Source organism: Dermacentor albipictus, chromosome 2 (assembly GCF_038994185.2).
Source record: "Dermacentor albipictus isolate Rhodes 1998 colony chromosome 2, USDA_Dalb.pri_finalv2, whole genome shotgun sequence".
Lineage (NCBI taxonomy): Eukaryota > Metazoa > Arthropoda > Arachnida > Ixodida > Ixodidae > Dermacentor > Dermacentor albipictus.
In genome coordinates this window covers 201177228-201465585 of record NC_091822.1, presented here as the reverse complement: position 1 = coordinate 201465585, position 288358 = coordinate 201177228, and the positions used below count along the sequence as shown (strand labels likewise).

Here is a 288358-nt window from a genome sequence, read left to right as displayed (position 1 = left end):
AAAGTTTCAGTGGATCCACGCCTTATGGTTTCACTAATGACCCTAATCATCCGCATCTTCTCATCATCAGCCTATTTTATGTCCACAACAGTGCACAGGCATCTCCCTGCAATCTCCAATTGTTCCAGTCTAGCTGATTGCATGTTGTCCTTGCAGATTTTCTCATTTCATCTCGCCCACTAATTATCTGCCGTCCAAGTCGGTGCTTCCCATCACTTGGCACAAATTCTGTAGTTTTAACGGATCACTGGTTATCTGCCCTACACATCGTGCACTTTCTGTTGCAGTAGCAGTCAATTTCAGGTTTACTTTAAAGGGACCCTGGACCACTTTTTATCGAAGTCCAGAAATGCATTTGAAGTGGAAGTAGGTTATTTCAGAAATACTCTGTCGCGGAAAGTACTTCAATGCATTCGGCAGAAATGGAGTTATTGGCAATCGGCCTCAACTGTGCCCCCGTTCCTTCTTCAATGCCTTGCACTTCGAAGGCTACGGCGCAGTGGGGCATGCCCACGCCGCTCCACCTTCTAAGTGTCATCGTGGCACGCAGTCCAAATTTAATTTTGGATGTTACAACATAGATGCCACGACTTTCACCTTTGGTGCCTACGACGCGCTAAACGTAAGCCAAACGCGGTTGTCCTCAGCGAGCCGCAGGGGGCTTAGCCAGTGGACTCGTGGCGGCACACCGCGGCGGCCGCGTTATGTTTGCCATGTAGCCAACCGCAGCTTTATGTCAGCTATCGGCCAATAGCAGCCCTCCAAGGGAAGGGTGAAATAAAGCGTCCGATGAGGAAAGAAAGCTTCCGGAAGAGAGTGAGAAGGGGGCCTTACGTTGAAAAGTGAGCGTTTGAGAGAAAGGTGACGGCCTTGCGAGCTCCACGCACCGCGTACGACAGCAAAACTTGGCTGAGATGTTCGCAGCAGCGTATACCCCAACCGCGGACCAAGCCCGAGGTGTGTTTCAGGGCCCCTTTCATTAGCGAAAAAAACTATATGAAGACACTTTTAGTTATACCCACTGAAAGCTGCTTTTCATTTGGAAAGAGAATGTGACAATGTCACAGGTACTCTATTAGGTAATGTGTTCCTTTGTGACAAGCACGTTCTTACAATCCGGCAAGCTATGACGTGGGGTCGGCTGAGCACGAAAGAAAGCTTTACTGCGTTTTGCAAACTGCAGTCACCTCCCTCTTGACTTGGGCTGGGGGGGGGGGGGGGGGGGGGGGCTCATATGCCTATGAACTCTCACTCTTCGCAGTGAGGGGGAACCAGTCTGAATTACTCAGCTGCCCAATGCTTCTCCAAGGAAATCTTAAGCACAACGTACCTTCGGAACTGCGAGTCTGCGATGATAAAGATATTGCGATTCACCGACTGAATGCCGTGTGCCCTTTAAATACCTTTAAATATTGTTAATTTTATTCGCCTAAAGTAACACCAAAACAGAGTGCACGCAAGCGCTTTTTACAACCTGTTTTGAGTAGTTCTGACTTCTTCGTTTGTAATGTCAGGTTTAATAAAAATAATGCGATAGAGTTATGCCGTCATAACTGCCTGCTTTGGCGCATGAACGCGAACTAAATAAAATATTCTTTCTGTTTTCTTTTGTTTTGTTTTCACTCCACAGAGAAACCAGGACTGGAGGGCTTTCTCAGATCTCAAAAAAAAGAAAACAAAAAAAATCTGGACAAGAAAATATTTCCCCGACACCCTGCTAAATATACGATGGCCTCTCCACGAATTGCGCCAACTGCTTGAAGTGCTCGCAGTCTGGCATACGGGATCGGAAGTGTAATACGTAGGAAAAGGAAAGCAATTTTCTGGAACGCACGGATACGGATGCACAAGCAGCGACTCGAAGACGCGGAGCTGAAACGGCTTTTTCAAAAGCTGCCAGCAGTGGAGACGCAGACAATGCGTAGGAATCGGAGCGTGCGTGTAATATGGGGTCGCGGGCGCCAGCTTGAAGTCGCGCACGCGAGGCAGCAGAGACAATTTCGGCAGGATCCTCTATTCGAAATATCCTGTCTGTGGGATAACCCATATCTCACTGCGTTCTTGTTCTGCCGCTATCGGCATTCGATGCTCCTCCAGGCTGGCTCAGGATTCGCGTGTTGCACCGAATAGCAAGATTGTTGAGAGTATTGCAATTGTTTGTTGCATCAATGGTCAGTTTAACAGTCCATACTTACTACGACACTTTGGCTTCCCTGTTATTCCTATTGTCTGGTTCGCTATGGCACTGGCGATTTATTTTACATTCAGATTCCTTTCTTTTATTGTAGTGTCCTGGGAGCAATGCGACATTGAATGCCTAAATGTGCCGGAGGAATTCGTACTTAAAAAGCTATGAACTTTTACGATGGGTTGTTATGCGTGTTTCCACGTTGCCAATAACCACTATGGCCCTGCATTACAGGGCTAAGCGAAGATACTTTGCAATTATATCATGATACGATACCAGATACTCGGACAAGTATTTGAGATACAGGTACAAGACATTCCCTCAATTATTCTATCCCATACGATACTTTCCATTTGTATCTCAGATACTTCGATACATTTGCAGATGCAAAATTATAGATCTATATAAGGTGGCAGCAAACGCGTATGCACAACAACATTTGCTTGAAAATTTGTTCACTCCGACCAACCTAGTTTCACTTGAATGAAATGTCTGTTAGTACCTCAAAATGTTTGTCTTTCTTGCTCAAAGTATAGTAGCTTCATTCCGAAACAATTTATAGGGGTTGCTTTAGCTGCTTAACATGAAAGCTCTTTATACGCTGTGCTGTCTGTAGTTCTAGCTTGTCGCTTTTGTGATTGATCAGAGTCGCTGCTCTGCTTGCCGAACAGTTAGAGATCGCAATCTAATTACAAGAACATCCATAAGAAGAACATATAAGAACATCGATGAAGACCTATGTAGGAATGGACACGGCAAATCGTGCAAAGTGTCCACAAACGTACTGAGGAGGTTCAACTCATCACTAAAACTCCTGATGTAGACCCGCATCTCCTACACCTTTGGGAAGCCCGAAGATTCACCCGAAGGTGGAAGAAGCAAAAAAAGAAATAGGAAGCTTAAGAAGCATACAGCCATTTTTCCCAAGCAAGCGCAGGAGTACGCGGATAAGCCCGGAAAGCAAAATTTGAATCAGGTCTGCGACAGCCTGCAAGGGACGTTAAGCACCTGAAAGACGTGGAACATTCTACGATCACTCATCTCCAGGAAGGAATTCAAAACCGTGACTGGCCAACACATTCATAACTTCCCGGGGACGGTAAAAGACGTCCTGAGGGCTGTAAACCCGTCGTGGTTGCTTAGTGGCTATGGTGTTGGGCTGCTGAGCACGAGGTCGCGGGATCGAAACCCGAGTACGGCGGCCGCATTTCGATGGAGGCCAAATGCGAAAACACCCGTGTACTTAGATTTACGTTCACGTTAAAGAACCCCAGGTAGTCAAAATTTAGGGAGTCCTCCACTACGGCGTGCCTCATAATCAGAAAGTGGTTTTGGCACGTAAAACCCCATAATGTATTTTTTAAGGCTGTAAAAGCAAAATTCACAGGACCGCAACAATCATCGTCGGTACAATCTGCCTATCACCTGCCTACAGCGGATTACCGGACCCGGCCCCCGACTGCCCATTTACCGGAGCCAAGCTTGAAGCAACCCTTGGAAAGGTTACAAGAAATACGACCGACTACAGGAAGCGATAGAATAAATAACAAAACACTTCGAAAAGAGAGCCTCCTTGGTCGCATCAATGAAAGCTGAGAAATTGACATAATGCCGGCGCTATTGAAACACGCCGACATTACAATGGTTTCTAAACCAAACAAAGCCATCACAATACAAAATCTCCGGCCCATCTCACGGACGTCATGCGCCGGAAAGCTTTTCCAGCACATGGTTCACGATCGACTCTCACCGTATTTGGAAGATAAGCAAAAGGTTCCAAACACTATGTATGAATACCGACCGCGCTTGCCTATAGAAGATATCCTTCTACAAAGGAAAGAATGCGTCATTGACAACCTCATTGCTACCCAACAGAGTGCTATTCTAGCACTTGACGTTAAAGGCGCCTTCAACCATGCTTCTCGTGAGGCCGTGTTCAATAACTTGTAACGCACAAACTGCGGGCAAAGGATCTACAACTACGTCAGAGACTTCGCTCTAACCGAACAGCAACCGTAGGCGTCGGAAGATTGCGTAAGGGCAAGTTCACAGTCTACGCAGTCACTCCTCAGGGATCAGTGTTATCTCCATTACTTTTCAACGTTGCGATGACGAAACTACCTGAGAGACTGTGGGGTACTGCTGGACTCAATCATGCCACTTAGACAGACGATATTACATTTCGGGTCACACGAGGCTCTACGGGGGAAAAGACGCTTTACCGGAAGGCGTTGATTGTACGGAGACGTATCTCAAAGCGTGCGACCTCTCCTCGTCCCCTGAAAGATCAGAAATGATTGTGCTGCGCAGAAGGAGAGGTCGACCCCCACCTTCAACGCCCGGCCCTGAAGTTGAACTTAATGGCACCATCATCCAATGAGTTGATACACTGCGCGTACTGGGGTTAGTTCTCCAAAAGGAGAAAACGGGCTCGGCCATCTTACAGGCGCTTCAAAGTACCTTCGCTTAAGTCTCACATCTGGGGAATTGAGTGGCGAACAAACGACACGGGCTCAAGGAAGAAGACGCCCTAAAGCTAACACAAGCCCTAGCCACCAGCCGCATCATATACGGCGCTCCCTATTTGGGACTGAAGAACGCGGAAAAGAAGAAGTAGAACAATCTTATCCGCCAGGCGCATAAACTTGCGTTGGGGTTCCCGGCAAAAACCTCAACTATGAAGTTACTCTAACTGGGTGTTCACAGCACTTGGGAGAAGATAGCGGAAGCTCACAGAATGAACCTACTCGAGCGACTCAAACTAGCGGAACCTGATAGAGCCGCCCTGCGCCGACTTGGATGCAGAGAAGGGCTCCAGCGAGACAATGAATACAAGCACATACCTCTCCAACTCAAAGAGTGTATTACAGTTTCTAATATACCTCGCCATATGCACCCGGTGTTCCACAAGGGCATACGAGAAGCAAGAATCAGAGAACTCAAGAAGGCGTGCTAGAAAGATGCCGCAGCAAGATACGTCGACGCCGCCCAATAGCTGAGCAAGACGGCGCACGCGAGGAGCGTCACACACAGAACAGGAAAAGAGGTTAGTGCAGTAACATGCATTCTGAGTGACACCGACTGGGCAGAAGAGGCCGCGATTGCGCTCGCCACAACAACTTGTCACAGACAAACTCCAATTTTGACGGACTCACAAGCAGGAAGCAGAAATTTTCACAAAAGCCGTATCCCCACAGTGACACTCAATATACTACTCAAGCTACACAACACACCAGACATTCATATCCTGTGGACGCCTGGACACTATTCCTTTGCAGGGAACATAGTGGCTGATGCTGCAGCCCGATGACATACCAACCGGGCATTCCTGAGAGGCGATCATATTCCGACGCCCCCCCCCCAAAAAAAAAAATTTAAATTCTGGGGTTTTACGTGCCGAAACTAAGATCTGATTATGACGCACGCCGTAGTAGGCGACTCCGGAAATTTGGACCACCTGGGGTTCATTAACATGCAGCTAAATCTGAGTACCACGGGTATTTTCGCATTTCGCCCCCATCGAAATGCGGCCACCGTGGCCGGGACTCGATCCCGAGACCGCGTACTTAGCAGCCCAACACCATAGCCACTAAGCAACCATAGCGGGTTTCCGACGCTAATTCAAAAACTACACAAAGATGTTTTAGAGCATTACAGATTACACAGCAGAAAATACCCACCACCTCATCCCAGGCTTAGTAAGGAAGAAGCCGTGCAGCTAGAAGATATCCGAGCAAATTTCTTCCCCCATGCCACATTATTCCACAAGATAGATTGCACATTATGTAAATAGGACTGTCAGTTCGATGGAAACCTCAATACGCTCGATGATATGGTGTGGTACTGCAATGGTGTCACGGAGGTGCCAGCAAACAGCGCCATCTAAAGAGCAATGGGAGGACCTGCTGACCAGTGCTCAGCCGGAGGACCAGACTAGTGGACCGAGCAACACGGACAGCCGAAGTTCATGTCATCCTAGACTAAGGAAGCCACCCACATGAGGGCGACATGCAGAAGCTCGCCGGCTATATTTTTACAGAATAAAGTTTATTTCATCATCTATAAGAAGCCTATGCATGATAGCGCAAATACCACTGTGGTGTTTTATCTTGTCCGTAAACGTATTACTGTTTACAAAATACCGTATCACTGGACAGGAGTACAAGAGCAACAACGTTGGTAGCAACATTTGTTCTTAAAGCATCGTGTATACGGAGAGCACATAAAGCTGGAATGACCTTTCATATTCTACGAATCTGCTTGCGTATAAAGCATTCTTTAGCGACACATTCAATACCGTGCAATCCTTTTACGGTTTTGTCTGGTACGAGAAAGCTGGTGCAGCCCAAAAACGTTTCATACGCATTGTATCACAAGAGGCCAATAAACAATGACACCAAGGAAAACACACACACACACACACATATATATATATATATATATATATATATATATATAGATAGATAGATAGATAGATAGATAGATAGATAGATAGATAGATAGATAGATAGATAGATAGATAGATAGATAGATAGATAGATAGATAGATAGATAGATAGATAGATAGATAGATAGATAGATAGATAGATAGATAGATAGATAGATAGATAGATAGATAGATAGATAGATAGATAGATAGATAGATAGATAGATAGATAGATAGATAGATAGATAGATAGATAGATAGATAGATAGATAGATAGATAGATAGATAGATAGATAGATGGGAGATTACTTGTACTTACTCATTGAATTCAAGAAATGATAAATTAATGGAAATGAGAGTGGATGAAAGAACAACTTGCCGGGCCCATCAGTTAACCCCCCTTGTTCTCTCTCATTACGTAACAATAGTCTCGAATACGGCAACATTGATGCCTCCAGATAGCATGTGTCGGTTTATTGACCAGCTGTCTTCACCCAAAAAGATCACGTACTCGTGACGCCTGTGGCAGAAAGGATGTTCCACATCCGCCGCCAAGGTTTGTGAGTGGTGGCGCTGGCAAACCCTTTCAGGATTTGTTCTAGTACTAGAACATAAATACCCACGAAAGTATATAGGAAAACGGCGGCGCGATAGCTCAGTTGGTAGAGCATCGCACGCGTAATGCGAAGACGAAGGATCATTCCCTACCGGCGGCAAGTCGTCTTTTCATGCATTTTTATTTCCATTAATTTATCATTTGATTAATTCAACTAGTAAGTACAAGTAATTTCCCTATTTTGTCATTGTTGTCATTGTTTGTTCGCCTCTTTTGATATGATTAATAAACCTCGTACCCCTCGGTTAACCCCCTTTCATAGACAATTCAGTGCCTGTGGAAATTCAGGTGGCTTAGTGGCTGCAGTATCAGCTTGAGATGCGCAGTTCCGCCAAAGTTTGTAGTTTCGAACAGTGATGCTGCGATAGCATTATCTTGTATCTTAAGGTACACGATACATTCGTTCATGTATCAGAAATACAGATACTGATACATGTCGTGCCAGACGTAACATGATACAGATACAAGATACCCAAAGAGTACCTAACATAGTACCTAAGATAAATATATCTTCAATTCTGCCCAGCAATGCCCTGCAAGCCTTCTTCAATTTTATTACTAGGCGTTCTAACCATGAGACTTGATTATTTTCCAAAATGATTCACTTTGGAGATGTGTGCATCGCCCCCTAGGCGATATATGCTTTATAACACAAGTTATTTTAGATTAAGATTAGCATTCCCTATCTTTCTCATAAATGCGCAGCCTATTTCAACTGTTTGAATTTAACCACTTATGCATAAGCGCATCACCGTGTAGTTTGTATTTCTTGTGCAATCAACTTACTGTAAGAAAAATATGTTTTTCTTTCGTCACAGAGGAAAGTTTGTAGTTCATTTATGTACATTTCACTTTAAAAGGCAACAGCTTACTTATCCGAGCACTCCTACTCAAAAAGCTAAATGGTACAGCTATACAAGAAAACATATTGATAAGAAATCGTGAGAAATTCGGGTGTCTGGAACGTATCTCCTGCATCTGCTGGCAGCCGCACTGCACCGCGTTTTTATATTACTGTTCAGGGTTAGGAGCGGATCCTCTTCGGGCTCAACGCTTGGCGCAGCATTTCGTTCACGCGATGCTTCAAAACTGATCGTTTCGAGCAAGGCACACGTGCCGGATGCGCAGGCGTGCGTAAGTTGCTTCGATCATTTTGGATTACATTTGTACATGCCAATTTTTTAAATTTATTATTGCTACCTTTATTTTTTTCTTCCTTGCGCTCCTTGCTGTGAACTGCACTCAAGTAGCACCACCTGCAAACTCGCAAGAGACTTGTCTCGCGTTTTATTCTCTCCTAGACCGATGCTCAAACACGACGGAAGAAGCATTCGCAGAGACGTGGTCGCAGCTGAGGAATAACTGCAGGCGCCTCAAGGAATAGAAGTCATTGGGGGGAGCTGCCTTCGCAGGAAAGAAAAGAGCACGTGTACCTAGAAGCGCATACGAGACTCCAGAGAGTAGTTGGATCGCTCTCAGAAGGTCTGGGACCATGCGCCGTGTAATCATAACAGATGCGCGTCCACGCGCACGTGAATTTTGATGTATGACATGGCCCTCTGTATACCTAGAATGCCTAGAAAAACGAGCAACACGACTAGCTGCACGTAATACAAAATCACAATTTCAGCCGTACTATTAAACCCACCGTGATACTGCCTGTTCAAAGCAGTCATTGTCTGAACGAGTCCACCTGCCATTCTCTGCCTATACGAGCATATGACTTTCAATGATGTTTCAATCTTTGTGTGAACTCTGCGAAACTTAGTGTGGCCTCTGCGCTGCAGTTCCGGCCAAGCGTTTTCACTTAAGCATGCCACCAAATATCCGACAGGCTAGCGTGATAAAGGGAAACAAATGGCAAGTGATACACCAAAGCGACAGTGCCGGAAAGGCAGACTTCCCAGACTTGCCAGAAGTTCAGTTCCCAGACTAGAATGAATTTTTTATCAACTGCGAGTCCTTATTACGGAGAAACACATCAGGTTTGTCTTTGTAGCTTGGTGCTGAAGTCGGTTGGATGACAATTTTACATTTCATGAAACCTCCTCTACATTGGTAATTGTCGCAGAATTATTTTTCCCCGGATACACTGAGGAGACCTAAAACAAATGTTGAGCGCTTTTGATATTTTTTGATACCCCTGGCGTTGTGAATTAGCACGCAGAATACCTTTCTGTAGGACATCAAGCAGCGAGTCTGTTTCAGCACGACAAAATAGGCATGAACAAAGAAAATGTTCGATGTGCCTTCAGTGGGTACATTTCGGCATGTTAGTGCGCCATTTTTAAGGCTTTTTCGATGTAAAACAACTAGCACATGGATGCATAGAAGAACAAGACACACGCACAGCGTTGTGCGTGTCTCGCTCTTTTAATGCGTGAGCATTTTTAGCGTACTTCACACACTTTCCAGGGGCTAATATCTGTTTATCAATGTGTCTAAGCGTTGTCCCGCCTATCTCACTATGTAGTACGAGGTCGAATGGGTACCGCATCGGGCTGCTGTGCGGAGGGAACAGGCATCGAAACGAACCATCAGACGAACTTGGGTAACAACATGTGGCAATGTGTACACATGTACCGCTCTTCAACGAACGTCGTTCACGTCGACATAGGCCTTTACGGAAGCGGGTTGGGTATGTACCGCTCTTCAATTAAACTCTCTGGCGCTGATTTGGAGCACTGGCTATGTGCAAGTTGTCTGTGCTAATGTTCAAGGAAACTCTTTTATGTTACTTGAATCACTGGGTATTTGCCAGCAGGTGTGGGCCACAGGTGTGGGCCGTATACTTGGTATATGCCGCTGTGTATGCGCCGCTCTACAATTACGAAGCATATCCCTTAAATTTCTCCGATGCTGAGCGGTTGAACCCACTTCACGCGGTATCTCCAAGGGCAGCAACGCGATGCAATGGCAGGCTGTGCCACAAATGCACTGGTTATGGGCCGCTTTTCAATGAACCTCTCGCCAACTTGAATCACTGAGTATGTGCCATTGAGTGTGCGGCAAGCATGGGATCAATTACAAGCGTTGCAGCCACTGGCGTGCAATGCTTCTCGTCTCGGAGGCCATGCGCGCACATCTCAGCAGTGTCACTAGTTGGAGCACCGTCTCCCGAAAGAAGTGCGAGAGAGGAGCCCGGATGCAGCGTTACGTGTTTCTCAGTATTCGCACGCACCGGCGCGCCATGCATTTCTGAGGCCATGCACAGGCTTCGCGACAGTGCCGCTAGATGGCACCGAGTGTTCGTAGGGAAGCGCGAAAGAGGAGTCCCGCTGCAGTGCACGCCGCATACGAGGGGATGTAAAAAAGTAAAGGGGCCTTTGCAATTTCTCGCACTAGTGTTTGGTAACACTGCTGGTATCCAGCGCTGAGTTGGTGCCGTATGCAACACTTCTATGGAACGTGTCACTCTTATTCTATTCCCGCGTTAGTCGTTAGAGTGTAGCAGACCGTTAAACATGGCAGCTCCATTGTCGATCTCCACCAAAGAGGAAATGAGGACAGTGATACGCTTTTTGGTTGTGGAAAGTGCTAAACCTGCGGAAATTATTCTTCGAATGCAAGCTTGTTATGGTGACAGTTTATCGTGAAGCAAGATCTACGAATGGATAGAGCGTTTCAAACAGGGAAGAACATCTTTATGTGACGAGAAAAGATCGGGCAGGCCATGACATCAACGACTGAGGTCAATTTGTAAGTCGTTAAAGGTATGGTAATGGAAAACAGACGAACTTCAAGGCACGAAATTGCCAATACTTTACATATCAGTCACGTTTCAGCGTATTCCATTTTACACGACAGGCTCAATTTTCGGAAAGTGTTTGCAAGGTGGGTCCAGAAAGAATTGTCAGTGTAGCATGAGGCACAAAAGTCGGACGTCTATCGTCGCGAGGTAGATGGATTTTTACAGCAAATTGTTGTTGTAAATGAAACTTGGGGTACATCATCATGAACCGGGAAGTAAGGCTTCGAGCATGGTTTGAAAACACTCATTATCACCAGAAGTTAAAACATTTTAATGTCAACCATCAGCTGGTAAGATTATGCTAATACTATTCTGGGACATAGAAGGTGTGGTAGCCGTTCGTTTCACCCCAACATGCGAAACTGTGAGCAGCGAAAACTATTGTGATGTGTTCTGAACTAAAGGGAAACCATGCAATCAGATCCAAACGCCGTGGAAAACTGCGAAAAGGTGTCATTCTGCGGCAAGATAACGCTCGGCCACATTTTGCCGAACGGACGGCCAAAACAATAATGGACTTGGGATTCGAATTGCTCGAATACCCGCCATACATGGTTTTGGCACGTAAAACCGCATAATTTTTTTTTACCCGCCATACAGTCCAGACCTGCCTCCAAACGGAATCAAAAACTTGTGAAACGTGCGGCAAAGTGTGTTGAAGTGCAGGGAGGCTATGTAGAAAAATAATGTATGTTTCAGTTTTCTTTCATCAGAATAAATGTACGTTTTCTCAAATGTCCCTTTTCTTTTTGACTGCCCCTCGTACATAACTCGTTTCGACGGTGGCAGTACGTTGTGTCAGTATAATGCTCAATGCTAACGCATTACCGTCGGCGGTCATTGTGAGATGTGTTCTGTTGCGCTGTGCGCAAAATACCTTAAAGGGCCCCTCACCAGGTCTAGCCATTTTGAGTTCACAAGCGCAGAGCATACATTGCGTGATAACGATCGTGCCTGCAATGTATTACACCGCTACGCGCAGCGGAAAGATCTGAAATTTCAAACCAAATGCCGTTTTTCCTTGTGCTCGCGGCCGCCGCGCTCTAAGCAGGAGGATGACCTACTCACGTCCCTGCGCCTACGTATTCGAGTCCGCAGTATGACGTCGCTCGTGGTGACACGTGACTTCGAAAATTATTCTAGGCAATATCTATTACTTGTGTGATCTGTTGTTTAAATTGATGAATTGAAGTTTAGAGAAAAAAATGGCTGTGGCTTAGGTAAGGTTAAGCCCAGGATGCGAAGCATACTAGCCTTTATTTTAGTTGTTGAACCACTGTTTAGCCTGGTGAACTGCTGTTGCTTGGCTATATTTGGTTCGGCTAGACGAAGAAACAACTCACGCATTACTTCTTCGCCTTCAAGAGTGGAACGCGACAGCGTTCCCGTCGACCCGCCAAGTAACCGCTAATGTAATGTAACCGCAAAATAACCGCTAACCGTCGACCCGCTAATGTAAGACAATGGGCTACAGGGCAGCGACTACGCGTCCCGCATTGGACGCGGTGAGCGTCGAGCAAAGCAGCGTTCGGCGCGGCAACGAAATGTGCGCCTGAGCAAGAGACGCACGCCTTAGAAACAGCGCGTTTCTAAGGCAACACCGCATTCACTAGAGGCGCTTTTGTACCGCTTTGAAGCGTTGTACTCGTGGCTCAGTGGTAGCGTCTCCGTCCCACACTCCGGAGACCCTGGTTCGATTCCCACCCAGCCCGTCTTGCAAGAGTTGAGCCAAAGCCACTTCTCCTCTGTCGTGACGTCACGGTGTCACGTGATTTCATGGTCACCGCCGCGCCTGAGGAGCTGGGTTGAGCCCTCGTAATATGCTTCGCATAATAATGAAATGCACAAACGGAATGTCTGCGTGTTTTTTTTTTTTTTTTTTTTGTCTTACTTCGCACCGAAGCAAGAGAGTGTTCTTCCGCTTCGTCAGCTTGTTCCCACGGCCATGCAGTCACGTGCGCAGGTACCGAAACTATGCCATTTTCTACCGTATTCCAGCGCCGTGATCATGCTCTGCGATCCGCTTGTTCCACCGCAGTATTCGTGTAGCACAGAATTATGCGGCTAGTCGTGTGTCCTTGTGCACAGCGCGCAAAATTGTGCGCTCCGCGAGCGAGACGACACACGCGCGACGCTGTCAGCGGAAGTGCGTAGCGCCGAAAAAAAAACGAGGAGATAAAAATGAAGGTGGGCCACGTGACGTATGCGTCATGCGATCCTCAAGGTTCGGTATGGGAGAACGCAGGAAAAGAATTTCGATTGCGTAGGCTAGACGGGGCGAGTTGAGCGAGCGTCTTGCTTGTCAGTGGAGCCCGCCTGCTGAAATCATGGGGTCGCAGCACTGAAATATTTCTATCTCGGCTATTAGTGAGCGGATTTGAAAAATTTTTGCGGCAGAACGCGTCCTAGAGGACATGTCACAACTTCGAGTGTATAACCAATATTTGCTATGGGACCTAGTGAGGGGCACTTTAAGAACGATGTTCCTTGCCTTCTCCCATGAAGAACGAAACGAAGTGCACGCTCTGCCTTAAGGGGCCCTGCAACGCTTCTTTCAAGTTAGCACATTTGCTCTAGAGCTATTCTCAGCAAGTATAAGAACAGCGAACAAAAATAAATAAGACAATTGTCGCATACAAGCCCAAGTTATCAGTCAGAGAAATTTCAAAATACAAGTAAAGTGCGAGTTTCCCTCAACTTGAATTTTACCGCATTTGAATATACCACACTTCACTGTCAAATCACATCATAGGGTGGTGCCAGTAGCAGTAGGATATTAAAAGAAGTCGGCGAGCCATGGTTGCCAAGTCTACACAATCTATTGACCCATTGCCTCTGCGATCGGGTGGCTCGCGACCAATGGTGGCACATTTACGGCTTTAACGATTTCCGTGAGGCGGCCGTTCGCCAAAGCATTCGATTTGTTGATTAATCGTTCCCACTGTTGAAACACCTCCTCCGTGGCTGTGCGATATTTAAAATGCTTGTAAAATGTCATGCCGTAAGGTTTTTCGCCGTACTCGCGATATCATACGAACGTAAATCCCACATTACATGTTAGGCCAATGATTATAGCGGCACTTATTGGTCTCATTTCCTGTATACGAAGTCCACGAAATTGTCGCCGCTTGAATAGGAGCCTCTTTTCAGCGAAACTACTTAGTAACACTGGCCTCAAGCGGCGTAAACCAAAGCGATCGAAAACGAGCACGAACGTCTGCCTTAGTAACTCGATCAATATTTTGTACCGACCTTTTAAGGGTGGGAGAGTGCTTCATATGCCAGAGGCATTGCTTTCGACATGTGCCGCTATATTGAAACGAGGTTGTACGCGCTGATTCATAAGCATGAAAACAATATTGTTGGGCTCGTTCACGAGTGCTACTCACATTAGTAGCAACTTGCTCGATGGCAGAGCGCAGCATAGTTGCTGCAGCGCCTGTTTCGAATACAGAAGGAGCACTTCCGTGGAAGCGAAGAGAGAGGCGAATGGGAAGGAAACACAGGGAGGTTATCCAGGGTAAATACCGGCTGGTTAGGCTGTGCCGCGGAAAGGGTTAAAGAGAAGGAACGGTGAGAGAAGAAAGAAATAAAAAATAAGGTGAGAAAAATTCACGCAATAACGCTATGCTACGGGCTGCAACTTTCAAAGTATGTGGCACATTTCACAAGCCCTCAAGAACTTGAGCAGAGCTCTTAAGGCCTTGAGTGCCGAAACTCACCTGGACCAGTGTTCTAGAATTTTTTCCTCTGTGAAGGGGTGATCGTCCAGTTTTTCCAGCGTTGTCCACAATATATAGCGGGGACAGTCGCAGAAAAGGTGCTTGATCGTCCCCTCAAAGCCACAGTTGTCACAAGCAGCGCTTTCGGCCATTCCAATGCGGAAGGAAGAGGCATTCGCGAAAGCCACGCCGAGCCACAGGCGGCACAGTAGTGTTGCTTCCACCCGTGGTAACCCTGGTGGAAGACAGAGTTGCAGACGTGGATTCAACCTTCGCAGACGTGCGTTGGTAAATTTACTGGTGTTCCACAAAGTCTTCGTAAGGTCGCGTGCAAGGAAGCGAAACCTTATGGCTGCATCTGTTGTCGACAGTGGCATTTTTATTATATGGACACCAGCGGTGACCCGGTGTCCACTGGTAGATGATGTGCCCCTTGTTGTTTGCGTGATAGTGAAGTAGGCGGGTGTCTGCGGCTAATTGCACGTTAGGTCATTTATTCTCCCTGTTACTTGATGTAAGAGTCTGTTCATCCCACAGATCCAGCAGTAGAGAACCGTTGTAATCAGTATGTCCATTTAAGCCATCCATGTGCGCGTTCATATCTCCCACTAATATCACCTGGCCCGATTTCTTGAACGCATTAATATCCCTTCTAATGCAATTGGTCAATTCCTTATCTTTATCTCCGCTATCACTACCTGTCCCCAGGTAAGCTGCTCCTAGCCACATCTTTTTGCCTTGCCATGTGCCGCTAATCCATAGCTGCTCTTTACATGTCTCTTTTACCCATACCACTTCAGACCTCGCCTAACGAGCATGCCTGTGCCTTCGCCTTTCCTTGACTGAGTCACTCTGTCGCACCCTTCTCACACAAAATTATCGATAACAGACGGCTTCTCCATGTCTCGCAGATGCGTTTCGGTCAAGACGTACATGCTAATCGCTTCGTCATTCATCTGCGTTTTAATTTCCAGCCATTTTCTCTCCTTGCCACCACCCTGTATGTTTATGTACCAAATTTTAGCTTCTCTATTCTTATCCTCTGTGCGTCTTTTCCTAACTCCTTGCGGTTCAAGTCTGCCCTGCATTGCACGATCTTCCGGATCGGCCCTCGTGTGGGGAGGGCTTAACGCCTGCTTCACCTCCACCACGGGTCGGCCCGGCATGGCACTATCTCCGGGATCAGCCCACGTATAGGGAGTGCTTAACGCCTGTTTCACCTCCGCCGCGGGTCAGCCCGGCATTGCACGATCTTCCGGATCGGCCCACGCATGAGGAGTATTTAACGTCTAATTCACCTCTGCCGCGGGTCGGACCGGTATTACACTATCTCTGGGATCATCCCACGCATGGAGAGTTTTTTGCTTACAACGGCACGTGAATTTCCTTGGACGGTAGAGGTATGCAGCTTCGCTGTAAGAACGTATCGCCTTGGCGTATCTTATCACCTCATGCTGCACTGACCATTTGTACAGCGTAGCTCCATGTGGCTAGCCGATTTGTCCATCCGTCTGTCTGTCCGTCTATCCGTCTGTCGGTCGCATGTACGCCGAAAACTCCTAAGGCGCAACTCCAGGCGCATGCGCGAAATACAAGAGAGAAAGAAAGAGAGGCGCGCAATTACCCAACACCACCTAGATAGCACAAAGCCTGTCAACTCCGATCCATGGCGTCACGCTACTGGGCCCAACATTTCCATTGACGAGGATGTCATGCTGAAAGCGGTGACGTCAAAATCACTGTTGCCTACTCGGGAGCATGCCCATTAGATTCCATGGCAGTCGGTCAAGGTAGCATGACGTCATGGATCGGAGTGAGAATGCGTTGTGCTTGCTCTAAGTGGTGTTGGATTAGCTGAGCCAGTAGCGACGTCGTTGCTCTCCATCGCAGCCGAGTGAGCGCGCAGCAGTTTGTCTCCGGCTCCGAAATGGATGGTCACGCGTCATACGTACACCTGAGGAGCAGGCAGCTTTCGAACAAGCAACGCTGCGAGCACAACCGGAAACGAGCTCGTCTACGCCATGCCAATGCTGCCGCCCGACCACAAGAACAGGCTCGTGCAGTCGAGCAGAAGCAGCAACTGCGTACCGAGGATCTGGCAGCCTACCGATCCGTCATGTAATGAACCGTTGGGATTAACGGAGTGGTAAACACCAGAGCCACACGTTTCAGCTTCGTTGGTTGACCATGTGTAGGGAGTGCTTGGGCGGTGATTTTTTCCGACTACAGCGTTTGCCTTTTCAGCGGTGGGCATCGCAAGCTCGCTGATCTAACGAACAGCTTTAGCTTTGCGAATGCGCTTTTTGCGTAAGATCTTATATACCCCAGAATCTGGTCACAAGTTCGCTATCTGAATTCCGCCCCGGAATACCTGACCATTCGGGCTAATGCCCAGCAGAAGTAGCCGCAATGCGCTGCGAGATCACCAGTTGTGATATGCCGAGTAGAAAAATGAACTCATCACAGAATAATAAAAAGCTGGTACAATGCTACAATGCTACATTGCACAATACCAGAAAATAAGAAAACCATCGGAGCCGTGTAAGAACGTCTGACATTCCATGCTAGTGCCTACTTAGTATAGTGGAAGAGTGCCAGTGGCGTAAGATTATTTGCATTCGTGGCTGTCGGCTACCCTACCGAAAGTAAAAAAAGAAAAGCTGAATACTCAAAAATTGTGACACAAAGATAAAAAATTCGGGGAAGAATTAACCCATGCGCGTACGTTTTTCATACAGCACCTGTAATCGCGGGCGTTATGATCCACAGCAAAAGAGGGCGCATATTTTTAGGCATCTAATGTTTTATCAACCCTCCGCTCGACAGATAAGCAGAGCGCATACAGTAATAACGCAACTGCGTATCCAGGGAAGTGAACAGAAAATAATTCCACGGCCCGCACAACACACACATCAAACGTTTCTTCTACCAGCTGCCTTGCATCCATCAACGTGTATAAGTACGTGTCTGCGCAAGCGCCTGCGGCAAGCGATAACTTTTTCGGCGCGTGGCGAGGCCATTTGTGCCTCATTCAGCACCGGCGGCTATTCGTGAATCTTCCGTAGGTTCGATGCGTCGCACATCAGCAACCGGAAGTCAGGCACCGCGGCGACCAAAGAAAGGCAAAGCAGGGAAAAATATTATTTCAGCGCAGTATGCAGGAACTCTATAAATTTCCATTCATTTGACGGAAAAACGCTCATAATTACGCCAGAAAATGAAAATGTAATTTCATTTTCTTGAATTTCATGCCTTAACCAGGGACCGTGCGTATACGTCAATGTGACGTCAGGTGATCTTATGTTTGGGCAATTTAGGCCCAGGAAACGTTTTAAAAACTAACTAGGCTGAGTCTTTGGCACATTTGATACACAATGTCTCTTTTCACCGATAGATAAATGGCTTACTACAGAGTCAAGTAGACCCTGCCCGATTCCCAAACTCCATGACGTCATGGCGAACTGGTGCAAGAATTTTTACTGGCAGTTGAGGGAAGCAATGCCATCCGTTTGTTCATTGTACCTTTCTAAGCCGAAAGTCATAAGCAGCTCGTTGCGTGATAGAGAGAGAGAGAGATAAAAGGAACGCAAGGATGTTCATCAGCGAAGAGTCCGGTTGGCTACCCTGCGCTGGGAGTGGGCGGTGGGGGGAGATGGGAACGAGCGTCACGCGCAGACAGAAAAACAGGTACTGCGTCGCTGACGTCACGCGGCGGCGGCGGCGGTTGTGGTGACAGTCGACTGCGAAGCGAGAGAGACAGTGATTGTGGACGCTCGCCCGGGGCCTAGCCGATTGCGCGGTAGGCCTCGGAACTACGCTACGGTCGAGGATGCTCGCCAAGCGAAAAACGAGGTGCGACGTGCGAAGCGGCGGGAGCAAGGCGTTCGACAGCGAGTGCTGCTTTTCCCTGCTTAGAGGATTCAATGTAATTGTGTTAGACTTGTGTTACACATTTTTAACACTTACTGGCGACAAGCACGCTGCACCTTTAGACAGTGCTCGCATGGGTCATTGAGGAGGTCGACCTAAAGCGCCACACGTGTACTTCACACGGCGGCTCGTTACGTCTTGCTATAGGTCTGACCCCTCCGATCGTGTAACTCAATGCATTACCAAGTGTGCAGGAGGCTTTCGCCTTGACGTGTTAGAGGAGTGTAACATGCTGCTGAACAGTTGTTTTTATTTTTTTGCTTACCAAGCCTTGACCTGTGGCAAGAGGGGGCTGTTTTCAGATTAAGTTTCAGTTTATTCAGACATACATTGCCTGAGTTGAAAGCACTAATGGCAGATGAACTCTGCCTGACTGAGGTTCCTCCCCCCATACATTTGCTCAGAAGCAGTGAGAATAGGAGAACCAGACGCACAATTCCCCTTGTACCAGAAGCACGATTCACGAATACAACTTACCTCCTTTTTCTGCTTTAATAAATGCAACATACGTGAAATTCGGCCACAGATAGGGCCGGCTACTACAAAGCTATAGGTTGGAAATGCAACAAAGACGAAGAAGGGTAATACATTTACAAGACACTATCAACAGTATACAATGTTATGCCAAAACGCTAACATAACAACTCCTTGTATCATGCAGAAAAAAAATTATGTGACTACAAGACCAACACAAGCATGGAAACGTCATGTGAACATAGAGGAAATTGGTATTGCACCCTAACTACTGTTCACAAAAAAATTTGTGTTGCGCACATTAGGACACTTCTGCAGACTGCAGGACTGACCGTCTAAGAAATCTGATCATAACAGCTAGCGGTTCCCGTTTTTATCCGTGTAATAGCTGCACACCCACCTTTTTTGCTGAATCACAGGAAGCTGGATATGTACTGATTGATTTTTTAGTTGATTGTGTGGTTTAACGTCCTAATGCAACACAATGATGACTACAGATACCATGCAAGGAATAAAGGTGAATTTTCACCACATGGGGCTCTTTAACACCCAGCCAAAGCAGGATGCACAAGCATTTTATTTTATTTTTTATTCCACGCTCATGGGAGTTAAACTTATGGAAAAGCCTGAGCGGGTCAAGCTGGCATTGCGACTTGAACACCAAAAGGTGCTTACAGCATGTGCGACTGGTTTCTAGCAATGTTTGATTGACATATTATTATTTCCTTCTGCATCCCTTCCCGTCTTTTTTATCTTTCATTTCTATACTTATAGGCGATGTGTAGACAAAGTCCATATTGGGTGCGCTAATGATATGGCGTATGGAAGCCCTCAGGAGAAATATGCGCGTGTTTTCTCTTTAATCTTTTAAAGGCCATTGGCCGTGGAAAAGGAAATGGCTCGTAGTGGTTCTAACCCAAGCGAACTGATCTCCCCAAGTGTAACGCGTGTTTTTGAAGAAGCCCGAGGCACGCAAATGTGTTTTTCTTTTGAGCCCGTTTGAACAAGAATAAACCTATTCGCAAAGTTCTGAACGGGTTCGAACCGTTATAAGTTTCGCTGTAGAACTGAATTTGTACCGAACCATACAAAGCGTGAACCTAAATCCGAACCGAACTCGAAAATCTTTTGGTTCGACACCTTGCGCAAGTCTACCTATATACGAAGGCTGTGGTAATTAAGGAATAATAACCTTAGTGCATATCCTGGACATAATTTCACCTGAGCATGTCAAAAATATTTCGTCCTAATATACAGGCTTAGTTTATTGACTCGAACGTAAATATCGACCTTGTCAAATGTTATGCGCAGAATAACGCAACCGTAACTATCGTGCTAACGCCATCTTTGTTGTTGTGGTGCCACTCGCTGCCACTGTGTGAAATTTGTAGATAAAGCCTTGTTCACATCTCCCCATAACAATATTGAGCACTGTGATTGGTAACCGCGCTTCTGTGGGATAGTTAAGCAGGGTGCACTTTAATGTACTTATTGAGGGCTAGTTCAGTAATCCTTATTGTGGAAGTACTGAACTTTAGTGCCGAGAACACTTTCAGTGTCTTTGTGAACAATATTAGCAATCAGCTTACATCATGAAGGGTCAAGCGACTTCCGTCCTTAATTGATTAAGGTTACATTGGTGACTTGTTTTTGTCAGCAGGGCTTCGCTCGATAGTACAAGCGGCACACAGGCACACAGGATGAGTAAATCCCCCACGCAGCGCTAACGCGTAGCAGAGCGTGTTTTTTTTTCTTCTTGTGGGCACCAGCTATGCTCTACATTTTGCACGTTCCGATGCAGAATATGGGTCCGATAAGACATTGATAATGTGAACATACCAAATTATCGCAGCTATCACGGCGGATCCTTAACGTATGCGCAAAAGTTCACACCTTTCTTTGTAAGAAATTAGTGATATCTAACTATAGCCAGAAGCCAGAATTATACCCAATATCTAGTGTCTAAACTCTCAAAGAAAGGCACTCCAAACCAAGAAAGTTTCCATATTAACAAAGCACCTTAGAAAAATGTATCTTTGTAGAGTTTCGTTCCAATTCCAGCATACCTGCCCCTATTTGTTCCTCTCGCCAACCTAAGCAGTTGGTTTGTCCCCAGAGCATTAACCATCTGTGACACGACCACTCGAGGTTGACTACCACCTTGCCACTGCGTAGACGCTGGAGGTAGACTACCAATGATTCAAAAGCTCAAGTCCGTGGTTTAACCGGGCTCTCCTGTGGCCCTTCCGTGAGCACCAATGCCCGCGATACCTTTTATAATGCTGTTGCTATTAAGCATAAAATACTTCAAAAGATACGCTATCTACTGCTAACAAGATGAAAGTCTGATAAAATGGCTACATTGTACAATGGTTAGCTGTCTGCGAATGATTTTCTAGCTTCTCAAAGCACTGTAGTTCGAATGCTCAAACTCTTTGATGCGAGCCATCTGCATTATGTATACATGCATAACAAGTAGGCCAGTATGCGGAAGCCGCAGAACGCTCAGATATTCCCCGATAATTATTATGCATAATACATGCTTTTTAGCCTTACTTACTGGACGTCTCATTTAACGGAGAGATTGTGTGTTCTTCCCTCGCACATTTCTTAACCAGCATGTTTCCACTTTTCTATAGTTCATATGTCGTGGGCCTTCTACAAATTACACGTAGCATAAAAACCAAAACGCGCCAATATACAGCCGTCGCCTTTGCCAGAAAGAAACAGTAATACCGCAACCTCGAGACGGGTGCCCTGGTAAGGTGAACATATTTGCTGTAGATGTAAAGGACCTATATCATTCGCTCCCTCTTGCATCGGTTTGTGAGGCTGTCACGGAAGCCATTGGGTCGTTTGGGCCTACTCGCTTCCAGAACTCCTGTGGCACCAGCATCGGAGGCTCCGTGGTGAGCTGTATATTCAGAGCTGTAATTCCAGGGTGTGCTGTATATTCAGAGAAATGATCTTTGTATAGGGTAATGCTTGGCTACGGTTTTGAGTGACCTGCTGTTGGCTAGAAGGGACAGAAAACTTCTGCAAGTCTTACAAGACACGAGTGTTGTCAGAATTTTCCGTTTCATGCACGATTTCTTTGTGATTTTCAACAAAACTGGCTAAGATGACCAAGGGATAGATCGCCTTTATGATTTGATTGCATCGGTTATGACTGGCCTTGTCCTCACGAGAGAACTCCCCGAAAATCAAGAAATGAGTTTTGTTGACGTGAGATGTCACCTAGCTAGTGATCACGTATGCTAGGCTTATAGCCCCCGTTCTCAGAAGGGTCTTCTACCATTTTCATCGGCACATTCAAATAGTGAAGCGGGAACTGGCAACGGCTGTTCCTAGGAACGCATTAAAAAGGTCGTGTGTGCATCAAACAGAGAACAGTTTCAAGTCGCAAATTGGGTGGCTACGGTGAGCGGGCTTCCCGGAATTTTGGCTGCAAAGCATTGCCGAGAAGCTTGTTTAATAAATGCAAATAGGAAGACCAATGCACTATATCACCAATGACAAGCGAAAAACCACGGTCATACCCTACATTCATAAGATTTCACATCACATCAAGCAAATTCCTTGAAGGACTCGGGTGCGAGTTGTTTTCTCGGCGCCCGACAAACTGGCACGTTCATGCAGGCTGGTCAAGTGAGTCGATGAGACAACCGATATGTCTAGGAAGAAGCACGGGAAGAACTGAGGTGAAACAGCGCGAAAAAGACGAGGACACAAGGAAACAAATACCACAGACAAGCGCTGACTGCCAACTGGAAGTTTATTTGAAAATCACCGGACATTTATAGCTTTCATCAGCATAGGCATGCGCACATCATTCACAAAAACATCTACAAATCATCATTTTAATCTTTCTTCCAGAAATGTTATTTCTTTTCCCGACAAGGCAAGAGAGGGAGTGCTCACACATTTATCGCCTTCCTTTCTTATATGAAAGGCCTCTATTATCTCCCTTTCCTTCTTGCTCTTTCCTTTCCCTATGAATTTAGTCTTTTCAAATAAGGGGGTGCATCGACACTTGTTACAGTGTCCAGCTAAATGACTCCCATAGCCATTCTTTAGGTTAGTGCTGTGTTGACGAGCTCTTTCATTGAAGCACTGTCCCGTTTGACCTATATAAGATTTCCCACAGCTTAGCGGTATTTGATAGATGACATTGCTCCTGCACTCAGTGAAACGTGTTTTATGATTAGTGGTGCACAAGTGCCTTTCGCGCTTGTTCATGCGATTGCATATCGAGGACAACTTGCACGGGGCACTGAAAACCAAATTAATATTATGTCTATTAGAAACTTTCTTCAGATTGTGAGACAGCTTGTGTAGGTATGGCACCACTTGCACTAGTCTTTTGTCTTTGTTTTTTTCTTGGGAAGCATCGGAACTTCTTTTCTCTTTCTGCAAAATGGCTTCGCATACTGAAGTGATCACAGAACTGGGAAAGCCTGCGTTCTGTAGTCGCGATATCTGATTTAAAAAACTATGATCGCACTCATGCTCACATGACTTACTAAGTGCTGCCTTAATGCACGTTGTCGCTAAGCCTCTCTTAATCAATTTAGAGTGTGCGCTGTCGTAACGCAACAAAGTTTTCTTAGATCTGGGATGATATCGCCAGCATACGTGCTCGTCCAAAGAAAAACAGAGGTTAATATCTAGAAACTGAATACGGTTGTTAATTGGCAATTCATACGTGAACTTAAGTCCTCCCGATGAGTTGATGAACAGGTTCAAAATTTCTTCGACCGCGTCATGAAAATGCATACAGGAATCTTTCTTCATAACAATTAAGTAGTCGTCAACATATCTAAACACTCGCGTTACAGGCATGTCAAACAACTTAGCAGAAATTACATTGTCAACCGAGGATAAAAAAATGTCACATAAAATGGGGGCGATGGCTGATCCTATACAGATGCCAGTACGTTGGATGTAAAATTGGCCATCATAATTAACAGCAGTCGAATGAAGATAAAAGTCTAAAAGCGCTAAAAAATTGTCGCTGTTGACACATACAGAATTCTGAAAATTAACTTCCCCGAAATCTTCTATCCTATCACGCACAGCGCACATCAAACCATCTCGCGGCACAGAATAATACAAGTCCTCTACATCTACTGAAAATGCGGTTAGTGCGGTTCCCTGGTCTTCATTTATGGCCGAGATAACTTCTTCCGAGCTTCTTACCAGGAAAGGGTCATTTATCTGCAACATCTTGAGATGTCCTTGCAGAACTTTTCCTACATGACATTGCCATGACGTCTTCTCGGACACAATAACCCTGAAAGGGTATTCAGGCTTGTGTGTCTTGCAAGTGAAGAAAACATCAAGGAAATCCGTCTCCGCTTTGTTCACAAGCTGCCGTAGCGAGTCTAGGTGCAAGTCTTTGAGTAACTTCAGGGCGGCCTTCTTTTGCTTTTTCGGGTCGAAGGGAACAGCTTTGAAATTCTTAATAATAGCTTGCATGGATTTCTGGTTCATAAGGTTTTTAGGCAGAACAACAAAACCGCCTTCTTTATCTGCCTGTAGTATTTCAAGCTCATCATTCTTTAGCTTCTTTACAATTTTCTCTATGGGAGGCGTACCTGATTTTCCACACGGTGCGTGTTTTAGGACGCAGTCCACGGCTTCACCGACAACTCGTTCACGGTCTTGATCCTCAACCCGGTCTCCTATGCTTCTACCCATGGCTAGGAGCTGTGGAGCAGTAAGTTTTGGCTCAAAACTATATTTCGGGCCTTTTTCCAGGGTCCTCCTAACTTGCTCTGGAATTGTAGCCTCCCCAAGCGTGGTGACTACGTTGGCATTGGTGATCCTGGTGCACGGCTTCGGTAAAGAGATCCTGGTGCGTTGCCACAGGAATTCTGTGGATTGCCCGGCAAGTCTCTTGTAGTCGCGCAGCGTTCGGTCCTTTTTGCAGGGGTCTTTTCTTTCTTCAACGAGTACTTTCAGCCAATCATTGTATAAACGTATTTGGCGCCATTTTTCAGACTTCAGTAATTTGCACATCCTTTTTGCGTGTCCCCAAAGATTAAAAGAAAGATTAAAATGATGATTTGCAGATGTTTTTGTGAATGATGTGCGCATGCCTATGCTGATGAAAGCTATAAATGTCCGGTGATTTTCAAATAAACTTCCAGTTGGCAGTCAGCGCTTGTCTGTGGTATTTGTTTCCTTGTGTCCTCGTCTTTTTCGCGCTGTTTCACCTCAGTTCTAAGTATGAACCAACTAGCCCTCATCAAGATCTTACTAACACGGGAAGAAATTCGTGGATTGCTGAAGCAATGTTGTGTACGATGTTTCTTTGTCATGTGGTCTCTCCTATATCGGACAGACGGGGCGTTGTGTTAATGACCGCCTCAGTGATCACTCATGCTCGGTCATAACCGGCCAAGAAAGCAATCTGGCTTTCCACGTGTCGACGTGTAGCGGTTGCAAAGTGCACTTTGCGCGCAGCACTATACTGAATACATGCAAGAATCACCTCACGCGCGAAATATTTGAGGCCCACGCAATCGACAGAAGCGACAAATGCATCAGCACCCCATCAATCCATCTGACAGATAAGGAGCTTGGCTACCCTGGATAGCAGATAGACTTATTCCCCGACTAACCACGTCTGCATTTGCGTCAGCATATATGGTCTTTGTATTTTCAAATAAGTCGTATGTTGATATTCTGCGCTTGTGTTTGTTTCCTTTGTTGTCCCGTCCTCGCACAGTTCGCCCTCAAGTAAAAGCAACCACCGTTACCTTTTTACTTGGTATGACATCGATAACGATTACGCTTTCTGATTTTTGAAATCACGGTGCGTGTAAACACGTGCTCCGCAAGGGCGATAGTAAGAATAGGGCGACTGCTGCTGCAAGGCCACGACGTCTTCCAGATCTGGTGGGGCCATATGTCTTAGTCGCCCCGACCGTCGGCCCGCCAGCTGAGAGAAATGCCGCACGGACATAAAGCTCTGCAAACTTGCTTGCTCAACAAAAGCTCCTCCGCAGGGAAAAAGAGCACACGAACGCTGGCACTACACTTGGGCGCCCAGACACAAACCCGAAGCCGGGCGGTAGAAAGCAAAAGACAGGACGGGCAAAAAATGAAAAGAAATAATAGCAAAACACCACGAAAGGCCACGTAGTGTCGAGAAGAGTCGAGGCTTGTTGGCAAGTCTCTCTGGGGCGTCAGCGGACGATTATGTTCGCCATTTGTCTTTCGTCCAGCACTTGCTCGGCCAGAGGGTCTCGCGTCAACATCAATCACGCCGCCGCTACTGCGTCGTCTGGCGGCGATACGTGCTTTGGAAGCAGCTCGCAAATTTAATGGGCGCCGTAGGGCATGTTGCGCGGCGTTATATTGCGAAGGTCTGACTCCCCTCAATTAGCATGGACGTGGCTCCGAAAGGCGCGATGCTTCCATGGACGTCGAGTGGCGAAAGCAAGCCAGCCAGAAAGATGGGCGCCACGGCATGAATTGTTTGTGCCGTCATCTTTCGTATCACTTGCGCAAGTGACCTGCGCCAGTAGATTATATCTGGATTCACCGCACGGCGTCATGTTCGCTGGGCTGACTTGTTCTCTGAGGAGCTCTTTTATGTACTCATACACGTGAGCCTCTCACTGAAAGCCGATGGTGTTCGACTACTTGTGTGTGCTATCGGTGTTGTATCAGCGCATCATTCTACGACTCAGTCTTGGGCTTCGTAATATTCCTAGATTAACTACGATTCTGTCATATGTGTCCGCCGTCAGTGACCATGTGTCACGAATTTAGGCGCCTTAGAAACGGACTGGAGACAACGTGCACATTATACAAAAAACATTTATAACGTACACAAAATGAATAAGCAAATAAAACAAAGAAATACTACATATAACCCCATAAGCATCCGCTAAATCACTATCCTCGCAAAGCATGCACGCAAAACCAACACCCAAGCTATACTGTACCAGTTCACAATAGGCTATGGCACCAGAACTGTCTAACCGTCACGGCATGGTGGTAGCCGATCTGACGTGTCACAAGACGCGGCCTTTGTAACACCGACGTGACGCAGGCGTCGGCCTCCGTCGGTCTTGGTTGACAGAACTGGTTCCCACAGTGGCGACAATGCATTCGTGACCCAAGTGGCGCAGGACGCGGCCGTAGTCGGTAGTGCGCCTGGTCGCTGACGTGGCCATGTGGTTGCCTTCGTAGCAATGTATGGTGGCAGGTTGCGGCTTCACAGGGCTGGACAGAGGCGGTGGAGCAATGCCATGACACCCTAGCCGAGTTGGATCTGTCGCCGGCGAACTCTCAGACGTCCTCTCTATGGTCCGCCTCCCCGAGGAATCCCGATCACGTCACCAGACTACAGATGGCGGTGCCTCTGCACCCGCCCATGGCCACGTTGTTGTTGTTGTTGTCACCGTCGTCGCCGTCGTCGTCGTCGTTGTTGTTGTTGTCGTCGTCGTCGTCGTCGTCTCAAAACATGGCTCATACGCATGAGGCGACTGACTGACTGAAAAACTTTATTGGTCGAAGTATTTACAGGGAGTGGGTGAAGCACTCCTTAAGGGACCGTTCCTTATAAAGACTAGGTGGAATCCTCATTACAGGAGTCCATTGGCTGCAGCCGCGGCTCGGGCACAGCCGACCAGGGCCTTCTGGCTCGCCAGGTCGGAGCAGCCGAGCAGGGCCGCCTCCCAGTCCTCCCGGGTAGGGTTGGGTATAGGGGGAAGGTCGGGGTTGATTGGCATGCCCACACCATGTGCAAAATGTCCGAATATTTTTCCTCACAGTGCGGGCACTTCCCTGTGCACGCAGGGTCAAAATGTTCTTGGACTGCCGGGCACAACAGCGTTTTAGTATAGACGCGAAGGAGTAAACGCTCCTCCGCCTTCGTGAGGCCCTTCAGGGCTTAGGAAAGATTGCATAGCCGTATTGGTAGTGTTGGGTGATTTCCTTAAAGGTAAATGCCGGATTGGGGTCAGAGTCCGCAGCGAGGGGAAGCGAGTGCAATGCCCGGAGAGTGAGCGCGCGGGCAGCGGCGTCAGCCGCTTCGTTGCCCTCGAGGCCCTCGTGCGCGGGAGTGCATAATATCGTGCGGGACGCGGGGACCCCGAGATAATTGCTGCGTTGAAGTAAGCGGTACGCCAAATAAGGAATAAAGCCCCTTTTGATGTTTCTGCAGGCCCCTCGCGAGTCGCTACTAATGACCCGCGAGTCCTGATTTGCGGCGGCGAGCGCGATGGCCACCTCTTCCGCATGTGTTATGTCTTGTGCTTTGAACGTAAGGCCGTTCACCGCCATGTTTTGGTGGACGACTGCGGCCGTAAACCAACCTCCATGGAGCGGGCCGGAGGCGTCCACATAGAATACTCCGTGCTTCTTCCCATAACGACGTGCCAATGCTTCCGCCCGCGCGAGGCGCCGGCCACTATGGTCGTCTCGTGTCATGTTGGCCGGATGAGGGCCCACGTGTACGGCGTATCTCCAGATTTCCGGAATGCGCACGCGCTCTTCCGTCAGTGTTGGATGATGGATGTGTAGTCTGGCAAGAAGGCGGCGACCCGACGACGTCTTTGAGAGCCTTGTGTAGTGGTTCGTCAAGTGTGCTTCTCGCAGTTCCGCGAAGGTGTTGACTATTCCCAAGCCGAGGAGGCGCTGGTTGGGAGGTCGAGAGCACGCTTGTAAATTTGCGGAGAACCTAGAGGGCGTTCTCTTCAAACCTCTGAAGGTGGAGGTAAGGAGTCGAGTACAACACTCGACTGGTTACGAATGCGTGCGCCAGCCGCAAGGTGTCTTTGCACCGTAACACCCCACGTTTATTGGAAACCCGGCGAACCATGCGGCCCACCTTGTCCCCCACCTTGCGCAGTTTGGCCAGTGTTGTGTCGACTCGGCGGTGTTTATGAATAAAGAGACTCAGTACTCTGATTTCACCGTGTTCTGTGATGGGTCCATTTAGGAGGGACAGTTCAATTTTGGTAGTGCGCTTCGGCGAGGGACGAATGTGCACAAATTGCGATTTGGCCGGGGAGCATTGAAAGCCGCAGCGGCGGGCGTAGGCATCCATGATCTCCGCCGCTTGCTGCAGGTTGGCTTCAATGTCTCCTACCGATCCGTGCTTAACCCAGATGGTGACGTCGTTGGCATACAGCACGTGCTGTGTGCCTTCTACATTCCTCAGCTGAGCCGGGAGTTTCAGCATTGCCAAATTGAATAGTAGGGCTGAGAGGACCGCGCCCTGCGGGGTACCTCTGGTGCCTAATTGGTAGGGGCCGTGTTCTTCATCTTGTATCCGGATGTACGATTGCCGGTAGGAGAGAAATTGCTTAACGTATTGAAGCGTGTTGTGTCCACAGTTGGTTTGGGAGAAGTGCGTGAGAATTATGTCGTGTGTGACATTGTCGAAAGCCCCCCTTCAAATCGAGGGCGAGTACTGCCTTGTCATTAAGGGGGTATTCGACGGGATTTAGAATTTCGCGGTCCAGTTGAAGCAGAACATTCTGCGCGGACCGGTGCGGGCGGAAACCGAACATAGTGTCTGCGAAAACGTTTTCGTTTTCCAGAAACTCGGACAGGCGATCTCGCACCATAGTCTCCATCAGCTTTCCCGCAGAAGACGTGAGGGAGGTTGTCCCTGGAGGTTGTCCATGGTTATGGCTTTGCCGGCTTTCGGAATGAAAGTGACCAGGGTGGTCTTCCATTCGATTGGGAGGGGTGCCTCACCAAGCCAGATTGAGTATATGTATGCGAGGAGCACCTCGTAGGCCGGATCGGGAAGATTGACAAGTAATTTCACTGTTATTATCCGAAGCATATTACGAGAGCTCAACCCAGCTCCTCAGGCGCGGCGGTGTCGCCTTCAATACCACGTGACACCATGACGTCACGACAGAGGAGAAACGGGCCTCCAACTCGCGCCGTCGCTCGCGGCGTCGCGGCGGTATATAAGCAGCTGCGCTTGCCTCTGCTTGACACTCCCGAGGTGAGATGCCTCCTGGAGACAGAGCTGTTCGTTGGAATGAGAAGCGAAGGTTGCGGCGTGCTACAGAGACTGATTTTCTAGGTGGCTTTGGCTCAACTCTTGCAAGATGGGCTGGGTGGGAATCGAACCAGGGTCTCCGGAGTGTGAGACGGAGACGCTACCACTGAGCTACGAGTACGATGCTTCAAAGCGGTACAAAAGCGCCTCTAGTGAATGCGGTGTCGCCTTAGAAACGAGCTGTTTCTAAGGCTCAGGCGTGCGTCGCTTGCTCAGGCGCACATTTCGTTGCCGCGCCGAACGCTGCGTTGCTCGACGCTCACCGCGTCCAATGCGGGGCGCGTAGTCGCTGCGCCGTAGCCCATTGTCTTAGACCCCTTGGCGGGTCGACGGGAACGTTGTCGCGTTCCACTCTTGAAGGCGAAGCAGAGTAACGCATGAGTTGTTTCTTCGTCTAGCCGAACCAAATATAGTCAAGCAACAGCAGTTCACCAGGCTAAACAGTGGTTCAACAACTAAAATAAAGGCTAGTATGCTTCGCATCCTGGGCTTAACCTTGCCTAAGCCACAGCCATTTTTTTTTGTCTCTTCCCGGCGCCGTTCCTCGCTTCATTTCAGTGAAGGACGCCTTCAGGTCATGGAGCCGGAACGGTTGGTCCAGCTCCGCGTTCTCGGAACCTGCATACGAGTACGCTGGCCCTCGGCGTCCTGTTGTATACAGAGGTATTGACCACGTAGCTTGCATGCTAATTTTGAGATGTCTCCGTCGAAGCTATGGATAGCCCGTTGAAGATGTTTTTGTGTCTCGGCTCTGGTTTCAATCGGATCGATCAAGGCGCGAAAGAGACTCCAGGTGCTCCGGCTAGACAATTGTCTAGCGGCCGTGTTGCATCGGTCCACCCAATTCGAGTCGGTGAGCTGGGCCGCGTACTCTGCCGCTCGTTGGGTGAGCTCGGTGATGCGAATTTTAACGCGACAGCGTTAAGGAGCTCGGGTCGCAGAAAAGCCGGTGTCATCGGCGTTGGCCGTGAGCGATAAATCCCAGCAGGCACTTCATGAACAAAAAACAACTTGCAAGATTGGCTGGGTAGGAATCGAACCAGGGTCTCCGGAGTGTTAGACGGAGACGTTACCACTGAGCCACGAGTTTTTTTTTTTGTCTTTATTCACAAAATGACATACATAAAAACACGTTGGACTACTTCGACCAACGTGACAAGCTAGAATTTCTTGAAATTCACTAATTCATCAAGATTACCCAACCAGTCAGGCGGATCTGCCTGTACACGATATATCTCACGTATGAAAATAATGCTTTCAACAAAATTTTCTCGCGCTGGGCGCGCATTCACATCGGCGTGCGTTACCGCCATCCGTGTCTTCCAAAGACTATGGAGGCCCAGGAGCATTATCATGTCATACGGAAAGCCCTGATGGCTGTCTACCGGCAGGAAACGTATACCCTGTGCTGTTATCGGCAGTTCCTTTTTAAGAGTTCTTTGCAAGACATCCCAATAAAAAATTGCATCCCAGCACTCAATGAAAGCGTGCTCAATGGTCTCCGGCTTGTTACATAGCGCACAGTTGGTCGTCCATGGTACAGATATTCCTTTGTCGGCTATCCATGTTTTGACCGGAAGGGTAGATGTATGCAATTTAAAGAAGAACGACTTTACGCTTGCTCTCACTGGCATCTTTTTAACTCTTTTTAAAACATCTTGTCCTGGGCCTCCATAGTATTTCATTCGGTACAATGGCACTGGCATCATAACGTCAACTAAATCCTTGTAAAGTTTCTTTCTTGTTACTGTGCTCAGGTACTGAAGGGAAAACCGAGCTTTTAATATTCGAAGGGAGTCGACTACCTCTCGCAAGTAGCCTTTAAGCCGGTAGTGTACAGGCTGTGCACTAGACACAATAAATTCAGGCAAAACGCTTTTCAAACGGATCTGGATCATCGTACGCAAGAATGAATCCCTTTGATCTCGTAAGAAGACAAAACGAGAAACAATCTGTCGTAAGAACAAATGCGACAATCCAAGACCACCATGTCGAACAGGACGAAACAAGTTGGTACGGCTGACCCTTTCCCAAGTGGAACCCCAGATAAAAACAGCAAAGACTCTGTGCATTTTCTGTACATTCACACGGGTCATCGACAAAAATTGGAGGACATACCACACTTTGGCAATTAAAAACAAATTACAAACAGTTGCCCTTGCAAACATTGACAAATCACGACCCTGCCATCCTCCGGTTTTCTCTTTTACGCGCGACGTCTCATCCTCCCAGTACTGCGCGGCACTCTCGTAGTGCTCAAGCGGCACCCCCAAATATTTCGGAGGAGACACGGTCCATTGTAACTCCGCAAAGACAGACGGTGTGTTGTCCCAACTTCCATGCCAAAATCCGATGCTCTTGTTCCAATTGATCTCGCATCCGGTTTGCCTGCAATATCTTTTAGCACCGCTTATCGCCTCTAGTACAATTTGGCGATCTGTACAAAAGATTGCGACGTCGTCAGCATATGCAAGCACTTTAATATGGGACGATTCAAGCTTATAACCATTGATTTTTTCGTTACTTATTAGAGATAAACAGAAAGGCTCTAAATAAATTGCAAAGAGCAGCGGTGACAATGGACAACCTTGCCTCACTGATGATCTGAGTTTAATGTTCTCAGTTAGTGTCTTATTCAGCACGATATTTACTATGCAGTCATTGTATATCATTTTTAGACCATCGAGTATAACTGTGCCTATGTTAACGTGTTCAAGGATACAGAAAAGAGCTTCATGCGACACACGGTCAAATGCCTTTGCTAAGTCCAGCTGCAACATAGCGACCCGTCCGCCAAAAATGTCACAGCACTCAAGAATACTACGGGCTACATGCACATTTGTAGAGATAGAGCGACCTTTTATGCCACATGTCTGGTGTGGTCCGACTAGAAATGTGATGACACTCTGCAGTCGTTTTGCTAGCACTTTCGTATAAACTTTGTAGTCGGTGTTCGTGAGCGTTATCGGACGGTACGCGCCCACAGATAGCAGCGTAGCATGGTCGTCGGTTTTAGGAATCAGCACCACGTGAGCAGCACGGAAAGAGAGCGGCATTTCTCTCGTTTCGTACGCCTCCGTGATGACTGCGTGTAAAATGGGCGCTAGTTCATCGGCATAAGCTTTGTAGAATGCGGCACCGAGGCCGTCTGGCCCAGGTGTCTTCCCCAGCGGTAGTTCAGTTATCGCCTGTTTTATTTCGTCTACGCTAATGGGTTTCTCCAAAAGGGCTCGAGTATCACCATCTAACCGTGGCATTAAATCAAGGGTATCCTGTGTCAGCGGAATGCTCCCACTTCTTTGTACACCTATTAAGTTCTCATAGTGCTCGACAAATGCACGTTCAATTTCTTCAATGTCGCTGGTAATAGTGTTCTGATACGTAATTTCTCTGATTTCATTTTGTGTTGCGTATCTCCTTTCGTCACACAATGCGCGCTTATTAGGAGTTTCCCCCAACCATATCTTCTCAGCTCGCGCCCTTATTACTGCGGATCGGTACTTTTCGACGTCCATAGCCTCGAGCTCACCCTTAACTTCACAGATGTCTTTACCGTATATCCCGGGATTTGAGGCTTCCATGCTGATCATAAAATCAAGCTGGCATTGCAATTCTTCGATTTTTTCCCTTTCTTTATGGCGGAGCAGTGTTCCCCTTTCGATAGCTATCAATTTTACGTCGTTCTTGAATTGGTCCCATTCAGCCGCACGCGACTTTGCTGCAATGCCGGCCATGCTTTCTATTTTTTTCTTTACTTTTTCGTTAAATATCTCGTCCCCCAGTAATTTAACATTAAACTTCCATAACTGCCAATTGAATTGCGTTTTCTTTCTCTTGCCCCCAATTGTCACCATTACAAGACTGTGATCACTAAAAGAGACATGCTTTACCTCATACTTAGTGCACATGCTCACAAAGTCAACCGTGGCGTACACTCTATCGAGCCGCGCACTACTGCCACGCTGGAAGTGTGTGAACACGGGTCGATTTCCATTTGAAAGCAACCAGCCCAGGTCCTCCAAATCATTCTCTTGGATTAGTGCATCTAGTACCTTTGCACTTTTGTCGCGGCAAAGTACAACTTTAGCTCTGTCCTCTGCCATCAGCACACAATTGAAATCACCAAGCATAACAATACGTTTCGTACACTGCAGATAAGACTCGATTCTTTCGAAAAAGGCTACGCGCTCAGTCGCGCTATTCGGTGCATAAACACAGATCACTCGCCAGGGGTGACCAGAAAATAAAAAGTCTATAATAAGCAAGCGTCCTGCTTCCGAGATAACAATGCTCACATCAGAGATGCCTATGTTGTTACGAATGAATATCGCGCAACCACCAGATGTGCCCATAGCATGACAAATACAAACATTGTAGCGCGTTCGAAAGGTTTCCACCATGCGGGCCGTCTGATCCTCACTCTCGATTTTAGTTTCTTGCACTGCGACTAGATCTAAGTCATTTTCCAAAAACAGGCGGCTCACTTGGTACTGTCTTCTCCGGGCCGCTAAGCCCCTGACATTCAGTGTGGCTACTCGCATTGGCTTTTCAGTTTCACCGTGCATATTATGTGAGGAGCAAACGGGTCGCACAGCGCTCACCTCTGTACATGACCGCACAGCATTCGCATCATTGCAGACGGCCATTCCTTGCAGTGTCATGTCTGGCACAGCTGAACCTTCTTCGACGGATGGCTGCCGGCGTGACAATCCATTGCCATCCGTGCACTTGAAAATCTTGCGCGACATGTTGAACAGGCATCCGTGAAGTGCAGACCCCAGCGCCTACTTCGGCGCCGCGTCCGCCTCGCGTTTATCTGGGGGAACGCTGCGCTTCGGCCCGAATGGTGAGCGTCGTACCGGTGCCGCTTTCGCAGGCGGCTCCTCGGCATTCAGGCCACCACCCGGGTCGTCGCTTTTCACCGTCTCGATGTGCGCCCGCTTATTCGATGATGAAGTCACGTCGGTCTCCATTGCGCTCGGCGCGTCGGGATCCGTCGATGTTGCTGAGCCTTCCTTGGCTTTTTTCGACCGGTGCAGCGCGTCCTTTGACAGGTCAGGCTGCCTTTCTTGCAGTGGCTGCTGTTCGCTAGGCACCGAAGTAACGGCTCGCTGCAAGGGGGCGGAGGCCGTTGCCGGGGGCATTGGTTGTGGTTCCAACTTCGCGTGTTGTACTGTCGCCGTTTCCTCAGCTTCTGCCTCGTCCATGACGAGCTCAGAAGAGTCAATACTCCTTATGGGCCCTGTGACGTTCGCGTATGTAGGCGCACACTGACTTTCGTCATGACCGAAACGTTTGCAGCGCGAGCATCGTGGCACCCGGCACTCTCTGCGAACGTGACCTTTTCCGTGGCAGCGCAAACAAAGCGGTGGTCTTCCAGGCACCACTAATAAAGCAGGCTCTCCGGCGACACGCAGCTGGTGCGGGATATCATCACTTTTAACACCAGGCTTCAACTTGAGATTCACCAGACGCGTAGTGGAGCCCTTGTCTGTCACGCCCTGTGCGCGCCAGCGCTCTCGTGAAACTTCCGTAACTTCGCCGTACGGCGCTAAGGCCTCGCGTACATCTTCATCGCTGACGTTATGGAGGACCCAGTGCATCTTAACACGTAGGTCTTGGTTGTTGGGATCAACCACCAGGCATCGCCGGCCCTTGACAGTAATTGTTGCAGCTGTTAGCAGTTTGTTGACGGCTTCCGAGCTTTTCATTGTTACTGCCCACACGTGGTTCATTTGGAAAGCTCCCAAGGCGACAACCTCGGGGAGCACTTTCAAGCTGTCCAGGGCGTCACGGTAGTCCTCAACTCTGTACGGCCGAGCACGGATATCGCCATGCAAAAAGACAGTATTAATAACAATCCGACCTTTCGGCAGTTGGGGCAGCATCACTTGGTAATCCTGGCTGTCTTCAATAACATTCCTGTTTCCGCGGCCAAAATGGGCCGCTGAGACCGCTCCTTCGGAGCACATGGTAGCACGTCCTTCCACCTCGGTAGCCAAGACGCGACCCCCACTGAGCCACGAGTTCGATGCTTCAAAGCGGTACAAAAGCGCCTCTAGTGAACGCGGTGTTGCCTTAGAAACGAGTTGTTTCTAAGGCTCAGGCGTGCGTCGCTTGCTCAGGCGCACATTTCGTTGTCGCGCCGAACGCTGCGTTGCTCGACGCTCACCGCGTCCGATGCGGGGCGCGTAGTCGCTGCGCCGTAGCCCATTGTCTTACACCCCTTGGCGGGTCGACGGGAACGCTGTCGCGTTCCACTCTTGAAGGCGAAGCTTAAGCGTCCTCCAATTTTTGAGCTTCCGATTGTTTTTTTGGCGGCGCCACCTGCGGACGAGGCTGTGCCGCGCCTCCCATAGGTACAGGAGGTGGTTGTCCACCTCCGGCATGGCTTCCGATAGTTGAACTTGAGTTTCTGTCGAACGAAGGTGTGAAACCAATGCTTATGACCCCGCGTGGTAAACTTGTTCGTGGATAGGGGCCGAATTAGTGTCGTTTTGCGGGAACTTGGTCCAGTCGGTTAGGCGGGCTTGGGCGTGGGATCTTGCCAATGGTTTGCTTCTGATGGTTGTGTTGAGTATGCAGTGCTCACTGCCGAGGGTTTCCTCGGTGTTTGCCCATTCTGCGTGTCTAATGTTTTTGCTGAAGGTAAGGTCCGTACACGTGTCCCGAGTACCGGAGTTACCCACCCGCGTTGGACGTGCAGGGTCGGTGTGAAGAGTGAGGTTCAGTGTGGACGCAAGTTCTGCTTGCTTGCGCCCGCGCTTTTCTTCACGCACGTACCCCCAGCGTGTGGCTGTGATCGTTGAAATCGCCCACGATTACCAGAGGGTCCCTGCCCGCAGCCTTCAGGGCGCGACTGAAGAGGGCTGCGAAAGTTACATTTTTGAGCTTGGGAGAACAATAGATGTTGAGTATATCTAATGGTGCGTTTTGTTTTTTAAGTGGAAGATGGGTGACCATCACGTAGGAATAATCAGTATTGAGTTCCAAATCAACCTGGTTGGCTGTATAATTTTTGTGCACGTAGATACAGGAAGAGGGGTCCTGCTGGAACCTGGCATAATTTGTAAGGGTGGCGCCACTCCCTGGCTCCTGGAGGGCAACCACCACGGGGAGTGAAGCGAATGTTGACAGGAAAAGCGGGAGGTCTGCCCGCTTGGCGCGGGAGCGGAATCCCCGGCAGTTCCATTGGGTAATTTGGATGGGGGTGGCGGAATCGGTACGGGGAGAGCGCCTAATTGGATGGCTGTCCGCCATGGTCATTGAAGGGAAAGACCGAATGCAGGGACGCTGCTCCGGAGCCAGCACTCGCGGGGAGGGGAGCATCCTCCATTCTGGAGAGCCAGCAGCTGTCATTGTCTTCTACTTCAGTTTCAATGGTGCGGCGCGACGTTTTCGGACAGCGGCCAGACACGTCTTTGATAAGACCACTGGTTCGTCGGACGCCACGCGAGGATTGCGCGATCTGTTGTGCGACGATTGTCGGTATGTTTTCAGTTATTTTGGCGATGGCAGAGGTGATTGCCGCGGAAATTTGACTTTCTAGGGTATTGAAACGGGCGTCCATGCGTGCCTCTAGATGGGCCTCAAGGACAGCTTCCGCGCTCAGTGCTGCCTTTGGTGCCGCGGGCTCACTCTCCATAGCCTCGGTTGCGGGGGTAGAGGGGGTGTGGTAGGCTGTTTTGACTGCGATTCCAGGAGCGCAATTTTCTTGAGCAGCATCTCAATTTGACCCTCGAGAGCTGCTATCTTGGCTTGCTCGGCACTGCGTGCCGCAGGGGGGGGGGGGGGGGGGGGAGGAGGAGGCTTCCCTGCCCGTACCACTCACGTGCATTCCGTGTTTCACGGCACTAGCCCAGGCCCTGGCCTCACCGCGTAATGGCAACGTCCACAGCTTTCCAGTGGCGCCGTGTGGTGGCGGCTGCGTCGTTGGTCGCTTGCCAACTCCTCCAGTAGGTGGCGCCGGCTTCTCGGTGTAAGCATGTGCTTGCTGTGGTAAAGCAAGGGAAACTACGGAGCATGTTTTATTAGAATGTGAAGACGTCTACCCAGCGGTCGATTTAGGCACCACTGGCCTCCTTGAAGCCCTTGGGTTCAGAGGGAGCAGTGGTAAAGCAAACATGTCCGCAATAGACATTAGTAAGAGGCGACTGGAGGATTGGTGGAAGAAAAGTAGGGAAACGACAAAAGACGGAGACGTACAAATGCACAGTTCGCAATAGGGGATCAGAAAATTTGGGCGTGGTAGTTCATAGTGTTTTTTTGTTCTTTTTTTCATTGTTTAACCTAGGTAGAATATTAGGCAGTATAGTAGCAAGAGCTTGGTGGCGCAACCCACCGCCCCGTTCCAAAGGGGACGCTCATAACATCCATCCATCCATCCATGCTGGTGTTGCTGGTGTTGCTGTCGTCCCGGCTCGGTGACTCACCGGGGAGGCCAAGATGGCGGCTCTTCTTCTTGGCCGCCATTTTCCTCTTTGTCCCGCCCTTTGGGGCGGCCATCTTGTGTGTGCGAAATTTTGCCGCACACTCCCGCGAGTTTGTGGCGTGTCCACCGCCACAAACTGGAGCCGAATTTCCTCACCTCGACGATGGTGCCTGCTCTCCATTGCACCTGCTGCCGAAGCGATTCTGTGGTGTCAGAGCTGCTGACGACGATGATGCCGTGGCAGACACCGCCTCCGTTTTGTCTAAGGTATCCGTGGAGCGGACTCGTCCCACGCTCAGTGTTGATTGAGAAGTCCCCGAGGAGCTGATCTGCCCCCGCGGGGTTCGGGGTGTGGATCAATATCAGGTTTTGTTCACGGGACGGCAGAACCGTAACAGACCTTGCCACCTCGGGCCCGAGGTAGGCCGTAATGGCGGCACCGTAGCGGTTCTCCGAAAAGGCTTGGTGCAGCGACACATGTTCGCGTGGCTTGAGCACGACCACGAAGTCATCAGGGCCCGGTTTTGGAAATGGCAAGGCTTCCAGTTGGTAAGGGCCTTGCCTTTGCTTCCCGCAGCGCGCGAGGCAGGAGGCTGCGTCTTGCCGGCCGGTGTGCCGGAGGCCGGGGCGGTGGTGGACGCCGCCGTCTTGGCTTGAACGAGCGAGCGACGCGCGACCGCTTCATTGAGAGATTGGTGCCGAAATGTAGGAATAGGGGCAGATTTTTGATCTTCTGATGTTGAAACCGTCATCCAGGCCATGGCGTCGGGATCGTAACCCCTCAGGAATGACGCGTGAGCCGTCATTTTACCTCGGGAAGGCGGTTCTACGCCGCCGGGCGTCGGCGTTGCCATGTAGCCTAATGGCGTCGCCCACGTAGGCGGGTGTAATTCGGTTGTAAAATCTTCAAGGGTGGTCCCACCTGGTGAACATTAGTATCCAGGTGGTCCAGACGGTTTGCTGCGTCGATTGACGTTGGTTTTGTAGGGGCGCAGAGGATTAAGCCGTGACTCCAGCCGAAAATCGACGGAGCCGATACGCCACAGTTCCGCACGAGGGGGATTGGCCACATCGGATGGTACACCCAACGATATACCAAAACAGGTAAAGGCGAACATTCAGAAGGAAGCACTTGGCAACTAACTGATAACACAGCTTTTGAGAGGGCCTATATATAAACTAAGTAAACAAAAAAATTAAAGTAAATTTAAGAACTAAACAAAAATATACCACGGTCGGCACCCTAGCAGCGTAACCTTCCGGAGGCTTCAGTGAGCTTGTGCAGAGCAGTAATCATCGAACCATGGTTTGTGCCTAATTGACAGGCACCAAAAGACAAATGCTTGGCCTTGTTAAACCCAGTTTACTAGTTGGAAATGTGAGGAACATTCCGCAGAGGGAGGAGAAGCGGCGGCAAGAAAGAAAGAAATGGACAATAGTTTCCAGTTCATTACACAAGGAGAAGAGGTCAGTTACGGATAAACCAGATCTATGAAGGTAAAAATTTAGGCGGGGATCTCTACAGTGGAATCTTGATAACGTCGCCTCGCATTGGCGTAAAACGCATTTGTTCGTCTTCCACTGAAATTTTAGATGCCGAAAATCATCTGCGGGAAGTATGGATGATCCATTACAATTAAACAATAAAAGGCGTTTAATCTTGCTCCTGTTATAAAAAAGAAATCAGGAAGAACGTTTCAGACCAGACTATATAGTGATGACGATACGAGCGAGTCAGCTGATTCATTTAAAAAGATTCCAATTCAAGTATGCGCGCAGGAAAACGTTCTGCGCCAGCTCGTCTGCCCTTTTCTTTTCATTCCTTTTTTGCCCTCACCTGGCGCTTCACGTGCATTCTCTTCAGGTGTCTTCATTTTTGTCTTCTTTTCTCTTTCCCTTCGCACATTTCTGCTTTTTGCCGACCGGCATCGTCATCGTCCTCCCAGTAGACGCATGCACGTGGCTCGCTTGTCAATCGTGACACACTGCGAGCCCCCCCCAGGTAGCACACAAAGTCTTGAAAACGTCGTATTAAGGGATTCAACGTCTGAAACGGATTTTTGACCAAAATCGACGCATCAAAGACGTTCCAAAAAAGATAGCTTAAAAACGAGGGGTGAATACGTTTGGATAACGTTGGAAGCCAGGCAGCTTAAAAACGAGGGGTGAATACGTTTTGAAAACGACTTCATATGACTCGCTCTATCTCTTTAGTTATCATGTGACCAAGGTGGCCACGTGATTCGTGATGCCGGGCAGCCGGGCGAGCCGGGCATAGTCGCGTCGTCATGGCGTCGTCGCGTCCCCGCACTCGCATTGCGCTGTGGTGTGTTTGCGGCTGTTCTGAAGGTGCTGCCGCTGCCCTTTGCTATGTAAGTGTTGCAGTGTTTTGCTGTCACGAAAACGACATTCTGTGATTAGTTTGGGTTGTGCGAAATTGTTTGTGTGGTTTTAATTCGGAAATCAGTAGTGTTTTCAATTGTTATCGCACCATGGCGGCCACGTTATTCGTGAAGCCTGGCATAGTTGCGTTATCGCACTTGCATTGCGCTGTGGTGTGTTTGCGGCTGTTCTGAAGGTGCTGCCGCTGCCCTTTGCCATGTAAGTGTTGCAGTGTTTTGCTGTCACGAAAACGACATTCTGTGATTAGTTTGGGTTGTGCGAAATTGTTTGTGTGGTTTTAATTCGGAAATCAGTAGTGTTTTCAATTGTTATCGGACCATGGCGGCCACGTTATTCGTGAAGCCTGGCATAGTTGCGTTATCGCACTTGCATTGCGCTGTGGTGTGTTTGCGGCTGTTCTGAATGTGCTGCCGCTGCCCTTTGTCATGTAAGTGTTGCAGTGTTTTGCCGTCAAGAAAACGACATTCTGTGATTAGTTTGGGTTGTGCGATCTGTTTGTGTAGTTTTAATTTCGAATTCAGTAGTGTTTTCAATTGCAGGGCGCCGAGTGTAGGGCACTAATCAGCTCTTCAAGTTCATTGTCATGTTATTTGAGGCGCCTTTTCACTGACGCTGTAATTCAGGCGTTAAGGGCAGTATAAGGACGAAAGTTAGAGGGAAGAAATCGTGCCTGTGTGTCCCTAGCGTCGGGATCGGCCGTTATGCGTGATCCTAACAAGAAAGCATTTTTGCAGAATGCGAAGAAAGATGGCAAAATTGCTGTCTGTGCGCACCTTGCCAATCTCCGCAATAGAGCCGTCATCGTGGTATTTTAGTCTCCCGTTTAGCAAGAGTGTTGCAGACAAGATAACTGGTTCAAACAGGCTTTTTTTTTTATGACTCAGTACTAGTACGGTATCCCAAAAGGTGAGGTCAAGTGCTCGCCCTATTTTCTTCCCTCGCGCTACAGCGCACTGACAGAATTTTGCGTGCGCCATATATACCGTGCTTTTATCGTTTACGCTTCAGGTTCTCGATTGTGTTTTCGCCCCCTTTACTCACGTGAGCGGTATTTCATGGTCTTATGGGGTACCATGTGTGTCCATATATTGTGTCCAATATATGAAACGGCTCAACTCTATTTTATTTGACGCCTCAAATGGTATTAATGTATTGAGTCCTTTGTAGCTTTGTGCTTGTTATCAGTTTTACTTCTTGGCGAATGGATACAGCATGTACGCTGCATAACTCGCTTGTGGATACTGCGTACGTGAGTCGAGTATGCTTCAGGTAGTACCATTGTTTGCCGTTTGGGACATGTGTCGGAATGTACGCTGTGCGCCCTTCGCGCTTTACTTAGTCGGCGGCCTGCCGAGTTCGTGCGGGTGCAATGTGTGCGCGTGGAGTTTGCGAAGCGCTCGCGCGGTTTTTTTTATATGTGTTCTGTTCGCGCGCTTCGCACAGCAGGGCATGCCGCAGTTTTTTGTCCTTATGCAACACATTTTCCTAGCGTACGCCTGTGCATTATTTGATACCGGTTTCACACGGGGCTCTTTTAACCGCTATCCAATCCGTTACAAATCGAATTTCTCGGTCGTGATTGGCTCCTTTGCGCAAGCTACGACAGTGAGCCAGTCGCATCGATAATTTCGATCCGGATCGGGAGTGATGGCGATCGAGAGTGGTCGCGTGACGCCGGTTTTACACATGGCTCCCACATAGGGAACACTTTAAGTTCAATGCTACTGAGTGAAGAGCAAGTGCATGCCAGTGGTGGTATGTGGGCAAGTCTTTCTGGTGAAGCCAATATATACTTGTGCATTCAAAATATTTCAACTACCAGCGTAGTGCATCAATTGTCTACTTCACAAAACGGAGCACCAGTGCAGATATCTGAGCATACCTGTCCAGGGCAGCAAGTGTGTCTACATTTAAACCACTACCAGCTTGTGCGGCAGTTCTATTTCCAGCGGGACTGCAGAATAATCAGTAGGGTGCGCTCAAGCTGTTTATCTATGAAGGTCTGCCTCGACTGTGTGCCAAATATTTTTGGACGTGAAAGTGGGGGTGAATTGATAAACATCAGTGGAACTGTGCCTGGACTTTGTGGCAAATGTTTTTGGATGTGAAAGTGTGGGTGAACTGGCAAAGAATTTGCTCTGGGCTACATGTGTTAAACGTTTTTCTCATTCAGAGTGCTTTTTTTTTTACTTTAGGAGACTGAAGATGTGCGCAAAGTGTGACATGTCAGTGTGCTAATTAATTTATTTGCTGGTTTGCAAATTATTCGTTGCAACTTTGTTTTTGCCAGAGAGGTACAACTTTGCCTCTTGTACAGGGTTTTTTAGATAAAACGCTTACTATTTATTACGACCATTGCTTCCTTTGTTACACAAATGCAGCTTCCAGTGCATTCCAGTTTATTTCCATGTTTATGTAAGTTACTAATATGAGGCTTGCATATTCATTTCTCACGTTCTGGAGTGGCAAGATGCAGCATTACTGTCTCATCGTTCGCTGTACTACAGTAGTGTTCACTTGTTACACTGAATCCCCCGTTTAAGTATTCTGTACTAATTTCACTTTATTGCTTTTTTGTTGTATGGTTATTTTTCTCGCCATTACCTTCTTTGATATATCCTAAAGGCGATATTTCCAATTTTGCATTGTTCCCATTTTTTCATTTCTGTCACAGGATTATTTTATGATGGTATGCGGTGGTATTTCTTTTTGTGCTCTTTTCAAGCTTCTAGCTGATTGGTAACATTGCTTGGAGGCAGTTACCATCCGACTCATACTCTTGCATTTTTCAGACTACTTCCATTCGCTCCGAATGTCACTTCTGCATAACTCTAGTCCATCTAATAGCACGTGCTCTTTACTATGATAAATGAGAAACTAGAGTACACTCCAGGTTCTTCTGTTCATTTTTGTATGTGTACTTGGAATTTTGTTTATGTGCTAGTGAATGTTCACTTTCGAGTTCATTACGAATCCTTTCTGCGACTTTTGTCATTGTTGATGTACTTTTACTTCTATTTGCATTTCTCACACAGTTTGTTCGAAGCTTGCATAAGGATTACATTTTAATAAAGTGTTTTTGCTTGGTCACAATGTTCTCATTTCATTCACTTTTGCCATGAAGGGCTTGGTCTTGCCGCCTGCCAAGTCGTGACCATTTGTTCTTTGCAGGATGTCATTCCCATTTTGGTTGTAAGCATCGTAGCTTACTAAAGGTGGTATTAAGGATTCATTATTCCTAACAGGTTTACTTTCGTGGGACTTGGTAGAGGACACGCCGGCCATGCGGGGAACAGTGCTTGGCACTGTGCCATGGCTCTTACAGTCAACACGACGCTTCTACTCATCTGGGGCGCGATTGGAGATCGTTGTTCGAAACGCCCGATCAGTTTCACCTCACGCGATTGGCCTAGGCCGTGCCGACGGGTGCGGCTGACGACGTCTGCGCGGCATAGGCCAGTCGCGTGAGGCGAAACTAAACGCGTGTTTTGAACAACGATGTCTGATCGCACCCGTCACCCGCGAAAATTAGCTTCAGATGATCGTAAACCTTTCAAGACCACTTCTAGACCAGCTTTTTGATAACCTCCTAAAAACGTTTAGAAATTGGTTACGAATAGTTTTGGCAAAGGGATTACTTGCGTCTTTCCCAATCCTATTTCTAGACCAGCTTTTCGAATACGTCTTGCAGACCTGTTCTAGATCGTCTCAAGAAAGTAATTAAGCCGGACATTAGCAGAGATATACGACGTTTTCCCGCCGAAGTTCTCTCATTCGTGTCTTCTTTAACCCGTTTTTATCGTCTTGGATAAACGCTACGAAAACGTTACGTATCTCTTTTGTGCTACCTGGGCCTATTCTTAAGCACGCCAAGCCAATAATTAAAAAATTGACCCCTGCTAGATTTCTAAATGAATTATAATGCTGCTTCAATCGCGAACGATACATTCGTGCGCAACGCATGCCTTATTTTTCTTATGACAGTTAGCAACACAATCTCTCGCCATACCAGCTATAGGAACCAGTGCCTATTAAGGATATTACCGCAACATTTGTTAAACATTGGTATCACTTTGTATTGGCAGGGTGTACGGTAATATGCACAGCTACTTTTCATAATAGGTTGTTCTTATTGAAGTGGTTAGATGTATTCTTGTGGAAATGACCCGGAGCCAATAAATCGCTTTACTAGCAAGTTAAAAAAACATTGGTGCAGGAAAAGCGTTCCGTAACTCACTAGAGAAAGAAAGCCGATGAACAAAACGAGAACAAGGTGAAAGCGGGAGCCAATGTTTCGACAACTGGACTTGTCTTTTCCAAGGCGACATATGGTTTCCTCCGCACAGTACACATAGGTACGGTGCTTGTAAAGGGGAGAGTGGGATAAAAGGATGAAGGAAGCAACGAACGAGGTTGTGTTAGCAGCAAGGGTGAGAATTGAAAAGAAAAGTGGGCTATTCAGCGTCGGTGCAAGAATGTCAGGTAGCGGCATGTGTCAGCTGATTGACCTGTCCATGTAAGCTCCTTTTTTCGTTGAAGGGGCTTGGACGACGAAAGGGGGGTGAGGGATTATCTGCTCTATTGGAGGTCGGTGAACTATCCTCTGTCTGAAAGACAGAACAAAGGTCGCGTTAGAAAGTGGTGCTCGTGGAAAAAATAATGAATAAATCTATAAAAATAAAGAAAACGGAAGAAAGGAAGAGAAAAAATAACTAAGATACCCAGTTAGAAATAAAAATAACTAGGTGCTGTTGTCTATAGTTTTAGATTTAGCATATCCAATAGACTCTAAAGCTCCCTTTGAAACATTTATGCCTCTTGGTTGCAATGTCTTGAACTTATGGATGAGATATGATTATCAGTATTTTCTGTCTCACGCAGAACTGAAATTTGTCTGTGGGATGTAGAGTTGAAGATCATCAATGTTACGACCTATTTGGTTGAAATGCTCGGCGACGGCTTTGGGAAGCTTTTTAGCTGTGTCCGCGCGATGTCCGTTTAACCTGGCGTTCAGTAACTGTCCCGTTTCGCCGACATATTGTATCATGTTTTATGGGGTGTTTACGTGCCAAAACCACTTTCTGATCATGAGGCACGCCGTAGTGGAGGACTCCGGAAATTTTGACCACCTGGGGTTCTTTAACGTGCACCTAAATCTACGTACCACGGGTGTTTTCGCATTTCGCCTCCATCGAAATGGGGCCGCCGTGGCCGGGATTCGATCCTGCGACCTCGTGCTCAGCAGCCCAACACCATAGCCACTGAGCAACCACGGCGGGTCATATTGTTTCATACAGGTGGAACATTCCAACCTACAAATTACATGGGAATTAGTGCAAGTAAAACTAGTGTTCACTTCGTCTGTATAGTTATTTGCGGTGCTGTTAATTTTTTTCATTGATAGGGTATAAGGAGATGTTGACGCACAATTTAAGGCACCGGCTACTCCTTATCTGTTGAATGGTTTCATCATACAACATACAGGGTTCCAGACTACATATCAATAACCTTTTCAGACAAGCACCAGGACTTATCAAGCAACCTTTTCACAGGAAGACTATGCCGTAAGAAACACATGGTACATACACTATACAAGGTGAATGTCTCCACAGTTATGTAGCTAAAAGTATCAAAAATACAAACGATACTGTCGCTTACTAACACAGTCTCTAGTGAGTGGGTGGTACATACATCGTGTAAATGCGTTATCACATATAGTCACAACAGAACAGTCAACATAGCATAATTCACAAACACATGCATGCATACAGCGACATTGAAATGAAAGGAACAATAAAAGCGTTAATAACGTCCAACAATGCCGCTATCTTCAAGAAAAGCATTTAGTGTTTTTAAAGCGCTCTTCTGCAAGGACGTTGTTGGCCAAAGACCCAGAAGTTTCTTTAAACTGAAAGGTCTGCGGTCTAATTTAATTAGGGTTGATTTCAGTCGCCATCTTGGTGTGTCGTAACGTGGGTAATCTAGAAGGAGGTGATATATACGTCTACAAATCCACAATCCCATTCAGGGGTTTGCGCACGGCCAATTCTGTGTAAGGAATGCTTTGTGTAGGCAGTGCCTAGCCTTAATCGATGAATGAGGGTTCCCATAGTTCTGTCTAATGACAATGAAAATTTGAATTCAGTAAACGGATCTATACGATATAAGTCCGAGCTCTTAGAATTCTGCTCAAACCAATTGTTTCTACACATTTTAAAGCCGTTGTCCTTATAATGCAGCGTAGTTCATTCTTCGATATATTGGGAGCGGAACCGCATCATCTTTTAGGTGTGCTTGTCGTGCTGCTGCATCGGCTGCTGTGTTGCCGGGTTTGTTGCAATGTCCTGGTATTCACTGGAACGCTACTGTATGTTTCGTTTCGCTTGCCTTTATGAGGTGTTTAGGTGTTTCGTATATTATACAAACTTTGAATGTTTTCCCTTTTGTGCTGCAGAGCGATTTTAGAGCCACCTGTGAATCTCTGAAAATTACCCGTCGTAGCGCATCTCTTACTGGCAGTATAAATTTTATCGCACATAGGACTGCGAACAGTTCAGCCGTTGTGGATGAAGTCACACGAAATAACTTAAATGATTCTTGTTTGTTGAGGTGCGGTATAATGAATGATGAAGTTGAAGAGCTTGCTGTACTGGAGCCATCTGTGTAGACGTGTGTGTATCCTGAATACCGCATTTATATCTGGTAAAGTACTAGTTGTTGAGCACCTCAAATGAACATTTCTCGTTTTCTGAATATCCCTTCTACTGACAATTCGATTTGTGGATGTGTAAGCAGCCATGGAGGATATTCGACGTCTGAGTTCCAAATTTCATTTCTTGGCAATATGTAAAGATTTTCTCGAATTTCTATATGAACATAACTTCTATCGCGTTTCATTATGTCTAGAGCCAATGGGCGGCTTTTATGCTGTGTTTGAAGACGGATATAGTGTCGGCATGTTTCTGTAGTTCCCATAACTGGAAATGGTGATTGGCGAGCCTCAGCTATTACAACAGAGCTAGAAGTCGCTCGTGGAACCCCTAGACATATGCGTAGTTCTCTAGCTAAAGTCTTCGAAGTCGCTCTTCTGGCATGTGCGAAAGTCCGTGTAAGATGGGCATGGAATACGCAATTCTTTTTCGTATTAATGCATTGTAAGCACTCAGCATCGACGATACTGATCCCCCCAATAATGTACCTGCACGTCTGCAAAGTACAGTCACTATGGCATTGACCTCGTTTTCGAGTTTTTATGCGAAGTATATTACGAGAGCTCAACCCAGCTCCTCAGGCGCGGCGGTGTCGCCTTCAATACCACGTGACACCGTGACGTCACGACGGAGGAGAAACGGGGCTCCAACTCGCGCCGTCGCTCGCGGCGTCGCGGCGGTATATAAGCAGCTGCGCTTACCTCTGCTAGACACTCACGAGGTGAGATGCCTCCTGGAGACAGAGCTGCTCGTTGGAATGAGAAGCGAAGGTTGTGGCGTGCTACAGAGACTGATTTTCTAGGTGGCTTTGGCTCAACTCTTGCAAGATGGGCTGGGTGGGAATCGAACCACGGTCTCCGGAGTGTGAGACGGAGAAGCTACCACTGAGCCACGAGTACGATGCTTCAAAGCGGTACAAAAGCGCCTCTAGTGAATGCGGTGTTGCCTTAGAAACGAGCTGTTTCTAAGGCTCAGGCGTGCGTCGCTTGCTCAGGCGCACATTTCGTTGCCGCGCCGAACGCTGCGTTGCTCGACGCTCACTGCGTCCAATGCGGGGCGCGTAGTCGCTGCGCCGTAGCCCATTGTCTTACACCCCTTGGCGGGTCGACGGGAACGCTGTCGCGTTCCACTCTTGAAGGCGAAGCAGAGTAACGCATGAGTTGTTTCTTCGTCTAGCCGAACCAAATATAGCCAAGCAACAGCAGTTCACCAGGCTAAACAGTAGTTCAACAACTAAAATAAAGGCTAGTATGCTTCGCATCCTGGGCTTAACCTTAGCTAAGCCACAGCCATTTTTTTTATGTGGGATGCCCAGGATAGCTGCCTATCAAGTATTATGCTAAGAAATAGATGCTGTGTGACAATCGTTAGAGGGTGTCCTTCCAGATTAAGGGTGAAATTTTTTAACTGCCTCCGAGTGAAGGGCAATACAGCTGTATTTACGTGTGGTAGAACCATTCCTCTCTCTCTAAAAAATTGGTTAATGATATATATGCCGCCTGGGAATGCCATATGAAGTATTTGAGCATTAGACCCAGAGTGAGTGCCTGAGTGAGTGAGTGAGTGAGTGAGTGAGTGAGTGAGTGAGTGAGTGAGTGAGTGAGTGAGTGAGTGAGTGAGTGAGTGAGTGAGTGAGTGAGTGAGTGACTGAGTGACTGAGTGAGTGAGTGAGTGAGTGAGTGAGTGAGTGAGTGAGTGAGTGAGTGAGTGAGTGAGTGAGTGAGTGAGTGAGTGAGTGAGTGAGTGAGTGAGTGAGTGAGTGAGTGAGTGAGTGAGTGAGTGAGTGAGTGAGTGAGTGAGTGAGTGAGTGAGTGAGTGAGTGAGTGAGTGAGTGAGTGAGTGAGCGAGCGAAATAACTTTATTTCGGTCCAGAGAAGACGCAGGGGAGGCCCCGCGCCACCCGGCTAGTCCAACGTAGGGACCGCCAAGCCGATCTGATGTCCAAATACACACATAATCTGCATACAGTGAAAACTTTAACTGTGATGGCAGTCTTCTTGTTAAATCAGCCATGACGCAATTAAAAAGAAAGGGGCTGAGTACGCTTCCCATTGGTACTCCTTGTTTGACAACATGTTCAGCACTCTTTCCTTCACCCGTTTGAACAAATATTTTGTGACCTGATAAAAATTCAGAAATTCATCGCAAGGACCTACCAGACAGTCCAAGTTCCAAGTTGCCCTCTTGCCTTCATGCCAGCTTGGTGTCTAAATGTCGTCTTGATGTCTAGGAATACTGCTATCGTCATGTTTCTACGTGTACGCTCGTGTTCCACACAGGTTACTGTATCTAACATTGCATCCATTGTGCATCTATGTTTTTTTAAACATACTAAGTAGTTAGACAACACATCCGTTTCATTACACCACCATTGAAGTCGTGCGTCAATCATTTTCTCCATTACTTTGCATAAACAACTTGTCAAACTAACTGGGCGGAAAGATTCAAGGCACAACAGCGTCTTAACCGGTTTTAAAATTGGTATGATTCGAGCGACTTTCCAAGAGTCAGGTACAGTTTCTTCTATCCATAAATTATAGATGACTAAGAGAGCATTTGTACCTTTCGGTCCGAGGTTTCTTAGCATATTGCACGTAATACCGTCCGGCCCAGCAACTGACTTTTGGCGACATCATGCAATAGCACATTGAAGCTCGCTTAATGTAAAAGTATGATCTAATTGAGGATGTTGGGCCCAGTAGCAAGCAGTGATTTTCTGCTTAGCAGAAAATCTATGAAAAACTTGCTTCTTTCGTCCCCGGCAAAATTTTGGCGTCATTTCAAACAAAAAAAGAGTACAATATCGAATCTATGTATTGATGGTGGACCTGTTCGGATCCATTTGCCATTGCGAGTTCATTCAATGATTACTTCTGTTCAGTGTTCACGAAAGATGACGGCAATCAGCCACACTTTACACTACCTCACGAATGCCCTGCTATAGGTGACATATCAATAACTGAGGAAGGCGTTCTCTCGCTTCTTTTGAAAGTGGACAGCAAAAAATCCCCTGGAATAGACGGCATACCGAATGCCTTCCTCATTAGGTATGCCGAATGGTGCTCGAAATATTTAACCATAATATTTAAAGAATCCTTACGGCGAGCGGAACTTCCACATGATTGGAAGAATCGTCCCCTTTCCTAAATCACAACATCCATCACATATTGCGATATACCGGCCGATCTCCATTTTATGCACATGTGTGAAGACACTTGAACATGTCATTTTTAAACATATATCGGAGTTTCTTGAAAATAACAACCTGATCGATTCCAGACAGCATGGTTTCCGTAAGAACCTGTCAACGGTAACACAACTACTCGAAACCGTTCATGATTTTGCTTCATCATTGGATAGGCAAAGCCAGGTAGACATTATATTCTTAGATTTCGAGAAAGCCTTTGATCGCGTGTCCCATCCTAAACTGCTTATCAAAAAAATGAAAGCAATATTCAAGAACACTACACTAATATCCTGGATAGAAGCATATCTTTCATTGCGACAGCAGAGTGTTTCCATCGACAGCATTAGTTCCAGTCCGGCCCCAGTTTTGTCAGGCATACCGCAGGGATCCATCCTTGGACCACTGTTCTTTTCAATTTTATGCGAAGCATATCACGAGAGCTCAACCCAGCTCCTCAGGCGCGGCGGTGTCGCCTTCAATACCACGTGACACCGTGACGTCACGACAGAGCAGAAACGGCGCTCCAACTCGCGCCGTCGCGGCGGTATATAAGCAGCTGCGCTTGCCTCTGCTAGACACTCACGAGGTGAGATGCCTCCTGGAGACAGAGCTGCTCGTTGGAATGAGAAGCGAAGGTTGCGGCGTGCTACAGATACTGATTTTCTAGGTGGCTTTGGCTCAACTCTTGCAAGATGGGCTGGGTGGGAATCAAACCAGGGTCTCCGGAGTGTGAGACGGAGACGCTACCACTGAGCCACGAGTACGATGCTTCAAAGCGGTACAAAAGCGCCTCTAGTGAATGCGGTGTTGCCTTAGAAACGAGCTGTTTCTAAGGCTCAGGCGTGCGTCGCTTGCTCAGGCGCACATTTCGTTGCCGCGCCGAACGCTGCGTTGCTCGACGCTCACCGCGTCCAATGCGGGGCGCGTAGTCGCTGCGCCGTAGCTCATTGTCTTACACCCCTTGGCGGGTCGACGGGGACGCTGTCGCGTTCCACTCTTGAAGGCGAAGCATAGTAACGGATGAGCTGTTTCTTCGTCTAGCCGAACCAAATATAGCCAAGCAACAGCAGTTCACCAAGCTAAACAGTGGTTCAACAACTAAAATAAAGGCTAGTATGCTTCGCATCCTGGGCTTAACCTTAGCTAAGTCACAGCCATTTTTTATTAATGACATTACTCAAGACATACCAGTGAAAACTAAGTTGTTTGCTGACGATTGTATATTGTATAATGTAATTCAGCATCCGAATGACCAGGCTCTTTTAAATTTATCTCTATCTAAAATAGACCGTTGGTGTTCTGAGTGGGAAATGAAGGTAAACGAGAAGAAAACCGTATCGATGACAATAACAAGAAAACGGATTCCCCTACACTACCAACATTCAATAAATGGCCGCAGTCTTTCTTCAGTAGAGAGTTATAAATACTTGGGTGTCATGATCACGCCTGATCTCAGGTGGAACACGCATATCAACTACGTACAAAAAAGGCCATGCAGAAGCTTGGGTATCTGAAACGTTCCCTACGTCAGTCGACAGAAGAAATAAAGTTACTGGCATATAAAACATATATTAGGCCGATCCTTGAATACGCTTGCGTCTTATGGGACCCATTTACTGAGTCAAATATAAGTAAACTCGAAAGTGTCCAAAGGAAATCAATAAGATTCGTCTTTAATTCATACAGCTGGCACACATCTCCGACTCAGCTGCTAGAAAAGCTAATTTAGAAACACTTCAACTAAGACGCCATCGTGATAGGTTGAAATATATGTATTTAATATATCATGATAATTTGCGTATCAATAAGGTATTGTACATTCAACAGGTGACTCGTCGTTCCACACGAGGAAATCACTCGAAAAACGTCAAAGAATTCGCCTGCAGAACCGATTGCTTCAGTAATTCATTTTTTCCTCGAACTATTCGAGAATGGAACCGTCTCAGTGCACACATTGTCGAGAAACCCACCATGCAGTCATTCTTAAGTGCTTTATAATTCCATCAGCCTTCAATTTTCAGCAACACTTATCATCTCGCGACATATGCTATGGTTCTCCCGCAAAATGCTTCGATAAGTGATGAATTACAGCAGTTTGTCATATCGAGCGACGCGCATGTGCAGCTTTAATGGTCCGTGTTCTGATTTATTCTTTCCTTGTCAAGTACTCTGTCAATATATCATTGTACAATTTTTATATCTCTAGCACGGGCTTGTATGCAAGCGAAGTGCAAACTATCGGTCTTTCGCTACTTTTCAGTGCGTAGTGCGAGCCTTGTGTAATGTGTTCTTGTCTTGTTATTTTTGATGATTTTTTCATATGTACTGTCCACTCCTGCCTACGGCCTTCTCTGAAGGCTGGCAGTATTTCTCAAATAAAAAATAAATAAATAATACTGCTGAAATATCAAAATTCTGCACATTGCGATGAAAAAGCAGGTCTGGAAATAAACTCGCAAAATTCATCTGCAACTATTATCTCACACGTGTCCCGAGCTACAGCGAGAGCACGAAATCGGAAGCTCTGTGTTACAGGTCCGCTTATAGAACGGATTTCTAGAAGAATTTGCGGGACAGACGTGTGAGGAGACAGCGTGCCGCAGAAATCGCGCCAGTGCCGTTTGCCTAAATTTTCCATGTGTCTGCGCATTACATTGTGTATTTTTTTCAGCATTTCTGTATGCTTCTAAACTTCCGCTCCATCGGTACGTTCTTTCAATTCGGCGTCTGATGGCTCTTACGTGTTCATACTAATGCCACTTTGAAGCTGCCTGGAGGCTTGGCACCTGGGGTGACAACATGCTTTTATTACGAGGGAATGATGTTGGCTAATTTTGCGTGCATTAACATGTCTTTAGTGTTTCTGTTGCGGCGATAGGTCACCCTTGGTACCACCAGGAACGCCGTTCTGAGACGCTCGTTACTTGATAATATTGGGTGGTATTTTCGTAGGATGGTCTTTATGTGTGGGAGAGCATTTAAAATATGCTGTTATAAAGGCTGGCGATCTTTCTGATTCTGATGCAGGCTGTCCTTTAGCTAATTCTGACTGCCTCAACAATCTTGACGCGATGTCATAAGCCTTGCCGAGAGTCCGAAAGCTGCGCTCCGGGGTAAAAATTAAGAATGGCTAGACGAGCCGCGCAGAACAATACGGCTATGAGCCTCCTGTACAACAGACGACCTTGACCGTTCCTAGGCGACTTCGGACTTTCTACAGCTTTGGAAAGCGCTTATACTAGAGCTAATCAAAAGGGAGAGGTGGGGGAAACTGGCCCCGTAGTTTTCCGGGAACGCTGCGGGCCCACACGCTAGGAAGTCAGGAATCGCCATTTAGTGGGTGTGTTGGTAAACTGCGCGTTGTGGTGTCGTCTCCTCTCTGTCCTTGTTTGTTGGCGCTAAATATGCTTTCGAAGTCAGGAATGCTATGCCTCATTCAACCTATCTTAGTGCCGTCCGCGGTCAGTCAGACATAGTTTGCACATTCCGCGCGTAGAAGCAATAGACGGCCCTGCTACCGCCGCGCTCGCAATACAATACAATTCCCGGGAATACAAACGAAAGTAGGCTAGAAGAAATAACTGCAAATGTAGACGAAAGGAATAGACGCAAATACGATCGTTCTGACTAGATTAAAATCAGTGTGTCAACTTTACAAGTAGTAGTGTCGCTACTTGTTTTTTCCTTATTCTTTGCGTCATTACTGTAAATACCTTTTCGTCATTTTCTCTGCTCGTTTTATGCGGAAATTTTGCGTCTTCAAGAGAGCCAGTTTTGGCAGCGTGCCTCGTGAGTTGCTGCGGATAGATTCGTGAACATTGTAAGGTATGGAGTGTGCAGTGCTAACGTCTATTCACGTATTAGGTTCCCCGAATGCGTTTGCAAGATCTGTATAAGCTAGCATATATTTATGTAGGCTTATAAAGGGAGAATCGCGGCATGTGCAGTTGTTAGGAATTTGTCCGTATTATATTTTCTAGTGTTGTCGCTAGAAAGTATGTGCAAGGTATCATCTTCAGAATATTTTCATGTCCACTGCAGGACGACGCCCTCTCCCTGCGATCTCCAATTACTCCTGTCCTGCGCCAACAGACTCGAACTTGCGTCTGCGAATTTCCTAATTTCATCACCCTACCCAGTTTAGGCGGTATCAGCCAATCATGGCCAGCAAACCTAAGAGACGCGCAGCCATCCCCTTCCGAATGTGGCAATAAAATTGTAGAGGGTACCGGAGGAAGAGGAGCTCCCTCACACAGTTCCTAGCCACACAGCTTCACCCACCAGACGTAATAGCACTTCAACACGTACACTGCACTCCCACACTGACTGGATACAATGCATACACTGACAAGCATGACACCACCAAACCACCACTAGCTGCCACCCTTGTGTCAAAACACATCACAGTGATCGAGGACACGCTCGACAGCTCCCATATTCCGCATGTGCTCTTGGAAATTGTACCTAGGAATCGATATCAAACCATCTTGCTTTTACTTAATATCTACAGTGCACCTTAATCACGACGAGACGACTTCGGACAACTTTTATCGGCCGCCAGTAAACAAGCCAAAAATTGATTATTCTGGGAGATTTCAATGCGTCCCACCCAGCCTAGGGGTACCCAACAGAAACTCCAAAAGGCCGCCGTCTAGCCCATGCCATGAGCCTTCATCAATTCACTTTGCTGACAGAACCGGACTCACCAACGAGAATGGGCAACAGCGTAAGCAGGTATACCTGCCCTGATCTAACAATGGTCAAGGGGTTGACTCAATGCTCCTGGAACAACCTAATGGAGAATCTTGGCAGTGACCACAGCATTCTAGCCACAGAAGTCCAACTGGGGGCCATATGCACCCCAGAACGTCAAATTAAAATAACGAACTGGGACGCTTTCCAGCGCAACAGAACCAAATCTCAACAACACGACGCGCCATCTCTACACAAGTGGACACAATAATTACAAGCAGATTTTAAAGCTGCCACTAAGCAACTTACTGCAACAACAGAGAAACCGGATGTGGACAGACATCTGCTTCATCTCTGGGATGCTCGGAGAGGCCTGACCAAACGTTGGAAGAGGCAGCGGCACAACCGTAGGCTGAAATAAAGAATCGCCCGGATCACAGCAGAAGCTGAAGAATGCGCCACCAGCCTCACTAACAATAATTGGCACAACCTCTGCGACCGCCTTAATGGCCCACTAAGTACTTCCAAAACGTGGTCCCTCAGAATACTACTCAACCCAACGCACACAGAAACGTACACAACCAACACCGTCCGCACTATCATCCGCAAAGAACAAATGGATGATGACGCTTTCCTCCAAACACTGCAACAGAGATATATTGCTACAGGTCGCCGAATGGAGTGCAGAGAGTATCCACATAAGGAAGAAATCCAATTGGACGGCGACATTACAGAGACAGAAGTAAAGGCAGCCCTACACGGCATAAGACGTAACACGGCACCCGGAGCAGACGGCATTCACTATGCACTGCTACGCAACCTCGACGATCAGGCCATACAGCAACTCACTGCATTCTACAATGACAATTGGAAAAACGGAACGCTTCTACGGTAATGGCGACACTCCGATATTACCTTAATTCCGAATCCTGGGAAACCACTGTCCCTCCGAAATCTCAGACCAATTTCCCTGACTTTGCGTATTGGCAAACTCTTCGAACACGTAGTTCTAATGCGCCTCCAACCTCACCTCGAAGCGAACCAATTCTTCCCCAATACCTTATTCGGCTATCGACTAGATATGTCTGGGCAGGACATACTCCTACAACTTAAGGAGGATCTTGTGCATAGTCCAAGTAAATCTAGAACAAGAGCCATTCTGGTGTTGGACCTCAAGGGGGCCTTCGATAACATCTCACATGGCCCCATTCTAACAAACCGTGCATCCTCCCGATGCGGAAAACACATCTTTGATTACGTCCGAGCCTTTTTATCTGACCGCACAGCCACCATCGGCCTAGGTGACGTTCGGTCGGATGTCATATAACTTCATCATAAAGCTTTCCGGCACAGGGACTCCCCAGGGTTCGGTTCTCTCGCCCACCCTCTTCAACGTGGGATGCCAAAGCTACCACCCCTCCTCGACAAACTTCCGAACGTGCAGCACGCCCTGTGAGCCAATGATGTAACAATCTGGGTGACCACAGGGTAAGACGGCACCATTCAAGACGCACTACAGGAAGCAGTGAATATAGTACAAGAGCATGCAACAGCCGGATGACTCACTTGCGCAGCTGAGAAGTCGGAGCTCCTGCTTGTATTCAAAAAACGCAGTAAGGCCGACATTGCACCAGCCATCACATTGCATCTCAATGGCAGCGTTATCCCAAGGGTAGACAGACTACGTGTACTAGGCCTTCACATACAACACAACGAGAAAGTCACTTATATCCTACACATGCTCCGCCAACAACTTACCCAGGCAACGCACATGATAAAGCGCATTACAAGTCGCCGACAAGGACTCCAAGAAAAAGACGTACTCCTAATTGTGCAACCCTCATAATTAGCCGATTCTCTCCTATCATAATTTGACTCAGACTGAGATGCACCAGATGGACACTCTCCTCCGTACGGCACTGAAGGCAGCGCTGGGACTACCCCAGCATGTGTCTACGCAGCTCCTACTACGACTGGGGGTGCACAACGCCATCCGCGAACTAGTCGAAGGTCATCTTAACAGCCAATTGCAACGTCTGCAACGAATAATGCAAGGGTGCCACATTCTATCACTGCTGCAATACCAAACACCAAGAAAACCACAACAGGAAAACCGCACACTTCTTGCGCTTAGCATTCGCAACAAAATTCACGTGGCCACAATTCCCCGAAATATGCACCCTGACCGTCATAAAGGCCGAAGAAAGGCAGGAGCACAAGCCCTGGCTCGACTCTTTGGCGATGGCACACCGAACACACCGGTCCTATACCCCGATGCGGCCCGCTACCCACAGAAACGTGCCCTATGTCTAGTCGTACTAGATAGTACAGACATTCTGGGGGCTTCGGCCACGCCCAACACTGTGGACAGTGGCACGGCGGAAGAGGCTGCTATCGCCCTAGGCATCGTATGCGCTTCAACCATGCCGGCACCGGACGGACCCATCACAGTGGTCACTGATTCAAAGACCGCCTGCAGGACTTTGGCACAAGGAAGGGTGACCCCCTACACACACCGCATCCTTACATCATTACACCCCACAGCGTTACACAGGGTGTGACTGGACCCTGTGTAACTGGACAACTGGACACGGCTCTCTCCATGGTAATGAAGGCGCTAATGCGGTAGCCCGAGAGCTCGCTAACCGGGAGCCATTGTAAGAGCTGTCCAACCCAGACGACGCACGACAGAACCACTAAACTACACTGAAACTCTACAATATTACAGACATACCAGGAAACACTTCCCTTCACCACATAATTCGTTGAACCGAGAAGACGCCGTCGCGTGGCGACAGCTTCAAAATAATTAATTTCCCTGCCTCTTTTACTTCAGCTTTTCTACCTCACACAATATCCCTCATACTGTCCCTATTGTAGAGCAAAGCCCACAGTATATCTTGCAACTGGGAGTGTCCACACCCTCCTGCTTACTCCCCTATTCCTCCACCTTCACCTTCCTCCTGGAAGACTGCGCTGACCAGCTCAGACGCGCAAGATCAGTGATGGCTGGTGCGGCGGGCACGCGGAGTGACGCGAGCCAATGGGGCCCTCAACTAAGCGCTCCACCCTACGAGGAAGTCACCCAATCTCACTACAAATAAATGTTCTCTCTCTCTCTCTCTATCGACGGCGCTTCTCTCTCTCGGCGCCCATTCTGTAACCCTAATGGTGCACCGGTTATCTAACCTACGCATTACATGACCTGCCGAGCAAAGAGCGCATCGCTCTTTGCGCATTCCTTAACTTGTTCTCAAGCTTCCTTGTCAACCTCCAAGTTTCGGCTCCATATGCCAGCACCAGTAGAATGCAGTGAATGTACATCTTTCTTTTCAATGATAGTGGTAAGCTTCCAGTCGGGATCTGACAATGTCTACCGATTGCGCTCCAACCCATTTTTATTCTTCTATGAATTTCCTTCTCACGATCAGGGTTCCCGGTGATTAGTTGACCTAGGTAAACGTACTCCTTCACATACTATAGAGCATGACTGACGATTCTAAATTCTTGTTCCCTTGCAAGGGAACATAGGTGATTATCTTTGTCTTCAGCATGTAAATTTTCAATCCCACTCTTACACTTTCTCTGTTAAGCTCCTCAATCATTTGTTGTAATTCGTCCTCAATGCTGACAAACAGGACAATGTCATCTGCAAATCGAAGGTTGCTGAGATATTGGCCATTGATCCTCACTCTTAATCCTTTCCAGTTTAAGAGGAAGCTATAGCACGAATTCTCCTGTCTAAATACATGTAAAAGAAGAATTCGTTTTTCTCGGCAACCACTTCACCAAATTTGACGAGATTTGTTGCATTTAAAAGAAAAACGTAAAATCTTGTGACTGTTGGTTTCGAATTCATCAGTTAGGCCATCAATTTTTAATTAAAAATAAGCAAAAATAAAAAATTTTCAGAAAACGAAACTATCAATTTTACAACTCTGTAACTCAATAACAAAAAATGATAATACAATTCCGTGAATTGGAGTTCATGGCGCATCTAAAGCGGACAAAATTGACCTGTTACACATAAATATAAAACAATTTAGTAATATGGAAATACAGCTTTTGCAGAACCCTTGTAACCAACGTAACAAATTTACTGAAAATATATCACGACATATCGAATTTGTCCGCTTTGAATTATCTAATGGCTGCCGTTTACAGAACCGCGCTATCTGTTCTTAATGCAGAGCTATGAATTTGTAAACTTCGTGCTTCTATTTTTTTCAAGCTGTCCGATATTTGAAAATTGTTTTAACAAAATATAGGCCTGAAATCGAAATTCCGCTTTCAACAGTCACTATAATATAACTTTCTCAAGTGCAACAAATTTCATTGAAATCGGTGCAGGAGTTATTACATAAAAACGTTCTTGCGTTTTACATGTATTTGAATAGGCCGCGTCAGAGTTGGGCTCGAGCTTAAGATTCCTCTTGATAGACTGAGTACTTCTTTCAAGCATGCAGTGAATAGCATTTGAGAGATTGTGCCTCCTTGCCTGACCCCTTTCTTTACAGGTATCTGCCTACTTTCCTCGGGGAGAACCAAGGTAGCTGTGGAAACCTTGTGGATATTTCCCAAGATATTCAAGTGTGCCTCCTGTACCCTTTGATTGCGTAATGCCTCTATGGCTGCTGGTATCTTTACTGGATGAAATGCCTTTTCGTAATTTATGAAGGCCATATAGAGAGGCTGCTTGCACTTCGCATAATTCTCAATTACCTGATTGATTACATGAATGTGATTTATTGTACAGTATCCCTTCCTGAAGTCAGCCTGTTCGCTTTGCTGTCTGAAGTCAAGTGTTGCCGTTAGTCTATTGGAAATTATTTGTGTGAATATTTTATAGAATATTGGAATAAGCTAATAAGGGGCCTATAGTTATTCAATTCTTCAACGTCTCCCTTCTTGTTGATTAGTATAATGTTGGCATTCTTCCAGTTCTCTGGGACCCTTGAAGTCGTGAGACGTTTCGTATAAAGGGCCGCAAGCTTTGATGATGTCGCCTCCATCATTGGTTAAATCGACTGTAATTCCATCGTCTCCTGCCGCTTTTCCGTGGGTCATGTCTCGCAAGGCCCTTCTAAATTACTACTTCGAATGAAAGTAGCGTGGATGCTCTGGGTACTGTACAGTCTGTATAGAATTCGTCCACTGCTTTTACTTTATCTTCAAAATTACTGACGATATTACCCTGCTTACCTTCCATAGCCTTCCATAGCCTTCTTGTTTACTTATTAAAATTTCATGACTTAAACGATCAAATGCCTTGCTATAATCAATAAATATACCCAACGTTAGTTTTCCCGCATCAATATTATTATTTATTATTTATTATTTATTAGTTCTTTTTGGCGTAACAAAGCTGTTTCGGTTGACCTGCCCGAGCGGAATCCGTGTTGGCATTCAGAAAGAATGTCATTCTTCGCAAAGAAATTGTTAATGCGAGCAGAAATCAGTTTTTCTAAACCCTTAGGAAAAGCGGATAAAATGGAAATAGGCCTATAATTCCCCAGGTCATTTCGGTTCCCACCTTTGAGAATAACTGACACCCTTTCTTTCTTCATACTTGTTGGAAAATGTCCCGATTCTATAACAAGGTTAAACACAAATGCGAGATGAACTGCGATGACTTCGATTACAAATTTTATAGGTCTGATTTGAATGCCGTCTGCATCAACAGCATTGCTGTTTTTTAAGCCCAAAAATATACGACAAATTTCGGCATCGTCAGTGGGCTCGAGAAAAATGCTGTGCGTACATCTCTTAACAGTAGTACCACTGACCGTGTTATTTGATGATGCCGTGATGTTCACAAAGTGTTCATTGAAACGCTCGGTTAAAAGGATGCCCGACACCTTTTCATTATTCACAGTTATCTCACGCAAACTGCGATTCACATTCCCCTGTCTGAGTGCATCACTGATAATTGTCCAAGTCTTGTCTGGATTTTTTCTCTGCACGGCTGCAAAAAGGCTCTCGTAATAGAGTGCTTTAGCTTTTCGCAGTTCTTTTATTTAGTGTATTCCTTAACATCCTAAATGCAACGAGATCACTTTGCTGACGCGTACGCAGAAATTTATTGAACATCCTATTTTTTTTGTTCATCATTCTAACATGTTGTGGTTGCACCCACGGCTTTCTAATGCGTTTTTTTTTACTTTTCCTGTTTTATGCGGGAAAGACAAATTGTATAGGCGACTGAATATGGACAGAAATTCATCGTACGCTTGACTAGCATCTTTATTGTTACAAAGAGAAGACCAGTCTGTGCGCAAAGCAAGTGCGTGAAAGTGTTCCATATTTTCGCCTGACAGGCATCTGTAGCTGAACGTGGTATCAGGTAAAGTTCTTTCGTGAATATAAAATGAGCATATTATGAATATCGGACAAGGATCACTGATAGCTGATAGTCCCGGCTGTGTAAATCTCTGCACCAGCGTTAACAATGAAATTGTCGAGACCTGATTGACAAGATGGTGTCACGCGAGTAGGTGTCGTAATAACGCTGCAGAAACCGGAAGAATTGGTTACATTAGTTACTGCACGAGTTGCAGCGCTTTCATCAAGCACGTTAATGTTGAAGTCACCACCAAGAAGCACTTTGTAATTGTGAAAAGTAGCATACTCTAATAGCTTTTCAGTGAATTCTAAGAAATTAGATATATTACCAGTAGGTGGTCCGTACATCACAACAAACAGGTTATTGTCAGATTTAACGCTTAGCACATCGTAATGTGGCCTGACGCAGGTGAATTCCTCAAGCACATCACACTGTTTGCCGCGCTTAACATGCAATGCTATACCGCCCCCACGTTTATCGGTGCGATTAATAAAGAAATGTCTGTAACCATCTATGATCAGCATTTCACTGTGTTCCTGATATCACGTTTCAGAGAACATGATAATGTCAAATAGAAAAGTAAACTCGGCTAGAAACATAGTCAGTATGTCGTGCTTATAGGCAAGTGAACGCGCATTCACGTGAAGCGCGGAAATGTTTTTTGCATGTGTGGGCAGAGCAATTTCGCTTGGAAAGCTATACTCACGATACATCGTGTAGTCAAAAGAGAGCAAAGTTGAACTTCTTTAGACGCTGCAGTTTAGGCGATCTTTTGAAGGTCAGTCTCTGAGGCAATGTGGACAACACTACTGGCTTCAGTCTTGCGTGCAAGTTCTTTCCCATTTCGCGTCCAGACAAAGCGCCACTGACATTCACGCTTTCTTGCTAATGCCAGCGAAAGAAGACGTTTCAAGGTCGGACAGAGGTGCTCAATAATAAATACTCTGGTATCATCAGGAATTCCAACCTTATTGTTTCGAAACCTAGCCGTCCGCGCTTTTTCAAGAACACTGTCCCTCTTCTGTTTGCTCTTAAACTGGACAACTATATTAGATTTTCCAGCTTCTCGGGTGGGCACACGATGACAGACTTCAATGTCAGAAGAAGTCATGGGCTCAGCTAGCGCATCACCAATTTTCCCAACAAGTTCAGTAACGCGTTCATTGTCCTGTTGCACAAGTCCCTTAATTTCTATATTGGACCTGCGCGAGTACTGCTCCGATTGAACAACCCTCTTCTGAAGTTGTTGAATAACGTTTTCATTTTCCATGCACCTAGCACATAACTTTTCTTTCGCCTTTCTCAAGGCTTCCCTATCTTCTCTGGCTTCTCTAAGCTTCTTTTTCATGTCCTCAAATTGATCGCTCATAAATTTAACACTGTCCACGAGAGACTTCATTTCAGCACGAAGTTCTCGGATTTCGCATCGGCTTTCTCTTTCAGCTGTAGATTTGGTCATGTTTTCGCAAAGGAACAGTACCAGTGGACAGAAGGTATAATAAATATACAATAGATACACAGCAATACAGAAAGGCAGCAGCGACAGCATAAACTATCTAGTTACAAAGAATGTATAATTTGGACATCAAGCTGCAGTACAGGGATCAAGTTTTTAGCGTTGCGCCGATCAGCTGTCACTGCTGCCAAGCGTCGGTCCAGCGAAGGCAGCCGGCTTTTGTACCGCTTGTCCTGATGACGTCCTCAGCAGAAGAACCGTCAAGGAAGTGACGCAAGCAGACCAAGGCTCCTGGTGGTCAGCAAGATTCGCAATATCTGCAGTACAGGGATCAAGTTTTTAGCGTTGTGCCGATCAGCTGTCACTGCTGCCAAGTGTTGCCAAGATCAAGCGCTGCCAAGCGCTGCCAATATCAGCTGTCACTGCTGCCAAGATGAAGGTTACCACGCTACAGAGTGCCGTCGTGAGGGACGAAGAGGCGTAGAGTAGCATCGGCCGGAGAGTGCTCAAAACGGTTGATGAGTGCTGTGACGTAGGCGTCGCGGCGTTGCTCGTCGGCGAAATGAAGCAGCTGTGATACAGAGAATACGCAAGAAGCACTGGCAATATTGGAGGAGTCAAAGTCGTCAACAGGGTAACGCGACAAGCTGACAGCGTCTCGGTGCAGGCGGCCAGACTTGTACACCACGGAATATGAAAATTATTGTAGCCTGAAAGCCCATCGACCAAGCCGGCCAGCAGAGCCAGCAGAGAGCATGATGGTCAGTGACTACGGAAAAAGGGTGACCGTAAAGGTAAGGACAGAATTTCGTAACCACCCAGACAACAGCAGGGCATTCTCGTCCCGTAATGGAATAGTTGCGCTCCGATGGTGCTAGGAGGTGGCTCGCATAAGCAATAATGCGATCCTGGCCACGTTGAGGCTGGGCTGGCATGAGGCTGGGCTGACCGCTGGCATCTGTACGCAATTCTGCAGGGGCATCAGGGTCGATGTGGGCGAGAATGGGTAGTGAGGTTAGAAGAGTGACGAGACGAGCGAAGGCGGCGGCCTCTCCAGTGCCCCACGAGAATTGTACGCCTTTCTTCAAAAGATTAGTTAGGGGTCTAGCAATGGTTGCAAAATCTGGAACAAAACGACGAAAGTACGAGCATAGCCCTACAAAACTTCGAACGTCTGCGGCTGTCTTCGGAACCGGAAACTCTCTGACAGCGCGAGCTTTGTCGGGATCAAGCTGTACTCTGGAAGCGTCAACGAGATGGCCCAGAAGAGTAATTTGCCGATGGCCAAAACGACATTTGGACGAGTGAAGTTGCAGCTTCGCCTTTCGAAATACATCAAGTATAGTAGTGAGACGTTCAAGGTGAGTGTCGAAAGTTGGCGAGAAGACGATAACGTCGTCGAGGTAGCAGAGGCAAGTGGACCATTTGAAGCCTTGGAGCAAGGAGTTCATCATACGCTCAAAGGTGGCAGGGACGTTGCATAATCTAAACGACATTACTTTAAATTGGTATAGGCCATCGGGTGTGATGAACGCGGTTTTTTCTCTGTCCATATCGTCAACAGCAATCTGCCAGTATCCCGAACGAACATCAAAGACGAGAAATAGCTGGAACCGTGCAGGCAATCAAGGGCGTCGTCTATTCGTGGGAGCGGGTAGACGTCCTTCTTAGTGTGGTGAAGAGGAAGACGAAGAAGGCGTTCTTGTTGCGGCTGTGCGCGTGATCAGCGTTTGTCGACTGCCAGCGCTACCAGACTGTGCCCAGTGCCTCTTAATAAATCGCCTTATTACATTTGGTGGAAGGTGCTTCACTCCCCGACCTCGCCCTGGAACTTCGCAGCCGAACTTTAACATCTGCTCCAGCCGCTACTATGACCGATGCTCCCAACAATCCACTCGGCGCATCTGCCGCTCCTGTCATGTGCGGCGCCATGCAACGGCAGCGGGACCCTCCTGTTTTTAGCGGATCAGGTGAGACTGACGTAGAAGACTGGCTCTCTACCTACGAGCGCGTCAGTGAACACAACAAGTGGGATGACCCGACGAAGCTCCGTAGCGTCATCTTCTATCTTGCTGACGTTGCGAACCTCTGGTTCCACAATCACGAACGGGAACTGCTAACCTGGTCCGCTTTCAAAACTGCATTCGCGGAAGTCTTCGGTCGCCCAGCCTTGCGAAAACTCCGTGCAGAACAACGCCTCCGCCAGCGCGCTCAACAGCCCGGCGAGACTTATACAAGTTACATAGAGGATGTCGTCGATATTTGCGCCCGCGTCGATTCCACCATGACTGAAGAGGACAAGGTGAAGCACATCCTCAAGGGCATCGAGGACGACGCATTTCAAATGCTCCTGGCGCGGAACCCTACTTCTGTGGCAGCTGTCGTCACTCTTTGCCAGAGCTTCGATGAGCTGCGTCGACAAAGGGTCCTTGCGCGCAGCGCTCTCGCACCTGGCGACTCTCTCTCGGGCCTCACACTTCGCTCGAACACCACGCCAACAGCATCGCTCTCTCTTGAGATTAAGGATTTCATTCGTGAGGAGGTGGCACGCCAATTGTCTATGCTGCCTCTCAATGATGGACCTCCCCAGCCTGACACATCTCTGGCTGCTCCCATTAGGCGGGCCATTCGCGAGGAACTTGCTGGGTCTTTACCTTTCGCCCACCCCTGCCCTCCCGTGGCTGCACCTCTGACCTATGCCGAAGTCGCCGCGCGACCTGCGCCGCCGACGTTCTCGTTTCCGGCGCCAATGCGACTTCAAGCTGCACCTCCTCCCGCGTCGCCTCCCGTTCCATCTCGACGCCCAGTTCAGACCCCTTGGCGCACACGCGACAACCGACCCATATGCTTCGCTTGCGGTGTCGCCGGCCACGTTGCGCGCTTCTGCCATCGTCGCATGCCACCTGGTAACGCTACTATCGCACCGCCTGGATATGCCTATTCCCATGACACCACCGGGCATGCGGCTCTTCCCGACAACGAGTTTTCGCCGCCTCCTCGACGCCCTGTCGGCACCCATCGTTCGCCATCACCACGTCGTCGCTCACTTTCCCCCTTACGTCGCCGCCAGTCACCTAGCGAGGGAAACTAGTTGCTGCAGTTCCGCAGGCACGAACTGCAAGCTTCGCGACTTCTACAAGGCCTGCACAGTCGCCACGCAATTTATTGGACGTTTTGGTCGAAGGAACCGCCGCAATTGCGCTTATTGATACTGGGGCTGCAGTTTCTGTTATCGACGAAAAGCTTTGTCGCAGCCTCCATAAGGTCACAACGCCGTTGTCTGGTATGCTTCTAAGCACCGCGACTGCGCAGCATATAGCCCCGCTCGCTCAATGTACTGCCAGGGTGGTCATCGACGGCATTGTCTATGTTGTTGAATTTCTCGTGTTGTCATCATGTTCACATGACATTATCCTCGGCTGGGACTTCTTGTCTCATCATCGTGCCATCATCGACTGTGCCCGGGCCGAAGTGACGCTTTTCCCGCTTGCCGATGCCCCACTGCCTGACCCTTCTGAACAGAAAGCCTCCAAGCTCACTATTGTGTCCGATACGGACATACCACCCGACATGTGTGCGCTTGTGCCCGTCTCTTGCTCTACCGCGCCAGACGCTACAGTGCTTTTTACACCGTCGCCGATTTTTCTCCGTCGCAAGGCCCTACCTCTCCCATTTGCCGTCCTCACCACTGCGTCTGGATTATCCTCAATGCTTGTGTGTAACCCGTCTCACTACCACGTGACGTTACTGCGCGGCGAATCACTCGGTCGTGTTCAGCCCCTTGACCCGCTTCACATTCTCGATGTTACCGACGACACGGCCTGTTATGAACTCGCCGCCCTCACTTCTCCCGTGCCATGCGCATCATCATCATCACCGTTGTCGTCATCGTCGTCAGACGTTCTTGAATCTGTCGTAGACGCCGATCTGCCGCCTCCATATCGCCAGCAAGTCTTCGCGCTTCTTCAGAATTTTCGCTCGTCGTTTGACTGTGACCAACTATCTCTGGGACGTACGGCAACCGTCACTCACAGCGTACACACTGGTTCCCATCCTCCTTTACGCCAACGACCATACCGCGTATCGGCAGCCGAGCGAAAGATCATTAACGAGCAGGTCGACGACATGCTGCACCGTGGCGTCATTCGCCCTTCCCACAGTCCTTGGGCGTCTCCTGTAGTATTAGTACGCAAGAAGGACGGGTCAATACGCTTCTGTGTGGATTACCGTCGACTTAATAAGATCACTCGTAAAGATGTCTATCCGCTGCCTCGGATTGATGACGCCCTCGACTCCTTGCAAGGCGCGGAGTACTTCTCATCTTTGGATCTTCGCTCCGGCTATTGGCAAGTGCCCATGGCAGATGATGACTGTGAGAAGACAGCTTTCATCACGCCCGATGGCTTGTATGAATTTACCGTAATGCCATTCGGGCTCTGCAACGCGCCCGCTACTTTCGAGCGCATGATGGACACCATCCTTCGCAACTTCAAGTGGAAAACATGTCTTTGCTACCTTGATGACATCGTGGTGTTTTCGCCAGATTTCCCGACGCACCTCGTTCGCTTGCGTGAGATACTCACCTGCCTCACCTCTACTGGTCTCCAACTTAACATCAAAAAGTGCCGTTTTGCTGCTCGCAAGTTAACAATATTGGGTCACGTTGTATCGAAGGACGGCGTGCTTCCTGACCCAGCCAAGCTTCGCGCGGTCGCAGAGTTTCCGACGCCCACTACTCTTAGGGCACTCCGCAGCTTTATAGGGCTCTGCTCTTACTTTCGGCGTTTTGTGCGCAATTTCGCGACTATCATCGCACCACTGACCAATTTGCTTACCGCTACTCACGGCATCTCCGTGTGGTCAACTTCCTGTGACGAAGCCTTCCAGCAACTACGTCGCCTACTTACTTCGCCACCGATTCTTCGACACTACGATCCCACAGCGCCTACAGAGGTACATACGGACGCCAGCGGTATCGGACTTGGTGCAATCCTCGCACAACGGAAAGACGGCTACGACGAGTACGTCGTCGCGTATGCGAGCCGCACCTTAAAGAAGGCAGAAGTCAACTACTCCGTAACAGAAAAGGAGTGCTTGGCCATTATTTGGGCGCTCGTCAAATTTCGTCCATACCTATATGGTCGCCCTTTTGACATTGTCACCGACCACCATTCACTTTGCTGGCTGTCCTCGTTGAAGGATCCGTCAGGTCGCCTAGGGCGATGGGCACTCCGCTTACAAGAATATGATATCCGCGTTGTCTACCGATCGGGCAGAAAGCACTCTGACGCCGATGCGCTTTCTCGATCGCCGCTACCTTGTGATGTGGCTTCATTGTCTCCGCTCTTCGCATCCATGTCAGCCTTCAACGTCGCTGATATGCCGGACGAGCAGCGTAAGGATCCCCTGCTTTCAACTATGCTGAATTTCCTCCACGACCCATCCGCCACACCCTCTTCTCGAACACTTCGTCGCCAAGCCGCTCACTTTACTGTCCGCGACAACGTTCTTTACCGCAGAAATTATTTGCCTGATGGTCGCAAATGGCTCCTGGTGATACCACGACACATGCGTTCTGACATATGCGCTTATTTTCATGCTGCTCCTCATAATGGTCACGCCGGTGTTCTGAAAACGTATACTCGCCTAAGGCAGCGTTTCTACTGGCACGGCATGTATCACTTCGTGCGCCAGTACGTACGCGCTTGCACGGCGTGCCAACGGCGGAAAATTCCACAGCGCCCACCTGGTGAGCTACAGCCGCTGCCCTGCCCGGCTCGACCCTTCGATCGCGTCGGCATAGACCTGTACGGGCCACTTCCCTGCAGTTCCTCGGGTAACCGATGGATAATTGTAGGTGTCGACCACTTGACGCGCTACGCCGAGACTGCCGCACTCCCGGCAGCCTCTGCGCGCGAAGTTGCGTTCTTCATCTTGCGGAACTTCGTTCTTCGACATGGCGCACCACGCGAACTGCTCAGCGACAGGGGCCGTGTCTTCTTGTCCGAAGTCATCCAAGCCCTTCTCGCTGCATGCAGCATCGTTCACCGCAAGTCTACAGCCTACCACCCGCAAACGAACGGCTTGACAGAGAGGTTCAACCGCACACTCGGTGACATGTTGACTATGTACGTCGCCTCGGATCACACTAACTGGGACACTGTTTTGCCGTTCGTCACGTATGCCTATAACACGGCCACACAAGCTACCACTGGCTTTTCGCCCTTTTTTCTGCTGTATGGACGAGAGCCCTCGTGTACTATGGACACAATGCTCCCATACCGACCCGACGCTTCCGAATGCACGCCTGTGTCTGAAGCAGCCAAATACGCCGAGGACTGTAGGCAGCTCGCGCGAGCCCTTACGACCGCTGCTCAAGGTCGTCAAAAGCTGCGGCATGACAGTGACGCGCTTACACCAGTTTTCCCAACTGGTTCCCTTGTTTGGTTGTGGGTCCCGCCTCACAGCCCTGGCCTTTCGACCAAACTCCTTGCACGCTATGATGGCCCCTACCGCGTCATAGACCGTACCTCCGCTGTCACCTATGTTGTCGAACCTGTGACACCTTCACCCGACCATAGGCATCGCGGGCGTGACACGGTTCATGTCAACCGACTTAAGCCGTACTATGACCCCCTCATCCTACCTACGCCGTAAGTCGCCAGGATGGCTCCTCTTCTCTCCCGGGGGAAATTGTGGTGAAGAGGAAGACGAAGAAGGCGTTCTTGTTGCGGCTGTGCGCGTGATCAGCGTTTGTCGACTGCCAGCGCTACCAGACTGTGCCCAGTGCCTCTTAATAAATCGCCTTATTACATTAGTAATGTTGTTCAGATGACGGTAATCTACACAGAAGCACCAGGTGCCATCCTTTTTCTTAACCAACACCACAGGTGACGACCAGGGACTCGAAGAAGCTCAATGATGTTTTTATCTAGCATTTTGTTGACATCGTGTTGAATTACTCGGCGTTCCGACGCAGAAACTCGATACGGTCGTCGGTGAATAGGCATAGCATCGCCAGTAAGAATCTGATGCTTGACCGCGAGCGTCTGGCCTAAAGGGCGATCGTCGAAGTCGAAAATATCGCGGTAGGACAATAATACTTCGCAAAGGTCTTCAGCCTGCATAGAGGACAGGTCTGCCGCAACCATTTTTTTATGTTGGGATCAACGCCCGAGGCTGGCGCAAGGGGCATGCTAAGCTCGCGAGAACCATCGGTCGATAACGATGCCACGTATTGGTCTTCGAGACAATCAACGGTGGCAAGGAAATACCTTGCGGTAGAATTTGCTTTGCCAATCCAAACTTACAGACAGGCATGCGAGTGCGGTTCCCAGTAATATTAAGTATACTGTGAGGCACCGTACCGTCATACCGTATGGGAATGTCGGGCAGGGGAGGAACGAGGTACTCGCCATCAGGAACTGGTGGGAAAGACTACAGTTCAATTTAGGCTTTCGACTTTGGCTGCAGGCGAAGAAAGCCGGTGGGACGTAAGCGGCAGTGGTGTGCGTCAGAAGGTTCTGCGAGTATCGGCAACTCAAGGCGAAAGGTACTGGAAGAGCGGTCAATAAGAGCAGAATGTGCGGAGAGAAAATCGAGGCCGAGAATGAGGTCGTGGGGGCAATGAGCAATTACGGTGAAGAGGACAGGAGTGTGGCGGCCGGCGATGCTGATGCGTGCCGTACACATGCCGATGATAGGTACAGTACCACCATCCGCAACGAGGACGACGTGTGCCGACGCTGGGGTGAGGAGCTTGTTCAGTCGTCGTCGGAAGGCAGCACTCATAATAGAAAGATGTGCTCCTGTATCGATGAGTGTCGTGACAGGATAGCCGTCAACGCCAACGTCAAGAAAGTTTCGGTTCGTGGGTAACGTGAGCAGAGGGTTTGAGAGCAGGGTCGACAACGCAGCTTCACCTCCAGAAGCTGCAGTGCCTAGTTTTCCGGCTGGATGCAGGAGGCGATAGGCGGCGAAGAGAAGCGACGGGGTTGGGGTGAACGAGACTGATGGCGTCGAGGTTACGGCGAGCGGCTGTAGCGAAGGTTCGGAGCAGGAGCATCAGCGGCAGTGGATTCATGGAGGGTGGTATAGGGAACGGGAGGTCCAAAGGTGCTGGAATAAGCGGCGGCGTATGTCCGAGGAGGTGGTGGCCATCGGTTGCGGCAGTGACGAGCGACGTGGCCGATGCGACAACAGTGGAAGCAGATCGGCCGGTCATCAGGGGTACGCTAATCGGACGGGTTGCGGCGAGATGTGGCGGGAAAGGACTGCCGAGGACGAGGAGGGCCGCTAGAGAACTGGGGAACGCTGGGTTGAGACGTGGAACACACGGAGTTCAGACCCATGTTCTCAAATTCCTGTCGGACGACGGCCTGGATCATCGCAATGGTGGTTGCTGGCGGATCGGGAGGCGTCGTGGAGAAAGCTGGCGAACAGGCGGCCTCGAGTTCGCGGCGAACAATACGGGTGTCGTCGTGACAGCTGGTGGTCTGACATGGTCGACGCTCACATGTCGACGTAGCAGCAGTGTTGGGTAGCCGCGTGATTTGGTGTGTGATACGGCGGCTCTTAGCTTGTTCAAGGCGACGGCATTCTTTGTGATGCCGTCGATAGTCGAGACGTTGCCGAAAACAAGCAAATTGAAAGCGTCGTCGGCGATGCCTTTTATAAGATGTGACACTCTATCTGTTTCGGACATAGCATCGTCAGCTTTGCGGCATATAGCCAAGACATCGAGGATGGAGGAAACGTACGGCTCCGAAGATGACTGAACACGAGACGCAAGAGCCTTTCTCGCGGCAGCCTTGCGCCCAGTAGGGTCGCCGAACAGTTCCCGTAGCTTCTCTTTGAAACTGTCCCAACTGGTTATCTCGTCGTCATGCGATTAGTGCCGCGCGCGTGGGGTGCCGCCGAGATAAAAGATGACATTGGCGAGCATAATCGTTGGGTCCCACCTGTTATTAGCACTGGCGTGTTCATAGAGCTTGATCCAGTCGTCAACATCCTATCCCTCCAGGCCAGAGAACACACCTGTGTCGCGATGTGGGGCGACTGTGACGATTGGAGCAGTGTAACAAGCCGAAGCCGCTGCAGAGGCGGGCGCGTCACCGGGAGGCATGGTAACAAGCTCGGTGTTCCGCCCACTTCGGAGTTACCTAGTGAGGACGGGGATCGCTGACCTCCACCAAAGTGTTGCATGTGGAAAGATACAGGCAGAAGGGGCTATTTACAGGCTATTTACACTGGAGCCAGGCAGCCAGGCCGACACTCGCTCGCGCCAAGCGCACCGACCAACTTCATCGTCGTTCTCGCGGCGGCTCGCCTCTTCAGCATCGCTCGATGATATCGTAATAATATTAACTTAGAGCTCTAAAAACACAAAGGGCGTAGAAGAAGCGCATGTGGTGCGTTTATTTTTCTGCGTCCTTTGTGTTTTTAGTGCTTAAGTTTTTGTTACAATGCACTCTCCTGTCGCGTTATTCTATAGGTGAACACTGTTCTCGACACTTGCTGCGCAATAATTCTGCAATATTTCCTGCAATCAATCAGCTGAACGTCAATTCGGCTAGATTGAACCTTCCTTCCACACCACAGTTTCTTCATTTCATAACCTTTAAAATAATTTGTCTCTCTGCAGACCAGCATCGGCCGAGGCAGCCCAGTAGATGTATGGCGTTACGCTGCTGAGCTACAGGTTCGACGCATACATTCCGTTGGCAGTGGAGCCCAAAAACGCTCGTGTACATAGGGGGCACGTTAAAGAAGCCCAGGCGGTTAAAGTTATTTCATACCCGCCCACTGTGGTGTGACTCATAATCAGAGTGTGGTTTTGGCGCATAAAATCCCAGGAAGGTTTTTCTTTTTCACACAAACAACAAGGAGTCACTTGTGGCAACCCCGGTTGTTTTGACGCGCAAGAACGTGCTTTGTGCTGTTGGCGGGTAGTGTTATAGTCGTGAACCTTGCTGCTCGACTCGAGGCTGTAAAAATGGCATATAATAATACAACGGTAAATGGCACACCCTACACGAGCTCAAATATGCCCTGATATGCTTTCCGAACCTCGAGGGATAGGAAGAGAGCGAGATGCAAATGAGGAGTCCAATAATAATGGCAACTCTCAGCCGCATACCCGAACAATGGTCGCTGGTAAGCGATGCATATTCGCCCTCCCCTTCAGTAGTTAATTCATCACACACTCACCCTTATCGTGGTTCCCTGCGGCTTCGTGGCGATAAAAAGCCAGGACTCCGCATTCCACCTCCTTTTGTTCCAGTAACAGAAAATTCATAGCAACACTTGTCCTTTTCTTCTTTGTACGCACAAGTTTCTGTACGTGTTCGTGTGTGCATCTGTTCGCTTTCCAACGTTTTCCTTTTGACCAAAAGTAAAATCGGGTCATTAATCATGCACGTAGCATACGCAGATGAAGCCCATTTCCAAAGCGCCGCGGGTTCTTTTTCATGGCTTGGCTCCGTGTCAGTCGTTTTCGGGAAAACCACGCGCTTCGTTCCGTCTTCCTGACAAAGATAACGTTGCAGCACCTATCTTGACTTCTGTTTTGTTATTACTTGTAATTTAAAGAAACTAAAGCACTGCCAATAAATTCAGGGCACCAACTGAATTTTCTCGTGGTTGATTGTGTGAGCAGACGATAAGCGCACTTGCACTTCTTCACGTTCGAAAGTACGCAGCGAGTAAAAAAAAAATGGCCTCTCATTTTCCAAACGCCCAGCGCTGCAGAGTGTGCGGTAGCACACAACGCTCACTAGAAGAACCACAAGACGTTCTGACGAAAATTTATTACCTCTTAGAATGTTACAGTGGACTGTAAACTCTGAAAAATTGCAATTCGCGAATAAATAATTTTTATTGGAAAAACATTCAAATACTTTGTGCAGGTACTTTTACGCGTAACCAGGATAACGAAGTGATGCAGCCATGAATTCAAGTAATCACTTGTACTGAAAATACAGTGAACTGCTCTGTGACAGCACAGTCAGCAGATGATCGCCAGGTTTAAAGTGAAAGGAATAGATTTCGGCGATGACGCTTTCATTTCAACGCTTCTTCCAGCTGAACCAAGTGCGCCGTTTATTTACAAAAGCAATACAAGCTGGGAAGCGTAAGAAAAGCGCATTCTATCCGTCGATCGGGTATTGTTAACCCCATCAAGTTTAAGTTACTAAACCCTTCTAACGATTATTTCACAGTTATTTATGTTCCCAATTCGGTACTGTTTTTGGCATGCTACTGTACTTAGACATATGGAAGCAAGGGCAAAAACATCGACTTGAACATAAAAAAGTCGCATTATCACCCGAAAGTCGAAGCATTGGTTGCGATACCAAATTAGTAGACAGCTGCACAAAGTAAGGATAGTAGTTTTAACGGCAGTATAAATTCGTAGACATTTGTTTAATAACCAAATTAACAAGCGTGGTGTCACGCGCTCGCAGGCAAACATGTACACATCTCACTCGATGACCGCGGAAACCCGCTTTCAGAACGCTGGATAGAGGAAGCGCTGCAGCAGCAGCGAACTGATTGACCGCTTCAACGCGAACTGAGCGGCGAGACCACAATGCACACGAAGCTATCAGCAATCGGCGCACCTATACTCTGTACTAATCGGAGATCGCTGTCAAGATAGGGCCCGTGCCATCTGGAGCAGCGGCCGGACTAGAACGCCCCCCCCCCCCCTCGGTGCCTTACGCGCGACGGAAGACGGCGCGCTTCCTCCCGGCTTTCCTCCCTTGCGCGCGCGATATTGAGCCGCTTTCACTCGCACGTACAGGATAAGGCGTGCGGAGACAATCTTATCGCCCTTGAACTTCACACGAAACATCACGGCAACGCCGACGGCTGCGTCAGAAATGCGCCTGGATTGTCCGTATAATTGCTATCGCCACAAAAAAAAACAAGTGCCACGTTAGGCGCAATATAAGCTCTGTTCATCCCAGCGAACTTCGTTCAGCCGGTATTAGAGGCAACCGCAACAGATAACGGCACAGTTCACGTACAAGCCAGCACGCGTTTACTTCGATATACGCGGCAGCTGCAGGGCGTTCTGCTGCTGCTGTTGCTGCTGAGTCACAGAACTGAAAAAGAAAGAACGCTTGCGTGAGATATTATTTGTGCGTACGTTAAGGGGCAGTCAAAATCAATGCGAGACGTTCATTGCAGCTTTTCTCATAGTGTTGCCTTGAGGTCTATCGCCTACAGCCAATCAGTCCGCTTACTAGGAGTGTGTGCGAGCTGCGCTGTGCGCGGGTGGTTTTTAACCGTTCGGTTCCAGAACGCTGCGCAGACAACGCTGCGTTTCTTCGATAGGCTGCATTAAAATAGTGTATCTATACCGTAATGACAAGCGCGGTTGGCGGGACTTTGGGTTTCAGCTGACCTAAATTCTCATTTAACCTGCGGGAACGCAAACGCAAGGAGCAGACGGGATGTGATCTATCCATTGGTGTCAGACCTACCCATGCTAAGACAATTTATTAGAATTTAACGTCTTTTTTTATGCCGGCGCGTCTTCTCGCACCAATAGACCCTAGCACCACTGAATGACCTCAAAAATTTGGAGGGCTAGGCACTCGTAATCCGCCATTTCAGCGGATACGAAATAAAAGTTCAAATCGTCGTTCATTACATATCGACGATAGCGATTGCGCAGAAATACACACTAAATTCCGACCTACGGGTGCCGCGATGTTCAAAAATGACATTGATGTATTCCTAAAAGCTCCGAAAGTTAAACTTGCCCTATAACGTGCTAGCAAGCCACAGAAAGATGTCAATGCGCGGGTCAGGCACATTTGACGGAAATACTTATTCACGTACCTAAGGTATTTACATTTCCTTGCGTACAATATTTTAAAGTTACTACTATATGTGGTAAATGGCGAATTCGGCGCAAGGCGAGAAACTAATGCCCCAATAGCGCGGCTTTTTTTTTTGTTGTTCCCGCTACCATTTTTATGTCAATCACTTGCGTATTTAAAGCAACCGCACTGAAATAGGCTATATTTGCTATAGTAAGAGCTAAGCCGCGAATTGCTGAAACCCGCTTATGCAAAATAAGTATACATCTGGGTGTTATTTACAACAGGGAATCCTTACTCAAGCGTAATCCTTGGTCAGTATTTCACAGAAGTGGCTTCGGCGGCGCAATGTCCGTTGCCAGCTGTGACTGCCTGCACGTGGCATCAAACGTCTTATCGGCCACAACATAGTGTTTCAAAGTTAAGAAGGAAGCTATAGAAGTAGGGCGATCGTAAAATTGTATAATTCTTCGCATTTTCCCTTCTCTTTTTCTTGCTTCTCCTTCTTCGTTTTTTTTTTTTTGAGACGTGGTACAGGAATGCGACGCCATTATTGATTCATTTATGTACGCATTAAGGCTACAATAAATGGGGATCATGTTACGTCGGAGCCTCAGAGCAAGTTCTTATATATATATATACATATATATACAATAGCTGACGCACTCCTTTCTTTTTCGGTCAAGAATGCAATGAGCTCGCTGAGAAAGATGCCTAAGCAGCGCTCATAAAGCGCACCATGAGCATTTCGTCTCATAATTGTTTAGATCTCTGTGGTGTAAGTGTAAATGCTAAAATACAGGGACGAAATACACAAGAAGAACGCACGGAAGCGCTTCTGGAAATTCAGTCGACAAATGCTGCACCGTTGCTTTCGTGTGCCCCCGAGTGTTCACTGTGCTCCACTGTCGATATCATTTAGCGCTAACAATTAATGTGTGTATTACGAACTCACCCAGCCATTCGCATTTTCTGTGGGACTATAATCTCACGCTTTAACGTTACCGTGTGGAGGTGTTGCTGTGCGAAAACCATGACACGATCTCAATGGCGAACGCGCGGTGTGAAAAGTTTCTCTAGCTTTCACTGCGCTGCCGGCTTGCATCGAGTCAACCCCCCCCCCCCGCCCCCCGCCCTCGTGGCCACCCACTCTCGTAGACGAGCGATCTCGAACCGAACACAACCTGCAAACTATAAACTCAATACTATGGCGAAGAGTGACGCCGACGAGATAAGTGCTCGCGATAAGACACAGGCTAGCGTCTATCATATCGTCTTCGCTTTTCCGTGCCTTCATCTGCTAATGCAATCCCTAACAGAACCAAGTATGGGCCAGCTGAACCATTTCCTACTCAAAACCTGCAGGCGCCACCCACGCGATGTGTAGCATAATGTTTCTGCGCGCGATGTTTGTACAGGCGCGTCACATGTTCTGTACAGTAAACGCGTCCTTTAAAACCAGTCGTTGAAGTTACGATGCAAATCTTGCGAGGTCAGTCTGCAAAGCTAGCCAACGTTTAGGCATGCGTTAAATACTTGCAAAAAAAATTCACCTCGTTTTGTTAGAGCGTGGAAACAACAAACAATTCTGTAATCACAGCGTTAGTACGTATTAGGCGCGCTAACAAAATTACGCCGGACTCATCGCTATGACTGAACATTGTTGCTTAACTTATTTGTCACGGCTGTCACTCCGCTCGGTATATACCGAGAGCACAACAGCTGTTGCGCCGTCACTATTTTGGGCCACCGCGAGGGACACTGTGCGATCGGCAAAACGCGCAGGGTGGTGCAGGAGGCACACCTAGCGCGAGAACTCGGCGGACGTCGACAGCGAGCGGCATTGCTGCAGCGTGTGGTCGTGCATTGGAAAGCTGTTTCCCAAAATTTGCAAATATACAACGCCATACGCAGGAGTTGATGGTGGATTGCCTAAATGTCCTAAGTAAATGTGTAATACACGCAGCGGCAGCTAGTTGTCCCAGGGTATGAAGACATTAGATGAACTCCTACTACAGCAGTCAAACAAAGTGAGCGCCACCTGACTCTAAATATACGTCTACAACAAAGAATGGTGAAAGACTTCACATTGGAAGTTATTGCTTCTTGCTGTTGTTTGTAGGCGGAGATAGCTGCTCATACTCCCTTTACAAATTAGTGTACGAAATAGCAACCAGATTCAACAATGTAGTCAATGTAGTTATATACATCAAACTTTACAGCCTAACTGAAGCTACTCGTAGATGTATATGAAAGGTCACACCTCGGTGTCGGCACACTAAGAACCTCGACTGTTATTACTCGCTGGTTGAACATAGACAGCAGCAGTGATGACGCAATGATATTATGTGTTTTCTCTAAGGGAGCTTGGCTATGAGTGATGATGATAAATGTTTGCTACAAGCCGCAGACCACTTCATCTTCATTAATTTTTATACATCTTCTCGCGGCTGCAGACGTGACCGCCTTAAACGATGGAATGTGCGGTCAAGTGTTCGCAACTCATCACTTAGTTCCACAGATGCATCCAATATCTGGCACGCACAATTTTATCGTCTGCATCTATTCATGATTGTCCACATGTTCTACCAAAGCTTCGGAACATGCAACAGTCCAAGTCCTCTTGTCGAAACCTTCGTGTTTACTAGGGAGTTGAACGGCTCGAGGAACCATCCATTTTTCTCTCGAGCTTTTAAAATCGCGAAGTAGCAGCAGGGCTGCCGCCACCAGAAGGAATAAAGATCCACTCTGTGCTGGCAACCGCGTCCTAAATTTTAACCGCAGCTAGGAGTTTCCCCAGCCGGTTTCACAGCGGCCCTCTCGGCTTTGCGAAGACGTAGCACGAACTGCGTCTCCTGCGCATCCAGAAGCTCTGCGGAGTTTCTTGTCACCGGTGACCTATTGTGCATCTAATTGGTATCACTACCCTAGAGCCGGTCGCTGCTTTGTCTCAAGAATTTTGTTCTGATGGTCAGATCGCGCGCTCTACATACTTCGTGAGTTCACTCAATATATACAAAAATGCTTCGAGTGTTAATTACCCACTTAAAGTGGAAGCAGAACGCGTGCCTTGTTTTCTATGCACCTTCTACCACGCCCTGAGGCCATCTCTGCGTTCACTGTCCCTGTTTTGATTAATTGTTATTTGTTAGATTTCGTTTACACATTTGACAGCTCCACTTAGTGCTACAGCAGGAGTGAAACTCCTCCTATATCATGGACTCTGCCCTGAATTTTCTGCTGTAGGATATGCGAGAGCATCCTAGGCCAAGGTGACAGTGTATAAATTTAAATAGGCATATTTGTGCCATCACTCGCCTTATAACGGTATTCGACATGTCGCCGCCACGAGTCGATGATCGCAGTTCCGGAATATGCGTTCTGTTTTTAAATATAGGGTAATCAGCGTACGGGCACTTCAGAAGTTTTCTCATAAGTGGCTCTGCTGACGTGGCCAGCTTGGTGCAAAAGATGTTTGGTTGGACATACAGGCCGTCATTTGGCTATAGAAAAGACACCCTCTAGACACCCGTTATAGGCTCTGCCAACATAGCTTTTGAAAAAAAATATGCAGTAGACATCGAGTAGGCATGCACGCTACTAAAGGCAGTGAAATTCTATGTGAGAGGTTCCATCTGAATCTACCGTACTGTATGAAATGGAGTTACGTGAGCTTAGTGTAAACAAAAATTTTTAAAAAATCCAGCATATACGATGCCGTTGGCTTCAATTAGGAGTCGCATCCATTGCAGTTACCTCATTTAGCTCTTGCGGATCGCGCAGTTACAATGGAATGCAGTGCGCATCAGGTTTGTTACATCGCAAGAATGCGCACCTTAGATTACTCTACATAGTTATAAAAATGCAAATAAGCCAGATAAATTTCAATGCCCTCGTACGCATCTAAAGAAATCCTGAAGGCTCAGTTTTCAGGGAGTATTAATTTTACGAGCTGCGCTAGTATTCGAGGAGGAGAGGTCCAAAATTCTGTCGACTTTTAGGTACAAACAATCATAGAAACTTGATCACACGTCCGCAATCTACTATCTAATGACACTTCCTGGAGCCTTCTTTGTCCTCATGGGACGGAGTAACTGGAGTGGGAAGCTCTTCGCTGCTCAGAAGGGGTGAGTGCTACTGCCGCGTCACTCTTATCAGCAGAAGAACGCGCTTGCAAGCTCAGAGCTCACATCCGCCAGCGAGCACGTGCACTACGCACAAGCGACTTGTCAGGTTCAAGAGGAGTTTTACATGCAGATCCTCATGCATGAGGAACAACTTCAACTCCACTCTGTAAAACGTCAATATTGCTGAAGAGCCGTAACCTAACCTGAAGCTACCCGAAGAAAAGACAATATTCTAAAAAAATAATTAATAAATAAACGAAACTGTACGAAACATAATCTACTCGGCGGTCGCTCGTCTGTTGAAAGAAGTAATGAAAACTCGAGCGAAATCCACAGAAAGCTTCCTAACTAAATCTGAAGAATTGATGTCACCATACTTTCACAACAGTACTTGTAGATATCAAGCTGTTTTTTCCTGCCCCAAATTGTATCGGGAAGATGCGATAATGACAATGCGATGTAGAGCTGTGAAGCACAAACTATAAAAATCAGTGCTTCGTAACAGTATTGTGCCGAACGCAGTAGCGATCATGATTATGTGTCGACATTAAAACAAACCGTCTGTTCTTCGAAGAAAAAGTATGGCTTGTGTCTTAAATTTATATATATGAAAGTGAATGGATTTGAGTAACTCCGATTCAGAGAAAACATCATCATTGCGCGTACCGGCCCCGGGCTGATATTTCAGCAAAGCTTAGGCAGCCAGCGTTAACGCACGTGGCGACGCAGTCTCTCCACATTTGCGAATCTACTTCGTTCACCTAACGGCTGAGCTTATAATATTTCTAATTGGACAAAGTCTTGAGACCATGCTCTCGCAGATCACAGCTGCAAAAGGCCACAAAAGCGCTGCTGCGATTTCTGAAGACTGCCGCACTAAGCGACTGTCTTTGATACAGGGCAGAGAACTGCCACTACGTTGGCGACATCAACACTAGGTAGACTTTATTTCCTTATCATGACTTTTTCCTCCCCTTTCATTAGTTCAGGCTAGCCAACCGCGCTCGGTCCTGGTTAACCTCCCTGCCTTTCATATATCCTTCTCTCTCTCTCTCTCTCTCTCTCTCTCTCTCTCTCTCTCTCTAATATTGTCAATCTCCGATTATTGAACTGTAGTATATTGAGTTCCCCAGAAACTCGGACTGTATATGCCAGAATTTCCGCTTCATGTCGCACGATAAGAAGTCTGACGTTAGCGATAGCTCGAAATATTGCACAGCACATTTTCACGGCATCGACAGTCTAAGCTTGGCTGCAGCCCGGCTGCAGACAAAGCCATCCCTGCATACGCCCATGTGCGCGTGAGCTGTGCGCCCAGCTTACGAATTATCGTTCAACGAGAACTTCTTTTTCATTCCGTAAGAGTTAACCACTGTTCTGATGTTAGAGCAACTTGCTCAACAGTAGAATAAGTGCTCATTTAAGAAATGAAAACATGGCCCTTGAACTTTACTAAATCCGCTAAATGTATGTAAGTGCACTCGTTTTATTGCGATTTCAGAATCATTTTACGAAAAATGTCCATACTACAGACTTCGCCAATTTGTCCACGATATTTGGGAAGCACTACTTGGTTTAATTGAAACTAGGGCAAATTGCGGCCCTTGCACGCACAAGAATTACTCAGATTTTCTTTCTGCTACGCATCAAAATATTAAGAAATTTACACACGGTACAGCCACAGGAAGCACTCATTAATTGGTGACAATGAAGACGTTCACTGCTGTAGCACGTACACCAATGGGACCCAAAATCGTACGTTACGCCCCGTTCCTTAGGAAGTACAAATGGCTGCAATTGCTGACACTTCGTAGCGCTACAAGCCTCAGAATTCGCAAGGCGTGTGCCACTCCTTCATTTCTGTTTATCCTTGATGTAGCACTCAAGGTATTTTCGCTGTAAATGACACCGGTACCCAATCTGCTCGGCAACGGGCATTCTCTGGGAATTTGCGAACAGGTTTTGAGCTCAGTCTCACAGCACACAAAGTTTCCTATCATGAAGGGCTCGCTGCTGCCCGCGCCCCTTTCTGCAACTGGCACTCGACCAGATCTTGACGTCATCGAAGCACAGGTGTCCTGCAGGGGCTCGAACAGTTCACGTGACGCGATCAGACTCGGAGCGGACACGCTGGTTGGAAACCATCTTCCAGACCACGAAGTAGCCTGCCTGGGCCAGCAGGGTGACCAGGTACTTGTCGCTCTGCAGGAACCGAACGCACGTCACGGGGGACGAGCTGATCTTCTGCTCCGTGAAGCCCGCCTGCGAGGACAATGCAAGTGGCACTCACTGCCTGCACCGCAGCACGCCTGTGAGAAAGCGCTGCCACTCGTTCCATACATGTGGCCCAATGGCTGCGCCTTCACGTGTCCAATGACGCACGCACTATAGGCACAGCTTCAAATCAAATCAAATCTTTATTTCCACCATGTACATTAGAGATGGAGGACAAAGGGAAAAAGCTGCCATCAGGCGGCTTGACGAGTCCGCAGCCCCACGTAATGAGCGGCGTTTGGGCATCAGCAATGAAAAACAGTCAACAAACAAATGTAAACACTTGATCAGTGCAGAAAAAAAGTTAAACACAATCATTCGAACACATTGAAACAAACGAATAAATAAATAAATAAATAAATAAATAAATAAATAAATAAATAAATAAATAAATAAATGCCAGGATAAGTAAATCAGTTTTCTTCTTCTGCAAACATATATCTAAGTTTAGCAGTGGAACAAATAAATAAGTCAAGATTAGTAGATAACAGTTTAACAGTGATGGCAAAGGATAACATAGACGTTCCATGCCAAAGGTCAAGCGGGGTGCAACAACTTTCCAATATTCTCCATGTCTGGTAGCATAATAGTGCTCATTTTTTTCTAATTGTGCCAGTTTACCTAGGTTAGGTATGTTATATCTCACTTCATATTTAATTCTAGTACTTAAACGATAGAGCTATAATTTATGAGCCGTTATAATATGCGCTCTATGGCAAAAACCTGCAGTTGTTGCATTAAAATCATCATTGTACACGTGGCGTAAGTATCATTTCTGCATAACGTAAATTTTTTGTAGGTTCGAAAATGTAGTTGTACCCCAGACAAGTTCGCAGTAGTTAACATGTGAATAGAAAAGAGAATTATAAATAAGTATTTTCAGTTTTGCAGAAAGAATGTATCTGAGACGACCAATTATTCCAGTTATTCGAACAAGGTTGGTTACTAGTGAGTTCACATGGGATTCCCAGGACATGTGTGCAGTAAATGTCACACCGAGGCATTTAAAATGGTCAACGATATCTACAGGATGCGAGTTTAAAATAATATCGGCATGAGGAGGGACTGGCTTATTTTTGGCCCGAAAGATCACTGCTTTTGTTTTATTTTCGTTAATCTTCATAGAGTTATAGGAGGACCAATGTTGTAGCTGAACTATAGTATCATTACAATTAGACATCAGGGGATCGAAGTTATCACCAGAAAAAATATGGTAGTGTCATCTGCATATATAATAAATTTCGCATTCTGATTATTATTAACAATATAATTTATATATAGGTCAAATAGCAAGGGCCCCAATATCCTGCCTTGTGGGACACCTCAATGCAGTGGAAAAACTTGTGATCGTGAATTATTGATTAGGACAACTTGTCGCCGATGGGATAAATATGACCGCTGTAAACGTAACCCACACCCACGTATACCATAAATATACAACTTATCTAGCGAAACTTCATTATTCACCAAGTCAAAAGCCTTGGAGAAGTCGACAAATAAGCCACTCACTATTTTCTTGCTTTCAAATTGTGTTAAAATATGTTCCTTTTGGTGAAGCAAGGCTAGTTCTGTTGACATGTTCTTCCGGAACCTAAATTGGTGAGGTGTTAATACATTAGAGCTTTCAGCGAAGTTCAAGACCCAAGTGAATTATTTTCTCGAAAGCCTTTGAAAAAAATGGCAAGACAGATACCCGTCGGTAATTACCCAAGTCATTTCGATTTCCCTTTTTAAAGAGCACTACTACTTTGGCAATTTGCATTTTTACTGGAAATCTTGATGTAGACAGACAGGTATTAAATATATTCGCAAGGACTGGGGCAATTACGTCTTCGACATATTTAACAGGTTTTATTTGAATTTCGTTGATATCTCTATTGCTGCTGAGATGCTCTTGCCCCACTACAAATAGTGAGACGTGTCCGCGTCGGCTCCCGCTTTATGGGCAGTTTTGACCGGATTTTTCTCTCTTTGGTGCCTGATTCTGTGCTAAACGGATCCGCGAAGTTACACGCTACACCGGGATATAGGACATTTTTCAGTGAGTGGACTGTGCTTGATTTTACGGCCTTTCTCGTCTAGACTACGCCGCCGGAGGTGTTAACCCTTATCACCGAACCCGCCGTGCTCGTGGGCCGCGCCGGCTCCCCGGCCGCCTGACGCTTTTGTCATAATTGAATACGCTGTGGAAGGCGAAGATATTGCTCCGGAAGACGTCTCGGAGGATGCTGGCTGGAAAATTAACACCCAGAGGAATTCTACGACCAAGCCAAAGCTGTCATACGACGGCAACGCTGTTAGCCCTAACGGCGGGCCGGGACCCAAGAACGGCAAATTCAGTCCAAACTCACCTGCTAGCGTCAAGAACGGTATTATCCTTCGCGGTGAAATGCCTCTGCTGCCAAAAAATTATGTCAAGATTATCATCAGGATTAGGGGAGGTATGAATATTGCTAAAATTTGTGCGGCCGCGGTGGCTGATGCCATCACGGCTGCTGCTTGCATAGACGAGGTAAAGCGAGAAGCAGACACGATCTGCCCCAATTATCAGCAGAATATTGTGGTGGTTAGCACGCCGGAAGAAGAAAATGCTGCGAAGTACGCGAGGATCAAGAATTTATGCATTGCTGGGCACATGCATGAAGTTGCGGCATATCGTGCGGCGCGCTGCATGAAACGTGCCATGGAATCATAAGAAATGCTCCTCTCAGCGAGGCACCCGAAGCGCTAAGTCGCAAGGTTGTTAACCCGCGTAATCCCCTGGCCCTGGCGGCAAAAGCATCAAGGAGTTGGGTGCGGTCATCATCGCCTTCGATGGATACAAGGTGCCCAACTACGTTCGTTATGGTAACGCGCTGGTTAGGTGCACGCTTTACCGCAAGCAGATTGATGTTTGTTATGCTTGTGGAAAGCTGGCGCATCGCGCTGACGTCTGCCCCTCGCCGGAAGAAGTCATTTGCAGGGGCTGCGGGTTAAACAAATCCCGGTGAGGCCCACCGGTGTACGCCCAAGTGTGAACTGTGTGGAGGCGAGCATATCATGGCTTCAAGGAGTGCCAGCAGCGGTTCCGTACCCCATATGTGGTCCGGCGCCGTCGTTTTGAGCGGGCTATGGCGGATATTAAGGTGGAGGATAAAGAGAAGGGAGGCTTCAGGTACAACGAAAGCCAGTTCCCGACGTTGGGGAAGACGCTGGAGACTGGGCAAGGACAAGATCGTGGGCGTCGACGTTCAAGATCAAGGAGACCAGGTAGAGCATCTCGCAGCCGCTCCGGTGGCCGTTCTGCAGGAGCAGATCGGCGTCTAAGGTGCGCTTCGGACTGGACGGACAGTTGGGAACTGAGACTGCGCGTGGCCCCAATGGGACTGCGGGACAGGGTGTGCGCAAGAGTGGTGTGTTGCAGGGTCTACAAGGCAAGGGTCCCAGTGGAGCGGCCAGTGGTACTACATGGGCGGAGCGCACAAGTGCTCGAACGGAGATGCCTAGTTTGGTAAGGCCAGAGCAAAGCAAGAATGAGGCGAGATTCAAGATGCTAGAACAGGAAAACGCAGAGTTGAGAGAAATGTTGAGGTTGCTTAGGGCGGAAATCTCGGCCTTTAAGGGCGTGGCAGGATCTGCACCGGCCGAGAGGGCAATGCCTGAGCCCATAGAGAGCATGGATTTTGCTGATGTAGGTTTGGCTAGAGGGTCGCGCCCCTCAAAGAGGAAGGCGATGACTCATGAGGCAGAGCCCGCGTCGAGGAAGCTGAGATCTGAGGTGAAGGAGATGCCGTCGAGTGTTGTAGATAGTGTTAAGCAGGTCAACGATGGTCTGGCGCAGCTGAATACGTGTCTCACAGAGTCGCTAGGCTCGATCGATGGGAGGTTCAAGGAGCTGCAATGTAGAATAGAGGTGTTCCAAAACAAATCCAGTCTGAGTGCCTCTCCCCTTCTTAGGTCGGGATCTCAGTCTGCTGGTTCCTCAACAGGGAAGTTCCAGGTTCAGCAAGATGGCTCGCAGCAACTGCTTCAACATGGCGCGACAAAATGAGGCTTTTTGCGTGTGGCAATGGAACTGTAGGGGGTATGCTCGTAAACGGGCGCCTCTACAGCAGTATATTCGCGCGTGTAAGGGTATGCCGCAGGCTATTCTACTGCAGGAGACAATGACGGAAGAAGTTTCTCTGACTGGCTACCGAACCGTCTTCGGCGCATCCAAAGCTCAGGGGACCTGCATTCTGTTGGATAGCAAACGGACGCAGGTGGTCCATAATCTTAAGATACCTTTCAGTTCCCTGGAATATGTCATGATTGAGATGATTCCTAACCGGGTGAACAAGAGAAGCGTGTTTATTCTGAACGTGTATAATGCTCCGAAGGACAGGGTGCAGAGATCCAAGCTGCTTCTGCAGAAGGCTGCTAAGCTTGCCGGGGACCATCCGCTGACCGTGGCTGGAGATTTTAATGCTCCGCATCACGTGTGGGGTTACAAGCATGACACCGTTAAAGGGAGAGACCTTTGGCAGAACGCTGCGGAGTTTGATCTTACGCTTGTCACTGACCCTGCCTTTCCGACACGTATAAGGACGTCGACGTGTAGAGATACTACCCCTGACCTCTGCTTTGAAAAGAACGCGGCCAAGCCTAGTTGGGGCAATCTTGCCGAAGACCTAGGTAGTGACCATTATATTTACCAAGTGGTTCTTGAGGTTGAGGGTAGGCGCCCTAGGACGTTAACGTTTGTAGACTGGGATAAGTTTCGTGTGATCCAGGAGGAGAGAGGAGAAAGGGGGAAGGAATTCGAAGGCCTGTACCGGCCGTCCCTGGAGGATTGGGTCACCCAGGTGACCCAATCCTCCAGGGACGGGTCAAAGGATGTAAAGGAGGCTACGAAGGAGATCACTACGGATTTGGAGATGGATAGTGTTGATAGCAGGCTGGCCCATCTGATTGAAGTCAAGCGGTGTATGCTGGCTAGCTAGAAGGGGCAGCGGCTTAATCGTAGGCTGCGTAAAAAGGTTCCCGAGCTGAATAAGCTAATTGAGAAGCGCTCTAAGCTTTTGTGTAGGCAACAGTGGGATGAGGTATGCAACTCGGTGGAGGAGCAGGTGCGCAACGAGAGGTCGTGGGGCTTGCTTAAGCATTTGCTGAACGACTCCAGTACAAGAGTTAGTCAGGGGCACGTCCTTGCTGGAGCTGTACACGAAGCAGTGGGGTCTGCGCGGAGGAAGAGCTGGTTGAAAAGCTGGCTAACGAATACCTTCCTGCTGCGGACCCGGATGCTCTTCTGACGGAGCAGGCCTGCACGGGAGAGGACAACTTTTCCCTAGGCGAGGACTTTCTGTGGAAGAGGTACGCACAGTTTTGCATACCTTTAACAGCATGTCGGCTCCCGCACCGAACGGGATTTCGAACAAGCTTTTGAAGAATCTGGACCATATGTCAATCGTCCAGGAGGTTAACGCTATCTGGAAAGACGGGGTAAGCCGCCGCGGTTGCTCAGTGGCTATGGTGTTAGGCTGCTGAGCACGAGGTCGCGGGATCGAATTCCGGCCACGGCGGCCGCATTTCGATGGGGGCGAAATGCGAAAACACCCGTGTACTTAGATTTAGGTGCACGTTAAAGAACCCCAGGTGGCCGAAATTTCCGGAGTCCTCCACTACGGCGTGCCTCATAATCAGAAAGTGGTTTTGGCACGTAAAACCCCATAATTTAAATTTTTAAAGACGGGGTGGTTCCGGAGCAGTGGAAGACAGCTTTCACAGTACTGATTCCCACGGCTGGCATAGTCCTGAGCATAGATAACTTAAGGCCTATTTCGCTCACTTCATGTGTGGGCAAGGTAGCCGAGCATGCGGTGCTTAATCGGCTTACAAGGTACCTTGAGGAGAGTCAGGTCTACCCCCACACTATGATTGGTTTTCGGGCCGGGCTGTCGATTCAAGATGCAATGAAGCTCATCAAGCATCAGGTCATTGATGGAGATGGAAGGGGCGTTAAGGCCATCCTAGGGCTGGATCTGGAGAAGACTTTTGACAACGTTCGGCACTCTTAAATTCTTAAGTCCATTTCGGATCTTGGCCTCCGCGCGCTTTCATGACTATGTCAGGTCCTTCCTGTCAGGCAGGAAGGCTACCTTGAGGGTTGCGGAGCTGGAGTCAAAGACGTTAAATCTTGGGGACAGGCGCACTCCTCAGGGGGCTGTCACCTCGCCCACATTGTTCAATCTGGCCATGCTCAGATTGACCAAGTATGCAGATGACGTGACCATATGGTGTCCCGGTGGTACTGAGGGCTATATCGAAAGTGTTCTACAGGAGGCAGTAGATGTAATTGAGAATTATTTGGACCCGATGGGGTTAAGGTGCTCCCCCTCCAAGTCGGAGCTGTTACTGTACAGTCCCACTAGAAGGGGACCCAAGCCAAGGGGATGGATCCCCGTTGACCAGCTGAGCATTCAGCTTCGAACAAGAAATCGCGATCTCATACCTAGGGTAGATAAGATCAGGGTTCTGAGGATGATGATTGAGTCGAACGGCGCCAACACGCTGACGATCCAGAAGATCATTGCCAAGACAGAAAATTCGGTACGCCTAGTGAAGAGGGTGGCCAACAGGCAGACGGGGTTCAAGGAGGACAGTCTGATTAGACTTATGCACGCACTTGTATTGTGTTAGTTTACTTATGTGGCGGCCATGCACAAGTGGAAACCATCGGAGGAGAAGCTTGACACGCAGATTAGGAAGATCACGAAGAAAGTGTTGGGAGTGCCAATGTGCACCAGCACCGACCGACTTCTCCAGCTGGGAATTCATACTACCTTGGATGAGATAGCTGAGCCTCAGGAGAGGACGCAGATTGTGTGTATCCCTACGACTAGCATGGGTCGGCAGATTCTGGAAGAGTTAGGTGTTCCTCAGGAGAAGATTTCGCAGCTTCATGTCGGTATTCCCTTGAAAGTCCGTAATCGGTATCGCGTCAAGCCTGTTCCCAGGAACATGCATCCGGAGCGAAATGTGGGTAGAAGAAAGGCCAAGGGGGCTTGCCTGCTGAGACTCATTCGTGATGAGAATCAGAAGGTTGGCTTCATCGATGCTTCTTTTAACGAGGAGACGAAGGTGCTTACCATAGTTGTCGTGACAATGAGGGCAGTGTCGTTAACGCTGCTACCATTCGGACTGATAGGCCAGAGGTCGCGGAGCAAGCGGCTATTGCGCTCGCCCTGGTTGACAGGCGCAGGCCTTTTGTATATAGCGATTCAAAGACGGCCGTTAGGGCCTTTGAGAAGGGCTCGTTGGCTAAGGTTGCTTTCAAAATTATGCAGACATGTGAGATCTCTCAACACTATTTATGTTGGTTCCCTGCTCACCTTGGGATGATTGAGGGAGCCCCTCCGAATCTCAATGAGTCCGCTCATGAGGCAGCGCGAGATCTTACCCTCCGCTCTGCCCCGCGCCACGGCGTGGCGGTACTACCCGAGAACAGAGACTCTCCTTCCACATACAAGGACATCACGAAGTATTACCTTCTTAGTCGCAGGGTTTACAGTTTGCCGCATCCTAAACTAAACAGGGCTCAGGCACTTACATTACGCTTACTACAGACTGGTACTTCTCCTTGCCCACGGAGACTGAGCATGTTTTATCCGGAGACCTATGCAGAGCCTCATTGCCAAGATTCTGGTGCTTTAGCCACGGTCGAACACATGCTCTGGTCTTGCGAAAGAATTGAAGACTCGGTGATCAAGGATGCGTCCAGGTAGGAGGCTGCACTTCGCAGCCCGGTCCTGGATGAACAATTCTGGGCTGTTCAGCAGGCTCACGAGGTGGCCATGAGACTTGGCCTTCCGGTCCCGACGTGAGAGCGGCCCGCTTAGTGGTTAATTATCACTACTTGCAGTACCAAATAAAGTTTTCCATCCATCCATCCATCCATCTACTGCTGCTGTTGTTTAAATTTGTGATTATCGAAATCACTTCGTGTACTGTGACTGGCTGCAGAAATAAAGATTTATCATTCCTCATGTTCACATATTGACAGGCGTCTGGGGAACTACCCGATGTACTCACGTTTGTAAAGAAAGCATTGAAAGCATCAGCCAGATCTGCGAAACCGACATAACGCTCAATAAAGAAACAAAAATACGCCGACATGGCGTCGGGCAAGCGTGCTCGTCTCGCATCCCGGGGTCCCGGGTTCGATTGCCACCCACAGCAAATTTTTTTTCCACTTTTTTAAAGTATTTGATTTACTATGTTTGCAAGAACTTCCCTGAGAGAGTTGATGGCAAATTCGAACATTTCTGAGGTGTTTTTACGCTTTGCGCCGTCGGTAATGTTTGTTACCATCACTCGGTGGCGGCGCCGATGACGCGGGATTTCCGCGTAATGTGGCATATAATGTTTTCGCATTAATGAAATATTTTTTTATTTTGTCCGCATATTGGCGATGAGCATGGACGAGCGTTGCAAAAGAAATCGCATGCTCCGCAGCGCAGAGTCAATGGCTGTGATAAGCGGCTCTGATGCAATGGCACAGCTTCACACGACCTACGAACTCGATCATATAAGACATATTTGAAGTAGCGACCATATACGACACAATGAATGTTTACGGAAGCTATGCTAAGCGTTAGTCTTCGCTCGAACACCACTGCGCACAGCTCAGTAACTGTTGGTGTCTCTACAATGAGCAAATTTATGCACCACGTGGCGGTTCTGGTTATGCAAAAGGATAGGAAGTTGGGTGAGTTGGTAAGGTAACATATTCTTGGATTGTAGCGCGAAGGACGAGCGCCAACTCCGAACTAAATCTTTATTGAAACTATCAACTTCTAATTCGATCTTCTTATCTGTGTGTGTGTCCCATCGCACTGCAATCCAAGAATAGGTTCGGGTTATGCTGCCGGGGCATACAAAATATGGAAGTCCTATTGCGCAGCAATTTCGAGCTCTGCTTTTAGGTTTTTGCTAACTACTATTCATTGTTTTCTGTTTAAGCCAAAAAAGAAGGAGAACAAGAAAAAAGAAAAGTATGCCAAGTTTCTTGAGGGGGTGGGAAATTGGGTTTTAACCGAAAAGGGTCAGTGAAATCAAATTTAGCGGAAAGCTATGACAGCGATCGGCCCGCGGATGCTTGGTTAGGACAAGGTCATCTAGCAGCGCCTGCCGTGTCAGCAATCTTTACTTTTTTTCTCTTATTTGCTTCCATTTTACCTGTAATTGCGACGAAAACTAGATGAGAGGATAGGAGAGGGGTCGGGGTAGCTCAACTTGCTCCACCTGGTAGAATCGTACCTCAGCTTACAGTGAAGCTGTTTTTCTGGGGCAGCTGCATTAAGAACTACAGCTACCTGTAGTTATACAACTCACATACAAGGTCGCCCGCACATAACGCTTTCCAGCTCTTGAGGAGAAAATTCTTTACGAAAGCCGTAATTGAACCACAGACATGTAACTAAGCGTGCATTTTTATCATAACATTCTCCCCATTCTCATTAAATTTTAGCTCGGTAACAATTATAGTTCTCCCAAGGCAGCGGGCTAAATTATGCACTCTTCGCAAAACACAGTAAGAACGCTCCAGAGGGCTCGCATATTTAATTCATTGCAAATGCCATAATTACCTCCTACACTTTGAACTTTCCTCGCATATAACTAGCAAGCATGGTGCTTTGCATTAACCAAACGTAAGCAAGATGCTTCGTATAGCTCGCATCGAGGATGCCAGGGAAACTCCATACAAACAGCGCATAGGGTTCAATGAGGGTTAAGTAATTATTCATCAAGCTCCTAATCTAGCCAAAAAAGCTAACGTTCTGCCACACATCATGCAAAACGTGCAGCCATTGTAATTGCATCAAAAGTGAGCTCGGTGTGACGGACAATTCTCTCGGAACACTGGAAAACACAGCCTATAGCAGCAGTATAACTATAACGCTTTCGATCAGTTGCTAAATAATATTTTGCAAAGGTTTTACCTGGTCCACAGAGATTTGACTCCGCATGAAAATCTTCCATAGTCTTCCCCCAAGTTTCGCTAAATTTCATCTTGCTGGCATTTGTAGTTCGCCTAGCACAGTGAAATAAACTTTGCGCCCTTCTTAAAACACATATCTCGCTTCGATGCGCTTTATTTCTCAGACCGTATTTCGCCCACACGTTTTGAACTCCCCCTATGCAGTACTCATATCCTGCCCCTTATCCTAACCAAATATAAACAACATCCCACATTTAGTTCACCGACGATCTTGAGGAAGCTTAATATGAATATCGTGTTACGCATGAAAATGGGGGGTAAACTAAGGCTCAGTAAGAAGTTTCAAAGCTCTTAATTTAGCCAGAAACGTTACATGTTCGCCATGCATCACCACCATTTCACACAAAGTGAAATCGGTATCATGTGCAGTTCATTTAGGGCTCCGATAAACATTGCGGCTAACGGCCATATGAAAGTTTGAAGTACTGGGTCCCTAAATTTTCCTTAATATCCGTGATTATTTCAGTTCTTAAACCTTTGCCCACCAATGACTCCTAAAATTTCCTTTATTAGCTTAAAATGGCAACTTTGTGGTACATTGAGATATTTCGGAGCATTCGACAATTTTTGAATGAGGTTCGTAATACGCTTGCAAAGGTCTGAAACTCTTGAACAGGTAATTAGCTTCAGAAGCTTTAAATAACCTATACACTTCAAACTTTCGGCATATGACACTCGTAAAATGGCCTCCATTTTATTCAAATATAGAAAGCGTTCCCAATTTTGATCCTTCCTGCAGGAAAACTTTGTGAGCGTGTCGTACAGTCCCTTTAAATGGGCGGAAAACTGCAGTTTCTCAGTTTCCATTTAGTGCACAATGGCCGTTTGGGTACGTTGATAAGCGGCGTACAGCCACTGCTTCAGCTGTTTCAGCAACTCTCCCTGCGGTGTACAAGTGTCGCTCAGTACACGGGGCTATACTCGTGAAGACGTGAACAGAGCGAAGCGCCGAAAAAGAACAGAATTGAAATGAAATTATTGCATTATTAGAGCACAGATTTCTTTTCCCTCTTCCTGCTACTGTGTGGCTGCTGGCTGTAGTGATGCCGCTACAACTGGGCGCGTGCCAGTACTGGGCACACGCGAAGAATGCTCCAACCCAGAACGAGCACGTGCCGCTGGGTGCGTGCGCAAACAAACAAGCCGAGGCAGGGAGTCGGCAACAGAAAATTGATCAAGTCGGCCACAGATGAAAGAAAAACCCTGCAGCGGAAGAATCCGAATGTGGAGAAATGTGTAGCTTGTGTAAACCTAGACGTTGTTTATCGAGCATGGCACTCATTGGCAAATCAATCTGAGCTGACGTGGCAAAGCTTGCCGTGTTAAGAACGGCCAGCTGCAGTGCAAGTTTTGCCGGCCAGTTGCGACTGTGGCGGCAACTTTCCTGGAGCGTCGCTGCACACCTCTAGCCACGGCGTGACTAAGTCGACTGTGTGTGAACAATACGTGCGTCCTCGACTCTTCGTCGCTGGCGCCGAGTTTGACGAAGTCGCCATTATGACTAAACGGGCTCGGCGGACCAACTATTGTTACTGAGCCGCGGGAACGTCTAGTGACACCCCTTCCCACGCGCCGAAAAAGACGCCAGACAATGGGCGGCCGGCGGGCGCACTGCACCACGGGTAATAAATGCCCCTACGGTACCGGGTCGTCTCCTCTACGGTGCCTCGTATCCCCTACAGTGCCTCGTCTCCCCTACGGTGCCTGGTCAACTCACCTACGGTGCTTGGACGGCCGTTTCCGTCACCTGGATATCGAGGGAAGACCGAGTGTTTATAAACTGTTGTTGTGCGGCTGCTCAGGACACGCTCTCTCAAGAAGTCATGTTAGAGTGATGTACTTTCTCAAACAGTCATGTTAGACTGATGTACTTTCTCAAACAGTCATGTTAGACTGATATAAATACTGTAAATAAACCCATATTCCTCGTTCTCGATGAGAAGCAGTCCTTCGCTTCATCAACGTCCACAGCGTGGATAAGTTGGACGACGGCATGGGCCAGCTACCTTCTAATTCATGCCCGACTCCAATCTTGACAACGGATCACGAGCGATGGGATTGAGCCCCCAATCCTGACAACTGGCTGACAGCCGTGAGATGAACTTTGCGACGTGGTGCTGTGATTGCGGTGAGTGCTTGGTTCTTGCTTTGACTCTCTAGGCTTCATTTTGTGGTTGTTCTGTTTAGAACAGTAGGGAAGCTAGATTGTTGAGTTTTAGCTAGGTTGTGTTTTCCTAGCTAGATTTAGCGAGCAGGATCAAGGCAGTAACGCAGTAATCATGGAGTTAAGGAGACTGCTGAGAGACGAATTGTTGCTTGTTGGTGAGGAACTGGGCCTAGATGTACGCAAGGAAATGCTAAAATTGGAATTATTGCAGCTGATTTCCGAACAGGCCAGTGAGGAAGAAATTGAAATGGGGTTTGAACTTCTGAAAAAGAGAGAAGAACGAAAGAAAAAAGAAAGGGAGGAACGCGATAAAGATCGCGAGTTAAGAAAAATACAACTCCAACTTGAAAGCAAACGTTTGGAGTGGTCTCAAGGAAGTGAAGGGGCTCTTGGACGATCAAGTGAGGCAAAATCATACCACGTGGACAGCCTAATAAAGCCATTTGAGGTCGGGACCGACATAGGCTTGTTCCTAAGCAATTTTGAAAGGACTTGCGAGACGATGAACTTCGGTCCGAGTACATGGCCACAGCGGTTGCTGTCTATGTTGCCGTGTGAGGCGGCGGAAGTAATCGCCAGACTGAGTGCACAGGATGCATATGATTATGCAAAAGTTAAGGCTAGTCTCCTGAAGAAATACCGCCTTTTAGGCGAAGCTTTTCGGCAAAGGTTTAGGAGCACAGGCAAGAAAGATAGCGAGGGGTATCCGGAGTTTGCATACGGCTTAAAGGCCAACCTAGTCGAGTGGCTGAAAGGCGTGGAAGCGTACAACAGCAGAGACATGACCATAGAATGCATGTGTCTAGAGCAGTTTTACAAAACCATCCCCCAAGCTGTGAAACTGTGGGTGCAAGACATGTAAACAATGTAAACAATGTAAACAATGTGGAAAGGGCGTCTGAATTAGCCGAAGAGTACGCAACCCGTAGAAAGTTGAACGCCGAGGACGGAAATTGGGACGGTCGAAATGGACCACGGAAACCATTTCCGTTCAAAAGGGGTTCGCAGACTAGACGATCGGAGCCTGTAGACGTGGAGGAAAAGCCCGCAGAAAAGAGCGAAGAGAAACTTAACGGGGAAACCGCACAAAAGGAACAGAAAAGAAAATTCGAAACTTTTCGGCCGATCCGCTGTTATAAATGCGACAAATTGGGATATATAGCTGTAAACTGCGGGAAGCCTGGCGTAGTTTTTTTTCTACGTACAGGAAAAAGACGGCAATATGGAACTTTTAAGCCCGTATCTTCACGACCTGCAAGTTAATGGCAAACCATGCCGAGTGCTAAGAGACAGTGCCGCCACGATGGACATTGTCCATGCGTCTTACGTGTCGGTAGATGACTTCACCGGAGAAGTAGCATGGATCAAACAGGTTGTAGAAGAACACAGGGTGTGTCTGCCCCTGGCCAAAGTCAACATCAGTGGACCATTCGGCGAGCTAGACTGAGGCTGCAGTTTCCAAATTTTTGTCACTGCAGTACCCTTACATCTTTTCGAATCGTTCGAATCAGTTACTGCGTGACAAAGGGGTTAAACTGGGAGAGGGCATAGTACAGGCATTGACGCGAAACCAAGCCCGTAAAATCGCGTTGCTTTCGGCTGAAAATGCAGAAGCTGCTCCAGCGGAAGCAGAAAAGGGGATACCTTCCATACCCGAATCCGAGCTAGGCTCGAGGGATGAAAAATCAGTCGAGGAGAGCCTGCCAGCTGACCAGCTCATTGAGAGCGTATCACTAGAGTGTCCACGTTCAAGCCTGCAGGAAGAGCAAGCTGACGCACTCACAAGCGAGACAGGGTCGTTATTATCACCGGCCTCAAAGAACTTCGATAAGCTCTTACGTGTGGATAGAGAATCATTGGCAGCCGAGCAAAAGAATGATGAGAGCTTAGCTAAATTACATCACACAGCCAAAGAAGGCATTGCTAGGCGCAACGTGACGATACATGAGAAAGGAGGATTGTTGTATCGGCACTAAAGAGATCGAAAGGGTAGGATTTTAGATCAGCTAGTCGTACCTACTAAGTATAGGGAGGACCTTTTGAGTCTCTGTCATGGAAATGGGTGGTCCGGCCACCTAGGCATAAACAAATAAAAGGAAAGATGGCTTATGGAATACTACTGGCCTTGCTGTTTCAATGACGTAGAAAACTTTGTAAGATCATGCGACGCCTGCCAGCGCTCTGGTAAACCAGGTGAGGCATGGAAAGCTCCACTGAAGGTAGTGCCCTTAATAACAGAGCCTTTCAGACGACTTGTAATAGACATGGTAGGGCCTATTCCAACAACGAAATCGGATTACAGGTAGTTGTTTACCATGCTGTGTCCGGCTACAAAGTTTCCAGAAGCAATCCCTCTGAAAGAGCTCAGCTCCACCGAAGTAGTAGACGCGCTTTTGACAGTGTTTGCACGAGTTGGTTTTCCAGCCGAAATTCAGGCAGATCAAGGGTCAATATTCACGAGCGCACTGACTTCCACATCCTTGAAAAAGTGCGGGGTAAAGATGATACACAGTTCTGTCTATCACCCTCAGTCAAACAGTGTAGAGAGGTGGCATTCAGTACTTACGCGAGTTTTGCGTGCGCTCTATTACTAGCACAAGGAGGACTGGGAGAACTGTCTGCCGCTAACTTTGTTTCCTTTGTAAACAGTTCCACATGAAGCAGCAGGGTTCTCGTCAGCAGAACTAGTGTATGGGAGTACACTCCGTTCTCCACTGAGAATGTTAAGAGAGATGTGGGAGGAAAAAGGGGAGAGTCCAGCAGTGGTAGAATACGTGCTAAATCTGCTGGAACGGCTAAGCGCAACCCAGGAACTAGTCGAAAAGAACATGGGAGTAGCTCAAAAAGGCGCCAGACAATGGGCGGCCGGCGGGCGCTCTGCAGCTCGGGAATAAATGCCCCTACGGTGCCGGGTCATCTCCCCTACGGTGCCTGGTATCCCCTACGGTGCCTCGTCTCCCCTATGGTGCTTAGACGGCCGTTTCCGTCACCTGGGTATCGGGTGAGGACCGAGTGTTTATAAACTGCTGTTGTGCGGCTACTCAGGACACTCTCTCTCAAGCAGTCATGTTAGACTGATTTACTTTCTCAAACAGTCATGTTAGACCGATATAAATACTGTAAATAAACCCATATTCCTCGTTCTCGATGAGAAGCAGTCCTTCCCTTCTTCAACGTCCTCAGCATGGATAAGTTGGACGACGGCATGGGCCAGCTACCTTCTAATTCATGCCCGACTCCAATCTTGACAACGGATCACGAGCGATGGGATTGAACCCGCAATCATAACAGCCGGTCAATTTAATCGAGAATGGCTGTAATGATCTGTGCCATGTGAGGTCAGGCACTGCCGAGGCTCCCATTTCGCAGAAATTCCATACAGCATAACGGCGATCGTAAACAGTGATGTTTATGCTGCCGACACCTTAGTGACTTCGGCTGCAACATCGCCTGCTGTTACCGGTTTTATTTGTAGCGATCGCTGGGTCAACGGTAGTGACGTCACCTCCACGACACTGGTCATGCGAACGATACCCCCTTGTTGTTCACTTCTATCGGCCTCCCGCTATGTTCGAAAAAAGGTCAAGCAATGCGTGCACTAGTGTTCCCAACATTGTTCGTAACACTGCGCCCGAAGTCATCGAGAATTGTCACGCGGATTAAGATTCAGCTCTATTCTCTTCTCTTTCAAAACTTGATTACGAATCAATTTTTAACAAGAAAACTGGCGCAAACTGGCGCGTTTTTCACCGGGCTATGATAGCCTCAACTTGTGCGCATGCGCCTAATGCACCGTGCAGTGAGTGGGACACTGAGAGAGGACGGAGTTGCGCTATTCGAAACCCATTCCGAAGCTGCGTCTGTGCATTTATTCATTGTACTTGAATAACTTCGAGTGAACATCGGTAATTCAGTTTTTTTGTCGTTTATTTGCAACACTAAAGAACGTAATCACAGTCACGACAATGTTTTCGTTCCTTCACTAGCGCCCTAAACGTAATGAAACGCTTCAATGCTCACGAAAAAAGCCAAAGAGTACCCTTAAGAATTTGTGCTTCAATTCTGACTACTTCAGATAACTCAAAATCCTGATCATGCAGAGCTATCTCATAGAAAGTCCAGGCGGGGCCGCAAGTGCTGAAATATATTTAGTGCAGAAAACGGAATATCTTTCAAGCGGAATCCGTGCGCGCGTGTGCGGTGCGTGGTCGTCGTTGCGTTACCTTGGTGTCGGTACACGGAAACCTGAATACTCTCAGGAAGCCCGCGCGGTCGCCAGCTGCAACGACGGCCTTGTTGTGGGAACGATGACACGTCAGGTTCACGACGTCCGTCAAGTGTTCGTTGTCCCAAATTCCTGTCAGAACAAAGAAAAAGACAGTTTAAACAGCATATCCTTGCCACGCTGCACAGCTTTGAGCGAAAACGTAATCTTCCTTTCGGTGTTCATGGTCGGATGGTCCATGATTGCTTCTTGCGGCTCGCGCAATACATATGTTTAAGAAATCTGTGATTTCTTGCAGCGCGGGCACGCTGACACGGACATAGAAGGCGCATTAGACAAAACCAAGTTATGTCCGTATCGTTGTGCCTACGCTACAAAAAATTCGAAGGTGACCTACCGACAAGTTCATATATTTGCCCTCAAGACTAACAAATATTCATGCAATGGTTAAGCTGTGATGAAGCATCAACTGCAATATTAACATCATGAGCCTCATAAATGTGATTAATGTTTATACACCAGCTGTCGCATATCCCGCAGTTGTTTGTATCGCTGCTTGTCCACTTTTTTCCGAAGTGGTAATCAGATAATAACCTTACTGTAATCTCCCAATACTATGTCCTGGAATCTCGGACGGAAAACCATCATATAAGGTCTCATGCTTATCACAAGTAATCATATATTTTATCTGTTCTTACTGGCTACGATCTGGACATGTGTGTGTGCTGCAACGAATGTGACCTTAACTGCGTAGGGATTCTTCCAAAGAACTATGCAAAAAGAGAAGCAACGGAGAAGGCTGCGCACGCAAGCCTCAGTTTTGTTTACTGTCGACGAGCCAAGGCCTAATGTGCAGTCAGAAAGTTTATAAACAAGAAGCGCTGAAAAAGCTGGAGCAGATCCTGCGTTCCGCCTTTGTGCCTTTCTTTGAAGCCCGACCACCTCAACGCGACTCTGCCAAGGTCATAAAGCTGCTCAGACGTCGACGACATGGATTCTGACGGCGGATATACCGAGGTCACAAATCGTCGGTTGAAGAGGAAACTTCGTAGGACATCAAGCGTGAGTGAGCTTAACTACAATAAGCCGCCCACACAGCAAGCGTACACAATCGCCGACATCCCCGTCGCTGCTACAGGCAACCTCAATTCCCTCAATAGGCAAACTCTCACTGCCTATCTCGAGAGGCTGGCTCCAGGGCAAATCAGAGAGGTCCGAATTCACAGAAGAAATACACTTTCTGTTGATGTGACTACACGAGCCATCCTCAACACTTTGAAAGCTGTAACTGAGCTAGGAAATATACTTGTCCGCTCTTTCATCGTACATGGAGGCAGCACCACCGCCGGTGTTATCTACGATGTCGATACAGATATTGATAATGGTGGTCTCCCAACGCTAGTCTCCTCAACTGTCCATATCACAGACATACACCGTTTTGGACGGTCAAAGTGCATAAAACTCATTTTTGAGGGAAAGACCTTACCAACACATGTAAAAGTGGGTTATGTGCAACATCCTGTCCGTCCATAGCGCCCTAGGCCCTTGCAGTGCCGTAAATGCCAGGAAATCGGACATGTAAGTGCTGTGTGCGTGAACAAGATGACATGTCCGCGCTGTGGTGGTGATCACGATGAGTTGTCGTGTGCTGGCTCTGACCTGAAGTGCCCTAACTGCGATGGGCCACGCGAGGCAACGTCAAAGGACTGTCCAAAATTAAAGACCTAAATGTCCATGCTAAGCAAAATAGTACGAGATCAATCTACACACAGAGAAGCGGCTACCAAGGTCCACCGCCGCCAGGGGCGCTCACGTAATCGCAGAAGGAGATCAGCATCGACAACAGGACAACCTGTATTCCAGGAAAAGTCGTCGCGCGCTCCTGCTCGTCCTCAAACGTCAGAGCCACCTTTAACCACGTCTACTCTTCTGAACACCAAGGACGCTACTATATGGCCTTCCCTGCCATCTCGGAGCACAGAAGTGCAGCCGGAACGCCAGCGTGAACATGAACCTTCATCGTCGGATGGGCAAATCAAGGCAATGCTTGCACAGTTGATTCGTTCCTTGCGAATGCTGCTCATCGGAGCCAAGACGCCCGTTGCCAAGGCTGCGGTGCAAATTCCCGACGCACTAGAACCAGTGCTTGCTGCTGTATAAAAGCTAGCAAACGCCATGGCGTCAACTTCAAGGTTGTCACTACAGGAAAGGATAATCGGTTCCGTAATATTCCAATGGAACGCATGAGGTCTACGGGGTCGCCTGGGAGATTTTAAGCAGAGAGCGTTCAAGCATCAGTTTCCGGTTATCGTAATATGCGAGCCGAATATTACATCGCCATTTAGACTCTCTGGATACGAACAAGTGCGTGGTGTCAATAACAGGCATACCTAAAGGCAATACAGGCAATACCTAAACAGTCGCGGACTGCAGCTCTCACCGGAAAAAGTGTAATCATGGAATTTAGACGGAAGTCAATGGCCTGCTTCCCCGTTATGATTGATAGTAAGATTATACCTTCAGTAGCCCACTACAAGTTTCTCGGAGTCCTCATCGACCGCGACTTATCTTGGTCGAAGCACCTCTCTGGATTAAGAAAAAAGCTGGACAGCTTTACTCAGATCATTCGACATATGTCTGGAAAATCATGGGGGCCATCCAAGTGATCTCTTCTGCAGCTCTACCAGGCACTTTTTGTTGGTTACTTCTGCCACAGTGCGCCTGTACTTTCTCGGGTTACTACAAATGCTGTACGCACGCTTGAAAGTGCCCAGGCTCGCGCACTGAGAATTTGCCTAGGACTACCACAATGTGCGTCTACTTGGGGCCCTATTGCAGAGGCACGTGCGTGCCCAGCTCGAGTTTATCTGCCACATGAGCCATTGCGAGCGCATCTAAGGCTACTGACTAGACACAGGAATCATCCACTCACGAACGTCACAAGCGTACGGCCTGTGTACGCCTACTCAGAAGCCGTGCTGTCGCAGCAATACTTGTTGCCGTCGGACTTCGAACTGTATGACATACCCGAAGTTCCACTCTGGACGATGGCAAAGCCAACGGCGAGACTCTCAATCCCTGGAATAACGAAGAAGTCGGAAATGCCGCTTGCTGGGCTCAAGCATTTCGCGCTATCATACATTGCTCACATGTATGGATATTAAGAACATATTTTTACAGATAGTTTTGTGGCACAGACCCCTTCCGTGGCGGCCTACACGGTGCCTGGAATGGGGATCGCACAACGGTTCAAGATAGGACACAGGATGTCGTCTACAGCAGCTGAGTTGACCGGAGTTCGAGAAGCAGTTCGCTGCATACTGCAACAGAGTCTCGAGAAGTGGACAGGGTTCTGTGGCTCAAAACCAGCCCTGCAACTCATCAGCAATTATATAAATGACAGAACCGCACATAGTTCTCTGGTTTATGACATCATGTCTCTGCTTGCTGAGGCGTCTCATTCAGGGAATACCATCGTGCTGCAGTGGATTCCTGGCCATTGTGGAATAGCTGCAAACGAACAGGCTGACGCGGATGCAAAAAAGGCGCGCACTGACGGAACAATTATAAAAATTTATTTTTCTCGGTATGACATTAATGCCTTGCTCCATACCTCCATTAAAACTTCTACGGCGCGACATCGGAACAACCCTGAACATCGACAAGAGCGCCTCCATAAACTTGACGCTAGATTACAATTCCGGCTTCCACTTCGGTTGCGGAGAAGCCAGGAAACACTCATTCATCGATTACGGCTGAGTGTGGAATACACTCATCGATCCCTTCACAAGATTGGACAAGCACAGAACCCTGAATGTAGCGTCTGTCACACTCTCGAGACAATAGCTCACGTACTTTGCGTGTGCCCTCAATATGCGGCCGAACGAAGAGCACTCAAATCTACTGTTGACAGCTTGGACTCCCGCCTCTTTTCAGAAGAAGCGCTTTTGGGCGCGTGGAGGAGTGTTGACTGTGCCCAAAGTGCCATAAAATAACTTTGAAATTTTTAAGTGAGACTGGTTTAGACGATTGCCTCTAGAAGCTGTGAGACGTGCAGGTAGTGCAACATGTGTTTGAGCATTAACTTTTTGTGACAAGATTACTTTTTGCGTGGACAAGATTACTCTTACGTGTATTGCGTCTACACTGCGCATCCGTATATTGGACTTGTATATAGTATCTCACCCGCCACCTACCTTTCCCTGTATGTCCCACTTCCCCTTTCTTCAGTGAGAAGCAGCAGGCTAGAGACACGCTCTCCAGGCCGACCTCTCCTCCTTTCTCTTCATTAAAATCTACTCCTCTTCCTATGCAAGGATCCAACGTACACAGGCTCTACTGGCACGGATAGCATCATGCCGCATTCGCGAGATTCACGCATGGATCTGCTTTTCACCACTGAAGCGCTTGATGCGGCTCTTGCCTTGTGTAATCCTCTGAACCAGATGGCATATCGTACCGCATCAGGTGCCACCCCTGTGAGTGAGCACGAAATGCGTTGCTGAATATATTCAACGTATTCTGGCAGGATGGAAACGTTCCTCAAGAATGGAAAAGAAGCCGTCTGGTTCCACTCCTCAAACCTAGAAAGTCACCACTAGAGCTCACGTCATACCGCCAAGCGCGCTGGTTCGTTGCGTAGGAAAGGTGATGGAACTTATGGTACTTGCCAGATTGGAGTGGTACCTGGAAGGCTACAAAGTTTATCCAAACGCTAGGGCCTGTTTTGGACGTCTCCGCTGTTCCAGTGATCATCTCATCGATGAACCGCTTACTTCGATGAACCGCTTACGTTCAACATCAAAGGAAATGTAAACGGTTATTTGCCGCTATGTTTCTAGACATAAAAGGAGTCATACTTGGTGCTCTTTGATCGGTTGGCCTTGGTGGCTTTGTGTACCTGCGAACCATCAACTACTTACACATGAGGTCATCTCTTGTGGAAACCTCTGACGGCCCGACCTCTCAACACTGCACACACCGTGGTGTTCCCAATGGTAGCGTCTTGAGCCCCACATTATTCTACCTCGTTCTTGTGGGTCTCGTGGAATGCATACCAAGTGCTGACTAGGTATCAATGTACGCCAATGACATCTGCGTGTGTGCGTCAGGTGTAACAGGTCCTCAGGTGCGCGCAAGGCTTCAGAAAGCCGCGACCTCAATATAGGCGTACCTTAGGGAACGAAGCTTCAAGATTTCACCTGAGACATGTGCGCTAGTCGCTTTTACGCAGAATCCGATAACGTCCTACGCTATATCTATCAATGGACAAAACATCTGCTACGCCAGGACGCACAGTTTCTTAGGGGTGATCATTGATAGAGACCTCAGCTGGAGTCTCCGTGTGGCCTTCCTGAAGAAAATTCTAACGGCATATTTCACATTTCGAATTTCTTGGAATGAAAGCGGGGAGTATTACAGTACACGCGACGTTACGACTCTCAAGGCACTGTTTCTGGGTTATCTGAGGTATAGCTTACCTGTACTGAACATTATATGCAACAGTAACATCCACACAATCGAGAGTGCTCAGGTGCAGGTAAACAGGGTTTGTCTTGGAGTGCCGCCCTGCACATCCACAGCGTAAAAATTGCGATAGCTCAAGGCTACCCATTCACAATTCATATGACATTGGAAGTGCTCAAAGAACACATTAGGCACAATGCCTGCGCCCATTTCCACCCCCTCGCCGCACTGCCGAAAGACTGGCCCAGTGCCTCCTTTTGCCAGGAGATATCGGCGTACAGCGACTGCTTTTCTGGAGTTATACGCCTGCCAAGAGGTTGCTCTCATCTCCTTGGCGTTTGGCATGCCCACAAGTTCGACTCTCAGTGCCAGGAATTCGCGCGAAAGCAGGGCACTCGTCGCCAGCTCTCAAGCAGCTATTTCTGCTGATGCTGCACGAATTTACACTGATGGCTCGACAAATGCGGGCAGATCTACAGGAGCTGTTATCGTCCCCGTGACTATTATGTTTAAAGCCTCCCACCAGACAACTCGACTGCTGCGGAGCTTGCTGCACGCCGCCGTGCACGTCGCATGATTCATGAAGATCTACTACGAAGATGGAGCATATTTACCGATTAGAAGGCAGCCCTGCATTGGCCGCTACTCGTCCTGCGTCGTGTACCACAAAACGAACTTGTTCTGGAAATGAGGCAGCTATATCACCAACTAGCAGGATAAGGACACGACATCACTTTTCAGTGGCTCCCAGGCAACTGCGGCATCATGGGCTATGAACATGCCGATCAAGCTGCTATGAGGGCTCACGAAAATGCCGCGAAGGAACCTGTCCCGCTATCAAGAACCGGTGCAGCAGCAAAGCTTAGCATACTCACGCGTGATGCCGCAGGATTCATGTTGAACAAGCAAGGTTTGCGGCATGCCGTATTTTCGCGATTCTAAGCACCCCCCTCTACCATCGCGAAAAAATTGGGAAAAAGAGTTTGCATGCGAATCTAACCACCCCCCTATTTTTTAGGAAGAGCGCGTAGCCAAGACCGCGAAGCGCGCTTGCTCGCTCTGTCATCGAGCCAAAGCCGTCGGAGTCCCGAGGTGGAACGGCGTCCGCGGCGCGATCTTGCCGCAGAGCCGGACTGCAGAGCCGCGCGGACTCGTGAGTGGCAGTGATAGTGACTAAGCATCCGACACAAGCGGTGGGCTCACTGTTTGCACCGATTCTTATTTTGGATGTTTGAAAAATAAAATGTTATTTCTCGCACCCGTCTTGTCGTGATGTCGCAGCGAAAAGGGAGAGGGGGGGGGGGGGGGTCATTCCAGATTTTTCGAATCTAAGCAGCTCCCTCACTTTGGGCATCGCGATCATGAAAAAAAGGGGGTGCTTAGAATCGAGTAATTACGGTACTCGACTGCACCGCCTGGGCCCATCCCTCCCATTATGTATTCCATCTGGATTATCCCCAATCGAGACAGTTGTTATCTGCGATTGTGGCTTGGAGTATCTTTTACGAATGCATTTACTCGCAGCATCGGAATGGACGACAGTGGTGTCTGTGATAGTTGCGGCAGCGATAAACAACCGAACACATTCTCCGTCATTGTCCCCGCTACAGCTCCTAGAGACAGTCGCTCTTGGTGGAACTGGCAGGCCTGAGCAGAGGATCTTAGAGCGCCGTCTTATGCGGTCTTCGCACCAGAAGGCGACCAAGGCACTGCTGGAGCTCCTCCGGTCAAGCGATCTTATTGAACAACTGTGAATGCGCGCGCGCGTGCGGGTGTGCGTGTGCGTGTGTGTGGGGGGGGGGGGGTTCTTTCACGCTCAGAAAACACTTTTATGTAGCACGTATTGAGCAACAGAAAGCTGTATCGGGAGTTTTTCATGTCGCTCTACAATTTTCTCATTGACACTTTTCATCTGATTGCATCTTTCAGAAGTTTATGAGTTAAGACTAGTTATGTAAGTAGGCGGAATGCAAGATATTATCTCAGTATCTCCAAGTGACCGCAAAACATTACCGTGGTTCTGTCCAGTTACGCGGCCTTTGCATATTTTTTTCCGATAGTAATTATATGCGCACTCCAGGCGCATTTCTTTCATTGGCGTCGGCGTCGCCGTCGCTGTGAGGTTCCGTACAAGATCTACGGCCGATCGTCACCGCGCGCCGTATACTGTATGTGCTAGTCAAAGCGTGCGAGGGTGAGTCAGCAATGGCGGCTCGATCTCGCGCACGCAACGGACGAAAGCGAAGAGGAAGTGCGCCGCCTTCCGCCGCGAGCAAGGCTTCGAGGGAGGGTAGAGAAGGGACGCGCGTTCTACTCCGGGCGGCCAGGGCGGCCGCGCGCGCGCGTTCGGGCAGTTGTACCGGTTCGGCAGTTGTATCTTAAAAGCCACCTGCGACGGGTAGAGAGTTCGCGCTGCGCTGTGTTTTCAAGGCGTAGTTCACGTTTATGCGAGCGGCTGCACGAAGGCCAATTCGCTCGCTGCTGCTGCCGCGTTTCCTAAATGCGGCGGTTCGACAGCGAGTTTCCACGGTCATCGAGTGAGATGTGTTCTCGTTGGCTTGTACTTGTTAATTTAGTTATACGTGCGGACAAATTTCTGCGACTGTGAAGGGATAGCTGCGGAGGCAAAGCGCCAGCAAGTGAGTGCGCTTCTGAAAAGAGTCCCATGTTTTAATCCACGTTAGTTTAGGCTGGGGAAGAGAAAACATAAATACCTTATCAGCAACAGGTAAATAAGAGAGAACATGCCACTGAGTGTAAAGGTTTACTTATTTTGTGGCTTTTCCCTTCCGCGTCTGGCAAAACGCGAAACCGTCGCACGTGGAAGCTGCGTTGATTCAGCGTCTGTTCCGAGCAACCAAGAGCACCGTTAAACGCTGCCGCCCTACTTAACGCGGTAACACACGTGCAGCAGCCACATGCCCGTAGCTTTCCCTTCATAGCCACAGAATGTTGTCCGCGAGTATAGTGTTCCTATGTTTACGAGCTTATACGGCCGATAAAACTGCTATCCTTACTTCGTATACACCCGCCGTGGTTGCTCAGTGGCTATGGTGTTGGGCTTCTGAGCACGAGGTCGCGGGATCGAATCCCGGCCACGGCGGCCGCATTTCGATGGGGGCGAAATGCGAAAACACCCGTGTGCTTAGATTTAGGTGCACGTTAAAGAACCCCAGGTGGTCAAAATTTCCGGAGTCCTCCACTACGGCGTGCCTCATAATCAGAAAGTGGTTTTGGCACGTAAAACCCCAAATATTATTATTATTACTTCGTATAGCTGTCCACCAATTTGCTATCGCAATAAATGCTTCGCCATTCGGGTGAAACTGCGACTTTTTAAAACTTTGGTGCCTGATAGCTGGGACACACTGTAAGTTTTGAATGAGTAAAGAAAGCGGAAAATGACGGAGCCTTTTGAAACAGTAAAAAATTAATGTAAAATATTGTTACGGATGAGATGGGTTTAGTTACAAGATGACCGAGGGGGCGTAGAGGCGAGATCGCAGACAGTGGGGCATTTTTTCTTCTTCTCTTCTTCGGCTTCGTCGCGCAGCGTAACATCTTCCTCCGGCGCAGACGAAGCTCGCCGAGTGAGTTATGTTGAATTCCAATGGCGGAGTCGGAGCAGCCGACGGACTCCGCGAGCACTCGACTCTGGCGTAGAGCAACGCCTCCAAATCCTCGAGTGGAACACAACCTGCGCGGGCGGAGCAAGGCGGAAGCGGAACTTCTATCGCCGAGTTACCCAGGATACCTTGCGTGTTGTCATTTCCTCCCACTGTTGGCTCCCAGTACTGCAGCACCGGTCACTTGTCTCTTCAGCGCCGTTCACCTATTGCTTTTTTAAAAGTGCCGAATGGATATCTCGCCAAGCGTGCAGCACCTTTTGCTTCCTCGCGAGTCGTGACCGGTGGCGCCTCCCAGCAGTCAAACGTGGTAAAGAAAATGCGTCACGCAGACTTCCGGTCCACTCCGCCGATTTTGGCGGAGCATCTTTTTCTGCTCCACGGAGTGACTCCCGCTCTGAATCCACACCGACTCTCTCATTGGAACACCTTACTCCCGCCCTTACTCTGTCATTGCAACAAACTTGCTCCGAAACGAGCAGAAAAACTTCCTCCGATTCCGCCATTGGAATTCAACATTAGAACATTACATGACTGGTAGTGCTTGATTTCGGAACCCTACGATGGTAGCGCTTCAGGCGGGTGACATGAACCATTTGTGTCTTCCGCGACCGGCGATTATTGGAGGTCAGTTTGCTATGACGTAGTTGACGTCACTTCATCAGTTGAGTATCACGAATGGTCTGCTGTCCGTGGAGATAAACTTGTGATACAGGCCTTTCTTCCGTACAGGTGTCCACAGTAACACATGATCGCCTGGAACGAAAGTGACAGGTATATGCCGAGCGTCATAGCGTGCCATGCGTTGAAACTTGCGAAGAGAGTATTTTTAAGCGAGCAAGCCGACGCGCTTCTTAGGCATGACACAGTGTCGGACAATGTCGGCGCAAGGGATGTGTCTTCGTTCAGTGCGAATGGCAAAATTGTGCCCAAGGACGTATGGGGACTACGAACGAACAACCGATAAAAAAGCGCATACTTGGTTATTTCGTGCTTGACTGAATCGTATGCGTACGTGATGAAGGGCAGCACGTCATCCCAATTCTCGTGATCAGCTGAGATGCGCTCTTAAACAAATTTACACCCTTTGAGGTATATATTTTCCAGACAACGATACACTCTACACTCTTAGAAAATTTTACACCCTTTGGGGTCTATCTTGTCCCACAACAATAATCGTCATCTGTCTTGCCCGCGTTTCCTTTCTTTAACGCTGCGAGCCCGGTACTTCCCAGTCACGAAAGGCATCCGCGTTATCAGCGTGACGCATCATTCTCGACAGGAAAGTAGCGAGCGCCGAGTTTTCAGGAAAGGAAACGCAAGCAAGCCAGATGACGATTATTGTTGTGGGACAAATATACACCCCAAAGGGTGCAACCGTTTTAAGAGTGTAACAAATGTTTACACCGTTTGGAGTGTATATTTGCCACACATTAATAATCGTCATCTGTCTTGCCCGCATTTCCTTTCTTAAAAACGCTGCGCTCGTTACTTTCCTGTCGGGAATGCTATGTCATGCTGATAACGCGCATGCCGTTCGTTACTGGGAAGTACCGGGCTCGCCGCGTTAATAAAGGAAATGCGGACAAGACAGATGACGATTGTCGTTGTGTGGCAAATATACACCCCAAAGGATGCAACTGTTTTTAGATTATAATCGTCATCTGTCTTGCTTGCGTTTCCTGGCTTGAATACGCTACGTTCGCTACTTTCCTGTCGAGAATGCCTTGTCATGCTGATAACAGGCATGCCGTTCGTGACTTGCAAGTACCGGGCACGCCGCGTTAAAGAAAGGAAATGCGGACAAGACAGATGACGATTATTGTTGTGTGGCAAAAGGGTGTAATTTTGCTTGAGAGTGCACTCAGAAAGAAATTACACCCTTTGGGGTGTATATCTGCCACACAAAATAATCGTCACCTGCCTCGCTTACGTTTCCTTTCTTGAAAACGCCGCGCCCGCTACTTCCCTGTCGGTAATGCTATGTCATGCTGATAACGTGCATGCCGTTCATTGCTGTGAAGTACCGGGCTCGCAACGTTAAAGAAAGGAAATGCGGACAAGACAGATGACGTTTATTGTTGTGCGGCAAGATACAACTCGAAGGGTGTAAACATTTCTTAGAGCGTAGACTCCCCTACAAATGTACACTCTCTGGGGTGCATATTTGCCGCACAATAGTAATCGTGATTTGTTTTGCTTGCGTTTCGTTTTTCGAAAACGCTGCGCTCGCTACTTTCCTGTCAAGAATCCTCTGTCATGCTGATAACGCGCATGCCATTCGTTACTTGGAAATACCGGGCTCGCAGCGTTAAATAAAGGAAATGTGGACAAGACAGATGACGATTATTGTTGCTTGGCAAGATACGACCCAAAGGGTGTAATTTTTTTAAGAGTGTACAGGACCACATGTTGGTGCACTCTAAGAAAAGTTTACATCCTTTAAGTCGTATCTTGCCACACAACGATAAACGTCATCTGTCTTGTCCGCATTTCCTTTCTTTAATGCTGCGAGCCCGGTACTTCCAAGTCACGAACGGCATGCGCGTTATCAGCATGACAGCGCATTCTTGACAGGAAAGTAGCAAGCGCAACGTTTGCAAAAAGGAAACGCAAGCAAGACAGATGACGAATACTGTTGTGTGGCAGATATACACCCCAAACGCTGTAAACATTTTTAGAGTGTACACTCTTCACTCGTCATCTCCCTTGCTTGCGTTTCCTTTCCTGAAAACTCGGCGCTCGCTACTTTCCTGTCGAGAATGCTGCGTCACACAGATAAGGCGCATACCGTTCGTGACTGGAAAGTACCGTGCTCGCAGCGTTAAAGAAAGGAAATGCGGTCAAGGCAAATGACGATTATCGTTGTGTGGCAAAAGGGTGGAATTTTGCTTAAGAGTGTAAGCGTACGATTTGTGCGTTCGGTGAGGCCATTCGATTGTGGGTGGTGTGGCCTTGAATGGCGATAAGTAGAGCCGCAAAGGCGCACCAGATCTTCAACGATGTCGGCGGTGAATTGCCGTCCACGGTCACTTATAACAACACGTGGAGTGCCGTGGCACATGATGACAGAATGAAGCATAAAGTGCGGCACATCGGCGGCGGTAGGAGAGATAAGGGCCGCAGTCTCAGTATAGCGCGTCAAGTAGCCGACGCACAGAATAATCCAGCGACGGCCGCTAGAGCTCTTGGGAAAGGGGCCGAGCAAGTCTATACCAACTTTTTCAAAGGGTAAAGCAGGTGATTTCACAGGTTGCAAAAAGCCTGCAGGAGGCGTCGTCGGCTTCTTATGACATTCGCAACCTGGACAACTGGAAATGTGCTGCCTTGTGCTCTTCCCTACTTTCGGCCAGTAAAAGCGCTGGCGTAATTGATAAAGCGTGAGAGCCGAGATGACCCGATGCGATGTCATCGTGCACGGCGCGAAGAATCGAAGTACGCAGGCGTTCGGGGAACGACTAGGAACAACGAAGTGCCGTCAGCAGAGTAGTTCTTTTTGTAAAGCAGGCCGCCACACCACGTAAACGGCGTCGTCTGACCTGAAGCGCGGGCAGCCTCCAATAAGCCATCAGCGTAGGATCGCGACGTTGTTCACATTGAAAGGTACTGGCGTCAAAAAAATTGGTAATGCTGGCAAGGTAGTCGTCGAAGTAGTCATCGTTAGCGGTGGACTGTGGCGGCGGGAGACGAGACAAGCAGCCGGCATTGGTATCACACCGACCGCTCTTAAATTGTAGCCGACAGAAAAGGCCTATTTTTGAAGGCGTAACGCCCAACGTGCCAGATGTCCCGAAAGATCCCGCGATCCAACAAGCCAGCAAACGGAATGATGCTCCGTCACTCTGCCGAACGGCGACCATTCGATATGGCCGAAACTTCTGGAAGTCCAAGACTACTGCGAGGCATTCCAATTCGGTGACAGCGCAATTTCGCTCATCTCTCGCCACTGTTCGAGTTGCGTACGCAACGACGTGCTGGCGCTCATGATGAAGTTGAACTAGGACGGCGCCAACTAACCACACCTCTAGCATCAGTGTGTAGCTCAATCATGGCCTCTGGATTAAAACAACGCAAGATTGGCCCAGAAGTTAGGAAATACTTCAGCTTACGGAACGCGACTTCACACTCTGTAGTCCATAACTACGAATTGTCTTTCTGAAGGAGGCACGTAAGTGTGTGAGCAAGTTGGGCGAAGTTCTTAATAGACTGGCGGAAATACTAACACAGGCTAAGAAAATTTTTTAGGTCTTTCGCGGTCGGCGGTTGGCTAAAATCGCGCACTGCAGCAATTTGTTCAGGGTCAGGTTGTATATATTTGTAGACGAGAAAACCGAGCCCGAGAGTCTGACGTACACCAAAGTGACACTTATTTGAATTTAGAACTAGTCCAGCGTTTTGTAGGCGGTGCAGTACGACGCCAAGTCACTGATTGCGCTCCTCAAGTGTTATGCGAAAAATGATTACGTCATCGATATAGCACATGCAGATCTCTCATTTTAATCCACGTAGCAGGGTGTCCATAAACCTCTCAAAGGTTGCTGGCGCGGTGCATAAACCGAAAGGCGAGTCATTCAACTCGAAGAGTCCATCTGGGGTAACAAAGGCAGTTTTTTTTCTTTATCGGTTGGGTGCATCGGTATTTGCCAGTATTCCGATCGTAAGTCAACGGAGGAAAAGCAGGAGGCTGCGTGAAGTCAACTGATAGCATCGTCGATGCGTGGCAGAGGGTATGGGTCTTTCTTTGTGGCTGCGTTAAGTCGTCGATAATCAACTCAGAATCTCGAAGAATTGTCCTTTTTCCTAACTAGTATTACTGGAGCTCCCCAGGGACTGTAAGACTCCTCCACGATGCCTTCCCGCAGCATTTTTTGAACTTACTCGTCGATTCCTTTTCGTTCTGTAGGAGACACGCGGTACAGCTTCTGGCGAATAGGCGTCGCTTGGCCCGTGTTTATGGGGTGTGGCGTTCGCGAGTCATGAAGCGAAATCGCACGCTCGTCTTGCGCGAAATCGAGTACTGGTGCATAGCGGACGACCACCTTTTGCAATTCTTCCCGCTCTGGAGAGGATAGGGACTTGTTCGTCCTGCAGTACAATTCCACGTGGTCGCGATTTGCTGCCCTCGCGTCGATAGAAGTGCCAATGCCATCAATGCTGACATTCGCTTGTGAGTCAAAGGTAGCACGGCTTGAGCCCTGTCGGCAGTAAAACTTGCTCCAAAGCCATGTCACCGCCCACACGTGAGCATGGCCATCTACACATTCTATATTGGATTGAGGAACCAGTATATGTTTCTTCAACATGGTAAGGGAGTACGGCTCAATTAAACCATGACACCAATGCGGAGGGCAATCCGCGGAAGTCACCGGAACAAATGCCGCAGTCTGAGAAGTTAAAATGTCGTCATGGGACACAGAAAATACTCTCTGCTAGTCATAGTCAGATGCTTCTAGTATGGGTGTCATCACGTGCCTTCAAAGAAAAATTTTACCAGCCCCGCAATCTAACATCGCACCCCATTCACCAAGAAAGTCAATTACAAGCATGATGTTGGGACTGGTATGTTCCAAAATCAACAGCCCGAGCTCGTGTCTCGCACCACAGCGGTGGCAGTCCGCACAGTGCCACATGCATATTACCCACTAGAACTTCCCCCGCGGCGAAGAGGAGCCATCCTGGCGACCTAAGGTGATGATACGATAAGGGGGTCGTGGTACGGCTTCAGGCGGCTGACGTGAACGGGCTCGCGGCCACGGCGGCGTTTGTCCGAAGATGGCGTCACCGGTTCGACCACATAATTCACACGCAAAGTACACGCGACGATCCGGTATGGACCTTGATATTTCGGAGCAAGCTTTGGGCTAAGGCCTGGAGCTTGGAACGGTAGCCGAAGCCAGACGTGAGGGTCCACGGCGAAGGGCTGTGTGGGCTGACCGTTGTCGTGGCGATCTTTGTGGATTCCCTGGGTATCCGACGTGAACGAGCGAGCCAGTTGGCGGCACCTTTTAGCATGGCGAGCAACTTCGGAAAGAGGAGTGAATTAAGAGGCATCCGGGCAGTGGCGTAGCCAGAAATTTCGTTCGGGGGGGGCTCACTTCGCAGCTCGGCCTGCTCCTTATAAAATTAGTCGAGGGATCAGTATATATATATATATATATATATATATATATATATATATATATATATATATATATATATATATGTGTGTGTGTGTGTGTCATTCAACGACCTTGTTTACATTTTTTTACATATGCAACGACCAGGGAAAATCTCAATGACGCTTTCCTTTGTTAGAATGTATTGCGCAGGAGCAACTGTCACCGGTTGTGCATGGAGAGTAATTGCTCCGAAATTATAGTCGCAACAGAGAGCACATATAAAAAGCAGGAGTTCTGCAACATGTACGAGCGCGAGTCAAAGGAAAGTGAGCCAATGCGAATATATGACAAACGGGGTACTTTATTTAAAAGTAGTCACCATGAGTATTTAGACACTTGTCCTACTAACGAGTCGCGTAATTCCCGTCTCATAAAGCTCCTTGGGTTGCTGCCTCGAAAATCTGTAAATGACTACACGTCATCTTCCGACACGAATCTGGTTCCCTTGAGCAGTTTCTTCAAATTTTACCAAATGTGGAAGACGCAACGCAACAGGTCTGGGCTGCATGAGGGATGTTGCAGCATTTCCCACTTGAACTTTGCCAGTTTTGTATTAACCACATCAGCGACGTGGGAACAGGCAATGTCGTGAAGCAAGATGTCCCCAATGCGCAATTTTCTACGTCGTTTGTTCTTAATTGCGACACGCAGCCGATCCGATCTTTCACAATATCTGAAACGATTTAGAGTCTCTCCAGGTTTAGAAAATTCGATCAATAGTGGCCCCTAACGATCTAAAAAGAAGTCAGCGCTTTTCCGGCATAAATGACGGCCTTTGTTTACCTTGGGAGTGGTGAATTCAAATGTTTCCACTGTAAGCTTTGCCGTAGTGTTTCAGGCTAGTAGCAGCGGCACCATGAGTCATCCCCGGTCACAATTGCAAACAAAAAGTCGTCACCCTCATCTGGGGTTCTTTGACGTGCACTTAAATCTAAGTACACGGGTGTTTTCACATTTCGCCTCCATCGAAATGCAGCCGCCGTGACCGGGATTCTATTCCCCCGACCTCGTGCCCAGCAGCCGAACACCATAGCCACTGAGCAACCACGGCTTTTTCAATTGCGTTGGGGGTGATTGCACGGTGACTTTCGCCCGGCCATGGATCGTCTTTGTAACTTTCATGTGCTTCTTTGAACAGTTTGCTACAATGCTTCACAGTGGCCAATTACACGCAATGTTCAACGCATACGGCAGCTATACGGCGAATAAATTCTTTTTGGGAAACATCTTAATTTGCCAAAAGCCTCACGACACCAAGCTGTTCAACTTTTGAATTGTCCATTATGTCACGCAACAATATTCAACCCCGTGTATGAGAGCATTAAAGAACATTTAACCTCACCTCTGCATGTCACTTGTAAATGAGATGCGTATGTGCTACGCGCATGCCTCGAAAATAATGAACCGAACCATTATTGCGCGCGGCGGGTTGTCTCACTTTCATTTGACTCGCCTTCGTACATAAAAAATGCGAAGTTACAATGGAATGTACAAATGTGAAGATACAGCTTGATACAGGGCAAAAAATTGTCACGGGAAACAATGTTCACTGCGCATATGCACAAAACCTCGCAACAAGATATTTAAATATACGCATAAGTCACCAATAAATCTACGTACCTAAGAAAAAGTCACTATATATATTGCGTCGAACAAGGCAAATAAACAGGTTGCGCAACCACAGATTCACAGATCACAGCACCCCCCCCCCCCTCTCCGTCCACTCCCAAAATGTATCGCGTGCGACGAAAGGCGGCGCGCTTCCTCCCCGCTTTTCTCCCTTGCGCACACAAGACTCAGCCGCCATAGTCGGCTCACCCCCTCCCCTTCCCCCCCCCCCCCCCCGCACGCTTTCACTCGCACATAGAGCATGCGGCGCGCGGTCACGATGTTATCGCCCTTGGCCGTTATTTATACGGAACATGAGGGCAACGACAGGAATGTGCCTGGATTCTTCATAGAGCTGCTATCGCAATAATAAAATAGTATCCGGCAACTGAAGCGTCCCGTCGCCCATTACTTTCCGCGAAAGAAGTAACAAAATCGAACTTTCACCATGCGAAAATTTGCTGCGCCGCAACAATGTGTTCTTTTTTTGTGTGTGGGCGGCGGGCGGCGAAATAGAATAACGCAAAGGAAAGCATGTTGGCTACAATCGAATGCCTACTTTGGGCACCTAGTGTGGCTACCGAAGGAATATCGAAGAAAACGTGTGACGCTTGGTCCACAGAAAACCATACGCGTACTGCTCAGTATCCTACACCGGCGAGACAAAATTTTCCGGAGGTTGCGCTCAAGCGAACGCATTGCAATCCATCGAGTCCTCGCAGTGCTGGCGGCGAGCGACTATGCATTGTTTCTTTTTCTCGTCTGCTAGCCAGAAAGCGTCCAAAACTCTGCCAGGCGAAAATGCAGTCGGCCAGAGAAGAACAAACGCGCATCCAAGTGGGCCGCGCGGTGTCAGGATTGGGGGCTCAATCCCATCACCCGTGGTCCTTTGCCGAGATTGGAGTACAGCATGAATTCGAAGGTAGCTGGCCCATGCCGTCGTCCAACTTATTTACGCTGAGGACGTTGATGAAGTGAAGAACTGCTTCTCATCGAGAACGAGGAATATGGGTTTATTTGCAGAAATTAAATCAGTCTAACGTGACTGCTTGAGAAAAAGAGTGTCAGTCCAACATGACTGCACGAGAGAAGTGAATCAGTCTAACATGACTGCTCAAGAGAAGTGTGTCCAGCATTCGCACAACAACAGTTTTTATAAACCCGGTCTGCCGGTCATACGAGGCGGCGACTGTACGTTTACTCATCACCAACCTGCCGCCCCTCCGCAGACCAGTTTACGTACACAAAGGCACACACATTCCGATGCCCGACGATGGCGTTGGAGGGGTGCTGCTCCGGGAAGTATCGGTGCCAATCGTGGGCAGCTCGTTGTCTTGCGTCTGGCCGAGGCATGGGAAGCACCAAAATACGGCTTTCCCGCGGCAGCTTGTTCATGCGTATCAGATCAGGTCCGCGCTGGAGAACTCCGGAACCATTGTTCGCATACCGAACTCGTTCCGTCACAATGTCGATGGGGCTGGTGGAAGGAGGCGGTTTTCAGCACAAAGGCCGCTTCTTCGAACGCCTCCTAGCTGTAGCGACGGTGAGTGGGGGATGCGCGTCTTGTCCCCCAGTCGTAACTGGGTGGCAATCTTGCCTTGCAGCTCGCCATTCTGAACAGCGGTTATCGATGCAGCACGAGAAAAATGCACGCGCTCTGGCTGGATCGGCAGACCGCGGGTTGAGAGAAAAAAAAAGAAAAAGAAATGAGAAAGAGGCTCAATATATCCTCGCGAATAAAAGTCTAGGTAGAAAAACAAATAAGAACTTATTTACAATGGTGGCTTTAGTGTCCTGATATGGATGCTTTGGCGCAGGTGAAAAAAAAATGTTTATATTCTTTTCTGTGACCTGAGGGCACAAATGAACCACCACAACGCTTTGTCTCATCGGACCTCGCTGCGTGCTTTGTCAACTTGTCTGATAGTGTGTTGATTTGGCTTGTCTCGTTGTATGGCCCGATGTACGACTTTAGAAAAGTCGATGCACCTTTGGCGTCAAATGTTTACAACAGCACTAAATTAACCCACAAAGTTCCGGAATTGAAAATCTAAAGCACGACTTTGAAAATGTCAATGTACCTTTCGCATCAAAATGTTATGAGAATTTTATACCCACAGCGTTTCAGAATTGAAATCCAAGCGCTCCGTAGATTCCGCGGCCTCCGCGAGATGCCCAGACGAGCCCGCTCGCCTTCAAAACGCCCTTGAAATTTTGTGCCCGGTGGGGCTCCTTGCGTTACGGTATGTGACTCCCGATGCATGGGCGTTGCCCCGAAATCCAGCCCGATCGATTTAGCAATGTTCGAGCTAAAATGTCTTTTCGAGCGTGAATTAAGGACATTCTAGACAAAATCGAGCATGATTTCTGGCGCCGGGAGTTGTTTTGGTCGGCGGCACATGACAGCACGAAAAAATTTCGGGGGGGGCTGAAGCCCCATAAGCCCCCCCCCCCCCCTGGCTACGCCCCTGCATCCAGGTGATATGGTAGTACGCTGTCGAGGTTAGTGGATGGTTCACGCTCATAGAGAAGGAAAAATGGTGAGAACAATGGTGAGAAAATGGTGTAGCCTGAACGGCAGTATTGTATGCGTACGTCACAAAAGGGAGGACATCGTCCCAATTGGAATGATCAGACGCAACATGCATGGTGAGCATGTCCCCAAGAGTGCGGTTAAATCGTTCCGTTAGACCGTTAGTTTGTGGGTGATACGCCGTAGTGGTGCGGTGAATAGTGCGGCATGCGGCGAGTAGATCATTAATAACTTCGGACAAGATGACATGGCCTCGGTCACTGAGCAGCTCTCGCGGTGCGCCATGTCGTGAGACGAAATGCCGTAAGATGAATGCGGCGACGTCGGGAGCAGCAGCCGAATCAAGTGCAGCAGTTTCAGCATATCTTGTCAGGTGGTCTACTGCGACAATTATCCAACGATTTCCGTTAGCGCTGCATGGAAGAGGTCCAGAAAGGTCGATGCCAACCCGATCAAAAGGACGTGCAGGACACGGTAAAGGTTGCAGAGGGCTTGTCGTATGAGAAGATGTCTTGCGTCGCTGACAGGCTGCACATGACCGAATGTATTCGCGGACATACGAATACATGCCGCGCCAGTAGTACCGCTGGCGGAGCCGCTCGTAGGTTTTCAGGACGCCAGCATGAGCTTGTTGTGGGTCTGCACGGAAATACGTGCATACGTAGGAACGCAAATGGCGAGGGATGACTAGCAGCAATTTGCGACCGTCTGGCTGATAGTTTCGGCGGTACAAGATGGCGTCCCGTAGCACGAAGTGGGTGGCTTGGCGACGAAGGGCTCAAGGGCATGTAGACGTTGAAGAACTACTAAGAATGTCAGTGAGAGACACAATCCACGGATCTTTTCTCTGTTCAGATGGCATGTCAGTAACAGCAAGCGTAGCAACCGGGCACTCTATGGATGAAGGTGGCGTTTCGTCGGATCGCATGGGTGAACGGGAGAGCGTATCTGCATCAGAACGTTGGCGCCCGGATCGATAAATGACGCGAATGTCAAATTCTTGGAGCCGAAGAGCCCAACGTCCAAGACGCCCGAACGGGTCTTTCAGTGACGCAAGCCAGCAGAGTGCGTGGTGGTCTGTCACAACGTCGAACCGACGGCCATACAAGTAAGGGCGAAATTCGTTTAAGGCCCAAACTATAGCCAAGCATTCTTTTTCCGTGACAGAATAATTGGATTTTGCCTTCGTGAGAGCATGACTCGCATATGCAACCACATATTCTGGAAAGCCAGGCTTCCGTTGTGCAAGGACGGCTCCAAAACCAATGCCGCTAACGTCGGTATGAACTTCAGTCGGTGCACTCGGGTCGTAGTGGCGTAGAACAGGCGGTGAGGTAAGCCGACGACGCAAAGTGGTGAAGGCTTGGTCACATGCCGGAGTCCAGTCGCGAAGGTCACCAGGGCCAGCCAGGAGCTTCGTCAGGGGAGCGATGATGCTGGCAAAATTGTGCACAAAGCGTCGAAAATAGGAGCAAAGACCGACAGAACTTCGGAGCTTTTTCACTGTAGTCGGCCACGGAAATTTTGCGACAGCACGAAGTTTGTCAGGGTCGGGAAGGACGCCGTCTATGGACACGACATGGCCAAGTATGGTAAGCTGGCGGGCTCCGAAGCGGCACTTTTTTAAGTTAAGTTGAAGGCCGGCGGTGGTGAGGCAAGTAAGGACTTCGCGTAGACGAGAGAGGTGAGTGGTGAAATCAGGGGAGAAGACTACCACGTCGTCTAAATAACGCAAGCACGCCTTCCATTTGAGGCCTCGTAGAATATTGTCCATCATCCTTTTGAATGTTGCGGGTGCGTTGCAGAGGCCGAATGGCATTACTGTAAACTCATACAGGCCATCAGGCGTAATGAAAGCTGTCTTCGAGTGGTCGGATTCATCCACTGGCACTTGCCAATAGCCCGATCGCAAGTCGAAAGAAGAAAAGAATTCGGCACCATGAAGACAATCCAGGGCGTCATCTATGCGCGGTAGAGGATAGAAATCTTTTCGTGTAATCTTGTTGAGGCGACGATAGCCCACACAGAAACGAATCGAGCCATCTTTTTTCTTAATGAGTAGTACAGGAGACGACCAAGGGCTGCAGGATGGCTTGATAACACCACGTTCAAGCATGTCTTCAACTTGCTCGGCGATGACACGCCGCTCGGTGGATGACACGCGGTACGGACGCTGGCGTAATGGTACGTGTTGTCCCGTATCAATTTGGTGAGAGACGGTACTTGTGCGGCCTAATGATGCTTGGTTGCAGTCAAAAGAGGCGTGAAAATTATTTAAAAGAGTAATAAGCCGCTCACGTTGTGTCGGCTCGAGGTCATCGGCAATAGAGCGACAAAAAACATCCGGTAGTACTCGGTTAGATGGCACATGGGGTGCCAGTGCTGTTACGTTAGCAGTACCCATGTCGTCGGGAACAGGGAAACGCACAATAACATCAGCGTCCACAGTCTGGATGGTACCAATAGTCTCGCCACAGTGCAAAGCCAAAGTGTACGAATTTGGGTTAGAAATCAGTATTTCTGCATCCCCATGGTGAACCGTGAGGAGGGCGAAAGGCAACAATATAGGCTGGCGGCGAATGAAGACGGCAGCGGGTGAAAACATGACCGTCGCTTCGGCAAGCGATGCGCATGAAAGAAGGACAAATACCGCGCTGTCAGGGGGAAGGTCAGTATCTGAAGCTACACAGATCCTGGTAACATCATGAACTTGAAAGTCGTGAGATGGCAAATCGCACATAACGGAGAACTGAGCCTCAGCACGTGCACAGTCAATGACAGCGTGATGGCGCGACAGAAAATCCCAACCGACAATCGCATCGTGGGAGCAACAAGTTAGCACAAAGAAATCAATCGAATACAAGATGTCTCGAATCAGCACCCTGGCAGTGCACATAGCGACTGGCTGAACTTGTTGTGCACTGGCTGTTCTAAGCAATAGTACCGAAGGCATCATGGTCACTTTCCGTAATTCACGGCAAAGTTTCTCACTAATCACGGATACAGCAGCACCTGTATCGACGAGCGCAAGACATTTGATGCCATCAACAGACACATCAATAACGTTAGCGGGGGGAAAACGAAGACTTTAGCAGCGGCTTCGGCATACGTCAGAGGCGCGGCCACGGGAGCCGGCTGACACGGAGGTGGAAGAGCTTCGGTCACTTGCTCTTGAATTACCTGTCGGATCGCTTCAGCCAAATATTGAGAAGGCTTCTCCGTGGTCGGCAAAATCGAGAGCTGTCGCGCGACCTCCTCGCACACAAATTCTTTTATTTGCGTCAGCAAAGTTGTGTGGTTGTCGCCAATAACTAATGCTGCTAACGAATCATCCGTAGGCGGTGGGCGCCGAGCTAAGATGCGTTGTTTCCGTAGCTCGTCAAAACTTTGGCACAAATTGATAACTTCGGCCACGGTACGCGGATCCTTCGCTAACAACATTTGAAATGCGTCCTCATCAATGCCTTTCATAATGTGTTTTATCTTGTCCTGTTCCGCCATTAACGGATTCAAGCGCTTACACAGGTCAATGACATCTTCGATGTAACTTGAGAACGCTTCACCGTGATGTTGCGCGCGCCCCCGTAAGCGTTGTTCTGAGCGCAGCTTGCGCACAGCGGGGCGCCCGAACACTTCTGTGAAACTTGTCTTGAACCTGCTCCACGTTGTGAAATCGTGTTCGTGGTTTCAGAACCAGAGGTTCGCGACGCCGGTTAAGTAAAACAGCACGTTGTGCAACTTGGTGACGTCGTCCCACTTGTGATGCTGGCTCACCCTTTCGTAAGATGACAACCAATCCTCCACGTCATGATCATCGGTGCCGCTAAAGATGGCAGGATCACGCTGGCGCAATGCACCGGAAACGATGACCGTCGGAGGCTGTGGTGCATCTTCCTGGGTGGTTTCGTCAGGCATGGTCGCAGCAGTCGGTAGCGTCCGGCTTCGGAGTTCCAGTTTTCAAGGTTACCCCGCAGCTCCACCAAATGAAATGGGGTTTTTGCAGCTCGTTCGAGGGATCGCGAGTAGCTCTAGATCACGAGTCCTAGCGCTTCGCATGAACAGCCCGAGCTCGTGTCTCGCGCCGCAGCGGTGGCAGTCCGCGCAGTAACACATGCATATTACCCACTACAACATATATATATATATATATATATATATATATATATATATATATATATATATATATATATATATATATATTATGGGGTTTTACGTGCCACAAACACTTTCCGATTACGAGGCACGACGTAGAGGACTCCGGAAATTGCGACCACCTGGGGTTCTTTAACGTGCACCTAAATCTAAGTACACGGGTGTTTTCGCATTTTGCCCCCATCGATATGCGGTCGCCGTGGCCGGGATCCGATCCCACGACCTTGTGCTCGACAGCCTAACACCATAGCCACCGAGCAACCACGGCGGGTGTGTTCCAAAACTACAAATTCAGTTGCGAAATCTTGTCCACGAACACTCACTATAGGAGAGAAAACACCAACGCGCCGAAGGGGTTCGCCCCTAACTCCACAAAAAGTACTCTTTTGGCCCCACGCGAGCATAACTTTGTGTCCAAGAACTACTTTTAAACAATACACTCATTACTGATACTGTAGCACCGGTATCCGCTAAGGCATCAGTTCTCTTCTCTTCTTCAGCTCTGCCGCGCAGCGTAACAATACTGTAATGTCAAAATAAATGCAAATAAATGCACATTTCTTGATAGAAGATGTTGCACGCGAATACCACGTGTAGGTGTGTTTATGCTTAAGCTGGCAAGTTCGGCAGCTTTGAAATGCAACTATAGCAGAACAACAACGACGTTTAAAAATCGCGAGACCTAGGGAGTCCTAGATGAGGATTCAGCAAGCACAGGTCCCAAGATGGACTGGTACAAGGCAATCAGGTCCTAGAATAAAAAATGCCGACACAGCATCTCGAGTTCTCGATGATTGATATGTTGACTGTAATCAAGGTTGACCTCCTGAACTGCTGTCATCACCTTGACAGGTTTAAATCTATGTCGGAGAAACCGCTTGTGTATTTAATTTTACTGTGATCAAGGATCCGCTGCAGACACATAAACGTTGATGACGCCGTTTTTTATCTTCTACCGTATTTCATTTTGACCATTGAGCCTTCCTTGAAACTTTTCATTCAATTAAACGACGTTATAGCTTTGTTGCTCACAGCTCGGGAATGGCTAAAGCTGTCCATCCTAGTTCATCACGATAGAATATTTTAAGAGTCACTTACCGACAATGTCTGGGTTTAGAGTGCAGGTGAGTTGGTACCAGTCGACTTTTGTAACGGTGGGTGATTTCGCCTTCAGGCTATTTACATCCCCTAAAACAACAAAACAGGGTGTCCTCTTTATTACAAGTTGGTGCAAAGACGCATGCAAACCATGAGCACATAAGTGGTCTCTGACCTCGACTGCAGCACCTCATAAAAGCCGAGTTTGCTTTGTTAGTGCACTCGAACAGCTTTATAAGCATATTCAACTAACAAGGTGTCTCGACAATACACAAGTCTTTTCGCGATTACACCAACTAGAATGCATATTCTTGGTGAAGAGCCAATAGGAATCGAAGCGTTCCTATATTGCAGTTTACAAAATATGTCATTGCATCAAGGCTTTACTAAAAAATCTACTGCTGTCATTGAGATTCATGTAATATAATATTTTCAGTTTATTGAACGAATTCGAACCAGAAAGAATTAAAGAGGACACCTGCCATCTTCTGCAAAAGTTTTCAACCGAACAAAAGTGAATGAATCGATGAAGACGTTCTTGGTTCTGGCTTTCAATCGCTCATTACTCTTTGTTAGGTGGCTGAATTGGATTTAATTACGCAAAAGCGACTAACGCTATTCTGCGCCAATTACAAGATGTTAAAAAATCAAATTTATAACAGCGCAAGCTGTGTTGCTCTGTAGCTTGTGCGAACAGCCGGGGTTGTCTAGAAACTTAAACACGTCAGGTAATGACACAAATTGTTCATCTCCAAAATCTAAAGCAAGGTGTAAAGTTATGTATAACGTATATACATTGTGCAAAAGTTTTCGTCTGTGAGTTTCATTATGCGCAAGGGCGTAGCCAGGGGGGGGGGGTGTTATGGGGTTTCAGCGCCTCCCCCCCCCTCCGAAATTTTTTCGTGCTGTCCATGCGCCGCCTACCAAAGCAACCCAGGGTGCCGGACATAATTCTGTATTTTGTCTAGAACGTCTTTTTCTCGCTCGAAAAGACATTTCACTGCGAACATTGCGAACTCGGGCTGGATTTCGCGGCAACGCCTATGTACCGGGAGTCACATAACGCAAGCAGCCCCATCCGAGCAGAAAGTTTCAAGGGCGTTTTGATGGCGAACGGGCTCGCCGCAGCATCTTGCGGAGGCCGCGGAATCTACGGAGCGCATGGATGTCAATTCCCAAACTTTATGGGTATAAATCTCATACTTTAGGTGCACTGACATTTCCAAAGTTGTGCTTTAGATTTTCAGTTGCGTAACTTTGTGGGTTTAATGCTGTTATAAACATTTGACGCCAAAGATGCATTGACTTTTCTAAAGTCTTACATCGGAACATACAACGAGGCAGCCAAATCAACACACTATCAGACAAGTTGACAAAGCAGGCAGCAAGGTCCGCTAAGATGAAGTTTTGCAGTGGTTCATTTATGCCGTCATGTCTCATAAAAAAAATATCAACATTTTCTTTTCGCCTATCCCAAAGCATCCCTGTCAAGACGCCAAAGCCAGCCAAGGTAACTACGTTCTGATTTATTTTTTCTACTTTGGCTTTTATTGGCAAGGGCACACTGAGCCTCTTCAAGTCTTTTTTTTTTTTCACTACCCTACCTGCGGCTGCCAGAGCCCGGCAGAGCGCATACGCTTTTCTCATGTTGCCCCGACCACAGCGCGGCGCACTTCGGTGCGCGTTCGGTTTGCTCTGGCCGAGTGGATACCCTGTAAATTGACGGCGAGATGTTCAAGTGCCCAGCAGTGCCGAATGTTCTGTGCGGAGTAGCTGATTTGATGATCAGTAATGTGGAAATTTGGGCTAGTTGGTGATTAATCACCATACGTTGCTGGTGGAGCAGTGCACTGACACGGACACAGTGAAGACACACAAGAAAAGACGACACTCGCTGCACTCGCAACTATTTCATTTCAGAACACATACTTATATTTATATACCTGCGCACCCTAAGGTGTCAAAGATAATCAAAGCATTCACAAGCAGGGAGAGGGTTGTATCAGTCAGCCATCTGTACATCTAAGCCATGGTGAGGTTGCCTGTTTGGAAGTACACTAAAGGAAGAAAAAAGAAAAAAAATTGCAATAACAATGCTTGTTGGGGGCGCAACAAATACGATAGGATTGCACACCATGATATATAGGTGCCATATCTCTGACGCTGAGTATGCACAGGCAAAGTTTTTTTTAAATGCCTTTAATCTTGCCTTGATTATCTTTGACGCCTGAAGGTGCGCAGGTATATAAATATGAAGTATGTGTTCTGAAACAAAATAGTTGCGAGTGTAGCGAGTGTCGTCTTTTTTTGTCTGTCTTCAATGTGTCCGTGTCAGTGCGCTGCTGCACCAGCAAGGAATGCTGTTTTGATTATTTTTCGCGTTTGAGCTGAAAACGTACAACAAACAATACGGACACCTATGAGCAGTTTGGTTAATGTGCTTACAGCAAAGAAGTTCTTGATACTGGCCGTCAGTCGTGATGACTTGTAGCAAGCGACTGTCCGCTGACCAGTCGATGTTCACGATTGAGTCTCGGCCCTGCGTTGAAAGAGCATTAGAAAGCCGTAGTCATCACAAAGTTTACCCACTTATCATCAACACCACGATACTGAGAAATTAAAACATATCGCGCACAGCAAACATATCGCACTGAACCTTGATGAAACAGTCACGTAAACAGGACGTACAATGATATATCACTCTCAACGAGCGAATACGAGCGAATACATTTACACCCGATGCATAGACACTGTTGATGCAGCCTTGTTTGTCTGTCGTTCGACACTTCCGAAATACCAAGACAGGATGGTGTATACCAAATCCTTTCGCAAGGGGACCTATTAAATGGAACCAGTATTAATCGTAACATACACGATAATCTTTCCTTACTCCTTGATCACACGAATAAAAACTAAAGGATATGCAAAACATGTCTCATGAGTTATTCTTGCTAAAAGCAATCCACGAGCGGGAAAGGTTGGATGAAGTTATTATTGCGCGATGTCTTTTCACGGCTTTGAGCATCGCGTTTTTAGCATTGGTAATAAATAAATAAATAAATAAATAAATAAATAAATAAATAAATAAATAAATAAATAGGGCTTTTTACCCACCTACTGAACACGGACAGAGTGCTGGAAAGCATGCATCACTAGAGAAGTAGCAGTGTCACCCGAAAGGCGAAGCATTGATTGCGATCGTAAATTGTTAGACAAATATACGCAAGAAGGTTAGTTGTTTTATCAGCTGCATGTAATGCTATAAACATTCGCTTACTAACTAAATTAACAAGCACAGTGTCACACGCACAGGCACCGCAGACACTCGCTTTCACCACGCAGGCGTGATACGCGTATACCTCGGGTCGCCTAGCCGTCGAACCCACTGCAGATTACAGCAATAGGGCACGCTCGGCCGCGCGATGCGGGTAGAAGAGCAGGGGGAGAGAGGCGGGGAGGTCAGCCAGACGAGCGTCAGGTTTGCTACCCTACACTAGGGGAACGCAAAGGTGGGACAGAAAGCGGTATAGAGGGCACGCTGTGTGTGCACGCAGCAAAGTGCCTAGAAGTCCAAGCAAGTAATCCGCCGATACGTTAGGCTGCCGCCATTCAGCGATCTGAAGCTAATCGTGGTGCTTGCGCATAGCTGGCGATGCACGCTGAAGTCACCAGTGAAGACTAAGGAGCCGGTGGGCGTCAGCAGTACGTTTCAGTGCGTGGCAGTATATTGTTAAGCTAAAGCCCAGCCTTTTCGACTTCAGTGCAGTCAAAAGTAGAAGAGTGAATGCTCGCTAAGCCTCCCCCCACCGCTTGGCTCGAGCACATCTCCCCGCTTGCGTGCGCGTGATGACGGTGCCGCGTCCTTCTTGGCTCGCACGCTTTCCCTCGCACCGACAGCATACGGCGCGCGGCAGTGATCTTATCGCATTTGGACTTTACACGGAACCTCAAGGCGACGACCATGACGACGGAGGGAATACGCCTGGAATGTCCGTATAATTCTTATTGCAATAAGTTTTCCATTTTCGAGTGTGTGCAAAATGCCAACAATAGCTTCCTCACATTTACAGCGTTCTTGTGTCAAGGTAATATTTATAGACACCAGCTCGAGGCAATGAGTACTAAGCAATGGTATGGTAAACTAGCGATAGCAATAACAAGAAGATGAAGCAGAATATCAGCATGGCAGAAGCGTTGTGAGAGAACAACCTGCAAGAAAAATACGGATACTAGAGGCTATAATCCATCAAGTGATGATATCTGATCATAAATTATGTGACGGTGTCCGCACTTCCTATGTCTCTGTCCAAGGCGCTTTAGTAGAAAGCTAAATCTAAGTGAGACAAAGATAGGCAGATAGGAAACGAAATTACATACCCTGATGACTTCGCCTTTTTGATTCGTCTGCCCTTGGTCTTGCACCAAAAGTATGTGAATGAAGCCGTCGTTCGCTCCAACTGCCATCAACATGCCATCTAGAAAATACAATTGAAATACACTGCGTACCGCGTGTCCTTTCGTTCACCTACTCGTAATGTCAGACACTTGACGACTTATCACACATCGAAGTAGACCGTGAGTGCTTACTCTAAGCCGTTACTCTTGCGTGAAAGTAACCAACGTGTATAGCTTTACTGGGCGTAAATAAGCGTTACTGCAACCTATGTGTGCCACTGATGACAGCTTGACAGTTGAAAGTGCCCGGCAGCTAACGCTGAGCAACGCTGCCAATAATTATTACAGTCAGTTATATTCACCTTCATCATAAGATGTGGGAGGTAAACCACGTTGAGGAAGACGGGTTTAACGGGTGCTGCTATCCTTCCTTGGTACATTCGATATAGCTTCCTCCTCAAATAACGACATCAACTAAAGAAAAGAACTCAGAATGCGTAATGTGTAACAAGTAATGGCCATTTTCTCTCAGACCTATTTGCAATGTGTGTGCATTTATTCTGCACTTATTCCTCTTCCGCACATTGTCATCGTGATAAATGTGCCTTTCTTCTTCATCGCCTGCGGCGCATCATCAGCGTGAACTGTGCCTGGGACCTTCGCTGTGTCTTTCAGGCTCAATAAGATATCGGCCTGACGTCACAGGTGGTGGATGTGCGGTTCGTGGTGCATCTTTTTAAAGATGAAGCATTCTCTTAAATTTCTCAGCTGTGCCGACACATTGTCGCACCTTGGGCCCCATCTGTTTGTGTTGCTTGTAACATTTCTTTCTTGCATGAATAGTTTTTCTTCCAAACATCGTACTTTTGCGCATTTTATTCGCTCTGGGTGAATATATGATAATGAACTAGTGATGCAACTCAGGTTTAAAAAGAAGATGCAATGTATTACAAGATATCCACGGTGCCATTGGCAGAAAAAGTTCAGAACGTGCCTATTAGCGTCACTTTACAAAGTAAGATCGCCATATACCATAAATATGTATTCATCTGTCGATGGGTTTTCTGTATGTAGAGTTCGGTGTTCACGGTATAAAGAAAGAAAAAGTACACAATTTGTTTTTTTCCTGGTTAACAACAAAGGATCAGTGAAGGCAAATTAACGCGGACGACAAGAGGGAGCGTCGCTGGGAGATTTCATGCGTTCCGATGCAGGCACTAACCTGGCACGTCAACGTCAGCCTGTCGCCCTAGCAGTCTTTAGACATTTTTTTTATTTGCATCCGCTTTGCCTACCGCTGTAACAAAAGCTGTGTCGGTGCGGAGGGCTGTAAGGCACACACAGGGAGCTGCGGGGGAGCCCTGGCCTGGGATTCCTGGAAGAGTCGGGGATGAATTCACTGCGGCTCATGAGGTGAGCTGACGGTAATGCGCAGCCGCAGTATGGTCATTTCTTATGTAATATTCATTAGATCACTGTACCTGCGAGATATAACGAATAATGCCTCACACTCTTTGCATTCGTGTACTAAATGCACTTTCTTATGGCGTTTTTCACTGGCCAATTCGGAGCAGGATTTCTTGCTCCGCGGCAACGAGTCTGAATTTCACTGGTCGACCTGGAGTGGGTTCGCGCGTTCCACTGGTCCTTTCGGATCAACTCGCACCGCGCCGGATCGCTCTCACTTGCTCCGCCGCCGAGGCACGGATTCGGGCGGCAAAATGGCTGCGTCCGGTGCTGCTGCAGAGCTCGCGTTTAGCGATGAAAGCTCGGACGACAGCGATTACGAGGTGACGCAGGTGCTGTACGAAGCCTTTTATTCACGTTGTCCATGCACAATCCTTGAGTGCGCGTAATGGAAATGACGGAATTCTCCGACTACCGCGATCAAATTACGCATGGTAGACGGCGAGTTTGGTTGCCGTGGCAACGTACAGAGCGGAAGTCGGATATGGTTTCCGGAACCGTTTTGTGTGACGCGCACGCAGACTTCCTGTGTGATCCCCCGCGAAGCGTTATTGCGCTCTGCTGGCCTATTCGGATTTGTGAAACCCGAGCGCTCGCTCGAGGATTTGGGCGGCCGCTCCAGAGCGACCAGTGAAAAACGCCATTAGATCCTGCGTAGTGACATCATCATACGCCGTTGTGCATTTGATAAATTGCTGCTCAAAAGCTTTGTTTTTCTTTGACACAAAAAATATCGACTGAAATAAGCAGGTGAAAGTTCATCTGAAAAAAATATTCACGCAAAAATTCCAACTTTAGAAAGGAAATAAAAACAAAAAAGTACGTCCAATTATGCCTGGATTTCAAGAAGATAGAAACAAGCAACGAAGAGCCCTAGTTACCGATGTATTTTATATTTATCTCATTCAGGGCTTATCTTATCTTGACAAGAAATGAAACAATTCCTGCGTCCAACCTTAAAGAAAATGTATTTTCTTACTTTTAGGTAGACCTGTAAATTTGTAGAGAGCTCTTTTCTTCTTCACCTTATGTGCGCTGTGCTAACTACAGCAGTTCTTGGAATTAAGTACGCGATATTATCAGTAAGAGAAACCTCACAATGAGCGCCACAGCTAGTGAAACTACATGGCGATAAGCAACCCCTCCATCGTATACTGCGTTATTCATATTTTTTTTTTGTGCTGTTTCACAAGCTGGTCGAACTGTATGCTGCATTTTCTTGAGGTATGTCGATGCGACCGTGACGAGTAGTTTCCTTTATTTCTTCTTTTTTCTAATTATTCGATGCAAATAAATGAGTGCACCAGTCCCTCCACCTGCACGAAGTGCACAGTCGACGACGGCAGAAGCTCACCGGGCGAGTAGGCGAGAGCGTTGAGCGCGCTGTTGGCCACGCTGAAGGTCGCCAGCACCGCCCCTGTGTCGGCGGCCAGCACCGACACGCGTCCATTGGCGCAGCCCACGGCTAGCGCAGAGCCCCGCGGGTGCATCGAGGCGGACAGGCACTCGGACTGCACGACAAGGCTTCGCATTTACACGCTTCGGCGAAGTCAGTTCGGTCTTACTACGGTGCCACCAGCCGAAACACATGTCTAGCAATGTAGTGAGTGCAGCTAGGGTGTTCGCGTTCGTATAACGCTTGCACCGCACGATCTGTCCGTACGACGTCCTGATCTGCCGCGGTGGCTTCGCGAGTGCGGTGTCGCACAACTGATAGCTCGAGGTTTCGATTCCCTGCCGCCGTGGCCGCATTTCGATGCCAGCGAAATGCGAAAGTGCTCGTGCGATTATATCTGTATGTGCAGGTTGAAAAAAAAAAGAGCAGCTAGTCAAAATTACTGCGGAATCTCCCAATACGACGCAGCTCAACATCGGATCGAGGGCTTCGCACGCAAGACCCCAGAACTCAATTTCATCCGACCTACTGCCGCCGCCTTCGTGTTTCTTTCATTCTCTCTTTCTGGAATTTGCAGTCGTACTAATCAACCACCACTGATCTCTAACGCTCATCGCATATCTTGCTGAGGCCAATTTCCTGACCTAAAGTTCAGTTATGGTGTCATCGTCACATTTATTTTATTGTGATAGCAATTATATAGACTTTCCAGGCGAATTCTCGCCGTCACCGTTGGCACGAGTTTCCGCATGAAGTGCAAGTGCGATAAGTTCCACGCGCCGTTTCCTGTTCGTGTGAGAAAAAAGTCGCAGTTTCGCCCGAAAGGCGAAGCCCCGATTGCGATAGCAAATTAGTAGATAGCTAGCTATACGAAGTAAGAATAGTAGTTTTATCGGTGGTATAAACTCTTAAACATTCGCTTACTAACTAAATAAACAATGACATAATATGTAAGCGCCACTGAACGAGGACGTAGAAAGAAACAGACGCACAGAGACAGCGTTGTCTCTGTCTGTCTGTTTCTTTCTACGTCCTCATTCAGATGCGCGTACACATTCTATCATGGATTCAGACCAACTTGCACGACTTGTTTTAACTGAATTAACAAGCATGGTGTCACGCGCACAGGTAAACATGAACACATCTCACTCGATGTGAGCGCAGAAATTCGCTGTCAAAATGCTGGAGCCAGGAATCGCGGCAGCAGCAGCGATTGAATCGACCTTCGCGCATCACTGGCTTCAACGCGAACGAAACGTCGAAAGCACAGCGCATACGACGCTACCAGCAGCACGCGCACTCTGCAAACATTGCAGGTTGTTTTGAAGAGCACGGCCGCGCCGTTATCAGCAGCCGCCGGAGAAGCCCCCCGCCTTTCTCTCGCCATATCCCGTGCTTCGCGCGCGAAAGGCACGGCGCCCTTCAGGCCCGCCTTCCTCGCTCGCAGCACACACGTGATTGAGCGGAGTTACCTGGCTCACCCTCGTACGCTTTCACTCGTACATATAGCATACGGCGGCGACGATGATTTTATCGCCTTTGGTCTTTAAACGGATCTTCACGGCGATGGCGACGGCAGAAATACGCCACGAGTGTACACATAACTGGTATAGCACAAAAAACGTGTGAGCGTGAGCCGAGAGGGATGGTGGTTTGAACCGCGCCATCCTCGCGCCTACCCAAGCGTGATCAAACGCGAAGGTGATCTCACGCTAAGGATGGTACGGAGTAAGGCTGGTGAGCTCGCGTCGGCCGTGGCTGCGCGTGGCTGTCCGCGCGGCTGCGCACATACGCGTTGAGGATTGCTACATACAGGGTCTGTTCTGAAAGTAGTAGGACTGGTTTTTTGCTGGGCGAATGGGCGGACGAGAGCCAGTTTGCGCACTCAGGATCGGTGAAGGGGGATATTGAGAACGCTGGAAAAAATCGGCAGTCGTCTCTGGGCCATTGAAGAGAGCAAGGTCGCTTGCACTGTGAAACCCTGTCGAAACACCTCGTCACGGAGAATCATGGAGCGCTTACTGGATCAGCAATACGTGATAAATTTTTTTGTAATGCTTAGTAAAACGGGCAAAGATACTCACGACGTGATTGAGGAGGCCTACAGTGATGCTGCCATGGGTAGATCAGGTGTTTTTGAGTGGCACAAGCTGTTCTGAGAAGGTACGGGAAGAGTGTAAGACGACGACCACTCCAGACGCCCTTCGACCAGCAAGACCAACGAAAATGTGCCGCGAGTGAAAAATTTACTTAACAGTGATCGTAGGTTGAGTATCAGAATGATTGCTCGTGAAGTGAGCATTCCTTAAACGCAAGTTTTTGAGCTCGTGACAGAAAACTTAGCCATGAGGAAAGCGTGCGCGAAGTTCGTGCCGCGAGTGGTTGTCAGAGAGGCAAAAAGCCAACCGGAATGCGATCTGCCAGGACCTTCTTCATCATGTGAATGAGGACCCCGACTTTTTGGACAATCTAGTGACTGGTGACGAAAGGTGGGTGTTTGATTACGACCTGGAGAGCAAGCGGCAGAGCTCAGAATGACCCACCCCTTCTTCCCCAAGCCCCAAAAAAGCACGACTGAGCGAATCCAAGCAAAAGTCTATGCTCATTTGTTTTTTTGATTGACATGGAGTAATTCACAAGTTGTTCATACGACCCTGACAAACAGTTAATGCAGTTTTTTATGTGGAAATCCTCAAAAGACTGCGAAAACGCATTGTTCGTGCCCGCCCAGCCATCATCAACAATTGGCGGCAGCACCATGAGAACGCGCCGAGCCACACAGCGTTCCGCGTAGTGAAGCATCTTGCCCAGCACGAGGTTCGCAAGACTGCCTCAGCCCCCCTACACCCCCGACTTGGCCCCACCAGACTTTTATCTATTCCCGAGAATAAAAACAACGCTCAAGGGGAAGCATCACGGATCGATAGAGGCGGTTCAACAGGCCATGATTCCGGTCCAGGCGTTCCTGGAGACGTACGAAAACTGGAAAACTCTTTGGCAGCAGTGTGTAGATGCGGAAGGGTGCTACTTTGAAAAATTCTAATCTCCACTATCGATCGCCACTTATCGACGCTTGGCCTATCTTTATCAGCAGAAAAATCAGCCTTCATGCTTTTCCCGGGAGTGAGACGTAAGTCAACACGTCTGACGCTGAATATCAGAATATCAAATTCTTCGCGCAACTCATGTTCGATTCCTGGGCGTCACCATCGCCAACAAGCTACTATGGCGTGGTGCGGTCGAAAGTGTTGTGGCTGCATCAGTGCAAAGAATCAACGCACTTCGTCGATTGGCAGGTGTACGTTGGGGAAACAATCCTATATCCAAAAGGACTTCTTCTTGGGCAAGTTGGTGCTTAGATTTCCTAGGTATACTTTGTAGGTATACAAATTGGCGCTTCACTGTCTCCCTTTCTTCTGTCCCTTTTCGAGAAATGTATTTTGCGCCACAAAGTATACCTAGGAAATCCTATATCCATGCTTAAACTGAACGCTGCACTGATAACAAGCCGCATTCTCTATCAGCTCCCTCTGATATCACCGTCATCGAGTCAATTCGAGCGCTTGGAGGCAGTGCACAGAAAGGGACTTCGCTTGGCGATGGTAGTTCCAACGGCGGCTTCAAACAAGAAAGTCACTAATGGGGCAGAGTCTCTTCCACTCCACCTCTTGGCATCTCAGGCCTTGCTGACGCAGCTATTAAGGCTGGGCGTGTCATGCGCGGGCACGGCGCCTCTCCGGCGGCTGAGAGCAAGAGGAGGAGGAGGAAAAACTTTATTTGCTCTAATGGTGTAGAAATTAGCGGTGGCAGAGGTGGTCGGCCATCTTCACGGTCTTCTTCCCCATCTGCGCAGGGTCGACGCCCCTATTCCAGGGCACCACTGGGGGTGGCTACTCGGCGAGCGTGCCTTACTAGTCCATGCTGGACTTTCGGGTCGCTGCTGGAGAGCACCCTCTCCCACTGCTCCGCACTCGGGTCTTTTATTTGAAGGAATTGCTGATTCTGAACGCATTCCCATGTAATGTGATATAAGGTGGGCTTGGCGCCGCACCAGGGGCAAATGTCTCTATACTGGGTGGGAAACATCTTGCTTAGTGTGTTTAGGTTTGGATATGTTCCTGTTTGCAGCCTCCTCCAGGAGGTTGCTTCATGCTGATTTAGGCTGTTGTGGGGTGGAGGGTATTTGATTCGGACCCCCTTATAGTAATTCAATATGTCTGAGTAGCTTGGGTTGACTGGTATGGGTTCCTCAGGATCGGTGCTTGTGGCCGCTCGGTTTGTGTGCTCTCGAGCTGCCTTGTCCGCCCTTAGGTTCCCTTCTATTCCAGCGTGTCCCGGTACCCAGAAAATTGTATGCCTGACTTTGTTGTTAGCCCTGCAGGAGCGGAGGATGTGAAGCGCTCTGCGTCCTACTCTGCCGTTCATGTAATTCCGACACGTAGCTTGCGAGTCGGTGAGTATTGTTAAAGACCTTTCGGATCGGTAGCCCTCCACAGCCGCTAGAGCTACGGCTATTTCCTCAGCTTCCGTTACCGAGCAGTCCTTCATTGATGCGCTGCTGATCTCTTTGTAGTCCTGGCTTATTACTATCGCAGCTGTCTTTACTATGTTTGTGCCTCTTTGCTTGGCGTATACTGCAGCATCTGTGTATACTGTTGTGTTTTTTGTGGCCAGGTACTTTTCGACGTATTTCGCCCTTGCGTCCCTTCGCGCCGTGTGGAGGTTTGGGTCCATGTTTTTGGGTATAGGGCTAACAGTGAATGTTTTCCGATATTCATCAGGAATCCCCTCCGTTCTTTGGGTTTCTTTGATTGATTCCGCGAAGCCTAGCCTCATTAGCAGTTCCCTTCCCGTTTTGGTCTGCTGGAGTCTCATGAGCTGTGCGATAATTTGGGCTTCTTTTAATTCTTCGAAGGTGTTGCTTAAACCAAGTGCCATTAGTTTCTCTGTCGATGTATTGTTCGGCAGGTGAAGTGCTGTTTTGTACGCTTTGCGTAAAATTGTGTCCGCTTCTTGTATTTCCTGTTTGGTGCAGTTGAAGTTGAAGTTCAGTAATTTCCCCGATACTCTTTAACATCGCAATGATTGGCCTAGGGCATAAACTCAGCAAAATCGAAGGCATAAAACACGCCATTTATGCAGATGACATCACCATCTGGGCCACTAAAGGCTCGCTGTGCCAAAAAGAAAGCTATCTGCAAGCAGCAGCCACTTGCGTGGAAGAATATGTCGGGGAAAGAGGCCTTGAGTGCTCTACGGAGAAATCCGAGCTTCTGAGAATTACACGGGGCAAGAAAAGCAAAGAAAGCCTTAACATATGGCTAAAGGGGCAGCCGATACCGGAAAGCCAACAAATCAGGGTCCTTGGAATGTGGGTACAATCCAACCAGCGCTGCACCCACACGCTGAAAACACTCAAGCAGTCAACAACCCAAATAGCACGCATGATCACGAGGGTGTCACAAAGGAGATATGGGATGAAAGAAGGAGACACACTTAAGCTGGTTGGCAACCTGGTGGTCAGCAGAGTCGCATACTCACTCCCGTACTTCAACTGCTAAGAGCAAGAACTCGCTAACATTTCCACGTGGCGCTGAACACCTTCCAATTTTTAGGATTGGAATGGCCTAAATGAAGTCGCCTTGACCCCCCATGGTCATTTCCGGACGTTACCTGCAGCCTCAATGTACCCCACCTACCGACGAAACGCACCATTTCAACTGCCGAAGCCAAGTGTATTGTGCTGGACCACTTGAGCACTGTGTTTCAAAGCCATCTACAAGGGTACACAGACGGTTCGGTGTGCGCACAAACAGATAGCTGTGCAGCGGCATTCTGCATACCATGCCTTGATGTGTCATGGTCTGGCCGACTGGATCGCGTAGTTTCCTCTACAACAGTAGAAAGCGCCGCAATCACCACGGCTTTGCGGAAACTACGGGCCTTTTCTGCACGAGATGTCGTGGTGCTGACGGATTCCAAGTCAGCATTAAAGAGATTACATCGGGGCCTACCTCTAGAGAAATTTACAAGGCAGTCTCTGGGACTGATTGACGACCTAACGAGCAAAGGATTTAACACAAGGTTTCAGTGGATTCCATCACACGTAGGAATTGATGGAAACGAGGAAGCTGACGCCCTTGCACGCCTAGCGCTGGCATGTATCCCAAAATTAAAACTCCAAAAGCTTTTCGAAACCCTAAGGGTGCAATCCGCCTTCACTTTAGAGAGATGCACAAGAATCCACGCGAATCCTGTGTGACTCATGGATTTACACGCGAACAAGCGACGCTTTTATACCGCATCAGGACCTACTCCGCGTACAGCCCAGCTTGGTTATTCAAGACTCGGCTTTGCGCTTCCCCACTCTGTGTTTTCAGTGGTTACATTGGCGACATCCAACATTTCATTTGGCTATGCCCGCAGTATGACACAGAAAGAAAAGCGATGGTCGACAACCTACAAAAAAGCCGTCTGACGCACAGGACCTTTGAAGACGTTGTTTTCCACGGAGGGCCCGCGGCATTCAGGAAAAGAGCGCAACGACTGCTGATAGCCTTCCTGCGAGACACGGGGCTCATCGACACCTGGTGACACACCTCTGATCTCAACTCTAAGGAGGATCAGGCGGAACAATTACCGGCTATGTATGCCAGGCTAACCCCGCCTGCTTCAACATCACCACCACCACCACCACCTAATCGTTTGTACTATTCTCATGAATAAATCTAAAAAAAACGAGTCCTACTACTTTCAGAACAAACCCTGTAGGCTTGTTTGTACGGCATCTTGTACTTTATTGTAGCGCAGGCAGAACGACGGACACACAGATAAGTAAATTAGACAGCACACAGCGCTGTCTGTTTACTGTGCCTTTCTGCCTGTCCGTCGTTCTGCCTGGCTATAACGAAGTACAAGACGCATACGTGGGCCTCGCGACGTATCTTCGATGTAGTTTGCGGTGGGTGCAATGTTTGGCGAGCCGTGATATCTGGTCGCTTAAAGTGCACTGTCATCCAGCGCACCTAGTGTTGGAGTTTGCGAAATCTTAAGTGTCGGACACACGTTGAAGCGAGAGGCAGTGTTTGCAGCCCAAGGCTCGCATTCATCACACCAGCGTTGTGGTCGTCGGGTGAGATGTGTTCACGTTTGCCTTTGTGCTCGTTACATTGTGCTTGTTGATTGAATTAATAAGAAAATGTTTAGAGCAATTCATATGGCCGATAACATGCGAACCTTACTTCGTGTAGTTGTCTAATACATTGCTATCACTATCAACGCTTCGGTTTCAGACGAGACTGAGAGCTATTTAAGTCATATTAACTTTATTTTTTTAAATGTGAAGTGCTAAAATTGTGTTAATAAAACTGTAGAAACTAACAATGAGACTATATAAAATAAATCGAGGAAAAGTTCAATACTTAAATCTCAAAATTTGACACAGATAAGTACAACACTTTCGCGAAGTGAAAGCAAAGTGGGCATGAAAGGATACGGGGAATGAAATTATTGGTGATGCTATTTCTACTTAAACGTTCCGCAAGATCGCGATATCATATCTCTGCAAATTCATCGACCAACTTTGTGCAGGTCAGTCCTGTGCCTTCAATAATTCTGCAGTGCCATCCAACTAATTCTTCTGCACAAAAGACGCCTGCGAAAAATACTCGGTGGGCATGCTCCTCCGCAATTGCGGCACTTGGGATAAAAATAAAAATTAAAGATTTATTGCCGGCACCTAGGGTGAGAGAAGAGAGAAAGAAACGCTTATTGTTCGGAACAGTGTCCCGAGCGAGGCCTAGTATCATCCTAAGGTGGGAAGGATCCTGAGTCCAGGAAGCCTTTGTCTTCTACTGCTCTCTTGGCCCTTGCGACCACTTAAAGGGTCGCCAAATGAGAGAGAGAATGCTCTTTGTTCCCATGGCTATACAAGAAATGACATCTTCGTCTGCCTTCGCGAGTAGGCATTCCTCTTTAGAGAAAGCAAGCTTCACAGGCAGGTGACGTTAAGGGGATGGTATCGTACGTTCGATATATCACGAAAACATTAAGTTTTTTTTTTGTTCGATATGCTCGAAGCAGGGCTAATGCCACCTAATATATGGCCAACATGTCTCCCGTTGACACTGCATTGTCCCTGCTTCCTGCACTGCCAGGCCGTTCTCAAAATTGGTTGAATGTAACGGCGATAGTTCAATATCCCCAATGTCAGGCTTACTTGTTGCCGTTCAGTGCCGAATTACCTGTTAAGTACCACATAAGTCACCCGACGTGTACATATTTTGTATTTTTGATGGAACCCCAGCTCCCAGTGTCTTTCAAGGTGATCATAAGCAGTCGAAAGCCAAAGGATAACTACACCCATGTGGCATGTCACATCGAAGTGCTACACGTACCTCGACCGGTGTCATCCAGACAAGACTAGAGACGTTCCAACGGCAGACGGCCCTGTCTCGGCCAACGGTAAAGAAGATGTTTTCAGTCGGCGATACCACAACGCTCACAGTTTCACGACAGTGGCTCTGAAAGTCCGAAACAGAGATACCACACTTCAGCTTTTCAGTACAGGCAAATGTTTGCTTACGCTCTGCGCACGGAGATTACGGTCATTGTAACCAGATGCAATACGATTAAAAATACAAGTTGCCAAGCACGTGAGTAATGTGTAATTGCAAAACAGGACGCACGAGAGAGCATCTAAATCAAAGGCAATACACCTTGACCCGGTAATGAGCGTATCGTCCGCAAATAATTATACAATGCAGGTATCCCGACTCTCAATACAAAATTTGATATTTTCAAATTAGGTGGCTGTAGTAGAGCAAAAATCACAGAATAGTTGTTAGTGTATCTGCTCAACTTGCTGCTGGATCATGTGAACACCTTGACTGAAGTGTTCGTCAAAGCGACTATCACCAACCACCAAGTGGCGTAGCAAGCGTAAGAGAATATAGAAAACACGTATATCTTTATACTCGTGCAAACCTTCCCTTAAATTAACTTTGATAACATAATGATTCTGCACCCACTAATATTTATGCTCATAGCTTGCTCCACGCACATACCGTTTTACTTGAGTAAACGCCAGCCTCCAATTACGCCGCTAGATACATGGATTCTTAAGGGGGAAGTTCTGACTCCGAAAGTTATGAGCAAGTTTTCCTAGAATGTAAGCTGGCCGGCGTATGAACAAAGTAAAACGCAATACAGTCTTACTTATAGCAGACTATTCCCAACTGCTTTAGGTAATTGTGCAGGAAACAAACACCAGCGATGGTTCTTGTGGTGTAAGGCGACTCGCGTCGTCACCTACAACAACACCACGTAATTGTTTATTGAGGTGCACGAATCCCAGGCGGTCCAAATTATTCCAGAGTCCCTCACTACACCGTGCGTCATAACCGATCGTAATTTCGACACGTAAAACCTGATAATTTTTTTTAAGTTCCAGATACTCCTCTTCGCATAAAAGATAGCCACAAGAACGATACAGGTTGGCTTCAGGTCCGCAGAAACTGAGTTCGTTTTACAAATTAACGACTATAATTAAATATAAACGAAGATTTATTTTCCATTCTGAAGTCGCCCTTTCGGCCGGGGACTGTGCAATTTCTCGCGTACCCCGTTATCGCGATCGAACACCAATGGATAAGTGGGTATCAACGTTGCCCATAGCCATTCTTGTTGAAAACGGTGCTGAAATCGATGTCGAAGCCGCGGCATTAACCAGAGGACAAGACGCTGTCGATCGGATGAACGTGTTTGACTCGAAGCATAAGTGATAATGGTTGCCGCGGAAATCGTGCACCTCCAACACCCACGTTAGAATCTACGCAAAGCGAAATTTTCGTGAAGTGTGTAATTAAATGCTATAAAACTAAATGCGATGCCTATTTAGTGTAATTCAATAGAATATGCAATCTCATGAAAGGTTTTATACACCGCACTAGTCATATTTTTAATGTCCTGCAATAATGTTTATGTGGATGCAGTAAACGCCGCTTACAGGCTGCGTCAAAATGCAAACAATGAGGATGCACACTGTGGGGACGTCGGAGCAGTGATGTCAGAGAGACTCTGTGCTCTATTACACGGACGGACGGACGGACGGACGGACGGACAGACGAATGGATGGAAGGATGGATGGATGGATGGATGGATGGATGGATGGATGGATGGATGGATGGATGGATGGATGGATGGATGGATGGATGGATGGATGGATGGATGGATGGATGGATGGATGGATGGATGGATGGATGGATGGATGGATGGATGTATTAATAGATGGATGCATGGAGGAGTTTTCTTTCCAAGTTTTCTTTCCACTCATTGTACAGAATAACCAAAAATGCTCTTGACATTTTCAATTTACTATTTTCCATTTAGCTCCCTGATGAATTAGCATTCCGACTGTCGCTCCCTTTTTTATGATTTAGTTCTGTTGAGCCCTTCCCAAACATAATTCTCCCTCACTGGTGGCTCTTCCGTTCTCTAAAGTACGTTTTTTTAAACCGGATATACACTTATTTATTCTCTATTTAACTGCTGTTCCATCTCTACCCACTTTTCCTTTCTACTGCCGCCCTGCATGTTCATGTAGACTAATGCATGGCGAGCTCTCTTTCTTGTTTTCTTCCTTTATCTGTCATTGACGGCGACGCTATACTGAGGTTCCCCAAGGCGACCTTCTTCATTACTACCTACACTAGCCTCTTGAGCGCTCGTGGCCCCCAAAAAAGCAACCGCGCGACCAGCAAGTCGCCAGCCCACTTCTCGTCCAAGCCTGTGATTGAAGTGGATTCCGTCTCTATGAAAACCACCACACCTTCTCCCTTCCCTGTTTACTTCTACAACTTGGAAACCTTTCTGTCGGCTCAATGGCCACATAGCCTCATTAGCAGCCACAACGGCTCTTTGTACGTGACTGTCACGTACAGGAACCAACGGCACCGTGCACACAGCTCGCGCAAGTCGTCTACCCACTTCGCGAAGCGCTAGGCTAGTCCTGTCCCTTTTCACCTTAGGAAGTCATTTAGCCCACCTGCAACTACGACAAGGTTGCCTCCATGGGCATTTACCGCGAGCTGTGCTTTTGCTCGCTCCATGACAGCGCCCAAGGCCCGCACTGAAAACCTATGAGCCGACATTATACTTGCAGCGTTTATGTAGCATTTCACAGATTGACAATGCAGTACATAGGCGCGCGCTCTGTGCGGCACTGCTGAGTCGCTCGAAGTTCCTTTTGTAAGCACCCGATGGCACAAGAATGGGGTAGCCCAAATAGAGAAAAGCCATACACTGGCAGTATATATATATATATATATATATATATATATATATATATATATATATATATATATATATATATATATATATATATATATATATATATATATATATATATATATATATATATATATATATATATATATTGTAACGTCGATTGAAGACGGAGTCTTACAAAATAGACGCTTCTGTTTAATGGCGGGTCAGGAGAAAAACGAGCAGCTCACGCGCTTCATCGTCTTTCATGGCGCCGACCTTTGCGCGCGCCGTCTCGCGGTGCGGGAGCCCCACATCATTGTGACAATTGCCCCCCCCCCCCCCCATGCGAAAAGTGACCGTTTCGGTCGCGTCAAAAAGTTCTTTCGACGACAAGAAATGGAGCTCCTCAGGTGCATCTCGGCGTTCACGTACGTGCATAGTAGAATTTCATGCGCACTGCATGAACAACTTCCACGCGAGGACGACGACGGAGCGAACCGGGGTCAGAACTGCAAGGGAAGACTTCGAAGGTCACGTCACTGAGGCGGCGTGTAACCTTGTAGGGAACAAAATACCGGCGGAGCAACTTTTGCGAGAGTCCACGGCGATAGATGGGAGTCCAGACCCACACGAAGGCGCCGGTATTGTAATGGATGTCGCGTCGACCCTGGTTGTAGCGAAAGGTGTCGGTATGCTGTTGGCTCCGGATACGATGCCGAGCAAGCTGACGTACTTCTTACGAATTCTTCCGCATGTTCGCTGGGCGGGCTATTATCAACCAGAGGTAGCATGGCGTCAAGTGTTGACGTGACGTGGCGCCCGTATACAAGTTCGAACGGCGTAAACTGTCTAGTCTCCTTTACAGCAGTGTTATACGCGAAGGTTACATAGGGTAAAATCTCATCCCACGTCTTGTGCTCTACGTCGATATACATGGAGAGCATATCAGCCAGCGTTCTCTTCAGACGTTCAGTTAATCCATTGGTTTTAGGGTGATACGTAGTACTCTCGCAGTGAGAACAATGTGTCAGCTGGAGAACGTCCTCCATAAGTTCGGCTGTGAATGCTGCACCACAATCGGTGATGAAAACAGACGGTGCACCATGTTGTAAGACGATGTGTCGTACAAAGAACTTGGCCACTTCATACGAGTTTGCTTGCGGAATAGCTTCGGTTTCGGCGTGCCGGTTTGAGTAGTCGGTGGCGACGACTATCCATCTGTTGCGCGAAGAGGTCACTGGGAATGGCCCAAGTATATCCATTCCTATTTGTTGGAATGGTGCTTGCAGAGAGTCCACAGCGTGGAGAAAACCAGAGGGTTTATCTGGTGGTTTCTTGCGGCGCTGACAATCACGGCACGTCTTGACGTACCGTTGCACAGAAGAAAAAAGCCGGGGCCAGTAATACTTCTGGCGTATCCTTGCTAATGTCTTAGCGAATCCCAGGTGTCCTGCACATGGCTCATCATGGCAGGCTTGCAAAATGTCTTGGCGCAGCGCCGACGGCACGACAAGGAGGTACGTATTCGGACCTCTTCCGCAGTTTTTCTTGTAAAGGACGTTGTGCTGCAAAGAGTACGATGATAGGCCGCGCACGAGCGACCGAGGTAAGACACCTTCAGCTCCTTGAAGGCGCTCGATCACCGGCAGCAGCTCAGGGTCAGCGCACTGGTGCTCCGCCATCTTTATGGCGTCAATAACGCCAACAAATGGCAAGTCATGGTCACGGTCCGAGGGCGTCGTAGGGAGTGGTGCGCGTGACAAACAGTCGGCGTCGCTGTGCTTCCTTCCAGATCGGTAAACAACTGTAATGTCGTACTGTTGTAAGCGCAGGCTTCAACGGGCTAGTCTGCCTGAAGGATCTTTGAGGTTGGCAAGCCAGCACAGGGCATGGTGATCGCTGACAGCCTTAAAGGGTCTAGCGTACAAGTAGGGTTGGAATATACTAATTGCGCACACAACCGCTAAGCATTCTTTTTCAGAGTTGAGTAGTTTTACTCAGTCTTGGTGAGACTGCGGCTTGCATAAGCAATGGGGCGTTCCACACCAGCTTGCCACTGCACAAGAACTGCGCCGAGACCCGTATTGCTGGCGTCAGTATGATTTCAGTGTCAGCGTCTTTGTCGAAATGAGCAAGTATTGGGGCCGCTTGCAAGCGCTTGCGCAATTCATTGAACGAGTACTGCTGCTCGTCCGACCAAATGAAAGGCACATTGTCGCCTGTGAGCCGTGTCAGAGCCTCAGCGATTCTCGAAAATCCCTCGACGAAGCGCCTATAATATGCACACAAACCAAGGAAGCGTTGGACAGCCTTCTTGTCTGTGGGAGGCGAAAACTACGCTACGGCAGCTAATTTGTCGGGGTCTGGTCGGACGCCTGTAGGACCAACGATATGGCCAAGAAACTTGAGCTCTTGGAACCCGAAGTAGCATTTTTCAGGCTTGATGGTGAGGCCGGCAGTACGGATCGCCGTGAGGACACTCTCGAGTAGTGCGAGATGATCGTCAAGCGTGCTCGAGAACACGACGACGTCGTCCAAGTATACGAGGCACGTTTGTCATTTGAGTTCAGCAAGCACGGTATCCATCATCCGCTGAAAGGTGGCAGGTGCGGAACAGAGACCGAAGGGGAGAACTTTGAACTCATCAAGCCCGTCAGGTGTCACAAACGGTGTTCTTTCACAATCCTCTTCATCGACTTCGATTTGCCAATATTCTGATTTAAGATCCAACGAAGAAAAGAAACCGGCATGCTGTAGACGATCCACTGCATCGTCGATGCGTGGCAATGGATAAACATCGCGCTTGGTGACACGGTTCAACTTTCTATAATCTACACAGACGCACAGTGTGTTGTCTTTCTTTCTGACTAACACTACAGGGGAAGCGCACAGGCTCGTGGACGGCTGAATCACGTCGTCTTGGAGCATCTCTTTCACCTGATGCTTGATCACTTCTCTTTCCACTGAACACAATCTCTAAGGAGGCTGACGAACAGGACGTGCGGACTCGAACGTTATATTCCGGTGCTTTGTGATGGACGTGCGCCGTACTTTGGACGACATTAAAAAACAGTCCGCAAATTCATTCACGAGTCTCAGTAGATGGTCTTTCTAATGGTCTAGGCAGAGCAGCGTTAATGTGAATCCGTTGATTTAGGCTGGGTAACTCAGATTGTTGAGATGATGCGATTTCCAATGTGGCAGTGTCAGTAAGATCAATGATTTCGCGAAGAAATGCGATTGTCGTTCCTCGCAGTAACGCCGATATTCGTTGCTAAAGTTTGTTAGCAAGACGACTGAACATTTGTTCCGCACCTGAAGAAGCCCTCTGGCTATCCAAATGTGGCGCTCAAGAAGCAGAGGGATGTTTGCCTCCGCAATTCCTTCGGCGTCGTCCTCCATGTCGCATCGGACAAGGGTAAGCACACTGCTCTTGGGTGGTAACGTGACGTGATCGTCAGCGACGCGAAGCGCGATGTCACGGTCGTTGCCGTTGTTGTTCGCTATGGCTTGCGTAGTAGCGAAGCTGACTCTAGACTCTTGCAAGTCGATGATGGCGCCGTTCGCCTGAAGGAAATCCATGCCGAGTATAAGGTCCTTCGAACATTCAGGAAGAATGACGAAGTCGCCGATGTATGTGAAGCCCCGAACATTGACTCGTGCCGTGCACCGGCCCATTGGAGTTATGAGGTGCCCTCCTGCACTACAAATCTGAGTCCCGGTCCATTGCGTCGAAACGTTGTTCAGGATACGCGCGAGATTCTGGCTCATAACAGACGTGTCGGCACCCGTGTCGATTAGCGCCGTGACTTCGTGGTCATCTATGGTAACTGGAACGTCGCAAGATACTGACACCGAACTACACTGCTTTCTCTGCGTCGCAATTACGTCATTTCGCGGTCGTCGTAATGGAGGATCTTCAGCGTTCGCAACGTCAGCCGCCTCACCTCCGCAGGTCACTGGACTCAGTTCTCCCGGGAGGCAGGGCTGGGTGAGCGACCCTTGTTGCGATCAGCCTGAAGACGGGGCTCGAAGACCTGTTTCTGGCGGGTGACGGTGACCGGGGAACACGGAATCGTGGGGCAAACGATTATGATGATGTGTGGTGTTGTATGGCGCAAGGGCCAGGTTTGGCCAAAGAGCGCCATGACAAGTGGTAGTGTTACCGATGTATTATGGAAGATGTGACTTGCCTGTAAGGTGGCCTAAAAATAGTCGCTGTAAAGTGCGTAAAATCTATGTACTATAAAATTATGGCGATGACTAATGACTAATACTATCAACATTAAAATCCATCGTAGAAGAATGATGCAAAATAAAAATATATAGGATGGTAAAATTACTTGGAGCACTGCTGCCTCGCCAGAGTCCTTGAAACACAAGGGCCTAGAGGCATGTGCTATACTAAAGAGCTATCGCAGCGGCATCCTCTGAAGAGAGGACCCGCTACGAACATGTAGGGCTAAAAACATGCAAGATAACATCTTTCAGAAAACTTAGGACTGCGTTGGTGTCAAATAAAGGTTCTGCGCCGAGTAACATAACAGGATGAAGGGGGATGCGCTGCCGGTATGCTAAGGGAAAATGTTTCTTTCTTTCATATTCGGCTTCCCGACACTCCAGGAGGACGTGGAGGACGGTCAGCCTCTCCCCGCATCTACCGCAGGTTGGAGGATCATTCTCAGTGAGTAAATAGTTATGCGTGCCAATTGTGTGTCCTATTCTGAGACGACAGAATAGGACATCTGTTCGGCGTGATTTTGTTACAGAGGGCCAGAATCCTAACTGTGGCTTTATCACGTGGAGCTTATTATTTGTTTCCGCGTCCCATAGGCGTTGCCAGTGGTTCCGTAGTTTCCTCCGTAAGAAGGGCTTCAGATCTGTGACAGGAACTGCAGCGGTGGGATTAGCAGAATGCCATGCAACTGACGTGGCCATCTGCAGAACATTACCTTCGATGGCCCTATGACCTGGCACCCAGCATATAATCACATGCTGCTTAGAAACATATGCTTTACATAAGACGGAATAGAGTTCAATTATAACAGGATTTTTGTGCTTACAGAACGATATCAAAGCCTTCACAACACTTAGAGGGTCCGTATATATAACTGATTTTCTGAGTTTTGATTTCCTTATATGCTTCACGGTCGACAATATTGCGTAGGCCTCAGCCGTGAAGATACTAGTTTCGGGATGCAGTACGTCGGATTCCGAGAAGGATGGACCGACGGCTGCATAGGACACCCCGCCGTGTGACTTCGATGCGTCAGTGTAGAACTCCGTGCAGGAGTGTTTGTGCTGGAGTTCCCGGAAATGCATTTGGATTTCAATGTCTGAAGCGTGTTTTGTAACTTGCATGAAAGATATATCGCATTGTATGAGCTGCCACTCCCAAGGAGGTAGCAGCTTGGCTGGATGCATTAGGCAGAGCTCGAGGAGTGGGACATGCATTTGATCACTAAGCTCCCTCACACGCAGCGAGAAAGGCTGTCTAATGGAGGGACGATTATGAAAAAGTGTAGCATATGTCATGTCGTTAATGGTATTAAAACATGGATGTTGCGGATTAGAGTGGACTTTCAGAAAATATGTTTGGCTGATGTATGTTCTCTGCAGATGAAGTGACCACTCATTTGATTCTGCATATAAACTTTCAATGGGACTTGTTCTGAAAGCTCCAGTGGCTAGTCGGATTCCTAGATGGTGGACCGGATCTAGCATCTTTAGCGCGCTCGGGGCTGCATAATGATAGATCACGGCACCGTAGTCGAACCGTGATCGAATGAGGCTCTTGTAAAGATTCATTAAACATTTCCTGTCGCTGCCCCATGTTGTGTGGGATAACACTTTAAGTAAGTTCATTGTTTTTAAGCATTTGACCTTGAGGTACTTTATGTGTGGAATAAACGTTAATTTCGAATCAAGTATGATGCCTAAGAACTTGTGTTCTTTGTTCACAGGAATTCGCTGATCATACATTTCGATACTGGGTTCTGCAATGAGCCCTCTCTTTCTTGTGAAAAGCACACAAGAACTTTTGTTGGGGTTAACTTTAAATCCGTTTTCTTCTGCCCATTTGGACACTTTGTTCAAGCCCTGTTGAACTTGCTTCTCACATACAGTAAGGTTGCAGGATTTGAAACCCATCTGTATGTCGTCTACGTAAACAGAATAAAAAATGGCTGGCGGTAATGAAGCACGGAGGGTGTTCATTTTCACGATGAAGAGCGTGCAGCTAAGTACACCTCCTTGAGGTACACCAGTTTCCTGTATAAAAGGTCGCGACAATACATTGCCGACTTTCACGCGAAATGTACGGTTGGACAAATAGCTTTCCATTAGGACGAGCATATTGCCACGGATGCCTACTCCCGACAAGTCTCTCAAGATTCCATAGCGCCACGTAGTGCCGTACGCCTTCTCCATATCGAGGAATACGGATAGGAAATATTGTTTGTGTAAAAAGGCGTCACGAATGTTTCCCTCAATGCGCACAAGGTGATCGGTTGTGGACCGTCCTTCTCTGAAGCCACACTGAAAGGGATCGAGGATATTGTTGAGTTCAAGGAAATATACAAGTCTGCAGTTAAAATTTTTTTCAAAAAGCTTACAAAGACAATTTGTAAGAGCTATCAGACGGTAGCTTGCCGCCAAGGAAGGGTCTTTACCCTGCTTAAGAACAGGGACCACAATCGCTTCTTTCCATGTGGATGGGAGGTATCCCGTAGCCCAAATAGCGTTGAAAAGCGTGAGTAGTGTAAGTTTGGTGTCAGTGTGTAAGTTTCTGATCATTTCGTACATGACTCTATCAGGTCCCGGTGCAGAGCTCTTGCATGTGGTCAAAGCAGCTCTCAACTCTGCAATACTGAACGGCCAGTTATAAGGTTCATTCTGTCTGGATTTTTGCATTATTGGCTTACATTCTTCTGTTTGCTTGTATTTCAAAAATGATTGCGAATAGTGGTTTGAACTCGACACGCTCTCAAAGTGTTCTCCAAGTGTGTCTGCCTGATCTTTCAGTGTTTCACCTTCTGTGTTCACCAATGGAAGTGAATATGTTTGTCGCCCTTTTATCCTATTAACCCTGTTCCAGACTTTGGCCTCATCTGTATAGGAGTTGATACCAGATAAAAACTTCTGCCAACTCTCTCTTCTGGCTTGTCGGCGGGTTCGCCTGCCTTGGGATTTTACTTTTTTTAAAATTGATAAGATTCTCCGCAGTGGGGGAGGCGCGTAGCATCCCCCACGCTTTATTTTGTTTCTTACGAGCGATCCTACAATCGTCGTTCCACCACGGGACACGCCGTTTGCATGCCAATCCACTTACTTGTGATATACATTTAGTTGCGGCATCTATTATGAAGGCTGTAAAATATTCCACGGCAGCATCAATTCCTAACGAGGACATGTCATCCCATGATATACTAGTTATGTTTCGGAATTTCTCCCAGTCTGCTGTCTCAGTCTTCCACCTAGGAGCCTGTGGTGGATATTCGTCTTCTTTAAGTGTTCTTAATAGTACGGGGAAGTGGTCGCTTCCGTAAGGATCGCTCGTAACTTCCCATTCTAGTTCAGGCAGTATGGACGGAGAAACTCTGCTGAGATCAATTGAAAGAAAGGTATTTTTTGCAAGACAGTAATATGTGGGTTTCTTCTTATTCAGAAGGCACGCACCAGAAGAGAAAAGGAACTGTTCAACAAGACGACCTCGCGCATCTGTACGAGAGTCGCCCCACAGAGAGCTGTGCGCATTGAAATCGCCAAGAACAACGTGAGGTTCTGGCAATTGATAAATAAAGGATTGGAATTCATGCTTCGTTAATTTGTAGTGTGGGGGTATGTAAAGAGAGCTAATGGTGATGAGTTTGTTCAGGAGTACAGCTCGAACCGCCACTGCTTCGAGAGGCGTTTGTAGCTGTAAAAGTCGACATGCAATGCTCTTATGGATAGCTATGGCAACACCGCCCGATGATGCGACAGCACCATCGCGATCTTTGCTAAAAGTTATATACTGTCGGAGAAAGTTTGTGTGTTTGGGTTTTAAGTTTGTTTCTTGTAAACACACCACTTTGGGATTGTGTTTGTGGATTAGTTCTTGAACATCATCAAGGTTTCTAAGGAGACCTCTGACGTTCCACTGAATTATCTGTGTATCCATACTGGAGGTCAATAGGTGCTGTGTGTACAGAAACAGAAGTAGTGATTAGGAAAATTACAGAGATTAAGTTACAGAGCCCTTTCGAGGCCCTGTAACGTGTAACGGGAGTTTTACCCTTTCTGGAGCGTTCGAGGGAGCTTCGCCGTTCTTTAGGCGCTTGGTGCACCTTGAGGATAGGTGTTGTGTCCATTGCCTCTAGTGAGGCTCCGGAACGTGCTCTTGCGAGCGAGAAGTTTTCAGAGGGAGTCCCGCCTTGGAGGGCAAGACCCCTGCGCCCACCACCCCGGAGGTCGGTGGGGCTCCCTGAGGGATATGGCTGCGCCGGCTGTTGCCAGCGCTGGAAGGGGCCGGGGAGGTTGGGGCAGCCTCGGCTGCGCCCACCTTCGGGGTCGATGGTCCCTTCTGCTCGGTTGGCGGAGCAGCGCTAGCTGCAACCACCGTGGGGGCAGATGGCGTAACTGCCGACTCACTGCGTGTGGGTCGGACAGCCGCCGGAGGCCGTTGTGACGCTGCCCCCTGACGCGCCACTTCAGCAAAGCTTTTCTATGGCAGGTATGCTACCCGCCTGCGTGCCTCCTTGAACGATATATTTTCCTTAACTTTGATTCTAACTATTTCTTTTTCTTTTTTCCAGGATGGACAGGACCGCGAGTACGCGGCGTGTTCCCCATCACAGTTCACGCAGTGTGGAGCATTCTCGCAATTGTCAGATGGGTGTTCTTGGGCACTACATTTCGCGCAAGTCTGGCGGCCTCGGCAGTTCTGTGAACAGTGGCCAAATCTTTGACACTTAAAGCATCGGAGAGGATTGGGGATGTACGGTCTGACTCGGATCTTTATGTAGCCAGCCTCAATGGTCTCAGGCAGCATACTTGATGCAAAAGTTAGAATTAAGTGCTTTGTCTCAATTTCCTTGCCATCGCACCTGATCTTTATTCTCTTGACATTGGTCACATTCTGATCGATCCAGCCCTCCAGTAGTTCGGCTTCACTCAGTTCCATGAGATCGGCATCGGAAACGACTCCGCGGGTGGCGTTCATTGTGCGGTGCGGTGTGACCGTCACTGGAAGATTCCCAAAGGATGCTAGATTAGAGAGTTTCTCGTACTGTGTCTTATCACGCAGTTCTAAGAGGAGGTCGCCACTTGCCAATTTAGAGACTTTATAACCTGGGCCAAAAGCTTCACTAAGTGTCTTTGCAACAAGAAAAGGTGAGATCATTCTCGCTGCCTTTTCTTTTTTCTCTGAATGTACAACATGAAATCTTGGAAAATTGTCATTATTGAATGAGTTGTCATTGTCATTATTGAATTATTGAACGCCTTGAATGTGCGTGCGTGTGTACTTGCATTTGCGTGTGTGTCCGTGTTTGTGTTTCCGTACTTGAATATGCGTGCGCACAAGTGCGTGTATGCGTTTGCGATCATACGCGCGTTTGTGTATGCATGCAGTTCCGTGTGCATGCGTGCGTGCATTTTTGTGCATGTGGTTATGCGTGGGCGTGTGTAAATATGAGAACGGGCGAACATGTATCGTATCTCTGTTGCGCATAAGCTTAATTCAAGGTACGGTACGATGCGTTTCTTCTGTTTCTGAAAAATAAAGCCATGCAAATATGTCCAGCGGACAACTTACGCAGGGCGTTCCGAAGCAGAGCCGCAATAATTGAAGCGTGCCGCGGGGTATAGGCGACACAATGGAAGCAGTCGCACGCCAAGTCAACAACTTTTACGTTTTTAGCGCACGAAAAGGGGCGAGAAACAGAAGTACGACGCAGGCACAGCGCTAACTTTCAACAATTTTTTTTATTCTGCGACGCGGTACACATATATGTAGGAAAGAGGCACCAGCGCACGCATGCGCATATGTACTGGTTTTGAGCAAATATGACAGCAACGAGACATATGTGTAATGGAAAGTTAAGATGATATTGACACGTGTACTTCTCTTTATCGGGCGACACGTTTCACCGCCTAACAAATGTTATCGCACAGCGCAGGACGGGCCTGCATGTATCGGAAGTTTCTGGAATGTTATCGATGCTTCCATCCGCTGTCTGTGATCGAACCTTGTGTAATCTGATTGCATGTGTGCACGACGCAAATAATGTAGAACTTTGTGGAAGGCACGCGGTTCCCAGTGATTACTCTGGAACGTTCGACGACTGACGTATAAAAGCCGACGCACTTGACCCGCTGATCATTTTTGACGATCGCCGACTGTGTTCGCCGCTGTCGCCGTTCTTTGAGTGTAGCCTGTTTCTGAGGGCACAACTTCACCCAATAAAACGCTAGTTTCGTCTTTCCCAGTCTGCCTGCTTTCTTCACCGTCACTACCACGTGACAATATCGAAGATGAAGAAAAGGTAAAAGTCCGTAGGCCTTTTTCTTCAACGCAAGTTGAAATTGATAGCAGTCAGTGATCCTTTTCTGACCAAAAACTCAGAATAGGTTACCTGAAGGCGCATGTAGGCAGTAATTTGAAAGCTTTCTCTATAGATATAAAAGATCTATATTATTCACTGCCACATGGTTAGTTATTAGTATGTGGTCAAGAGGCTATTGATAAATTGTAGCATTGCCATTTGTTGGGCGTGTTGGTAAATTGAAAGCATATTTAGCGCAAGCAGACAAGGACGTAAGGGAGACGACAACACAATGCACAATGCTATTGATACTTACGATGAACTAAAGTTTGTAAACACCATCTGTATATCTACACAGGGTTTTCTTGAACTATTGTCCGTTTATCTCGCTCGACGTTCTCCAAGTGAGATGGAAGTGTTTATCTCCAAAAGAAGAAATTTGCATTGGTGCCTGTATTGCACCAATTTTAAGTGACCTTTATATCTTGCTCCTGTAAACAGGTTCCTGGGTGCGAGATTAGAAAACTCAAATCTAAAGAAGGCGTATAGGTACGTTGACGACTATCTTGTGCTTCTCGATTCAAGTTCAAGCGGGGAGGTTTGTCCTGATGTCACGCAAGTGCTAGATCTTTTTAACAAGTGGCAAAAAAATACATCGGCCAAACGGGAAGGTGCGTAAATGATGGGCTGCGTGAACACGCAAATAACATGAGAACTGGAGGAGTCGGGCATCTGGCTTTTCACTGCAGAAAGTATGGGTGCAGTTCCACCTACAATCAGTGCACTGCGATAGGAAGAAGCCCAACGCAAGCAACCCGTGAGATTATTGAAGCGGCGAAGATCACTAGTTTGGGGAACGCTTGTGTTAGCGCGCCTTCAATCGATATTTCAAAAAAGAAGAATTAGATTTTTTAAACGTGACACAGAGGGTGGCTTGATGGAGATGGCATTTTAATCTTGCAGTTACAATTTTTTTTTTTTGGCTATGCATGGTCACCTTTTTCATCTTCGATATCATCATACCTTTCCATTACACATGTCTCGTTGCTGCCTTATTTGTTCAAAACCAGCACATATGCGCATGCGTGCTTCCCTGTCTGTTCCCTGTCTGTCTGTTCCATGGTCAGCTGGCGTGCTATTGTTACGACGTCTTTCGAAAAGCCCCCAAAATGTGAACAGAGGCGGACAAAAAGTGTGCAATAACTCCACTGAAGTTGTCTAAGTATGTTAAGCATACCCCCAAATTTTAGTTAGCAGCCCCCCAAAGTAAAAGTTGGCCCAGTCTCAAATTTGAAATCTTTAGTACGCCCACCCCCAAATTTCTAATTGGCCCATCCCCAAGTTTAATTTGGCCAACGCACAAATTTCAATTAGCCCACCCCCAAATTTAAGGTGGCCCACCCCCAAATTTCACATCGGCCCACCCTCAACTGTCGGGTAGCCCACCCCTTAATTTCAAGTTCCGCTAACCCTAGAATTTAGTTAGCCCACCCCTAAATTTCAAGTTGGCTCACTCCCGAATTTCAAGTTGGCCGACTTCAAATTTCAAGTTTATTTATTTATTTATTTATTTATTTATTTATTTATTTATTTATTTATTTTCGATACCCTCAATCGCTGAGGCATTGCAGAGGGGAGTGGGTCACAACATAGAAGCGAAGAAAAGAACAGAATAAAACGTGCAGCGCGATACAGTATTCGCGACAAATTGTAAAAGTGAAATAAAATATCACAGAATGGTACTAAAATAAATACAACTGAACAGAAATAAACACAGCATGTTATACAATGCTAGTGGCAAATATGAACGTAAGAGAAATTTGGGAAAGGGAGAAAAAAAACAGGAGAAAGAAAAGAAAACGGGAAAAAGCAAAAGAAATTGCATGCATGGCGACAGCTGTAAAAAGAAAAAGAAAGGAGTGGGGAGGAGAGGTACACGAGATGATTAAGCAGGGCTATCGCAATGCAGGTGGGTGCCGTGATAAGGTCGGTACGTAGTGATGAAGGAAGGAAGACCTTACGAAAGAGGCAACGGCGGAAATAGTTACGACGCAGTGACAGAAATGGCAGTGATACAGCGTGTTTCATGGTTGTTACACTTGTTGTACGATGGTAATTAGAAACAATGAAACGCGCGGCGTTATTCTGAATTTATTCTATATACCTAAATAAATTTGTGTGATGAGGGTTCCAGATTGCAGCGGCATATTCTAACTTGGAGCGCACAAGGGTTTTGTATAGAAGCATTTTGAGGGTAGGTGGGGCTTCATTGAAGTTACGTCGTGAGTATCCTAATGTGCGGTTATCACTGTTACTTATCATGCTAATATGAGTATTCCATGTTATATTGTAGGTAATAGCAACCCCCAAGTACCGGTATGATGATAAATGGTCGAGTTCAATGTCACCTAGTTTGTACGTTGAGGAGCTATCGTACTGCCGAGAAACAGTCATTAGTTTGCAAGTTGAGCCACAGCCAAATTTAAGTTGGCCCACCCTCAAATTTAAGTTGGCCCCCCTCGACATTTCATTTTATCCAACCCCAAATTTCAAGTTGGCGCAGCCACAAGATTTAGTTGACCCACCCCTACTATAGGCTCTCCCATGCATTTTCTATGGAGCCCTGTGTATCCTTAAGGATATGCATAAATCTGATCATATGGGTATTATCTCTGATCAATTCTTTTTGTTTCAATTGTTCTTTATCACTTATAATGCTACCACTAAACTACATTCACACTATTATAACATTTAAATTCTTAACATCTCAGATTACGCACTTTTGTGCAGATACAAGACATTACACATTTCTCGTGACGTATTTTGCTGGAGTACTAGCCAACGAATGTGTCCGAATTAAAATGCGGGCATCTTGGCAGAAATGAAACCACCGGAAATGTCAGGGCAGCACTGACTTAAATATAAAATATAACGTAAAGAAAACAATCATAACTTTGACAGGGTGGCCAAATTTTGAGAAAAATAAGTTGGCTGCAGGACTAGTTTAGTGATACCTAATGGTTCGATATAAGGTGAGAATGGTCGGCTGCTGTTGAAGAGAGGTCCAGCAGGTCATGTGGCCTACGCCAGCGCCCGCGAACTGTCGGGCGACTGCACATATAAGCGAGATGCCTGGTTGTTAGTCGTTACAGGGTGAGTCGGGTCTGCAATTTGGGAGGCAGGCTCCGTCAGATTAAATACGATGCACTCTACGGTGTCATCCTTCGACGGCTGGTACCGATTCTCGCGCATGAAGATGCGAACAAATTGTGTCATGTGCCGACTGTCACCTGCCTCGAACTGCCAACATTCCATAATGGTGTCCTCGACAGTCGCACAACTCTTGAATGCAAGTAAGTGTGAGGAGTTGTGCGCGAGGCCTTTGAGTATGCGATACCTGCTGTCTGCATTGCGGCTATATTATAAAGGCAGAACGGCAACATGGTAGACAATATGGAGAACAGACAATTACCGCGTGTATTACTGCCCAATAATCGTAAATAGCGGTCTTCTTCCACGCACGTGGCTAACCATGGCAAGGCAGTACTTTGGCAACTGCAAGTACTCTATATGTGACGCCCAAACGCGTGCCTGACCCGGTGACCAGTAAAGGGGACATAATATTGTAAGCAGCTTCGGCCAAAGCATGCTAACGGACGACAAAAGAGAGACAGTTGCACAATTCTTCTCTCGTGCCTTTTGCCTCAAGGTGCAAAACTATCTTGTTCATTTTTCCACCTTAATACATAGGCGCACCTTTACTCGATTTGCAACTGCTGCGGCATTCGATGAGTGCGGTGAAAAAATTGCTAGGGAAATAAGTAGAGCACCTTAACGAAACCGATAAGTCAGAATCAAAGGCTGTCCACGACGGCATCTTTCGTAGATGCTCTGCGACATTCGGACGCTAATAATGTGTTCCGACAGAAGAAAAGCTCCCTCGAAGTGCTTCCGACGATTATCCTACCCCGTTGACAGTGTAGCATTAAATAAAGAAAAGAAAGAGAAAAGAACGTGGCTGCCTTTCATGGAGCCTCCGAAAAATCCGGAATGAACCATCGCTGGGTTTGCTTCGTCTCGTCTAAACGCTTTTAGGATGATAAATCATTTCCAGGCGATGAGCGACTACTCTTCATCAAAAAAACTTATAACGCGGGCGGTAGAAGTTTTGTGGTGAAGCTCAGTGCGCGGGGATATGTTTTAGTTCTTTTACTTTTTCGATGACGTCATCACTACGTCACTGCGGGAAGTTTGAAAGTTTAATGTCACTACGCCATGCGGTGGCACTTCCGCGAACTAAACCCTGATGTCTGGAAAAGCTGGATACGATGCTACTTCTGTCGTTGTGCCACGTTAGCATCAAACGGAGGAGCAACTGCCGGCTAGGTCCGTTTGCGACTAACAACCCTCTCGTAATTTAATAACCTCAGCGTTCATAAGACGTGGGTTGCCAGTGTTTGCACTAACCGCTCACCCGACAGGCTCCGCGACGTGAAAATCCATAAAGCAGTTGCATTTACTGTCTGTATATGAGCTGGGATAACAGTGTTAGAAAGTCATTGGCCGAAACATTTGGAGCAACACACTTGCCATTTCGAGTATAAGAATCCAAATTAAACATATTATCCCATATATAGTGTTATTACACATATAGTTACACACAGAAAAAGGAAGTGCTAGACTCATAGACTGAATTGGTGTGCACTTTACTTCTTTCTTCATTTTTTCTTTCTCATCTTCTACTTTAGGACTTGTTGCTGCAGTGCTTGCTGCATTGGGGATGCTCACCATGATTTTGGTTTTGTTATTAAATTATGTACCAAGGTAAGCACGCGACACGGCGTAGTCTAAAAGCGCTGTCATCACTTGATATTGCACCGACCTATGTCTTGTCGTTGTGGTGTGGTTCCAGTATACAGCACGGTAAACTTCTTGATGTCACCGCACCCACCTGTATGACTGGCCGGAACTTTCTCTTGAAGGAGCCCTCCATTATTAGGTTGTGCGTTGTGCCCACAAACACGTTCTCGTCGGCAGCGTTCGGCAAGTGTTGGCACATGGCGTGCACGCCGCCCGTTCCCTTCGGCAGCTGTGGAGGAAAAAAAGCAATGGAGAACGCAGGCCCCACAAACACGCACGCAGGCACGCAATCACGTACACACACAGAACACACACATGCGCAGCGCTGCTTTGGTAAGCGCTGTACGAGTCCCTTGTCGAGTGCCTAGAAATTTACATGTCGACTAGCATGTCCTTTTGGATACCCTTTAGAATGTGTACATCACAACATTTCTTCCCAACTCCAAGAGAATCATAAGCCCCGGTGCGTTCCACTGGACCGAATGAAGATAGACTTGTAGGCTTGTGAATAATCGACAGAGGTGTCTAGATCGTCGCAAGAGAATACCTGTATCACAGCTGTTGGCACAGTTATACACAAGTAAGAGGTGCTGGTTGGCGCCGCATGGCTATTTCCATACAAAAGGAAAGACGTGCTATTGGCCGTGACAAAGCACCCTGGCGATTCAGTGGCGCCCCTGCAGGTATATGATGGCAGATGTTGCAGCACATGTGTAATGGTTAGAAAAAAAGCAAGCATTCCGCAGGCTGCGATAGCAACGTGTCCCTGCGACAATTTAAGTAGTTCCTGCCACTTCAATGTTGTCAGACACAACTTAACCTGGAATGGTCGTACAGATACTGTATATTAGACTCCTCACCAAAATTGTGTTCTGTAGGAAAAGAAAAATGGAGCATGCAACGCGCGATGTAAGGCTTATCGCACACACAACGTTCCTCAGACTGGTATTAGAGTACGCCTCAATAGTTTGGAGTACTCACCAAAAGTCACTTAAATGAGAGTTAGAAAGAATTGAGAAGCTATCCGCGCGCTTTGTATCTTCCAGGTGTCGTTGTACAGAATCCGTAACAAAATTTAGTTTTACGCTTTAGATGTATTGGAAATGCGCAGAAAGAAATATCGAATGAAATCCCTGTTTCAGATAATCAAAGGTCAAATTCAAATTGATATACACAAATATCTACGCACCCGAAAAAGACGGAATCTGCGAATAAATAATTCATGATTGTTTTTCAGTCATAATAATGCCCATAGTGACACATTTGGATTCTAATTTTTTTTCCTATGCAGTTGAAATATGGAACAACTTGCACAAGTCTGTTGTTGCTTCAGAAGATGTCAAAGCTTTTGAACAGGCTTTGAATATGTATTACCACGAATGTGATGCTTATTCTTTCTTTTTTACCTGTTGATTGTTGTGTAGAGATCAGTGTTTCTTTAAGTGTACCTTCTTGATGTTCATTTTGCCCTCCCTGTAATGACCCCCAGTCAGTGGTCCACAACATTCAATAAATAAATAAATAAATGGGATTATTCACACGCACTTATCTTTGATTGCCTGTATACATCACGGGGTAAACTGTACCTTTCGATGAAAGAACGCGGGAGAACCCCATCTGCCTGTTGGTGTGTGTATGTGCGTGTGCGGGCTTGCGTGTGTTTGATTTTCTTTATTTTTGATGAGTAAATACAATTGTCGCTTTAGTAGACTGTGTACACTTGTGTGAGTGAATAAGCTCTGCTATGTGACGTCAAAAATCACTCGAAGTAGTTCAAAGCAGGACCCTTTAAAGCATTCACAAAAAGAGAGGACTCAAGGGCGTATGATGTGGGCCATGAAATTTGCGGGCCACGAAGTGTCACTGTGCCGCAGTATATTTACATCATGCGATCAGTAGTCGCGGTCGGACATAAAGTACAAATATGGCAGGAACTGATCGTAGCAATCGAATAAGCCAGATTTTCCCGCTCTTGCGCGTCAGCATGTCTCTGTAGAGATTCAGGGTGCTCCATCTGCTTTCAGACAGAGCTGCACGAACAGAAGAAACTCGTGTAATTACAGAAGGCATATATATATATATATATATATATATATATATATATATATATATATATATATATATATATATATATATATATATATAATGATATACTTGCCGATGTGACGCCAAGTTTCTGGAATTTCTTGTCGGCATCCCACGCCTTGATCTGATCTTCTCTGTCCACAGCCGACGCCGATATTAGTAGATTGTGCGGCAGAAACAGCAGGACGTTGACGTCGTTCTGAGATAAATACAAAAGAAATGAAGCCACAGGGAAAATGCTAGTTGCGAAATTCGGTAACCATTTCGTTCGGGAGTGCAGTTTGCCGTTGGTACGCCATGAAAAGAGAGAGAGAGAGAGGGGGGAAGGGCTCTTTATTAGAAAAACAGAGAATTTAGCGGCGCGTATGTAACCGCTGGCATGCTACTCTGTATAGGGATGGGGAATGGGATTAAAAGATTCCAGAAGAGAGTGGGAGGAAAAAAGGATGGTAGGCCATGTTCGCTAATGATATGCATCTAACGTTCTTAATTTTTTTTTGTCTTTGCATTTCACCCTCGTCGAACGGTGGCCACCGCGGCCAGGATTTTATGCGCTTTAAAAGTCAATTCTAGCGTAAGACTTTTAGAGAAAAACTGTTAGTACTACAACAAGGGCTCAAATACATTATACGCACTTTTTACATGTCTTTTGGGAGAACCATATGACGCAGCGTGTTTAATTTTCGAGAGAAAAGGGAAATTTTTAAGGGTGGTGCACGCTAAAACGTTAAGTGGGTAAGCTAATTAAGGGATAAGTGAAGATTGCTAAATATTTTAGGGAGGTGTGGAGTGTAGCACCAAGTTCACATTACGGTTGATGTGTGCGCAAATTTTTGAAAGTGCGGCTTAATTGCAGAAAATTACCTCATTAAAACTTCTTTCTGGGCGAGTTGGTGCATACTTGACATAAAAAATGTAACAGCGCAAACACATGCAACCACAAAGTAACAAAGACGAGACACAAGCGCTTGTGTCTCGTCCTTGGTACTTTGTGGTTGCATGTTTCAGCTGTTACAATTTTTATGTCAAGAAAATTACCTATTGCAGCATTCAAAAGCGTTATCAAAGTGCTACAAGAACGTTTTCTCTTTGTCCTGCGACAGTCTAGTGCGGCACCAAACTTAATTGGTAAGGGAATCATAAGAGGCACGTTAGGGGTCATGCAATCGAAAAGCTTAATGTTTAAAATTTCAATAGGGATATGACTGCTCTAATACGATTCCTCTAAAGAAAGATAATCGCTTAAAATTGGGTTGTGAATGCCGAATGTCGCACAAATCTGCTGTTTTTTTTTTCCTGTCTCCAGGATTGAATATGAATATAACATTTGTTCTTCCTTCTTGGACCTTCAAGCGCAATTATAAACAGTCACACTCTACTGCTCTGGCAGTAGTATGATAAGGAGTAGGCTGCGTTGACGCACACTGTGCCCTGAAATAGTACGGTAATCGTTCGTATGACACCGACACTGCCATATTCGAACTTTCGTCAATAAGTATCTCCTTGATTGACTTACAGCTGTCAAGGGATCCCATAACCAGTCAAAGTGCAAGAGCGCAGGGAAAGGGACTGAGATCACACCTCATGCGCCCTGAATTCCTTGCTGATGAAGAAGTAGCTCCCTTCCTTAGAAGCTGACCAGACGGTGATGTACCCCGCGTCGTCGCCCGTCACAAAGCCTGCGGTGCCCATGAAGTCAACGGCCGTGATTGTCTTCGGTGCATGCTCCTGTGTGGGAAACGACAGTATTAGAGACGCTGCAGAAAATTGTATTGCACTTTGTCGACGCACATCTCTTCTTTAGTGCACTATCGCCATATCTCAGCACAGAAAGGAGCAACAGCATGGTTAGTATCAGCTCCTGAAGTTGTTTCCCCAAGAAAGCGTGCGAAATTGTCGGTGAAATATACAATCAGCATGAAGCGAACGTCCGTTGTCGACACCGTGGGCTTCATTTACCTTTGCTCCGAAAATCCAGTTTGCCTCGCCGTAGGGGTCATTGCCCCTTGCTCTTTCTTGGAACCGAAAGGCGGCTGCCCGACTAGTGTGCCACCACTGCCACTCGGCAAACCGGCTTTTACTCTTGAATAAAGCCAGTCGACTCTTAGTTCTCAAGCTGTCAAAACGTGTATTCCTCGCCTCCGCCAAACCGAGCTGCCAACAAGTGGTGACCTAGGACATTTACGTTTATTTCGAACGCTACCCGTGGAAGACGCTGGTCCTACTCCTGTTGACAGAGGCGACACCACGATTACGTCTCCTGTCATCGCCGCAGAGCTTCAGCTTCCCAGATTTCGGACCAAGAATCCTCGAGTTTGGTTTATAGAAGTAGAGACCCGTTTTCAACTACGCGCATCACTTCACAGACAGCAAAGTACCTGCACATCGTGGCCTCACTACCCTCCGACATCGCCGATGCCATAGACGGCTTCCTAGCTGGTACGCCTTCGGCCACAGTATACGACGACCTGGAACGCACGGTCCTGCAGCGACTCGAGCCATCGCAACAAGGTAAACTCCAACAGCTCCTCTCCAAGGAACTTGGCGACCAACGTTCGTCACAACTCCTGCACCGGTTACGTCAGCTGCTGGGTGAGGACTTCGCAAATGAGAGAGATCTTCCAACTTCGCACGAGCTGTTCTTGCAACGCCTCCCACAGTCCGTACGCATGATACTGGCGGGTTCCGACGAGACGAGTCTCGATCGGCTAGCTGCGCTGGCTGACACCATATGCGATTGCTCGTCTGCGGCACGGTTACCTTTCGCCGCTGCGAGAGTCTCAGAACCAGAAGACCTACTCTCGCGCCTGGAGGAAACAGTTGACCGCCTTACCACTAGAGAAGCTGACGACGGGTGCCGACATTGGCAATCAACTTCGGCGCAACCATTCGCCTTCACAGTCTCGCAGCGCACCTAGACACTCACCGCGGCAGTTGTGCTGGTACCAACGCCGCATTCGCGAACAAGCATGTCGCTACACCCAGCCCTGTTCGTGGACGGGAAACGCACCGGCCAGTCGCTAACGACGGCATGGGACATCGGCCCTCGCTCAAGCCGCCTATTCTTCGTAGTCGTCCGCATCACCGGCACCCGCCTCCGCGTCGACACCGAAGCCTAGCTGTCTATCGTTCCCGCCAAGGCCGCAGATCGCCAACGCCGCAAGTCCTCATCCACGCAGTAAAGAACACTACCATCGCGTCGTATGGGCTCCGGTCAATAACCTGTCACTCCAGGCCACGGAGGCTCTCTGGATGGAGGTTGGAAGTCGACCGCCAGGAGTTCGAACACATGCTTTCACCTCGGCGTTATTCGTCCTTCTCCCAGCAATTGGTTTTCACCTCTCCATCTGGTTCCAAAGTAGGACAGTGGCGACTAGCGGCCTTGTGGTGATTACCAAGCTTTCAATGCCGTCACTACTCAGGATCAATATCCCCTTCCCCACATACATGACTTCTTTGAGTTTATCCGTATGCATTACGGTTTGAAGAATGCGGCGCAAGCTTTTCAAAGGTTGATGCACAAGGTTACGTGCGAACTCCCGTTCATTTTCGCCTACCTAGACGACAATCTCGTTGTAAGTCGCACAGATCATTGAAGACCACAAAGTGCACCTTCGCCTTCCATTTGAGCGATTGGATGAATACGGCCTCGTATTAAAGACCCAGAAATGCATTTTTGGAGTTGAGTCCCTGGGTTTTCTCGGCCATCGCATTCCACAAGCCACTGGAATCACAGGTGTGGACAATCGAGGACTTCCCCTCTCCAACCTCCTTCCGAAGGTTGCGCGAGTTTCTGGGGCTCATAAATTTTCACAGGCGCTTCATACCATCTTGTGCGCAAGTTCTTCAGCTACTTACGGACCTGCTGCGTCACGACTCCGAAAAAATGAAACTTCCGCCAGTCCTCGGAGCACGAACACTCCTTCCAGAAAGCGAACACGCGGTTGGCGGCTGTAGTGTTGTCGATTCATCCGTTGCCCGACGCGCTAACTCGCCTTATGGTGGACGAGTCGACCACGGAATTGGATGCAGTATTGTAGCAGCATGATGGCACAGACCGGAGGCCACTGCGCTTCTTCTCTAAGCGCCTCAAACCTACAGAAGCTCGCTACAGCCCCTTCGGGAGGGAGATGATGGCCATCTACTGCGCTGTCAAGCATTTCCGTCTTTTTTTCGCTGAAGGCTGTAGCTTTTACATTCTGGCCGATCGCAAGCCGTTACCCACCATCTTCAGGAACAACAGTTCCTCGTACTCAGAACGTGAGTTTCGGTAACTTTCCTTTACCTCCGAATTTTCTACAAACATCCGCCATATATCTCGGACCAAAAATCAGGCAGCTGACGCACTGGCGTGGATCGGCGCTGTGCCTGCTGGCGTTGTGGATTTCGAAGCTCTAGCCTCTGCCCAACAAAACGACCACGGGCTGTGCCAATTGCGGGAAGAAGGCTCATCGCTCCAGCTTGCGGAGGTCAAATGCAACACATGGAAGTCAGGTCCTCGCCCGCTCGTGCCCCATCACTTTCGGCGGCCAATATTCGATTCACTGCACGGACTAAGCCATCTCAACATTAGAGCGACACAGAGGCTTGTCACAGACCGCTTCATCTTACCAGGGATCAGCAAAGATGGTCGAAGTTGGGCAAGAAGTTGTCAAGCCTTTCAAGCCATGAAAGTGACCTGGCACAAGCGTTGAGCAGTGCGGGCGTTTCGACCACTAGAGGGCCGTTTCGATCACGATCACATGCATTTAGATTTGGTAGGGCCTTCTCCGCCCTGCCAACGCTTCAGGTACCTCCTCACGTGTGTCGACCGGTACTCAAGGTCGCCTGAGGAGACGCCTCTGCAAGACATCACGGCCGAAACAGTGGCGGATGCATTTGTTGCTACATGGGTGTCGCGATACGGTTGCTGTTTGCGCATGACTACTGACCGAGGCCGACAATTCGAAAGTTAGCTTTTACTGCCCTGGCGAGATTTCTCGGCGCGCCCCTTCATACCACCATGGCTTACCCCCCACAGAGCAACGGCATGATTGGGCGTCTCCACCGACAACTGAAGGCGTTATTGACCGCCCCGCTCGACAGACAGCACTGGGTGGAAAGGCTACCCCCCGTACTACTGGGGCTGAGAACAATACTCAAGGATGACCTCGGAGTCAACGCAGCCGAGATGCTCTATAGGCCAGCAATCCGCGTTCCAGGTCAGTTTTTCGGCTCCCAAGAAGGCACTCCGCCAACGGCCGCGCAGCACTTATGTTGAATTCCAATGGCGGAGTCGGAGCAGCCGACGGACTCCGCGTGCGAGCAGTCGACTCTGGCGTAGAGCAACGCCTCGAAATCCGCGAGTGCAACACAAGCTGCGCTGCCGGAGCAAGGCGGAAGCGGAACTTCTATGTCCGAGTTACCCAGGATGCCTCGCGTGTTGTCATTTCCTTCCGATGTTTGCTCCCAGCACCGCCGCACCGGTCACTTGTCTCTTCAGCACCGTTCACCTGTTGTTTTTTTAGAAGTGCGGAATGGATATCTCGCCAAGCGTGCAGCAGCTTTCGCTTCCTCGCGAGTCGTGACCGGTGGCGCCTCCCAGCAGACAAACGTGGTAAAGGAAATACGTCACGCAGAGTTCCGGTCCACACCGCCGATTTTGGCGGAGCATGTTTTTCTCCTCCACGGAGTGACTCCTGCTCTGAATCCCCTCTGACTCTCATTGGAACACCTTAATCCCGCCCTCACTCTGTCATTGGAACAAACTTGCTCCGAAACGAGCAGAAAAACTTGCTCCGACTCCGCCATTGGAATTCAACATTAGAGAGGCTACATTACCTGCTCGACCAGCTTCAACCTACATCCCCACGTATCGCCCGTGGGCAGGCTGTGTTTAGCTTCCTGATAATGGACTCAATCACGCACGTCTTTCTGCGGCGCGTCTCTATCAAGCCACCACTGACTCCTTCCTATGAATGCCCCTGTCGTGTGGTTTCGCGTTCAGAAAAAACCTTGAAGGTCGACGTTCGCGGCAAAGAAGAGATAGTCGTGTGACTGCGTGAAACCAGCCAATCTTAAGCATCAACTCTTCGTTCCTTCCGCCATTCACACCTAAGCCCCCGGCATTCTAGAGGGGTGAGCCCTTGTAGTCCCCGTCTGTCACTTCGTTGCCCCCGCCGTAGGGGTCATTGCCCACTGCACTTTCTTGGAACCGAAGAGCGGCGCCATCATTGCCACTCGGCAAACCTCCTTTTACTAAAAGAGAGTGTGCTGGGAGGCTGCTTTTACTTTTGAATAAGGCCAGTCGGCTCTCCATTCTCAAGCTGTGAAAACGTGTATTCCTTGGCTCCGCCAAAACGAGCTTTCAACAAGTATGCTCATACTTGGGTCAAAAATTGTCAAAATTCAACGTGCTTTCACGAATTTCTTGCGATTAATAGTGTACTCGAACAGTCAGCATACGGAGCTACTTGCCGGATAGCTGCCAGCTTCATTCCTAATTTGGCCATGGAGTAGACGGCGAAGAACATAACGCTTCGGCGACGCACACGAATTGCCTTCCTATAGCGAGCAGATATTCAAGTACGGGATCCAGCCGAGGCAATCGAGCATTGCTAATCACACTCGGGACCGTGTTAAATGCCCGTTTATGCGGCTGCTTTGTCAAATTTCAAGTATGAGTGATATTTGGGCTAAGGGCACTAGACAAGGAAAACTATGGTTTCTGAAAGCGATATGTGCGAGTCGTCAAATTGCTGAAACCTGTAACGCACTCACCAATTGTGAGACATATTACGCAGCACCATTTTCTGAAATATAATGTGAAAGAATGTGATTACATTTAATTTCCATAGCTTTCATATAAAATTGACAATTTTTTTTTTACCACAGCGTCACAACTTAGACGCCAGGAGACGAACTATGTCAAGCCACGTTCATGTTTCAGTATGCACGAAAGAAAAAACAGCCTGCCTTGCACGAACAAACTGAATCACGACCTCAGTTTCCCACGTGCGCCCGATGAATTGTGATAAAAATAAGGCGTAAACGCCAGCGCTGGGTCGCCCCAATACGTACTGGAAAGCCCAACATGCGGTACCGGAAACAGTCGCCAGCACACTCTATCGATGCGGTGGCTCGTCGTCCACACGGCATGGCTGTCGCATCGCGGTGTCTATGCGGAGGCCGCAGCTGCTGCTGTATAGCAGCGGTATACCGTGATCATTATCAGCTTAATCAAGATGTCGTGGGACTTCCAATGTGATGCACGACGCAATTAGGAGCAAACGAGACGGTCGTAGTGCTGAACAGGAAGAACGTTGAACCCACGAACGTTTTATACTGATTTCACAAAATGCCAGCCGTAATAACTTATCTTTAAGTGCGTTAGACAGAAGACCTCAAAATAGACGAATATGCCGGCGATTTATTGTATAACTTGTATTTGTTATGCATTCTGCACTCATTGTGCAAGTGTATGAATGCATCCTAACCTTTCTGACAGAAACTTACATAACATACTCCATTGTTTGCTACGATTAGTTACTGTCTTGGCCTGAACACTTATGTGCACAATCTTTCAAATGTCTTGTCATGTCTGCTAAATAGCTCAGCAATTCAAGCGTGTTTACGCTAAATGATTTTCCTTATGTGTATGCGAGTAGTAGCTGATTTCCTCATCTCATCACTGTATATTGATTACAGGATCACATGCCATGAAAAAGCTGGTGATGGAAGTTAAAACATTTTTCAATGTAACAAAGACAAATAAATCAATGCGGTTCACTTGTCAGTAGTGTCTCGAGTCCCGACTGCTCTCTAAAATAATATTTCGCAACGTCCTTCACACATGCGTAAGCCGCAATTAGCCATGGTGAACGCACGCCTCCAAGATTGTTGATACGACGTCTGTCTAGCCGACGAAGGTCTTCGTACAAGTGCGGGGAACCTCGCAGACAACTCATGTGGGACATTCGATGCGTGGCAGGCATTCCACGTTTCTTGCATTATGCTACAGAGGTGACTGGGCGCAACTTCTACGGTGCGGAGAACACATGGGACCAGTCGGCCTTTAGCTTCCATTCGACTTTGCGTAGTACTGACTCCACCGCTGCCCTTGTGACCACGCAGGGTACTCCCGCTAAGAGTGGCCTCTGGTTAACAAACGATTCATGCATTGTGTTCGGCCACGAGTCCGCTAGAGCCGAATTATATCGCGCTTTTTGCAGTGTAACGCGTCACCATCAAGTAGTTCATATGTGCTCATGCACGCGCTCACATTTGAACATATCGAAGCTACAGTGAGCCACAGACCGACAGCCCATTAACTAACGCTTAACCGCTTAACTAGAAGCCCCAGCATTTGGCAAAGCGTGTCGACTGAGAGTGCGTCCCCAATCAAAGACTTGGCGTCACAGAGCAGAAGCGCACAATTGCTCTGCTCTACACGTAACGTGATGGGGCTGAACTATTTCGCTGCCTGTGAAGACGAAACGGATAAACAGGCACTCTAAACTTCAGATACAGTAAAATTCGGTAAATTTCAAGACTGGCAAATACGCATTCTAAAGTTCCCAAGGTGAGCGTCGTCCCATATACTCACGGCGGTGATGGCGTCCAGCCTATCGAGATAGTTCTCTTTTCCCTTCCTCCAGAAGCACAGGTGCTGCACGCCGAAGGTCAGGAGCAGCTCGTTTTCGGACGGCGGGAAGTGACAGCCAAGCACGGGGGCCGGGTTGGCCTGTGGGCGACAGTCGGACGGTACTTAGAAGTTCCTTGAGCTTCTCTGTTCCACAAAGGTGGACCGTGGAAGTGGTTATTAAGCTATTAAATACATGGAGATTACAAGCACAACAGCAGAAGCATAAGATTATGCCAACTAAGTACAGTGGACTGCGGATAAACAAAACTCGCGTAAAGGGTAATGCCAGATAAACGCGTGTACCAATGTTGGTTGGCCCAATTATGGGAACAACGTCGACAAACTTCGTTTAAACGGTATGCTTTTTTTTAACTCGATCCGGTTTAACAGAACAGAAACCCGAGACTGCACCTAGCTTATCGGTTGTCACACTTCATACCGAACAGGAGTACGTTGGCAAGAATGTCAGATCGTGATAGAAAAGAGTCCGGAAAATCGGCCAGTTGCGGCTGCTCTGCAGCGTTCACGTTCCCCAGTTTTCGCTTTTGTTTGTGAATAGTGATAGCGACAGTAAAAAAATGAGAGCACATAACTAAATACATTGTGCGAAAGAAGCGGTGATATTCCAAGCAGAGCACAATCACGTCTTTTTTTTTCCCCGCAGTGAAATTAAAACACTCGACGCTTTTGAAATAAAACGATTTTTCGTTATTTTTGCGTCCTTCGTCTAAACTAAACTTCCGATCGACATAAATCTATTTTACGCCCCTTAGAGGTCTGTTTAGGCGGAGTACGTGATATGGAAATCAAGCGCGATTCCGCAAGAGTGCGTGCAGTCCGTAGGCAATGTCTGGACGCGTTGTTCATGTAAGAGCAGCTAGAGCTTCTTGCAAAGATATGCATGCAAAATAATCACATGCAAGATAGAACTGTGGTTTTCTCTTTTTTCGTAAAATAGACGCTGTAGAGCGACTGAGGAAGAAAATGCCTCAGCTACGCCATATCTCTTTGCTGGAGAGCAAGAATAAATGGTAGCCCTTCGAAAAAGAATGTGGTTGCGGCGGCAGATGTCCCAACGAACATGCAACACCTAATAAGTCCATGCACTGGAGGCCGCTCTCCGTGTGTTATTAGGAATGTTTAGAGCTCAGTTCAGCACAACACAAAGAACAGAGCACAATGAGCCCAGAATGGACACATCGCGACACAACCCGGCTTTTCAAAGTCTTATCGAGACCGCTGTCCACTAGGACGTCTTGAAGATGCTAACGCTACGCTGCAGTTTACTCAACGAAAACTATAGCAGTTCGTGTGACGAAAACGCCTGACGTTAAATGGAAAGATTAGCGCAGCCAAGTGCTCAGCATGCTGCTCCAGCACATGTTCAGGTGGGAAGAAAGAGGGGAAGAAAAGCGCGCACATGGCACCGTCAATGCGAACCTTATGGGAATTCAGAATGGGTAAACCGCAGGCACGCGCCCTGAATGTGCGCAGTGCAGAGGCGGTGCACGGCCGTCCAAGGACGTTCAGCTGCCGCGTGACGCATGTTTACAGATCCGAACATCTGCGGACCACAGCCTCGAGCGTTTGCGATGCACCACAAAGCTGCGCTGCTGCCTTTCTGGAAGCCTCGCAGCAGATGTGACCGATGGTGACCAGCTGAACGATTAACGCTTACGCAAGAGTGTGCTTGCATTCTGTGAACACTGTGTTCAAAGCAAATAGCTGTCTTTGCCTCGTTCGCCCGATTTCGTGGTTAACTGATAGTCGGAGTCTGCAAGGAAAGGGTTAGTTCGTTCGAGCGTTCGTTCGTTCGGGCTAGTCGCTTGCATAACAATCAACGTCGATGGTTTCTACACACTATTTTCTCTCCCTTTAGTCATCATTTAACCCCAGTTCTCTTGCAGCCAACTGGGCTGTCTCTTGGTTAAACTGTCTGCCTTTCTTTATTTCCATAATTTTCTCTCACTTTACCAGTACGTATACATTGCTTACACGTCTATGTACGCACACGCCTCTGCAAACTACCGCGCCCAAAATATAACATTTATTTACGGACAAACATTCTAGGTCATTTTATTTTCAAACTTAAGTGCATTCCAATTAGTGTAACGTTGTAAAAATAGCCGAAATAGTTGTGTGGCTTGGCTGCACTAAAGAGATATCACTGCGCATGCGTGGGCGACGCACGTGCTCAGAAATCAAGCCTCGTTTTCTTGTTTTCTTTCTGAGTACCGACGGCAGCTCTGGCTCCGTTATTGTCGAAACTCCCCCATGAATACGAAACATTTCCCGAGTTGATATGGCGGACCGGTTTGTTTGGTTCCGTTCCGGCCGACCAAATAGCGCCAGTGAGTACAACGCTGTACATACAATGTGAACATAGGCCCCTCAATGAAATACTGCTAGCATGTTAGTCAACGCCTTCTTTGATTTCTTATGTTTACCCGCCGGGGTTGCTCAGTGGCTATGGTGTTCGGCTGCTGAGCACGAGGTCGCGGGATCGAATCCTGGCCACAGCGGCCGCACTTAGATGGGGGCGAAATGCGAGAACCCCCGTGTACTTAGATTTAGGTGCACGTTAAATAGCCCCAGGTGGTCGAAATTTTCGGAGTCCTCCACTACGGTGTGCCTCATAATCAGAAAGTGGTTTTGACAAGTAAAAACCCACAATATAATTTCTTATGTTTGTGCTACACTATTACGGCATTTGCCGCCGGATACACCCGCTTTTATAGCGCGAAATTTTGACCAAGGAACTTCCAGTGAGCGCGCCTCTGTTTTTGTAATCAAACAATAAAGCACGACATATGAAATATACATATGATGTTCTCTGATATGGGTATATCTAAAGCACACAAACAATTTAATAGACCAGTGCGTGATATCCAACGCCTTCCTTGATTTTCCTAAATTCGTTATATTTAGGTTATCCCATTCTTCTGTTACTGGGTTTGTGCTACTGGATACGCTCACATTTCTGTCCACTTCTCCTGAATGGAAATGCGCCACTGTGACCAAAGGGGTATAGAATACCGCAACGTATTCAGATAGGGTCTTCTCCGTGCCCGAATGCACCTCTCATCCCCGTCATTCTCTCAACAAGCATCAGTCATTGCCTTCGTGACGTCGCTGCGTCGACGTCTGATTTGGCGTTTGCACTTGGGCATATCTTTTGAACGTGTGCATTGCCTGAGATTAATGTTATTCCTTGTGCGGCACTACAATGTGCCTTTGAAGGAGAGCAACAAATCTGTCATCATGTCACCGCATCCATGCTATCGTTGTTACCGTCGCCTTGCTGCTATTGTCGCACACACCCTCGCGTCACACTGGCTCACCTTCTGCACCAGCATGTTCTTCTGTCAGTAACCCTTTGCAGTCGTCTCTCAAATGATGCTTTATAATCAGATACCTGCAAAATGTCTCGCGTAACATCGGTACACACAGTTCGCGAGACTTGCCCCAGTATTTACTCATTCCATCAAATGAAGCTGAAAATTTTGCTTTATTTATGCGTTTGCACGTTAAACGCAGTTGGCGTGCGATTTCAGATGGTAAATTTATCCATATTTAAACAATGCAAATTCTCGACCTCTTGTATTCTTAGAAGTAAGAAAAAATTGAACAGAGGATGAACTTACAACAGCTCTTCCAAGGATCTCGTTTTTCTGCCAGTCCCATAATGAGAGCTCGTGGTCGTGGCTGGAGTCGACAGCAACTAAGAGCACGCCCTGAAAGAAGGACCCATTTGATGGCAGAATAAGGCACAGATCTACTCAGTGGGCTTCCTGATACTATGTATACATAAAGCTACACTAACAAAAACTATAATGCCGACGTAAATTAGAACAACAATATACCGAATTCGCAAATAGACAAGATGAAAACAGCGCAGCAACCTCCGAATATGCTTTCCGGCATACGAGCTATCGGAAGGTGTTTTGAGAACACCAATAAATTAACTTGATATCCGTCCTTTTAATGTGGAAAAAATTATCGGACCATAGAACAACGCATTAGCGCACACGACTAGCTCTGAAGCCTTTAACAGCGTTCCTGAGAGATAATGATAAAACATCAAATTAATATTCATCTGGCTTTAGCCTCGTCCTACTTCAATCGAATGCCTTTCTTCGGCTACCCTGGCAGTTTTCCGAATTTGACCGAATGATGCCACCGTACACGGAGAAACGGAGATCACCCTTCCGCTTACGCGCGCTTCGTAGTGCCACACGGAGACCTTTGATTTCCCTTTCTCCGATGCTCTCTCTCTCTCTCTTCATTTTGCACGGGAGTGGTTCTTTGCAGCGAGGTTGCACCCCGGGCCCTTCAAGTAATTTTCTTGATGTGATGGGAAATCTTATTAATGTACGGTACGACCGTGGTATTCCACTTGTCATTGGTGGTATAGTGCATTGGTCTTCCAATTTGCATTTCTTGAACAAGTTTCTCGGTAACGCTGCGCAGCGAAAATTACGGGAAGCACGCTGATCGTTGCCGGCCAACTTGCGACTTGAAGCAGTACATTCATAAGTACTTGAAACCGTACATTCATAAGATTTCACATCACATCAAGAAAATTGCTGGAAGGGCCGAGGTGCGGGTTGTTTTCTCGGCGCCCAACAAAGTAGCACGTTTATGCAAGCTGGGCATCCGAGACGATGGGATGATCTAAATGTGTAGGGAGAAGCAGGTGAAGAAATGTGTGTATTGCTGAAGCAATGTTGTGTACAACGTCCCTCTGTCATGCGGTCTCTCCTATATCGGGCAGACGGGGCGTTGTGTTAATGACCGCCTCAGAGAGCAGGCATGCTCGCTCATAACCGGCCAAGGAAGCAATCTGGCTTTGCACGTGTTGATGTGCAGTGGTTGCAAAGTAGGCTTTGCGCTCAGCACTATACTGAAAACATGCAAGAATCGCCTCACGCGCGAAATATTTGAAGCCCACGCAATCCACAGAAGAGACAAATGCATCAGCACCCCATCAATCGATCTAACAGAGAAGGAGCTTGGCTACCTTAGATAGCAGATAGACTCATTCCCCGGCTAGCCACGTGTGCATTCGCGCGTCAGTATATATGGTCTGTGCATTTTCAAGTAAATCGTATGTTGATATTCTGCGCTCGTGTTTGTTTCCTTTATTGTCCCGTCCTCGCACAGTTCCCCACAAGTTAAATCTGGGAGCTTATCGCTGGGGAATCTTCCTTCGGGGTGCATTTTTTGCCTTGGTACCGCAGTACAACTCGTGAGAACGAGCTTTGCTCCATTTGTTCCAAGCCGAGCTTCAGCACACAATAGCGGCTAAATACTCCGGAATAATTTGCCCCTTCCTTTGTATTCCGTAGCGTAGCGGTCACAGCACTGCACTCATTACTCGTGAGTCCATAGTTCAAATCGCGCGTTTGACAATTTTTAACCATGCAATGCTTTTAGCTCCCCTTGTCGGCGACCTTCAGATGACCTTGAGCTAAAAGCCAGCGCCGTTATCTAGACAATCAAACGAGAACATCCCGGCAAGTTGCAAGAACAAAACGAGATCGTCCAGGCACCCAGTCAAAACATTAAAAAGTGCGGTCCCTGGTGTCCAACCCTCTGTAAACGACCGCATTACATACGCTAGTTACTTCCCAAACAAGTTACAAGAGATATTGCTTTCGCGTTCTTCGTGATGTTTTTTCAGAATATCACTCAAGCTGTAACTTCTAGTACGCTGAAATTTTATTTCTCCCTTCCAAAAAGCAACGTTCAAAAGGCAGATACAGGGCACAATACTCTTCATTGTCATCTTTTGGCGCTGAGCGCTCAACGCCAGCGGTCCTTGAGTTCCGTGGCGCGGGCTTTGCGTCGCCTCGAGAGATGGCGCCATGCTGCGTGGCGTCTCCTTCAGGCGCTTCTAGCCGCCGCGGTGGCTTAGTGGTTATGGTGTTGCGCTGCTATGCACGAGGTGGTGGGATCAAATCCCGGCAGCAGCATTTCGATGGAGGCGAAATGCAAAAAAACCCGTCCCCCGTGCATTGGTGGCACGTTAAAGATCCTCTGGTGGTCAAAATTAATTTGGAGTGCTCCACTACAGCGTGCCTCATAATCAAATCGTGGTTTTGGCACGTAAAACCCCAAAATACAATTCATTCTTCTACCTAGGCAGTGCAGTCTGTCTTCCTGATGTCTTTAGCTGCCTGTCGTGCGGCCTTCAGTCAGTTTTCTTCTTCTATCTGGGTCGCGTGCATAAGGACCAGTGCACTGTATGGCATGGTGCGGAGTGGTGTGGTGGGGCGGACCGTTGTGAACATGCACTACACACATTTTAAGAATGCGATTGGTATCATCTGCAACCAGTCTCCTTTGCCAGTTGCCCTTTCATCCTTACATCTACTCTCGATTACGGGAGAGGCAGCAATGTTTTCTTTTATTTCTGCATTACTTGAACTAATCCAAAACGATACCGCGCGTTTCATTCATAGCAATTAAAACTGAACATCAAGTGTAACTGCCATGGAAAACTCTTTGCTACTTGCTCCTCAGTCAGCCCGGCGTAACTGCTTTCGGATTGCTTTATTTCACAAACTACATTTCCACAATTCCTACCAGCATGATAATCTTATATTTTCTCTTACCTACATTTCCTCTCGCATTTATCGTAACCATAAGGTTGGAATCATTCAATGCCGTATCAGAACCTGAACGAATCCTTTATTCCTAGGACCTCTGAGGAATGGAACCACCTCCAGGAGCAGTTGTCGCAATCAAGGACAACTCGAAGTTTCGTTCGGCTTTATCAGACACCATCAGTCCTGGATACAATTAACTAATAAATTGGCTGTAATAACTAACCATTTTTACTATGTGTTATTTACTTGTGTATATTTTTTGCCCACTCCTCTCCATAATACTTCGATCTTGAGGGTGCAATAAAATAAAATAAGAAAAATATTATTTTAGCCTTTCACTTTTGCAGTAGATGTTATCTTCGTGTGATTCACCACCAGGCCTGACATAGAGGGTTCCTGCCAAGGGGAGCGAAGAGCGGAGTGGGGCAGCGGGAAATGGGGACTTAGGCAGATCCCGCCTTAGTGGCCGCAGACCAATGATTAATGACACGCTGTTACTGAAAATTCCTTTTATTCTAAAATATTCACTTGCACGTGACACTGCAGTTCTTTTTCATGGCTGGTAGGCGCATAGGCCGAGCGTGCCTATGTGGCGCATACTCATCCTGTCCCCGACGGCCTTAACAGTGCTAAGCGGCAACCCTTATGTTACGCGCGCCTCAGTGGCACGGGACAGCCACTGACGATAAAAAACTTACTTTTATCGCCTTTACAAGGTCTGTAACGGTCGCTATGATCCCATTTGGACGGAATTTTAAACGGAAGCAAGGCACGTCAGCCTTTGTAGTGTACGCAACGGCCCATTTAGAAGCAAGATCTCCCATCAAAACGACCCCAGTGATTAGGCAAAGGCATATTTAAAGCAAGATTCCACAGAAAAAAGTCACCAGAGAATAGGCAAAGGCATATTTAGAAGTAAGATTGCCCAGCAGGAAGCACCATACTGGCCTGGCTGCAAAGAGCCACTCCCATTAGGCATGCGCTTCAGGTTCACGTGATTTAGCGCCGAGTGCGAGAGAACGATTGTGCGACTACTCGCATCCGATGCCGACGAAAGAGGACATCGCCAACAGCGAATAGGATTCATTTTCGATGGCGTCTGCATGAACTCTTATTCCATTCTTTTTCTTGAGTAGTTATTTATGCTTCTTTTCATATTGCAGATTGCGCATTGTTGTCCCCGTTCTTCTCGTTGCCATTGGCGTTTTGCGTGCGGGCGTCCTTCCGTCCGTCCGTGCGTGCGTGTGCGCGCGTGCGTAAGTGTTAATCCTCTCTATTGTTCCTCTTCTATTTTCTGCAAACTAAAACTCTGCGTCCAGTAACAATTTGAATATTAGCTCTAAGTACCCACTCCCCATCAACATCCCTTATTTTGCACAATTTAACGTTGTGCACAGGCCGGCGACAAACATGTTGTCAAGATTGGACGTTATCATAATAAATAAATCGTAAGTAATCAATGCTGGGACCTATTCCATTCTTATTTTGTTCCCCTTTCCTGACGTCAAATTTACGTAACCGCCGAGGCAAGCATATAGGGCAGTAATCCGCGGCGTTGTTTGGACAGCACAACCAAATGCTTTTCTCGTTTATACGAGGTCACTTATGTTTGTATTTAAGGCGAATCTAATTACCTAATTGGCCAACAAGAGGCGCGAAGCACGCAAAAGTGGAGAGGGTTTTGGCAGAAGCGAACTATAGCACAGTGCAAGCACATCACTCAGTGAGTAGACTGCTGCCGACGTGTGCACTTAGTCCGCTTCCCCTTGCTGAGCTTGTGGTGGCTATGATGGTGACTTATACATGCAGCTTAGTCCTCAGCAAAGAAGAGTTGGTAGAGTGCTGTCGCTTACGCGCCCAAAAGGCTCGACATAGTGCCACACAAAATTTTTATTGTACCAAAGCAATCCATCCTCGCTGCCAGATCCTAGTAACCAGTACAGAGAGTGATCAGTGTGCTGCCATGTTCCATTTCTTTCGGAACGGGGCAGTCTCCGGGCATTCGGAAAAAAATTCAGTTTAGTTCGGCATATTAATACGTCTTCAGTGCGTACACCTCGCTTTGACGTGATGAGTTCTGGCAGTTTGGCGACATCGCGTGACAGGAAGGCGAAGCTGGCGTAGCCTGAAAATATTTTTGCCATTAGCGGAAGGTCCATGGCGAGAAAGGCGTAGAATCGGAAAGAACATTTTTCTTTTGTTCGGCCTAATCGCGCCTTATCAGTTGGTACCCGTCATGTCTGAAGGAGAGTTTCCGCACTTTTCGTGACGTCACGTGGCAGACAGGTGAAGTTGGCGCACCCACACATATTTAGCCAATTGTGGTGAGCTAATGGCATCAATGGAAAGGAAACAGATTGGAATAGCTTTACGTAATTGAACCCCTGAACCGTAACTTTGGCCGATATTGAACCATAACCGATGCTGTCGAAACGGGCTTGAACCAAAACCGAAAATTATATAGTGGTTACCGTTCAGCAACGAAACGCTGCAAGCAAATAGTGCAACACGGGAGTCATGAAATGTTGTTCTTCTCAATTTCAATGACACAAATGAAATACTTATATTTCAGCACTCGATGCCCGCAACCTGAATCCGATTACTACACACAGGCCGTGTTGTATTCTAGATGCTGCGTATATGCCAAAAATTTTGGTCCGTTAACTGTTGTCCTCATATTTTTCTTATGTTCTTTTACAGGCAGCAGTCCGACCGAACCCGAGCAAAAAAACATACCCTACCCGGAATTATAGCCGGAACCGAACCCGAACTGATATTTTCGAACGAGCCTGAACCGGAACTGAATCTGAACCGAAAAAATTAATAACGGTTACCTGTTCGGAACGAAGCGGTTGAAACATATAGGGTGCAAACGGGTACACAAAAGATGAGTGATTCTTCGAAATAATTACTTTTGCAGTTGACGCACCCTAGGCCAAGATCGTTACGACACAGGAGCTGCTTTATGTGCCAGAATTCGGTTAGACGATACCCGTACGTGTGTGCTGGTAAATATACGGCCACCTAGGCAGAGACGCTCGCTCTTTCCAGCACGGCCATGGCAGTTGCGTTCGTCCGTGAAAACGCTGTTCGAGCGGCACCGAAGAATCACCGTTTCTGCTGAAGCTTCCAATTCAGGTTAGCTCGCTACTACTACTGTAAAACGCACACGCCAGAAAACACGGAGAACTAAAAAAGGCTATGTCGTCGAGAACGCAAGAAAGTCGCAGTTTTGCCAGACCGGTGAAACATTGATCGCGATAGCAAATCATTAGACAGATATAGGAAGTAAGGTTAGTAGATTTATCAACTGCATAAACAGTTGTAAAATTTGCTTGCTAAATCAATTCACAAGCACTTTGTGATGCGCGCACGGGAAAACACGAACACATATGACTCGATGACCGCCGACACTCACTGTCAGAAAGCTGGCTTGATGAAGAGCGGATGAATTCCCCTTCGTGCTGCCTCTCATTTCAGCACAAACTAGACGCACGCGAGAACATGGTGCACACGAAGCCATCAGCTATATCCGATCAGCTAGCCTTCGAACTCGGCGCATATTGCCTCCAAGATAGGACGCGCGCTGCTGCCGCAGCTGTAGCATAAGAGGAGATGCCCACTAACCTGCCCCTTCCCCCGCTCTTGCGCTCGTGAGAAGGCGGCGCGCATCCTCCCCGCCTCCGTCCTTTGCGAGCGCGAGGACACGCCGCTGCATCAAGTCACCACGCTTCCCGGCTCACCCGCGCAAATTGTCGCTCGAAATACAGTATACGGCACGTGGCCGCGATATTATCGCAATTGGACTTTTACGGAACATCCCAGCAACGCCAACGCTGACGACGAAGGCGGAAATTCGCCTAGAGTGTCCGCATAATTTCTATCGCAATAATAAGAAAGCAAACCAGTTCATCAGCACGACTTCTTGTAACAATAACACTGCGGTCGCTAAACGATGCCGTCCTCTTCTCAGTACGCGGTTAACAGCTCTAAACGGCACGGGAAATGTACTTTTGTTACATGCAATTCATTGCAAGAGTGTCGCACACTATTTGCGCTGGCACTGTCTATGACGATCGTCTTTACGTGCATGGCTGTTGCAGCTGCGCAACATTAAACTTCGTTCATATTCATGTATCAAGAGTATTTTCTTTCTCCCGTGTTCCATGGAGCCTGTTTCTTCTAGTTCTGTCAAAACTTGCCATGCGAACAAGTCGATAGATAGCACTGTGCAGCATGTCGCCATATAGCGTAAATATTAAGTTTACTGTGCCGAACCGGTTCGCCAACTGGTTGAGGGTTGAGCAAGAAGGCGAATACGTTCGCGAATTGTTATAAATTTTTATTTCTCCGTACCGAAAGTGAAACAGAACGAAAGCGGAGCTCGCTGAATGCGAACCAGAACATAATCAGTAATTTGTTCGGTTCGGCACCCTGATAACAGGGTTCACAATCGCCCAGCGTTACCACTGATGAGCAAGCTGTGCAGCTGCAGATGGCTGCGCATTTTCGAAGGCTTTAATGTTCATGGAGTTATGAGTTACGGACAAGTTCTTCGAGCCAGGCACAGTCACTCAGATTTTACTAAATTCTGTCTTAATACTGTCCATACTAATACTGTCCTGTTTCAGTCTATTTGTGTCGTCCGTGAAACATGATCAGTTTCGGTTTCTTTTTACCAAGGTTTATTCTGTGGCTCTTTCATACCGATATATGATGTACTTTCGGGCTCTGTAAGTATATGCAATAAAACATGAGTTTGAGAATGTTACCTGGACTATATTTAAATGTTTGAAAATTAAAAAGAAAAAGGTATATGTCCGGAGAGAACATTTCACCGCCATTGACAACGCCCGCCTTGTGTTCCCGCTTCGCCGGCTCTTTGCTACGTGCGGCTCTGTGAGGCAAACGCAAACCATGATAACTTTGCCGCTGCGCTATTTGCAACTATCTCAGTGCTGATACAGCCCTCCCTCAAGCGTGTTCTCTAAGAATGGCATCAACTGCGGTTGACAAGCCACCGAGCAAGGAAGAAAAGAAAGTCGGCAGAAGTCTTCTTTCGTGGTACTACACAGGGCTCTCGCAGCCGACAGCTCGGTGAAAGTCGTGCGAACGTGTTCTTCAAACGTCGATGGGAACAACCACGGCTTCTTAAAATCACATGAACCAGCACCCTTTCTTGATCAAAGTGTACAAAAAAGACGCCACCACAAACGCACCCTTGAAGAATCAACCGACACTGGATGATGTACTTTTGCAGAGACAGTAACCATTGTCCCAGAAGAAAAGAAACGCACTTCACCAGAAAGTGGCAGAAATTGTCGCCTTAGATCTTCTCCCTTACAGCTTTGTTGAAAACCGAGGGTTCAAAGCACTCGTGAAAGCAGCTGTACCGTGCTACAGCCGGCCATCTCGAACAATATTGTCGCGTGTGCTCGTCCCGCGCCTGTACGACGAGACAAGAGCAAAGAAACGACATGATCTGCGAAAAATACTTGTACACGGAACAAGCACGTTCGCTTTTACGAGCAATATTTGGACGTCGCGTGCCAACGAGGGCTTTATAAGCCTCACGTGACATTTTCTTACGGTGAAGTTCGAGATGAAAAAGTTCACTTTGAGCACGTGACATGTGCCGGATAGTCACACGGCTGTAAACATAGTTGCCCCATTGGAATAGTTATGCACCGACTGGGAGATGCTAAAGGACTGCGTGAAGTACATCGGGACGGACAACGGCCGCAATATCCCAGCGGCTGCCAGGAGACTGCCACAGCTCCAGCGAGCCTGTTTTGCGCAAACTGTGCAGCTAGCGATCAGCGATGCGATGTCGTGTGCTGCGGCAATCAACAGACTCTGCAAGAAGGCGAAATCGATTGTAGGACACTACAAGCATAGCCCTAGTGCACAGAAAATACTGAACGATCTGCAGAGGCAGCTGAACAAATACGTACTCCATGTTGTGCAGGATGTTGACAAAAGATGGAACAGTCAGTACCTCATGCTTTCAAGGCTCCTTGAACTCAAAGAGTCCATAACAATTGAGCTCACCACTTCGCACACGAGCATAGATACCTTTAACTCTGCAGAGTGGAGAGGTGCAGTGGAGTTTGTGGAGGCACTGAAGCCCTTATATTGCGCAATTGTGATTTTAAGTGCTGAAAACTACCCCTCATTGTCACGGCAAATTCCAATTATTTTTGGAATCCTGCATTGCCTCGAAGTTTGCAGAGGCAACTCAGTGTTTGCTAACAATCTCGCAAAATGTATCAATATTCGCTTTGTGGAGTGCGACTTTGACGAAGTGGCCAGGCTGACCATGTTTCTTGATCCTCGCTTTAAGGCCACAGTTCATCAGGCATCTCGTCAAATGACCTGGATGGAAGACCTTCTGACAAGGGAGCTCCGGACAGCTGACGTGGAACCCAGTGGGGACCATGGAGGTTAAAGAAAAACTGCTGGAGTGGAAGCTCCCGTAGCTTCTCACAAGAAAAGGTGAAGCGAATGTTTGCCCCTCCTTCACCTGAAGTAGAGCCTTCTCGGGTGATCTTCGCTTACACATTAAGTGATTTGGCTCTGTTATTGTAATGCTAATCTAATTAGGAAATAAAAGCTGGTCCTTCCCAACGAAAATAAATATTCTCAATATTGATGATGCTCTTCCCAATACAATATGCCAGGATACTCAGATTTAGCACTAAAACCAGCAATACAGAGATACACGTAGGTACGTATCTGTCTGGTAAATTAAGCCATGATTAACCACGTAGGTTGATTGACACGTGGGAAGTGAGCTAAAAGCTCCTCTTCACCATTTCTTATTGTTTATCTATAGTGTTATCGTGCTCCTCCTGTGCTCCTTCACCTACGCGACATCGTTTCTGCTCCAGCAGTTTTTCTTTAACCACCTCGGTGAGGACATCGCCATGCCAGCGTCGAATTCATGTCCACAGGTGGCATCCAGGGTATGAAACGCTTTTGACGATCTAGTGATCAACAAGGAGAAAACACACCTGGCATCTGCCCGTGATAGGGGAGTTACAAACTATGCAGAAAAGCCTCTTCTGGGAAGGGGTAAGGTTCCTTGGAAGGGGTCGCAGTCCATTGGCCCCTTCAAGTACTCGCTTTTAAGTACACTCGTTCAGAAGTACTTGGCCATCCATCTGACCTGTATTCCTAGTGAAAGAGTATTTTCTACAGCTGGAAATGCTGTCACGTTGCATAGAGAGCGCTTACTTTCTGAATATCTTCAGCAGTTAATTTTCATTCATGATAATCTATAATAAGTGCATTACCTGACATTACCTGAGTGCATTACCTGTAATGAGCGTCTTTTTAACCTGCAGCAGCCTTGTAAAATGCAATATTATTTTTTGAGCAATAACGCCATTGTTACCTGGTTTTGGAACTTTTTCATACTACACGCATATTCGATATTCGATATTCGAAGACAGTTTTCTGCCTTATTTGTATTCGATTCGTATTCGAAAATTTCAATATTCGCACACCCCTACCTAGAATACAATACCCTGGCCATGCGCGTATGATCCAACAATATCCATTCTGACATAAAAAACTTGGCAGGCAAGGTCGACTCAGCACAATTATCATGAAGCGAATATCTCACCTGGTACGAAAATCCAAGACAGGACAGCCCCGCATTTATGATTCCCGCCCCAAGCACCGCCAGCGTCTCAAGAGTGTCGGTCTTCCAGACACGGATGTGTGCCTGCAAAAGGTAAAGACGACTGCTAGCAAAAACACATCGCAATTCGGCCAATTTCGCAGGCGTGAAGTGCTCGGTTTCTCACTGGCTTGAATTGTGGATACTCTCAATTTCCTTTCTGTAAAGATGCGCCGTACAACAATGGCATGGGAAAGTGTAGCCACCCTTGCCTGCTGAACCTGCTGCTGCCTCTTGAACAGTTAAAGCTGAGTTGCCGCCGTGCTTTGTATTAGTCAAACCAAGAAGTGATGCGTATGATATTACAGGAGCGAAATCTCTAGAGTATACATAGGAGTGTTCAGGAGTACGCAATTGTTAAACCTTAAAAGAGGTCCTACAATTATAAAATCACACTAGATGCGAGGCGATGCTGTCGCGAACGGCAGAGCCAAGTACTACTAATTTCTACCACAGCATGGAGCATCCAATATCCCTACATACGGGTGCTCAAGTCTAACATATCAGTAATTTAAATGAAAGCGATATCCTGAGCTGCGTAAATGCTGCTTGCACAGGTGGTTCACGCGCTTCGCACAGGTGCCCATGGCCACCACAGCGATGGCCTATCGGCAGAGCATCCGCATCATATGCGGGAGGTACCGAGCTCAAATACCGGTTCCGCCGGAAACCCACCGGTATTTTCTGATGGGTAGAGATGTTCCTTGGCCTGGTGCTTGGCTCTCGTGGGGGTTCACATTTCGAATACGGGGCTCAATAGAGGTTTAAGAGTTGCATCTGGTCGCCTAGTTTTCCAACCACAGACGGCCCTGTCGAAAAGCATTCGCTGCGGCTGTGGGAGGCAAGTGCTGCCGCCATGTACCTACCAGTAAAATAGGTACAAGCGCGCTCCCGGCCTGGTACTCGACCACTATGGGACCTCAACGCTTGGAAACGAATTTTTGTCTCCAATCCGAAGGCGTGCCCGCATCAGTTAGTGCATCTGGCGCGCCACATTGAACATGGCCGCCATGGGAACGGCCCAAACCTCACTTTATTTGTGTGTGTGCTTCACGAGGGTTTCGGCGGGAACTTAGGGCGCAGGCACCTTTCCCAAGCATATCACCCCTGAAGGAAGCCGTGGTACACTACTGCACATTTGGACCAGTGAGTGCCCGGCGGTGGTGGGATTCGAACCCACAACCTCCCCCAGCCGAAGCGGGCGTTCTACAGCTAGACCACGGCTGCGGTGGCTCAAGCCCAGGCCGCTCAATCTCACAGCGGACGCCCTTCTTCGCTAACGAGCACAGAGTCAGCAAATGCATAATTACCGGTTTTATTTCGTTATTATGGTCTATGTTTAGAGTAGGAGTTCCAATACGAAAGTATTACAGGATGACTACTTTTATGCGAAGCATACTAGCCGCACAACCACGCTCTTCCTTGCTGCGCCACGCGCGGCCGCGTAGCTACCATATGACGTCATAACAGCTGCAAAAGCGGAGGCTCAACTCGTGCGCTCGCTTGCGGCCGCTTAGCTACATAGCCGGGTCTCAGCTCGTGCGCTCGCCTGCACGAGTTGTTTCTTCGTCTAGCCGAACCAAATATAGCCAAGCAACAGCAGTTCACCAGGCTAAACAGTGGTTCAAAACTAAAATAAAGGCTAGTATGCTTCGCATCCTGGGTTTAACCTTAGCTAAGCCACAGCCATTTTTTTTATTTTACATATCTAAAGCGTGCGTGCTCCGAGATATACATAGTCAAATTTCACCCTCTATTGCTAATTTTGCAATCATAGGCGAGAGCTACAACACAAAGATGACTGCCCCCCCGGTCTACTTATGTAACGCTTGATTAAACGAAACTAAACCTGTGTACCTGCAATTTAACTACCAATATTGAAGTGCATTTGGTGAGGACCTGAGCGGGTCCCATAGTTGTCGCTACGCTGGAAGTTTATCTTGCTCACGCGTTCAGCACACACATTCCTGCGCTTGTTAGCTAAGAAAACTAGTTGGCAGTAGCCGCCCGTGCCATCGTTTGTGCGTTCGTAGCATTAAATATGCACATCCTTTGTTGCACCATCGCCGCCCCGTATGCGAAGCTCCACAACGCGATAATTCATTTGTTTGTCCCTATCCTGACCAGCATGCGCGAGGGAATATCCTTTTATACCGAATGCATTCCACAACTGTTCTGAAATACGTTGCAGGGCTCCTTTAACAGCTAACACTGTACCAACACATGCACAGCTTACCCTTGTCGCACACATAATTTACGTGAACGCGCATACATTGAGTTTTGCTTATGTATGTTGAGTTGTACTAGAGTGCATTGTTGCTTGGGAGACCGAGGCTTTCTCTTGCGAATAACAAAGGGGCTTTCTCCACTCCCCTTTTAAAGCGCAGCTCTTAGGCACACGTTCCTGCGTTTTGCGTCGGCGTTGTCTCTCGGCGTGCTCCCTCGGCGTAACTGAGCATAGCGATGGATGGAAGAGCGAACGCGGAGCACTGGCAGCGGAGGATGAAAGACCGCGATGGCGAAGAGAGTGCGAGGAAGAAAGCTGAGGAAGAGGGTGCAGCGGAATCATGAGGGCGAAGGCGGAGGAGGAGGGTATGGCCAAATCGTGAGAAGAAGAGCGTAGTGCCGCGCAAAGCGACGACTGGCCGCTACGAGATGGGGCTTTTACAAGTGCTAGTAGGTACAGCGGGGCGTGGTGCTTTTGAACGACGCTAGACGCTTCTGCGCCGGCGCGAGTAAGAGCGGGCGCGAGAGAGAAAATCTCAGAGCTTTTGCACCTTAAATATATGACTCAGCCTAGGCACTATGGAGGAGGTTTCTTAGAGCGTGGTGTATTCGTTTGTCCCCTAGACATGCCGGCATTGCAGAGTGCGGTAGAGTTGGTTTATACGCTCCGCCGCTGGCTGCTTGCGCGGTGAGGCAGTGGGCGCGGACGCCGCTTGGTGATCGCTGTGTCTGAAGAGACAATGTTCTGACTGGTGTTGTATAAGTCGCGGGTCGCTTTCTTTTGTCGCGACGATAGATCGTATTTTTTACAAGCACTGTTCCAGGAGGGCACATGTAACCGGAAAACGGAAGCCTCAGGAGAGCACCTGAGGTTATATTAAAGCAGGCGGCGCAGGATCTCCGGGGCACCCAAGCGGTAGCGGGGGGATCAAAGCTGGAAGCAGGGCGGCCCGTGGGTTGGGGCTCCTGAGGCGGAAGCGTGCCAGGGGGTGTTCGCATAAAAGATTGTCTGTCCGCGATAGCGGACAGCCGATCTTATAGTCTCCTGGCACGCGTCACGCACCAGTCCGGCTTCTAGCTTTGATGTCCCCGTTGCCGCTTTGGTGTCCTGGAGGCGCCGTCAATAATGCGAAATAATGACACGTTGTTTTCATTAGTAAAAACATGATCGAATAAATATAATTGCGTCGAGCCGCCAACTTGCGATGCTAAGTTCAGCACTACCGCACCCCGCGGATTCTGCCGGCACGCCTAGGGACAAGCGCATACAACGCACGCCAAGAAACTCCTCCGTAGTACCTAGGCAGAGTCGTATTTTCAAGGAGCAAAACTCCCCACATTTCCTCTCTCGCACCCGCTCTTACTCGTGCATGCCCGCAAACGTCCGTCGTCTCCGCAAGTGCCACGCCCCGCTGTACCTACTAGCAATTGGAAATACGCTAGGAGATGGCGCCAGAATAGCGTGCCGTCCTTTAGTGCCGTCGTCTGTTCACCGATGGCATGCGGCGAGCCCGTCGCACGATGCCATATATGGTAATAACGCGCTGTGTGAACGAAGGTGTCTCTCGCGGCGGCTGCTCTGCATTGCGCTCATGCGTCACCCACGCAGTGCCTCTCGCAATCTCCCGACTAGCAAAGCAGTCATGCCACACTTCACTCCATTTGCAATGGGTCGCACGAGGCAGGTTGTCCGCGCCAACCAATATATCGCGAAATGAAAACATGTATAGATCTGTGATCGAATTACTCATTAGGCAGTATCGTAATCGTCAGTGAATTCTCTTTCACCCTACATTGTTGCTTTGAAATGTTTATTTATTTATTTATTTATTTATTTATTTATTTATTTATTTATTTATTTATTTATTTATTTGTTTGTTTGTTTGTTTGTTTGTTTGTTTGTTTATTTATTTATTTAACGCGATACTTTCACCACCAATCGAAATAAAAAATGTAAGAATATGCACAATGAACAATACTTAACATCTTGATTTCCCGGTTCTCACTTCATGCGCTGTGCATTTGTGTATAAACGACACAGTTCGAAAAAGTGACAGGTGGAATCCAGACCGATTTTGTGAGTGGGTGGGTTGGGTTGAATAGGGTCAAAGTTGGAAGCAGTGCGCTTCCGGCTACTCAGCTTCACTATATACAAAAATATAATTTTGCTTTTGTGATGAATAAATAAATAATGATTAAAAACACCTTTAGCCCGCGCCAATGCTAACGCAAGCAAGAAAGAAAAGACTAAACTTCCACAGCGAAGGCGAGCAGTTGCGAAAAATTGCCCTGATTATTTTGTACACATGTCCGTGCTTGTAAAAAAGTATTTCACTGCACTAAAAGCTGTTCTTTAAAGGCCACTAACTTCTTACCATAGTCTGAGTATCGCCTCAAGTGGCAGTGGATTATTATGCAGAACCCTAAGTTTGAAGTGCAAGTGTTGCCGTTGGTTTCGGGCACATCGCCAGAGGTCTACATTGAGTCAAAGGGCCCTGACAGAGTTTTTTCAGGACCCTTTATCTTGTATTCACTCATTTCATTTTGTGGTTCGGGAAGCACTCGCCAGGAGCGAGGACAAAACGAACAAATGCGCAAGACATGAAGCACAAATGCATTTTTGAAACTTTCATAATGCAAAGAAGCGGTAAGACTTGGAGACACGGACACTAAAAAAAAAGAAATGGACAACACGAACGCTGTGTTCGTGTTGTCCACTTCTTTTCGTTTGCGTCCGTGTCTGCACGCCTTACTCCCTTTTTTTTTTTGCATTATGAATCCTTACAAACTAGCTCAGCTTTCTGTCGTTTAAAGCTCTCCTTGTGGGAAGATGTGTCTGTAGCCTAGGACGCCGTGTGCGACGTTTTTAAGCAGATAACACTCCTTATGGGTGTCAAGCGCTTACAAAGATTCCATGCGCTTAATGGAGATACCAGATAAACCAGATAAAATCAAATCTTACAGGAGGTGCGTGGTTGAAACCGGCGCTCTGTCCCGTGGCTGCGACGTCTTCGTTGTAATTGTACGCAATGCTAGAAAAACGAAAGAAAAATATAGCATTTACGTAAGTTTTGTACACCCACTGCTGTGCTAAAATAAATTACGTGACAATGGTGGAAAGCAGTGCTGGCGTCTACAAAGCGCTCGTCTTCTGGTCTGCGTGTGTGTCACTACAATCCAAGAATATGTTACCGCTCCAACTCGCCCAACATTCTGTCCCTTTGCGTATAGAAAGCCTTTGCAGGTACCTTTAATGATGGTACCATGCCTTGTACTTTTACCGAAAACGTGCATTGCAGCTGTATATATGAATTAAAGGTACCGGAAGCAGTGAATAGACGTGTACGTGTAAGACAATTTAGTGGGGGAAAGGTCTAGGAGACTCATCCCTGTGATTCCGAGAGCAATCTGCTAATTATTCGGTCAGTCTACCTGATGGATCACGTTACGCAGTCTCTGTTACGGGCCTTGTTGGTTAGCTGAAATATAAGACATCATACGCTCGCCCGTACCGTTGAACTACTGGCGGACTGGTCCATGTGAAGAAGGAGGGAAAGAAAAAACAAGAAATACACGAATAAACGGCGCAAACTCCGGTTCCTCCTGCTATTTTTAACTGCTAATGCAGAGCATTAAGTGATCTGTGCAATGGCTGTAATCATGAAGTAGAGTGCCGAAAGCATACATAGTTACAGAAAATTCTTCATTGAAATGCGAACGTATACATAAGATGAAAGCCTGCTGAACGCATGGCAAATGCTAAGCGGGATGCATGTTTGCTTACACTGCAAATTTTCAATATCCTCCAGCCAAGTCAAACACAACATGATTGCTACGCTACTTTGTTTTGATCTCGGGTGAGGCGACAACTTCTTGCGAATTGCAAAATCGACGTTTCTTCGTAAAATGCGCCGCTCGTGGAGGTCATATCATAAAAGCGTGATAGGATGGAGTTAGCTTCGTAACCATGACCTATCGTATTGTGCCATTGAATGCTTTTTTGCGCTTGGAGTATGGCTTTGCCTGCCCTTTAAATTTAGTACAAGTAAATTTAGTCCAACCACATTTTTGATTAGCTGGGCTAGTTCTATGTTGGATCCATGCGCCATAATTCATCGCGATTCCCAGTACAAAGAACTAAGTACGTAGGACAGACTTTATTTCTCGCATACGTGTCAGAATTAATTGTCATTTGCCCCGTCCGTTTACAGCGCTATAGTTAGCCGCGATACATGGCTACACTTTCTGTGCTTTCCAATCTGTGCGGTGCTTTTGAGTAAGTAGTGCGGACTGGTACCAGTCGATGTCCATCGAGTGTCCCATGTAGAAGCGCTGCTGGTGCTTGGACCGGTTGAAGAGGACAGCCAGCGCCGCCACGTTGTAGAGGATCTCGCCTGATCGGACCACGTGCAGGTTGCTGAATGGGCCGTTACCTTGGTAGCCGTGGCTGCCATAGACGCGTCAAGGATCGTTCTGGCTTCACCAGCAGAAGCAGTTCGCGGGAGTCCGGTGGTGTTTGCAGTGTTTAGAGGGAATAACGTGTGACTCAATCACAAATGATAATCACGAATAACGATCACGAAGGATGCAGAGCAGGGTGACATGGCTTGGGCTTCTTGTGAAGTCATAGAAGCACAGGGCAAAATCAGTTTTGAAGGAAGACTCTGGAATATGAATTAAAAGAAACGGACAGCTAAACGGCACGAATGGCTATACCTGAAAAGCGTGGACATAGAATTAAGAAATAGGTCAAGAAAATTGGCAACCAAGCATCGGGTAATTGGAAGCGTAAATATTACAACTATATAGACAAACAGACAAATAGCCATCAAAAATAAAGTGAGAGCAACAGAGACAATGTGTTGGAAGCAAACAATGGAAACAAAAAGCACCACGGATATTTACAAATGCGACAAGAAACAAATCAGGAGAGAAAATTTGTAGGATAGCACAGACGGCAGGGTGTTGCTATTGGAGGCGCGAGCTGGCTGCCTGAGGACAAAAGCATGCCGCAGCTAATAATCGCAGCAGAATGAGGCATGATGTGTCTGCTGCAGCTATAGTACGGCAACCATTCAGCAGATCGTAATGGAATGGTAAGATATTCACCCGGCAAGACCCGTAGGAAACGTCCACCTCCAGAAGCGTTGGGATTCCAAGTCGATAGAAGTATTGGCTGGTCAGCAGTCGAGATAAGCAACAGATGTTTAGAGTATTGGTTGAAGAAAAGCGGGAATGAGATTGAACGAACCACAGTTGTTACAGGCGCGGGTAACCGTACAACATAAATTGAGATGTTTTAATGAAGAAAGAAAAGATTAAGGAGAGATAGGCAAAATTGGAGACTGCTAAAGATGTGGTAAAACCTGATTAGATCAAGCAGGCCAGGTTACAGTGCGTCACTGCTCATTTTCAAAGTGGATGCCAGTAAGCATCAGCATCAGCATCGGAAGCGCGTGACAGGAGCCTAGCTGCCCTATACGGCTCACACGTGATACATTTAGCGGTGGCAACACGGTGCGTCGTTACATTGCTTGAATGATAATCGCATTAACGTGCACGTGCAGTCATCATGAGATGGGTTCTATAAGATTTTGTTTTCTTCTGCTACAGTCCCCCACTTCTTAGAACCGGCAGCCCAACCTCCTCATTATCATAACTATAACCCCTCCTTCTGGAAGTTACCTTACCTTCACTTTACTCATTTGTACCCGCTTATGCTATTCGCCCCTGAGGCCTAGTGGGTTATAGATCACACACCGGATGCGTATACGTACAATACGTACACGCTGTCAAGGTAAGCAGTTCACGCCCTTAAGAAAACACTCTACCTTGCCGAAGCATTCTGGCCTGGGGCGTCTCCTGTTCTCCTACTGCTGATGATATCAAGTCTGCGAATCGTTTGCCTTGTTTGAATTTCGTGAAATTACACTGACGTATGGACGCCGCGATTTTAACCGCGAAATTCAAGAAGGGAGGCTTCAATATCAACTTAGGGAGTTAACCGTCCTCAAAACTGCCCGGTGGGTTATGAGAGACGCCGTAGCAGAGAGCCATGGTTTAATTTTGACCACCTGGTGTTCTTCAACTTACACCTAAATTAAGTGCAAGGAACGTTTTCTGCATTCCGCCCCCCGCCGGAATGCGGCTGTCGAGGCCGGGAGTCAAACCCGCGAGCTCTTGCTTCGCACAGCAGAACCACGTGGCCATTGAGCCACTGCGGTGGGCAGAGAAACTTCGACCGCGCCTTCACTTGCTTTGTTACTAATCGATCGTAATCTTTAAAAGGGTCTGAGCCCGAGCTTGTTTCCACTGCTTCATGGCGAAAAACGGCATTGGAAAAATTGTACAGTAAAGACCGGGCAGCACTCGTCCTGCCTGGTCTTCCTTGTCCCGTTTAATCTCTTGCTCTTTTTTCACTGTGGATCTTCATCTGGTAAATAAATGCACATAGAGTCACGAGAGACTGTTTCATCAGTCTAAAGTGACTCAGTTGAGTATTAGCGCCCGTACAAAGGAATGCTGCTGCCACGTGGTGCAGTTGCCGACCATGGCGCGGACAGCAGCAGCTGTAGAAAAGTGCCACTCGCGATTATGCAACGCGCGATAGAGAACTATGAGCGCTCCACCAGGCTGTCAACCTGGGACAGACAGGATACGCCCAGCATATTTCGGGCCTCCTCTCCAACCTTCTTGTGGGCGTCTTGTGGCTGGACGTGGACGACGTCTCGGTGGACATGGGAGAGGACCAGTTGGTCGACGCAGTGGCCGTGCTGCCGCTGGCTGCTTGCGAGCCCAGCTCGGCCTGCTCCATGTGCACGGGACTGCCTTGCTGGCCGTTGGGGCTGTGGCCGGCTCGCGGACCCATGGCCCGCTCGGTGTCGTTTACCGCCGTGGCAGTGTCGTCAGCCACCATCGCCGAGTCCTCGGCCGCCGCCGCTTTTTCCCATTCCTCCCCGCTCACTTCCTCTTCGCCGGCACTTTGCTCGACGTGTCCGTCAAGCTCTGGAAAGGGCGTGTCCCGAACGGCTTTTCCCCCGTCCGGAAGCGAAATGTCACCTACAAAAAAACAAGAAGAAAACAATTTTGTCCGCTAGCACTTCTAGAACAAAGTTTGTTCAAGGGTGGTGCCATCTTCGAAATTTCTGGTTTTCGATAAAACCACTTTTTGTAAGAAACGTGCATGTAGGGCTGTAATACCACATCAAACGCGCCTTTCCAACTTTTCCTGCTTGCACCAACGGTCCCCAAATAGTGTGCTTATCCGGTGCAGGCTCATACACTATGCTACAACGATTACAAGGGCTGGCGGGACACGCCGTAAACTGGACGCTTCATCATTGTCGTTGCCGCTTCACTGTCACAATGCCGAATATCCAGATTTGGCAAATTGAAATTCCGCTTTCCCTGTGTAGTAGGTAAAACTGAAAGCTGGGCGTATAGTTGGTAAACATTCGCAATTATGATCAGCGCGCCAGAAGGCGAGTGTAGCAAAGGACGAACAGTGGCGCCACAGTTCGTCCATATTTCTCGCAAATGTGCTGTAGGCACAAATTGTATAATTAGTTTTCAGTTTCCTTCACGCAAGACCACTGCCTCCGGTACCAGGAATAAAAAGTGATATAGCTCGGCTGGACCCCCATCCTCACGTAGTTTCACAGCCGCATGCAACAAAGAAACGTATACAAGAGCACGACATGGCCAAAACAGCACAAACACAAAACGTTTATGAATTATAACAATTAAATGACTTGATGTGGAATATTTCAGCATGCGAATATTTCAATCACAGGAGTCACCAGAGTTGCTTGCTTCTTCCATTATTGCATAATATCGATAGAATACGCGTATCCCCATATAGTATAGCATAAGTTAGGGCTCCTTTAGTGACAGCCGCTTAGAAATGTGTCTACGACTTATTTGATGGATGGCGTACGTAAGACACACCATGCAAATATTGCGCAGTATATAGCGCCACTAAAGTGTTTACCTATGTCTCGTTGACGCTATTAGTCGCCACCACATGCAGGCAGCGTCCATGGTAATAGCCCACACTGCAATATAGTATGTATAAATGTGTTTCATATATCGCCGCCGCTTTATTCATGCAGGAAAGCTCTATTACGAATCAACTCAAACTGGCAGTTACATTTTCCACTTTATAGTGGCTCTTAAAGAAACATGAAGGTGAGGTACGTTAGCGATAGGGATAATATTTTTTCTCGGCGACGCATTATTCGCACCAGCGGACATCGTAAATAGTGTAATAATGCCAATCTCTTATCTCGCTTTACTGCCACCTGTGTATTGCTATGAGAACCACGTCGAAGTACAGCGCAACGGGACGGCACAACAGAAAGGAAGACGAAAAGTATTGCAGTAAAACACGTTGTGGGGGCTAGTTGGTGCATAGCTTTCAATGGGTGAAGCGCCAATAGTGACGGCACATAAAAAGGAATACAGACAGGACAAGCCGCTACTTGCAACTGCTTATTGAAGTCACAGGTGGCTGGTTATATATCCATGAGGAGAGGGGAATGAAAAAAGAGGGGCACTGAATATGTGAATGCGCACCTGCGAGAACACTGAAGGTATATGTGAAGGGAATCATGCTTAATCTAAATCTAAAACTTATCTAAAAACATGCTTTCATTCGTGTATATATTCAGAGACGGGGTACTGACACAGTTGTCCTCTCTTTTTTTCATCTCATTGGCCTCCAACAATTGAAAATTGAACATTGCTACATTGAACATCATTGCAACAGTGAACATTGCAAGTACTAAGCTGCAGTCCCTTCGGAAGCTTGCAGCTCAGAATGCAGAATTCTTATGGCGTAAGACCCTAGCCATAAAGGAGGCGAAACCAAGGAAGCCAGCAGCACGCGCTGCAAGTTCTCGGGGGAGCCTTCATCCCGGAAGACATCGTTGACGTCCTCAAGAAAGGCCCCTAGTTCAGCTCCGAACCCAGGACCCCGGGACATGAGCTTCTTTCCTTGAATAGAAGGATTTCTAACAAAGCCGCACCAGAGGACAAGAAAAGGTGTCTGCTGGATGGAGTTGACAGCCTGACCAGAACGGTGTCTAAGAAAGGAACTCGTCCAAGAACCCCCACAAAGCGTATCGTGAATTCTTTCAACGACAATGACCTTCGACTCCTGCAGGCCGACAAAGAAGGAGGGTTTGTGGCCATGCCGTCGGGCATGTTTAATGAGAAAGCTCTACAAGCCATCCAGAAGAATTTCAAGGTAACGAAACTCAAGCCAAGTAAGCAAAAGAGCCGTGACATATGTTTGTGTGAAGACCTTGGACTACAGAAGCTCGCTAATAGCGTCCACAAATGTAGGAAAAACTGTTTAAATGTATTCTTTACTGCAAAAAGAATACATTTAAACAGTTTTTCCCACAGCACGGCGGACCGCTCAAGCCAGTGGGGCCCTGGACTAGGGGCTCCACCCACTCTCTTTCTGCATTTTTTTTCTTTTAAATAAACGTTTTGATATATATACTGCAAAAACGCACAAATATGATATACCGTTCAGATGTATAGTGAGTGAAAGAGGTTCCGGGCAAAACAACCTTAGCCGCTACCTTCTAAAGCAGCTTAACACGTTGGTTATAGATGACCCATTCATGGTAAAGAATAGCCTTGACATCATAGCCATTTTACGTGAGTCCCAATTGGATACGATGCATGTTTTCAATAGATGTTGTTGATCTTTTTTATTCTATTCCGCAAAAAGAATTGTTAGCTGCCGTCCTGAGCTGCATTGAGATGAACGGGCAGGTATGCTTTCAGAATACCGCAGAAATTTCTGTGGATAACTTCATAGCACTCTTGGAGTTTTATTTTCGTTCAACAGCTGTGTGTTTTCAAGACCAGTTTTATGTGCAAAAGAAAGATTTATATTGGCTCGTGCGTGGCTCCCGTACTTTGCAACATTTTCGTTGCGGTCATCGACAGAGCGCTATCGAAGGTGTTTGACGGAGGCAAAGTGCACAAGGTTCTCCGTTGCAAGATCAACGAGGAACCCCGAAAATTATCGGCGCGTCTCCTCTCTGACGTTATGGACGAGTACAACAAATCACCCCACGTGGTCACGGGCTACCCACCCTGCTTCCTTATGTATGGCACACCATCTTACCCCCAGCTCCTCTCCAACGTTACCGAAAGCCTGCCTGAAGCTCGCGCAAACGCGGTCCGCAATCATATATGACAAAAGCTTTCTTCCCTCAGAGCTTCAAATGGGGGACTGTGTTCTATAGGAGACACCCTGGCATCCCGACCGCGGTAAACTCAGTGCAAAAATGGAAGGACCGTATACGATCATGCGCGAGATATCTGATGTAAACTACGAGATCGACCTCAGCGTGACCCTACTCGGTCGCCAAACTGACATCGTTCATGTGGGGAGATTAAGACGACATCATCCACCCTTACACCTACGAATTTTTTCGGGAGGACGGAGAAGCCTGCGACGAACTGCACCAGCACGGTGCGGTGCAATAGTGGTGAAGGAGGAAGACGAGGTTTGCAATAAACAGAGCTTCGCAAGACCGCCATGTCTCCTGTGTTATATATATATATATATATATATATATATATATATATATATATATATATATATATATATATATATATATATATATATATATAACATTTTTACATGAGGTGGAGACGATATCTTCCGCCACATAGGAAACTAGGCAGACCACAGGTTTTAAGATTCAGGTTACTCCAAGTCGGGGCATACCCAGCACTGTTACACAGAATCTATCCAGTTTCTGTGTAACATATCGAGCAATGCTTGCGAGCTATGCTCAGATGTAGCTAACTTGGAAGATGGGCTCTAAAGGCTCGGCCTTTCTGTACCGACGCGGGTGCGGCCCGCTACGCGCGTACCCGCGTTCCGATGGACCAGAACCATACCATTGGTTCCACCGGCGTCGCCATCTCCCAAAAGGAATGCGCGTTCGGCCGGCGACAAGTTGTCTGTTCGCCCCTTTCATTTCCATTTACCTTACCATTTGTAACCTACAAATAAAACAAGTATATATATATATATATATATATATATATATATATATATATATCGTCGGCATGTTATCATTGCACTTTCGTGCATGTGGTCCGTATGGTGGACTGCCACAAGTTCACGTTGAACGAGGCACTTAAATCAGCGTTCCCCGCAGAATCTCATGAAAGCTTCGCCCTAAACCAATTCCCGCATTGCGTGAGATGCGCTTTTCTTTCTCTTACCTTCTCTGTTGAGCTATATGTGCCCTCCTCCGTTCAACCACTCGGTTTCTTGGCCAATCCCAAGTAGTTGATTAAGCGCCAAGGTTTAGAGCTAGATGGCAAGCAAGCGTACGATTGCGCTTCGATATCACACTAAATGCGCATCGACTAGACCCACATCGAGAAAAAATCTTCCGCGTTCTAAACGTAAAATGCGTGATTGTAAACTTGTCACTCATAAAAATTCTGCAGCATTGACTCTTACAGGCAACAAACAGCCCATCCCCCCCCCCCCCCCTGCCCCTCAGCGGTTTATCACCACAAAACGAGACTGCAAGGAAGTGTATTCGCTTCATCGGGCCTTTAGTTGGTTGACATTTATGTTTTCCTGAAAGTAAGGTTCGAGGGCTGTCCCTTTGCCTATATAGCGGGGTGTACTTCCACCCATGCCCAAGTTGTCGCAAAGGAGCCATTCATATTCCCAACCCTTCCTTTTCCTCGTGGGAGCCCGCTCTTCGGGTCACTTGCCCGGATGGCCAGCTCTGGCTGGTGGACCGTGCTTGCCTAGAAATGTCGGCCAAAGGGCTCCCGGACGTCTAGGGGCCCAACCACAATTAAATAAATCCAATAAAGTTTTATCCATCCATCTATCCTATCACGTTCCTATCTGCTACTCTTCGCGTCAATATGATGAGAAACGTCCCTGCCAACCTCTTTGCATTACCCTTGCGAAAGAGGCAAGGGCCGCAGAACCAAGCGATCCAGAATACACGACAGCGATAACGCCCAATCCGCATGCAATCTACACACTGCAAAGCTGCACTATACAAGCCGCTATTACTATTCTTAATCTAAGATTGCAGACAATCCACATACTCACCGTTGTTACCGCCACTTTCTGTGTATTCGGATGGAACATTGTCTGAAAAACAACCGATCACAATTTTGGACTAGACACTCGCAGATCGGCTTCACACCAAAGCTGCGCGCGGCGCAGCAGAGGTGCTAAAGAAAGCGAAAACGTGCAGCGCAGGCGCTCTCTGCATACACGTTTAGTCATTATAATCATCGAAAGAAAATCCATGAAAACAGCTACTACTACAACTACGTATCTGAGCATCCCCTATTTTACGCCACTACGCGCAGCTATACTCTTGCAATCGAACAACGCATAACGCACCTTTCTCTTTACTTTCGTCCTCTTCCTGACCGTCCGCATCTTCCGATTTCAAATTGCCTGTAGAAGCAAACGTGGGGGGGGGGGGGGGGGGGGGTTAACATGAAGTTAAGGAGCGTTAATAATCAGTGGTTTTTACGTTAATTTCAACTAATGATATATTACGAAGAAATATAAGATGACTAAGTTTAAGTCGGACTTCCAGCGTCAGGTTGTTATTTCTTAGCATTAAATGAGATGGCGAGTCTTCTCTTTTGTACTTACCAAATAAGAATCTAGCCCCCTTTATATTAATGCGCTCAAGTCTAATGATATCTTTTGTCTTAGTGGAAGCATATTCCAGCTTGCTTCTTGCACATCTGCTAAACGCAAGAAGCTTAAGATTTGCTGGTGCTCATTCCCTTTTGTCTTTAGGTACCATAATTTACGAACGGCGGACGCAAGAATGTCAAGTATGTGGATAGATCACATGCAGCTTAAGTTATTGGTAATAGTTAGGCCGACGTATTTATTTGTTTTTAGCCAAAGATTGATTAGTGCTGGTTAGCTAGCCAAATCTCGCTTGCCAGGCTACCCACAGGCTCTGTACATGCGCATCACAAATGCGGTGTCTCGGCGCACCGTATTCTTCGGCGCGCCAACTATTTGCCAAAACTGGGCCCTATTTAACACCTAATTTATCAATTGTACAAAAAATGGCTGTGGCTTAGGTAAGGTTAAGCCCAGGATGCGAAGCATACTAGCCTTTATTTTAGTTGTTGAACCACTGTTTAGCTTGGTGAACTGCTGTTGCTTGGCTATATTTGGTTCGGCTAGACGAAGAAACAACTCATGCGTTACTCTGCTTCGCCTTGGACGCCCCGCATTGGACGCGGTGAGCGTCGAGCAACGCAGCGTTCGGCGCGGCAACGAAATGTGCGCCTGAGCAAGCGACGCACGCCTGAGCCTTAGAAACAGCTCATTTCTAAGGCAACACCGCATTCACTAGAGGCGCTTTTGTACCGCTTTGAAGCATCGTACTCGTGGCTCAGTGGTAGCGTCTCCGTCTCACACTCCGGAGACCCTGGTTCGATTCCCACCCAGCCCATCTTGCAAGAGTTGAGCCAAAGCCACTTCTCCTCTGTCGTGACGTCACGGTGTCACGTGGTTTCAAGGCGACACCGCCGCGCCTGAGGAGCTGGGTTGAGCTCTCGTAATATGCTTCGCATAAAAGGTTTACTGTATCACTCAAATAATCATCGGCACGAGGCCTACGAGCTGTACTGGTAGCATATAAGCCCGAGATGACGGACAGAGCAATACTTGGGCACCACGGACGTGCGCTCGCTAAAGGCCGCCAGGGCACTGATAGTCCGCATCCTGCGGCTGTGGCGCGAAGCGTACTGTATAGTGCCGTGTACACTGGCTCCGACTAATGTGCGCCCAATTTGCAGATAGTCTCTCTCTCTCTCTCGCCCTGAGCGCTTTTCTTTAGTGAGGTGCGCCTGCGCGGTCGAGCTATTCAAGTTAAGGCTGTATTTGGCAGCAATGAGCAAGCAGCACCTTTGTTAACATATCGGCAACGGAGCGTCTGACGCGAAAACAATCGACATTGTGGTTGAATGCCACCACAGCTGGTGCTGGTCTGCGCTTCGTATCCGCCAGCTGCCTGGCGCCAGCGAGAGTTCCTCGGCGAGTGAACGACACCCAGATGACTGTGCCGCTCCGTTCGTTCGAAGCAAACTGGCGCATCAGCCGGTCCGCTGCACGTCCTTCATAGGAATCTTGGAAAATGCGTTGGGAGACCAAAAACTGTGCGTACTAAGCGGGCTGCTATAAGTGGGCTCGATTGCATTCGTAAGTGGCATATATTGAAATGCTTTACCATTGAAACGGGAAAAAATTCACACGATGATTATCGGTCTGACTAAAGATCATGCTATCTGTAAACACAATGCTTGCCAAGAAAACTCTGAAACGACTTTTTAACTAGCATTTTGTGCACTGCACTAGTTTGACCGACAAATGAAATACTGAGCAAAAAACCGGTACACTTGCCTGCTTCTTTATTCAGGGCTCACGATAAAAAGGAACGTGCTCTCCGCTACGTGTTTCTGAAGTAAATCCACCTCTCAACTGAAAGCAGCTTGAAAAACATAACGCCGCATATACAGCCCAAACATTGCAAAACGTGACCGTCACCCTGCCCAAGTACTTTCTACCACATGTGAGAACACACCTTCCGTGCTGCTTTCGTCTTCTATCTGTTCGTTCTCTTCTCCCGAACCGAGACTGCCTGCGGAAGAAAACATAACGTCAGAAGGCAGCAGGATGAAAAACGCCTGGCCTCGTATTCGAATTGCAAAGCCGTGTGATCCTCGACGGCGACAGATTATAAAAGCACACATAGTGAACAGAGATTACCTTTGTAGAGGCAACCTCGCCGTAAACAAACATTCAGCAAAAGTAATGGTAAAAGACAATTAATACGGAGAGTTCGCTGCTGAAATAGTCGGTACAGTGTCATTAGAACAAAAAACAGCGGCCTCAACCTACTGAAATATGACGACAGACACATAGTTACCTGCATCTCAGTTCCGACAGCAATGTGCTCGTCTCCACTACTTATCCCTTTCGAGCACGCATTCTTTTATCGCACCTGGCGTTCACGACTCTGTAATAATCTTTTTTCCTGGTTGAAAAATTTTACTTCATTCTAATACATTGTAGAAATTTAGGATAGGTGTGACCTGTTGGAATAATATATAAGGTAACCGATGACACGCTTGAGATAAGCTGAGTTTGGCTGACGCACGGCCCGATGGTGGTGAAGTCACTCCGGTCACTTGGGTCGTTTACTGACAAAGGTTACCAAATTGTTACTGTAACAGCAAGCACTGTGGCAAAAAGGCGTGCAGCCAGAAGGAATGGAAAAGCACGCACGTCCCATACAATGCGGCACAATGTCTGTCAACGTAAAATATTCGGTGGCATTTATGTGAGTTTGCTAAAAGTCGCTGTACTTTGCTGCATATTGCTTTTGATTGGAGGAGAATGTAGTGAATTCAACAGTTTTTTTATCAAATAATTCTTATCAGTGCGGGAGAGGGGAGGGGTGTGGAGAGGGTCTTGGAGTTACCCGCAATTTTTTTATTCACTCTTTCTTTTCACACTGTACAAATTCACACAACCTCGCGCCAAGCTCATTTGGCAGCAACGTTGTGTTAAAATAGTGCGTTAGCATAAACTATGCGCAATAGAAACACTCTCAGATCGAAGAAGCACGGATCAAAGGAGTTATAAAAAGAGGATGCGGTGTGTTTATTTGCTCTTCAACTGTTTATTTTTAACCTGACGTTCAGCGAGAGAGAGACAGAATGGCAAAATAAAGACAGGGAGGTTAGCCAGAGAATCGGCTGGCTACCCTGTATCGGGAGAGAGAGAAAGGGATGCGAGGTATGAAAGAAAAAGAATACTAAAAGTAAAGAAAAAACACACACAATACATAATTGTTTATGTAGGCGCTGTCACACAGTCTGCGAAGGCGTGAGATAGTGTTACACAGTGTCAAAGTCCCACTAATACATTTTATGTCACGCAGCGTACAGCCACAACTTGTCACAATTTATCACGCACTCCAGTTTTTATTTTTTTTAATAATGCAGCAGTGCCTTCACAGCGACGAGGGTGGCAATATGGGCTTGTTGGTGTGTCACCATGGAATGGTATTAGGCATAGCGCAGTACAACCCGGACACGAGAGGAACCGACCGACAGACACGCAGCCTTCGTAACGACTCCAAGAATTTTGTTTTCCGTTAGTGGGCGCACGTGCAGTTGTCCTAGCGTGGCTGCCCTTTGCGGGTTGAAACAACGGCACAGGCAGAGAAAGTGTGCGATCGTCTTGCTGCACCCTCAAAAGTCACAAAGTTGGCTGTTGCCCATTCCGATCAGAAATGAGTACGCATTGAACATGCTTGCACTCCAAGCCATGGACGGACTGGAATGGTGCAGGTTCGTCGCGGAAGGTCCGACGAAGTGCGGAACTCTAAATTATGGTACAGGGTATGAAGGTGTGCACTTTTGAAGGCGCATGAGTTCCACTGAACCAATCTTAGGTTACGCGGAAGTACGGAAAGCTTTTTCGCTTCGTCAGCGCTCGAAAGAGGAATGACAACGCACTTGACGCCGTCATAGCCAGGGCAGGCAGCTGTGTCCTCTAAACGACCGTTGAAAGCTGTAGGTGTGTTTTAACGGTTCCAAAAGAGGCACGTGCTACATTATGGGGTTCTTCGTGTAAAATATTCCTTCATTATTGTGGCTGAGAGATCGCAGCCGAGATAATTGAGCACGCTAGCCTTTCACACGAAGTGTTGCCGAAGTTCAGGACTGGGGCCATGGTAGATGCGTTATGTGGAGCAAATTAACACTGCAGCGACGCGACTATCGCCTCCATAGCCGGCAAGCAAGACGGCTCACGTGCATGCAGTGCGAAGGAGCGAGCGCATATACCTCCCGTTCGGTGCCTCTCGAAGCTTCGGTGCAGGAAGACGAAAAGATTCTTTGATAGAACGCTTGTACTTTTGTCTCTGCCTTTTCGCTTTGTTTCCCTGTATTTCTTGGAGATGCCGCTCCCTCCCTGCGGCAATGGTTGAAGACATCTTCGAGGATCTTCCTGGTGCGCAGCCGTCAGGTTGGATAACAACCAGGAAACGTGGAAATGCGTCAAGCGATACAGACAGCGAGGCCACTGAGTTATTCTCGGACAGCTACGACTCGCCGGACGATGACTTCAAAGGCGTGATGGGTAGAACAGCAAAAAGGAGACTAGTGCAGGCATCTTCGTCGCGAAGTGCTTCTACCATGAAGAGTGCACCGTAGCGCTGGCCGCACACTGTGCTTTTCATGCCCGTGGACCCAGCGACCAATTTGTAGCGCCTAACCAGGCAGTTCCTTTCCTTGTAGCTCGAGAAAATCGCATCAAATGAGAATAAAGCCGTGAGAATAAAATCTCATAAAAATGTCCTGGCAGTTGACGTGTTACATCGCAGCGCCCTACAAGGCCTACGATATAACTGAGACTGACAATTTAAAGGTGCGGTCAATGATCCCTACAGGCGGCGATGGTACTTCGGGCGTCATTTATGACGTAGAAGCTGCCATCCGGAAGGACGACTTGCCAATACTGATAAAACCAACGACAGAAGGCACATTTACTACGACGATTTTCAGACTGGGAAACACATGCCGTTTGAATATCTTGTTTGAAGGAGACAGCCTTCCTTTCCACGTCAAGGTAGGACATGTCCGCCATCCAGTACTGCCATTCGTATCGAAGCCCCTCCAGTGTTTCAAGTGTTGCAAGATTGGCCACGTAGATGGTGTCTGTGTGAGCAACGTCGTGGGCCTGCGGTGCTTTGTGCCCCCTTCAGAAGACGCCTGCAGCACAGACGTTCGAAAGTACCCTAACTGTAGTGGTGCTCATAAGGCCTCATGAAAGGATTGCAAGCGGGTGCGGAAGGAATTCGCGATCCTCAAAGAATGGTGTGGGACAACTCAACGCATGGAGAGTCTGCTGCCGCTCTTCGGCGACGTCGGCATCGACACCGAAAACCTTCACGAAATACCGCAGCTGCAGATTCTGGCACGCCGTCTTCCGTAGGAAGAATTGCCGCATCAACTCATAGCACCACCAAGACAGATACAAAGAAAGCAAACAAAGTGGAAAGGCTCACCGTCCTTAAGAATGGCCTGAGCTACCGACGGCCCAACGCCCTGCTAAGTTACCTCAAAACGCACTTACCGCGACGCTTCGGCCACGGTTGAAGCGACGCTGGCTGATGATATCCAGGTCATCAAAATTCTGCGGTCGCTCATGAATGTCATTCGCGTTATACTTAACTACATGAAATCTTTGTCTGCGCAAAGCGCGCTACAGGTGCCGGACACTTCGAGTCCAGTACTGCAGCTCTTGGTTGAAACCATGGCTCTCCAGAGGCCGTCGTTTAGTGACGAGGTCCAGAACACGTCGATATTTCAGTGAAACGCCAGAGGACTTAGGTCACGCATGTTGGACTTAAGACAGTTAGTGTTCATGGATAAATTCCCCACCATCGTCATCTGCGACTCCCTATCCGCTAACATCAGACTGTCCGGGTATAAGTGTTTCAAGTCCGCTACCCACGGATAATGCAGCAAGATCGTCGTTTTTATTGGACATGATCTTACATATGTCCATAATCCAGTGCCACCTGACCAAGAAAAGCAGTAGGTATGTCTGGCAGTGAAAAAAGGCAGGCTCACTTTCACAGTAGTTGGAGCCTACATTCGCCCTCAAGTCGGCTGGACTGCGTGCGGTTACTGCGACTCCGCAGCCTTTGGTGATGACTGGAGATCACTATCTCTGAGGAAGTTCTAAGATAAACTCGAGGGGCAGTAGATTAGTGTCATTTGCCTCCGAACAAGAACTGTGCTTGTTAAATGATGGAAGCCTCACCTTTCCGCGTGGAACTGTCTACTGTAGCTGCCTGGACCTCACATTTGTTTCACGCTCCTTCACTAGAAAGGTCAGGTGGTTCCCGGATAATGAAACGCGGGGAAATGACCACCGAGCCACTTTAACATCATCCTACCTTCGAGAAAAAGAACTTCAAATATCATGTGAAAAGTGTGCAGTGGTGGCATTTCCCAGGAAACCAATGTTTTCATACGCCATATCCGTCGACGGACAGCTGATCTCGAACAACACGAGTCACAGATTTTGGGGGTGATCACTGACAAAAATTTCTCCTGGAACCCTCATGTGAATTATGTGAGAAAACGTGTGACGGGCAGAAGCCATATGTTTAAGTTCCTAGCAGGAAAGGGCTGGAGAGTGTCAATACAACCTATGCTGCAACTGTACAGCGTCCTCGTTATTGGATTCCTGCAGTACAGCCTAACGGTCATCTCCAACACCTGCAGAACTAACCTGAATACAATCTAAGGCATCCAAGTACAAGCCCTCAAGATATGCCTTGGTCTACCGCGGTGTGTGTCAACGACTGAAGTTATTGAAGTCGCTCAAGATTACACTATTATAACGCACATTACCATTGAATCAATGCGTGTGCACATGAGGTACTTCGCCCGGACCCCTACCCACCACCTCGCAAGTCACCCAGCAGAAAGGCCCCACACGACATTCGGTGCAACTGCCTTCGCGCATCGTGCCTCTCTCAGGTCAGGTTACGCAGCTGCGGCAAGACCTTCGGTTCCTCCATGCTGTGTGAGCCGTTCTCGAGTGAACCTAACAATTCCAGGACTTCAGAAGAAGACGGACTTACCGCCATCTGCACTGAAGCAACTTCGTTTACTCCTCCTGTACGAGAAATATAGCGACTACACACACACGTCTATACTGATGGCTCAACTACATCAACCAGTTCCAGTGGCGGTGCAGTTATAGCAACAATGGGAATAACCCAGCGGTTCAAGACTTCCCCTATCAGTACGTCTACAGCGGCAAAGCTCGCGGCTCTCCGCGACGCGCTTCATGTGATAAATGCTGACTGAAAGTGCTCGATGATGGACAGTCTTCTGCGATTCGAGGCCGGCGTTGTAATTGGTGCTGTCGTTTCTCCGACATGGAACTCACGATCAGCTCACGTGCGAAATTGTGGAATTTGTCCATCACTTGAGACAAAAAAGCCACGCTATCTCCCTTCAATGGATACTAGGTCATTGCAGTATCATTGGAAATGATGACGCAGCTAAGGCAGCACGGACGTCGAATAAAGAAGACCGCCGCGTTCCCGTTCCTCTCTCAAGGACCGACGCTGCGAAACAACTTCGCATTCTAGCACACACGCTCTCCTTAGCAGAGTGGAATACCGCACATACAAGGCGCACCAGAATGCACGTACTAAACCTTTCACTGCGACCGAACGTAAATGCATTGCGTACGTAAAGACATAGAGCCATCCTCACTATGCATGCTCCGAACGTTATTGGGTTTCTGCGGTTTACGTGCGCTATGACAACGTACGTTATTTGGCGAGTTTAACGTTCGTAATGTTTACGGACGCTAAGAAACGCTACAAAAGCACTTGAAACGCTAGTTATGAGCGCATAGTGCATCCAGTTTTATGCGAAGCATATTACGAGAGCTCAACTCAGCTCCTCAGGCGCGGCGGTGTCGCCTTGAATACCACGTGACACCGTGACGTCACGACAGTGGAGAAACGGGGCTCCAACTCGCGCCGTCGCTCGCGGCGTCGCGGCGGTATATAAGCCGCTGCGCTTGCCTCTGCTAGACACTCACGAGGTGAGATGCCTCCTGGAGACAGAGCTGCTCGTTGGAATGAGAAGCGAAGGTTGCGGCGTGCTACAGAGACTGATTTTCTAGGTGGCTTTGGCTCAACTCTTGCAAGATGGGCTGGGTGGGAATCGAACCAGGGTCTCCGGAGTGTGAGACGGAGACGCTACCACTGAGCCACGAGTACGATGCTTCAAAGCGGTACAAAAGCGCCTCTAGTGAATGCGGGGTTGCCTTAGAAACGAGCTGTTTCTAAGGCTCAGGCGTGCGTCGCTTGCTCAGGCGCACATTTCGTTGACGCGCCGAACGCTGCGTTGCTCGACGCTCACCGCGTCCAATGCGGGGCGCGTAGTCGCTGCGCTGTAGCCCATTGTCTTACACCCCTTGGCAGGTCGACGAGAACGCTGTCGCGTTCCACTCTTGAAGGCGAAGCAGAGTAACGCATGAGTTGTTTCTTCGTCTAGCCGAACCAAATATAGCCAAGCAACAGCAGTTCACCAGGCTAAACAGTAGTTCAACAACTAAAATAAAGGCTAGTATGCTTCGTATCCTGGGCTTAACCTTAGCTAAGCCACAGCCATTTTTTTTTAGATCGTTCAGCGATTCTGGCGTCCGTAGGCCTAAACAAGACGCGTCTGCATAGCGGCAGCAGTATGGTTGCTAATGAAATACCTTGGCTTGAATACGTTTGGCACGACGAACCAGATGGCGCCCTGTATTCTAACGTATTTCTTGTTTTTGCGTTACCACACGTTGAACTGAAAGTCTTGAAGGGACGCGCACCGTAACGTCCCGCAAAGGTGCTTGCGTTTAACGTACGCAAGGAGACAAACGACATTCTAAACTGTCTATTGCCACAGAAGGTTGTCCGCGAGTATAGGCGCAAATTTCACTCACGCAGGCACGGCGACGCAACAAGCACAACCTTGACGATGCCTTCAGCGACCACCGCAACCCTGATGCTACCGGCGGTCGATACTTCTCCGCAAGCACCAGCAGGCGAGCCTTCCGATGTTCTGTGCTCGTACCTTCCGCGGATGCATGACCCACCGAAGTTGCACAGAAGCAACTCTGCTATCTGGTTCCTTCCGCTAGAGAATCACTTCTCTGTCAACAACTGATTCAACAACACTGGCGCTGTCTCCACGCAAATCGCGAGCTGCCAGAGGGTCTTCTTTTGGAGCTCCTACTTGAGTGAATGTTTGATGTTTGGTGGCGCTAGGGCCAGGTATGGCCAAAGAGCGCCAGCGGGGCTCCTACTCCTACAGGCGAGGAGATATATGAGAACCTGCGGCAAGTCGTGATTTCGCATTACGGCATCACTGTGGCGGCGCCTCGCTGTCAACTTACGCTGCCGGTGCTGCCTTGTACATATCTCTGATTGCGTGAATCAACGCTGACAAAACCGACAGCATCTGCTTCCCGTAGCCCTAAACGGCCTTAACTCTCGGCACGCGCCAAGAACAAGGTAAATATACCCTGTAGCGAAGCTTCCATAGGAGCCCATACGTTCAAAACATGGCGGTCCATCGCCGGTTCATGGGGCTTAGCGCCATCTGTATGTGGTGGGAACACTTTCGGCGGAATAAAAAACAACGGGACGCCATGTCCGTTAAAAGCAGAAGTGACGTCATTTTGTTTTCAAAGGCGCGAAATTTGTTTTGTTATTCTTCCTTTGGAGCTATATATTCAAATGCCCCGCCATTCGACTTAATGGGCGTTTCGAGCTTTCAGCGTGGAAAGCGATGCAGGAAAAGGCAAGCCGTACGGTTGTCGAAATCGCATCCCTGCACAGAACATACTTTCTTTGAAGGCCGACGAAAGCTTTAGGTGTAGAGTGCTGATCCTATTGTCGGATGCTAAGCCCGTCGGCCAGCGCAGTCGCACGAAAACAACTGCCCGAATATCTGGCGGTCCTAACTCACTACTTTTGACTGAACAGATTAGAAGCAATGAAGCTACCCGCGTCACCAAATTCAGACAAACTTCGACAAGCAAGAAAGCACAAATTATGAGGGGGGCATTATTACAACAGGTGATACGAGTGCGCCTCTCTGCCCATTTCAAGACGCGCATTGCACTGCGAGTGATAGTGGCGTCAACGCCCCCTGTAGCGATGGGCGCTGAAAAGAAATGCATTTATTAATAATAATAAAATTAAACGTATTTTCTTCATCACGAATATATAAAATTGACTAGCAATTTTATTTTTGTTGAATGAATCTAACTGTGTCTCGTTCGAATTAAAAAACGCGTTTTTCTTTCCCAATGTTTGTTCCCTCCAAACATAGTCGCGCTTCAATTGCTGCTCCCATAACCCCCCATGCTGATGTCGGTGACAATCTGTACTGAACCGCTTTTCGCCCGAAGCTTCACGACCTATTTGAATCGACCTTGCCAAGAACAGGCCAATAAGCCTCAACTCTCCTTGCCGAGTCGCGCCACACTCGGCGCGCAGACGTCGACAATGCAAGACTTACCTGGACTTTACATATGGACTTCTTAACGGACGCTACAAATGTACACTCGTGTATATCGACTCGTAATCTCTCTTCTTTCTATACGCACGCCTTTCGCACATATTTCAATCGCGCTTCGCACTAGAGTGGGGGCCCTGTAGGAGCGCGACTATCGACTCCTGAGCCAGCGAAGAAGAAGACGGCTGACGCACGTGCAGCGCGAAGGTAGAACAGGCTGGCGAGCTCGACCTGAGCGGCCGCGGTAGCTGCAGCTCCCGAGACCCCGCGCCACCATAAACAAACCGTGGCCACGGTGGTTACTTCTGCCCGCCGCCTCCCATAACATGATGAAATCAGGAGTATAATAAGTGGGACACATATGCTGTGGCATGACGCGCCGTAGAGCAACGCGTCTCCCACGCACTTGTCGCATTCGGACGGCAGCCGAATTTTCTCGCGCTATAAATTCCACGTTAGTTTCATCGTTTACAAGGCTCGCAAAGCTAAAATGGCACAACCGCCTTCCTTTAACCAGCTCATGAAAGGCGATGCAAGATGCACAGCGAGAAGCCCACAAGAAGCGACCACAAAAGGTTTTACACATCGCGTAAGTGCTAGCCTCGAAAGAAAAAAAGCCGGCCTTTCAGTCGAAGTCAGTCGATTTGCCGCGAGCGGCGCACATAAACAAACACGTCCGTCCTTGTTCTGGCTGTTTGGTCCCGGGGAGAAACAAATAGCCCGCGCCACGGCAAAGCTGCGCGTCGAGTGCCCGGGAGTAATGACTCCTTCCCAATCTTCTCCTCATTTTCGGCTTTATTCGCAGTATTCCTTTCTGAATCTCGCCTCGACGCAAACAACTAGAGGTGAACGAGGGAAATAAAGAGCTCGACATTCGCCATTAATCTCTCGGAAAGACCTCGGAGGGAACAAGCGACAACTTGCATGGATTCTCGATACGAATCGAGTATCGAAATAGAGCGTGTTTTCCCTGGTTTCGCTCTTTTTTAGTTTTTGTTTTCTTAGGCTATTTGTTTCCTTCGTGGTAAGCTCATTGCGGACGCACCATGTCGAGCGCTTATCTCGGCGCTCGGAAAACGGACTCCCGACAAAGATAAGCGCCGCCCGTTGGCCGTACAGGTATAGCGCGCCCCTATAGCGGCGCCATTTTTCTATCGACTCGGCATCGCCGCTCCCTTGTTGCAGCGCTTGTGTAACGTAGACACGCATTATAGACCGGCTCGCCATCGAAGAGGCTGATAGCAGACTGCCTGAGCGAAAGATCGCCAGCACTTTTAATAACAACTGACGTCAGGCTCCGTTAGTGCGCTTCGGTGTAGGCTGTCGGTTTCTCGCAACCACCTGCTCCTCTTTTCTCACTTTTTTTTTCTTGTCCGTGGGTAAAAATCCTACTGACATGGTGAAGAACACAAACTGCACGCCTAAGTTTGTAAAATCGATGCTTTCGCTATACGCGGTGCTGCGTTTTCAGTGTATACAGCTACGAGTTGAAAAGTATTACGGACCGCGAATCCGTAAAATGAAAATCTAAGCTTTGGCAACGCCTTCGCATACTCGCTGGAATGTTAAATGAAAACTGCGATTGTGAGTGCAAACACCTGCACTCCAGGCGGTGAAGCAATCTCGCTTTCAGTATAGAGGCGCCACGTTCGGAAAGCCGCTCGCACGAAGGGTTCGTAGGCTACCGTGAGCGCTATCTAGAAACTTAAATGGAGCACCGCAAAGTATACTTGTCATGTGAGACGCGTAGTCGGAGCCCACCCTGACGCACAAAACAAGAGAAGAGTGCACAAATCCTTAAGGCTAAAGAACTTTGGAGCGCTACGCACTACACGGCTCACAGTTTGCGTTAGCCAAACACCGAGTGGGCTATGGGCGCGGGTAAAACTCGCAAGATTCAAATGCAAACGAGTTCCCAAATTCTAAACCCAAACTAAGTGTGTTACCAGCAACGGAGCACAGCACCAAACAGCACCGCGCCAGGACACTTAACAAGGATATCGATCGCTCCGCCATGCGCTCGCAAGCAGGGGTCGTTGGGTACCGCGAACGCCATCTATTAAGAAGTTGAACACCACGCCGCATTGCAAAAATCTACTGCTCCGTTTAAAGAATTTTTACTCTGCCTGCGTGATATTGTTAAGCCGTCCCCGTGAGTTCTTTGAAGGTCTTAGGAAACTGCAGAAGACGATGGCTCTTGAGATAGAAAACAGATATTGCTAATGACCACCGCCACAACTACAAGCATTAATGGAAAAACTGTGTACTGTGCTTTGTTGATGGACGGCGACATCAGTGATATCGGCTTGCGAGCGTGCAACGTGGGAGATGGACAAAGAGAACAAGGTGCCCATGCGTAGTGCATTACACCCACTGGGCAAATTAAAGAGGAAGCTACATTAAACATCAACGATAGTGCGCGCGGTCTTAGGATAAACCGCCAGCGCACACGCGGCCGAAGAGGAGTTCCAAGTCACGGTTTAATGTTTCACATGTCTCATTACCACACATGGAGATTTGCCGAGCGATCTCGATATTTCGCGAGCACGTGCTTCGCATCCCCCGATGGGCAAAGCAGAAGAATCGCCCGGCGTCGAGTGTTTTCTTACTTAGCTCACAACAAGCACGTCCGTACACGCGTCCAGTATATAGCCTGCGCTTTTGTGAAAGTGACTCTCGTCGTTATTAGGGCAGGCGGGAGCACAATTATTCTTTTAACGCTTTTTTATCTACTGTCGAAAACTCTAAATGCGCCGTTGTGACTTGCAAGGCCAACACAGTAAAATCAAAGCTAGGCAAAGTGCACGCACGAATTCAGTTCCATGCTTTTACTGGGCCTCTGCTTCCGGTACGTGAGTGCAACGCAATCGGATCACGCACGCGTGTTCTAACATATCGTTACTTCCGATATAACTGCGCCTTTCACAGATAAAAAGCCTGGTGTACAACGTAGAACGGGCTGTTTCGGCGACATGAGAGGGTCCAGTCACAGCAAGCGTTACCAAAACAATCTCAATCTGCACAGTCAGGGCATAAGAAGCATAAAAAACTAAAGAATAAATAACATTAAAAAGACCAGCGTAAGTTCACATGAACGTGCACAAGTCTAGAAACTAAGCACATTCAGTGGCGTAGCTAGGTCGTCTGGCAGCCGGGGCCCATAGGTCTTCTGTCACCTCCCCCCCCACCGGGTGTAGCCGGCGGAAAGAAGGGTGTCTTCAGACGTATATGACACCCCCCCACTGGCCCCTTGCACCCGGGGCCCACGGCCCCCCGGCCCCCCTGTTGCTACGCCACTGAGCACATTCATAATGTATCTTTTTTATCCGGTGATTATTATGCCGCAGTGCCTTGAGATGATCATTACACAAGGGAAGCGTAGTAACATTGACATCAATGGAAGTGAAAAAACAGTGAAAGCAAGAGAAAAAAAGTTATTTGTTTTGCCAGAATGATAAACCAGCTCAAAATATCAACAGCAAGTGTCAGCGAAACATTTTGGCAGTAGTCCTGTCACGGTGGTTTTCTTGTTCATGTACTCGTCCCCTCGCGATGTTTTAATTTATATTCAAGTTATATTATAGAGAAGTAAGAATATACGCAAAACATCGTTCAAATGTAGTACTTTAGCTGCACATGCTGGGGCTTGTCTCTTACGCATGCGTTCATCACGAGAGCCAGGTCTACATTTTCCATGTCGTAATATAAGCAAAGTGTGCTTGTGTGTGTGTACACGCTATTTACGAAAACAATTAACTACGTCGCCATTGGTTAGGTAAACTATCTCACAGGAAAGCTAGTTTTCCAACTATAAGAAGGGTATAACTCTGACTTGAATAATCAAACTTGTTGTGGGACGTGATTCGTGTTTCTGTAGACGCCGTCTGCTGATACAACAAGCCTACTGTCAGATTTAAAGATGTATTGCGGTTGGTTTCAATAAATATTTGAAGTGGCAAAACTCATAGTAAAGCACCCGTTGTAGGCAACAGTCTTCTCGTTTTAGAGTGGTTTGCCGTTGCAGCGCTCTACAACAATTTTCTTTCTCTCCAGTTCTAACAGCAATTTGTACCGTTTTAACACCACCTCCGCAGTGTACAAATGTTCGCGGCATGGTATAAAAGAAAATTCGACTTTGTAGGCCACCAAACTCTACCAATTAAAAATGTCTACCGACATTCAAGCCCCCGGAAAGGCTTAGCCATGTACAAGAGACGTTCGCTGTGCTAAATGGTGAGACTAAACGAGGCCAGCACGAGCAAGAAAAGGCGGCACAGAACAGCGGCTCACTAAATCCGATGCTATCATAACGGGTCATCTCAGCGTAGACGTAGACCCCTAAATGTGCACCATCAACGGACCTGCCTCTCCTTCGATCTATGAGTGGACGGCAAAGACACAGCGAGACGAAGACGTCGCTAGTGATGCCTATCTGCACGCGTCTCTGAGGAAAGCACACGCACACTGACAAGCGACACAAACGAAAAAAAAAAGAAATCGAAACAAACGTTGCGATGGGAAGTCGCGATAGTTGAAGAAAACGTTCAAACCGGTGTGCCTTGTTGCTTGCCCGTGCGTGCGGAGCTGGAGCACGGCAAGGTCGATTCTCGTCGCGGGAGACAATTGGCGTCGTCGCGTGTCACGACACCGGACGCGGGGTGCTCAACTCGAGCGCACGAGAACCCGCGAGGCTGGAGGCATTAGCCGCCGGTGTCAATACTGGCGCGTGTGAGTGCGCCCGCTGACACACGCGCAGGCGCAGGAACAGTCACAGGTCACGCACCGTGGCGTGCTGCAAGATGCTCCGAGCTGAGAAGATCACGTACGGCGAGGCTGGCTTCCTGTCTAGCCCCTCGGAGCTGGTCTCTGCCCTTTGGACACTACTAGCAGAGAGTGCGCGACGTTGTGCAACTTTCCTTCTGGTTACTACGTGTGCCTTTTCCTTCATTTATTGTTCTTACTGCATTCTAAACATATATTCACAGCTGGACTTGCTGGGCCTTTCAATGGCCAGAGAGATCGGGACAGGACCCGCGCGATGAAGACAGACATTACTGAATGACTAACACTGCTGTCTTATCTCTCATTAAAAGGATTCCTCGATTATGTTTGGCCTGGTACGCTTTAAGTAAAACCATGTTGCGCAGAGAATAAGATATGCGCCAGTTGATCAGATGTGAAATTCAGAGCACCGTTCACATTTCAAACCACTTTCTGACTGAGCGTTGCCCACGTTTGAAAAACAGGACAGAGCGGCTAAGAATGTGGTACCAGTTACTGAAAATGTGTTTGTTTCATGTTCGCAAACCTTGTTAAAGCTTGGAAAGTTCAACTTGCTTCCTGGCCTTTACATTTCTCGTTACAGAGCAGACGCTGTCCTCATCAATGAGACGCTGAGAGGCGACCGTACAACCACAAAGGAAATAAAAGGTGGCCAGATATTATGCCTGCAATGTTGCAAATATTCAAGTTCATTAGGCGATATACGACATAAAAACAAACACTGGCGAAACGAATAGCTTGGAGTCAATAGAGATATCTGGACGGCCACCACTTAAAGCTGTTCCCAGACGACAAGCCATTAACGGACAACTAGGATAGCGAAACCAAGCACTTCAATGTTGACGTCATTCACCATGCATGTTAGAAACACCACGGACCTGATGCGTTTTCTCTGCATCTCCCGTCTCATGACACGGCTTATATGGCGAAGAGACGAAGTGTACTTCCACTTTTCGCCATATCTTGACATAGTCTACACTTCACTAAGCCTTCTTTGTGCCAACCTGGTTCCTCTTAAATCGTTTGTCCATTTAGTGCATCGTATTTCTAACAGCACGGGCTATGGGGCAATTCCTGCACTACGCCGAACTCTAATTGATTATTCAAATATGGCTGGCTGTGTTGAGCAGCGTTCATCGCGCCCTTGTAGTTGTCATCATCCTCCATCTCTCTTCCCCAGCGCCGAGTAGCAGCCTCTTTGTGGGACTAAAATTTCTGTTTCTCCTCCTTACGCACTCTCTTCAACTCTAAGAGTGCGAAGAGCCAAACACGTTGTTGGACTAATTGGTCCATAGCATTAAGAAAAAAATCAGCCAGAAAAAGATGCACACAGTATATAGACAAGAAGACAGGAAAAAGGCTGGACTACCAACTCTTTATTCGATAGAAGGGCGCTCTACTTATAAACGGCACTTTGTTACATGACCATCGCACAATCGGCTTATCACGACTAACCGTCAATAAAGAAACTAATAAATTCCAAAAACCGCATTCGCCTTCTATCTTCCAAGGGTTCTAGCATCTATCTTTGCTTAAGCCCAGTGATGAATATGTTAGCAATACCAATGTGAGATAATCCCAGCAAAGCAGAGTCGCACGTTCATAGAAAAACATAGTCAAAACCCATAAAACAACTAAACAAAATCAATAGTACTCCAAAGCAGTAAAACAACACCCAGGAACACTTATAATGCCTGCGAAAACCAAATGACCAAACACACTAAGCAGAACTGAATATCGTGTCACACCTAGCGGCTTCCCTTTAGGTCCTTATGATTACAAAAAAGATCCCATGAATTCAATTTCCTTTCTTCGTAGGGCAACCGACGAGTCACTGCAACATGCTTCTCCTTTTTTTACCGGTAGGAAAGGCCTTCAGCAGCTCACGTGCCAACTTTTGGCAACTTCTGCCCACGATCCTGATATCATCAAGCACCGGCTTACAATTGCACTCATTGCAGTCAAGGGGTAAATTCCACCCAGTTCCCTTTTCTAACGATTTATGGTGCTCCCACGCTCTGTCGGTGATACACCGGCCCGTTTGGCCGACATAGACCCGCCCACATTTCAGTGGAATTTCATACACAACACCAATGGCACAGTCCACAAAGGGCTCACCGTGCTTCTTATCGCACTGGAGCTGCTGCTTCTTTCCTAATAGTGCGAAGAGCTGTCCCTAAAGCAGAAGCGGACCAGCCCCATTAAAACGATGACGCCATCAACGTCACATACTCACCATCGTCTAGCGCCGTTCCCCGTTATTAGCATTCTGACACCTCGTAGCCCCGGACACAGGCTGAAATTCCTAAAAATAAATATATATCGTAAGCCATTTATTTCTCCTGAAAAGCGTGCTTTGCCACCTTGACAGCGTTATTGGGGAAAAAGTCTCTAGAAAAAATAGTGGGGCAGAGCCCCAAAGCTCGTCAGCGAGTGTTCGTTCCGCGTCACAAGCCAGCCGCGTTCGTTAAAATAACGGTCGCTAACACAATTAGGCCCATCACAATATTTGTGTGTATCCAGGAAGGGCTTAGCGAACAGTAAAGTTCTTGTGTGGGCCACTTGGTGCATTCTTGAACACATAACGGGGCAGCGCGGGAAAACATGGACGATGAAAGAAACGTACACAGCGCCCGTCCTGTGTACGCGTTTTTCACCGTCCTTGTTTTCTCGCGCTGCCCTGTTCAGTGAACAACAGGCACAGAATCTTAGCCGCAGACGGGTGTAAGGACCTGGGCCAGTTCGACCACGAGACATCGAGGCGTCCCTACACAGGGAGGGCCTCGAGGTCTGTATGAGGGGGTCTAAATTGACTTCCAGATGCAGGAGAGGATTGTACGACATGAAAGACAGCTTAGAAATTTTGCAGGCCACTTTCGTCTCGAATACGGACCACGGCTTGGATGGCGAATTGACGCCGAGAAATGGTGGTTTCCCGGCAAGGTGCAGTTGTGGAGTGTCCACCGGCTCCTCATCCTGATGGCGAAGGGGACACGCGTTAGTCGGCTGGTGGAGCTCATCAAGGCCCCCTGCTTGTCTTCGACTGTTCGTGCTAGTGCATGATGCCCCCGAAACGAGGCTTGCGCATAATCACCTCTTTCCTGGTCAAGCCTGCGACGAAGGCAGCCTTGGGTCGTCAGTGAGGGCGTAACACGGAGCCGCCGTGGGATTTGTGTTAAGGGTCGGTTGCTTCGACAGTAGGCCGCAGGTCTCACTTCCAAGTACGCGTGGCCACGAACATATTCAATGGTGATCTTGTGCTCGCCTGCTTTGTTTAGTCAGTGAATTTCCAGCCTATATTCTGCGTACGATGGTGCCCATCCGTGACACGCTGAGCGACACGCCCTCTATCCTTTTCACTAACCCAGGTTGTTGAGACGTCACGTAGGACTTCGTCTTTGCAGCCTCTTATTTAGACTCCTGCCTCATCTATTGTGTACCTGTGCCCCGAAGTGATGCTGTACTGAACTGGCCCTGCCTGTTTCATGCGTTAGCAATATTTCACCCTCTAATATACCTGTAGTTGCGGAGGCGTATACAAGAGCTCTGTAACAATTACGCGCTAATAGCACAATTTTGGGGGACGACACATCACGCATTCATGACTGAACTGGTCACGCTAGCCGTGTTTGGATATCTCGTTCCGTTCGGAGCAAAGAAAGACCTGCGTGCTCATGGATACAATGCGTTAAATTAAAACAAGCAGAAATAAAAGAGATACTACACATTCAAGCCATCACTGTGGTTAACGACGCTATATTGGTAAAATTAGGAACCACTCTCATTTGCATGTGAAAACAAAAGGGCTTCAATTATGCGACTCAGAAAAGTGCGAACGCTTAACCTTTTAGGTAGTGGACTTCAAATGATTATAGCGAGCGCTATGATTCGGTCACGTCATGACATGGATTATCTGCCATGCAATATAAAGATGATTTTGGTGTGCATAGGGAAATGAAACATTCTTTCGCTGTTTGTTTCGTGCTAAAAGCGCGTTCATTTGGCCGTTATCTCGAGGTTGGTTTTTCTCTCGGCTTTCGGACTTTGGCCAGAAAGTTGTGCCAAGTGGAGTGCTTAATGGGATTAGGGTGGGTGAAGTATACTTGTACAGCGGACAGCATGCATGGTATTCTCCCCAGAAATCAAGGCTGCCCTCACGGAGTTCAGACAAGGAGAGGAGGCACGACATCGCTTTGCCAAGAATACTGACTGACGGAACATCTTCTTAATACTTGACATACGGAATGTTCCTCGTGTGTTCTATAGCGTAAGCTGGCATGGGCTCATTCCAACATCCATTTCGGGTGGCGATGGTTTCCGCCGCCGCCGCCTGCGTCCGTAGCAGCTATCACCGGGAATGACAAAAAAAAAAGGATTCAGTTCGCGCCGGGATCAAAACCCGGCCCGCTGCGTGGGGGTCAGCCATTCTACCACTGAGCCACACCAGCGCTTTCTTTATTACGTGGGAGCAGACCATTCAACAAAATAAGAACGCCTATATTGGACGCTTGGACGCGTTTGCATGACTTGTGTGTGTTTTCAGTCACCAACTTCTGCAGCGCTTTGTTTTTCTAAGCCATGTTCTCGCTAGCACGCAGCAGAAAAATGCCCTGTAAACGCGTCCTATAGCGCGCGAGGAGACACGTAATGTGACATGTACGCTGCATAGCGTCGACACGTGGTCGTTTTGCGTTGCAGCTGCGTATTCTTACACCAGGTAGAATGTTATGTAGCGGGTGCACAATTAGCGGTATAAGGCAGTTTAAAGAAGATTTGAGGTATAAAAACAAGTTTCAGGAGATATATACAAGAATTCTAGAAAAAAATGTACATTGCGTACCTGATTAAATCAAGCTGGCGAGGTAATATGTCCCCGCCGCGTTTCAAAGGCGATGCCAATAAATCACCATCATCATTATAGCGAGCTTTTCTCCTCTCTTCCTCCAATGGGTTCTTCTTTCTTGGTGCTTAAGTTCGTTCTCGGCTTTTCCTAAGCCTCTACACTGCTCTCGTGCTTCGGTATTCCGTGACTCGAGACCGTGGATGACCATAGTTTGAACATAACTTATTGACAGCCAGACATTAGCGCTTACACTGTGTGTATAGTAAAGAAGGAACGCGAGTTCACATCAACGAATGAGCAAAGGCTTCGCGGCAGTCCGTCGGTCCGATCGGGCTCTTGACGATATCGGTCCGTTATCCCTCAAATCTCAGACCCCGCTGCCAGCTCAGCCGCACACATTCTCACCCCCAGCGGCGGGACCATGTGTCCGGTCTGTCACACCGGCGGTGGCCGCCACTCGAACCACCCGTACCGCGTCGACGTGACCCAAACACTCCCCAAAGACTCCCCTCGCCATAACCAGTGTGCGAGAACCCCTGCCGCTCCCTTGTTCACCGAACCGCGTCCGGCTGCCGCCTTCACAAAGCAGGTCCCTAAGCAGGGTGTGGTCCAGCAGCACAACATTCCGAGGCAACAGATGAGCACTGTTGTGATTTCGGGGTGGAGGACGAAATACGGACTCTTTCCACAGACGAAGAAGAAACGAAAAACTTTTTACAATATTTACGGATAGCGAATGATAGCGTACAGGTAGCAGTAGGAGCACATGAGATCGACTGGGCAGATGCAAGCGACTTTCTGTTCTCACAATGGGCCGGTTCTCCCTGAAATCCTTACGGTGACCCCTCGACGGCAGGAACCTGTTTGGGCGAGTTCCTGTCGGCCGGAACCAGGCGGGGCAGGGTGATGACCTCGTCCGCGTCGAATTCTTGATTCGTCGCGGAGATGGCTGGGCGCTTCTTGAAGTCGAATCCCGTGTCCAATTCTTGATTCGTCGCGGTGAAGTGGGAGCTCTCGTTGCCTCATGGTAGCCACGTGGTGCATGTAGTATGGCAGCTCCCGTCGCCTCGTGGTCGCCGCGTGGTGCTCGTAGTATGGCACAACAGCATCTCCACCGCCAGATAATACATCCAGAAGTCTAAGTGTTCGACGCGGCTCGACGTATGCGATGTGCTGATTGGGTGACGTCCTTGATGGGGCCAAGAAAATGGCTTTGCCGCCCTTTCATCCACTGTTCTTTCCTTTGTTTGGATCTGAGAAAACTCACGGAGTGACCGAAAATCAACGCCAATCACTGCGGTGAAAGTGAGCACCCTCCCAATGCGCTCCGCAACACCAGACCAAGCTCCATGAAAACAAACGCTCTAAACCCCTATGTGCTCTCAACAGCACCATTACGGTTGTTGTACTAAACACGTACCCGATAAAGAGCCCGGGATACAGACCTCTGTAAATAGTGCTCTCAAAGAAGACATATTCAAAGAGAATTAACAGCTAAGACATAGATTGCAAAGCAATTCTTAACAGCAATTCGGGCAGGCAAGACACAGCTGAGGTGATAGAAGAAAACATATTTTGCCCTGCCTCGCTCCGAGTGAAATTCTGTCACTTGTCATTGGGTTTACCAACTTCCTGACATGCGTCGCATAACCGAACAAGTGTTTCAACCTCTTTCCAGCATCCTGGCCAATAGAAATCTTGCGCGAACCGAGCCTTCCCGTACGAAAATGACTGTTGATTAACCATTGATATATTTTTGGGCAATTTTTGAAACAACGGACTTCAACAAATATTCAGGAGCAATTGACTTCCCTCAACCCTTGCACAACAATATTACCGTTGAGTGTTCTCAATTAACAATTTATTAGGTAGCTTGTGTTGATCTTTTTTTGTGTTGTGTAGCAGTTGAGTCCAGTATACAATAATTAGGACTCGCATATGAAGACATTTCAAAAATTTATTGCGAAGCATTCCAACCTCATTCCTGTCACTTTGCGGCAGGTAGGTTCTTCTTTCGCCTCGCTTTCATTAAAAGAAAATAATGTGTGACCGATGTGGTGGAATCGAACGTCGGCCGTCGAGCCCGGTGCTCTAACCAACAGGCCACGAGCGCGCGCATACTCCTCTCACTCGAAAGCCAGTAAGCTCTGAAATGCTTGACGCGTGCGCCGCGTGCCACTTCCTCGTGCTGTCGCTACAGCGAGCGCTTTGAAGCGCCTATCTCCGGGACCACCCCACTTTCGTAGCCGTTTTCGCTACGTAAAAACGGCAACGTTAGACTAGATTCATGACCGCCCAAGTTCATAACGATTTATTTCTTCGCCGGTGTACAAATCCCATCGTCGTTTTAACATACACTAGATGACATAGCCATTGGTACGATCCAAAATGAGCACGTTTCGGGGAGCAGAAAAATGCGAAATTCACTTGCAAACACGGTGACTATGCGCATGTGGAGTTCCCCAAAAGTAGACACGGCGGCAGCGCGGCCGGCGATAAGACCGGCACCGACACGCGACGACGCTACCTTCGAGCATCCGACGCGATGTGGGAACCGTAGGATGCAAGCGGCGCACACGCTGCAAACATACACGTGAGAGATCTTCGAATTTCCTGCGACGCACCCTCTATCCGGAAAGTAAATATAGCTTTTTTTATCCAACGGCCGTGGTACTAGATCAAACAACGAACACGATTTGAGATCGCAGCGCGCAGCCGCTAAAACTATAGACTTCAAAGAGCTTCGGATTCAGCAACAGCCGCAACAGTATCACAGCTAATCGCTGTATCTGCGGCTGCTCTCGACTCTCGCCTTGCAAGAAGCACGCGATTTATTTCAGCCTCGCCGAACTGTTGTCCTCTCATCTCCCAAGCCTGTCGGCATGTGCCTGCAGGTCTCGTATGTTCAGTTAAATAGAAGAACACCAAAGGGAAATGAAAGAAATACAGGTAACGGACTCTTATCATACCTTACTTGTCACTATGCCATCTGCGAAGGTGCTACAAACTATTTTAAAAGCGTTACACATGTAAAAATAGCAACATTAGTAGTAATTTTTATTTCTAGGTGGCGCTACAAACGTCAAGGTAGAGTTTCAGTGTGTGTGTGTGTGTGCGTGTATGTGTGTGTGTGTGTGTGTGTGTGTGTGTGTGTGTGTGTGTGTGTGTGTGTGTGTGTGTGTGTGTGTGTGTGTGTGTGTGTGTGTGTGTGTGTGCGCGCGCGCGCGCACGCGGTTGCAGGCAGCCGTTGTAGCTTCGTTTTGTGCATACTTTTGCAACAGTAGACATGGTTACCGCTAGTTTTGTAGTCGCATATTTTGGTCGTAGTATTTATTGTTTACGCTACAAATTGAGTTGTTCTTAAAAATGTATGAAGGTTAATTGATGAGAAATTATTGCTAATTATTTAGCGGTTTTTCAGTGCCGTTATTTTATGTTTGAGAGGTTTTTATAACTCAATACGATAGTGAAGCTGTGAACTGCTTCCGGACTCAGTAACTTGGTTGCAGTTGGGCGGGTTCACGCCTCGTGCTTTTCGATTAAAGTATTTTTTTTTTCGGACATCATGACGCACATTTGAGTAAAATGCTTTAACGACGATAAGTGGGATGTTTATCCGTTGAAGTGGTTGGCTCACCCAGCTACTAGTCTTCGACTGATGTGCGAGCCTGGTTGTTTTGATGAGTTGCGCGGCAGAGGTCATGATGCTTGTTGGAGGGAAGGCACCCCAAAACAGTCGCGGCCGAACTTCTGCAGATAGGTAAGTAACCTCATTTTCTTGAGCACGTAGACTTTTTTCCTATTTTCACATTGACAAGCGTGAGATGTTAAGAGCAAACCGTGTGCCCCGGAGCAAAAGCGCGCGACACTGCTGCCACCGTCACTTCGCTTCAAACAATGGTAGGCGAAGAGGCAGCGGCGCCCCACGTGCGTAAAATTGCATTGCTTCATTTGTTGCTGTCTAATAACGTTTCCTTAATTTGTATAAGAGAACACAATTGGAACATAAGGATCGGCTTTTCTGCGCAGTGATAATTTTGTACAGTGACCACGTCGTCTTTCATAGGTGCTCACGTGGGCCGTCTAAGCGCTTGTTATCGCGTTCCGATACGTGAGAGGCACGCTGCCTTTCAAGGTATTTAGGCAGGCACTACGAGCTTAGGAGAACCGCGACAAATAATTGTGCAGCAGGTGTGCAGCTGTGCTACGCTTGTACCACACTCGTACCGGAAGGCTGTGTTGCACTTCACGCTTACGCATTTCGTAACTATGGCGGCCGCCGTGGCAATTTGGGGCTCGAGGTCGTGGATACGATCCCTGCAGCGGCCGCATTCCAAAGGAGCGGAATGCAAAAACGCTCGTGCATTGTGCATCGTATGCACGTAAATATTTCCAGGAAGTCAAAATTAATGCGGAGTCCCCAACTACGACCTGCCTCATAATCAGATCGTTGGTTTGGCACGTAGGGCATCAGAATTATTTTTTTAATTCGTAGTGGCTCATCTTATACCATACGGTTAGTGTGAGCACCTTTCGTGTCGTAGCGGTTGAGCGCGCCTCGATTTAAGTTGCGGCTGATGATGCGGCGCACCGCAAAATATATTTCCGCGTCTTTGGGATTTGCGGAGAACGGCCCAAAGATTAGTCACAGCTACCGCGCGGTGACTGTACACGGATACACAGCACAAATGAACAGAGGTGCGGTGACGACGTCGGCAAAGAACGCAGCCGCCGACGGGCTCGCCTTATCGCCTATCACCGCCAAAACTACCACAGTAAGCATCTTTATCTAGCGCGGCGGGTTGCCGTTGAAGGCGTACTGTACAATTTCAATAGGCGATAACCGAAACATGCCACCGTTCTCTGCTGCCTCTTTTAGCTGGACCGATCCGAATGTGCGTTGCTTGCAGAAGCGAAAGCAGCGCCAATCGGCGCGTTGTCGCCTCGAGCTAAGCGTCGAGCTCGAGCACCGTTTGCGCGGCGAAGAAAGACGTGTGCATGAAGCTAGCTCACTGCGCAGACGCTACCGCACAAAACACGCAAGGGCGTGTACGCGACGTTCTGCACACAAATCGCGTGGGATGAACGGAGCCACACCGGAGTGGCTAGGTTCAAAGAAGCGGTACAGTCGCGATCAATTTGAAGGTGATCGCTCGAGCGGTGACCGAAACTAGCAGCAGTGCCACATTACGTCATCGCCGTCAGTCAAGAGGGAAGCATCAGATAGCTCCCGTCTCTCTCTTTTGCTGTTCCATGAGCAGCTGTCACTCCAGTCACCCTTCACGAGACAACCTGCAAATTCATTTCGATTACCTTATCAGCTTTTGCACAAAGGCGCCATTATTGTTGGCCAAGGTATGCATGAGACATCGACGCACACAAATCATTGCCATGAAAGGGAAACAAACAAAAATGTGGCGTGTTAGTCTTGGGGGTGACGGTTGCAGCCTGGAAGAGCGTAAAAGTGGAAGAAGGCAGCAAATTTTTATCTTCGCAGTTCCGAAATCGGCCGCTATGCTGCTTGGAAAGCCCGCCGGTACATGCTCGCGCGATCACCTTCAAATTGATCGCGACTGTACATGTTCACTCGTTTAGGCACGCTCACGCTCGCATCCCTCTCGGCGTATCTTTAGGTCATTCCTTCTGCTGGACTTCTACCCAAACATTCAATATCTGCTTGGTATCGGCTATGCACTGTCGCGTGGTCTTTGGTTCTGCGAGAGAGCCGGGAATATTTTTCCCCGCTGTGAAACATCGCTGTGCGTGTTTTAGCTAACACTTGCCGTAGCAACCCATTTCTTCCTTTTCTCGACGGCACTCGTAAAGAGTCGCACATTTTTACTTGCCTGTATAGTGTGTACTTCTATTTCCTGCGTAGTTATGTGCAGTGTGTGGCAGATTCTTAATCCCCGTAAGCTCATTTTCTGTCCGCATTCCCTTCCCACAGGTTACGCACGCAGCAAATTGTGAGGTGCTAAAGTGGTCTCGTCAAGAGCACCTTGGCGTCGTGCAAGAGACACCCGTTGATATGTGGCTGATTCACTTAGCAAGCTCGCATCTCTGTTGCCACTCCATCAAGTGGGATTTTCAACTATTTTTTTGTGCTGCTCTGTGGTATGAACCGCATGGACGCTGTGGAGGCTTACTTTCGTTTTCTCTGGCGTTTCGTAGTAAAGGATAGGCTACCTTTTGAGGGGAGGCATTTACTTTTGTTTGTGAGAATGTTTACCAGCCTAACCAAGTGATACGTACGTACTGTAAACAGCAGCACGAACAGAGGCGGACGACGGACGACGAAATAGGTAGGAGCACACACGAGCACGAGCTCAACTAAAAGTCTACTTTTGATGACAGAGGTATTAAAGACACTGGTCAACTTGACAAAGGTAAAAAGCCGTGCATGCGTGGCCGAAACAGCCACGTGCGACAAGAAAAAAATATGAAAGATCCATGTCATGTAGAATAAACGTGCGTGAAAAACGAGAACTATCGGACAAATCTTTCGAAAAAGCGAAAGATTTGTCCGATAAGTGATACTACCCAACGAAAAATACTCTTTTGAGAACTGCAACCTTTTTCCACTAAGGGCAACGATAACTTGGTTATGCATTTGTTTCGTTTGTGATCAATAAATATTGCTTCTGGAACTCCTCTGGTGTTGTGGTATAGAGCAGAAAGAACTATTGTTTCATCACAAAGACCAGAACACAAGAGGTCTTATGGAAGCATTATTTATTGATCACGAAGAAAAATTCATAAGCAAGATTTCTGTGACCCTTAGTGGGAAAGCGTTGCTGCAATACTTCTCGTTAATATCACTGGACAAACCTTTCAGTTCATGTTTTTGTTAGTTTTTACGCACATGTTTATTCTACAGGACGTCTTTCGGTCCTTTTTTGTTGTGCCAGGCTGTTTCTGCTGCCTATCCATGACGTTTTCTTTGTGAAGTTGGCCAGTGTGTTTAAAATATTTGTCTTCACGAATAAACTTCTAGTTGAGTCAGCGTTCATGTGTGTTCCTACCTTAATTCATCCTTCTCGTCTCTGTTTGGGTGGTTGTCAAATATAAATGTACATCGAATTGGCGAAGTGTCCGTAGGATTGATACATGAAGTTATTTGCGCTGTTTATTTCAGGAAGAACGCTATAGTGTCTTATCTTCTCTTTGTTTTTGACACTGATGTACATTTTTCTAGTTCAACTTCAAGGAGTCCCCTGAGGAAGCCAATAAGAGTGAGGGTAAATTTCTTTGTGTGTAACATTTATGAATTTCATCCGTTCAAGGTATGACATGTGACATGCCTGTTTGTAGGTATGCAAGTATTCGTAGTTTTTAAACATACTAAGCTCTACTTTTCGGTTCTCATGACGCTGCTTCGTACTGTGCTGCATTCTCCAGGCATAGGAACCTTTTTTTATGCGGTAAGTGCATGGGTTCTTTTTGTATATATTGGAGAAAAAATTGTCGTGAGCTTAAATATGCATGTGTATCACTTGTATTTTTTTCAACACGGGTGCTGTATCTCCCTTCGTCTTTGTTACTGCTTTGTCCCAATTTTTATGGAACTTTTATGTATCTTATGCGATAAAATTCTGGTAGCATTTTAATAACATTTTACCTGCGCAATTGAGGTGATTGGTGTTTCGTATACGCATTTATTTGCGTTTTTCACTGTATCACTAATTTGGTTGTCCAGTCACTGGAACCTTTCCTCATCCTTTATGTCTCTTTCTGGGGTACTTGATACTGCAAGTGCAGGTGACCATTTCTTTGGCTGTATGTAATTGTGTTAGCCCTGTGTTACTACCAATTATCTGTGATAAATAATTTTTTTTCTGTTATCGCTCAAGGTATTAGCCTTGCCTGATCTCTTTATCGACTGAGGCACGACTTAGTTGCTGGGTATAGGGAAGAAGGCCCCAAAAAGTGCTCTAATGAGCTTTGTGCAAGTCGAGAAACATTACCTGAAAATGAGCTCACTAAATTGAGAAAATGCCAACTCTTATGTACCCCAAATTAAAATAATCAAATGGTGTACTGTTTGTTCTTGACTTGTGCCAGGGAGATATGCTGCATTCATTACACAAATGTTTTACAAGTTTATTTCTGAAGAAAGCAAACCTGGCTCGTTAGAAACATGACTCGGGTGTTCACCATGCTCGACAACTTTCTAAATAATGTCTCATCACTTAATAGCTAAGTTGAGTGATGTTATTTTATAAAATAATTGGGCAACATGCAAATATATATATCTCGAAGACAAAAAGCTCAGGCAAATCTACTTTGGTACTTCATTAAATTTTAATCGCGGTGAAAGACGTGTGCTAAAACTGGTATATATTTACGTGAAGTCATTTGTTTCAAGTCTGTTATTTTGCCTTCTCACAGTCAGCCGTAGCTCTTCCTGTGATGTGTTAGTGTGCGAAACATTTTAATGTAACATATTCAGATGTCTTTTGTGTATTCACACGCAAGCAGCTTCAAGTGTTCATGTGTCCAAAGTTGGTTGTTACAAGGGTATGCTTAAGCCTGCCTTTTTAGTCGCTTTGCCTTCTAGTCATAAACTTAAGTCGGAAGTGATGACCACAATGATCGTTTTGATTGAATTCATACGTATAGGTTTTTTTCAGATGTATTTACACTGCTAGAGTGCTGTAGGTACTAGCCTATTTCTCCAGGTTCAATGTACTGGTGCCGTATGTACTGTAATAATGTTTCATGTGCACGCATCTTTAGTGTAAATAAAGGCACTTCAAATTGATCAGTCTCTCCTTTGCTTTTGTTTGTGTTTGGGAAAGTTATCAGCAGGCACCGGGGCATGCCAGTGTGAACACCAAAGCAATTTCAATATATGAATAAAAATCCACTAGCCCAATGAAACGTCAATCATATTTCAATGGCGACTTCTGAAATCTCAATGCTATCTCAACTGGGCAACAACGTACTTTTTCATGCTGTGGCAATAATAAGTCAACAACAGGTCAACAGAACTACCATAACGTCAGTTCAACGCAGAATCAATGGTAACCCAACAACCATTCAACAAAACGAACACAACGGGCCGTGTAAGCGCAATGGACTTTCAATGGTAACTTAACAATTATTCAATAAATAAGATACCCAATGGTGTTTCAATTAAATTTCAGTGGCCAATATTCAAGCGCCGTCAGCACTCAACTCTACAATTCTCCAACAAACTCTCAATAATTGCTCAATAGAAAACTCAACACTGACCAACAATATTTCAATGCCTTCTCAATAATTATTTTGTACGGGTTTGTCTTCTCGATACCGAAGTGACCCACCCAAACATTTCGATGCGCTAACTACCAAAAGATGTGGTCGGTACTTTTGTGGCACGAGTAGTTGGTTGTATGTCCGAACCTTGAAATCCTGATATTTTCGGTATTGAGACCTGACCTAGTGTAGAACGAGGTGTTCTTTCGGGCCACTCCTTCATATATATTAGCCTGCAGCACAGTTAGCGAAGGGTCACTTTTCTGTGCCGCGATAATCGCCTCTTGTTCAACCCTACTAAGCTGCTCCCAGCAAAAAGATGCGGGTCTAAGCAGTGAACCTTCCACTTCAGCCCTAGGCGCCCCATTTTCCTCAGTCTCGAAAGGCTCCTCACCCACTGTCTCTGATGCGGTAATTGATCCATCACAAGTCTGAGTCATCTGCTTTTTATCGGCCGTATCTCCCGGCCTAGACAGCCGCTGTGAGGACGTTACATAGTCAGTAATTTCCTCATTTGTAGATAAGCTTTCACGTTTCATTGAGAGGGCGTGTGACCGCGATCGCGTTAATGCCATGCAAGCGACACTGGCAGAGAACGACCGGCCCTCCTTTTCTAAAACCTGCTCCGATTTGTTTGAAAAAAGATATGAAAAGTGGGTAAACTTAGACTCACGGCTGCCTCCGTTTGCAACCTTCCAAACGCGCCCTCGAGTGCCTCACTAACTATCGTAAACTGCTGTTCTCTTCCGAGACTGCCAAACATTACTTTAGTTTTCTGCAGATTAATTTTTAGACCCACCCTTCTGCTTTACCTCTCCAGGTCAGTGAGCATGCATTGCAATTGGTCTCCTGAGTTACTGAGCAAGGCAATATCATCAGCGAATCACAAGTTGCTAAGGTATTCTCCACCAACTTTTATCCCCAATTCTTCGCAATCCAGGTCTCTGAATACCTCCTGTAAACACGTGAATAGCATTGGAGAGATCGCATCTCCCTGCCTGACGCCTTTCTTTATTGGGATTTTGTTGCTTTCTTTATGGAGGACTACGGTGGCTGTGGAGCCACTATAGATATCTTTCAGTGTTTTTACACACGGCTCATCTACACCCTGATTCGGTAATGCCTCAATGACTGCTGAGGTTCGACTGAATCAAACGCTTTCTCGTAATCAATCAAAGCTATACATAAGGGTTGGTTGTATTCCGCACATTTCTCTATCAGCTGATTGATAGTGTGAATATGGTCTGTTGTTCAGTAGCCTTTACGGAATCCTGGCTGCTCCTTTGGTTAACAGAAGTCTAAGGTGTTCCGGATTCTATTTGCGATTACCTTAGTAAGTACTTTGTAGGTAACGGACAGTAAGCTGATCGGTCTATAATTTTTTTAAGTCTTTGGCTTCCCCTTTCTTATGGATTAGGATTATGTTAGCGTTCTTCCAAGATTCCGGTACGCTCGAAGTCATGACGCGTTGCGTATACAGGTTGGCCAGTTTTTCTAGAACAATCTGCCCACCATCCTTCAACAAATGTGCTGTTACCTGATCCTCCCCAGCTGCCTTCCCCTTTGCATAGCTCCCAAGGCTTTCTTTATTTCTTCCGGCGGTACTTGTGGGATTCAAAATTCCTCTATCGTCGTGGGTGCCATTGGTACTGTATAAATCTCTATAGAACTCGTCAGCCACTTGAACTATCTCATCCATATTAGTAATGATATTGCCGGCCTTGTCTCTTAACGCACACATCTGATTGTTGCCTATTCCTAGTTTCTTGTTCACTGCTTTTAGGCTTCCACCGTTCCTGAGAGCATGTTCAATTCTATCCATATTATACTTCCTTATGTCAGCTGTCTTACACTTGTTGATTAAGTTAGAAAGTTCTGCCAGTTCTATTCTAGCTGTAGGGTTAGAGGCTTTCGTACATTGGCGTTTCTTGATCAGATCTTTCATCTCCTGCGATAGCTTACTGGCATCCTGTCTAACGGAGTTAACACCGACTTCTATTGCACACTCCTTAATGATGCCCATAAGATTGTTGTTCACATCTTCAACACTAAAGTCCTCTTCCTGAGTTAAGGCCGAATTCTTGTTTTGTAGCTTGATCTGGAATTCCTCTATTTTTCCTCTTACCGCTTACTCATTGATCTTTTTTTAACAGAGATAAGAGGGCTAGTTGGTGGTCGTTATTGGAATGCATCATGTAACCGCACAAAAACAAGGGACAAAGAAGGAACACACACAAGGATCCGCGCCTGTATTGTGTGTTCCTTCTTTGTCCCTTGTTTTTATGAGGTTACATGATGCATTCCAATAACTCATTGATCGGCTTCTTATGTACCAGTTTCTTCCATTCCCTCCTCAAGTCTAGGCTAATTCGGGCTGTTACCATCATATGGTCACTGCAGCGCACCTTGCCGAGCACGTCCACATCTTGTATGATGCCAGGGTCAGTGCGGAGTATAAAGTCGATATAAAAGATATAACATGATCTTACATTCAAGCATCTTCCCTGAAGCCATGCAAGTAGCTCCAGTAATACCCATAATTAAACATGCTGATAAAAACATGCTATATAATTATCGCCCTCTTTAGATACTGCCCATTTTACAAAAGGTGTTGAAAAATTGCTACGTAAAAGGCGAATCTCATACCTCAATGGCGACAATCTACGATTTTCGGAGTGGTTTTAGGAAGCATCGATCGACAAATACAGCCCATCTGACCCAAAAGGAGATTATCACAGAAACATTCAGTAATAATAACTAGCTACTGGCATTAATGTTGATGTTACAAAGGAGTTCGATCTGCTCGACCTCGAGATATTGTTGTATAAATTGGAGATCGCAGGTAGAGGCCTTCGTCCTGCAGTGCACGTAAAGTATGACGATGATGATGATGATAAATTGGACAAATAAAGAGCTCGGGGACTTCCGCCCGCACTATTCAAATCGTACCGTTCACACAGAAAGCAATTTGTAAATATTGATAACGCATCGTCGTCGGCTATGAGAATACGCACAGGTGTCCCAAAGGGCAGCGTAACGGGGTCAAAATATTTTATTATATATTAGTTATATAGTACACACTGTCAGTATAATTTGCATGCGATACGACGACATATATAACTGGTAGATCGCAAATCGACACAGAGATCAAGGCAAATGGAACACTTACGACCCTTTGTTATAGGGACCTTTTAATAAATTTGTTGGGTCACAAAAGTGCGTACTTTGTAACTGTATACTTATTTGTGTTAAATAAGCTTTCAAACTTTTAAAGGAATAGGCTGATATTATTAACTTAAAAATAAACGCTTGTAAAACTAAAGTTGTCCTGTACGCTCCGACAGGTAAAAAATCAAGAGCTATACATGTTAAATTAGGTACAGAATTAGTACAAAGTGTTCTCTGTGAAGATTTAGGAGTAATTTTCGATAATGATTTAACCTATAATAAGTACACAGAATATATTAAATCTAAATTGTCTTCAATCGGCGTTCTGACGCGCATGAAGCCTATGCTTCCTTCTAAAGTTAAGCTACTGTTATGTAATTCATTAGATTTTAGTTAGTTTTTTAATGCAGATTTCCAGCAGTACCTGGTGCATAAAAGGCACGTCTATTCTAAAGAAACTGTACTCGCTCCAAAAAAGAGTCGTTCGTTCCATTGTGAATGAGCCATTTTCTTGCCACACTAGTGAACTTTTCCGGAAATGTCATGTCCTCTCTGCGTTCCCATTATATAATTATCGGTTACTCTTAAGTTATCGATCCTATGTAAAGCAATGGAATAACGTAATATTTATCGTAATATACGTAAAAGAATAACGTAAAAGAACGCAAAAGAATAACGTAATATAATAACGTAAGCTTCCATGACACGAAGAGAAGCTATTCACACTATGGCACATATGTAACGAACTGTGGCAAACATTCCTTAACTTTACACAGCGCCGTTTCTCATAAATAATTCTGAAAATCTCACGGTCTTCTGCAACTCAATCTCTCAAATTTGGCTGTATGCCAACAGAGAATGAGGAATGGATGGCTATGAATAGAAATGTGAACATATGCATCATATGCCTGTTACATTACATTTGTACAAGAATGTGCTGAACCGATCTGGGTTCCTTCTATAGTATATGTGCATTTTTAATATATATATATATATATATATACATATATATATATATATATATATATATATATATATATATATATATATATATATATATATATATATATATATATATATATATATATATATATATATATAGGTATGTATGTATGTGCTTCAGAATTCCAGATTTGCAAAAGGTCCAGCACCTCCACCAAATGTCGTAAATCACTTTGGATAGTAGGCGTTCGCGACTAGAACGATAGAGCAGCGAGAGCTAGTACAGCCTATCGAGCACCGAAAACAACGTTTGTCTCTCTCGTCGTCGTTCTCTCTCTCCTAGCCACAGCCCCAGTGCTCCTTAGTTTACAGTGCAATATATTTATATATACACCAGATCGGTTCAGCACGTTCTTGCAGAAATGCAATGTAACAGGTATATACATGTTCTTATTTAGATTCATAGCCATCCATACCTAAATTCATGTTGGCAATACAGAATAATTTGAGAGTTTGAGTTGCAGAACACTTGTTATGCATGTTAGTATTTATTGTATATATGCATCTTTAGGCTTTATTTTTCATTTTTATTTTTTGCGTGTGTGCTGCACTGGCTGCCATGCCAAAGGGTTCGAGTTCCCTGTCAAGCTCATCAGAGCTTCTTTTTCCCGGCTCCTCCTCTCAGGGAAGTAGATGTGAACTTGAAATACACGGTCCAACAAAGCACTGGAATTTCGCGGAGCGCGCGCTCTTGCCATCCCCCTCCTGCGTGAACCGGCCAAGCGCGCTCAAGAGCGAAGCCTCGTTGGGCGACCCACCTTCTGGGCTGGGAGCGCTCTCCGAGCGCGACAGGACTTTGGCACCGGAGCGCGCGGCGTCAGAGGCGGGCTCCTCCGCACCGGGCTGCTGCTCCTCGAGGCTCTGCACGTCGTCGAAGGAACGCGTCCTGCGCCTCACCAACGGGTTGTCGTCGTCCGGCTCCAGAACGAACGTGTTCACGTCCCGCAGGTCGTACTTGAGCTGGGAGAAACTGCGCACCTGCACACCAGTCCATCGGCTCAGTTCGCTCTTTTCTACGCTTGAAGATCTCTACTAAACTGTGAGAGGCCTGACTCTACCACATCGAGCATGCAAGACTAGCGGCAAGAGAAACTGCAGTGCCAAGCGTCATCTTACACATGAAGCACAACTTAGGTGCCATAATCACTTGACTGAACTGCACATTTCCGGCCTTTCACTCTGTCGCGGCGCACATCACGACGCATACGTGAAGCTTCGCTGTTCGCCTTCGCCACCGCCTAAAACCGTGCAGTGGCGTCCCGCTTGGCTGAAGCCAAAAGGAGGAGCCATAGATTCCACTCAAGCATCGCAGGCACATGCACTGTGCGCGCATGCCTGGACAGTTCAGCTGTCACGGTGAATAAGCTAACGCTTGAAACCACGGAGAGTAATCTTAACTTGCTCTGGACGGTGTCTTATTTTTTAGAATTACACGATTCTTCCAAGTCCGACGTCTGTTTTCGCAGCGTCGTTGACAACGGGAGCATACATTTAAGCGTTCACGACGCTGCGCAGTTTTCCTTGGAACGCTGTCACGTCCGAACGCGGGTGCTGCCGCGGCCCCTCGCACCTGGGCGCTGTTGGGATAACGCACGCCACCGCTTTGACGCATCTCCTCACAGTATTGTGCTAGAGCGCATTGCGATAAAGAGGAGAGCCGCCTATTGGCCACTCCAGAATCCGTTGCTTGTGCTGGCACGCCGTCCAAATAAAACAAAGGCGCTTGCTTCCGACATCCTGGTTCTCGGTGGCTATTTCGCTTGGTGCTGCGCTCACGTTTCTCGTCTGTGGCGTCGAATCGAAGCGTTTCGTCGAAGCCGAAAGGGTTCTGGCTGCCGACCACCTTATTCATATCGGCCTCAAAGATTTCAGCGACGAAACCGCGGAAATAGTTGCGCTCAACTGTAGCACAACTCTTAGCATTGAATAAAGGGAAAATCAGACATCCACCCATTCGTACCAATTGCTACAAAGGAAACCCATACGGGTTCCTCGGAAGAAAAGCCTCATAGTTGAAGAAAAATTCGTCTTGGTCCGGGACTCGAACCCGGGACCACCGCCTTTCCGGGGCAGCCACTCTACTTCTAAGCTAACCAGGCGGCTAGCAGATGGCAGGGCGAGGTCGAATCTGTCGACAACACGAAGCAAAGGCAAGAGTTTGACGAAGTAGTTCTGCGGAAACCCGCAAAGGGAAAATGAGACATCCACCCGTTCGTAGCAATTGCTTCAAAGCGTTTCCTATGGGTTTCCTTTGCAGCAATTGCTACGAACGGGTGGATGTCTGATTTTCTCTTTATTCATTACTTCTCTCCACCTTGCGGATTGTTGTCGACAAATTCGACTTCGCCCTGCCATCTGCTAGCCGCCTGGTTAGATCAGATGGTGGAGCGGCTGCCCCGGAAAGGCGGTGGTCCCGGATTCGAGTCCCAGACCAAGACGAATTTTTCTTCAACTATGAGGCTTTTCTTTCGAGGAACTCGTATGGGTTTCCTTTGCAGCAATTGCTACGAACGGGTAGATGTCTTATTTTCTCTTTATTTAATACTTCTCTCCACCTTGCGGGTTTCCGTAGAACTATTACGTCAACTCTTAGCATTGTAACCATGTTCGCACAGCCTATAATTCAGACATCGGCCAGTTTGAGCGACGTAACGTTTTCCGCACTTGAGGGGAAAACAATAAACAACACAATGTGTGCAATTGATGAACTTCATTTTATGGTTCTTATCACAGCTAAGAGGAGCATCTTTATTCGGATTAGTGAGTTTGCAAATCCTCCTAAGCTTGTTAGGGGCACAAAACACTACACGAATGTTCACTCGCTTGGCGATTTTCTTAAGGTTATGTGAGACGGTGTGAATATAAGGAATAATGCTTGTCCTACTTCGAGTAGTTGCAGGATTATCTTCATGCTCGTTGTCTTTTCTAAACTCTCTTAGAATCCGTTCTGCTACTGACACTTGTATGGACGTGGGATAAGCAGCCTGCGCAAGCTGTTCGCACAGAGAGGCAAAGCCAGACGAAACGGTATGGTGGCACGCATTCTTCAAAGCAATCTTTAGGCAAAGGTTAGCAATTCCTCTCTTGGCCAACTTAGAATGAGCAGAATAAAACGGAAGAAGTGGTTTGTTAGCACGAGGTTCATAGTACCAACACGTGTGAATATCAGAACAAGCTAAGCGCAGACCCAAAAACCGTATCTGGGTCCGACACTGGGGAAATTTCTACGCTTCGTTGACCAGAAAACCGAGTGCTGGTGGCAGTGCCAGTTGCGTGAACTTCGCGGTCGTTGTTCCGAGAGAAGACCGACTCCTGGAAACACTGTTCACTCGCCGGGAAACTTGGACCTACCAGAACACATTTACAACATTTTGGCGTTGGGACCTAAGTTCGCAGTGGAATCTAGTAAACCACCGGAAGAGATAGTGTCCATGGCAAGGCAGATTTCCAAGTCGCGGCGGAAGAGGATGTTTGGTGCGTTATTTCCGAAGATGTAGGGGCCATATCCTGCTTTAGACAGGCACTTCCGAAGGTTTCTTTCAGACGTGTAGCTAACTATCTGCATGACAATTCGATTTGCGTTTTACCGGCAGATAAAGAAGGCGGGTTCTGAGTACTCTCAGAAGGTAATTTTAATGCAAGAGCTGATCACCTATTTCCGCCATTTTTAAGCGAGAGGATACAGTGTCCTTAAGTAAGGTAAAAGCTAAGGCTAATAAACTTTGCAGAAAATGTAACTTGGACAAAATGTTGAAAAACATTGCCAGCAGCAAACGAGATCACCTAGAGGTGTTTTTAGCGCGAAAACACACAAACCTGACGTCCCGTTGAGGGTTATTCTTTCAGAAAAGGACACGTGGCAGAAGTCTATCGCGCTGTTCCTGCAAGCCAAGCTAGCTGTTTTACCCGTCAATTACCCGTTTTTTAATACGCAACTCCGATAAAGACATTGACTTTTTGAAGGACAACTCCGATCGAGGCTTTCAAGTCTTCCCCGTCGATGTGAAGGACGTGTACTATTCTATTACTCACAATGACCTGCTGTCAGCTATTTCGCAGATAATTGATGAATTTGGTGTCACCCGTTTTCAGAATAATGCTGGGCTGTCCAGTGACCAAATTTTAAAGCTTCTGAGCTTTTATTTGTCATCAACTTTCATTACATGGAATGACACCGTCTATTTGCACAAAAACAAAGTTTGCATCGGTTCGTACATTGTCCCACTCTCAGTGATTTATTTTTAGCTCGCCTAGATGTCGCCATGTCAGTGAACAATAATCAGACTAATGTTTTCAAAATACTTCGCTATGCGGACGATTTTTTGTTTTGTATTCGGTGTTTTCCGGCTGACCTTGAGAATGGAGTTGCCATGGTGGTGCCAATAGTCGAAGAATGCCTTGCGCCCCTTGACGTTACTCCCGAGCTCCCACGAAATCACACAATCCGGTTTTTGTATCTGCGCTTAGCTTGTTCCTATATTCACACGTGTTGCTACTATGAACCTCGTGCTAACAAACCACTTCTTCCGTTTTATTCTGCTCATACTAAGTTGGTCAAGAGAGGCATTGCTAACCTTTGCCTTAATAATGCCTTGAAAAGGTCGTGCCACCATAGTGTTTCGTCTAGCGTTGCCTCTCAGCGCGAACGGCTTTCGCAGGCTGGTTATCCCGTGTCCCTACAAGTGTCAATAGCAGAACGAATTCTAAGAGAGTTTAGAAAAGACAACCAGCACGCAGATAATGCGGCAACTACTCGGGGTAGGACAAGGATCATCCCTTATATTCACACCGTCGCACATAATCTTAAAAAAATCGCCAAGCGAGCGAACATTCGTGCAGTGTTTTGTGCCCCCTAACAAGCTTATGAGGATTTGCAAGCTCACTAATCCGAATAAGGACGCTCCTCCTAGCTGTGATAATAATCATAAAGGCGAAATGCGAAAACAACTGTGTCCTAGGATTTAGGTGCACGTTAAAGAAACACAGGCGGTCCAAATTGCCGGAGTCCCCCACTACGGCGTGCCTCATAATCCTCATAAAGTGGTTTTGGCACGTAAAACCTGATCATGTATTTTCTTAATTTTTTAAGAATCATACAAAGAAGTTCGTTAATTGCGCACATTGTGTTGTTTATTGTTTTCCACTCAAGTGCGGAAAACGTTACGTCGGTCAAACTGGCCGATGTCTCAATGATAGGCTGCGCGAACATGGTTACAATGCTAAGAGTTGTGCTACAGTTGGGGGGTTTCTCGCGCAGCACTGCAAAACGTGTGGTTGCGAACCTGTTTTAGAGGAATGCGTCATTCTAGGTCGCAGTCATAATCAGCTCACACGAGAAATCATCGAAGCAAAGGCTATCATAGGTCTGGGCCATGCATTTGTAAGCTCACCTTCATTATCGTTATCAAGCAATGAATTGGCGTATCTCAGACTGCCGCCACAGGCTGTCTGAATATGTGTTTTCACATGGTCACTTTCCATTTTGTTGCTTGGTTTTGAGTAATCTCTTCATGTCACATGGTTCGCTGAGTGTAGAAGTAGCCTTCTGTGTCACGAAATAAACCATCGGTTGGAAGTTAGCGATCACTGTGTTCTCCGTTCCTTTCCATTGCCCCTTCCACCTTCCTTTTTGCTCTTTCTGAGCTGCGCTACAAGCATAAGAAAAGGTCATGATGCTGCCATGCACAAGCCCAAAAACGAAAAAAAAGACGATGTCGAGACACTTTTGTTATGTACCATTGTGCGTGTCATCGCGGTGGAAAGACGGCAATGTATGATTTCAACTTTTCCCGAAAGAAGTAGACGATGTGCATCGAAGAGCGACTTGGATAAGAAAGTTCGAATTGAGAAAAGGTGACTGACACTATACCAGTTTGTTCGAAACACATAACTTGGGAAGAATTCTTTGTTTCCGGCGAGTAGAGCATTGCTTTATTTTTATTTATTTTAGATATCTTGCTGGCGTTTCAAATTGCGGAGTGTGCTTTGTTAGGCAGGAGCTTTAATGAATTATAGTTATGTACGCTTAAGCTTCATTTTCTTTTGTTCGTTTATACTTCTCTGCCCGTCACTCTTTTTTGCTCTTTCTGAGCTGCACTACAAGCCTAAAAAAAGTCATGACATACCAACTTGCCCAAACTGCCCCGCTGTTGAGCATCACGACGATTTGATAACTACGAGGCACTGAACACATGCCGCGATAGGAGACTCTCTTTTGCTTGAAGCTTGAACCTGGATAGGCTGTTTCTAAAAAAATTAAATAATGGGGTTTTACGCCCCAGAACCACAATCTCATAATGAGGCACACCGTAGTAGGGGACTACAGAAATTTCGACCCCCTGGGGTTCTTTAACACGCACCTAAATCTAAGTACACTGGTGTTTTCACATTTCGCCCCTATCGAAACGCGGCCGCCGTGGCCGAGATTCGATCCCGCGACGTCGTGCTTAGCGCGGCCGCGAGTGTTTATTTGGAGTGCACACTCGCTACTTCTGTGTACAACGTCCGCTGGTGCACGCAGTCCTTGTGCCGCGCAATATAGTTCCGCGCATAACTGTCGGATCGCTGGCGCGATTAGAGAATTCATAGCTTAGGAACAATAAACAAAGAATCGACTTTTTTTTATTTATGCCTCCAGAAAAAATGAGTGGGAGGTGCACATGACAGGAATGTTTGCCGTGCGATGCTCAGAGCATCGCACGCTTAGTAATGCGAAGACGTGGAATCGTTGCCCCACTGCGGCAAGTTGTTTTTTCATCCACTTTCATTGCCATTAATTTATCATTTGTCTAATTCAATTAGCAAGTACAAGTGATTTCCCCTATCTTTTCCTTGAGACCTTTGTTTGTTGGCTTCTCATGACATGATTAATAAAAACCGGGCCCCTCGGCTAACCCCCTTTCTTCTCGTTCTGGCCTTATGCTGCCACACAGCGTGTTGGTTGCGTGGCTACAGCGTCCTCCTTTCAAGTAAAATGCCACGCATTCGACTCCAGCCACGGCTGCCCCATTTCAATGATGATGGAGCATATAAAGCGAAACCCGCAGTCTACTGTGTATTTCGTAGCCCGGATGTTGCTTTGGAACGTGAGCCAGCTGGACTCTGTGCAGCTATTCCAGTCGAAGGGCAGAGGCTTTTGTAGCACCACCTTGGTCACGTCCCACTCTGAAGAACTTTCCTACATCTAAGGGTCAGGGAGCAAAGAAACTTAAATGAAGGTGTTTCCACAATCAAGCAAGCAGGACACAGACTGTCTACAACGCGAGGACGCTGTCCACATTCAGGACTGGCAGCCACCTCTTTTTAATTTGCCTGTTGGTGTGCTTTAGGTTGCTTCGCAACAATACCAATTAAAGAAAACTCAGTTTCCTATGTGCGTTGCCTTTTATGTTGCAAGCAGGTCGCACTCCTGACGCCTATTAAAATAGTGCAAACTTCAGCAAACATTTGTCGCGCAAATGGGCCCGTGGTTGTTAAAATAGGTTTGCAACCCTTGCTAATATACCTCGTATATTGAATTTTTGACTTCAGATAATGTGCCGACAAGCACAAAATGGGGGTGAATCTCTCGCAGATTGAGTTGTGTAGGCTTGTAAAAGGTGCTCCACTGAACCAACTAAGCATGTTTAGAGAAACCATTCCTAGCACAAAGTGAGAGGCGGGGACGTTCCCTGTCCACTCGTCTGAATTTCTGCAACGATGAGAGAAACAAGGGAAATGATTATCAACACAAGATATCGGGCTGTCGTATTGCGTCAATTGTTGTAGCGCACAGCTACAGATTGCGCATAATACCGATGCTGCACGAGAAGTAATAACCTATATATAAATGAGACTAAAATGTATGTGTGAGTTTAATAAAAAAGGAGCAATTGACTTACCACCTCCCCTTTCTTTGTAGTCATTTTCTTGACGCCATTCATGTTCAGTGCACCTCCTAGATCCCTGAGGACCTCCTCGAAAGTCTGCGTAGTCTTGAGGTTCAGCAGGACTCGACTCCTGTGCTTTGGGTCTAGGCTGCTGACAACGTCGATGACGCGGCCATCGTCCCTGCCACCTGAGCCAGGCAGGCTGACGGAGCCACCCTTCGCGGTGGGCTTCTTGTGGCCCACCGGGTGTATCAGCCGGCTCGGATCCTCGTCCGAGCGCTGTAGGATGCGGCTGCGCGCCTGGCCGTAGGCGAGTGGGGCGAACGCTCGCGTTCCCGAGGCCACGTACGAGGCACCGTCTTCGAGATCGTCCAGCGAAGGGACCTTCTTGCCGTCGAGGGTGAAGATGACGCGCACACCGTTGCTGACGTCGAGCCGCTGCGAAATGTAGTCGTACAGGGACTCCATCGTCTTGAAGTCTCGGCCGGGATTGATGGACACCCTGACGCCCGAAGAAAAGGGATCCCCGTTGGCGAAGAAGGTGACCATGAGCGCCTTACGCTGGGCAGCTTCGGCGAGGAAGCGTGAATGTGTGCTGTTGATTTTACGGATCCGCGGAACCTTGGCGACCCGTTCTCCAGCGGCATCCATCCTGGCCGCTCCATTCGCCGCCCCGGCGAGCTCAAGGGTAGGCTAGTGCCGCGACCATTGACGTAAGCAGCTGGCCTCCATGTGCGCTGCAATCACACAGCGTTTTTCAGAAGAACCCGACGATCCCTGTCGTGTATGGTGTCTGCCAGAAGGGCTTCCGAAGCGACAAAATCAGGTGTTCAATGCAACGCAACCACAGGCGCACAAGCGACGAATTCAGAGCTCACGTGAGGCTGTTCTCACTGGACGACAGGCGAGAGCCTTCAGAAAGCCAGAGGACGGCTCGCGCGGCCTCGAACACAGCGGCCGTCGCATGCCGCGCGCGCCTCAGCGGAATGGCGCCGCCGGCCGATCGGTGCGCCGCTCTTCTTGCCAGCGAGCCACTTGTGGTGCTGCTGCTGGCTCGATTATTGTCAATCGCCATAGAAACGACGTAAACGATTCTGCGCGCCGGCCGGTTGCCGACTCCGCCGCGCAGCGTTCTCGTCGCTTTCCCCAACTCTCTCTCCTCCCATCCGTTCTCCTTTTCATTTCCCTTTTTGAATCAAACGCGCATTGATTAACCCTGAAAGCTGTTCCTCCAAATGCACTGTCCGACTCGTCCTCCAACTTTTCGACGGTCAGCGACGATCGGAGCGCTCAAACAGGTGGCGAGTCGACGCCGCAAGTGGCGTCGCTTACTGGCACTCGGCTCAAGACACGCCGAGTGCGCGACGCACCCGCGGAACATGGATCATGACATCGGCGTGAACCGTTGGCGTATATTCCCAGAACGGTTTATAGACCTACCTTAGTCGACACCGCTGCCGGCCAATTAGTACCACTCACAGTAGCTCTGTTGTTCGCGCAAGACCCTCACGAGGAAGGAAAAGAAGAAAAAAATCTAATGCACTTGTCAGAATCTTAATGAAGCGAAGCTTCCATGAAGCGGTTAATGTAGTAAGCATGCTCACTTCACTCCTGCGTTTTTGGCATAAAGGAGAGTGGCGATCTCATGTGCTCTCGCGCACTCGTGCTAAGCAATGTGACATATATTATATATAGGCTCGTGTTTCTTCATTTCTTCCTATTTGTTTTAAAGGTGCCAGAAACTTCTCGGCCTCTCCCCTGTTGTGGGTATGTAAGGACATCATCATCAACACGCGGCGATCATCTCAGACAGCTAGTTGGCGTTGGTAAGAAGTGTACCTCCCGCTTGTTGGCCGATCCCCATCGTGGGCCTGCACGATACAGGGGCGGCGCCAGGATTTTTTGACTGCGGGAGGAGGGGGGGGGGGGGGGGGGGGGCATGCGGAACTTACTCATTGTGTTTTGACTGTGTTTAACTGGGCTGTAGGCCTGCTAAGCACATCAGCGTGAATGAGCTATTCCAGCATTGCAGTAAGATATAGGTTTAACATATATGCACAGCAGTGCTTCTGCTAAGAAAATGAAGATTTGTATAATACGTGGTGCAGCACATATATAGAAACGTTGTTAAATAAAGGGCAAAAGAGGTACCCAGCAGCGACGAAATAATATCAGTGAGGTACGATCACAATATAGCTTCAGAAGAGTAATTTCACAAAAGGAGAGAGAACTAACACCACTAAGCAATGTACTATCGGCCAAAAAAGTAAACGGACCACGGCTCAAGTGGCCGGAGCGGCTGCGGGGCCACACCGGGGCGCTGCTATCTTGCTCCGCGCGCTGACGGCGAGAGTGCCCGGGTGACGCCAGACTTGCTACTATTCTAGTACACTGTAACTTCGCCCTCACTCTCGCGCGGTGCCTTGTCACGCTTGATAAATTTCTAGTGCGCCGTACGGTTGCTCCACTGCTGGCAGTCGCGACGAAGGAAACCGTGCATCGCCGGTAGTCCAGCACATGGCGCTGTCGCACAGGGGCGGACGGCAGCCCGACACCAAACCGCGGCACTGTGAAGGAACGGAGACCCGTCCTGATTGTTGTTTTGTTTATATTCACCGTATCTTTTATATTAGTGCATGTCGCTGGCGTCCACCGCTGCTCGATTTTAGGTAACATTGCGCAAGTAACCGCAACGGCGGCTACCGTGACGCGCGCTCTTTCACGTCATCGCGATAACCTAGAGTTGGAAGCGCTGCGTAGACGTCCGAAACTATAGCGGCGGCGCTCTCGATGCCAAGGCGAGTAAGCCAAGTCATCGCGGTCGACGGCAATTTTTCATCGCTCTGAGCACCCCTTAAAGCCACGGAATGTTTCCATGAATAAACTTTCATTAATGTCTATAGTTATTCCTATTCGTCTTCACAATTATCTCTTCCTGGCCGTGCTTTTGTAAAGTTTCATTACGGCCTAAGCATTGTAGTATCTATTAAAAGCAGTTTTCAGAGGCGTCGCTGATGTTAATATTACACATACTACTGGAGACAATGACGGAATAGTGATCTCGACATATAAGCCGTGCCCGCAGTAAACCTTGCCGCCTGCGGCTATCGCGCCGGCGTGAAAGAGCGCATGTCACCGTAGCCGCCGTTGCGGCTACTTGCGCGACGTTGCCGAAAATCGAGCAGCGGTGGACGCCGGCGACATGCACTAATATAAAAGATACGGTGAATATAAACAAAACAACAATCAGGACGGGTCTCCGTTCCTTCACAGTGCCGCGGTTTGGTGTCGGGCTGCCGTCCGCCCCTGTGCGACAGCGCCATGTGCTGGACTACCAGCGATGCACGGTTTCCTTCGTCGCGACTGCCAGCAGTAGAGCAACCGTACGGCGCACTAGAAATTTATCAAGCGTGACAAGGCACCACGCGAGAGTGAGGGCGAAGTCTGGCGTCACCCGGGCACTCTCGCCGTCAGCGCGCGGAGCAAGATAGCAGCGCCCCGGTGTGGCCCCGCAGCCGCTCCGGCCACTTGAGCCGTGGTCCGTTTACTTTTTTGGCCGATAGTACATATCAATTCCAAATTTGGTGAAGACGCGCTAGATAAAAAGAAATTAATACACCCTTGTGGCACTGGCTGGTGATTCTAAACGTTGAAAATGAGAAAAATAATAGCAAAAATGTATATAGGAAAATAATCACAAATCACCGCCCCTTCCAGTCCGTGAAGAATGGTCGAACAGTGAAGCTGTGTTAGTCGCACCGAGTGTTACACCATGCAAGTCAACCTTCGCAAACAGTCTATAAACAAGAACTTTATTGGATTTATCCCCTCAACCTTAAGCCTGGCGCGAGTGGCATGGGTTCCAGACCATCGTGGTATATTCCTAAATGAAAAGGCACACACACTTGCGCGGATGTCTTTTGATGAACCAGCTATGTCCGTTATGCCTAAGTTGTTTGTCACTGCGGCTATGCTTAGAAAAATTGTATATTTTCCGAGATTCTACAAAACTGAAAATCCCAATGTCGGAATTTAATTATTTGTCATTTTCATTGGAATAAATGGTATCCCACGCTTAAATTATATATCTTCATAACAAAATTACGATGCCACATCCCACCATTAAATCTTTACCTATACAGGTCTAGTTTGGCACCGTCACCTCTGTGTCCTACCTGCCAGGAAACCGAAAACATTGATCATTTCTTAATAACATGCCGTAGATTTACAGATCAGAGGAAGAAATTATGATTTTCATTCCGAAAATTGGGTATTTCTCTATCTACTAAAAATATTGTTTCCTTCGAGGCTTCTTCATTGGGCTCTAGCCACAGGAAAATCTGCGTTGCCATTTGCGACTATCTCTGGGACACAAAAAGGCTACCATGTAATTCTTGAAATCAATAATTGGATAGATCATTAAATCACCGATTATGTCTTCAAAATTATTCTAATACCATCCCGAAAAAACACAAAATGTGCTGTTTATATATAATTACAAATGTGTATATCTATATCCTGCCACATAAATCTACTTCTTAACATGACCGTTACACTTCACCCTGATTTAATTATCCATTTAGGTGTTTCTCTCTCCCCTTTCCTTTACCTTTTAACCTTTAACCGCCGGCTTCTTCGCCAATCCCCCGTAGTGGGTAAGCGCCACAAGTGAGGAGCAAGCAAGCAAGCAAGGTCAGGCGAGTTATTCGGGGATTGGGCGAATGTCCCGGCCTAGGCGTTGGCCATGATTCCTAGAGCTCTGGCGGCTTCCTTGGCCCGCTAGACGGCCCAGAGTGGGTCTTCGAGGGCAAAGCTGACCAGCGTAGTCTCCCAGCGCGTTCGGTTCGAGGCTGCGTCCCCGTCTGGAACATTGTAAATTGCAATGCGGTTTATTGAACAGTCAGGAACGCGACCGCCTCAGTCGAGCGTCAGACACCGAGAGCGCGAGCCCTCTTCGTCAGCGGGCCGATGATGATAGTGCGTCCATAGGGCGCGCCAGTCTTCTTCGCTACAACTTCCCCCTGGAGAAGAAGAAGCCATCCTGGCGATTCAAGGGGGTCGTAATAAGGTTTAAGCCTCTGGACGTGCACTGTCTCGCATCCGCGATGCCTCAAGTCAGAAGACGGCGTTAGCGGCTCGACGACGTAGTTGACTGGCGTCGTCTGTTGACAGACGACGCGGTAGGGACCGTGGTATTGAGCGAGGAGTTTAGAAGATAGACCAGGGATGCTTGAAGGTATCCAAAGCCCGACTAGTGAGTCCGGCTGGTAGGTGTAGGGAGGTCGTTCATCATCGCGACGAAATTTTTGGAGACTCTGGTCTTCCGCCGTGAACGAACGGGCCAGCTGACGGCATTCCTCGGCATACTTGGAGGCTTCAGACAGCGGCGTGCCCTCTTATGGTTCAGGCCGGTAAGGGAGAATGGTGTCGAGCGTACAGGTAGGTTCACGGCCATAGACGAGGAAGAATGGCGAAAATCCCGTTGTGGCCTGTGAAGCAGTGTTATAGGCGTGCGTAACATATGGCAAAACAAGGTCCCAGTTGGTATGATCCGATGTCGCCCATGGCATGTCGCCCAAAGTACGATTGAACCGTTCTGTTATGCCGTTCGTTTGCGCATGATAAGCTGTAGTGGTGCGATGGACGGTATGGCACGCGGTCAGAAGGGCGTTAAGAACTTCGGAAAGAAACGCACGCCTTCTGTCACTCAGAAGTTCCCGTGGTGCCCCATGACGCAGTATGAAGTGATGCAGGAGGAAGGACGCAATGTCGCGCGCTGTCGCTGTTTGCACTGCCGCAGTTTCTCCATAGCGGGTGAGGTGGTCGACAGCGACAATAATCCAGCGATTGCCAGCTGATGTGCAGGGAAGAGGACCGTAGAGATCGATGCCGACGCGGTCGAATGGTCGGGACGGACAAGGAATGAGCTGTAAAAGACCAGAAGGACGAAGGGCAGGACGCTTGCGTCATTGGCGCGCTGTGCACGCGCGAATGTACTTTCGCACAAAATTATACATGCCACGCCAATAAAAACGGGAACGAAGCCTGGCGTAAGTCTTGAAGAGGCCGGCATGAGCGCATTGCGGGTCTGAATGGAGAGCGGAGCATACATCTGTGCGCATATGGTGGGGGACGACTAATAACCACTTGCCATCGAAAGCGTAATTTCGACGATAGAGAACACCATCTCGTAACTCAAAATGAGAAGCTTGGCGGCGGATAGCGCGTGAAGGGCGTGTTGTTGAAGTGCCAGAAACGCAATACATAAGTGCCGCAATCCAGGGATCTTTGCGTTGCTCCACAGCCATGTTGACGTGCACAGGCGACGAAAACGCCGATTCGATGACTGAAATGCAAGTAATGTCACTTGGTGTGGGCGACCGAGAGAGGGCATACGCGTCGGTGTGTTTACGGCCAGACCGGTAAATGACGCGTATGTCGAAGTCTTGTAACCATAGAGCCCATCGCGCAAGGTGGCCAGACAGATCTTTTAAAGTCGATAACCAACATAGAGCATGGTGATTAGTAACGACGTCGAAGGGGCGGCCGTACAGGTAGGGTCGGAATTTTCCAAGGGCCCAGATTATAGCCAGGCACTCCTTTTCAGTGACGGAGTAGTTGGATTCCTCTTTCGTTAGTGTTCGGCTTGCGTAGGCTACTACGTATTCATCATGCCCACCTTTTCGCTGTGCAAGCACGGCACCAAGTCCTACGCCGCTGGCGTCGGTGTGGACTTCCGTGGGGGCCGTGGGGTCGAAATGGCGCAGTACGGGAGGCAAAGTGAGCAAACGCCGCATTGTTTCAAAAGCATCGTCCCAAGCTGCGGCCCAAGTAGAAAGTCGTGTGTCGCCGCGAAGCAGCTGAGTCAAGGGAGCAATGATAGAAACGAAATTCCGGATAAAACGACGAAAGCAGGAGCAGAGCCCAATAAAGCTCCGAAGTTCTTTCAGGACGTGGGTTTCGGGAATTCGGCAAAGGCTCGAAGTTTGGAAGGATGAGGTAGTATGCCATCTTTCGATACGACGTGTCCAAGTATTGCAAGCTGCTTGGCTCCAAAGCGACATTTCTTCAAGTTGAGCTGGAGGCCTGCCTCGGTGATGCACAGCAGGACTTGTTCGAGACGGTACAGATGTGTGGGAAAATCCGGAGAAAGGATGACGACATCATCAAGGTAACATAGGCATTTCTTCCGCTTTAGCCCACGAAGGATATTGTCCATCATTCGTTCGAATGTAGCAGGGGCGTTGCAAAGCCCAAACGGCCTAACGTTGAATTCATATAGGCCGTCTGGGGTCACGAAAGCTGTCTTCGGGCGATCAGCAGGATTCATAGGCACTGGCCAATAGGCTGAGCGTAAATCGAGTGAAGAAAAATACCGTGCGCTTTGCAAACAATCCAGAGCATCGTCCATGCGCGTTAGAGGGTAGACGTCTCTGGGAGTTATGTTATTAAGACGGCGTTAGTCGACGCAAAATCTAATTGAGCAACCTTTTTTCTTAACCAGGACTACAGGTGACGCCCAGGGACTATTAGAGGGTTGAACCACTCCTCGCTCAAGCATTTCGCTTACTTGATTTTCGATAACACGGCGCTCCGCGGGTGATACACGATAAGGCCTCTGGCGCAGTGGTGCGTGGGTGCCGGTGTCGATCTCGTGACGTTGTGCGGCCTAGTGGGGCTTGTTGACAGTCGAACGTAGATTGGTATTTCCGCAGAAGGCTGAGTAGCTGCGAACGCTGCGTAGGGCTCAGGGGGGCATCTACTGAACTGTGGAAGAAGTCTTGCGTAGGCTGGGGACAAGGCAAGCTATAAGTCAACGAGTTCACGCATGAACAGGTGTTGTCAAGAGGTGCGTCAAAGATGGTCACTGAGTCGGTAGGCTGAAGACGTCCAAGGCACTCGCCACGACGTAAGACGAGGGGCGTGGCCTTAGTGTTGGAAACGAGCAATCGCGTGCAGCCACCGCTGACAGTTAGGACAGCGAAGGGAAGGGAACACCGTCGGCGAACAAAAATGTCGGATGGGACAAACAGGGCAGTGGTGTCAGTGGCGAAAGAAGAGCAGGCATTCGCAATCACAGAAGAGTGCGGAGGGATCGTGGTGTCTTCTGTAACAGCCAGTTTGTCACCAAAATCGTCAAAGTCATGTAAACGGGTATCGGGAAGCGGAGAAAATTCAACTTCGGCGCGAGAAGAATCAATGATGGCCTGATGATCGGAAAGGAAGTCGCACTCCAAGATGACGTCGTATGAACAGGATGAGAGGACGACGAACTCGACTGTGTATGTGTATCCTTGAATGACGATACGGGCGGTACATGCGGCAACAGGGGTAATGCACTGGGAACTTGCTGTCCGGAGTGACAGCGCAGATAAGGGCGTCATTACTTTTCGAAGCTTGCGGCAAAGTTCCGTAACTACTGAAACGGCGGCGCCTGTGTTGACTAATCCCAGTGTGACGACTCCTTCTAGAGATACTTCGATTACATTCGTCGGAAGAGAGCGAGGCTTTGTGTGGTTCGACTGGAACGCAGTTCTCGCCTCTTGAACTCTCTTGAACTGCGGTAGCTAGTTTTCCTGCTCCGATGGGACCAGACGCCGCCGCATGGGGAAAGTGAGCGGCGACGAGGGGATGGCGAGCGACGATCACGGGCAGAAGGGATGACGTTGGTGGTAGACGGCAAGTGCGAGTCACTTGGTGGCGAGAACGAAGATGGCGAAGCGTAGGAGCGGACAGGTTGGTCATTACCTTGAAGCCATAAGCGACGGCGACAGTGCCGTGCCACGTGACCAGGGATTCCACAGAAGAAGCACACGGGGCGATTGTCGGGTGTACACCAGAGTCCCGCGCTAGCCGGTGATCTGGTGGTGTACACTGGAGGGATTGGACGTGGCGGTGTAGCAAACAGTGGCGCTGAAAAAGTCGATGGAGGTGGTCGTGCTGCAACCTCGGCGTAGCTTAGAGGTACACGCAATGGTGGCGCTGCACGAGGGGGCTGAATAGCTTCGGACACTTGTTCCTGGAGCATCTGACGCAACATGGAAGCCAAGGACGGCGTAGGCCCTGGGACGGCGGTGAGTAGGGATAGCTGGTGGGCAACTTCAGAGCGTATAAATTCCTTGATTTCGCCGAACAGATGGTCGTTGTTAGTTACAGCGGCTAAACTTGCAAGAGAAGTATCGGGGACCGAAGAACGTCGAGTGAGTAGATGTTGCCTCCTGAGTTCGTCGTAGCTTTGACAAGTTCAGCGACTTCGACCACGGTCCGCGGGCTTTTCGAGAGGAGCATTTGGAATGCGTCATCTTCGATGCCCTTCATTACGTGACGTATCTTATCAGATTCAGTCATCGATGGATCGACGCGCATGCAAAGGTCCACAACGTCTTCTATGTACTTAGTGAAATTTTCACCGGGTTGCTGGGAACGGCTGCGCAAGCGCTCTTCGGCACGGAGCTTCCGCACCTCAGGGCGACCGAAGACTTGCGTAATGCGCGCCTTGAAATCTGGCCAGGTGCTGAGGTCGGATTCGTGGTTGTGGTACCACACGCTAGCGACACCCGTGAGGTAGAAGTTCCTGCAACTGAGCTTCGCAGCATCGTCCCATTTATTGTGCGCACTCACCCGCTCATATGTCGAGAGCCAATCTTCTACATCGTATTCGTCGGAGCCGCTGAAGATCGGAGGATCGCGTTGAGACACTGAGCCAGGACAAATCAGTGTTGGCGATGCCGGAGGTGTTTGGCTGGCTTCGTCAGGCATGATGGCTGGCAGTGTCCGATTACGTAGTTGAAGGGTGGTTGGGGAAGTAGTACCCAGCACAGTTCCACCAAATATGTGATGAGGTTTATTGAACAGTCAGGAACGCGACCGTCTCAGTCGAGCGTCAGCCACCGAGAGCGCGAGCCCCTCTTCGTCGGTGGGCTGATGATGATAGTGCGTCCATAGGGCGCGCCAGTCTTCCTCGCTACAAAATATTTTGTTTCACTATTCGTTCACCTCATTATCGCTTTTGTGTGCTGCGCGTGGTGAGCAGGTGTTTCCGCGTCTCGGGCGCGCACTTCGGGATCGTCCTTCCGGCGTTGCCGTTGCGTCGCCAGAGATGCCGGCGCTGCCGTGGCATCTCTGGCGCACAGCTCGGTGTCGGCCCTACGACGACGAGCCCGTTCACGAGCCAACTCTCGCTGACGCTCGTGGTAGGCAGCTTCTTCCTCGGGGGTACGCACTCCTCGTGGTCTTCTCCATGATTGCAGGAGAGACGCTAAGGGCGTTGAGGAGCGCAGAAGCAATCGCATGGCGCTTCTCAGTTTCATGTCTTTCGGTGTGTGCCGTTCGGAACACACAAAAAAGTTCGACTCCACTTGACTCTTGAAGTCACCCGGAATCCGTGGACACCAGTTTTGTGGCCCGGGAGCCGTTATTACGCCGCCATGTCAGAGGAAGCCGTCCACTACGTGGCAGCCGCGCCAATCGTACCGACGGGTAGGAGACGCTGGCAGTTGCGCCGATGATGCCGGCAACGCAGACGCAGATGGCGACTCAGGCCTCTGCGCCCGACACAAAAACGCCAACATGCGTTCCTCTGCCATGACGGAAGAGGACGAGGACCTTACCAGACCTCCGACGAGCAAGATACATGTCATCAAGCCAACGGCCACTCACTCTGAAACTACAAAAAGGGCGACCAGTGAGCGACCACTGTCGTCACTTTGCGGCAAATAAAACAAGCAGGAGAGAAGAAACAGAGATTAAGAAGACCCGAAGAACGAAAACCAAAGGAGGACATACCGCGAACCCGAAGAAAAAGGAGGGGAATCAAATACGCGCCGTTTCCGAAAGGCGACTTCAAGATACTGATTTGACCCCACCAGGGTCAGGCATACTTTGTGCAGACATACAAGTATGTACATAGGCCTATGTACGGACATATGTGCGTGCCAAAGTGTGCGTCGCGCGGGGGGCTACACGTCACACGGGACTGCAGCTGTGCACAGCGACTCAGCCAAGAACACCCATGAGGCAACCGAGAAGGCGCTAGCCCAGCTCAAAGCGTAGGGCGATCCACTGGTTTGCACCCGAGGACGAGAATTCGGAGCTTAGCGGCGAAGCGAAGCCGCTATCACCAAGCCGATACAGGACTCCGTCACCCAACGATCGAAGATCGTTGGGTGACGGATCGAAGCACGCTCCAAGCCACTACCTCCACCTTAACGGAGATCGAGATCAATGTCCAGGCCTCGAGCGATAAACAACAGTGTTATACAACAAACAGGCGGATCACAGCTGTCTACTCGAGCCACCGCGGAACCGGCGGGACAGAAGTCGACGCCACCTACGAACACGCATGTAAGCTGGGCAAGGGTCATGGCCCAGACGGCCAAACCAATAACAACACAAAGTGAGGAATATCAGAATAAGCGCCGAAAATAAGCAACTTAAATCCAGTCTTGCCGAACTAAAGGCCGGAATCGCAGCACTCAAACATCTGCCCACTAGGACCCAAAGCCAGAACACACAAAATCAACCAACACAAATGCAAACAGGCGCAAAACAACGTACTACCCCCGGGGCGCAACACGCGGAGGGGCAGCTACAAATCATAGAAACCCAGCTCGGACTTCTCATCACGGAGATAGGAAACCTCAAGAAATGTGTCGACGAGTCCATCAAAGGGGTCAAAAAATCGCGAAACGGGGAAACCCAAGGCCCGGAGGCCGCGATCCCAATGTTTTATTAATGACTGACACGGAGACAAATTTTGAGAACCCCTATGATGGCTAATCACAACACACGCAGTCAAGAGAGTCGAGTTGTGGCAGTGGAGCTGCCATTCCCTTCACAACAAAGAAGCTTCACTGCCACAATTCGTGAACTCAGATGCTTGCAAGAACCAGGCAACCAAAACGCGCTATAAGAGGATACACAATACATACGAACACTAATAACAAGAGAACGGCAATATTGGCTAGGAAGGATATTTAGGCGAGCGCTGAAACTATACCAGGGATTGAAATACCACGTCAAAGAGCCACGGTATGGCCGGTAAAGCGAGGTCAGCCGAAGAACATCGTAGCAAATGTACACAGCTCGCCTCGCGACTACAAGGCGGACTTCACACCCATTATCTTACATGTCATGAACACCGCGAAACGAGGAGACAGAATAGTATTGCTAGGGTATTTGAACGCCTGACACACCGAGTCGTGTTACAGAAGGGACACGGCAAAAGGTACCAGCCTACTGAATGCAACTCATACTCACGGTCTGATCCTCGTCACGCAGCCTGACTCGATGGTCTAAGGTATTTTGTGAAAAGGTTAGGTGACACGTGCAAAGAGCTGGCTCTCAGTATACCGTAAAGAAAAGCGAAAAAGAGATGAAGTTGTAATTTTTTTCTTTTCTTCAGGCCCACGGCATCCTGGACTAGGGACGCCGCACACCTCGCACGATTTTACCGTCGGCTCATTTCAACTAATAAAGTTTATTCCTCCTCCCCCTCCCCACAAACGAATATTACGGATATTCCCACGGGAGGAACAAAGATTTCGGTCTTTTATTGCTTATACACTGCAGCTGATCCGACCCACTGGAGGTGAGGTTGACACATACGGTACAATATGGAAGTAAAGAAAGATTTTTTATGCTGCGCCTACACAGGTGTAGACCGCATTATACAGGCTGTTTCACTTAACTTGGGCCAAACTTTTAAAATATACATATGCTTTGTAGCTCGACAGAACCAAGGTAATTTTGTTTGTCGTCGCTTGCAGATACTCAGTTTATTTCTTGCGATTCGGGTAATTAAGTATTTAGCCTTAATTAGCTAATCAACTTCTCAATTATAATAATTATATGAAAACTGTCAATGAGAGAATTGTAGAGCACTATGGGGAACTCCCGATACAGCATTCTGTTGCTCAATGCGTGCAACATAAAAATGTTTTTTTTTTTTCGAACCTGAAAGAATCCCGCGAATACACGAAAGTGCCTCGAGCGGCCAGTCGCGCGGCAATTCTGCGTGTATTCGCGAACTTGCTTCACACTTAGAAAAACAATTACATGTAGCACGTATTGAGCAACAGAAAGCTGTATCGGGAGCTTATTTATGTTGCTCTACGACTTTGTCATTGCCGCTTTTCATTTAATTATAATAATAGAGTTTAATAATTATTTGAGGCAAGTTATCTAATTAGGCGGATTGCAATAGATAACCTGCGTAGCTACAAGCGACGGCAAACAACATTAACTTGGTTCTGTCGAACTACGAAGCATCTGCATATATTGAAAGTTTGGCCCAAGCTAACATCCTGTATATTCATATTTAAAACAGCGCCAAAAATACCGACAAGGGAGGACGCAGGACGAGCGCTGTTGGTGCTGTTTTAAATATGAATGATCCGTGCCAACTAGCTCGCACCCAAATCCTTCTGACCCTGTATATGGCTATCCTTCTGCTCGAAGGACTGATGTTAAGGCGAGTGTAAGCTTTAAATCTCCTTCAAATCGTCATATTATCTTTTGCTTGGGCAGTGAGGGAATTAAAGGGACATTTCTTGTCACAGACATCGTAATTTCGGAACTGCCTTGCTCGAGGCGCAGAACTGAACCATCCCAAGGCGCAAGCGCGTGTAATTCGCACCATCCTGAAAATGAAAGCGTTGCCACCTTGCAGCGACCACTGCAAGATTTTGCTGACTCCTCACACGTGAGCAGAAATAAGAGGCGCGCGAAGAAAGGAGACGGCCTCCGTTGCTAGGCGACAGCCGGCTAGGCGGAGCATGGGGCTGTTGCATTGCCCAGGGGGCGCTGCGAAAATGGTGCTAAAAAGCGCCCTCTGTCCTGAACTGGGTAGTACCAAGCTCGGTCGTCTGCTTCGGAAAGCACGTTTACAATATGGACCCGCCACTTTCGGTTTTGTTGTACCACGGCTTGCAGTGAATATCGGGAACCGAATATTTTTTCAGGGGTGGCACGCTGCGTAAAGGCAATAAATTATGCAACGCTGAATACGTGTACGCCGCTCAAGAAATAAGCGGCGAAGTTTTAGCGCGGTGTCAATCGCAAGTAAAGCGAGTCGCGTACGAAGTTGAACTTCAGGTAAGGTTTGCACGCTGCTAGATTCAGGCGCACAAACACGAGGAAATGCTTGTTGTAAATGAATTCACAGCAGCGATAAGCAGACATGTGTACGGAACTGCTCGAGCGCATGACGGTACGCGCCGCGACGGCAGTGGTCTTTCGACATGCCGCGAAACGGCGAGCCTCCTGCAATCTTTGTTGACTGCATGCCGCTAGACAAGTAGTTATGCCTGCACTGTAGTAGCGGCCATCTGTCCCATTGGGAACTGATATATAACTGATGCAATGCACATGAGCTAGCAGTAACGTACGTGCGAATCGCGCTGCAGCGCGAGCTCGTGCGCTGCTCGTATAATTGATGTAGCTTTTAATGACAGCGCTCGAACATCGATGTGCTGCAATCAATACTACCTTGGTGCGCTGCCTCAACGTGCTGGCTTGAGGGCAAGGATGAGCACATTCAACTCTCTAACCTTTGTTGCTCGTAGTGGGGTCGTGAATTGTCACCGAATCAGCCCGACCATCTGTGCTCATTTGCACACACCTATAGTCACTTCACCGCTTCGCACCGGTCGAATTGCTAATTGTCGCTGTGACCGTGTCTCGAATCATGAATAACCAGCCATGTCTGCTGCTATGTCGGTCTGCCGTCGGGACTGTAGGTGCAAAAGCCCGAATTTTATAACGCAGATAATCAAGCAAGCTTCAATACAGGTGAAGCAATCAGCATGGCGCGAAGTTTTGCTTACCCAGCGCGATTAACTGCAGCTATCCAGCGCGCCCGACGTTCCACTTCGTGAAGCCTTGAATGAAAACGGTAGAATCTGATGTTGGGATTCAGGCCTTCTTGTTCATGGCAGCCCACGACGCTGAAGTAACGACGGTGACGCTTTTTCGAGGCTGAGCTAGGTCTCTCCGGATCGGCGTCGCCGATTCCTTCTGCTTCCAGCATTACGTCTCAAGGAGAGGCCATTTTCGTTAAACTATAGGCTGCGGCTAGCTCGCCGTGTGGTCGGCGTGGTCTGTGAGAAGTGACGAGCCTTTTCGCACTCGCAAGAGGGCAGAAAAAAGTGTGAATCGACGCAAAACTCGGGCTAGAAACGTGCTTCGTCACAGCCAGGGCTCAAACTACCCAAGCCGGTACCACCCAGATAACGTTTCGCTCGCCGCCACCAGGCGCGCTTTAGATACCTCAAACTCTAGCGCAAGACGCCCATACGCAGAGCGCGGCCCACCCAAAGGGAACCTCCTGCGAGGAACAGCTTCGTGCGTAACGTGGGACCAACGTCGCCATCTACTGAAAAAGAGAGGGAAAAGAGGCATTGGCTGTTCTGTCATAGAGCGCGCTGATGCTTTTAATGTGGTGGTTACCGGCATGGAGGAAGGAAACTGAGGAGAGGCCCTACCCCATGGAGGAATCCGTGGTTACCGGCGTTATATGGTTCGTAATTTCATGTGGCACCATGAAGAATGCAGCTCCATTACGAGATAAGCGCGCTGCCGGGAAGCTAAAGCTTGTCTCCAAGCAAGTCAAGAGAAGCCAGGTTTGAAAACATTTCCTGGAAGTTGTTGACGCGCACACCCTATCACCAGTAGGGCATGTGCAGTGCAAAAGCTGCAGAACTGGAAAGAGGCGATCGTCGTCCCTATTCTCAAGCGCGGCAAAGCTACCACGAGCGTCAGCTCCTATCGCCCAGTGTCGCTTACTTCGGTAGCCGGCAAAACTCTGGAGGCCATGGCTTTGCGCCGCCTTGAGTGTATTGCCTCCGCCCTCGCCGCTTTCGCACCTGAACAGATTGGTTTCCGGCGACTGAGCTCAGCAGCTGACCCGCTTGCGAACGTCGTGGCTACGCTCGAGCACGCAGCAAGTCGCCAAGAAGCTGGATATCTCGTGCTACTCGATGTTGTTAGATACGGGGCCGTTTCCTGACCCTACTTCGAGTTCCCCAGCCCACATCGAATCGCATCCCAGCTAATTAAGGAGATCAGAAGCACGGATGCCACATTCCTGAGGCACGACACGTGCAAACAAGTTAGCGGACCCCACTTCGCGTGCAGCCGGTGGAGCTGTTCACTGCTTGACTCTTCCCGAAAGTGAAGGGAAGGGACTCTTCCGTCCTGGCACTGTTGCGGGTAAAGTGGGTCCCGAAGAAAGACGGCTGTAATGCGCCGTGAAAACCTGGCGGCGTCGCCCCCACCTGGCTATTGTGACGGCGCATTGCAAGTCAGCAAAGCAAGACCGCAGGGGGACCAAGCAGCGACTCTCTTCGCCGGGTGTGACTCCATCGCACGGGCGCCTACCATTGGCCGAAAATGACGACACCAGAGCGGGCTCGCCGAGTGGCCGAAAATGACGTCACCTGAGCGGGCTCTCCCATTGGCCGAACGTGACATGTCTTCGAGACACCGAAGGGCTTCAAAGACGCACACCGGGACCAGCAGAAGAGCATTCGTAGAGATTCCTAGAGCATTCCCTGATTCATCTCTCTCGAACTTCTTGCGACTGGCCGCAGCGTCCGAGTTGCTGCCGGCCCGTAATGACTCTAAGACTGTTAATATACGGTCACTGTAAATAATGTGAAAGAACCTCCCAAGTTTTTCATCCCGCCGTTCTCCTCAACTCCTACAATGTGCAACGCGCATTTGATGGTCTCCCTCACACCACCATCATTCAAGCCCTTCGTGAGCTACGTGTCACCGGCCGCCTCTTTGACTACATTGCGGCCTTCCTCAGTGACCGCACGCTAAGAGTGCGGGTTGGCGACACGCTCAGTGCCCCTCGCAGCGTGACCTCCGCACACTAAGAAAAAAAAGAGTATCCCTTACTCTTTTCGAAGAGTCTGGACTCGTCACGTATACGACTCACTTTGTGGGAGACACCCGAACTCTCTTTTGGCAAAGAGTCCCGAGACTATCTGCTCAATACAAGGTGTTTGCGTGACTCCGCACACAATAGTCATGCATACTCTGTTGTAATAGTCACCTATACCCTCTCAAAAGGGTCACAAGACTAGTGCTGAGGGAGTCCGTTAACAATTCTAAATGAGTCCAACGACTCAAGATAAAGTGTCTCATGAACACTGCAAGAATGACTCACCGAACTATTCTAGATGAGTCTGATGACTCCAGCAGTGTGTCAAGTTACCCTTAGTGCGTGGTGCCGGCCTCTTGCAAATAAAGTAAGGTAACTAATCTATGTAAGTCGTTTCACTCTTGGATGGCAGTGTCGAGCCGCTTTTCAAAATGTGTCAACAACTCTTGCTGTAAGTACACACGACTACGGCTAGTTCTCAAGAAGACTACTATGAAAAGACAACATAGGATAACAAAGAATCCACAGTAAACTTGACAAAAAGCACATGGCAGGTTAGCAAGAAAAAGTTAATATTTCATCAATCTTTGTTATTGTCTTCTGGAAAATTCAAATGTATAAGTCAGCACAGAATCACTATGAAAGCAAGACAGTTCTCTTTACCATTAAACTGGAATCAATAGCCAACTAAGCAAAACAGTCTTAAATAAATATCCAATATGTAGCCTGCAGCTGCATATGCATGACACTGCAATGCCACTCAGAACCATAATGAGACCCCAAAATATTATGTAACTCATGTAGAAGGTTAATTCACCACCGCACAAGTCTCTTATAATATGTCAAAAGATTCATAAGTTCCACCTATTTCCCTGTTCTAAAAGACTTAACTTACGACTTAACATTCTAAGCAAGTAAGCTACACATAACAAATAAGAGAGGCTGCACTTATGTATAAAGGAGACCCATATAAGGAAGTGCAATAAAAACAATATTCCAACTTAGATTACATTACCTATGCATTATGCTATGCTTGCTGAAAACAACTGGTTGGCAATTGATAATCCAGTCTAATAGTAAAAACAGCTGTCTTACCTTATGGTACTCTTGTTGGCACTTTTTCCCACACAATTTGTGCATGTTAGCGTGAGATGAAAATTGATCTGAAAAACACATTAAAAAGTTGTGCATCAATTTTATTCTGTCATACAACATGCAACAGTGTATAAAAATCTCATAACTGACAAAATTACAAAAATAAATACAGCAACACTTATACTGATCATTTATTTATGTTGAGAAACATACTTTTGCAAGACTAAGTAAAATAGCTGACACAGACAATTTCACAGGTCGAAATAACCGCTAATACAAAACTTTCCATAATGCAAACACGTTGACAAAATAAGTAGCACAGGCAGCTGTATTTTGTTACGGCAAAGATAGCGCATGAATGATGAGGACAAGAGAGGAAGCAGAACACATAAACAAACTATACCCAGCTGCATGCACGCAGCTGTAACAATACTCATAGTGCACAAAGATCCAAAAGAAACAAAGAGGAAGATGTGAGGAAGGCTTCTTTTACTCATCACAAGTCATCCTGTAAGAGCACATTATGCACTGGCTGTAATCTATCCTCAGGACATACATGAATAAGTTACTTTAGGTGCCACATCTATAAATCACTCATACAATGTTCTTGTGATTTTCCTTATTCCAATCTTTAGCTTAGCAAGCATGACTGAGTTATGTAAAGCCTCCCTACGACTTGGCACATATACACAAAGAAGTGTTTCTATAAACACTGGAAGTCACGGACGGATGACTGACACATACCTCTTTTATTTGTTTTGTCTTTGTCATTATGATTACCTACCACAGTAGTCTTTTGTAGAGTGAAACACATCCAAATAACACACTGTGGGCAACCAAGTGTGAATACCTGTTCTCGATTTCTACCTTTCTCTGGTGTCCCGCTAAGGTAACAATGGTGCGAAGGATTGTCTTCCCAACGTATGCATTCCCATACAACAGGAGCAGATGATAAGCCACATTAATGGTGCATGAAATAAAGCATCTGTGCTTGACTTTCCACTGCCGTTCCAATCTGGAGTGACCTTTTTTTTTTGCTTTGTATACACTAGTACAGGTGCTACGTAGTCCCCTTGGCACCCAGAGCAATTCTCACACCACAGCAGGATGTCAATTTTTTTTAAAATTCTAAGCAGAACTCTCGTTATGGGGGACAATTGCGAACTTATATTTTTGCTTTGTATCTTAATTATGTTGTTGACCTTTAAATTTAGCCACTTTACTACTTTTCTGCAGACAGGCCATTGCACCAATGCTAGGTTTTGAAAACACCAGAGCAGGGTAGAAAGCAAGAACAGATATTTATAATTTGGGTGCCCTCTCTGCATTGCATGGATATGTTTCAATGCACGATAAGACTACTTGGTAGCTAAACATATAAAAGTTAAGAGAATTAAGCTCAAAGCCTACCAAATTAGTAACTGGGAACTGGGAATTTCATATGTAAATTAAATTTCCTGATTCCCAGTGATGAAACAGTTTTGAGAATATGTGCGAAGGCAACCAAGTCACTCATGCTCACAAAGGAAACAAAATAAAAACAAGCAAGATTACAAGAACTTCGAACTTGCAACCCAAAGTAAGACACCTGACATGACTGATTTATGTATTTACTGAGCATAAATTACAGCTAGCGCATAATCTGCTTGAACAAGATGACAAACAATGAGTTACTGTTGCTTTCTCTCTGGGGCATTTGGCTCTTCTGAACACATGCACATTGTATGGCACAGCTGCGTGGATGTAGCTGGGCATAGTTATGAGTCAGCATCACTTTGTTATTATGGTCCTTCACTATTATTGTTATGATTTATATTTGGCAAGCAGCCTAACTATCGGGTTGATCAGCTGTATTTTAAACAAAACATACTGACAGATTTCCGTTTCTAGCTAACATAAGGAGGCGGGTACATCCTTTCAGATTTCAAGAAACAGCTGTGCAACAGAAAGTCTACAATGACCAGTACCTTTATTATTAAGTGCCATGTACTAGATCTTTCTGCAATGAATACCTCTATTACCAAAAATTGTAGTCTGAAAAACTAATTGGAAAATATTTACAAGTGACAGATACTAGAACTGCATTACAATTGCAAATTTTTTCGTAAACAATATCACAATAATTGAAGTTTTATTAATTTCAGCAAAATGGCTGACATCCTATTATTGAGGCTAGTCAGTGCTGAAGGCATTTCAGTTTGTAGGAGTCCTCAGACTGACAGCTCTGAAATATTTATCGCCATACTTGGTGGAACATGCTTTGCTGTTGCAGATATTACTTAGCCACAAAACATTTTGTAAGCCTTATGGGACAATTCTGTGTGGAAGATAAACCTATCTGATCATGTCTTTTTGGGTTGTGTATCTCGGAACTGGTGCTAGTCTGAGTTCTTACAAACTAGACGTTATTGAGTACTGTAATTATAATGCCTGCCACTGCTATAAATTTCTGTTAGCGAAAATTGTCGCATTGTCATGAAGCAGATATGTTCAATTTTTAGCGGCAGTCACTGCTGAAACACTCAGTACAAAGCACAAAACAAAGATATGGAGTCAAAATTTAAATGTCGAACAAAGTTATAGTCAATTCCTCATTTCACAGAACTGTCTTTTTTTCTGTTAGTTTGCCAATACCAATTGCACATCCACAAACATTTTAGTATTGCACTTCTGGTAAATGCAGGAAATTTCAGTGTTTAACAGAAGCCTTTGGGAAGACAGCCCAGAGTCGCTTTAACAAAAAGACTTGCATTCAATCTGCGTTTCTATGTTGTAGGTCACTATAGCAAGGGGCATGTTTTGCTGATTGAATATTACTCGAAACAGTCTTATTATTCGTACTAGAGGCTTTGAAAGAGAGCAAATTGTAGAGTTCTTCATGCAGATTTCATATATGTCATTAGTATTTCTTTAGCTGCTTCTTGAGTTATGTCCCACACAATGGGAAAATACACTGATCTTTGCGGGCACTTTCTTGTGTACTAAATTTTCACAAAAAGCAGTGTGCTGTAGCTACCTCAGCTCTTCGTAGACTACAAAGTACCGATATCTATTCAAACAGCATGTAAAGTTACTAGAAGTATGCAAGATTAGTAGGCAGGCAGAGAGGCCTGCCTACTAATCTTGCATACTTCTCATGCTATTGTGAAAAAAAGCTATTGAATATACTTCAAAAACATTTTCTCACAATAGCATGAGAATAACCTTATGCACTTATAGTTGTCCTATACTAACGAAATTTGGCATACGTACTCTTCAAGATATGCAGAATGCTCATATCTAATTGAAATTGCAATCTGTAAAATTATTTAATGTGGCCTAATATATTCTTGCATAGTTCCAGTAATTGTACAAGCCGTTTGGATAGGTATCACCACTTTGCAGTATACGAATAGCTAAATAAGATACAGCATGAAGCTATTTCTGAAAACTTTATACACAGGAAAGTGCCCCCCAAAATATTTTGCCACTGTGTAGGACATAACTAAAAAACAGCAGCTACACAAAAATAAATGACAATTCAAATCTAATAAAACACTTTATGAATGACAGTATATTCAAATCTCTAGTACAAATATATAAAAAAGTTGTTTCGAGGAGTTAATAAGTGGGTGTCAGTGTATTCTACCAAAGTGTTAGAAAATGCCTTCAGGCATACCATGGGGAGCTTTATAAATAGCACACGCACGCATCTGCCTAAAAAGCCCCATGCCCTGCTTGAATTCATTAGTCATTTTTGCATTCTGTTGTATGTCACCATTTGCATCCCTTAACATAGAGTGCACAAAACCAAAAACAGCCTATTACCGTATTTACTCGCATAATGATTGCACTCGCGTAATGATCGCACTCCTAAATTTTGTCGTCAAAATTCGATTTTTTAAATTTCCCATCTAACGATTTCACCCCGAACTTGCCGCAGCGATGTGTCATGCGCCAAATCTAGCTAATAATGATCACGCTTACCATCTGTTGACTGCTATGCGAACGACTCTTCAAGACAAACCAAGCAGACTGCATGCAAAAAACTTTCTTAAGCAGATGCCCCATTTCATTCCTTTCATCACTTTCTGCACTTCTACGACAAAAAAAAGCTACAACCAAACTTTCCTTTATTATGTGTAAGCTTTATAATCGTTGTGGTCAACAAAAACAACAAAAAAGGCGTCTTTCGTTTCTTCTCATCTGCACTTGTGGGCACGCAACAAATCGCGAGCGGCAATGATAGCAGCCACGTTTACACTGATAGGTTAGAAGTGTACCCTATTCATTCGCCGACGTTTGTAACGCAGCTAAGATATTCACCCACCCTTAGCGGAAACGTGCCACGTTAGGATAGTGGTGAAGACAAATGCCGCAGTTTCTGCAGCATGTGTTCCTATGTCACTGGCAGCTAAGTGCGCCCATCTGTTTCTGTCCCCTCAAAGTGGGCATGGCTATGTTATTGCCGCAAACTTGCAAATATTATTCATTACTAATATGGAAGAAACTGTTTGAATGCACTGTAATGTACTCACGAGAAGAAAAATGCATTCGGCGCGTTCGGCTTGCTCTGCCGGCCACCATTTTTTTTTCGTGTCCTGCACTACATACAGCAGCAGCCGCCTATTTGTTGACCTGTTGTCATCCCGTAGTAAATGCCAGATAATATATTTTTTTCTTTTTGCGGGAAAATTAACCAGTGTAATGACCGCACCCCTGAATTTGAGTCAATTTTTTTTGCAAAAAAGTGTGATCATTATGCGAGTAAATAGGGTAACACACGGAATTTTTAGCCTGTAAAGGGGTTGTATACAAATGGGGCAGCCCACTCTAGTGTGACAATAAACAAATATTTGTACTCACAATATTGAAACCAGTCATAACATATATCCTCACAAATTTGGAAATGAATAACCAAAGAACCTTGCTGATTGTCTCATTAGTGTCCTAAACAAGATCTTTTGATGTTTATAATTTCTAGTTTAATTCACTTTCTCTAGTAAATGGACTTTGACCTAGACTACTCAGAGTAGGAGACTAACCCAGACCTGGAAGCCAATATTTAAATCTGAAATAAAGACATTCATCCCACGACCACGTCACTGCTATGTCATCAGAAGCGTGCATCCATGGACTGTAAAATAATTTTTACATGATCTGTACTGTTACTCTTGCACTAATAAATTAGGAAATGCACTTGCTATTTAAAGCACTGCTGTAAACCTTTGTGTTTGAGAAATGAAATACTCAAAAGTGTAACACAACCAATGTGTGCATATAACCTACGATGCCTTTGACATTCGTCAGTGTGACAAATGGGCACCGAGAAATGCAAAGGGCATCATAGCTTTCTTGTTTGAAACCTTGTGTGCGAGTATATTACTGGTATCTTTGCAGTGAAAGGAAGTCACATTATTATCAGACTTATGAGGGGAACTTATGTTTCTCTAGTTTAATATTTTCTTTTTTGTGCTCCTATATTCTTGACTTTTCCAAGAATAATGGGTGTTTGAAATAAGTACTCTATATTGCTCTTAAATTTTTCCTGCACAAGAGCTCACGTTAGGTTACATTTCTTGAACACTTTGCAGTGCTGTAGATAATCAAAAGAAAGAAAAAAATGCTGTAAGTTTGCATTTTAGCCTTCTGTATAACAAGTATGAATCTATCAATTACATACACAAGTACAAAAGAACTACGAAAAACTGGGCATAAAGACATACATTATAGTAATAGCAGGAATCGATGGTGAGAATTCTAATAGAAAGGAACCATTAAAAAGTAGGCACTAAAGACACATATTAATTATAATAACACAAGTATTTGCTAAGAATTTGAAGAGACAAATAGAATGTCTCTTCAAATCACTCCACCCTAACATTCATCCATGGTTTGATGAGTGACCACAGTTGGTGATGCTGTTTGGATAAGTTGCAGCTGAGGTGCAGCTGTGAAATAGGCGGAACATGTAGAGAGGTCACCAAAGGTTGCACGCTGGTCGCACAGCAGGTTGCCTTGATCTCCGGACTCACTCGACACTCATGTGTTGAGCCTGGTTATACGCCGTTTGCAAGAGGCCTGGCCCGTGTGTGGTACGGCTTTGGTAAAATTTCGAGGCAACCTGAAAAACACAGATCGATATCTATAAGCACCACAATATTCTTCACCATAGGGCAAACCTGAAGTTTACCATGGGCACATAGCAGATAATGAAAACAGACACAAGCCACCAGACTTCAGGTATAAAGATGTGCAAAAGTGTAAATGAGTGTTAAGAGCTGTTTATAGGATGGAATGTTTCATTTTGTCTTTTGTAGATGAATAATAGTATCTTAACATAAAGTCAAGTGTACTTGGCCCTCCCTAAAAAAATTTAAATTATGGGGTTTTACTTGCTAAAACCACTTTCTTATCATGAGGCACGCCGTAGTGGAGGACTTCGGAAAGTTCGACCACCTGGGGTTCTTTAATGTGCACCTAAATCTAAGTACACGGGTGTTTTCGCATTTCGCCCCTCTCGAAATGTGGCCGCCGTGGCCGGGATTCAATCCTGCGACCTCGTGCTCAGCAGCCCAACACCATAGCCACTGAGCAACCACGGAGGGCATGGCCCTCCCTATTTGTGTAAGTAGGCAATTCCATGCGAGCTGTACCGACCTGGCACACGACCACTTGAAATTTTTTTTGAAGAACTGGAGGCCCTTCAATATAGCGCAAATGTTAATTTCAAAAAATACTTAACTTAAAAAGTTTTTTTACTGGCGCAAGCACTAAGTGAGATTTTGTGTAATGCACCAATCTATGCATCATAAAAGGCATAGCAGAAAAATTGGTTCCTTCATTAAAGGGGCGAAATTTTTCGGGACTATAAAAAGAGGCCTTACACCAAAAATTGAACTGCTTATTAGCCACTGCTCAGTTTATTATGGGTCATTAAACATGGACAAAATGGCCAATTAACATTATTTTCATGAATCTGGCTTACAGCAAAAGCTGCAAATTTATGTAATCCACATATTTAGGAGTTGTGCTGCATGCAAAAACTGGTTTCAGGAACATAAATTATACAGCAGTGCACAGAGATGCGGATGAACTAGCAAAAAAAAGTCAGTTTTGGTGTGTTTATCGGCATACTTACTATTGAGGCAGTCCTAGTAAATTTATGCCCAATACCATGTATGAGTGTACACCGTATTCTTTTTAGATTGCTAAAGCTTTATCAAAGCAGTTTTTTGTTAAGCAAGAAAAAAAATGTACAAGTGGTCTCCTACTGGTTTCAAAATTTGCAGCGCGTTTCGTCTAATCCACAGAGCCTTTTGGCGGCTAAGGCAAACTGCATGGACTTGAGCATTCCTGCACCGATAGCAGGGAGTCTAAACTGCTTTGAAGTTAACTCTTTCATTGCTGAGTGGCTACAAGCCACTTCACTCAAAAAGTTGCCACTTAATCACATGTATTTACATTAATCTTTCTGTTGGCTTCCAGCCTGCTTGGCATCATCACGAAGGCTGTCAACTCCCTAGTGGACGTAGTCAGGACATGGTGGTGGCAGGACGCAGCGGCAGGAGCCGCCAAAGGCTTCAAACTCCCTAGTGGACGTAGTCAGGACACAGTGGTGGTAGGATGCAGGGGCGGGAGCCACCAGAGTGTACCTGCAGCAAATTTGCACAAATGCTCTTAGTCCTACCATGTCACAATTTACAAGAAAAATTAAGCAGTCTGTGGAACATGGATACCAATACAAATAAATGTAAACAGTTAGGTCCCACAACACAACTAGAACATTGACAAAGAAGAAATGGTACTTATGCTTATGAAAATCCAAGCAATGAAAAAAAGAGAATGTGCATCCGATTTGTGCACGGAAGCTCAGTGGAAACCTGAGCTCATACCATCAAGTGATCTGCTAGTCAACTGCAAGCCTCTTAAAATGTCATTGTATATTTTTTACACACACTATGTTAAGCTGCATTAAAACAAGTTCAGCATCTCTAAATATAAGTAATCACGAAGCAATTCAATTAATGAATTCCAGTGGTCGATAATGCAACAAAGTGCACGCTCTGATGAAGCTGGCCAAACTGGGTAGTGACAAGTAACAGCGTGGTTCTCTACATCTTGTTTTTCTGGCTTTCGCAGTAGCATTAAAATACACAAGAAATATCACATTCCTGACATTTAACCCTGCCAATTTTGATTCCATAATGCATAATACTTCAGCAAGAGCAATAATGCTGTCTTTTAATCATAAATAGTGATAGAACAAGAAATTTTACTGGAGCTAATGTTTTGACAAGAAAACTTATCTCCTTCTCTTTGTCGAAACATTGGCTCCTTGTTCTACGGCTCTTCATCATTTCAAGTCTCTGTCTTCCTGTGTACCTCTGTACTTTCAATGTTGTATCAATGAAATTGTAATAACGGAGAATTAGTAAATGTAGCTGATGAAGAACTTGGGTTTGTTGGTAGACAATGACAGAGTAACGGCGCAACATAGAGATACGGACAAAGGAGGCTCATGTGTGCCGTCTCCTCCAGCTATGTCTCTCCTTTGGACAATTACTCTATCTCGATGTAAAAGTATTACCCTTTGCACAATAATGCTGAAATGAATAAAGGCCAGGAAAGTGGACACAAAAATTACAACAAATAGCATCTTATGCTAATGAGATATGCGAAAGTCCCTGCTACGATCTGTCTCACCAATAACATGCTGGATAAGATGGCGTCTTCTTCTGGATGTTGGCATTTCTTGAATACCTAAAATAAAGTACATTTCAAAATTACAAAAATACACAGAACAGCCGTAGCAGAGGAGATAACGCATTGTTTAGTAAAAGAAAGTAAACTAATCTCTGATGCAGTGCAGACGAAATTTTCTTTATTAAATTAGCAGAATAATACATCACACTTCATTTCATTTAATGCTGTGAGCGTTTCTTGGTACAACAAAGAAAGGTATTTCTGCATGAAAACAGTAAAATAATCATAGCCTTCTACTTTTACAAAATACGCGACAGCGACTAAGCCAACTACAGCAGTATATACTTAAAATTGTTATATGCACATTACAATAGCCAAGACAGGAGAAACTTGGGTTTATATGTAGCTCACCAAGAGGTACCACCTTGGAATCGATTCATTTCTGCTTGCCAAATATCTGCACTAACATAAGACTACAAATAAAAAGACCCTCGTTTTCATAAAATACCGGACTCAAAATAGAAAATCCAGTAGGAATACCACAAATTCTGTGCATAACACAGCCAGGTTTTGTGCGCCTAGTAGGATTTACTATATAAAGGTTGCAGCAAATTCATGCTTTTAAATATTTACCACCATGAAAATAAAGATTACATAAAAAATAATAACATTATACATCGGCTTAGATTGTCAGCTAACGTATTTTGTGTTTTCTACTTACAGCCAAATGCACATAAAATTTGTTCTGTTTCAGCGCTTTTAAAGCGCTGTGTCTGTTCGCTTGTGCATGCAGCCGCTTTACCGCTCTTAAGATATCTGTGCTGCCACATCGCCTGACACTGCCATACAGCGTTGTAGCGCTTTTATTATTCGCGGTAATATACCTAAAGCGCTAGTAAATCTTCAGAATACACAAGCTGTCTTTTCGACTACCTGTCTTCGCCAGCGAAAGTTACACTGGTACTAGTATTGTATCTACACTTCAAGTTACGCAGGACAGTACTTGATATTCTACGGATCTTTCGATGCGACAGGCCACTCGTCACCGGAGTCGTTAAGAACGGTGTTTCTCCTGGCAGTACAGCTTTGCAATAATTTCAGATGCTCTCCTGAGGCTTCCGTCTGCCAGTAGTATTTTCGCATACATACGCGCACGCATGCCCAAGAAACGTCTGTGAACTGCCAAGAGAAACGTGGCGCAAAATGTAGCCATACCGGAAGGACCGAGTCCGCGCCGTTTGTAAACTCGGAACAAAAGCTGATATGCTTACCTGAGACGTTAAGAGAAATATGGCACAGGTCACAGGTCCCCGCTGGTAGTGGTTCGTATGCATCTGGTCGTCTCTGTCCGTTGCGATCTCCCATATCACAATGAAAGATGCAGTGCAAACCGCAGCACTTCGGACGCTTCCGGCGAGCGCACTTGCTCGATGTCGGCAAAGACGAAATCGGCGAAACGCTGCTGCTGGCGGCGGTCCCCTCGTCGCAATCACACAGCACGGACAGAAGCTCCCACCGTAACTTGTCGCAACGCTTGGTTGCAGTCGTCCCTAGCGCAGCGATTTCAGAACCACTCAACGACAATGTATACTCGTGCGTGATGCAGCGCAACTTTAAAATGGCGTCATGCTATTGACGGCTTCGGCTTTGGATCATTTTGTAGCTGCACAACTGAGCAGAACAGTTGCGCTAGTTTCGGTTTTGTTTACTCGCGTTGAAATAAAAACTGTTTTGCTCACTGATAATTTTACGTCACTTAAGTAATGTTCACGAATGAAACAGCCATGAATTTAATACGCGTGTTGAAATACCCGCTACGTTCACTTGGCAGAAGCAAAATTTGCTCGTCCGAGCGTGGTTGCGTTTGAAATATCTATCGGTGGGCTGTCGGAGCATGCTCGAAGTGTGAAGACGCGGCGTAATTGTCCTTAATTTCCTTAGATATAACGGTGCGGCTGCCCTTGATTTCCGTCTAGTGCAGTTTGCTCTGATGTGAGGTAGAACTACAAAGCCGCCCATGTTGCTGAATGATCTAGTGCACCTGAAGCTGCCAGAACTCCGGCATTTCCTCCACAAGTTCTTGCGACTGTGTGCCGCGATCACCAAATGCGAGCGTAACTCATTTGGCGGAGATTTAGCAGCACATTTTCTAGAACTATCGTTCACCGCTCTCTCAAGACATGGAGAAGCAGTGTGGTTGGTCCTTGGTAAAAATTTCTATTTATTGCGAATTTTGCGATAGCAATTATATGGACACAACCGTCAAAATATATCTGTCGGTGTTACCGTGAGCTTTCGTATAAAGTCAAGTGCGATAAGATCCTATCCCGCGCCGTTGGCTGTGCGCGTTAAAGGAAGTGTTCGAGGCTGAGCCGGGCTCGATGGGCGCCCCAAGTATCTATAGGAGGTCACGTGATAAAACGCGCGCAAGCCGGGAGAGGGTTGCGGGATGCGCTAGTTTAGCGCGCTTCTCCTCCTCTAGCCGTTGCTCTAGCCCGGTCTTGCGCCACCCTCGCTCTGTCGCAAAGCTGGGGGGGAGGGGGGGGGCGCTCAGATAACGCAATTTTGCGGAGACGCTTTGACGGAAGAGGCAGCAGAAGCGTTCTGTCCGCTCTGTTCGCGCCCTTCGTCAAGCCAACGCTGTGACAGCGAGTGTTCGCCGTCATTGAGTGAGATCTGTTGTATGCACGTACGCGCGTGACCCAGTGCTTCCTAATTTAAGGAGTAAGCGAATGTTTACTGCAGTTTATTCAGCCGATGAAACAACGAACATTGGTTCCAGCAGTAGTTCGTGCAGTGGTTCAGGCAGCATTGGGGCGAAACTGCCGTATTTTTGTTTTTATATTTCTAGGGGGTTCCAAAGCAGTGTTGCGTACGTTAATATTTGTTTGTGGCCGCGGAACGCAACGCACAGTAGCCCAGTGGCTTTGGTGTTGCGCTGCTGAGCTCGAGGTGACGGGTCCAATCACAACCGCGGCAGTCGCATTCCAACGGGGGCAGAATGCGAAAACGCGCGTATACCGTGCATTCCGTACACGTTAAATAACCCGAGCTGCTGAAAGTAAATCTGCAGCTTTCCATTACCGTGCGCCTCATAACAAGATATTGATTTTGGAACCTAAACCTTCGAAATTTAGTTTAAGTCGCGGGATTACATTTACAATCGACACTGTTGACTGCACCTACTGAACTTATCTCTTTGCTGTGCTCTCTTTAGTAGCCAATACTTTTTTTTAGATTTACTTATGGTCAGAACCAGTGTGACAAATCCAAGTCTTCCTTATCATAGGAATCCAGCTATGGCTTAAGCGTGTGAGGTATCAACAAACATGGTCAAGAAAAATCAATATATAGAGTTCGAAGTAATTGCAGAACATGACAAGGATGAAAGAATGATACACGGCGGCATTACAACCAGGACAGGAACCAGAGGGCCTGCCTAAAACAGAAGAGTTTATCTGGTATTTCTTCTCCTGCATTAAATCTTTCTCTCGCCAGACTCATCTCGAATATCAGAGGAATGGCGATCTTCCATGACTCTTAGCGTGCTATTGAGAGTCAAACGACCCATGCGGGAATGTTGACTCTTCTTTTTGACTCTACTCGCGCAAAAGTGGGTCTTCGGAAGAAAAAAGAGAGTCAAGTTGCTGTGACTCACTTTTTACTCTCTTTTTTCTTAGAGTGCGGGGTTCCCCAGGGCAGCGTGATCAGCCCATTTCTTTTTAACTTGGCTCTGGCAAGACTACCTGACTACATCCCCAAGATGACAGCCCACGAAGTCCGCGTGGCGATCTACGCCGATGACATTGCACTGTTCGCGTGCGGGCCCACGGACCTCGGCTTCCAAGTGCGAGAATCCCTGCAGTTGGCGGTCAACGCCGTCGATGAATATCTCGCCAGCATAGGGCTCCAGCTCTCGGCGTCGAAAAGTGAGGCGTTCTTAGTACACCCCTGTGCTCGTGCGCGCTTCGAAATGCCTTGTCTCACGCTGCGCGGAAGCCCCCTCCCGTGGCAGAGAAAAGTGCGCTATCTCGGACTTGACGTCGACTGCCGAGTCAGCTTTAGCGCCGCCGTCTACCAGCTCTGCAAGAATTCTAAAGGGCCGTTTATAGTCCGACGTAACGCACGCGCGCGCGCACGCTACGTCACGTCGGCGAAAACGACCCCTCTATTGGCGGCGAGGAGTTACGGAGTCGCCATCTATCGGAAGCGCCTCGCTGGCGTAGTATGAGGGATCACGTGGCGCGCTCCTCATAGGTTTTGCTGTCAGCGCTCACTGAAAACACCACGCGCGAGCTCTCCCGGACATTTCTGTAAGTACTTTCGAAACGAGAGAAGTTTCTTAATGTCTAAATAATAATCTTGGGCAAACTGAAAGCACAAAATCATTTACAGACGCTATCTCTTTACCGAATACGTACAGCGAACGCCACTGCGCGCGGTCGCCGCGATGGAGTCTCCCGAACCAGCTTCTTGCGTGAAAGGTAGGTAAACGCTGGAAGCAAACTATGTGAAATATGTTGTTATAGTGTTTGTATAACTAAATGGAGTGTAATAGAACGAAGCCTCAATGCAGCGATCGCGCAGATTCGCCGCGACCGACTGCGCGTCTGCATGCTTGTCCGCGCACTGTGTCGCTTTCTCCGCGCGCGCCTTTTCGCACCGTGCCATGAGCTTTAGGCCGCAGAATATGAGCATTTGACAGTGTACAAGCAACCATTGTTGCGTGGGCGCTATCAGAGCTGTTCAAAAATAATTTCATTGTAGAGACTTCGATGCCTACGGGGACTGTGATATGCCGTCGCGACGATTCAATCTTTTTTTCTTCTAAATGTTTTGACCTTTCAATATTATTTCTCGAGTTGCGTCGCACTGTATGTTTATCAGTGTTGTCAGCGTGCAATTTCCCGCTGCTCCTTTTTTGTAATCCAGTGCATTAATTCCTAACACAAACATGACCATATGCCATGCTTTTTTTAAATGTGCTTCTTACCGCTGCCTTTCCACTCCACTGAACTTGCCAGTATCTATAGCATCGACAAGTTCATAGACCAAACCGTCATGACATTAGTCGGGCAGCGGACTCGGGCGAGCGTCTCAGTGCGCGTTTTCAGAACATCGCAGACCGGGCGCCGTAGCAGAAATCTTCCTCGCGTCTGTGCTTGCTGCATACCCGAGTTGTAGCCGATGACTGTTTGCCGGTTTTATGTTTCGCGAGCCAAGCTTCACGCAGCTTCTTGTCCTGCGGCTACGTGTGAATAAGGCTGACACCGGCCTCCGTTACGTGCGTCCGGCCCTGCGGCACCGAGCAGTAGCCTACCATGTTGCGCGCCTTCAAAGGCAGCCACTACCTATTGTAGTGCTTTCAAGCGTTGTAAAGGAGACACTCGAAGCGGGAAAATTTCGCCACTAAATGAGGACCGCAGCGTACGAGGGAATTTAAACTCGTTTTCAGCTCGCTTCGGCGCGGCCGATGCAGCCGACGCGGCCGCTATGTCCACTTGATCCCTCCTAGCACGTCACGCCGACGGTGGCGCCAGCTTTTCCAGTGGTGGAGCTCGAGGCCAATAGACGACCGCACGCCAAGTTTCATCCTAAAGCCCCTCAATCTCCCAATGTAGCGCCATTCACTTCTCTCCTCCTCCGCTCGGCGCGGCCTCGACGGTGGCGCCGCCGGCAGTGGGCCTGCCGTAGCAGACGACGGCTAACACGCTACGGGAGGAAATCTGCGGAAAAGTTCGTTCGAGTCCTGCGGAGCAGTTTTTTCAATCTAGATCTTGCTTTGTCAGTCGGTAACTGGCCTTAAGAATGTCGTGTCGGATTTGCGGAAGAAATAGAGAAAAGCACCATTATTCAAGGCGTATTTAAGGCGTAAAGCGCGCGCACGTTGAAAGTTCGTGTTGCTGAAACACGACACAAGCACGCGGTGTGCTCAGACACGCGAGTAATTACCAGAGTTTCAGGTTTTGACAGCGCGAAAGTATGTGCACGTGGTTTCGTAGGTTAATTTACGTACCTGCAGGATGCTTTTGTTCGGCCGGCGCGTGAGAGATTCCGACTGTCTGCGGTCAGCAATGCCTGGCAGCAGGGCCGTTTCTGTTCCGCGCCTTTTACAGATGTACGTAGCTCATGCACAGGTTGTGGTGGCCATGAGCAACGTTTTCACACATAGGCGGTATAGATAATTTTAACAACTTACCAGCATATGAAATCGTTATTTATTTATTACAGTGCAAATGGTTAGAATTTGATAGAAAAGAAAGTAGGAACTTGATGGGACAACTGGAAAGAGGTTCAGAAAATAATTATCCCCCTCCCTCATTGGCACCAGCAACACTTTTGTTGAAGTGCTAATTTTATCTCTGTATACTACGTGCGTCTGTATTCTTTTGCGTTGTAAGTTTTCACAAGGAAGCAGTGTTGCGTTAACTGGAACAGTCAAGGCACACAAGACAGAAGAAAAGTTGATTCTTGGGTTTTACATCCCAACACCACGATCTCATAAGGCACGCCATAATGGGGGCTCTGGATTAATTTTTTTTGCAGCTGGGGTTCTTTAACGCACCCCCAATGCACTGGACACGGGCCCGTTTTGACACGGGCGTCAAAAGAAGAGGTTGGAGGAGCCGTGTCACTTAACAAAGCCGCGCGTTCTTTGCCACTTGCTCGAAGTCAGCCCGCCCGATCTTGTGAATCCACACTTTTCTTCGTTTTGAGTTGCGCCCGGCGGATGGTAAAACAAAAAGCTTTTTGCCGTCACTGGGTCTGTTGTGGCAACCGTAGGCGCAGCAGCACGGCATCGCAATTAAGCACTCGGCCCTAACACATTGTATAAAACTACCGCGCTCCTTCAAACCGCCTGCCGTACTTCGTCGCGGAGGCCCAAAAATGGGGGTCGCAGGCCCAAGATTGGGGGTCGCAGCGCGCTGGAAAGAAAAGATATACAAAAGCGCGGCGCCTGCTCTGCGCCGGAAAGAAAAAAATATACAAAAGCGCGGGGCCCGCTTTCACGTGACACAGATTGGCCAATGGGGGAGCGGAGGAGGCTGGGGCGACAGGAGGAGTGGAGGAGGAAGCGCCTGGGTGAGCGGGGTGGCGGAAAGATCTAAGAATGGCGCTACTTTTGGAAAATTGAGGGGCTTTATTTCATCCTAGACGCCAGCGCTCGTTTCTCCCCTGGCGGAGCAATTTCATCTCCAGCGGGGGTTTCCGTCGCCGCTTCCCTTCACGGTCGCGCCCGCGTTCAGTTCGCGCTGCGCGCGAAACGTCTCTTGTTTGCGACGGCACCTCTTCGGATGACCGCAAATTATGATTGTGTTGTTAACTGTCACGACAGCAATGTAAACATGAAAAGGTTGATGCCACCAGTGAAATTTTGCCGATTCACGAGAAAATGGTAAGAAAGAAGCAGACGACAGACATGGATTACTGCGGTGCGCCGAGCGAAGTAAACATCTGGCAAACGAAGCGAGCTCGTTCATTGATCACTCCTGAGTGTATGACGGTTTCTATATGTAACCCACGTGAAATTAATAATTACACGGTACATAATCCTTTTATTCATATAAAAACTAAGTTAAACGAGCGTTTGTCCTGTCTTCTTTCTCGTGTTTCGTTTGTGTGTGCGCTGTCTAAGAATGGAAACCACGTCTGTTGTATGCGCTAGCAGTGGCCGACGTTCACGCGTGCCGAGAAATTCAATATGTGCATGATGCATTGAACATGACCGGAGTTCATTCCCGCTTCACCACTGCACCGATCGATCGGGTTACTGGACGATACACACCCGCGTCTTGGTCGCGCCGGCATTGCTGAAGCAGGAATGATTAATAATACTTTCAACTTCCGTCTCTTGAGTACTGTTAAAAAATGACCAAGCTGTCTACATTGCTGCCTCTATTCCATATTGTAGGGGACGTACTAGTTAAAGTTGTGTGCGCATGTCGTACTTGTGCTATGCAGCGATATATCTTGTTTATTTCCGCACAGTGTCGATAGAAGTCCGTTGTCGCCATCAGAGACAACACGGATTTGTAGCAAACATAATGTGAGAAACTGCAAAAATGACTTTAGCTCGTAGGTGCTGTATGTATGTGCCGCATCGTATGTGCTGACGATTTTTCCGGCGGCACATACGATGTCGTTTCCAATTACTTGCTCAGCGTCCCTTACATGGTTAAGCAGACGCTGCCCTTTCGCCGCATTGCAGCCATAAAAATAATCGTCAAGCGTACCGATCTTCTTAAAGGCAAATATAGCGTGTGCAGTTTGTTTCACACTAGGGGGAAAACTCGGAACGTATTGCGTCGCGATGCGGCAAGCAATGGAGTCGTGCGGCTGCAGCAGCTCGAGCAGGCGCACACGCTTGAGGGGCAGTGTCGTGATCTGCGTCGTCTGCTACGGCGGCGCGCGCTGGCCGCATTTTCGGGAAGCGTGGTACTGTCAGGGGCAGTGCACCGATTTCATCGGTACTGCAGGAATTGAGCTGATATTCTTTACTAAACGTTGTGCGTCGCCCCACTCTGGCCCTTCATTGGCGATAATGGAGTTCCACAAACTTCTTTTGACAACATGGTTCATTCGTTCTTTCGAAAGGCCGGAGTACTGAGCGTGTGCACGTACATTTCTTCACTGTGTGTGCTACCGTAATGAGCAGCGACAGAACGCACCAAGATGTGCGCGCAACGTGCTCAGTCTTTGCTTGACTCGAAAGGAAAACAAAGCACTCAACAATGGGAGTCGAACACGGTGAAACAAACGGACACGATTAAATGAACGTTTTAGGTTCAGACAATAAGCTGGAAGTGATTTTTCTCGACAATCATTCGCTACACCAGACAGACCCTGCCCGCCGGTGGGGAATTGGACACGTCACGCTCGGAACTTCAGTTAATATCTCGTCATGTCCCCAGCGGCAGCGATGACAGCGCTCATCCTGGAAAGCAGTGAAGTGTAGAATGACTTGATCAGGGATGTGTTCATTCGCTGCACGTCTCAGTCCCTGACGACGGTGGATCGAAGCCTATCCTCGGGCGACTGATAGAGGGGATGTTGCGCCAGCGATACTTTCAACGAGCCCCAGACATTTTTAAATGATGTTGACGCCCGGGGATTGAGGCGGCCGCTCCAAGAGAGTGACTGCGCGCTCTTCTAGCAGTTCTTGCACAGCACGAGCAGTGTGGATCGGCGTCCTATCGCGTTAGAATATATATAGCATATATTAGTAGCATATATATAATCAGTACGTCGTCTATGACTGCCATGCAGCGATGAACTTACATTCGAGACGTATCAGTGGGCGTCGTGCAACGCTTAGCAAGGAATACCGGCTCATTTCACGCAGTAACGATGTGATCGGCGCCCCGCACCTGACAGTAGAACGTTTCTCGACAATGCGGCCAGCGCGCGCCGCCGTAGCAGACGACGCCGTTCAAGATCCCGCCCCTCGAGCATCTGCGCGAGCTGCTGCCGCCGCCTGACTCAAGCGCTCGCCGCATCGCGATGCAATGCGCTTCGAGTTTTCCCCTAAATGTGAAACAGACTGTACACCGCCCTTCGAAGGAAATGTCTACGCGCACACACCGCGCGCGGCGCGAGACGTGCCCAAACACGCGCAGTGCAGGAGGCAATCAAGGCGGCGCGAATGAGAGATGGGAGAGGGGTACCACCCGCGAATAGAATTTTTCTTCGCATGCGGCGCTCTCAACGCCGGCGCAGCAGCGCCGCTCTCGGTGCCGTTCTTGTGCACCGGCGCAGCCAACGTAACCGGCGGCTTCCAACGCGCCCCGATGGGCCCGGCGCCGATATGGCTCCTGAGCCATGCGCGCGCCGAAGCAACGCCTCCTATAGCTATATGGCTATATCATGGCTATATGCCTGGAACGTCGCTCTCTTTTCCATAGGGAGCTCTCTGCCGAGTTTTGCGACCATGCGCCGCGGGACGGCGCGTGCCACCGTACCGGTCCCCATGGCAACCACTGCCGCCGCCGCCGAAAGCTCACGACGCGCCAGCCACTTGGCTGCCGACGTCGCTCCCGGTTGGCTCCCGGTAGCCGCGCCACCGGCGTGTTTACAAGGGCTGGCCGCAAGAGGCGCTCGCCACCGTACCAAAAGGAGGAGAGTACAGTCGAGGGCAGGGCAGCGCGTTTGCGGCTCACGTTCCAGGCATTGTATATTATAGGAGGCGTTGGCCGAAGTCGGCGGAACTCTGGCACCACAATGCATTGCGCGCGAAGAAAAAGGCGCCAACACAACTCCGCAGACGGCTTTTGCGGATGGCGCGCGACTTGGCGAACCTTCTGCGCATGCTCCGTAGATAGCAGCCGATGGCGCGCGCGTTGAAGTATAGAGGGGATGGCATCTCGGCTGGCGCAGCGCAACCGACGTGGCGTGAATGACCGCAAACGACGCTGGCACGCGCGCCGATAACGTCGGACTATAAACGCGCCTTAAGAAGGTGGCTGGCACCACGCGCTCCCTGCTCGCCCGTGGTCGTGGTTGTACACCGCAACTTGCGCTCCGAGTTTACAACTCGGTCGCAACAACGCGAGCACTCTATGCGCTTCTCCTCACGAACGCCAGAGCCACCAACTCGAACGCCATCGACATGGAGCACCGCACCGTAATCCACCAACTCTACGGGCTTCCACGCAGTTCGCAAGTGGCAGCAACTCTCGCCGAAGCGGGAGACTGGCCGCCTTGACTACGCGCGCGGAAGCACGCGCTGCACCACATCGAGCGCCTCCAGTGTTCGCCACAGGGCCGGCGCCTCGTGTGCCGCCTCCACAGCCTCGAGGGCTCGGGCATGGGCCAACGTGCCACCGAGTTCAGCGTACTCATCGCGTCGCTGCCGCAACTTCTCCCCTCTGCCGTTCTCGCCGCACGACTCCGCGCTGCTCGACGTCACCACCACTGTGCCAGGTGTCAAGTCAAAGCGCCGAACAGCCGTATGTACCATGCAGCAGCAGGCGGCTGCACTTCTCTACGAGCGCCTAGGGCACTGGCTGCTCTTTTACACCGACGGCTCTGTGTCGAGTGATGGCTCCGGTGCTGCTGCGTGCACGGCGCCAGACATTTCCGCGACGCGACAGTGCCGCCTTCGGTTTGCTTCGCCTTCGACGGTGGCAGAGCTTGCTGCGATCGACCTTGCGGCTGACCTACTTCTACAGCAGAGCGGTGTCGTTTCCGCTGCGATCTTATCTGACTCGCGTGCGGCACTATGCATGCTTGCGAAGGACTATGTCGGTCTTCCGCTTGTGCAGCGGGTCGGCTCAAAACTCCGCCATCTCGACGGGCGGGGCTGCGATTTGGCCTTGCAGTGGGTCCCGGCGCACATCGGCTTACCGGGAAACGAGGCGGCCGACGCCCTCGCTAAGGACGCTCACTCCGATCACTTCCCCATCGCCACCTCCATCACCCCTTTCGACGTGGCCAAGGCGACGATCCTGCGCACGCTCCGCGCGCAGCAACCGGACCCGCGCGTTGCGGCAGGTATGCCCCCTCGCAGGCACGTACCCAGGATTTTTTTTCGGGGGGGGCCCACCACCTCCATCATCATCATCATCATCATCATCATCACCAGCCTGTTTTATGTCCACTGCAGGACGAAAGCCTCTCCCTGCGATCTCCAATTACCCCTGTCCTGCGCCAACCGATTCCATCTAGCGCCCGCGAATTTCCGAATTTCATCGCTCCACCTAGTGTTCTGTCGTCCTCGATTGCGTTTCCCTTCTCTTGGTACCCATTCTGTAACCCTTATGGTCCAACGGTTATCTAACCGGCGCTATACATGACCTGCCCAGCTACATTTTTTCCTCTTGATGTCAATTAGAATATCGTCTATAACCGTTCGCTCTCTGATCCAAACCACTCTCTTTCTCTCTTAATGTTATGCCAAGCAATCTTCGTTCGATCGCTCTTTGCGTGGTCCTTAACTTGTTCTCAAGTCTCTGCCCCATATGCACTGGCAAAATGCACTGGGAAATGCACTGGCAAATGCATTGGCACTGGACATATTGCACTGGCAAAATGCACTGATTGCACACCTTACTTTTCAATAATAATGGTAAGCTTCCAGTCAGGAGCTGGCAATGTCTGCCGTATGCGATCCAACCTACTTTTATTCTTCTGTGAATTTCCTTCTCATGATCAGGGTTCCCTCTGATTAATTGACCTAGGTAAACGTACTCCTTAAAAGTCTCTAGTGGCCGACTGGCCATCCTGATCTCTTGTTCCTTTGCCCGGCTAATTATCATTATCGTCATCTTCTGCATAATAATATTCAACCCCACTCTTACACACTCTTTGTTAAGGTCTCCAATCATTTGTTGTAACTCGTCTGCATTGTTGTTGAATAGAACAATGTCATCGGCAAACCAAAGGTTGCTGAGATATTTGCCGTCGATCTTTACTCCTAAGCCTTCCCAGTTTAATAGCTTGAATTCTTCTAAGCACGTAGAAAATAGCTTTGGAGAAATTGTGTCTCCCTGTCTGACCCCTTTCTCTATAGGTATCTCCCTGCTTTTCTTGTGTAGAATTAAGGAGATCGATATTCTAACGCGAAAGACGAGTCAGTAAGACGAGAGTCTATTTACAGATTATATTTACAACGGTTGATGCGCTGACCGGTTAGATTCACAGCCCGAGCCCAGTTCGTTCTTCCTCCTCTTTTCTGGAATGATGGCACCCACGCGCCTCGTTCAAACAAACAAATACCTCACGCATGTAGCAATTTTTTCCAAGCTTTTTACGTAAGCGTTCTGTACTCCTTGATTACGTTGTGCCTCTACGATTGCTGGTATCTCTGCTGAATCAAATGCCTTTTCGTAATCTATATAAGCCACATAGAGAGGCTTATTGTACTCTCCAGATATCGCGATAACCTGATTGATGACATGGATGTGATCCATTGTAAAGTATCTCTTCCTGAAGCCAGCCTGTTCCCTTGGTTGACAAAATCCAGTGTCAACCTTATTCTATTGGAGATAATTTTGGTAAATATTTTATATGATACTGGGAGCAAGTTATTGGCCCCATAATTGTTCAATTCTTTAACGTCTCCTTTTTTGTGAATTAGTATAATGTCTGCATTCTTCCAGTTTTCTGGGACCCTTGCAGTCGATAGACACTTCGTATAAAGAGCCGCCAGTTTTCCAAGCATTATGTCTCCTCCATCTTTGATTAAATCGACTGTTATCCCACCTTATCCTCCCGCTATTCATCGTTTCATATCTTGCAGGGCCCTTCTGACCTCATCGCTAGTTATAGGAGAGTTTCTGTATCCTCTTCATTACTGTTTATATGTGAACTATCGTGACTCCTCTGGGTACTGTATACAGGTCAGCTTAGAATTTTTGCGCTGCTTTTACTGTATCTTCGAGATTGCTGATGATATTATCCTTCTTATCTTTTAGTGCATACATCATGGTTTGTCCTATGCAAGGTTTCTTTTTTACTGATTTCAGGCTGTCTTCATTTTTTACGGCTTCTTCAGTCTTTGTCATGTTATAGTTTCGAATATCAGTTATTTTCGCCTTGTTGATCAATTTTGACAGTTCCGCGAATTGCGTAACGCTGTGCGGCCGCCAGTACCATACAACCGCGTAGAGCGCAGGACTCTGCGATTCTAGACGTACTGCGCTCACCGCGAAAGGTTAGAAAAACACCCACATAAGCACAGCAGAGAAGTGGCTACGTGAGGCAGTTCGACCGATAACTGTAGAAGCCTCATTCAAAACAATTGTTCTCCACTTCCGGCGGCGTTTTTTCTCTACTTCCTTTTTAAATAAAAAGATGTTGATCCATAAATATTCTCATAAACATCGGTTAACTTTTTTATTATTCGCTTTTGCTTGCAGTTTGGTTGTTGCCTTGGCTCTCTCCCTTAGTAGATCGCTTAATTTCTCAACTCCTTGCGATTTTTGTTTCCAGTTGCCAATTTTGCAGGAAAAGTGCTATCAGTTAGGGAAAAACAGACGAGGTAACGGGCGACATTCATCTTGCTTATGGGTTTAAGGGTTATTGCAGGGTTCCATGATGGACGCTCTTTCATATTATTTTATTTGCCACCTTATCTAACCCATATCATGTCTGTATGGTTCCGGACATCTGCCAGCGTCGCGGCGAGCCGTAACTCAAAGAAATAATGAAGCAAAGGGTTAAGTTAAACGAAATTGGCGTTTTCTCCAGCCGCAACTCGTTCCATGAGAGTACAGGCCAACTGACTAACAGCCGCATCCCTCTCCTGGTCCCAGGATCAGCGTAAACAAAGAAGGTTGAACTAACAAAAGCAACAGCTATGCGCATGGCGGTTAAATAGATGGTGACAACTGAACGCATCTCGCGTTAATCACGCGGGTGCGGAATCTACGAGAAAACTGTCCTTCACATTACAAGAGATGGCGATAACTACCGCCATCTAAAAGGAGTGAAAAAGGCAGCATAATACTGACCGATGATCAGCTGCGAAGTCTCAACATTGATCTGGTGGCGCTTTAGGAATGTGTGAGGAGTGGTGGCGTGAGTGGGAAGAGGGGGGGGGGGGGGTATGCCACTTTATTTCGGGGGGGGGGCCCCCCCTGGGTACGTGCCTGCCCCCTCGCCTCCTCCCCCGTGCCGGACTCTCCCGCGAGGACCGTTCGTTCCTCCTTCGCCTGCGTGTCGGCTGCTACATGACGGCCGCCAGACTACGTAGGCTGCAGGGAAAGGGCAGCCCCGTGTGCAGCAACTGTGCCGATGTCGAGACGCTCGGGCACCTCCTACTTCACTGTACTGCTTTCAGTGTGGAGCGCACGGACTTGTGTTCTTCGTATCGGCGTTTGGGACTGTCTTGCGACACGACCAATGCGCTGCTCTTTCCTGTTTCCCACTCGTCTATCGTCAAGAGTGCGCTTGCGGCACTACTTGACTTTTGCAGTTCGACACAACTAAGAGCGCGGCTCTGAGCCCCGCATTCGCTTATGTTCTTTTTTTTCTTTTTTTTTTTGCCGCCGCCTTCTTTCCTCTCTCATCTTTTTCTCCCCACGCCCCTTTCCCCGTGCAGTGCTGTTGAGGTGTCCTCCTGTGAAAGACAGTTACGGCACTGCACTTATCTCTTCCATTCTCTCTAAAATCACTTCACACACACACACAAAAGCTGCAGAGCTTTCTTCGCGTATGATGGCGGGAAGACAGGAACGTCGCACCTGAACCGCCACAAGTGCAAGGCTGCAGATGACACCGCTGCAATTACTTCGTTCTTCACCGAGAGCAACCTCAGGTTTCATCTACTGTTAAGGGGAATGTGACGACTGCTTGCGTCAAGTGGTGCGCAAAAGATATGCAGCCATTTGACGTTGTTTGCGACGACGGATTCCTAAAAGTATCAACGAACTGATTGCTATTTCGGTGCCAAGTACGGGAGCATATCCGTGAAGACCGTGATTCCGCATCCTACGGCGGTGTCTCGCAGGGTGTCGAAGTTTCAAACGAACTCCGAGTAGCGATGACGCCTGAGATCCAGTCAGCGATGTAGGAAGGTCGCTGCTCGATGACCCTTGACATGTGGACCGACGACTACAAGAAATTAGCCTATATCACTGCAACGGCGCATTAGGCGAGTGTGAAATGGGAACTGAGGAGCCTTGTTTTGTTCACTAGCGACTTTCCCCCGAGAGAAAAACGGCAGAGAATATCCGTAAAGAGGTTGTACGAAGGAGCGCTAAGTTGGGGATTGATGAAGGCATGTTAAAGGGACCCTGAAACGATTTTGGCGATTTTCTACAAACGTACCGAGTCGTTAGAGTAGGTTCTTCTGATCATTAATTGATGCATCTAAGTGCTCTGCGTAAAGCGTGTAATTTATTATAAGGTTTTAAAAATACACATCGCTGCCGATCGCAGCGCACTGCTCGGCGGAATTTTAAGCCGCCCCTACCCATATGATGCAAATGACCCATATTACGTCACATGGGTGAGCTATCTGATTGGCTGACCAGGGCGCGTGGTCGATAATTTTTCCAACTTTATGGTGAACAAATAATGCTTGTAGTAGTTGGAATGTTAGTTACTTTGTTTTTGTAAAAAGAAAATAACTTAAAGAGAATACACAAGAATAGTTTTTTAGTACACTTCAGCACTTCCGGCACACAGCAAGTGTCGCCTGCTTGTGTTACAACGTACTCCATTTTGACGAGAGCTCCACGGTCAGAGTCGGTCTCAGTCTTTTCGCGAGCACTATGATTCGACTTTGTTGCCTTGTGGACTGCAAACCTAGTGACCTGCAAACCGCGAGTCCAGTATCAGGGCAAACGCAAGCGCAAGGGGATAGGGTCTGGCCGCTTGACTGTGCCGGGATGAGCCACGAGATGAGCAGAAGGGCAAATGTGAACGGTCTGCACGGTGCAGCCACCTGGTGGCACAGAGCTCAACCATACACAGTAGCAGCAACGAAGTGTATTCTTTGCTGCTGGTGTGTATTTTTCGCAGGAGTGTAATCATCAACACGTTGATTTATAAATGTTTAAAATGCTTTACACTTGGTTAGAGCAATATTAGCGCTTTGTTTGACTGGTTAAGCGCTGCGCCAGCAAGTGTCTGGACCGTGCAGACCGATCAGGCTGCTCATGTACGTCTACGCTAAAGTTCCTTCATCAGCTTGAGTTTATGCCTCCAGTCATTTGCCGAAATGACCAGCTTGCCTGTTTTTAGCGGAGTACCGGACACGTTCGGCTCTACGACAGAATGCTCGCAACGCACGCTGCTTCGATAGCTCTCGGTCGACGGCCAAGCGGCTAGCGGAGAGGTCTCGCGCGGGAGGGGGCGTGCTCCTAAACAACCGGAAGTGAACGATGTGACGTTGCATCGTGACGCTGAACCAGTGAAGGCGGAGCTTAGCGCCGCTCGCTCAGCGAGCGAGTTGAGGAGGAAAAGCATAGCTACGGAAAAGGGTAACTTCTAATCGCTTGCAGCTCCATTAATACGTAACGCTTCACCTAAATTGTGGTGCGAATGTTCTACTTAAGCTGTGCCCTACGCGCCTACAAAATTTGTCCGAACCGTTTCAGGGGCCCTTTAAGCAATGTGGTGTTCGTGACAGACCAGGGTGCCAACATGATTAGCACGCTGCGTCCGTATGCCAGAATGAACTGCTGTGCTCACGTCTTGAACACCGTTCTTCGGAACGCGTTTGATGACGGGTACCTCGCTCAGGAACTGCCCTACCTTTTAGAACAACTGCAAAAAGTGAAGACTGTCATGAATTTTTTTTTTTAAATATAGCTGACTGACGAGCCAGCTACCACACGGTGTGTGCCAGGAGATATGCACGCGTGGAATTCGAAGCTCGCCATGATCATGTCCATGCTAACTCAGTAGGATGCGATAGAGAACCTCCTGGATTCAAGAGGCAATCTACTCTTGGAAGACGTCAATAAGGCCTTTTTGACGGAGGTCGTCGGATTCGTGGAGCCCTTCAAGGAGGCCAGCGAAAAGCTTGAGCAGGACAAAGTTGTAACCCTGCCCCTTGTATTGGTGTACTACACAAAACTGAAGAAGCACCTTATTGCTGCTTCGACGGACTCACCAGAAGTGTGCGAGCTCTAGTTGAGTACGCTAGAATTTCTTCAAATAAAAATGCCCATAGGAGAGCGTCACAAAATCGCAACGTTCTTGTGGCCGCCTTTCCGGCATCTCCGCGTGCTTGATGAGGAGGAGAGGAAAACTGTTCACGACAGAGTATGCGAATTGTTGACTGATGTACATCTGTGTTTTTCACAAAGAGAAACGAGCACATACCAGCTGGATAATGGACCCCTAGCGAAGCGTACGTTCCTTGACGAATTTAAGGAGTGGCACGATCGTGCGGAAACTCAGCCAGCCGACAGTGAGCTTGACAGTTACCTTCGGGACTAACGTATGGTAGTTCGAGCATTGAGACTGATTATGGCTGATTCTGTTGGGAACGCTCACACATTTATTTCAACGAAACTACAGCCATCTTGCAAGCCCCTTGAACTCCCGGGTTGCCTTCCTTCATTCCAAAGAGTGCTATGCATGGACATTACATCATCCCCTCAGGGAGGGAAAAATCAGTTTTGCTTAAACACACAGCCTTTCAGGTGCCTAGGTCGTTGCCTGGATCGTTGGGGGTACCGCTGTGAGACGGTCTTGGGAACTGCTGATATGGCTTGGCTAGGAGTAGCTATGCTGGGAGTTGGAAGGTCACTGTTACTTGGCACAGCTTCATCATCCAGATATGGCATGTCGGTCTGGTCCTGATGTCGTTCCACTTGAACTGTGCTTGCATCTTTGAAGAAACTTGCGTTGCAACAAATCGACACTCCATCTTTGGACGCTGGGATTCTGGAGCCATTGACTTTGGTGATTGCGTATGGGTGTGGATCATAGTAAGGCGAAGACTTGTTTGACCTGTCCTGTTTGCAGAGGACTTGTCCCACACACAGCTGGTTGTTACTCGTATGCCTCCGAGTGTCGACGTACCACTTGTTGTATGCTTTTCTTTTAGTGTCATTCTGTCTGGCCTCATAGTGAGCCGAGTTGTGAGTACCAGCGACAAGTGTCGGTAGAAGATTCTTCATAGGTCTCCCAAACAGAAGTTCAAACGGAGATTTTGCTGTGGAACTATGGGGTGTAGACCTATAAGCCAGCAGGAACGACTGAAGCTCATTGGTCCAATCCAAGTGGCTGACACGACTTGCGAGTATAGACTTCTTGAGGGTGCGCATGAATCTTTCGGCTTCCCCATTAGCCTCTGGCCACCGTGGAGTGATGCGGTGATGCTTGAACCCGAGCTCGCTGGCGAACTCTGCAAAACTCTCACTCTGAAATGGTGGGCCATTGTCTGACTTTACAACCTCTGGACAGCCGAACTGAGCGAAAACAGTGCGCAGTTGCTTGATGACTATAGGTGCTGCAAGAGTGTGTAGGATTCTAACAACTGGGTACTTGGAGAAATCATCCACCACTGCCATGGCATACTTGCCATCAGGGAAAGGGCCAGCAAAATCTAACGACAGTTCAGTCCACGGGCCTCGAGGCAGCTCCTGGATTGGCAAGGGATCTCGACGGTGTACTGGTGTGTTCGCTTGGCATGCCAGGCAACTCTTAACTGTCTGGTCCACTAAAGAGTCTATCCCTCGAAACCACACTTTCTCACGCAACAGCTGTTTTGTCTTGACAATGCCTTGGTGTCCTCGATGTGCATGATGCACCGCCTTAGTGTGAAGTTGTGCTGGCAGTACTTCTTTGGAGACTTGTGACAGACTGACACAAGGCCTTCTTTGGAGACTGACAGTTCTGTCGCAACGCAAGAGAAGGGCCTCAGAGTTGTGGTCTTCCAATCTTTGCCTTGCTGGGGTTGCTTTAGGGCTTTCTTGAGAGAGTTCATCACCGGGTCAGCGAACGTTGCTTCGCTTAGCTCCTCTCTGGTCATGGCACGAGGCAGGCTATGAGACACCATGAAGTTCACGTACTGTTCGGCGACAGACTCCATGCACCGAAATGGTGACGTGGAGTTTACTGGGTGTCGGGACAAGTAGTCAGATGGGTTACTTGGACAACTAGTGTGTTGCACTTCAAAGGTGTATTGTTGAATTCGAAGTGCCAAACGTTCCAGCCGTGCTGAAGGCAGGGAGCGAGAGTTGCTGAGAATGCTGACCAATGGCTTGTGGTCTGTCAGTAGGCAGAATGCTGTCCCATACAGGTAGATGTGAAAATGCTCAATTCCCCACACCACGGCCAGCATTTCCCGTTCAATTCGAGAGTAGCGTGCCTCCAAAGGAGAAAGAGCACGACTCCCATATGCTACCACTCTGGTTTCACTTCCGGATGTCTGCGTGAGAATGGAACCAAGGCCATGAGGAGCAGCATCTACAATGAGTGTGATGTTCTTTCCTGGATCGAAGTAGGCGAGAGCTGTGGCCTCAGAAAGCTTTCTCTTCAGTTCGTCCAGGGCGTCTTGCTGTATGTCTGTCCAACACCATTCCTCTCCTTTGGCCGTGAGTTTCTTGAGTGGTTGGGTGAAGTGGGCCAAGTTGGGTATGAACCGACCACAGTAGTTAACGAGCCCGAGGAGACTCTTCACTTCAGTGGCGCTGGAAGGTGGTGATGCACCCAAGATCGCAGACACCTTAGTGGGGTCCGGTTGCACACCATTGCTGGAGAACACATGCCCGAAAAATGTAAGTTCCCGTTGGTAGAACTTGCATTTCTTGACGTTCAGTGTGAGATACCTTCCAAGTAGGCATTCCAGTGTGACCTTTAAAGCCTTATCATGCTCTTTCTCAGTCTTTCCATACACCAATATGTCATCGCTTACGTTGAGCACGTTGGGGATGTTAGTTAGAACCTGACGGATGGTGTCCTGAAACACTTCGGCTGCTGAGTTGATTCCGAAGTTGTGTCTCTTGTATCGGAAGAGCCCAGCTTGTGTGGAGAAAGTGGTGATCACACGGGATGATGCGTCAAGTTCTAGTTGGTGGTACCCATCTTTCAGATCGAGTTTAGAGAATAACATGGAGCCGTTCAAAGCAACAAAGATGTCATCCACTGTGGGTGTGACATGTCTCTCACGCTGGATAGCTTGGGTGGCACAGCGCATGTCAACACACATTCGAATGTGCTCGGGGTCATGTGGCTTCGGTACTGCCACAATTGGTGATACCCAGGGGGTTGGTCCTTCAGTCTTTTCGATTATGCCAAGGGACTGTAGCCTTTCGAGCTCTTTTTCCTGTGACTTTCGCATAGAGAAGGGAATGCGTCTGTGAGGTTGGGCTACTGGTTGAACACTGGGGTCAACATGGAGGTGCACCTGGAAGTCCTTTAGACAGCCCACTCCCTTGAAGAGGTTTGGGTAGGCCATCCTCGGATCCTGTCTGTTGGTAACCACTCCCACACTATACGTGACTGGATTAGTCCTAGACGGGAAGCTGCAGAGAAACTGAGCAGTGGTGCACAGTCTCCAGACACAACGTAGAGAGTTTCATGGCTGCTGCTCTCCTTGTAGGTCATGACAACATCAAGCTTTCCAAGCAGCGGCAAAGGAGAATTTGCCCCATAAGCAAATACTTTCTTAGATGTCTTGGACAGCGTTTCCTTGCTTAAAAGATTTTTAAAGCTGTTCGAACCGACGACAGACACGGTAGCGCCAGTATCAATTGTAAAACGGACAGCCTCGCCATCAAGTTTGACGTCCACCTGTGGAGATCCCGTGACTGCGTGACAGTGAGAGGAGGTCATGAAAAGGTGTTCATCACTGTCAGGGCTACTGTCCCGCACGACTGCGTGTACGACTTTGTGTTCTGAACGACACACACTAGCAAAGTGTCCAGTTTTGTGACACGCAGTACACCGTTTGCCGAGAGCGGGGCAACTAGAGCGTCCCTTACTGTGAGGCCATGGTTTTCCGCACTTGTAGAATGTCGCGTTTGCCCGTTGATGGCGCGGAGGCTCACGAGTCCGTGACGGCTCTTTCCCATGGTGCTTCGGCTGATGAGGTCGCGAGTGCGCTCGTAGTTTACTGCAAGTGTAGACGCTTACGGCGAGTTTTCCTTACACTGCCGGCTTTCTTGCTCCATCACGGAGATGTCGTGCTCGACCTCTTCAAATAACCTGCCTTGTTTGAGAATTCCTTGCAAGTCGAGGTCATGCTGCATGGCATACCGGCGTAGACGTGTCGACGTTGTAGACAGCAATATTTGATTCTTGATTTCGGTGTCGTCATCGGCGAAAGCACAGTGCCTAATAAGCTGTCGTAGCCTGGCGTAAAACGCGTCGAGCGACTCGTTTTCCATTTGCTTGGCTTGACGGAAGCGGTAAACCTCGAAGGTAGTGTTTACTCGGGGTGCGAAATAGTCATCGAGCTTCCTACGTGCTGCGGTGTAGAGAGGAGTTGCGTTACTGGAGCCACCGGTTCTTGAAACGGTAGACGCAGCTGCGGCTGCGGGAGGATCGGGTAGTGCACAGTATATGTCATACACTTCTTCCCCCACGTAGTGTAGTAGTATGGCCGTCTTCCGGGCATCGGCTGTGATACCGCAGGCTACGATGAAGTTTTCGAAGCGTTTCACCCACTTCAACCACTCGGTTCCGACGTTGTTGGCGTCAGTGGCACGCGCGTCGAAGAAAGGAAACGATGGAAGCATGTTGTGCGCCATACCGCAAAGTAGAAGTTTGGACAGTGTGTGTTGGTATCTTCGTTCTGCTTAAAGTCGTTGCTTGGCAGCCTTCACGAAGTTCAGACGCATCCTCGTCGCCATTGTAACGTTTGGTAGTTCGAGCATTGAGACTGATTATGGCCGATTCTGTTGGGAACGCACACACATTTATTTCAACGAAACTACAGCCATCTTGGAAGCCCCTTGAACTCCCGGGTTGCCTTCCTTCATTCCAAAGAGTGCAATACATGGACACTACAGGGACAGTGACTCGTGTGAAGACATTGAGAAACTGCTTGAATGGGGAGGAACCCAGTGTAGGAAATACCGAGGGCTTTCAGTTATTGCAAAAAAAGTACTTTGCATCCCGTCCACGAGCGCCAGTAGCGAACGCGATTTTAGTGCAGCTGCGTACATACTCCAAGAGAGGAGGACCTGCTTGAAGCCGGAGAGCCTGGACAACCTGCTGTTTTTTGCACAAGAACATGTAAACTTTCTTACCTTTTGCTGGCCTTTTCAGAATCCTATTCCTGTGGCATCGTTTCAGGGTTCGGTCTTTTTGTGTCACTGGGTGTTATTTTAAACGTATTTTCTATATTTATTTCATTAAAAATGGAGAAACCTTTTATCTGGTATAGCACCAAGTATGGTGCGGAAAAGGTTGATTAGGTAATTATATTGTA

At 47.7% G+C, this 288358-nt stretch overlaps 1 protein-coding gene and 1 long non-coding RNA gene across 6 annotated transcripts; both read right to left on the bottom strand.

Annotated features, from left to right (window-relative positions):
• Positions 1 to 81772: 81772 nt before the first annotated feature.
• Positions 81773 to 253785, bottom strand: LOC135904559 (echinoderm microtubule-associated protein-like CG42247). Of its 5 annotated transcripts, none has more exons than XM_070534615.1 (22): positions 253682 to 253785; positions 238869 to 239593; positions 231747 to 231966; positions 199424 to 199480; positions 197209 to 197265; positions 196909 to 196950; positions 191450 to 191849; positions 189088 to 189237; positions 187753 to 187822; positions 182508 to 182609; positions 171914 to 172003; positions 168231 to 168368; positions 161228 to 161374; positions 159720 to 159845; positions 157653 to 157790; positions 139304 to 139429; positions 130866 to 131022; positions 128027 to 128124; positions 126095 to 126188; positions 123650 to 123739; positions 99007 to 99140; positions 81773 to 82586 (listed from the first exon to the last, which is right to left on the bottom strand). In XM_070534615.1, exons 2-22 carry the CDS (start codon positions 239505 to 239507, stop codon positions 82422 to 82424), a joined length of 3240 nt encoding a protein of 1079 aa, XP_070390716.1. In that variant the 5' UTR covers positions 239508 to 239593; positions 253682 to 253785; the 3' UTR covers positions 81773 to 82421. The 5 variants fall into 5 exon arrangements, with proteins under 5 accessions (XP_070390716.1, XP_065291486.1, XP_070390715.1 ...); XM_065435414.1 differs by lacking the exon at positions 253682 to 253785 and adding an exon at positions 243466 to 248731; XM_070534614.1 differs by lacking the exon at positions 253682 to 253785 and adding an exon at positions 246427 to 248731.
• A 3134-nt stretch (positions 253786 to 256919) lies between these two features.
• LOC135904558 (uncharacterized) lies at positions 256920 to 267570 on the bottom strand. Its single transcript, XR_010565144.2, has 4 exons — positions 266796 to 267570; positions 265525 to 265581; positions 264283 to 264473; positions 256920 to 262942 (listed from the first exon to the last, which is right to left on the bottom strand). It is a non-coding gene; the product is annotated as an uncharacterized lncRNA (long non-coding RNA).
• Positions 267571 to 288358: the final 20788 nt, after the last annotated feature.

What these genes read in the sequence shown, in the direction of transcription:
- LOC135904559 (XM_070534615.1), bottom strand. Translation starts at nt 239,507, where the DNA reads ATGGATGCCGCTGGAGAACGGGTCGCCAAGGTTCCGCGGATCCGTAAA. An exon ending in GTCTTGGATTTTCGTACCAG is followed by an intron (nt 172,004 to 182,507) that starts GTGAGATATTCG and finishes TCCTTCTTTCAG; the next exon opens with GGCGTGCTCTTAGTTGCTGT. An exon ending in GGCTGGACGCCATCACCGCC is followed by an intron (nt 161,375 to 168,230) that starts GTGAGTATATGG and finishes TTTCCCACACAG; the next exon opens with GAGCATGCACCGAAGACAAT.